The sequence below is a fragment of the Canis lupus genome, chromosome 15, assembly GCF_003254725.2.
Source record: "Canis lupus dingo isolate Sandy chromosome 15, ASM325472v2, whole genome shotgun sequence".
Classification (NCBI taxonomy): domain Eukaryota; kingdom Metazoa; phylum Chordata; class Mammalia; order Carnivora; family Canidae; genus Canis; species Canis lupus.
Window position 1 is genome coordinate 55702501 of NC_064257.1, and position 211523 is coordinate 55914023.

The following is a 211523-nucleotide window of genomic DNA, read 5'->3' on the forward strand; positions in this document are numbered from 1 at the left end:
TTCTGTTAAGTTGTATCATGTGCCAAGAAACCTCTGAGCCTCTCTAGACCTGACTTTGAGTCTGCGGAAGCAGAACCAGAAGTGTTACTGAGCAATGTTTTATCAAAATGAGTCAAATTCAGTAGCTATTTTTCATTCATCCTTTACGGAGGTAAGATAGCATAGTGGCAAAGAATATGGACTTTGGGGTTACACTGTCTGTTCAATCACTTTCCAGTTGAATGAGGTTAAGTCATGTTACTTAATCTAACCAAAATTTAGTTTTCTTATCAATAAAATGAGGAATCAAAGTCAACAGTTTGTGTAAAGTATTTAGCACAGTGCTTGGAATTAGTAAAGATTCAACAAATTTTATTTATGAAAATAACAGAGCAAATCAGACTTGCAGTCTTTGCTAGTATACACAATATGTTCAGATCACAGATCATCAAAACATTGGAAAGTAACTCTGAGAATCATTCTGCAACTGGCCTGTTGCCATGAGTTAAACACAGTCTAAGGAAACGTATTTTAGTCCAGGTTGGTTAGAACTAAAATTCCTCAGATTAATTGAAAAACCCACAAAGGGCAAGCAATGAAAATTTTACACACTGTGATTCTACGACCTATAACTTTCCTTAAAATTAGAATTTTCCACAGAATGGTCAAAAAGGCTTGAAATGAATGAAACATGTTTCTATAAAATATTTGCAATTATATTAAAGATTTCTAGGTATTTAAATTACAGAAACTATAACTGCACGCAGATATTTCAAATATCACTACAAAAATTAAAACTGAGGCACTGAAGACTTTTAAGCTAAATGTAATCAAACTTTTAAGGCATCCATCATGCTAGGACATTTAATGATATATAAAAACACCATGATTCAATAAAATGTGTGACCTTTATTAAGAATTCAGTATATCCCAAATTATGTGTTAGGAACTAGAAATCATGTGATTAAATCCTAGTCTTCAAAGAATCTATAATCTAAAAATTCATAATCTAAATAAGCAAACAGACAAATAATAATTTAAATGCCCTTTTTAAGTGCTGTAGCAGAGATAATACCCAAACAGCCAGGGGAAACGAGGAAATCAAAATGGAATGGGAGATAGTAGGAACCCAGAAAGCCAGAGAGAACTGATCATCTTTGAACTGTAACTAAAAGAATGAGTAAAAATTTTCTAAGCTGTATTTTCCAGCTGGCAGGGTCAAGCATGGAGGAGTGACTGTACCTAGCATGCTTGTTTCCTGCTGACACACCATCCTTTAACCCAGACCAAAACACCCCCACACCATTTTCCCACATGGCTCATAAATGCAGAGCTCTCCAGACCTCATCTCTTCTCCCACACCAATCTCTAATTCATCCCTGACTGGCTTATCCCTGGACTTCTGTTCTATACCTTGATTTTTATTTCTACATCTTTTCCCATTTGGTATTTGTGAACTGCTAGATGGCTAGTATTTTCCTAGAATCTGGTATATCTACAAAATTTGGGGCTTCAGTGGTTTCTTTCCTGCATAATCACAATCAATATTTAGAATTTTTCCTTCAAGTTTATTTTTTAAATAAAGGTAACACATAAACATTGATTTCAATACATCCAGACCTATATAAAGATGAAGAAAGAAATTTGCTATTGAAAAACACGCACCAGGGATCCCTGGGTGGCGCAGCGGTTTGGCGCCTGCCTTTGGCCCAGGGCGCGATCCTGGAGACCCGGGATCGAATCCCACGTCGGGCTCCCGGTGCATGGAGCCTGCTTCTCCCTCTGCCTGTGTCTCTGCGTCTCTCTCTCTCTCTCTCTCTCTCTCTCTAACTATCATAAATAAATAAATAAAAAAATTTAAAAAAAAGAAAAAAGAAAAACACGCACTGTCCAACCTCAGCAGACTATGGCAAAATGAAGACCCTTTCCATTAAGCACTTTGATAGACTGGGATATATATGAGTCTGGTGGAACTTCTGATTTAATTGTAATAAAATAAATTGAGCATTGCCTCCTCTATAAGTAATATGAAAAAGAAAATATAAATCTATTCTTGATTAAACTAGAGAAATCTGAACCTCCAGATCGTAAAACAATAGAAGGGTTACAAAGAGTCGTGAAAGTCAGATAGTACAGCAAGGGGGTTGCCGTGATGGCTCAGTCAATTGAGCATCCCACTCTTGGTTTCAGCTCAGGTCATGAGCTCACAGTTGGGGGGTCAAGCCCCATGTCAGGCTTTGTGGTCAGTGCAGAGTCTGCTTCAGATTCTCTCACTCCCTCCCTCTCATTCACTCTCTCTCTCTCTCTCAAATAAATAAATAAAATCTTAAAAAAAATACAGCAAGATATGAAGTACCATCAGAGGTAAAAAATGCTAAAGTAAGTGGCATACTCTAAGATATTCTTTTAATTATTTCATACTTACAACAGGATAAATGAGCTGTGTAGATTAATAAGGAAGCCCCCTTGGGTCCTGTTAGAGGAGATAATCGAGAGGATGTGCCCAGGGAGGGATGTGCCCTCACCCCTTTCCCTGTCCTTGGAGTGTACATTCTCCCACAGTGGGAAGCATTTTCAAGGACACAGCCCAGAAAGAGCAATGTGCAGTTGAGACTCTCTATGGTAACTGACCCTAGTTAAGACCTCTATACAAACTTATAATTTTGCCGGGTGGATACAGAGATCGACTGGTCTTGCAGCTGCCCGAGACAAGCCTTGGAAGTAAGTTCCCTTGTTTATTAACTTGCCACCTACCAATCCGGATTAGTTGGCCTCTTCAGTCTCTCCTTGTCCTCCCTGTACAGAGGCCAGTTTCAGATTTCACCCAGCAAAGCTCCAGAGGTTGTGAACCAATGGATTCTATTTGGCATCAAGTCTAAAATATCTGGGAGAGTGGAGCTAATTTAGGAAACACATAGATAAGCTATATTTTGGCAACTGAGCAAGAGACAAGGATAAAGATTAAAAACAGCCTAAAGTACCATTTTTAGTTGACTAGAGAGGAATAAAAGCTACAAGAATTTATACAGCCCGTGTCATAAGTAGAATTCCTATGAGTCTGGATCATAACACTACCCTCTCTTTATCAAACTCTCCTGCAAATAGATTATCCAAGAATAATTCACCTTATTCAAAAAAATGAAGAAATAATTTTAAAAAAACAATAAGATCTATTTTTAAAAAGGGAAGGAAAATAAATAAAAGGTGTAGAATAGTTACTCCAATAATAATGACATGGAGAATAAATAAAAGTTGTAGCCAAATACAGTTTACTAAATATGAAGAGCATAATGAAGCAAGTGCCTCTTAAATGAAAACACGAATCAGAGATACTAGAATTCAGAGAAGTCATAGAAAAATAGCAATAGAAGGTGGAAAATAAGCTAATTCAGCTCAAGAAAGAAATGGAAGGGGGAAAAAAGATTCATCACAAAAATAACAATTACATTGGAAGCAGCATAAAGAAAAATAACCAAAAATAAAAACTGAAAACACAATTAGAAACATACAGCACAGTTACATGAAAATGAGTAATAAAATGAAAAAGGATTTTAAAACATTAGAAAGGGAATATTTCTTTAGGAAGATATAAGTAAAGGAGGGGTGCCTCTAGCTCAGTCGCTAGAGCATGAAGCTCTTGGTCTCAGGGTTGTAAGTTCAAGCCCCACATTAGGTGTAGAGATTACTTAAAAATAAAATCTTTAGGGGCGCCTGGGTGGCTCAGTCAGTTAAGCGTCTTCCTTTGGCTCAGGTCATGATCTCAGGGTCCTGGGATTGAGCCCCACATTGGGCTCCCTACTCAGCAGGAGCCTGCCTCTCCCTCTCCTACTCCCCCTGCTTGTGTTTTCTTGCTCTGTCTCTGTCAAATAAATAAAATCTTTTAAAAAAATAAAATAAAATCTTTTTTTAAAGGAAAATAGGTAAAGGCGATCCAGCAATTGCATACATAGTGTTACCAAAGAACAAAATCAAAGGACTAGGAAAGAAAAATAAAAAAGGTATGTTAAGGAAATGTCCCAGAAATGGAAAAATTAAGTCACAGACTGAAAAGAAAATTCCTACAAGAAAGTGGAGCCAGACTAATAAATTATTTCTTTAGGTTAACAAATTATGATAATCATCATCACCATCCACATTTGTGTTTTACATGTTGTACCTCATTTAATCCTCACCACCAACAGATAAGCAGGTTGTATTATAGACACTATTATTATCTGCATTACAATTGTAATGAAATAGAGAAAATGGTCAGGTTGCCTCTGCAGCAAAAAATTCTAACTTATTTCTCTAGAGAAAACACTCATTGGCGTTGTGTATTGATTCCACCTAATTATGGGAACAAGAGCAAAAAGCAAACATATTTAGTCTACGTTACTAAAACCTAGGCAGAAGGTAAATGAAAATGTAGAGGAAAATGTTAGTTCTTTTGGAAAAATACGTAGGAGTAGGATTTGCACCTCAGGAGATAAATTTATGGTTAATTTGATCAGGAACTATCTGCTGGGGGAGGTCCTTGAGAGGACGGGACCTCTGGTTGGTCTGCGAGCTGGAGCCAGGCAATGGGAGCCTCTTATCCCTTCCCCTGTCCCTGGAAGATGTGGCCTGCCCATCAGACCCGCACTGGGTGCCACGGCAAGGCTGCAGCCTTTTGAGAGGGCCATGTGTTGTTGAGATGGTCTGGACTGATCCTTGTTAAGACCTTTATGTAAACTTTTAAAATTCTGATGGGACAGTGTAGAGACCTGTTCATCTTGCAACCGCCCAAGACTACCCCTGCGCTTGTTTGTGAAACCTGCCACCTACCAACTTGGAGGGGTCTCCCATTGCCATTGCCCCTGTCCCCCATGTACAAGAGCCAGTTTCAGATGTCACCTGGGGAACTCAGCGGGAGCTACAAACCAGCACTAACAGATTTCCAAAATGAGAACCCTTGTTGTACCTCCTCATCACTAACATTTAGCATTATTAGTCCTTTTAACTGTAGCTATTCCAGTGGGAGTAAAGAGTAGCAATTCACTGTGTACTTAATTTACATTTCCCTGATAACTAATGATGTTGAACCCCTCTTCTTTTGATTATTATCCATTTGAGCCTCTTCAGTGAGGTGTGTGTTCAAGAGTTTTGCTCATTTTCATTGGGCTATTCTTTTTTTATTATTGGGCTTTTTTTGTTATATATTAATTTCAGTGAGATAGATTTCTTAATTTTCTTTCTACTGCAGTGAATGAATTTATCGTCCTAAGAGGATCTTTGCCTACTCCAAGATCATAAAGATCATGTAGAATGTTTTGTTCTTATAAAAGAAATTTTCCTCTAGAAACCTAACGATTTTAGTTCTTATGTTAGGTCCATGCTTTAATTAATTTTGAGGGCAGTATCAGATGAATGTCAAGGTCCACTTTTCCTCCATATGTTCATAAGTTATTCCAGCCCTATTTGTTAAAATGATAGTTTTTACCCATTGAATTGAACTGCTAACCTTTTCAAATATCTGTTGGCAAGGACCTTCTATTCTGCTCCATTGATCTCTTTATCTATCCTATGTCAATGCCACTCTGTCTTGATTACTGTAGCTTTACAGTTATCCTTGAAGTCAGATGGTAAAAGTTCTCTAACTTTGTTCTTCTCTTGCAAGACTCTTGGAGAAAATTGGCAATTTAAAGAGGGAAACAATTGTTATGACATGTAAATGAGATTACTCACAATCGTTGTGTTGACTACATTTTTTTTATTTTGTGTTTTCTTTATGCTCTGATATCTAGAGCCTTGCTAACTGGGGAGGAATTGTCCCTCCTATGGGTAGCTAATTCCCTCGAGATAGTAAATGACTTGCCTGGGAGCATGTCTTTGATTTGCAAACCAACCAATTTTAGTCCATACCCCATGTGCCTCATTTTATCAGGCTCGTGCCACTATTCCCACCCTAATCACTGCAGGGCCAATTACTGAACAACTAAGAATCACCCTAACAGCTCAGAGCCCACCCAAATTATTTCCGACTTGCTTAGCTTGCTTACCTTGTCTCATCCAGTCCCACCCAGAGAAGTCACAATAAAGGGTCCTACCCACCAGCCTCTCTCTCCCTCTACTAGTCTCTCAATCTCTCTCTCTCTCTGTCTCTCTCAGCCTGCTCATCTTCCCTGTGCTTTCCTGTGTGGTCCTGCGGGCATGATGTGCCTCCTATTTTTAGGTGATTGTGAGTCTAATAAAAACTCACACATAACTAACACTATGATTCATTATTTTTAAATTTTATATCAATTTGATAGCTGAAATTAACTTATTATAACTAACATTACTTAATTACCTAGGCATTTGATAGTTCCCACTATATTTTTGGTTTATCATACTTCTTTATTGCAAAATTATTTTAATGTTTTTGTTCATTATTTTATTGTGCCCTTGTATTGCTTTTCTTTTTACCTCAAATTGAGGAATGCCCAGAGCACTCTCAACTGGTCTCAGAATTCAAACTTGCTGGGGTTACAGTGAATAATACAATATGGCAGAAATTTGTGCATTTGTAGAGCAGATGGAGATGCAGGTAGAAACCAATATATGAAATATCATATATTACTTGACAGAAAATTGCATGTGGAGAGTACTGATGTGAAAGCTGAAGGGAGAGTCACGACTGGAGTCAATAAGACAAGTTCCTGGGCACTTATTACAATATTAAGAGACTGAGACTTTCAAGGGAAGCATATCCAAGCACAAAATAAAAAATCATATCACACAAAAAACAAAATCACAGGAATACAAACAAAACTATAAGTGGCATACAGATGCTGGAAAAAAACAACAAAGGTGGTGTACATCAGAATGAAGGAGCAGAGAGGCATGGAGGCCAATAAAAGGATTTAGGATAACCCAAGTGAATCAAACTAATTATGACCAAATTCAGATGTAGAGCAGATCCCAGGTCATTGGGATAGAAATGGACTAATCTAACCTCAGGAAATGACTGTAACAAGAAACATACACCTAAGAATAATGCACAAAAATAATAATTAATTAATTAATGGAACAGGAGGAAACGTTTGCAGGTAACGAATATGATTATGGCATAAATTGTGGTGATGGTTACACAGACATATACTTATCTCCAAACTCATTAAGTTGTGTATATTAGATATGTATAGCTTTTTTATGTCAATTATAACTTAATAAAGTGGTATTTCTTTTTATTTTTTAAGTTTTTATTTAAATTCTAGTTACCTAATATATAGTGAATATCACTTTCAAGTATACCATTCAGTGATTCAACACTTCCGTAGAACACCAGGTGCTCATTGCAAGTGCCCTCCTTAATCCCCATCACATATTTCACTCATCCCCCTACCCACCTCCCCTCCAGTAACCATCAGTTCGTTCCATATAGTTAAGAATCTGTTTCTTGGTTTACCTCTCTTGTTTTCCTTATACTCATTTGTTTTGTTTCTTAAATTCCACATGAGTGAAATCATGAGTTTTGTCTTCCTCTGATGGACTTCTCTTAGCCTAATACTTTCAAACTCCATCCATGTCATTGCAGATGGCAAGATTTCTTTCTTTTTGATGACTGAGTAATATTCCATTGTATATATACCACATCTGCTTTATCCATTCACCTATTGATGGACACTTGGGCTCTTTCCATAGTTTGGCTGTTGTTGATAATGATTCTATAAACATTGGGGTGCATATATCCCTTTGAATCAGCATTTTTGTATTCTTTGGGTAAAAACCTAGTAGTGCAATTTCTGAATCATAGAGTAGTCCTATTTTTAACTTTTTGAGAAACCTCCATAATATTTTCCAGAGTGGTTATACCAGTTTACACTCCCACCACTAGCATAGTGGGATTCCCCTTTCCCCACATCCTCACCATTAAAATCCTAGAGGAGAACACAGACAGTAACTTCTTTGATACCAGCTATAGAAACCTCTTTCTAGATATGTCCCCTGAGACAAGAGAAACAAAAGCAAAAATAGACTATGAGACTTCATCAAAATAAAAATTTTCTGCACAGCAAAGGAAACAATCAACAAAATTAAAAGGCAACCTACAGAAGGGGAAAATATATTTGTGAATGATGTATCTGACAAAGGATTAGTATTGAAAATATATAAAGAACTTCTAAAACTCAACATCCAAAAGCTAATAATCAAACTAAAAAATTGACAGAGAACATGAATAGATATTTTTCCAAAGAAGACATACAGATGGCTAACAGACACATGAAAAGATGCTCAACATCACTCATCATCAGGGAAATACAAATCAGAACTTCAATGAAATATCACCTCACACCTGTCAGAATGGCTAAAATCAACACAAGAAATAGCAGTTATTGGCAAGGACAAAGTGGTTTTCAAAAAAAGAACCAACGCAGGGGTGAGGGGCTGTGAGGTAGTTGACATAAGAAATAGGAAAAGGAAAAAAAAAAAAAAAAAAAAAAAGAAATAGGAAAAGGAATTCATTAGAATTAAGTCAGACCGCTGTTAAAGACCTGGATAAAGTAGGAATTCATAGATGTGTGATGGGGTCAATCATGATTTTTCTTTTTTTTTTTTTTTTAATCATGATTTTTCAATATTCTCTACAATATTCACACTATCAGGAGTAACCATGAAGAAACTGGAAAAGTAAGCTTCAAGTTAAAATGCATTAAATTCTCTAACTTCATAAGAACTTGAAGTTAGTTAAAAGTTTTTGTCTTAAAAAAAGTAAAATAAAAATAAAAGTTTTTGTCTTTTCTAACTAACCAGACTGTAAGTTCTTTGAGAGTAGGAACCTGTGTTACACGATGTGTAATGCTTAATATGTAAATATTAATAGGTACCAGACTGACATTTGTATCTTATTTAAGTGAAGACTACAATATTGCTGGAAATGTCTAATGTCACAAGAAGTTCATTTGTTCATTCCTATCATATGAACTGAGACATCTTTCCTAACTCATTTGCATACATTGTAGTTTTCAACCCCAAACAAAATAAAATTCACATAATGTAAAAACCTTAGGCATAAAATGAGTCAAAAACTACTCTCTAAACTCATCCCAACTATATAATAGCAATTTTCCTATTAAATATGCCAATGGAAATATGTAGCAGGTACAGGAGAGATACTAATTCCTACAGCCTATCACAAAATGGAGAAAGTAAAAGACCCAGGTGGATGGACAGAAAGACCCAGAGACTGACCAAAAGAAACTCAATAGAAAGAAGCAAAGAAGAGTGTTTAAGCACATCAAGGAAAGAAATGATGGGAAGTAGAAAGCATCTCCATACCTACTTACTGTAACACTGTCTCCAGACAAAGAGAGTGAGCTTTAAGATAAATAGGATGGAATTTAGACCCTGGGAATTGGGGATCTTGAGGTAGGTTCTGACCATGAGAGCCACATAACCAAAACCCAAACCACCCAAGTAAATGGTAGAGTGTCAAATTCATAGCACAAACAACAATACGCTTTCTGTCCTATCCTTCGAAGTTAAATTGCACAATGAATTTTTCTTATGTAAAACACACTCCAATCTGAGATGAATCACACTGACATATGGTGCGAGGTTTGGATACAAAAGAAGCACTAATAAAATTTGTGGCAGGCAAAAAAAAAAAAAAAAAAAATTTGTAGCAGGCATGCATTTACCCTCAGAGATAAGTTAGACTTCAAATTCCAAAAAGGGTATTTCTGTATTAATAGCTTATCTGTACCACTGAGCCATCAGAGGTATTTGTTTGAGATAACATTATGTTCAGCCTTTGTGTTTCACAGACCATCTGTCCTTGGCCATAGTAACTACAGAAATAAGACCTAATGGATAGGAAATTCCTGAAAGTCATTTTGACTTCACTCGGCTCTGCACAATCTCTATTCCACATTGCTCAGGGTCTCTTAAGCAAACTATCTTAATGTAAGTGGAAGGTAGAAAATGAAGATATATGAGATCAGCACATGGAACAGAGGTAGCCAGAGATTACCTCTATTTTGGATCAAGTAATTATTACAGAAGCTTTAATATATTAGAAAGTGATTTTTTATTAAAGTCTAACAGAATAATTAATGGCAATGCTATTAGAGTCCTTAAGTGCCATGCTTTTATAAATAGCACATAACTAAATTTTGTAGAGAACGGGCTATATTCTGAAGCAATTCTAAAATATAGGAAGCAGTACCAGTCAAATTTTTTTTTTAAGATTTTACTTTCAAGTGATCTGTATACCCAACGTGAGACTTGAATTTAAAACCCTGAGATCAAGAGTCAAATACTCTACTGACTGAGCCAGTCAGGCAGGCTGGTGCCAACTGATTTTTAAAGGTAGTTGTCAGTAGGTAATCCTCCTCCTTCTCATTTTTAAGCATATCTGGGTTTTTTTTTTTTTTTTTTTTTTGGCAAACAGAGGCAACTACTAGGGCAGAGATTTTCAACCCTGGCTCTACATCAAAATTACCTCCAAAACTTTTTGAAAATACTGATGCTGGTCTTCTGCTCCAAGATATTTTGATTTTGTGGAACTCTTGTGGGGCCTGGGACTATTCACACATTTTTCCATGAAAGATTCTGAGGCACTGCCAAGGATCAAAATGCTTGTCTTAATTTTCACCCTGAACAATCTATAGATATTATACAGATTAATTAAAAGCAACAGGGATCCAAATGCTTTTATGTGAATATCATTTGAGTTCCAGGAATGACTCCAATGAAGAGGTATACAATGGTAGTAGTGACATTATTTGAGAATCGGTGGATTAACATAAATACAACTCCTTACAAATCCTCAGACCTGATGGCTGATGAGGTCTCCTGAAAAGACTTGATAGCATACTTTGCATCCACTGAGCCAATGGAGACTGACACCACACTTTCTCAGTGTTCTTGACAAACGTGGCATCCTCTAATGATTTAAGAAATTCACTGTCCAAGGGGGACACAGAGAGTACACCTCTCCTCCCTCAGACAATGATTTTTGGAGATTTTACTTGTCTCTCTTTTCTAGAAATATATGATTATTTCCCTAAGAACAATGTATTTTCTCTTTATAAATGACACATATAATCTTTTCTCATTCCTCATTATCTTTAAAAACCAGGAAGCCTAGAACCAATTTCCTACTCAACTTGAGCAACTGTGTGTAAAACAATATGTCCTGCAAGTTTACTCTCCTTCTTCCCTGTCTTGCACTATTTTATGTTTTTCCTCAATCGAGACTTTAAAGATTTTCCATCTTATGACATGAATTAGTTTAATTTTCCATTGACTCGGCTCAATATGGAAGATATTTGATGATATTAGAGTCAATCCTAATGATTGTTATGTAATGAACAAAATATTTTAATTACTAGCCAAAGAAACACTGAAAGGTTATCATGATGAACCTTTTAGGGGCATCTTCAAAACTAAGACAATTCAGAGGTAAATTCTGCAACCAGACAATGTCAGTATCACCTCCAAAATTAATCTTAGTTGCAATTCACTCTAAACCCAAATTTTCAACAAACTGGGAACCAGTAGTGATCATCTTGCTTTGTTACACAAAGGAAGCAGGGAGATGAGACAACAGTGAGTCACCTAAGCTAAGTGTACACAAGACAAAGCACCTATGTGACATTTGTAATTGTAGAAACACTGATTTATGCCACCTTTCCTATTTTCATTTCCTAGAATAGCAGCTCTTATTTTTATTAAAGGATGCACTATTTCAGCTCAGAAGGAATCTGGTATATATCTCTGAATAATTATGCTTATATGAAAGCCAATCTAGCCTTCTTCAGAGATTTTTCAAAATCTGTTCAGAACAAAGGTCTCTCCGATCCTTGTAAATATGCAGCCTTTATGACAAAGAAAGTAAAGTTTTTTTAATACTTAAAAGAAAAATTGTTCTCAAAGATTTCTAAAGAGAAATCACTCTGGAGTCAGAAAATACTTTTATTCTTCTTTTATATTATGACACTCTTACCAGAAAACTGAGATTAGAAAAGGCCAAAGGTTTATTCCTACCCATTATTACAATAGCACAGAAATGTACATGGTAGGGATTAGTCAGATAAACCCTCCAAAAACCTGGGATGCTCTCATCACTGCCAATCCAAGGCTATATTTTACAAGGTCAATCCTTCTGGATGAGAAGAATAACACATAATCTGCCATCTTGAAACTCATTTTAGCTAGAGGCAGTGTGCTAAATATAATGTTTATCCTCTCATTTGTACCTCATTCTATTTGATAAAGGTTATTGTTGGGGCTGATATCTTTTTTTAATTTTAAGAGTTTGTTTGAGCAAAAACCAATTCTAATCCAACAGTGCCAATCTGCAAGTGATTGGGAGCACTCCACCAACAGAAACCAGGGGAAGGACTTTTATAGAGAAAAGGTGAAAACAGAGAAAAGAATCATTGATTGGGTGTAGCTGAAGGCCTAGGTGGCTGCTTGTTGCCTTATGTTTCAACTTTGTAACCTGGGGGCTTAAATTTTGGTTTGTTTATGCAAGCTGCTACAGCATTGGCAGTGTGCTGGCCTCTTTGTTTAATTAACTTAATGATTCCCCACTTCGGGTCATCCTCTCATATATGAAAGATTGGCCAAATCTTTGGTATTAGTGCCACTCTCAATCACCATCAGAGTTAAGTTGCTTTTATCTGGTTCTGAAACTTGTAGGCTATGCTGTCAGGAGCTGTTGTCTCTTGGTTTCCAATCACATCCTGTCTCTAGATCAGCGGTTACACATGAGAATCAACTGGTGAGCTCTTAAAACTCCTAATACCAAAGCCAAATCCAGAGCAATTGGGTCAGAATACCTGGAGGAAGCCATTAAAATACCATTAAGCTGCCAAATTTGATGTCCAGCTTCACATAAAACCAATTAATTACATTATTTTAAGTCATATGTAATCAGAATCAGGAACCTTATTACAAAATGGATAAAATAACTCAATCTGTTGATTTCATTTAGAGATCACTCTTAGGAATAAGTTTCCTTTTTCAAGTTATTTTTCCTGAAATTAACACAAGAACTTGAATTTGTGTTTCAATGGTAAAAAAGAGCCCAGCTTTATAAAATCTTTTATTATTAATTTTGTTCAGGAGAATTTTTGAGAAATATTATACTCTTGGTTTAAATTTCAGAGAGGGATCTCAGGACCAGATCATTGCTCTAAGATAGAGACAGGAGCTCTGACTCAAACACACACAAAAAAAAACAAAAACAAAAACAAAACAAAAAAAATGGCTTGTAAAATATTTAGGGAGGACATATTTTAAAACACATGATTATTCAGAAAAAAAAACAATAAGCAAATTCTAGTGACTCTTGAAAAATAGCTTGAAGGAAGAAGCAATGATTTTGTTTTACTCAAGAAAACTGGCATTTTAGAGGGAGAAAAGGCAATGGATATAAAACTTCATTTATCTGTTGTGGCTAAATTTTAAACAAGAAGTAAACAAGTTTGCTATTTCCATGTCTGATTCTCCTGAAATCTGATTGATTTATGAGTTCATTTGGAAGATGGACAATGTTGATATAAGTATATACAAAATACCTGAAGATCCAAAAATTAGGAATAAGCTTTTATTTGTACTGTTTGTCAACTTAATTTTAATTTTCTAGAGAAGAATTGTGGTACAAAGACATTAAATGACTCATTAAGTTCATCCAGTAAGTTCAATCAGTGGGAGAGGGAGAAATAAAGTGTAAGTTTACTAAATTAGTATTATGATACTGATGTTATCTTATTTTCCCAGAATCCCAGTAGTTTGCACAATAACCTCTTTTCCATGAATGCATCCCACTTTATACAAATTATAGTGCAAGATGCTTGCCAGAGTTTCAAATATCTCTTTTTAAAAAAGAAAACTTACACCTTTTAAAAGCTTTGCTCTTTGAGATTTTCAAAACGAATGATGGGATTTAGTCTTTTGACGAAATCATTTTGGTGAATGGAAACATTCATTTCTCATGGAGAAGAAGACTACCACGTCCAATAAACCCAACAAATTTTTCAAGAACAATTCATGTTTATGAAAAGGTCCACATGTAGTGTTCCAAATTCTGCCTTTCTGAGCCATCAGCTATGTCTGTCATCAGACCAGTTGCATAAACCAGCACCTAGCCTTTCCAAAAATTGCCTGTTGTACACCCATGAATCATTTTTCTGACCTCATCAACTGGTTGGAAACTCTAATCTCACCATCAAAATTGGAGTTTTCTGACACAGCAAGTGATGAGTACTAATTAGGAATGGTTATATAGGGAAGATGGACTGCTTAACTTTATGAGAATACTAGCCTCAAACTGACAAATCTCATGGTTTCCTCTTTATTCACTACAGAGATACATGTTAAGATTATTGAAAATCAAAAACCAATATTACCATTTAAAAGATGGGCAAATATTTATTGTTGAAACTCCTGATCATAGATATGTAGCTGATATGTGGCACCAAAAAAAAAAAAAAAACACAGGCACCTGATATTTATTTTATGGAATAATTCCCAACTGACCCTTACCAATTACAAATATTATATCATTATTCCTTGGAATATGACAGTCAAGAAGTCAATATCTTGGGAGGATTTAGCCTTCCCCTTATTGAAATGATTTAGCAAAATAAATAAATAAATAAATCTTCGGTCCCATGTCTTTCTCTAGGCTGAGAAGCGCTACCCAGCTTCCAGATTTTATTCTTCTCTATTCCAGGAATGATGAATTATATTTATTATAGACCCACCAATAGTTATCAGACTCTGAGACTCTTCCTGGTCACTATATTCTTATTCTGTTAAATCCTATCCCCTCTCTCTTGTCTGAATTGCACCACCTCCTGCAGATCTCTGCTCCAATTCTTCAGTAGACTTCTCATGACACCTTTGACTCTGGTATCACCATCCCTTAACTTTGATGTCAGTTTCAAACTCTGAATTTATGGTACTTGCTTTTTATCATATTCGGTGTCAACTCACTTTGGTTTCTCCAGCTTTATATCATGCTTCCCTTTCTGTCCCTCATCCACCAAGGTCTTTGGATATTTGTGCCATTTTTTTCTGACCAATCTTCACTGCAATCCACCACCCAGGGCTGACAGCTATTCATGAAAATGTATATTATATACAAACTGGGCATTGTGTATATTTATCAAGTAGGACTCTTTAAAAGACAATCAATGGTCTTTACTTCACATGCAGGCATGTAAATATAAGTAATTAAATGGACAACTCACTGAAAGATGACTTTAACAGTGATAAATAAATAAAACCTAGAGAGAAAAACAATATGTCAAAGACAACAGATGGTCAAATAATACAGCATGTATATAATGGTTGAGTAAGAAAGCTAGATCTCTGAATGACCTGGGCTGAACATGCCAAACATAATATACTAGATATGTTTGTAAACAAAACAAAATGTGTATTTTTCAGAGAACCATTTCATTGAAATAGGACGCCCAGTCTGTAGTGATTTTAAAGTTATTTGATTCTTTATGGAAATAATTTTTACAAGAACCGGATTTTTCCCATGCTTCATCTTTTCGTGAATAATGTAAACCCAAAACATTTTAAATAGTATATCACTCAGTGGGATCTTCATAATTAGTTTCGCATGTGACTTGTGCAATCACTGAAGAAAATAAAGAGATCTTAAGGTTAACATCAATTTATCATGTTTAATCTTTGCTTTGCCAATGTATGCACACACAAACATATGTACACATAAACCCTAAAATCACCCTAGGAATAACAACCAGGGTTGTATAAGCTTCTATCCTTTATAGGGGCAGGGGCCAAGGCAGGTTATGCAGTAATTTTGTAAGAAAACTTCAGGTACCCCTTTAATCTTTTGTAGCCAGGGTGTTAGGAAAAATCACTCCCTCAGATCAAACTGGTGTTATAACCTTTAAATGGAACATAGAACAAGGGCAATTAACCTAAAACAGGAAATATTAATAGGAAACATGCTCAAGAATGTGAGGTCGAGTTTACTAAATGCCTAAGAGCAAGCTGGGTAAGGAGACAATTATTAGAGGCAGCTACTGACAACCTGCTGAGCAGTTTAGCTGAGATATTTGCTCTCTGACAGCAGTTGAATCCCTACCTCAAATATAACTTAACAACAAAGAGTATCTCCCTTGTCAAGAGCATGCACTGAAATTTAGACAGATTTGGGTTCAAATCCCACCCACTTAAATGCCAGTTAAGCTCCTTGACTCTGAGCAAGTTGCTTAATTCTTTAAACCTTAATTTCTCCATCTGAAAGATAGGGATAATACTTCCCCATAATTACTGTTAAATGTAAAACCCTTCACTCTGGTGTGTTTGGCACAGAGTAAGTACTCAAAAATTTTAGCTAAAAAAATAAACATTGATAACATTAATAACTTGATATTTAGAAGCATTCCATTTGTTTCTTACCAAGTTTCCTTTGGTTCTCAAATAACCTGCTAGTCCAGACATTCTTGAATTGGCTGAAAAGGGCCCATTGAACTATGAGCTCCCCAGATAAACTCAGTCTGGTTGTCAAACTCTTAACTGTTTAAGTGCAACCTGAGTCCAGACAATTAATTATGCACACATCAATCTGTATATTTCTGCAATGTCGGCAACATCTGCTGTGTGTCTCACAATTTGCTAGGTCTTTTGGAAGTGACAAAAGGAGACTTGCCTAAGAGACTGTAGGCTGAACTTAAGGAATAGGCTAAGGCAAGTGGCATTATCCAGTTTAGAGACAGAGATAATGGAGAAAAGTAGACATAATTCTGTTCCGGGACAAGAGGCTACAAACCAAAAGGTTACAGTTCACTTAGGAAGGCTATATAAATTTAACTATATAGCATATTCAGTGATTGGCTGAAGAGCAATATGAAACTGAGATCAAGTTCTAGAGTGAAGATAGCTTCCTGGATTGGGTAGTTGTGATGGTTAATTTTATGTGTCAACTTGACAGGGCCAAGAGGTGCCTAGATAACTAATTAGAAGTCATTTCTGGGTGTGTCTGTGGGGGTGTTTCCAGAAGAGATTAGCATTTGAATTAGTGGACTGAGTAAAACAGATGGCCCTCCCCAACGTGGCCAGATATCATTCAATCCCCTGAAGGCCTAAAACAAAAAGGTAAAGGAAGCTTAAAGTCACTTACTGCCTTACTATTTAAGTTGGGACATTGATCTTTTTTTAGCCTTATGCACACCTGGTTCTCAGACCTTTTAACCCAAATTGGAATCTGTACCATCAATCTTCCACTTCTTAGGCCTTCAAATTATACCACCAGCTTTCCAGGGTCTCCAGCTTGCAGAGTCCAGGAAGACCAAAGGACTTGTCAGCCCCCATAATCACTAGAAGCACAACTGCAGAGGAAGAATAGAAATGAGAAATAGGAAGCCTTTTCCAACAGGAAGAACCAAGGCCAAATAAAAGACAACACTTCTAGGTCATTGGCAGCCTAGCCTTGGGACCCTCCAAAGCTCAACAAGCATCATGCTACAGGTCCACTGACCTCCCTGAGACTGTAACAACGCACAAAAGATCCTTTCAACAGCATTACAACTATGGAACCCACTCTTCTGTGAATTCAGCATCATTCTGTAAATATTTTCCTATGGGACCAAAATGCAAATATAACATAAAACACATTTATAATCTAGTGTCTCATTTCTTAATATTTTGTCATTTTCAATGGCAAGGCAGTTATTCACTGTTATTCACCTTTATAGATATTGCCTATAAAACACATCTTTGAAAGGTAATGACTAACACCTGATATTTATTACCTAGAAAGCATTTTTATTTCCCCCTTTGGCTTCTATAGCATATCACTGTGTGTTCAAAGCACCTAAGGAGATGTGAGGAGTATTTGAAAACATCCATGATTTTATCAAGGTAGACAAGAGGAAACTATCCAAAGGACCTATTCAAAAAGAATACCAAAATTATCAAAGTAGAAAACAGTATATACAGACATCTTTGGACTCCTGGCTTAACACTCAACTGCTTTGTGGATGCTGATAGCTTAAAAGAGAACTTTCTGGAGTACTTCAATGATGAATCAGTGAACATGAGATCAAGTACAGTGAAGATGAGTACTTTTTAAACCACATCCCCAGCTGCTCAGTTGGTTAACATTCACTTTTTTTCAATTTCTCCTTAATTCAGTGGGACAGGATAAAGGGTTTATCCTTGCCTTACTCCATCTCGTTACTTCCAAACAATTAATTTATCACTTTGCTTCCAGTTATCTTTATTTGAATTTCAAATTCACTATTTTCTCCAGATCATCGACTGAACTCTGAGAACTATTCCAACCCTCTGGGATAACTTAACAACTGATTAAAATTTCTCTTGTTGTCCTCAATGCTAAGGGTCATTTTCATACTTGTCCATGCATTTATTTATTCATTCATTCAATTCACCAAGTATTGATTCCTACTACTATGGCCAGTATATTTCTTTGTTTGGGTTACCATGACAAAGTAACACAGACTGAACGATTTAAGCAACCCAAATTTACTGTCTCATAGTTCTGAAGTCTAGAAGTCCAACATCTAGGTGTCAGTAGAGCTGATTCCTTCTGAGGGTTATGAAGGAAGGATCTGTTCTAAGCATCGCTCCTTGGCTTATAGATTATCATCTTTTCCCTATGCTTCTTTCATCATCTTTCTTCTCTGTGTGTCTTTGTACAAATTTCCCCCTTTTTATAAAAACACCAGTTATATTGGATTAAGGGCCTATCCTATTCCAGTATGACCTCATCTTGACTAATTACAACTACAAAGACCCTATTTCCAAATAAAATCACATTCTGAGGAACCAGGGATTAGGAATTCAACATATGAATTTGCATAGTGGAAGAAGGGGACAATTTAACTCCTTTTTTTAAAAAAGATTTTATTTATTTATTTGAGAGAGAGAGCACAAGCAGTGGGCAGAAGAAGAGGGACAAATAGATTCCCGCTGAGTAAGCAGCTGGATGCGGTGTTCAATCCCAGGACCCTGTGATCACAACCTGAGTCAGATGCTTAACCAACTGAGCTCCCAGGTATCCCCAATTTAACTCCTAATAACCAGATGCAGTGTTAGACATTGAGGATAAAATTCCCCAGGTAGCACCTCCCTTCTCCCATTCTAACCAGAGACCTTGGCCTACTTTGTTGTGAAAACAAGATTCATGCCATGAAATTTCCACTAACTGCCATCTTCTTCACCTATTATATATAATTATTATATATAATTTCTCACATATACTTTGGTCACTCTTCTCTAAAGTGAATTCCTCCCATGTCCTCGATTCCAAACTTCCACAACTACTATGGGACCTGAAGGCTCACGTACATCTTCCCCTAACATTGTAACTTCCCATTGACTCATCTCCCCATGTTTGTAAAGAAGCAAAGATTTTTCCATCTTGAAAAACCCATTTTGGGGGCCCTCTGGCTGCACCAGAAACTAGCCAGAAACAAACCTCAGTAAGCAGAGGTTTCTAAACAGTTTTGATAGTGATTCCCTAATTTTCTTTCTCAGAGAGTGGTAAAATTATTTTGTTTTGACCTCTTCTCTCTTAGCTTGCAAAATTAGCAGACTACAAATTTAACTAACAAAAGACAAAGTAACAGGAGAAAAAGAACACCAATTTTATTAATATTTTACATTCATAGGAGTTCCAGAAAATAAGTAAAATTCAAAGTAGCATTTAGACTCAGAGTTTTCTACATCATTTTAACCAAGGAAAAGGGGTTTGGACTTTGAGGTACAATAAATTGTGGCTGAGTGACAAGGAAATATATGGGGGAACTAATGGGAGATAAGGGTTCTTTTAGTCAGGTTTGTTTATGCAGACTCATCTCATTGTCATCTCTGCATCTCTGGCGATAAGAGCTTCTCCCCTCTTCCTGTAACAAGAGAAGGGGGCACCTTCACAAAGGAATATTTATGCTTTGCTTTGAGGGAGGAAATGGGGATGGAAGAGAGCTCCTCCTGCATCTGCTGATTCTCAATTGCCTTTAGCTCAAAATAATCCTTATGCCAAAGTAGCATACTTGGGGGTGGCATGTCCTCCTCATCCCCTTCAGCTTCCACACATTTGATTTGAAAAAAAAAGAAAATAACCTTATGTACTGTGTAGGTTGCCCAATTTTTCCACTCTGAATGAAATAGTTTTCAGCATACACCAGGATATAACTTTTGTAACCTACAGAAAGTGTCATTAAATGATGTGGCCACTATGCTGTCATATATTTGTTATATCATGTATTAAACTCATAGCTAAAAATAATAATAATAATTAATAAATAAAAACAAAAACACTCATAGCTGAGGCAGCTTCTAATTTAAAATTTTTAAGTTAAGATAATTATTCAAAGGTTTAAAGGTTTACTAAAATATATATCCTAATTTGTTAAATATATTTCCGTGGTTTCTATCTCTTTTCAATTATATTTTGCCTTTGTAGATAAAACCCTTTGCTAAACTTCTAATTGAAAACTTATCTTCATAAATTTCTTTAAATGACTTTATTACAAGAGAAACCAGAGGGCCCTGAGAACAACAAAAACACAGTCATGGCCTTGATAAATAGAAAGTGAGGTAAATTTAAAAGTGAGAGATGTTTTTTGTAGGCAATGAAAAAAACATTCCATTTATGAATGAAATTCAAGATAATGGGTATTTTTTATTTAAATTCTCTTAATTAACATATAGTGCATTATATAATTTTAGGGGTAGAATTTAGTGATTCATCAGTAGCGTATATGAACACCCAGTGCTCATCACATCACGTGCCCTCCTTAATGCCTCTTATCTAGTTACCCATCCCCTTCAGTAACCCTCAGTTTGTTTCCTATACTATAGTTAAGAGTCTCTTATGGTTTATCTCCCTCTCTGATTTCCTCTTGTTTTAGTTTTCCCTCCCTTCCCCGATACTCCTCTGTTTTGTTTCTTAAGTTCCCCATATGAGTGCTGATTAACTTATTTCACTTAGCATAATATCCTCTAGTTTTATCTCTTTGAAAATGGCAAGATTTCATTTTTTGATGGCTTAGTAGTATTCCATTGTGTGTGTGTGTGTGTGTGTGTGTGTGTGTGTGTGTATACCACATCTTTGTCCATTCATCTGATGGACATCTGGGCTCTTTCCATAGTTTGGCTCTTGTGGACATTGCTGCTATAATATACATTGGTGTGCAGGTGCCCCTTCAGATCACAATATTTGTATCTTTGGAGTAAATCCCTAGTAGTGCAAATGCTGGTCACAGGGTAGCTCTATTTTTAACTTTTTGAGGAAACTCCATACTGTAGTCAGAATGGCTGCACCAGCTTGCATTTCCACCAACAGTTTGAGAGGGTATCCCTTTCACCACATCTTCACCAACACATATCATTTCCTGACTTGTTAATTTTAGCCATTCTGACTGGTGTAATGTGATATCTCATTGTGGTTTTGATTTGTATTTCCCTGATGCTGAGTGATGTTGAGCATTTTTCCATGTATCTGTTGGCCATTTGTATGTCTTCTTTGGAGAAATGTCTATTCATGTCTTCTGCCCATTTCTTGATTATTTGTACTTTGGGTATTGAGTTTGAGAAGTTCTTTATAGATTTTGGACACTAGCCCTTAATCTGATAAGACATTTGAAAATATATTCTCCCATTCTGTTGGTTGTCTTTTGTTTCTGTCGACCGTTTTCTTTGCTGTGCAAAAGCTTTTTATCTTGGTGAAGTCCCAGTAGTTCTTTTTTGCCTTTGTTTCCCTTGTCTTTGGAGACATGTCTAGCAAGAAGTCGCTGCAGCCAAGGTCACAGAGGTTGTTGCCTGTGTTCTTCTCTAGGATTTTAATGAATTCCTGTTTCACATTTAGGTCTTTCATCCATTTTGAGTCTATTTTTGTGTATCATGTAAGGAAATGGTCCAGTTTCTTTCTTCTGCATTTGGCTGTCCAATTTTCCCAACAGCATTTGTTGAAGGGGCTTTTTTCCACTGGATACTCTTTCCTGTTTCATCGAAGATTAGTTGACCATATAGTTGAGAGTTCATTTCTGGGTTATTTTGTTCCCTTCATCTATGTGTTTATTTTTGTGCCAGTACCATCCTGTCTTGATGATTACAGCTTTGTAATAGAGCTTGAAGTCCGGAATTGTGATGCCTCCAGCTTTGGTTTTCTTTTTCAATATTCCTCTAACTATTCAGGGTCTTTTCTGGTTCCATACAAATTTTAGGATCATTTGTTCCAGCTCTGTGAAAAAAAAGTTGATGGTATTTTCATAGGGATTGCACTGAATGTATAGATAGCTTGAAGTAGCATAGACATTTTAACAATATGTGTTCTTCTAGTCCATGAGCATGGAACATTTTTCCATTTCTTTGTGTCTTCCTCAATTTTTCTCATGAGTGTTCTATGGTTTTTCTGAGTACAGATCCTTTACCTCTTTGGTTAGTTTTATTCCTAGGTAGCTAATGGGTTTTGGTCCAGTTGTAAATGGGATCGACTCCTTAATTTCTCTTTCTTCTGTCTCATTGTTAGTATATAGCAATACAAACTGATTTTTGTGCATTGATTTTACACCTTGCCACATTGCTGAATTCCCATGAGTTCTAGCAATTTTGAGGTGAAGTCTTTTGGGTTTTCCATGTAGAGTATCATGTCATCAATGAAGAATGAGAGTTTAGCTCCTTATTTAACAATTCGGATGCCTTTTATTTCTTTTTATTGTCTGATTGCTGAGGCTAGGCCTTCTGGTACCATGGTGACTAACAGTGGTGATAGTGGACATTCCTCCTGTCACATTCCTAAAGATAATGGGTATTCAATAACCAAGTGAGACATTAGTCAAGAACTGTCTCTTGATACACGATCAATCTAATTTGATATTCCGGCACTAATTACAATGGGAAAAGAGCTTCCAAATGAATACCAAACACAACATTCATGCATTTATTCAACACTCAAGGTATTTATTTAGCCTCTGCTATATTCCAGATGTTATGTTAGGCACCGGAGACACAATATTGAGTAAGATAGGTACAATTTTCATTATCAACAGAAGAGGATAAAGAGGAAAATTATACACAAAATGAGATACTATTACAGGTAGGAAAAGTTTGATGTGATGTGCAAATACTTGGCAAAAACATCTAGCCTCATATATGGGTTTTATTCCCATCTTCCTAAAGAGTAACTACTCAAAAGATGAATAGAGGTTTAGTCAGAGCAAAAAGAGAGGGAAATATGCCCAAGGTAAAGAGAACCAAAGAAACTAGTTGGGAAACTATTGATGTCATTCAGATGCTGATATCAGCTAGAGTGGTGGCAGTAGAGATTAAGAAATGGAATAAATTTGAGAAAAATGTAGAGGATAGATTTGACAACAATTAATGATTGGTGAGATCCAGGGGTGTAAAGCAGCAAAGGGAATCAATAGTGACTATCTGGCTTGAGCAAATAAATGATGGGTCTAATTGATGAGGCTGAGACCACAGGAAGAGAAACAGATCCAGGAGGAAAGATGGTGATGTGGCTGTGTATATGCTCACACTGGGATGTCTTGAGACTATCACTAGGCAAAAAAAAAAAAAAAAAAAGAGTTTAAAGGGAGCTATTAGCTGAAGATACTGATTGAGGACTTATTGGCAAATGGATGGTAACTGAAAGTAAGATATGATGAAATTTCCCTAAGACTAAAAAATAAGACATGAATAAGGCCTAAGAGAACACCTTAAGAAAGAGGGAGATTTAACCCATTCAGAAATATTTGCATTTTTTTTATTGCAAATCACTTTAATATCTGGGGGGGGGGGGAGGTGTTGGTTTTTTTTTCTTTGTTTTTATTTAAATTCAATTAATTAATATATAGTGTATTATTAGCTTCAGAGGTAGAATGCAGTGATTCATATACATAAAACCCAGTGCTCTTTATATCTTGTGCCCTCCTTAATCCCCATCCCCCCATCCCTCTCCCCTCCAGCAATCCTCAGCTTGTTTCCTTTGATTAAGAGTCTCTTGGGGATCCCTGGGTGGCTCAGCAGTTTAGCGCCTGCCTTCGGCCCAGGGCGTGATCCTGGAGTCTCGGGATCGAGTCCCACATCGGGCTCCCTGCATGGAGCCTGCTTCTCCCTCTGCCTGTGTCTCTGCCTCTCTCTGTGTCTCTCATGAATAAATAAATAAAATCTTTAAAAAAAAAAAAAAGAGTCTCTTATGGTTTTTCTCTCTGACTTCATCTTTTTGTAGTTTTCCCTCCCTTCCCTTATTCTTCTCTGTTTTGTTTCTTAAATTCCGTATATGAGTGAAATCATATAACAATTACCTTTCTCTGATTAACTTATTTCACTTAGCATAATACCCTCTAATTCCATCTACATTGTTGCAAATGTCCACAATAGCCCAACTATGGAAAGAGCCCAGATGTCCATCAACAGATGAATGGATAAAGAAGATGTGGTATACATATAATGGAATATTACTCAGCCATCAAAAAAATGAAATCTTGCCATTTGCAATGATGTAGATGGAACTACAGGGTATTATGCTAAGTGAAATAAGTCAATCAGAGAAAGGCAATTATCATGATTTCAAACATTTGCATTTTTAAAGAAGTTCAAAGTTGAAATATTGCTTACAAAATGAGAATATGGGTAGAAAATGAGATCCATTTCATACATCCAAAGTTTAAAGAGACTAAAAAAATCCAAAAAGAAGCCACATTAGAATTGAGTTCAAGCAAGCATCTTTCTGCTACAGAAAATGTCAGGGAGTAACAAAGGTTAAAATGGAAGAGTAACTACAAGTATTTATCTTTGCTTCTTAATAAGACTCCTTAAAATTATTATAAAGGAATAAAATAGATATGAAGTCACTAAAAACCTTGTAGCAGGAAGATACAAGATTCCAGGAAGAAGCTGTCTGAGAAAAATATTTGTAGACTTAATATTATTTTTGAGAAGTTACTAAGAATTTCAGAATGTAATAAAGACAGTCAATGCAACAAATGAGAAGCATAAGTAAAATCTTCAGAAAAGAAAACCAAAAAGATGCCTAAAAAAGAAAATATAATCATAGCAAACTGAGAGCCAGAGCAGCAGCAGTTGCATAGCTATAACAAAGTAAATGGTATTTGCTGATTTTTAAATGTCAGAATCAATTATGTAATAAAACCTGGAAGAATAAATTATGATTATTAAGTAGAATTTACATATCATCATGTGCAAGTAAAGAACACTACATGGTGTTAGAGACAATTAAATCCAGCTGAAATACCATTTTTGTTGCCAACAGATTTGGTCTGTTCTTCTTGCTTGTGACTACAAATACACACACACCACCACCACCACCACCACCACCACCACCACCCCACCACCAACTATAACAACACATTTGGAAGAGCTGGTGCCGTTTGGTCTTTGGCTTAGCTTATATTCATAGCTTTTAAACTCTATGTGAATTCTCAGCTAACTGTGAGATTGCTCCTGGTGTTCAGCTTGGATTTATCAAGTTACAAATGCCTCCATTTTACATGAAGTCATACAATATTAACTCTAAGTAGAATGTGAAAGTTAAGATGTATATTGTAATCCCAAGAGCAACCACTGAAACTAATGTAAAAAAGTATAACGAGGGGTGCCTGGGTGGCTCAGTTGGCTGAGCATCTGACTCTGGATTTTGGCTCAGGTCATATCAGGACCATGAGATCGAGCCCCACATCAGGCTCTGTGCTGAGCATGGAGTCTGCTTAACAGTCTCTCTCCCTCTCCCCCTCCCACCTACCTGCTCACACACACTTTCTATCTCACTCTCTCAAAAAAAAAAAAAAAGTATTAACAAAAAACCCAACATGTAAACTAGAGTTCCAAAAAATATACCCAATTAATCTAAAAGAAAGGCAGAAAGGAGGAACAGAAGAACAACAATAACAAAAAGGAACAAGCAGAAAACAAATAGTCAAATGATAGACCTAAATGTAAGTATACCAATAATTGTCTCAAATATTATCAGAGGGGCGCCTGGATGGCTCAGTAGATTAAGTGTCTGCCTTCAGCTCAGGTCATGATCTCAGGGTTCTGGGACTGAGCCCCACATCTGGCTCCCTGCTCAAAGGGAATCTCCTTCTCCCTCTCCTTCCACCCCTCACCCTGCTCGTGCTCTCTCAAATAAATAGAATATTTTTTTAATGTTATCAGACTAAACACCCCCATTATAAAACAGAGATTATCAGAACAAAATTTTTAAAGGCCTAAGTATATGCCATTTTAAAAAGATATACTTTACATATACAAATAGATGGAAATTAAACAGTTGGGGAAAATACCCCCATGCAAACTATAAGCAGGAGAAAGATTAGAGTGTCTATATTAATAGCAGATAAATTAGACTTTCAGACAAACAGTATTATCAGAGATAATGCAAGACATTTTATTATGATAAAAAGACCAAATTATCAGAAAGATATAACAATTATAAATGCACATGAATCTAATAACAGAGTATTAGAATATATGAATGGAGCCTGCTTCTCCCTCTGCCTGTGTCTCTGCCTTTCTCTTTCTGTGTGTGTGCATCTCTCATGAATAAATAAATTTTAAAAATCTTTAAAAAAAATAGCATTAACGGGGCATTCTGGCAATTCCAATACCAGAATCATAGTTGGAGATTTCACTCCAACACTACTCTCAGTAACAGAGAGAAGAATGACCCAAAAATTTTATTAAAACATAATGATTTCTGAAAAAGAGCCAAATCTGAATAAAACAATAAAAAGCTAGACTAATGGCGGAGTGCCTGGGTGGCCCAGTTAATCATGTGATTCTTTGTTCCCGCTCAGGTCATGATCTCAGGGTGCTGAAGTTGAGCCCCACCTCTGGCTGTGTGCTCAGCACAAAGTCTGATTGAGTTTCTCTGCTTCTCCTTCTCCCCCTGCCCCTTCCCCACTTGCATGCACATGTTCTGTCTCATAAATAAATACATACATACATACATACAAACTTTTTTTTTTTTTTTTTTTTTACAAACTTTTTTAAAATTTTAGACTAATGATGTTACTACTATCAATCTAGGGAACAATGTTTACCAGTGATCAACAAATGTGCATAATTGGACTTGTTTACCCTTATGGTATCAGTGTATTGATGTCTATCATTGTTTTATTCTTAAAGCAGTGAAGAACCATTAAATATTTTATTGAAATATAACTGACATATAACCTGTATTAAGTGTACAACATAATTTGTTATTTGTACAAATTACATAAACTGTTATATTGTGAAGTGATCATCACAAAAAGTCTAGTTAATATCCATCACCATACACACAAATTTTTTTTTCTTGAGAACTTTTAAGATTTATTCTTAGCAACTTTCAAATATGCAATACAGGATTATTATCTATAGTCACTATGCTGTACATTACATTCCCATGACTCATTTATCTCACAACTGGACCACATATTTTACCTCCCCCCCACCCAACTCCTATCTCTGGCAACCATCAATCTGTTCTCTGTATCTATGAGCTCATTTAGTATGTCTGTCTAACTGTGTGTGTTTAAATTGTACACGTTAAGTGAGATCATACAGTATTTACCTTTCTTTGATTTCTTTCACGTAGTATAATGTCCTCAAAATCCATCCATGTTGTTACAAATGGCAAAATTTCTTTCTTTTTTATGAATAATATTCCAAATATAAATACATATATTTTATGAATAATATTCCAGATATATACTTATTACATATAATATATTATAATGTATTATATATACACATTATAATTTCTTTATCGATTCATCCATCGATGGACACTTACATTGCTCCCATATCTTGGATATGTTGCAATGAACATGGAGGTTCATGTTCATGGAGGTTCATTATCTTTAATTCCTTATCAGATGTATGATTTACAAATATTTTCTGCATTTGGTAGGTTGCCTTTCATTTTGTTGTTAGTTTTCTTTGCTGTGCAGAAGTTTTTAGGTTACTTTAATCCCCGTTATTTATTTTTGCTTTTGTTGCCTTGGCTTTTGGTGGCAAATCCAAAAAATCATTGCCAAGACTGATGTCAAGGAGCTTACCTCGCTTAGATTTTATCCTGGGACTTTTTATGATTTTGTGTCCTAGTTTCAAGTCTTTGATCTATTTTGAGTTACTTTTTGTGTATGGTGTGAGATAGTGGTCAGGTTTTATTCTTTTGCATGTGGCTTTCCAGTTTTCTCAGTACCATTTATTGAATAGACTTTCCTTTCCCCATTGCACATCCTTGCTTCCTTTGTTATAGATTAATTGACTGTATATGCATGGATTTATTTTTTGATCCCCCATTCTTTTCTACTGATCTACGTTTTTTATGTTCATGCCAATACAATACTGTTTTGATTACCATAGCTTTGTAACATAATTTGGAATCAACATGATGCCTCCAGCTTTGTTCTTCTTTTTTCAGATTGCTTTGACAAGGACTTTTAAGCAAGAGATTAATATGAAAAAATAAGCATTTAAAAACAACCACTTAGAGAATGGAGTAGAGAATGGAGACCACAAATTTGTGTAGTGCAAATCTACATAGTTATGTGATATCCTCCCACACCACAGAATATCAGAGACATAAGCAAAATAGTATATAATTAGGTCCAAGTTTGTGGGGTTTTCCCAGCAGGAAGGAGATAATGTCAAGGGTTTGCCTGGCTAAAGATTAGTAAAGGGGGGGGGGGGGGGGGTTAACAAGACAGTGTTTGTCAAGTAATCTAAATGAGTTATAGAAAAAAGTGAAAAATGCAGACAGGGGAAGATCAAGAAAATAAGTATTTTGCTATTAATAATAATTGGAGCATTATTGGCTGCTATAACAAACACCAGTATTCCAATAGCTTAATAAAATAATTCACTCACTTGAGTGTTGATGATTAGGATAGATGAAGGCTTCTACTCTGACAGTCATTCAGGGATGTAGGCTAACAGATGACCTAATATTTTCAACATTGCTTTCCAAGGTCACCCCTGGACATGTAATTCATCCAGCAGACTGAAGAAAGCACATTTGCTTCTTACTCACCTGGACTTGGAATTATCACATATCATTTACACTCAGGGTCCTTGGCAAGAATTCCTGCCCCCACCTAAATGCAAGAGCTGCTAAGAAATATAATAACTTACTTATATAACTTCTCAACAACAAAAAAAAAATTCTGCATTAAGGAAGGGAGACATGAATTTTTGGTACATAGCTAGCTATCTCAGCCACAAATTCCCTTTGAGATTGAAAGGTCTAGACTGGGACCATAACCATAACGTATTGGTCCAAAGTGAGAGGTGGAATTCAATCCTTGGTGATGTCCCAGATATATCCACAGAAGTCTGACAAAAATGAAGTGGAAAGGAGGGCCAATGAAGGTGAAGAAGTCAAGAAACTTCTAGAAAATGGTATGGGTTGTTCTTGGGGACCTGGAAGTCACTCAAGATAATGGCAAGACTTAGGGTAGAGTATTAGCGAGTTGGTTTGTCTTCATTGAATGAAAGGAAGTAACTGAGAGGGAAGAAAATGACAGCAACATAGAGGGGAAGAAAGAGGGGTAGCTGAAAGGGTAAATCTCAGAAGGGCAGAAATAAGATCTACTCAGGGGGTATTATAATCAGCAAGTGCTACTAGAATAAAGGAAAATGCAGGATGGGCTTCTAATGTCTCCCTAAAGTGAGAAAATATATAGACTTTTCGGTGGCTGCAAGGGAGCAGTAACCACAAAATGAGAACCAGTTTCTATTAAAAAAAAAAAAAGAGGGGAAAAATATTTATTAAAGAAAGAAAAAAACTGAGGACATCTAGCAATTAAGTAACATATTACCCCATGTTGAAATTGTGAAAACTTGATCCACTGACGTATTCAGAATTTGTTTGGTATTAATTAGCAAAGTATTCAAGATGTGAATATGCAAACATATTTAATGCAAAATCTATACACATTTAACACATTTACATGAAAGATCTAATTTTCATTGGCACTCATTGTCATAATACATCTTGGCCAAAGTCACTTTTTTTAAGCCTCAGATATCACATCTGTAAGATGTAAATAATTATAACTAACTCATCAGTGGCAGAAGGGTGACCCCTCCACTCTACATTGCCTCGGGTTTTATTTTGTTACTCAAACCTACGATTCTGTAAAATTACAGCTAGGAAAAATGAAAGTAATTTTTCACTAAAAACCTAGACAATCTTGTAAATCTTAGAACTCTTGAATCAGATACATCATACAATCATATAGCAAACGTAAATAATGCTGTCTATAAAAACATTTTAACATTCTGACTTTTGATAGAACAATCCACACAATGAAAAGAAATATTTTGCATAGAGAGTAACTTAATTCATCAAGCATAACAGTGTTTTTCCTTCTTTTTCTTTCCTGGAACTCTGCATTTAAATATAATCTTCCAGAGAAGTCAAATATGTAAAACAAATGAAATAAAAACTGTTTCTGTAGGAGTGAGAGGTCATTCCACTTGGGAAAAAAACAGAGCATGGCTCCTTCCTTAAGTGGGCTTCTTGGAGTACAGATGAGGATGAAAACACAGGTGGAAGAAACACAGGAGAAAAAAAAGAAAAGAAACACAGGAGAGAAATCTCAGGCCGCATTCTTTGAACTGCCTTATAGTTTTCCCTTAAGATTTGCCCACAGCCAAGTCACTGATACGCGTATAGTCAGTGCTTTGTCAATAGCACGATTGACTAAGTTTATGTTGGTCTCACTTTTTTCTACCCACCTCAATGCCAGAGATGTTGATCCTTAACCATATCATATATATTTTCCCAGCATTTTTACTTTTGATATTTTATTGCCTTAAATTGCTTTGCCTAATAGCCTCATGTAAAAATCTAATCAACATTCCTTAACTCCCATCTACCACGAGAATTCCAATTTTTCGAGGACAAAAGATATATACAATTATTGAATTGGCTAAATTACTAGGACCAAACACCCAGTTCTGAATTAAACATTTATATATATATATATATATATACATGAAACTATTGAAAGCATTCAAAAGGAAGAAATACAGATGAAAATATATGGAAATTAAAAGAAGCGATCCTGTTAACTGGTCAATGACTATGCAATGAGAAACTCAATACCTGTCTTCAGGTTAGAGGGGAGAAAAAGGATAATGTATTAATATTTTTTCATCCCTTGCTATTTCGTGAGGAATTTAAGTCAGGAAAGAGGAGCATTCTTTCTTAATGAGAACTGACTGGACCTCCAGGGCTACTCAGCCATCCCAAGACTGCAAACTCACCCATTCTTCTGAACGGCTTTTGCAAACATTTGCCACACTCTTCAATATGTCTTTTTCCTTTTCTTTTTCTGTTCAAGATTTCTATGGTACTCCCAATTTCCAGTAACATCCAAGAAAGATTAAAAGGCATAAATAAAGGCAATGAGGGTGGGATGACAGAGCAGATGTGGCTTTGGGAATGAGGGAAAGAACAAAAAAGGATAGTTGATTCATAGCTCAGGGAAGGGTGCCGCTGTTCACCAACACAGAACACGTAGGAGGAAGCTGAGGGTGAAAGAGGAAGGAAGAAATTGTAACTGAGTCTACACTTGTCCTGCTTGCTGCACAACAGGCCGATAAATCGAGAGGCAAAATGTTGGGGCCGGGAAAGTGACTTTTTTCAGAAGGCAAGCAAACCAGGAAGACAGCAGACTATTGTCCCAAAGAACCATCTCTCCTTGGCATGACATTTGAGCTTCTTTTATGTGAACAAAAAGGGGAAACCAAAGGGGTGGGAGTCAACTGGCATCTATAGACATCTGAGGAAGGTCTGTAACTTCTTTGTCCTTGGTCAGTTATCTTTGTGTACAGGAGTGTGGCCGTGTGGCTCCTGCAAATCTTAAACCCAGCACAGTCATTTCTGTACATACTTCCTTATATCCTCAGGTGAGGTAGATTTCCTGTAAAAAGCAGTTTTGACAGGTCTTAGCTGTAACATGTCCAGGGCTTGGCAGAAATTTCTAAGCTACAGGCCACAGCAGCAAGGGAAACCAAAACAATATGGAATCAGACATGCTAAATTTCTCCCTGCTACAAAATGGTGATAATTCGGGGTGGAGGGTAAGTGTGTTACCTGTTGAACAGACTGAATCGAGGTGACTTAGGGACATGCAGTGGAAATGTCTGGAAGGCAGTCAGATATCCAAAGCTTAAGCCGGGCTGAGGATGCAGATTTCAGAGCCCTTTGTGTCTAAACCCATCAGGGTGGTTGAAATTAACCAGGAAAAGCAGGTAAAGGGAAGGTCTTCAACTAGGGGGTCACGCACCCCTATTGTTTCTATGAGTAATCTTCAGCAGGTTCTTTTAATCCCCTAAAAATTATGTACGATTTTGTGGACATGTTCATTTCCCATGTTCATGGGAATAAGGCCAATATCTTTCTTCAAATTCTCCAAATGCATTACCCCAAAAGGTTTTGAATCAGAGGTCTAGATTCCGAAATGAAGATATCTAGGAAGCACACTCTGAAGAACATGATGTTCAAACACATAAAAGAAATTATGACCAAGACAGACTTTGAAAAGTTGCTGTTGGCAAGAGAGTCTGAGAAGCAGAAAGGTTCGGGCCTGAGTCCAAGAGAAGGAAGAGTGTCAAGTATGAGAATGCCCCAGCCCATCATTCAAGGTGCAGCTCCAATGCCAACTCTCAGCAACAATCTGACCACATCGCTCGAGCATACATACATATTTATTGTACATCTCCACCTCTACCAGGAAAGATTCCTGTGGGCAGGAAGCCTGAGTCCCCTGGGCCTGGAATGGAATTGTTGAGTGGTTGAGTGGTTGTTTGGTTGACTGGCATCGGAGACAATCTGCCATTTTTTCCATTCGAGTCTTGCCTTTTCTTATTCCAAAAATGGATTCGATTCAGGTGGTTCCTATATATTTTTTGATGGACTAAGTGAACAAGTGAACATATATCTTCCCATTTATTTCCTAACGCTACAAATAACAATTCAGGCTGAGTGCCATCATGGATTACAGGGAAAACAGGAAAAAATAAAACAGGTAACTAAACGGCAAAGATGAAAAAGATTCATCGCTGAAATTTATACTCATTTGTCAGTTTTCTTTTCCATCAATATAAGTTATTTTTTATGTGATCTACTACACCTTTCTTCTATTTTATTCTATAATCCATAACGCTAAATAGAAACTGACAGGGCAATCGTGAAAATTTGCTAAAGGCCGACCAGACTAGACAATTCAAAAGGCTTTTATTATAAGCTAAATGCTGTGAAATATAATGTCCTAAGGCACTTGGGCCATAAATGTTCACTGAGAAAAAATGAGTGCTGCTTTATTAAGGCAATTTGAATTACAAGAACATTGAAGTCATTAAACAACATTAAAAGGCATTTCAACAGTTTTAACATGATGCTACACACTCATTTCCAAAAAAAATATATTATTTCTCAGAATTGTAGAAAATGATCTTATTGAATGTAGACATTTTTCCTTAGTTTTAACATTTAAGCCATGCTTACCACTTGCTAAATAAACTTAGCAAGGCAAAAAGAAATGCCACTTTAGGCAACGTACTCCATATTTCCATCTTAGATGCTCCGAATAACAGTTGAGGTAGATTTTAAAATATTAAATTCAACTTCTGACATGCAGGTGTAATAAAGACATCTATCTGACACTAAGGATTTCATATAATAAATAGCACAGGTAGGAGATGGTCTCTGCAATCAAAGAGCTTATAAATCAACACATTTTTTTAAAGATTTGCCTTAAATGAATACTGTGTGGGACAGCAGTGTTTTCAAAGAGGCTGGCATGTCCTCAGTGGTATACAGACTCCTAAGAACCAAGAAAGGAAAAAAGGCAAGGGGACATGTGTACATCATTTACGCTGGTACAGGCACAAGGCCAGCTATATGATGTGCAAGGTGCAAGGCAAAAAGAAAATGTGGGACTCTGCTTTTGTAAAAAGCCAAGAAAACTGCCATTAAAAGTATGAAAATATAAAACCTTTTCTTTTTTCCCATGGCTTCTCTCTTTCCCCCTATTTCTCTCTCTCGACTGGTCACAGAGTTTTTTGTTTCCCATTTAATATCGTTCTAAGTAAAGAGAAATTAAATTTTTAAATTATTAGCATGAATTTTGTCATCCACCCTTACATCATATAGTACCGGTTTTAAGTGCAACATTAAGAACATGTAACTTGTATGCAAGATCACCAAACTTACAGGGTTTGTATTTTGTAGCTCGTACATTAATAGTGAGACAGTGGAAACACTGCACAGAACTAATTTAACTGTTTTCACGGCACCTCTTGACATGGCACTTCCGCAATACTGTGCCTTTGGTTTACTGAAAAATCAAGATGGGCTGAAAAGAAAGAGACCTACAAGTCGCTCTATTTTTCACTCTCCTTCTGTGTCATGGTTTTCTTGGTGAGTGGTTCTAATATGGAAGTAACAGGAGTAAACAAGGATATGCTGCTAGGGCCCCTGGTATGTTGGGGTTTCTCTGAAGCCATTGCCCACTTTTGAAGATTTTTTAAATTTATTCATGCATTTATTTATCCATTTATGCATTTATTTGAGAGAGAGAGAGAGAGGGAGAAGGAACAGAGGGAGAGAGACAAGTAAACTCTGAGCTAAGCACAGAGTCTGATGCGGGGCTCAATCCCAGGACCCTGAAAAATGACCTGAGCCAAAATCAAGAGTAGGAGGGTCAACTGACTGAGCCACCCAGGCACCCCAGCCATTGCCCACTCTTGGAGCAAGTCTGGTTGGAAAGGAAAGTGAGCCCCTCGGGCTTTCAGCAGAGCCCCTCCTCAGTCATAGATGTGGCCTGCTTACTCTGTACGCCCTTGATTCTCAATCAATCTCCTTTTCCTAAACAATAACCAACTTTCTGTTTCCAGCCTTGACTTGACTGGAGGAGGGAGAGTTTAGAGATTAGATTTTAGAAACTTCCCCTTAAAAATAAAATTTATTCCTGTGCCAATCCAGGAAATACTGGAGTTCCACAGTTCCTGAGGGAAATAAGAGGAAGCCAGTTACCCTAGGCCAAAAGAGGGTCTCAGCTTAAGTTCAAGTGAGGAGTTTGGCTTCTGCGAGACTGGGAAGCCCACGGGATTCCAGGCTCTGTCTGTGTTGGGACCTGCGCGCAGCTCATAAGCAACAACTCAAAGGGGAAGAAAAGTTCTTAAGCAGGAAGTAGAGAGCTTCCTGGGCTCTGAGCCTTACAAACCTGGCTTGGAAAGTAAGGGTAAATGTCCATGTGTTTGACCCTATAGACGAGCCAGATTCTGAAAACAGCGTCACCGTCTCAAGCAAAGGGGTTGCAAAGCTGTTGACATCTGCAATCGTGTCGAAAAAGCAATGGTAACTATGACAACCACCCTGGACATCCAGAGTCTAGGACTTCCCTGTCATCCAAGGAAGAGAAGAATGAAACAAGACGGGTGTGGACGTAGAACCAAAGTTATTTAGAAAAATAAAGGAAAGCAACATTTCCTGCATTGGTGTCTTAACCACTTCTTACTTGAGCTCAAGAAAAAATGCACCTGGGTCTGTTCTTTTCTTTTTTCTTTTTTTTTTTTTTTTTTGATCAAGAGGTGATTTACATATAACATACAACATTGTTACACATCTTTATAAAGTGTACAACATGTTGATTGAATGCATATTGCAGTACGATCACCACTGTAACTTTAGCTAGCGCTTCAGTGTCACATAATTATCCTTTCTTTTCTGCGGTGAGGGCATATAAGATCTAGTCTCTTAGAAATTCTGAAGCACATAATACAGTGTTGTTGACTACAATAACCATCTGCACATCTGATCTCCAGATCTCTTCATCTTCTGGTTTCAAGTTTATGCCCTTAAACAACATCTCCCCGATACCTCCATCCCCAGCCCCTGGTAACCACCATTCTACGCTCTGATTCTACAAACTTGGCACTTCAAGGTTCCACATATAGGTATCATAACAATATTTGTCTTTATTTTTTACCTTTTCACATTAGATAATTTCGACGTAAATCCCAGCCACACAATTTCTTAGAACTGCAAAATTCTGAAACTCCTTTTAAACAACATAGGTATTTGGATTAAAATTCGGAACTCAACAAAAACAAACCTCCTTCTACACTAGACTTTCAGAACTATTACTTACATCATTTGCTTCTAAAGAAAGAAAATCTGTTCAGCTGGTAACCACAGCCTACTTATGCAACTGAAATCACTTTTAGTTCGGTGGGAGAAACCATACGTTAATTCGGAGATTCTTTAAGAACTGTGTATATTTTCTCAACAAAGTAAATCAGTTCATGTAAATTAATTCAGTAAATATTTCATCAGGATGTAATGTGGCATTTGGCAATCTTCCTTACTCCTGTAACTATCAGAGTCCTCCTGCAAGAGAGCTTCACAATTATATTTGCTTCACTGCACTTTAAATGGCAATGTGATCTATGAACAGGTGTTTCACTTGGAATTAAAGAAATAGCAGGCCTGGCTTTGGTTCCCACAATAGAGCTTGGCTTTAGGTCTTCATAACAGAACCTTCTAAAATCGCTGGGCCGCAACTGTGGTATTTAAAATACAAGACTTTCCTATTCCCATCAAAAGCAAGTAATGTAAAACCAAGTGCATATATATATATATATATATATATATATATATATATATATAAAATCTACCCCATTGCTCCCTACATTACTGATTTAAGAGAACATTTAACATTCTTAAAATTCCTCAAGGGATGTCTGACGTGTTTTCCAAAATAAACAATTAAAAAGATAAAATAGTTTTTATTTTAAGTCACTGATTGGTCTTCTAGACTACCTTGATTTCTTTTTAGTGCCTGGCCCAAAACCCAGTGACAATTTTTTTATGACTTTCAAAATGTGTTTTTCTGGAAATTAAATAAACTCCTCCTCCTCACCCCCTACCCACCTCCCCGCCCCCGCCATGCAGTCCCCCTGCATTGTTACTGTGGTTTGTATTCTGAATTGCCAACTTGAAAAGCCACTGTTCAAGGCTTTGAACAATAAGTTCAAAACTTATTGTTTTTGTCTAATGAACTGTGCTGATGGGCGTTCCTTAGTAATGTAGGCTTACCCATTCGAAGAAGGAGCAGGACCTATTCCTGAGGAGAAAAATTTTTCACTATTTTTTCATGTCTTGAGACAAGAAAGATCTCACTCCTTCTAGACCAGTGTTTCTTAAACCTGAGTGTGTATCACAACCACCTGGATGGCTTTTTAAACCATACATTAGTGGGCTCCGCCCTTAAATTTCTGATTCAGTAGATGGGGCTGAGCAGTTTGTGTTTCTAACCAGTTCCCAGGCCCACCCTATGAGAACCACTATTAGGAGACTGTCCTAGAGGTCCTATAAGAAATAAAAAGTGTCACAAAAAATAACTTTAAAATACTACTAAAGAAAATAAAAACAGTCATACTTCTGACCTAAAATTTGTCAAGACTTCACATCATTTCTTTAAAATTTTTTTAATTTTATTTATGTAAGTATTTTTTCTTAAAGAGTATGTGCATGTGAGCAGGTTGGGAGGGGCAGAGGGAGACGATGAGAGAGACTTATGCAGGCTCCACGTGCAGGGGAGAGCCCAACCCATGGCTGGATCTCACAACCCTGAAATCATGACATGAGCCAAAATCAAGAGTCAGAGCCTTAACTGACAGAGGCACCCAGGCATCCCAATCTCATGATATTTCTTAAAAGAATTTTAGTAAGAAATAATATTATAAATATTCTTTCAAAAAAAATATGTCTAACATTATTATACTGTATCTATTTTTAAGCTTAAGCACAGCTATTTATTTTAGTTTTTAGACAGTTTTCCAAAGAACATGTGTATCTTTCATTTCAGAGTAATTCAGTTAAAAACACTGTACAACCCTTAAAAAAAACTTAATTAACTAACTTAAAATTGGCTTCACATGCTTATCGATTTCCCAAAAGCTACAAAGCAAACTGATGACATATAAAGTAAAATTTTTCTAAAATCACACGTGATTATATGGGTGTGGTTTGCTATCAATTATTTTTACCATTATTTAAAACAAAGCCATCTTTTTTCATTTCCAATTTGTACAACATATAATTATATCACATTTATGTGATAATGTATGAAATGGCATTTAATCAAAAAACCAACTTACCTTAAATCCTAAATCCTAAACGCATATAATGTGTTAGAGAATAAATAAGAGTAGCCCTTGAAATAAACTAGCGCCCCACATCAGTTTCCTAAATCTTATAAATTAATGTCCAAAGGAAATATTTTTCATTCGTTAAGGACTTGAAACTTTTACCTGAGAATTTAATTTTAATTGACTTTAGACTCTGTATATTTTTTATGGTTATTGAAGCACTTTTTAAAATTAGAAAAAGTGCTTCAGTTATTGACAGCCTCTCACTGTTCAGCCCTCTGAAAACTACCTCTTCTGCTGCTCACTGACTAGTACAGAAAAAGAGAATTTTGTGGTGACAAGGCTAACTTCAAGGTGACAAGTTTACTTCTCAGAACTTTGGATTGTTTTTCTTATTGTGTCGTTTAATAATCAAGCATGGTCTTAATAACAACCCTAGTCAACAACTCATTTTAACCATGCTAAGAACATCAATTCTCAGGGCACCTGGGTGGCTCAGTGGTTGAGCATCTACCTTGGGCTCAGGGCATGATCCCAGGGTCCTGGGATCAAATCCTGCATGGGGCTCCCCGCAAGGAGCCTGCTTCTCCCTCTGCCTGTGTCTCTGCCTCTCCCTCTCTCTGTATCTTTCATCAATAAATAAATAAAATCTTAAAAAAAAAAAGAACATCAATTCTCCCAGCCTTTCAAAAGGATATAAATTACAACTATGCCATGGAGACTTATAAGGTCTAAATTCTGATTAACTTACAAAGTTTATTTGGGCAAAATTAACAAAGATGAATAAATTGCTGAAATAAAGAATGGATAGTACTTATCCTAGAGAAAGGAAGAAAAAGATAAATTCAAAAATCATCAAAGATATTCAAGTACATAAAGTATGGCATCAATTGACTAATTTTTTTTTAAGATTTTATTTATATATTCATGCGAGACCCAGAGAGAGAGGCAGAGACCCAGGCAGAGGGAGAAGCAGGCTCCTTGCAGGGAGCCCGACGTGGGACTCGATCCCGGGACTCCAGGATCCCACCCTGGGCCGAAGGCAGGCGCTAAACCGCTGAGCCACCCAGGGATCCCCCTCAATTGACTAATTTGACAAAATACACCTGGATTCATCATCTCCCCAACCCTACTCTTCCTAATCCTTTAATGCATCACTATTCTCCCAAGTTTCTCTCCTCCAAGAAATCACCAGGGATCGGATACCAGACACATTGGTACCAGGAACAAAATCTGAGGTGTCCCATCTGCTGGGTAATAATAATCTTACAGGCAAGAGGTCCAGCTCACAGCGTTGGCTCATTTAGCATACACACTCAGAGCCCCATTCTCCTCCCACCTGCCTTTGTATTCTTTTTTTTTTTAAGATGTTATTATTCATGAGAGATAGAGAGAGAGGCAGAGACACAGACAGAGGGAGGAGCAGGCTCCCTGTGGGGAACCTGATGTAGGACTCGATCCCAGGACCCTGGGATCATGCCCTGAACCAAAGACAGACAACCACTGAACCACCCAGGTGCCTCTGTATTCTCTTTATTCATTGTTAGTTCCCAATAACTGTTAGTGCTTTAACTTTTGTTCAGTGCCTGTTTGATTCTTGGTGTTTCCATTTTGAATTTTCATGATTCCACTTAGCTCCAGTCCATAATTGGTCGCTTTGTGCTATGATGGAAGCTGCTGTTTCTCTAGTACCTCCTCTCCACCTCTCCCTTGGTTCCAACGCATACTCAGGTCACACAATATTCCACTCAGAAAATCTCTTATTTCCCTATAGCAAAGCTGGTAAGCTATTTGACCCTTATCCACGTATGACTATTTGATACGTTTACAGATTGACAAGTTGTGGAGAAAACCCAACTTCACATTTCAAAAGGTAAATAGCAACCTATAAACAAGATAGGAATTAGGAGCTGCCAAAAAAAATGTCTTCATTAAGATTTTTCCCCCAGACCCAAGTTTAATTAGTTTCTGGAAGATGTAATAGCTAAGAAATTCCTTATGGCTATTTCAGGAGGAGCTAACCTGGGCAACAGACAGTTACCTGGCACATTAATTAGAAATCCCAGGAACTCAGATTTGACCTCAAGGAATCCTAAAAGAAGATTAAATGAGAACTAGGAGACACATTTTTGTTTTCACAACTAGGATTTCTCATTCCAACACCTTCTTATTTCAGTCACACAGCCTGAAGAGTGTTATCTCACCAGGAGGAGAGTAATATGACAAAACTGATCTGTCTTCACATAGCAAAATCATAAACTTAATTGCATGATAATATACGGCTTTTTTAATATTTGCATTTATGACTATTGTGATAACAGCAGTCACTTTTCATGGTCTTCATAAATTCATATGCACCAACTCAATAAAACCTGCCAATATTCTCATTCAATGTGCATTAGTTACTGATCCATTTATTTACCATCTGTCTTTACCTTTGTCATTCTTTCTTTTCCTCAGTCCTCACTCCCAACCCCTGTCCCTTTCTCTTCTTACTTATACTCACTAATTCTGAATATCTCCTAAACATTTTCAGCCGTGGTGCAATTTCCTTCTATACTTAATGTCAGAGGAAAGTTCTGGATTGTGGCGGACTGTGTATCTACCCACCAATCCCACCCTTCCTCCATCTTCTGACAATGTGTTCTATACTACCTTGTAATCATGGAGATAAATGCATAATCTAGTCTCAGATCATTATAAGGCCCTGTTTCCCTAGACACAATACTTAATTCATGGACCTGAAAAGATAAGAACCAAAGGTTAACTCTCTATGTCAGCCACATAGAGAAAAATCTAAAGCAATAAGCAGAGAGAAGCAGAGGCAAAAGAGAGAGAAAGAGAGAGAGGAAGGAGGAAGAGACCTATAGAAATAGGCAAAGAGACTTGATGAGCTTGGCTGAATTGGATTTCTGTCACCTTCACTCCAAGGAGTCCCGACTAATACAAAAATGGGAAGTGGATTTTCAAAAAAGAAGAGAAATTAGAATGTGGGCACAGCTGAGTTGATAAGGAGTGGAAAGCAATAAAGATTCCTCCATCCTCCATCCCAGACTGAGAAATTGGCAGCTTAGTTATTCAATAAAAAGTCATCTGATTAAGCTACCACCTGTCATGCCTTAGGAGCAGCTTGTGACACATCACCTTCCCTTTATCCTACAACAATTGTGAATATGTGCATCAAGAGAGACTATTGTCAGTTTGGGTCCCTGGGTGATCACAGTGTGAGAAATAAACTTCCACAGGGACTGTTTTTCACTGCAGCCCAACCTAGCGCATACTGGCTGATTCAGAAATTGGTAACTAGACATGGTGTGCTGTCATAACAACAAAAAGAGAATATGTGGCATTGGCTTAAAGGAAAGAAACTGTTGTCAAAGCTGTAAGGATTGCGATTCATGTTACGTAGCAACAAGATTTGGTAATGTTGTCACCAGTGATAACCTGGCAGCAGACAGTACATCTCATGAATCTGTAATCTTAGGACAAGAGATCATAGCAATTTAGTAGTTGTTGTTGCTGTCGCTGGTTGCCATTGTCCATGTCTCACAAGATTTTACAGAAGGCAAGTGAGCTTAGCAAAGAATTGGCCAGTTTGGGGGAAAAAAAAAAAAAGAAAGAAAAAAGAAGAACTGAAATAGAAATCCAGAAATTCAGTACATGAAGGTTGAAAGAACTGTGTGCTTCTCAACCACAACCAGTAAAAAATAAATTGAAAAATTCTCTTAGCAAAAAGGTCAACCAAAATTAGTCTTGTAGTAAGGATCAAATTATAAAGTTATGTCCATTATATCCATTGTTAAAATCTCTGCAAAGAAATTTTTTTTTTTTTTAAGGATTTTACTCCTTTATTTGAGAGAGAGGGAGCATGAGCTAGGGGAGGAGGAGGCAGATGGAAGAGAAGGAGGGGCAGGGGAAGAGGGAGAAGCAGACTCCCTGCTCCACAGGGACGTGGTACAGGGTTCGATCCCAGGACCCCAAGATCATGATCTGAACTGAAATCAGATGCTTAACTGACTAAGCCACCCAGGTGCCCTTGAGGGCACTGAAATTTCTAAGAGTAAGGACCCAACCGACATTGTGGTTCTGTAAATCCTTTCAATTGGGCCAAATGGCTCAGGGAGAAGACAGAAAGTGGCTGCCCCAACAGAATTTAATAGACTTGGGTTGGTTGCAATTAAGTCATTCAATACAGAGAGATACAGAGGCATGGGGGCAAAAAAAGTAGCATGGTAAATCCGGGAATTTTGTCCACAAAATTTTTCTGAGAAAAGAACTATAGAAGTGGCCATTAACACGTGAAATTAATTGGAATCAAATAAATAAGAACACAGCGAAGTCCTTGAGAGAGATGTACTGCTACCAGGACTATCAACCTGAGCTCAAAAAGAGGGTGGTACCCAACCAGCTGACAGCAAAAAGGAAGCTGTGAACTCTGCTCAGTCCCCAGCTCTGGACATTGAAGGGCATATTCTTCAACATCCAATGTAGATGTGGAAAATCAGACAATACAAAGGAAGGACCCTCCGGAGTGCAGACCAAGGGCCACAGTGAACAATGGACAGGGGACCCCTCCCAGGGAATAGACTGAGGCGGATTAAGGAACATTCCTCATCCTCAGGGTAAGGAGCCCCATCTCACTTGCTACACACAACGATCTTCACCTTCTGCTTTCCAGTAAGAATGTTTATTGCCATTGTCTTGTCCTTGTTCCACCGTCACATAATGGAAAACAGCACATCTTTTTAGTTCATAGATGTTTAGTCAAGAGAAGCCGCTGCTAAACATCATGTCAGAAGTACCCACCATACATCACTCAGAGACCCTGACGTGTGGGCTTGATACTGAGACTGGATTCGCCTGCCGGACTATCTCCCTTAGAAAACAGATACGTGGATTATGCTTATAGGTAACCAGAGAGGCAGATTGAAGTTGTCATTAGTGCTGTTCCTCAAAATATTTCTGCTCTCCTCCTTCCAGGCACATTGTTGAATCGTCCTTCCCATACCATTTTGAAATTAGGCCAAATGTGAGCAGATAGGATGTGTATCACTTTCAGGTCAAATCTTCAAAAGCCAGTGCACCATTTACCACGTTGCCTCTTTCCTGCCCTGATGATCAAGGCTGCAGGTGTCCATATGGAACCTCCATCAGCCCGATACCCGAGAGACTGTAGTGATTAGAGCCCCTTAGTGACGCCTGAGGGTCGTGTAGAGTGAGAAACCAATCTCCATTGATTTGAGCAACTGAGATTTTTGTGGTTACATTTTATCACAGCATAATCTAGTATATACTGACTGAGGGACCTTCTAAAAGAAAAAAAGCCTGTGCTAAGAAAGGCCTTTTCTACAAAGATCTATCGGTCAGATGATGATTTTTTTTTCTTACCGCATTGCAAAAATCCAATTACATAGTCAACCCAAAAGTTAGGGCCCTGACTAGGAACAGGAATACCTAGAAAGAGCTAAAGAAATAAGGGAACGCTGACATCCCAACTTTTCTCCAAGATACCCCACAGGACAACATCTGAGTTACAGAGGTAACAGTGCCCCCCTTCATCAAATGCCAATCTCTGGAATGCATCCTGGCTTTAAATGGCAGATTAGCTTTGCCACATGAAGCCACAAATTACTCCCCTTTCCTTGAAGCAGAAGGCAAGGTAGCAGCCTTTAAAATAGGGTTGGGGACTCCAGCACATGCTAAAAGGGAGACCCTCAAAGGCAGTCCCTAGATGCATTGACCAAGACTCTAAAGTGTTTGATTAACCAACATTTAGGGCCTCAAAGTCAAAGGCACTAGCAGTCCACCAGGATTTTAAAGGATGTAAGCTGCCAGAGACACTCTGAGCCTAGACCAAATCAACAGTTCCTAAATTATAGTCCACATATAGAGTCTTGGAGCAGTGTCTACGGATTTGCACTGAAACGAGAAAAATAAAGACAATGTCATCATTTTTTATGAAACTAAATATATTTAGTTTAAGGGATAGTTTTATGTTTAAACATTGATTGCATCTTCCCTAATTTTGTGGTATTGAAATGTCCTCCCATTTATGAAATGATGGCAAAAAAGTGATAACTAAGGCTTTTGCTACTGTTTGTTAATTTTTGTACTTGACAAAACTGGTGACCTTATGTTGTTCCCATTGATGTTACTAAAATTAGACTTAATTATAAAACGATTATTTTTATTTGACCTTCTTAGCTAAAAACTTCTGATGGAATCTTAGGGAAACCTCCGGCACTGTCCAGTGTGGTAGTCACTGGCCACCTGTGAGCCCTTGAAAGTGTCTAGTTCAAATCAAATGGGCCGCATGTGCAAGATGTATATACCAGATTTTAAAGGCAGTAAAAACAAAGGAATAAAATACTGATTAGTAATTTTCGGACCGATTACATGCTGAAATGGTTAAATAAAATGTATTATTAAGGTCAAGTTTACCTGTTTCTTTTTATTTCTTTTAATGGGGCTACTAGAATATTTTCAATTGCACCTGTGGCTCATTTTGTACCTCTATTAGACATCCCTGTTTTAAAGTCAAAGGTCTGTTCAGAATCAACCCTGATTAAAACTGTTTTCTTTCAGGCAGTGGCTCGTGTTAGCAGCCCTTGCAGTCACACCAAGCCCTAATAGCTGACTGACATCTGTTACAAGATAGCCTCATCTCCCTGGCTAAAGTCTGTTCTTTCTCATCTTTTGCATCATATGGTCATGAGACGAGTCTTCTTTATTAGACTTCTTTTGATTGTATCAATTTATTGCTCAGAAATTGATACCAACTTTTATATCTGACTTTCTGTTATCTAGTCAACCTCATGTCTGATACTCTCAGTTGATTTCCCCATAACTTTATAATACCATTTCTTGTTATATTTTGGCCTAGACCCTTCCAGAACCTCTGCACGTTTGCACGCACTCATCTTTGAAGTGAGATGTTGTTTCTATTATTCCCTATCAGCCTGTGACCTGCGGTGCCTTCCACACTCACTACCCAAATCTTCCCTAAAGCACCGTCCGTGGTTGATTCCACTTCGTCCTCTGTGCCACCTTCCTGGATGCCCTCTCATACCTTCTTTACTACCTTATGTTCAAAGGCACCAATTTACATTCGTTGAGAAAGTTGGTAAAAATATATTTTAGGTAATTTATATATATGTATTCCATATATATATATATATATATATATGTACTAACTTACAACTTTTTCTGAAGCAGAGTATTATGTCTCATAAAACGACAGAGTTATAATTCGTCTAAAAAATCAACTACTACTGGGGCCCCCGGCTGGCTCAGACGGTAGAGCATGTAGATCTCGGCGTTATTGAGTTCAAGCCTCACTTTGGGTGTAGAGAGTCCTTAAAAATAAAAAATAAAAATAAATGTTTAAAAACAAATAGATAAAAGATCAACTATTTATTTCACAAGTGAGACAACTGGGGACCAGAGGATTTAAATGACTTCTCAGAGGCTGCATGTCTAATCAGTGGCAAAACTGGGACTGGAACTCCCCATCCTCTACTGGTACTACTGGGACAAGCCTCCTTTGCTTTTCTAATCTCTCTCTCCTTCCAGCACGTGGGAGATGCCCCTTGCATAAATCAGGTTGTCCCAGAGGAGGCACACAGAGGCACCAGCGGCAGGCTGATACGCTAGTGAGAACCCTGGGATTAGGAAGCCAGGGCTCGAGGCACTAAATCTCCTGTAGGGTCGACCCCTTGGGGTGCAGAACAAGCTAAATCATAGTAGGCAAATGAGCTCGGGTTGAAGGCAAGGTTTCTCTGGCAGCAGGGGAGCTGAAGCTCAAGCTAGGAGTCTAAACTGCTGAAGCCCTTGGTGGCTGAGCAGACACAATGGCACATGGGGAAGAAGGCAGGATGATGCCAGCACAGACAGCAGACAGGCTCCTAGTTACAGAACAGCAGCGTTGGTTCCCAGACCCATCCACTGGCTCAATCAACAGACGATATCTGTCCTTCTATACTGTTGCTCTTGAACCAGGGAGGCCAACCCAGATAGAATGAGCCTCAAACGTGAATGTCAAGTACAGTAGTTTCAGGGAACTAAGCAAGGCAAGGTTCATAATATTTAAGTTCTGTGCAGAGTTTTCAGCAACTGATATTTACTGCATAAGAGCACGATTGATAAACAGGTGGATTCATGCATCGATGGAGAATGTTGAGCTCGTTAACCCTGTCCTGCCCTTCTTCACACCATCAACTTCGCAGAGGATTGCTCGATTCTCTTACATCCCCATTATATCCCTCAGGGGCACCACAGGAACCCACTTGGGGTTTGGTTTGCCATTTAAGGGTTGATTCTCTGCTAACTGACATAATAGCTTCTGATCACTTCCATCGAGGGTGAAATAGTTTAGATTCTGTATAAAATATCTTTTGAAATACCTGTACCTATTCGTCGCTCTGTCCCACTGCACATTTTGCTTGAGATCTCTCTCCAGAAGTCATTTCATTTCAAAATTGTGCAATTAATGCTAAAATTGTCTTGATGTGACTTAGAGATGATGAGTATCTCAAGAGTGTTGCCTGACTGACTGCTGTCAATTAGGAATGGATCCATAGGATGAACAATTAAACAGCATTTTATTTTATTTTATTTTATTTTATTTTAATTTTATTTTATTTTATTTTATTTTATTTTATTTTATTTTATTTTATTTTATTTTATTTTATTTTTTGACAGCATGCATTTTAGCTCTGGGATTGAACTTACTCTTAATTCATGACTTGGTTTACTATTGCCTGAACATCTCTACATCACGAGGCTCTGACTGAGATTTCACCAACCTCTTTCATTGAGACTTTCAAACACTTAATAAAATGGCTGTTTCTGGTACTGGAAATGATGGTGGCAAATAGGTTGAGACACACAGACAAAAAACCCTTAAGTGTCACCATCTAATTTTAAAATATGATGCTGAAGAAAGTACTAGTGTATTTCAGTAGGTGGAAAAAGCACAGATTAGAAACTTAAATCTATTTAGTGCACACAGTTGATAATGCTTGTCTGGCTTGACTCACGAGGTTGTTCTGAGAAGTAATTTTCAAATAGAAAGTTTGTTATTGGGGATCCCTGGGTGGCTCAGCAGTTTAGCACCTGCCTTTGGCCCAGGGTGTGATCCTGGAGTCCCGGGGATCAAGTCCCACATCAGGCTCCCTGCATGGGGCCTGCTTCTCCCTCTGCCTGTGTCTCTGCCTCTGTGTGTGTGTGTGTGTGTGTCTCATGAATAAATAAATAAAATCTTAAAAAAAAAAAAAAAAAAGAAAGTTTGTTATTATGCAGAGAGCCTTAGTAAGATTTTAGGAGTGGTTCCAAGGTAAGAAAGGGTGTTAACCATTAGCCTGAGTCAGCACCAAATCTAATGTAGAAAACCATGAAGTGCTCAGCCAAACAGAGGCAATGACATCACAGATTCTCGCAGGCCCACACCGTAAGTATATAATTGAACAATATGAGCAGGAAAAGAAGGCCAGGAACACACACCATCTGTTTCTTTTTAAAACTCTTTAATATATGTCTTCAACTTGCAAAACAACAAAATGAGGAAACACATTTTAATTAAAATTTTAAGTGAGAAGAATTCTCTTTCAATTATTTAGTAAAAATCAATACTTAAACATCGTTCAGGCTAGTCTTTTGCTACAATGCAGTTGCTGTCCACCAGGAGCAAGTTTGCCCCCCAGGGGACATTTGCTTCAGTCTAGAGACTTTTTTAATTGTCTCAACTAGGGAGTGCTATTGACATCTAGTGGGTAGAGGCCAGGGATGCTGCTAAATATTCTACAATGCAAAGGACAGCACCTCTCAACAAAGAATTTTCTGGCCCAAAATACCAATACTGCCTGTTTCAATGTATGGCCGAGATACACTATGTTCACTTCTGGGTTTTTTCCATCTATATATCTATATGAGACTAATAGTCTGGATTCACTGTCTTGGCTTAAAATGAGAAAAAAAGTGATATTCTTTAAAAAAAGAAGAAGAAGTCTAAAATTGATCCTTCAGAGAAATATTTATTTTAGCAAATCTAACATAGTCTCAGTGCAATGAGACAGTGATATGACAGTGATTATTTTGAAGTTTGGCTTGGATAATTTGAGATTAAAAATACAATGCATGTAAATATTGTTAAAGAGTACTTCCTGGCTATTAACCCATTAATTGTATACATCTGCAATAATCAGCTCAGGCAACATGCTCAAAGCTAACAAAATAACAACAGGATTACTTTGAAAACTCAATGTCAGGAACTTACTTTATGCTGGACAATTCTCAAAGCAAGTTCCTTGGCTTTAACTGTTGAGAAGATTCCCATGGGTTCCCCTTCAGATATTGCCCTTGTTATGTCCCTCAGCATCCTTCTAGGAAACACTATTTCTAAAATAAATAAAAAAATCATTAACCACTTAAAACATTTCAAGTATTACTATAAAGAATAAACACTTAAAGAACACTTAATGAGCATTACGTGAGTGTTCAAATTCAGTTAACCATAAACATTTCTACTAAAATAACAATATCTTCATTAAATAACTCTACTGACAAATAAAGGACTTTTATAGATTCCCATACCTCATTTCTCCTTTCATGGTATTAATTACCTCTACAGGAAAAAAGAAAAGTAGTGTTAACATACCCTTTCAGCCACAATTTAGAAACAGGCTTCTTATGTTGAAGTTGATGATAACAGAGATGTGTAATTTCAATAGGTTCTCCATGTCGAATGATTAGGAGGCATTAACCTCACAAGCCAATTTCTCCTGGCGAGGTGCTACCTACTTGTTTTAGCAATAAATTATCAAGCTGCAAAATAAGAATGATATAGCCTAGTTAAAAGAAAAAGCTTTGCATGGGCATGTTCTTTACATTTCCATGGTTTTTTTTTTTCCCCACTGATAAAAGTCCTCATCACATGAATGGCTGCCTTTTGGTAACCACCCATTACGCACTAGCACCTATGCCAGACATTCAGTATGCCCTGGGCTGATCATCGCAGCCACCCTGCTGGACAAGTATTTTCCCCTAGAAAACCAAAGCTCGGCCAAGAGCAAGCACCTGTACAACTACCGTTTGAATCAGACTATAATTCAAACCCAGGAAGGCTTTACTCCACAACCAGTGACCTATCGTGGTCTCCACGGGAGTAAAACTCACGAGCTCAAGAAAATTTAAGATTTTTTTATTCCTTTGTATTTTTCTTTACACAATATCCTACCATTCAAATGCCTAAACTCAGATCACAATAGATTGCTATAGTTACATTTTAATTCCTGCCTTATAGTTCATTCCACAAAGGCATTTTGCCCTGTGCAGTTCTCTTTCTTTTTCTAGTCCCAAGTCATTGAGGGGAAAAAAAATACTTTTCGTCTGTAATATATTTCTAGCTCAGTTTCTTTCTAGTAGTGTGACTTTGATCAGCTCAGACGTTTGTCAGTTCACACACACCCTCATTTGTAGGCTGTTGCAGGACATAGGAAAAAGATGTTTAGAGTCAACAAGAAGCGCTTGTATGTTCTCTGTCTGAAACTTTTGCTCACTGCTTAGCTTTGTCTGTGTTCGCGCTGGGGGGGGTGTGTTTGCAGTTGGAGGGGGGATGTAGAGGGGGGTGTAAAGAAGGATATTCAGACTTCAAGGAGGAGGGTGGGAGGAGAGATTCTGAGAAACAGAAAGGAAGAAAGGAAAGAAAAGGGAATGGAAAGAGAGGGAGAGGAAATGAGAGAGGAAGGAGGGAGGACTGCTTTGTAGCTGCTAAGACTGCAGACAGAAATAGCACACAACCACCGTGAGCTGTGTGCGACTCAGAAACCAAGACCAAATTGTACTCACTTTTATTAATCAGTTGCTCAGAAAGAAGGAAATGACATCTGGTCCTGTCTTCTTCTACATCTTAATTTTGGGTAAATATTGTAAGTATGCTCAGCATTTAATTTTATATACCTTAATAATGTTGTATGAGCTAACCACAATTACAAATGTTTATTACTTACATTTATGCTTTTAATATAAAAATGTGTTTTTTTTCTGATAGAACTGTAATCTCACTTCAGATTTATTCTTAAGTCATTTCTGGTATTTATATTAGAAACTGGAATATATGGGCAGAGTCAGTAGTTAAACAAGATTAGCATGACATACAAACCTATGTTTCAGAACAACCAATTTGTTTAAGCAACAGATATTTTATAAATAGGTTGATAATATTTCAAGAGAAGCAGTCTTTAAAAGAGATCGTGTTCAAGTTAGATGCCCATTGAAATATTCTGGGAAAGTCTTTACATTTATTCCAGTTTATGTGTAATTTCAATGCTTCGTGGTCGCAGTCTTTGTGATTTGATATCATAGGTGTGCCTTCTCACTGAGACATGCATTCATAAAACTCCTTTTTTATTTAATAAGATCTCTCTCTGTTTTCTGAAAGAAAAACAAGGAAAAGCACAAAGCAATGAAAAGCATAAACCAGGAGCCCAAATGGGCATTTTTACTTATGTTATAATGACTATTTTTACTCTCTCTCTCTCTGATATATTTTTGAGAGAAAAAATTAATCAAGGGAGAGTCACTCTGCATTAAACTCTATTTAAATTATAGTAAGTAGAAATAAAATGTTTGCATTTCCTAGGTAATAAATGATGAGAAAGTCACAGCAAATCAAGAAAGAAAACTTTCTGAGTATCTTTAATACCTTAGGATGCTGGAAATGAATAAGCTTTAACAAATTTAGAATTCACATGCATGTTTACATTCCTCCATCTCTTAAAAGTCTGCAGAAGTCGGTTTTCACGAAGATACTCTATTGAGAATGTCTCCAAGTAAATTTTGATCCTAACTCTCCCAGTTCTGATGTCATGTCCTGCATGAAAGTGATTTTTTTTTCCCTTTCCTCTCTTGACCTCCAATATGCTTTGCTTTAATGGTCAAATGGGAGAGACAGCATCAAAACCGAGGAAACAATTCAGAATCCTGGAGAAACACTCTAGCTCCTAGCTTTCTCTGTCTCTAATCTTGATAACTGATATTTCATTTTTCATTCTAGTTTCACTGAATTAATTGACATACATCACTGTAGAAATTGAAGTCAAACAGAATGACGGTTTGATTTACATATATTGTGAAATGATTACACAATAGGTTCAGTTAAACATCTTCTTATATAGATACAATAGAAAAGAGAAAAGAATAAAGGGGGGAAAATTGTTTCCTTGTGATGAGAACTCATAGAATTTACTCTCTTAACAACTGTCCTATACATCACACAGCAGTGGGGGCTGCCATCATCATATTGGATATGACATCCCTAGCACTTATTTCTCTTATAACTGGAAGGTTGTACCTTTGGACCACCATCCTTCGCTTCCCCCACCCTCCACCTCCCATTATTTCCAGTAACCACAAGTTTTATCTCTTTTTCCACGAGTTTATTTTGAGAATTTTCTTTTTTTTTTTTTTTTGAAGATTCCACATATCAGTGAGATCATACAATATTTGTCTTTCTCTGAGTTATTTCACTTAGTGTAATGCCTTCAAGGTCCTTCCATGTGTCACAAACAGTAGAATTTTCTCGTTTTTTATCACTAAATAATATTCCCCTGTGAGAGTGTGTGTGTGTGTGTGTGTGTGTGTGTGTGCCACTACTTCTTTATTCCCTCATCCACTGATGGACATGTAGCTTGTTTACATGCCTTGGCTGTTGTATATAATGCTGCTATGAATACTGGGGTGCGTATCTTAATGAGTTAGGGTTTTTCATTACCTTTGGATATATTCACAGAAGTGCAGTTGCTGGATCATATGGTAGTGCTATTTTTAATTTTTGAGGATCCTTCCATAGTGGCTATGCCAATTTGCAATTCCACCAACAGCATGCAAGGATTCCCTTTGCTCCACATCCATGCCAGTTTTCTTTTCTCTTGCCCTTTTAACAATATCCATTCTACAAGGTATGAGTTGGTATCTCATTGTGGTTTTGATTCACATTTTCCTAGTGTATGACTAGTGATGTTGAGCATTTTTTCATGTACCTATTGGCCCTGCTTATATCTTTTTTGGAGAAATATCTCTGCAGGTCCTTTGCCCATTTTTTGATTGGGTTATTTGGTTTCTTGCTATTAAGCTGTATGAGTTCTTGTTATGTTTTGGATATTAACCCCTTATCAGATATATGATTTGCAAATCTTTTTCCCATTCTGTATATTTTCTTTTAACTTTGCTGATGGTTTTCTTTGCTGTTCGGTATAGTCCTACTACTTGTTTATTTTTTAGTGTGTTGCTTTGCTTCAGGTACCATATCCAAAAAATCATTACCAAAATCCATACCAAAGAGCTTTGTTCCTATGTTTTCTCTCAGAAGTTTCATGGTTTCAATTCTTACATTTAAGTCCCATTACCCATTTTCTTAACTAGAGGTCCAAAAGCCAAATTGCAAACCACCACTAAAAATGGAATGTTTCTCATTATAATCCAAGCATTTAAGCTACCAGAGTTTTTAACACTTGTAGCCAAAACCTTCATAAATCAATAACATTTTACCATCTCCTACTACATTTCAATAAAATGAATAAATTAAATAAGCCAACGGTATACTTTCAAATTAGGCATTCTAACAGAATATGGAATTCTAATATGAGGAATTCAAGGATATGTAAGAGGTATTCAGGGCAGGTTGAAAAGCAACTCTAGCTGCTGTGTTTCCAGCCAATTCAGTTTAGAAAAAAAATAAAAAGAAGAAGAAGAAGAAAAGAAAAGGAAAAAATCCCTGTTTACATACTATCTTTTGTTCAAATAATTATTTTCATGGACAGAGAAGAAAAAGTAGATGATGATGATGATGATGATGATGTCAAAACACTCCAATTTTTTTAAAATTTAAGTTATCTTGTAATTTAAAAAAATATTTTTTGACAATGTAGTGTGACTACCTAAAGGTTTCAAGGTCTCATCCTTCCATGCCATCTGCAAAGGATGAAGGCATAAACATCTGATGCAGAATTTGGCAAGCAGGATTCCTGGCTACAGGGTGTCAACTGAGTGGGGGGTGGGGGGAAAGGGCATTTGGCAGGAACCTCCAAAATAGCAACCCACACCCATAATTCACCTCTTACTTTATCTCATGGTCCAGCTTTACCAAGAGAGGGTTTCCTATTCACAGATCAAAAGAAGTCAACAACCATATAAGGACAAAATCTTAAATCTTTATAACTATCTGTGGTGGTTAGGGTGTTTGTTTATTTTGTAATCCACTCTCCTGTTGCCTGGGAAAGGCAATGGGATCTCCTAGAAGACTTCTGGCCTAAGGTGCTTCTCAGTACCACCATGTACTGGTTGTAGGACTTACCCTCTTGAGCTTGTAAAATGACAATAAAATCATTCACCCTTAGTTTGCAAAATGGCAATAAAAATTTTTACCATAGTCACATCCCAAAGCCCTTATGTTTGCTTCTTTATTACATTAAATTACCTCCTTGGATCTTTACAACAACTCTATTATGTAGATAAAATGAAGCACGTGAGGAAGGCAAGACCCAAGGATATTCAGTACCTTGTCACAAGACTCAAGCTAATAAATAATAGTAAGGCTCAAGATTTGAATGCTTTTAAAGTCTATACTCTTTCCCCTAGACCGTGAACATTCTGAGAGATAATGTGTATAAAGACTTAAGCAATTATTAGTTACCTTTTTAACCAAAAATACTTATCAAATGCCAGTTACCTTAATAAGCATTAGACTAAGGGGTGACTTCAGCATGATCCCTGCTCTGAGGGGTAGAGTGGAGAAGACAAAGTCACCTAGGATTACCAAACAGTGAGACAAGGGCAAAAATCTAGATGCAAAAAAAAAAAAAAAAAAAAAAAAAAAATCTAGATGCACACATACAGAGGCAACATGAAGATTTGGAAAAGGTTTTCTTTCACTTTTGAGAATTTCTAATTCCTTATAAATTCCTCTGTCTATAGTCTAGATAGCTATATTGTGCCACTGTTGATTTATTAGTTTCGATAATGTATACCATGGTTATGTAAGAGTTTACTGTTAAGGGAAGCTTGGTAAGGTATATAGAGGACTCTCTGTATTGTTTTTACAACTTCTTGTGAGTCTATAATATTTCAAAATTAAAAGTTAAAGAACAATCTCCAAGAAGAATTGTATCTTAAGTCCTTATCAGTAAATGCTTTACTCATTACTTAAACAGTATCATTAAACAAAAACAATCTTTTTATTTTACACTTTGGATAGACAGGGAACAAATGAGGAAATAGCAAACAGAAGAGGCCCAAACATAAACTTGATCCACTTCAGTATTTTGCCAAGAACTGATCCAGCTGGGAAAGTCCTTACTTTTAGATTCCAAATGGATACTTCTTAGAAGACCATCTGAGGTTTTCCTTAGGTCTTACAACAGGCAGATCTTCTAATAATTTTTCTCTGACCATTAAGAAGGAGAAAGCAAGAGATTTTCCCAGAACAGACAATTACTATATGAAAAAAAAAAGAATGCTGATCTATTTACCCACCTCCAAAAGAAGAGAGAATAAACTTTCCAATACACAGACTACAGACACATCCATTATTGCACCCTATATTTTTGAAGGTTACTAATAATTTCGAATTGTTCTTTCTTTGAATTTGGAATCATATTTTTAAGTTTCAAATAGAAAGAAAATTAACAAGTCTGTGCGAATATATCATCATCTGTAAAAAGGGAAACAAAGCACTACATTTGTGAACTAAATAGTTTTGCAAACATAATTTCACACATTAGGCAAACTTGTTAAACTGAAATGTGCTTGGAACTGGGTGTTCTATTTAGGTTCAGTTTTTTGTTTTGTTTTGTCTGAAAAACTATAAGCATTTATACCATTTTGATTTCAAGCACTATGATTGTGGTTATAGTTGTAGTTGTTATATTTACCATTTATTGAAAGCTTTCCACAGACCACGAATTATGTACTAAGTGCTTTATAAACATTATCTGATTTTATCCCTATAAAAACCCTACAAGAGATTCTCTTTTTGCAAAAGAGGAAACAGAAAATGAGAAATATTAAGTAGCATGCCTGGCATCATTCCCTAGTAATTGTGGCAAAAGAGATTTCATTCCAAGCCAATCTCCTTGAAAAGCCTATGTTAGTAAAACATGAGTCAGTTCTAATATTTTCTCTAAGTATAAAATCTTAGAATTAAAAGGGTCCTTAACAGATCCTCTGATCTAGCCCACTGGCCTTGAGGCAAGGTAGACATTTCTCCATTGTAGAGATCAAGCAATAAAGAACTATTGACTGGCCCAAGGTCACGAACAGGTAAATCCAAATAAAAACAAAGTGTGTACAACTTGGGGTAAGGCCCTCCCTATCCCAGGGAAGTTCAAGAAATTCATGTCTAGTATTTATGGATCACCTCCTATGAGCTGATGCCATCTGCTCAGGTACATCTTTCAGTGTGCACCAACTGAAGAATTAGGATTCACATGTAAATAATTTGAAGGTATAGAATATTAAACTCAACCTGTATTGACCTAAGGATTTTTGCTTAGAAAAAGCAAGTGTTCTCAGCACTTGACCCAGAACTATACACATAGAAAGTACCAATAAATACTTGCCCGATTCCTATGGTAGCCTACCTCTCCCTCCTCCTGGGTATGTTCTCTCCCCATTATCCACAACCCCAGTAGCTCTGGGTCTTGTCTTGTACACAGGGATCTGATACTCTCCCATCCTCTTCAATTTTGCACTTTCACCCATCACCCTGATCAGAACAACCAAAAGCTTTATCCTTCTTTGGAGATAAACAGGGGCCAGCCAATCTCAGAGGTGAGGGAGGTAGAGTTTTTCAGTATTTTTCCATTTAATTTTGGAACTACCACTCTAGTTTGGGTGGGTGGGTGGGTTGATTGGTTGGTTGGTTGGTTGGTTGGTTGGTTGGTTGGTTCAGTGTAGTCATGGAAAAGGTGTTGTTCTGAGGAAGACACCGGGAGAAACTGGTTTAACCTTTGGCTTTTTGACTTGTACCACACTAATGATTGTCCAGCATCTCCTTGAATGTTTCACAATATCCACCAGCTGCAACGAAAAGATCCTGGCATATGATACTGAGCAGGTTGATAGTCCTAGCGTGATTGCACCTTTTCTAAAAGGAGCCTGCAATGTGGTGGCTAAGAGGACAAACTTACTAGGCAAGGTCCTTGATTTTAATCCTTCCAGACTCTTATCAGCTGTGTAGCCTTAAGCAAGTTCTCCATGCCTCAGTTTCTTTATCCACAAAATGGTGTTAACATCTCCCAGGACTATGGGAGGATTAAATGAGATATATATATATATGCCTGATAGAGTAATTCCTGAATAAATGGCCACCAAACTCCACATTTCTGCAAAGGGTTTATGTATGTTTGCCATTAGATTGGTTTAAGGGCACACAATTTAACTTTGGAAACCAGGCTGCTAGTGTACTGAGTTGTTTAGATGTTTTGTTTCATAACAGGAAAAGGACCAAAAAATAAAGAAAAAGGACTTAAAAAAAAAAAAAAAAAAAAACAGGGGCCAGCAAGTCATGAATATTTCAAATTGAGGTTTTATTGTCTATCACAACGATGCTAAAACTCAAGCTAAGGGGAAAAAAAGGATAATATAAAGTGAGTTCTTCTGTTCTGTTATTTGTTAGAAATTGAGATTTTCCTGGGGCACCTGGGTGGCTCAGTTAGTTAAGCAGCTGACTCTTGATTTCAGCTCAAGTCATGATCTCAGGATTGTGAGATCAAGCCCCATGTCGGGCTCCAAGCTGGCCATGGAGCCTGCTTAAGATTCTCTCTCTTTCCCTCTTCTCTACCCATTCACTACCTCCCTCCTCCCATGTACACTTTATCTTTCTCTCTAAAAAAAGAAAGAGGGGTGCCTGAGTGGCTCACTCACTTAAGCATCGCGTTGGGCTCAGTTTATGATCCTAGGCTCCTAGGATCAAGCCCTCCATTGGTCTCCCTGCTCAGGGGGGAGCCTGCTTCTCCCTCTACCTCTGCTGCTCCCCCTGCTTGTGCTCTCTTTCTCTCTTTTGCTCTGCTCTCTCTTAAATACATAAATAAAATCTTTTAAAAGAAGAAAGAAATTGACATTTTCCTGTCAAACAGTTGTATTTTATCATAATTTGGCCATTCGATTTTTTTTTGCCAAATTGATTCATTTCATAATTATTTCAATATTACCTGAATTAAGTGGGGTCACTTTATTTCTTAAATCTTCCATAATAACAAATATATCTTTTTTTAAATAATCAGTACTCACAAAAAAACCTCTGAGAATTATCCTTCGTGAGAAGGACTCTTGGGGCTTTTGCACTTGCTGCTCTAGACCATGTGGAGCCCTTGCTTCTGGCAGCTATACCAGCTCCTCTCTGCATGCTCTCTCTCCACCATTACTCCTCAACATCTTCGTCGACCCCTCCGCCCATATTAGCCTTGGCACTCAAGTTCTCATTCCATAGTGAAGAACTACACAGTTCTCTGGCCTGAGTCCCTCTCTCCAAACTCAACTCCAGGTCCACCTTTTAGTCAAGGTGCTCAGCTGAACCAAACATCACGCATATGATCAGCTACAAAAAGGGACAGCAGATAATCTGATAATACTCTTTAATAGTAAGATTCACCCTTCTTAAAAGGCAGCTAAGAGTTAAAATATTTTTGTTTTGTTTTTGTTAGAGGATTGAATATGCACTTAAACAATGACATGCTCTAATTCATTGATTAAAACATCTAATTATGCCACTGTCGCCTGATCATCATTTTTCTGAACTCTTAACTATACATTTAAATAAAAGTAATGGTTTTTTTTTTTTCCTTTTTCCAGCATCTGAGTCTCCAGTGTTTTGCTACTTAGTTAGGTGGTTTCATCTTACGTCTCTCAGATACTTTTTTTATTTAAGTTTCATAGAATTAGGCTCTTGAGTTCAAGGGAAAATCAAAGCTTATGGAGTACAACACCCTCATTTTTTACCTAGGAAGCAACTGAGGTCATAGAGCTGTGTTCCCTTTTGTTGTCTGTTGTATTATTCTTCACTCGCTCTTAAAGATGGGCCTCCAACTTTCATATGTAAAGCAAGAAGGGCAGGAAATATCAGAAGGGTTAAACATCATCTTAAAATAGAACCTACCTTGAGGTTATTAAAATAAATGCATTATCCACCAAAATCCTCGCCTCAAAGATTAAGACTTTGCCAATACATTAAGCTTAGCATAATCATTATTCACACACCTGCCTCGTAGATAAACATTTTCAATCATTCTCACAACCAGGTAGACAATGGGCAGGGAGAGTAGGGTCTGATCATGCCTCTCCAAGTCCATGCTTGCATCAGGCCCAGAGGAACTTTAATGAAAGGGGCTTTCATAAATCTCAGAGTAGATTAAGATCCAGTGGACGTCTTCAGTATCTGTATTCCCTCTCCAGTCTATGCTCCTGTGCTATTCCTCAGACATCTAAATTGTCTTTAAAGATTTATTGATTGATTTTAGAGAAAGAAAGAGAGAGAGACAGCACACAAGTGGGGAGAAGGGCATAGGGAAAGGAAGACAAGCAGACTCCCTGTTGAGAGCAGAGCCCAACACAGGGCTGGATCTTGAACCTGAGATCATAATCTGAACTGAAACCAAGAGTCAGACACTTAACTAACTGAACCACGCGGGCGCCCCACAACTAAACCATCTTTAAAGATACAGCCCTTTCCATCACATGCCCTGCAGACACTGAATCTGGCCCTTGGGGCCATCCCTCTTCGATGGGAGAGAGCCTTTATGTGCCATAGGAAACAGGAGGCTGAGGATTGCTATACTGGTGTCCAGTGAAGCTACAGTGGAAAACTCTTTGTCAACATCTCAGGAGTCATTTGCAGACTATCAGAATCTTCCTGACACTTCTAGTTTCCGGAAAGATCCCTTCTTTTCACTAGGTACGCCCAAATAGCTTGGGCACCAAATACCTATATGCTTAACCTCTCCCATCACCTCTCCCTTCCCAAAAAAAATACCGTGCCTTGTCTTTCTGCTTGTGCTGAGGCTGGTGTCATAGAGAGGAGATACAGTCGAGACCATGTTCTTGTTGAAAACATCACCCTGGCTTGCTCTTTTCCTCCACACACTACCTCAGAACACACAATTTCCTGAGATGGAGCAACATGTTTTCCAACTTCACGGAGATTGAAGGGACACTTAGAGAAGCAATGCAATGCGTCTTCACTGTTGTGTGAAGCTACCCAAAGGCATTAAGAACTCGTGATTTAGTAGCAAATCAATCCCATGCTGGTAGTAAGCTATCTGCCACATGCCAGTCTGATTTCCTCTTTATCCTGTTGGTTGAGATAGTCTTTGCATTGAGATGAAGCGGGCATGGGAAGATTGAATGCGTCTCCCTGGCCACCTTCCCACCTCCTTCAGGCTTTGATCCTGCTCAGTGCTCAGTTTCTCCTCCTTTTCATCTCTCCTACCTACAGTCTGCTCAGTGCCAAGAGGAATCATTTCCTTACCTGGCGTTTCCTTACCTGGCCTCCAAGAGGTCCAGATATTTGATTTCCAATTCTAATCAACCAATTCCTCCTCCCCCTCACCACCACCCGATTTCTCCCCTTTTCACCCTATCCATCACCTCTATTCCTCAGCCTCACCATACCTCTTGACAAATAACACACACCAAGAGACACTCTCGCCTCTCGGCCCCCAATCTTGCAACCAGAATTCTTATTTCTACTCACCTCTTATCCTTGAGACCCCCTCCTCATGAGTTAGGATGTTCATAGAGGATGGTTCCCTACTAAACACACTTTCTACACATTATATATGCACCCGTTTTATAGCTACCTGCATTCATGGACATTTTGGCTAATTTTTGCAACATTCAGTAAGATGATTCCAACATCTGATCCTCACAGTGTAAGGGAATCATCACCCTGAAGGTTCCTGTAGGTGGAGCCATTTAAATAAATCTTACTTTATAGATTTGAAATTGAAATGTTAGAGAATGCAACATGCTGATGGACATGAACTGACAAATTTTGAACAGAATTCATCAATGTACGTTCCTGGATCTACCAAGAGCATCATATAAGCTACCACATAAAGCTGTTTTGAAAGCTGTTACCCAGGTTCCTTGGCGCAGGTATAAGTTAGTGAAAATAAGTAAATTCTCCAGGTGTTTTGAGCTTCTGAGACAGAACACAACTGGCACTGCCATCACATTCACCCCCAAAACCTCTGATCCTTGTCTTCCCTTTTCAGCCTCTTCTCTCCTCACCCTGCTTGCCCTCAGCCTTTTGGTATTTTAATAGGCTTTTCCCAGAGCAGGCTAGAAATGTTTCAATGGTCAAAAAAATATGCCATTTTTACTTTCCTAGTTGTGGCTGATCTGTTGGAAACTGCAAAACTGCGCCATGGTTTATAAATGTTTCTACTTTCTCACGCATTTCCAACTTAGACAAGAAGACGTCATCAGTCAGGCTTGCTGTTAGATTCTCTTAACCTCCACTTAACCTCCCTCTTTGTGTTAAAATCAAGAGAGGTGGCTAGTTGAGCTAAGTTAGATTTAGATTTGTGTTTCTCCCCTTCTGCCTGCAGCCCTCACCCCTGATCTCGAGAGCTCACTGCCCAACAGTTTATGCTCCCTGGAAAGAGAGATTGTTGTTGTTTGTTGAAATTCAATAACTTTTGGCAACTGAGCCTTCATCCCCCATGTTGACCTGAAATAATGTAGCAAATCATTTGTCCATCAAATCCATTTTAATGGGAAAAAATCTATACAAATCTTTTTGCAGCGCTGCTGGCTCTCAGGCATCTCTTTCAAAGTTTCTACACTGGTAATATATAGCAGGTTCAATATTATTCTCATGGTCCATTACAGTCATTACCTAGGAGGAGCTGCACAAGGAAATTAAATAGACTTATTCCCTTCCCTTTAGGAGTTCACAATCTATGACAGCTTGATGTCGGTCTTATAAGGTAGATACTAACAGACACAGACTAGAATTATTAACTTAAGATGCGAACAGATAGGTCAAGGCCAAACATTTTGTCATGATTAAATCCCCTTGACATTTTGCCTGTGGTACAGCTAATGAATACCTGAATAGGTAACTAAGGGGTGAATGCGGTACTGATCAAGAAGCACGAAAGTCAACGAGGCAGTGTGTTATGGAGGAATCAGAGGAAGAATGATGCAACATCATCTGCAATAAAAAGAAATAGTGTTTGCAGATGGAGGGTAAGCTCTAAGAGATTAAGAATTCAGTGAAATCTCCCGGCAGTCTGTGATGAGGAGGCCGGATAAGGAACAAGCTGAGACATGTATGTGTTGGTGATGGTGTTAGTGTAACCTTTATAAAGCTATTATATGTGATCCAGTCTCAGAATGGGTTCACACTTAATGAAACTCATGTAGAACAAGGGCATTCACCTTCATTCATGCCTCTGAAAAGCTTTAAAGAATCATCCGTTGTACATGATCTACATGAGTCTCCTTGGAGTGCCATGCACTCTCTTCTCTATCTCTCTTCAATCGCCAAGAACTTTTGACTCTCTTCCCCAGATTTCTCTCTTTGATGCAGGACCACATGGACTCCCTCCTGCCTCCTTTCCCCCACCACTCAGCCCTCACTCCTCATGCACTCCTGATACAACATGCTCCTCTGCCACACAGTCTCCTTGGGCACAAAATTTGTTTTCTATTCTGACAACTTTTTTCAGGAAGATTCATTTCTCAGTTTCTGATGGGTTTTTTTTCCCTCTGAGGAAGTAGAGGGGAGGGGAGGGGCTCAAAGAAGGAGGTTAAAAGGCAATGCCAACATTATTGGTCATGAAATGTAAGGGTGCATGCAGGGAAAGGTGTAAACTTTACACACACACACACACACAAATACACACAGAGTAATAGTTTCATACCATCATTAATATTAAGTGTATCAAAACCAGATATAGGATATAATATACAAATTTTCATTTTTAGGCCACTGATCTCAGATGTGCAAAGGTGAAATTTTATTTCTGTGACTAAACTCAGAGTTTATGACTCCTACAAAAAAAGGACAGATGTTTAAATTTGCTAATTCAAAGTAGCTTTGTTTAAAAATCGGCAAATTTATCTTTAAAATACAATCTTGGGATGTCCGGGTGGCTCAGCAGTTGAGCATCTGCCTTCAGCTCAGGGTGTGATCCCAGGATCCAGGATTGAGTCTCACATTGGGCTCCCTATGGGGAGCCTGCTTCTCCCTCTGCCTGTGCCTTTGCCTCTCTCCATGTCTCTCATGAATAAATAAATCAATCTTTAAAAAAAATAAAATAAATAAAATACAATCTTTTTTAAAAAAAGATTTTATTTATTTATGAGAGACATGGAGAGAGAGGCAAAGACACAAGCAGAGGGAGAAGCAGGCTCCATACGGGAAGCCCGATGTGGGACTCCATCCCAGAACCCTAGGATCATGCCCTGGGCCAAAGGCAGGTGTTAAACCGCTGAGCCACCCAAGGATCCCCTCAAAATACAATCTGAATCCCTTAAGAATGCTTACCCATTCCGCCCACCCATTTACGCCTTCTGCCCAGTAGCATGTAGGTTCAGAGACAGCTTCTGAGACATGGTAGTGGTGGACAGGTGGAGAGATGTACATCTACAGTAACTACCAGCTCCATGTGAGGTTCAGCTCCTCTGTCGGATGTTGGCATCAGCATCACCAAGCATTCAAACACTTCCATGTTCTCCAGCTACCAGGGCCAGATAATCCACATGCTTCTCACCTGGCAACAACGCCTCTCTGCATTGACCATCTGCTCATAGCCAGCCTTCTCAGGAGAGGAAAGTCTCAAATGTCCTTCACCTGTCAGGAGCCCAGGGAGATTTCAGGCTGACTCAGCTTCTGCTCTAGCTAACCTCTCTGCCACAGGTCCCCAGTCCCCTCGCATCATACAGGGCATATGGCTTCTGCGAGAGACTTGCCCTTCCCTTGAGCTGTGCATTAGGATTTGGGGCAAGAATCACCTGTTTGGTCAATCCCCCAGGCTCTGTCAGTGATTTCTACCTCCCCTCTTCCCTAAAGTAGTTTTAGATTCCAAGTTCACAGGGTGCTTCAACCACACATTTTGTTCCCACTGAGTTCAAGAAAATTGCTTTGAGGGTATCACCCATGCTTACCCACCACTGTAGGTTGGGGAAACACTCAGTGCTCTGAGCCCTTCAATATTTGAGCTTGATAGTCAAAACCAAGATGATAGACAAAAAATAAATAAAAAGAAAAAATATGCTGCCTCAAGTATCTGGTTTTTGCAGTTGAAAGCCATGACTTTTAAGCTTTGAAACTCAGGCAAGAATTTGACTATTCCAGAAAAGCCCTTCTGTGCTCTACCTTCCTTGAGCAATAAAGTACAACCCAACATCCTATATTAGTGGCAGAAGGGTAAAAAATGAGTAACTAAGAAAGAGGAATATTTGGATATGCAATCAAAGCATGAAGCATTCAGTAGGCAGGAATTATACACACAAAGCCATAGTAATTTGAAAACTAATTATAAGCCATATTTTGGTAAAATGGGAACTTTTGAGAATTGGCAAAATATTTAATATCAAATATTTATCTGGATTTCCCAATAATAATAAATGGATACAAGTGAATATACATGTCTATTCTCACTTTTGAGAAAATTCTAAAGGAAAATCATAATATTCACAACTTAAATAATGGTGGATAGAGTTATTCACTTTATCAAAGGGATATGTTCATTTGGTTATTTGCTTGTTTTTTAAGTTACATGAAAATGTACCCATTCTACCTGGATCCTAACCCAAATATCACGACTATAATCCTATAGTCCATAGTCCTATAGTACGATTTCCTCCTATTCTTTCAGTCTGTTGCCCAAATTGGTTCCTCTTATTCCACTTACACCTATGCTTTGCATAATTTTTATTTTTAATCCCTTTTCCCTACATTCTACCATATGCTTTCTTTTCCTGTTCTAAACGACACCAATCACAGTATTATGGATGAAAACACCATAATATAAAAGTGTTATATGAATTGTGTAAAATCCCAAATCATTGTGTTTACCTATTAACTTTCTTCCACAAATTTTTTCAAACAGAATATGTGAAGCAATAGAGTTTGTGATCAACATTAGGTAGGAACAAAGGGTAGTCTGACATTATGCGCTCATCTACCAGAAGCTGTGCTATCACAAATGCTCTTCTCCAGTCAGTTCCCAGGAACATACACTACTTTTAAACTTATTCTGGGCAAACTGCTGCAAATGTTTAATATATATTACAATGTGCTATATTCTATGTAGTTAGATACACAAAATGTGCTAGACCAAAGTTACCATATTCTGATCGTTGACAGGAATTATTTACCTTGCTGAAGTTGTATTAGAGTCAGTTACATTATTGAAGGTCGGGCTGAAGATAAACACTCAAAGGTATTGTCTAATTAAATACTCACATAAACCCTGGAGGGGAGATGTGTTCTCACCTCTCCACATGAGGGACTGTCTCAGATTTAGGAATTTGCTAAGATCACTGGTCTTAAGTGCTTGATTTAGAATTTGAACTCAAGTTTATCTGATACCTAAGTCTGAGTTCTTTCCACTCATACAAACATCAAAATCATGATACATAATTACTGGATATTATCTCTCATTTTTTATAGAACAAATATTTTTACTCCCAATTACAGATGAGCAGACTCATCAATCAAGTTGAACTCAATTCAGATCTGCCACTTACTGTTTCCTAGGGGAAAAGAAGGCACTTCTAGAGTGTGGGCAAGGCCACAGAGACAGGAAAGGGCATGGAAGGATTAGGAAATAATGAGAAGTTGGGATGGTTTAAGGATAAGGCTGAAGCAAAATCTTGGAGATAAAGTTAGAAAGGATGATTAGAACTAGATTATGAAGTCTTTGTAAGCCACACTCAAGAATGGACTTTGGGCTATAGTACCTAACTGACTGCAGTAGAAGTTCTGTACAGAATAATATAGAGATTTCTTGTTCGAGAAATTACTCTGATAACTTACCAAAAACAGTCTAGAATGTGAGATGCTGAAAACAATTCCTAAAGGAAGTATCTGCTGAACTCAAGTCACTAGAGAAGTAGAGGCTATGAACAAGAAGTAGAGGCTATGCTGGTTTTTACAGTTTTCATAGGACCTTAATACATTTTTAACATATTTTCTCCCTGGCTAGGACCTATGAAATACACAAAATATGTGTTGAATACAAGACAAAGTTTTAGTCTACTATCCAGAATGCAATGTGACTGGCTTTTTTTGACACTGCACTCCATAAACATCCAGCAATTCTCCCTACTTCTAATTTCCGGAAGAGTCTTTTGATCTACTCTATGCCTGAATTTACATGATTCCTATTTCTCTTGTGTTATTTTCTGTTTTCTTTAATTGCATGATGCTTTTGGATCCAATCTGAGAATAAGGCAAAAGATAAAACATAATAGGAAACGTTGCTAACAAATCTGCATACAATAATAGACAATAGGTGGACAACCTGATTATTTGAATCAAATGGAAGGTACTATCTAGAAGTACAATCTCTGCTCCTTAATCAATAAGTAACTTTGCAACACAAAGCTGTTACTGAGAAAGTGTCAGTAAACAAACTTAAGGGTTTTTACTCAGCAACTCACAATACTTAGTAACCTCACAATAGTGGAAAAACAGTATAGATGTGAATAATGTAAAATACTGTGCTCATAGGGCAAAGGCATAATATCTATAAGATAAAATTTTATTCTTTGTTTTAATATGTTCATGTTTTAATCAATAGTACTACTTGAGGGTCACCTGGGTGGCTCAGTGGTTGGGTCAGCCTTTGGCTCCGGGTTTGATCCCAGGGTCCTGCGATCGAGTCCCACATCAGGTGCCTCACTGGGAGCCTGCTTCTCCCTCTGCCTATGTCTCTCCCTCTCTCTATGTCTCTCATGAATAAATAAATAAAATCTCTAAAAAAAAAATAGCACTACTCGTGGTAAGCTTTAAGCACAAGTGTATAGACATTACTTAATTTCTTGGAGTTTCCTTGATGAAGGTCACAGTAAGAATGGGATGAAATGGTGCTGAAAGTTTAGGGCACATTACTAATCATGCATCAGAGATGGCCTCAACCCTCAGCACATTTCTAGTCTCCCTAAAAATAGCAGATCCATGCTATTTACAAAAGTAGCTTGCCCAGAACATCTTCAAAATAAGAGTATATTATATTATTTCTGCAAGTATTATTTCTACAAGCACCGAACAAAGGAGATACGTGAGTGAGTTGGCCGGTTAGCTCAACTAGTTAGATCATGGTGCTAAGAGGGACACGTAACTAAAAATGGGCTCCTTTTGCAAATATTGTAAACATTCTGTAAAAGCCATTACTAACAGCTGCTGTGACCAGAAATGTTATAACCACTAGTCACAGAAAACTAAAAAAAGTTTCAATACATTTATGAGAATACAAGAGATTCGCTTTCAGCTGGACAAATCCTTTCATTGGATAAATTACTTTCTGGTATAAACTAAATGCATATTTGGAAGCTATATTAACTCTTAAAAATAACGCAGTCAGAAGACCATATACATTCTGGAGTTAGACTATCAGTGTACTACAAAGGGTTTACGGTGGTGAGCTGAAAGGAGGCCACACATATAGAATGCACAAAGTTTTGTTTATTGTTTTCCTAGAAAGTATAAATTCCATGCCAATTTGTCAATTTATGATTTGGATTTTTGTTCACTTGATTAATGCAGATGTGTATTCTAGATTCTAAATCTAAAATCCAACCTCAACCTGTCTTTTGGATTTTTACTATCATTTGATGACAGACTATAGCTGTGGTAAATACACCACTAGCGATACTGAAGAGCTAGTCCTAATTCCAAATATTTCTCTTTGCATCTCTTTGTTCCCTTAATTTTCTATTCCTTCCATCCTTTCCTCTCTTTGCCAAAAACAACAACAACAATGCAAACCAACTAAGTTTCATTTGTCTAGTGTTCCATAAACAAAAACTATGATCCCTAGAATTGCTGTAAGTCTGGTAAAAGGGCTAATGTCCTTTGAGGAAACAAAGATTTGGTGGCTACACTAGAATCAGGCCCAGGATATATTTGGGGGGATATTAATAGAAATTGAGTCCTAACCAGCTGAAGCCAGAGTCTGAAAGAAAGGCCACAGAGATCCTCACAGCACCACAATTTTAAAACACTATTCCAAATGTTCCATATACATAGATAATTATTCATTCTCCCTTTGTTTTGGCTAATATATATTTTTTAAAGATTTTATTCATTTATTTGACAGCATAAACACAGGGAGCAGGAAAAGGAGAAGCAGGCTCCCCGCAAGCAGGGAGCAGGATGCAGGGCTCCCAGGACCCCAGAATCATGACCTGAGCCAAAGGAAGATGCTTAACTAACTGAGCCACCCAGGAGCCCCTAATATTTTTTTGAGTTCCTACAATATGCCTAGCATCAGTACAGGCATCAAAAGTCCATGGTGGACAAAACAAGAAGGATACCCTGCCTACGGGAATTTGCATTCTGGGGGCGATATTAAAAAACAAAAAGATAAACTAATAAATAAAATGTTTCTGATAGTAATAAGTGTTGTGAAGAAGAAGGAGGGAAAACAAAACAAAACAACAATGTAATAGGATAGAAACTAGCAAGGAATGTGGACTTAAGACAGAATGATCCCAGTTTCAGTAAGGCAGGGATATTTATGCTGAAACCTGAATAATGAGCAATAGTCAGCCATGAGCCAGAGGAAGAACAATCCAGGCATCCAGGTTGCTAGAAGAGCTAATTCAAAGACTCCAAAGTAGGAACAAACAACCCTTCCAGAGGACAGTCAAAATGCCTGAAATTGAGTGAAGCAGGAAAAATGGAAAGAAACCAATAGAGATGGCTCGCTCATGTAAGGTCAAAGGGGAGGGTAGAGAGTTCGGATTTTTATCCTAAGAACAATGGGATGACATTATAAATTTTGAAAGAGGATATTTTTGTGATGTGATTTATTTTTGAAAGACCCCTCTGGCTGCTGTATGCAGAACAGGTTAAAAGAGAAGCAGGAAATCCAAGTGAGAAATAACTGTAGCAAAGAAAAGACAGTGGCGGACCCTATAAGGAAAGAAAGAAACCGAGATGAGGAGACATTGGCACATTCAGGGTAGCTGTGAAGAGAAAGTCACCAGCCCTTGCTAAAGGATCACAGCTGAGAGGTGAGGGGAAAAGAGAAAGAGAATCCATTTTTTTTAAGATTTTATTTATTTATTTGACACACAGAGAGCGCGCACAAGCAGGGGGAGCAGCAGACAGAGGGAGAGGGAGAGGGAGGAGCAGACTCCCCACCAAGCAGGGAGCCTAATGCAGGCTTGACCCCAGGGTCCTGGCATCATGACCTGAGCCAAAGGCAGATGCTTAACCAACTGAGTCACCCAGGTGCCCTGAGAAAGAGAATCCTAAAAGGTGAGAGAAGGCAAAAGGAATTGTAAGGATCCAAGAGAAGCTAACAGAATTTTCTTTAAAAAGAGAGAAGAACACATAGGAAAATGTCCCTGTAAAGCACAGATCCTCTACTTAATAATTCAGTTCTGGAGGAATGACGCTTTCCCTCACCTGCCCAGATGAGTGTCCAACCCACTTATTGGTCCAATGAGCCGGGTACAGGTGGGCAGGTCAGCAGGCAGCCACTGAGATGGAGCCCAGCTGGCAGCAGTCCTACTAGAGTAGGACCAAAGAAGAGAAGACGAATCCTTCCTCACTGCTTAACCTGGTGACCTGAATTAGTAACCATCTCCCAGTACAGGCTTCAGCTTAATTTGAGATGGCAACATGGACAGAATCGGCAGTCGGGCAGTCCCCGACACAGAAAAGCACCCCTCGAGAACTGTGTTCATTAGAAATCAATCATGAAAGGTTTGAGGACGGGGGTGCCCTACAAAAGACTAAGGAGAGTTTTAACTAATTCTTGATAGATATCAAGAAGAATAGAAAGGGATAAGCGATATCTACTTGGTATCACAGAGGGTCTTAGCCTCAAAGTGGGCTGCCTGTGACTCTTAGCATCTCAGCCAACATTCAGCCCATGATGCTCACAATTTCATGGATCGATGATTGAATGGATGGGATGGATCCTATTAAATATATTCTCAGCCAAGTTGTTAGTTACAATAGGAATAATCTGGAAATTAAAAACAATGGATTCAGGAAGACGGGAAATTCGCACATAGTTCACGTGACTTCTGTGAAGGGCAGTGAGGGACGCCTTCATATCCATTAGCTTCATCTAATCATACCAAAAAGCCTGGAAGGGGGATTTACTAATCCCCGTGTTCTAGAAGACGAAACTGAGAAGTTATGAAACCTGCACAAAGTCCACAATGGCACAACTGGGAGCTTCCAAGAAGAACTCTCCCCACCCGGCCGCAGCCACACTTAGCCTAGGCCGTGAACACGCAGTACCCCCGTGGGGGGCAGGTCTTGAGGACTGCCGTTGGCTGAGGTTGTGGTAAGCCTGAGAGAAGGCACAAGGGGGAAAATACAGTATTCAGATTTGAATAAGCCTCCTTGATCTTCCTGCATAGTAAGTGGTTATATGGAAAAGCATTAAAATTAAGGCCATGACAAATGTTATTAACCAAATTGTAGCCACCATGGGGATCCTGAAAAGGAAGCAGTGGTCACTTAACCTGTAGCCTGCAGACATGCAGTCAGTCAGCAGTGAGTGGTGCCGGGAAGAGCCCTGTAATGATATTCAGAGTCCTGCTTATTGTATTTCTCCCTCAGAGGTAATATCCCCAGAGCGTACCTTGAGACATCTATGTCGCATCCCATTAAACCTTGTCCAACTCTCAGTCTATAAATAGGCCTTCGAAATTGTCCTTTGGGTTAAAGATGAGGGGGAAAACCAGAGACTCCAAGGCACAAACACTGGTGATATGGAATGACATACCTCGTAAATCCTATGTCTGGCATTCAAAGTTTTGTGTCTCACACCCATAATACTCAGAAAGCTTAATGCTTATATCCATGACACACACCCACACACCCAGACACACAGATACATGGTGTCGAGGTGATTTCACATTTATTCAAAAATGATGTGGGTACGTGCCCAAATAGCAGGCAGAGGGGAGGTTAAAGAGTCTTCAAATAATAAAAAATTTTAAAGCTGGGAACTCAAAGAAGCTTTTCAGCCACAGGAAGTTTAAAAGATTAAGATATTTACCAAGCTTTTTAAATTTTCATTTCGAAGAATTTTAAACGCACAAAAAGATGACAAAAGTAGTGAACCAACACCCCATACCTTTAGCCTGGATTCACTCATTGTTAACATCTTCCCACACTTGCTTTCTATCTCTCATCAAACACACAGGCAGGTTTTTCCTGCTGAATGATTGAGGAGTAAGTTGCAGGCATCATGATGCCTTGACTCCTACCAAATACTTCAGGCTGTATCTTCTAAGAATTACGTTACCTTAGCCTCATACAACGATTAAATTCAGAAAAATCTAACATTGATAAAATCAGACTATATAACATAAAGTCCATATTCATATTTCATCAATTATCTTAACTGTGACCTTTATAGAAAGAAAATATTTTTTTTCTAATCCAGGCTCCAATCCAGGATCACACCTTGCATTCAGCAGCCACAGCTCTGTAGTCTCCTTTAATCTGAAGACAATGACGTGAGTTTTGAAGAATGTTGCTCTGTAGAACATTCCTCAGTTTGGGTTGGTCTGATTCAAGGGTACACTTTTATATATACCTAAAATAATACCTTTCGCAAACACAAGACTGTTACAAAAGTTACCATAGAATATACCAGAGGGAAGCTACCTGCCATGGGCTCATCGCTGTTAAAGTGTCTCCTCGTATTACATCATTTTATCTTTAAAATAGGGCTTACAGAACTCCCATATCACACTTGTTCTTTTCATGGTTTTCCACCAATTTTCAAACAAAAACATCATACTTATCTATCCCGATTAACTTTCAAAGTCATTTCTCTCTCTCTCTCTCTCACTCTCTCTCCCTTTTTTTTAAGATTGTATTTATTTATTTGAGAGAGAGAGAGCATGAGCAGGAGGGAGGGGTAGAGAGAGAAGCAGGCTCTCCACTGAGCAGAAAGCCAGAAGCAGGGCTCCCTCCCAGGATCCTGGGATCATGACCTGAGCCCAAGGCAGATGCTTAACCCACTGGGCCACCCAGGCGCCCTTCAAAGTCAGTTCTGAGGCATTAATCAAAACCCACACTTGGCCTTCGCCTGTCGGCAATGATTTTCATTTTCCTAGGTTCCCTTACCTCTATACATTTACGGTTGTACCCCCCTCTGGGGTAGGCAGTCCCTATCAGTATTTTCATCAATCCCCTCTGTCTCAGAAATGCATTCTAAGTGCTGCAAAGAAAAAGACCAAGCAACAGTGGCTTAAACAAGTGAGTCTTTATTCTTCTCACATGAACACCACCCAGAAGTAAGTGCTTGCTGGCACTGGATCACCTTGTCCAGCCATACCTTTAGGATCCTAAGCTCGCTCTTTCACTCCACCATCTTTTGTGCATTTGTTATTGTGTTAAACGCTGATCTCCTAATGTATGCCAAGACGGCTACTGTAGCACCAGAATTAAGTCCACGTTCAAAGCAGGAAGAAAGGAAAGACTGACACAAAACTCCATCTTTCCCCTTTAATCAGGAAAGCAATAGCTCTTCCAGAAATTCCCCAAGAAGACTTCTACTTCTTAGATACCACTGGCAGGAATTTGGTCACATAGGCTGCCTAACAGCCAAGGCAGCAGGGCACACGGGGAATAGGAGTATCATTATTGTTGAGGCTGGTCTCATTTTCCAGTACAGAACACATTGTCACCAGAAAAAAAAAAAAGAAGAAGGATTCCATTATGAAAGGAAAGGGGGAAGGAGATAATGAGCAGGCAACTAGAAATTCCCCTGTCTCCTCCCAATCACTATTTAAATGTATCCATTCTCTATTTCTCAGCTTCATTCTGTTTCTTCCCAATTTTTCCTCATTTATCTTCTCTTCCTAGTACTTTCCCTTGAAAAATGAACTTTCAAACACTTTTTGTTAACATTTTATCTTCCACCCAGAATCAAATAGTATTACCCCACACTTATACTGTCTCCTCTCTTGACATGTGAGGAAACCTGAAATCCAGCAAGATGAATTGACTTGCCCAAATTTGCCCATCAATTTATTTTTTTTAATTTTATTTGTTTATTCATGAGAGACAGAGAGAGAGAGAGAGGCAGAGACACAGGCAGAGGGAGAAGCAGGCTCCATGCAGGGAGCCGGATGTGGGACTTGATCCCGGGTCTCCAGGATCTGGCCCTGGGCTGAAGGCAGCACTAAACCGCTGAGCCCCCCGGGCTGCCCTGCCCATCAATTTAGAGGCATACCCAAGAATAAAACATAACTCTGCTGAACATCAGAATTGATACTAAATATCAGAATAAATGGTGCATATTTGTCCACGTTGTTCTATTGGGTTCCTCTTGCCCATACCTTGGCCATTTAAATAGAAAGTTCTCCACGAGAATTCATCAATTCAATTGTTTATTTCTGGAAACTTCTCTGAGAGGAACGATCATGAGAATTGTATTTTCACCTTTTTAAATTCTTTATTTATTCTCTAAATATGAAGGAAGGAGAAACCTTCCTTCATATTTAGAAGAAGTCATTGTCTTCACTGGAAATCCTAATGAGTCTGAATTTATAAAGCTGCCATTTCTAATACATTTGCCAAGAGACAACAGGAAATTGTCTACTTAGATGCATTACATTTGTCTTTGACCTTGTGAGGAAATATCTTAGAACCTCCAGGGTGACAAACATAAGATATCCTGTCGAAGCAGTATTTCATCCTTACACTGGAAAGATTCCAAAAGAGAGACAGATCACCCAGAATAGAAGTCAAAGAGGAAGTCGGTCAGAAGGTATAACTGATGTTGGTCATGAAGGGTCATAAGCCAAAAAAATGAAGGCTGAAATATGAATGATTTTTCAGGGGCTCACCAGCAGGTCAATATGGGGAAGTGAGTTGAGGCACCGTGTTAAGAACACATGCTCTGAAGTGGATCGGACCTGAGCCTGAATCAGTTCCGTCACTTACCAGTTCTGCGACCCCCCTCAACGAACTCCTCTATGCCTTACCTTCTAAACTGTAAAGTCATGATGCTGTTAATAATTATTTCACGGGATTGTTATGAGGATAAAATGAAGCAAGGCATGTGAAGTGCTTAGCCTAGGCCTCACATAGTGTAAGTGCTGAGAAACACGAAAGAAAGAACAGCCAATCAGCAAAAGTTTCAAGTAATGGATTCCTGGGTTTAAAAAAGTAGGTTATGGTGAGTTGGGACCTCTTTGACTGTAAGGCTAAAGGTGTAACCAAAAGGAAATCACTAAAAATTTACTACCTGGACATGATATGATATGAACTGGAATCAGTTGAGATAGTAGGAATGGAAATAAGGTGCTGAATGGAAGAACTATTAAGAAATACAACTGCCCTTGATTTAGGATCTCTATTTCTTGGCTGCGCTACTAGAGTGATCAATAAAACTGACGGCTGCCGTACCAGGGAGTAGGAATAAAATGTGACGGTTGGAAAGTCGAGAAAACAGTTTTGTCATGATTTGAGAAATATGCTAGAAATGAACAAATAGAGAATTCAAAAACCTTGGCTACTTTATGTGTTGGGAAATAGGTGCATCCATTCAATAAATTCTTACTGAACGCTTATTAAGCCAGAATGCTAAGCCCTAAGAACTGTTTGTAATAACATCTCACCCAACTGATGATCACTTACTCTAGAACCCCCAAAATTTTGATCCTTAAAAGCCATCGAAGGACAAAAGAAGAGGAAAGAAATTTTGTTCTTTTCAAGCCCTTGTTCACAGCGCATTTGCTCATTCTTTACACACAAGTTTACTGTGTCTGAGCATCTTCATTTGTAGCTACAGTCAGTTCAAGTAAAAAAAGTTAGAAATGGTAATTAGAGGACTAAGCCTAGAGAGGAAAACAAACTAATGGTGGGTGAAGTGGCAGCTGATGAAGATTTGTGGAGAAAAACTGTACAAAGTACAGGAGTCTGCGGTCAAATTTATAGGACACAAATCCCCTCAAAAGACCCTTAAGATATCTTTGGGCTGTTCAACATGATAACCCAAATTCACAGAGGGAGATTAAGATCATATTCAATAGCTTTCCGAAACTTCAGAGGTTTCAGAAAAAATTATATCACAGACACCAGTATAGAACATTTTTGACAAGTTTTGCTAAAAGGGGAAGACAAAAAATGAGAATGGCACTGGCATGGGAAATGGGATCATGAAAATTTTTTTTCTCTTGTTTTGTTTTTAAGAAGGGAGACATAACAGCACATTTTCAGGCTGTTGAGAATAAGCCAGGAAAGAGGTAAAAAGTCGATGACGCTTGGGGAGAAGGAGGAACCACTGGAATGTGTCCTGAGTAGGGGAAAGGAGGTGGTACCTGCAGCTCAAGAGGGAGGGTCGACTTGAGGCAAAAGCAAAGAAGGCTTATCCGAAACAAGGGCAGAGGAGCAGAGCACGAGAGGGTGGTCTGTGGGGAGAGGCAGTGGGGAACAGTGGGGCTCCTCTGAGCAGCATTAACAGCTCCCCAATGTTCACATCCTATTATGAAATGGATCATGTGCTTTTTCCTGCCCAATTTAGCCCCAGGTCCAAGAGAAACAGAACTGGACAGAACCGAAGCTACAGCTTCCCCATAAAAGTAAACGTGGAAGCAACACATCTTACATGTCGCAATTCAACAATAGCCAGATTCGCGAATCTCAACTCCTCTATTCCTAGAGCTACTACTTATTCCTTCAATGAAGGTTTTCCAGATGCTTCCCAGGAATAGCCCATCACTGAGCATGCACAATAAACCAAGCAGCTCTTTCCCAGCAGGGGCCAGACAAGCTAATCCTACACGCTTGCCTAGGGAGTTACCTTCTTCCAGAAAGGATTTGCGTAGTAGCAGCTTGGTAGCCTTTGAGTAGATTAAGGTCAGAATTCATCCCAGTGATTCTGTAATTCTGGAAAGAACCCATTTAAAATATATTTTGAACTCCACGGTGCTTGATTTCAATCTGTTTTTAAAAATACACACACACACACACACACAATAGAATATGCCACTTTTTTAAATGTGGCTCTAACTCTACAATTTAGACACACATAATACAGAGATAGTAAAACTCTTTTTAGGAACTTAGGGGCAGAATCATGGAACTTCATTTCTCAATAAATGAAATTAACCCAATGCCCACTCCTGCATATAGCAGAAAACTCAATGTGCCTCCAGGTAATCCAATCACTTCTGTTTTCTTCCTACCTTTTCCCCTTCAATATCCTTTGGGTTAATATCTTGCCAATTTCAAGCTCGCCACCTCCTATGTCTCCTCTCCAGAAGTGCTCTAAAGTGGGCCATGCTTTTGGTGTCATCTAGACTCTGGTGGGAGGGGCATCTGCTCTCGGTCCTTATGGCCACTGCTGGATCATTCACACAGGAACCCGCACCACCCAGGCTTAGTTCCTGTTTCTCTGTCCCTGTCATATCTGCTGTGGAGACATCTGCTCCCTGACACTGTCCTGAAGGCTGCTTCCCCCAGGTCCGGCCACATCTTCCTCCTCCCCCTCGTGAGACCTCTCCCATTCGGCTAGCTCACTCCTGGCTACTTCTGTCCTCCCTGGGGAGGGCTGTAAGGTTCCAGACACACTTCCATTCCAGTCCTGGATTTCATAAAATAAGAGAGTGTAAAAAAGGAGCCCTCGGGTCTCTGTCCTTACATACGCCACATCTCTTTTTTATTCTACCATGGCTAAACCATGTGGTGAAGGGTGAAGAAGGTCATTGAAGTTTGTGATCTCTTTACTCATCCAGGGCACAATTTCCTACTACTTTTTGCTCTTCCCTCCAGATTGTTTGGTCCCAGCCCAGGGGAATGGGAGGCATTCCTCCAATACCTTTTCTTCTGCCTTCTGATGAATTCTTTACCTTTGGGAGACAGGAAAATTGCCTTATCATATGCTAAATCAGTCAAGGTTCTACCAGAGAAAAAGAAGCAATAGGATACGTGCGCTTTTTTAAATCTCTCTCTCTCTCTCTCTCTCTCTCTATATATATATATATATACACACACACACACACACACAGGCATACATACATATGATTGTTTATATTTATATTATTTGCATATATGCTCATATATGTACATGTGTATGCATATACATGCATAGATAGATAAATATAGTGATTTATCTCAGTAAATTGGCTTACTCAGTTGTGGGGTATGTCTAGGCAAGTCTGAAATCTATAGGGCTAGAAACTCTTGGGAAGGAGCTGATGCTGTGGTCCACAGAATTTCTTCCTCAGAGAAACCTCAATTTCTGCTCTTAAAGTCTTCAACTGATTGGATGAGGCCCACCCACGTTATCAAGTGTAATCTTCTTTACTTAAAGTGATTGTGGATGTTAATCACATTTACAAAATGCCTTCACAGTAATGCCCAGGTTAGTATTGGAATGAAAAACTGGGTACCAGAGCCTAGCCAAGTAAACACATAAAACTAACCATCACATATCCTTTCTCACTCCATGGTTTATTATAAACTCTATGTTCTAAGTTCCACACAAATCAGACTTTGGAGCTGAAAGGAAAAGAAACATTCTCTCCTCAAAATTTTGGCTCTTACAGGGGCACCGGGTGGCTCAGTCAGTTAAACATCCCACTGTTGGTTCTGGCTCAGGTCCTGATCTCAGTGTCATAGGATCAAGCCCCACCACCAGCTCTGCACTCAGCACTGAGTCTGCTTGAGATTCTTTCTATCCCTCTTCCTCTGCCCCTCCTACCATATGTGCTCTCTCTCTCTCTCTCTCTTTCTCTCTTAAACAAATCTTTAAAAAAAAATGTCTGGTTCTTGCAATGGAAATCCAGGCTTTCAATAATAATGCTTCATCTAAAAGTTTATAAGTTAATTCCAGTAGTGTTGTATTTCTTGGTTTTCAGCTGTACTTTCCCACCTCATGAAACAATGAATATCACTGAAATAAGTGAAGAGCGCACGCAACAAAAAAATTTCAGGAAAGAAAAAACTTCAGCCACTATTTTCAAACTTTATCCCACCAAGTTCTAAGACCCCACAAATAAGCCAAGATTTTTTTTCTTTCTCCAAGTTTTTATTTAAATTCCAGTTTGTTAACATAGTGTAATATTAGTTTCAGGTATAGAATTTAGCAATTTATCACTTACATACACACCAGTGCTCATCACAACAAGCTCCCCTTAGTCCCCATCACCTGTTTAACCCATCCCCTTCTAAGCGCCTCCCACCTCCCCTTGGTAACCATCAATCTGTTCTCTATAGTTAAATCTGTTTCTTGTTTTGCCTCTTCTTTTTTCCCCCATGTTCATTTGTTCTGTTTCTTAAATTCTACATGAGTGAAATCATATGGAATTTGTCTTTCTCTGACTGACTTATTTTGCTTAGCATAATAATACTCTCTAGCTCCATCCACGTTGTTGCAAATGGCAAGATTTCATTATTTTTGATGGCTGAGCAATATTCCATGTTTTATATATACCACATCTTCTTTACCCATTCCTTCAGTTGGTGGACATTTGGGCTCTTTCCATAATTTGGTTATTGTTAATAATGCTGCTATAAACATCGGGGTGCATATATTTCGTCAAATCAGTATTTCTGTCTTCTTTGGATAAATATCTAGTGGTGTGATTGCTGGATCATAAGTTAGTCCTATTTTTAACTTTTTGAGGAAACTCTATATTGTTTTCCAGAATGCATGCACCAGTTTGCATTCCCATGAGCAGCGCAAAAGGGTTCCTCTTTCTCTCCATTCTCACCAACACCCCATTATTTCTTGTGTTCTTAAGTTTAGCTCTTCTGACGGGTGTGAGGTGATATTTCATTGTAATTTTGAGGTGTATTTCCCAATGATGAGTGATGTTCGGCGTCTTTCCATGTGTCTGTTGGCTATCTGAATGTTCTCTTTGGAAGAATGTCCATTCATGTCTTCTGCCCACCTTTTAACTGGCTTCTTTGTTTTGTGTTCAGTTTGATAAGTTCTCTATATATTTTGGATACAAGCCCTTTATCAGATATGTCATTTGCAAATATCTTCTCCCATTCCATAGGTTGCCTTTTAGTTTTGTTGACTTTTTCCTTTCTTGTGCAGAAGTTTTTATCTTGATGAAGTCCCAATAGTTCATTTTTGCTTTTGTTTCTCTGGCCTCGGGAGATATATCTAATAAGTTGCCATATAAGTCAAGATTTTCAGATATCAGATCAAATTTAATGAAAAACATGAGCTTAATAAAACGAAACGTATTTTGCCTAGTTTTTCTAGGTACTTTTATCTTGGTCTTTATGGGAAGTTATTTTTAATGGCATGTTCTTATGTTCTCTGAGGCTAATGATACAGAGGGAGGGTATGAGTGAAATGGGGCATGAACTATTAAGCTGGTGAGAAAGTGCTAATGAAAATTCGGTCCATCGCCAGTTGATTCAATTCACCACATATCTTTCATTCTCATTCATTCACTTATTCCTTCATTCCTTCATAAGTATTTATTGCCATCTTATACCCTCATGCTAAGCACAGGGAATATGACTGTGATTTGAGACACAGTCTCTCTGCCTCCAGAATGCTGACAGAAGGGACATATGTGGACCACAACTGCAATATAGTGCAACAGGGGGCTGTTGAAATGAGACAGGTACAGGATGCTAAGAAAACAGAGAAGAGGTACACAATCCAGCCTAAAGAAGAAATAGAAGCTTTCAGAGGAAGGTGATACACGAATCCTAAAGAAATTATGGAATATTGGCAGGTAAATAAGGAAAACTCACTGCCTATTTACTGCCATTTTGTTGGTAGGAAACAGCAACGTGCACGACACATTTGGGGACTGCAAATAGTCTGTCCCTGGGTCAGTTCTGTGTGAGGCCTTAAGTCAGACTGGAATCAAGACAGGCAGCAATAAAGTCATAATTCTTTATTGTTGTTGTTGGAATGATGGTTTGTTTTTATTGGGAGAAGGGTGTTGTATTTTTTTATTCAAGTATATATATTTTTTATTCAAGTATAATTAACATATAGTGTTATATTACTGTCAGGTGTACAATATAATGATTCAACAATCCTTTACATCACTCAGTGCTCATCACAACAAGTAATCTTTTTTTTTTTTTAAAGAGAGAGCATGCACATGCGGATAAGCAAGGGTGGGGAGTGGTGGGGAGAAGGGGCAGAAGGAGGAGGAGACAGAGAATCCCAAGCAGCCTCCACACCCAGCACAGAGCCTTGGCAGGACTCAATCTCACAACCCTGAGATCAAGACCTGAGCAAAAATCAAGAGCCAGACGCTTAACTGACTGAGCCACCCAGGCACCCCACAGTAAGTGTGTTCTGAATCCCATTCACCTAGAGAAAGGCATAATTCTTGGGAAACTAAGTTTAGTTTATCTGGAGCAGTGTAAGTTTTGAGAAAGATCATAATAAAATATTTAAAATGGGAACCTGGGTTGAGGCAATATCATTAAGAGTTGTTGAGTACCTGGATTTTGTCAGGACAAATGAATTTATTTTGGCTGCTGTATAGATGATGGAATTTTTTTCAATATTTTTTAATGTATACAGAGCGCACACATCTAAAAATGTTCTTTTGAATAATACCTTCTTCTAAACATCTGTTTTGTTATTCATAGATTCATGGAACTAGTTCAAGAAGCCCGAAAATATTTTGTGGCTGATTCTTTTACTTTTGGCAGAATATACTTAAATTATCTATCCAATTTTTCAAAACCTCCAGAGATTGTCTTAGTAACCCAGTCCATTGTTTAATAATCCTTGTAGTCAAGAATTTATTCCTTCTAACTGCCCTGGCATTGGTGGACATAACAAGGTATGGCCTCTCTCCCAACTGTCAAAACAACAGCAATCACAACCTTTCCAGAGACACAGCAGCTGCACTAGTCCCTCCATTTGGTAATGTCCATCCACCTCTAAAATCTCTTAAAATCCATTGGAGAGTCTCCACTAGAAGAGAAAAGGCCACTGAGTATTAATTAATTGATTGCCCGTCCTGCAAGTGAATTCCTATGTTAGTCTGCTGGCATGGAGTGCTTTTCCATTGATTCTTCAACAATGCCGAGCCCTGGGCTTCTCACCCTGGGCACTACTGACATTAGGGCAGATAAATATTTGTTTGAGGGAGCTTTCCTGCGCTTCAGGAGATGATTAGCAGCATCTCTGGACTCTACCTATTAGATGCCAATGGCACCCCCTTCCCGCCCCACCCCCACCCTGCCAAGTCGTGACAATGAAAAATGTCTCCAGACTTTGCCACTTGTTCCCCAAAGTGCAGGAAACAAATCATCCGTGACTGAGAACCACTCACCTTATATTACCTTGTCTCAAAAGGTCTAAAAAGAGCTAACTACTATTACAAATGAGATGTTTAATCTAAAGCTGAGAAGCCAAGTTTCTACACATTTGAATTCCTGTAAATAACTTCAGATTATTTTCTTATTATTAAAGGAATAGTCGCTTTTAAAAAACAAGTCCAGATTCTCTTAAAGATATAAATTGCAGAGTGAAATTTCCCCTTTGTCCTGCAATTATTGGTCTCCTTTCCCAAAGATGACCACTGTTGACAGTTTGTTGTGACCACATCAGCATTTTATAAACACAAGTATTATACAGCCCTTATATTGTGTAAATGAGATCAAATTATACTGGCTATTGTTCAACATATATATGTGAATATATAGTTCTGAAATTGCCCCACATATTTAACAATCCTCTGCTACGACTGGTATTTTTGTTTTGTTTTTAAAGAACCTTAAATATTAATTGGAGGTCATCACTTAAGATAGAAATTATCTATCTTTTAAAATAAATGGACTCTGGGCACCTGGGTCGCTCAGTGGGTTAAGCACCTACCTTCGGCTCAAGTCACAATCTCAGTGTCCTGGGATCAAGCCCGAGCCAGGCTCTCTGCTCAACAAGCAGTCTGCTTCTCTCTCTGTGCTCCTGCTATCTCTCTTTTAAATAAATAAATAATTTTTTAAAAGATAATAAAATAAGGTAAATGGACTGAATGTAGAGAAAGTTTGTGTGTTTGGGTCTGGCTTGTGTGCATGTGTTTGTGCATGTGTGTTTATTTTACTCCCTAAAAAGGTATTTAGTAAACTCCCTATACTTTTGATGCTGTAATTATCTGAGAAAATAGAATACTGCATATCTTCCATAGATTGTAAAAAGGATTTTTAAGTACTGGAAATAAGCTATAGAATCTGATGAAACTTACCTTAATGCTTACGCAAGTCATAGCTGTACAGAAACACAATAAACATTTTCATGAAATGTACCAATTAGACTCTCCTACTTTATTTTAAATTTAACTGACCAGAGATGCCCTTAAGGCATTAACTTCAGAGCAACCACATTAAAATTTTCCATATTAACCTTTCAGATTGTTACAGAAGGAGGGTTATAATTTCACTGAGTTGGCGTTTTCATGAGTTCCCTTGACAAAATTCTAAGTGCTTGTGCATTTCTGTCAAGGTCTGTCAAAAAGTAAAAGCTAAATTTTATTCCTTTCATGATAAACCACTAGGAACTTAGCCTGCAAAAAATGTTTTATTGAAACCCCTAAGATTTTAATCCTGAGAGGGAAGAAAGGGGTTATTTTAGTAAGGTTTGTTTGTGCAGACTCACCTTGGTGCCAACTTTCCATCTCCAGTGACATCTCCCTCATATGGAGGGAAGAGGAAGACCCCTTCACAAAGGGAAACTGATGCCCTGCTTTTAGGCGGATGGGGGGAGGGTGGAGAGCTCTTCCTATATTTGCTTTTATTTTTTTTAACCGTCTTTAGTTTAAAATAATACTTATGCCAAAGTGGCATATTTTGGGGTGGCATAATATCAACCTCCACAAAATTTTCCTATAATCATCACTTACAGGTCCCTTAACTCTATCATCTAAGAAACTATTCCAGATCAAAAGAAACTAAAGAAATGTGACAATTGAACGCAAAGTTTATGAAGTAGATCCTTTTACTATGAAGGACTCTTGAGCAACACAAAATGTGAATGGATTCTGAGGTTGAAATAGTAGTAAAGCATTGATGTTAATTTCCTGATTTTGATGGTTCTGAGTGGGGTTATGTAGGAGAATGTCCTTGTTTATAGAAAAAAACACAACCAAAGTTTTTAGGGGTGATGGAGCATCTGGTCAGGAACTTACTCTCAAATGATTCGGGGGGAAAAAAATCATCCTTCATACTATATTTGCAACTTTGAGATCATCTCAAAATAAAGCTATTTTTAAAGTATCACTATTTAAGACTTTAATATATCTTTGAATCATACCATTATGAAAATGTAGGACTAATTTCATGACATAATCATTGAAGAACTGTAGCTGCTTCTATACATAAACTTAAAAGATACAACATGAGGATCCCTGGGTGGCGCAGCGGTTTGGCGCCTGCCTTTGGCCCAGGGCGCGATCCTGGAGACCCAGGATCGAATCCCACATCAGGCTCCTTCTCCACATCAGTGAGCCTGCTTCTCCCTCTGCCTGTGTCTCTGCCTCTCTCTCTCTCTCTCTCTCTCTCTCTCTCTCTGTGACGATCATAAATAAATAAAAAAATAAAATAAAATTAAAAATAAAAAAAAAGATACAACATGAAAGCATAATGTCCATAAAAATAAGTTACTCGAGAAGAATTTTCAAACCAGCAGCATGGAAACACAGGCAGGTGTGTCTAGTTAAAACATCTTCAAACAGTAACTGTGGCTGAAGGCTGACAATTCATCAAAGAATTTTTCTGAAACCCTCCATTTTTATTTTTTTGAGTAAGCTATCTATCCAATGAGGGGCCAGAACTGATGAACCCCCTGATCAAGGGTGTCATGCTCTACGGACTGAGGCAGACAGAGTCCCCTGAAACCCTTGATTTTTAAAGTTTGTTCTTAAAAAGTTAATAAAGGTATCAAAAGTCAGTATCAACACAGATTAACCTTATTTTATATTTTATTTTATTTTATTTTATTGTATATACCCTGAGGTCTCTGAAATGCGTGATGTTCTAACAGTGGCATCCTGTACACAAAAGTATACAATTCCTTTGACTTCATTCCAATCAATTTATTGAAAAAAAATATGGATCATTTTAAAATAATTTCACAAGCGAGAACACTGATTCAACATAGTTCATTATTATGTAGATTTAACTATTTCCTTCCTCAAATGATGTGTTCTGAAACAGCCAAGTACCGTCAAAACCTGACATAGCTAGATTTCTTCTCTATAAAACGTCGCTTGCCCTGTTATAAAAACGCCCTGCTACATCTTACAGAGCAAATAATCACTTTTATTCTTGTCATGTCTTGACGACAGATCACAAATACATTTTTATATAACAAATGCTATTGACCGTTCAAAGTGCTCTGTTCTTGTTTCTCATAATCGACAATATTCTGGAAAGTTCCAAGCGTGTGCAGACTTGATAAGGATAATACACAACGGAATCACATTTGGAGTCTCCAATAATCTTTAAAGTCCATATAAATCTGAGGTTTCAAAACGGCACAGTTCCCTTATACCCACGCAAAAGCCTGCCTGCGGATGGATGTCTGCGGCGCCTGTGGTCATCGCTGCCCAGTTGGGAGCAACCAAGATGCCCCTCGGCGGCTACATGCAGGCAAAGGGCCTCGACTCGGCCCTAAAAGGAAGTCAGTTATTGAGCCAGAGAAGGCCCCGAGGGCCCTTACGTGCCCGGCACTGGGCGGAGGGGCCACGGCAAGGCCGGGAGCTGCGGGCTCGGGGGCCAGGCCTGCGCCCCCCACCCCCACACCCCCCACACCCCCACACCCCCATCCCTTCCCCACACCCCCACACCCCCCCACACCCCCACCCCCGGGCCTCCTGCGCGGGGGCAGCCCAGCCTCGCTCTAGCAGGATCCCCTCCATTCCTGACCTTTAAAGCCATGGGAAGGGGAAGGGGACGGAGCTGGCTGGCAAGGACGGCGGACGTTCCAGAGGAAGAGGGGGGCTGGTTGGGGCATGGGAGGGGGGGCGCCTGCCACCGCCAACGCCCGGGCAGGGGCGCCCTGGGTCTTCGGGCCCGGGAAAGGCCTCCCCACGCGCTCGAGGCCTGGGAAGGCGCCGGTGTCCGGCCAGGAGGCGAGGGGGCCGCGGGGGCGGGGGCGGGGGCACGGCCGCGCCTTCACCTGCGCTCCCGGTTCCTCGCCAGGGGCTCCCGGGGGCGGCCAGCATGCCCGGTGCTCGCTGGGCTTCTTCCCCTGCGGGAACACCACCCGGTGCCTGCCGCAGCTGCTGCACTGCAACGGCGTGGACGACTGCGGCAACCAGGCCGACGAGGACAACTGCGGTGAGTGGGGCCGCGGGGGGGGGCGGCCGCGGGGACCAGGGCAGGTGAGGCTGCGGAGGCTGCAGGGGTGGGGAGCCTCCAGGGACCAGGGCAAGTGAGGCTGCAGAGGCTGCGGGGGGAGGAGGCTGTGGGGACCAGGGCAGGTGAGGCTGCGGAGGCTGCGGGGGGTGGGGGGAGGCCGCGGGGACCAGGGCAGGTGAGGCTGCGGAGGCTGCGGGAGGGGGTGGGGGGAGGCCTCTGGGGACCAGGACAGGTGAGGCTGCGGAGGCCGCAGGAGGGGGTGGGGGGAGGCCTCCGGGGACCAGGACAGGTGAGGCTGCGGAGACTGCGGGGGGAGGAGACTGCGGAGACCAGGGCAGGTGAGGCTGCGGAGGCTGCGGGGGCGGGGAAGCCTCCGGGGACCAGGGCAGGTGAGGCTGCAGGGGCCGGGAATGGAGACGGAAACCCCCCGGGCCCAGGGACCCGCATCCCCTTCCTGAGCCCCAGCTGCCGGTTCTGGCCGCGTGTTGGCGTAGCCGGGGTCGCAGGACGGTGGGGCCCGTGACACCGCGTGACCCGCCCACGGGCCGCCCGTCGGCTCCTCCAGGCGGAACGCGCGGCGCGGACGGAAAGGGAGACCCGCGGCCTGGAGCCTGCCTGCGGGGCTCGAACCCGGCACCCACGGAACCACGGCTGCGGTCTGGAGGATGCGCCTGAGCCGCTCTCTGCCTCGGTTTCCTCATGTTAGAAAGGGGTTTGGAAGTTGTCCCCACAGCAAGAGAATTTGGGAACATTAATGTAAGGGATTAGGAGACGGGAGGCATACAGCAGGTACTACCTAAGTGTTAACAGCTATTGCCCTTTCTCATCGTTTGCTTGCTCCTGTTCTAAGGGCAAATGAGACCCCCTAGAAGAGAACAGGCAGTAAGTCCAGCTTGCCTATTACTTAACCAACAATCCTACCTAGAATCCCTGGAAGCCACGTGGGGCTTCCAGCCCACCAGAATACCTGGAAAACTCGGTTTCAGTGAGAATTTTGTTCAAATTCTGAAGCCTCGAAAACACAAATTTGTAAAAGAACTTCCATTGGCTGGATTTGACTTGCTAGGAAAATGAGCTTTGGTTAATAATGTAAAAAATAATGAGATTTCTCACCCATGGGGAAAGAAGGTACTATTTGGGGGACGACAAAAACATGCATAACCATCTAAAGTGCTGCTTAAATTATATGCTGAACAGGACTTGCCTGTTTTCCCTCCCTCAAGTATTAGACACATTTTAAGGCACCACTTGGAAGGAATTAACACTTCTTGGTTCAGAACCTTGTCTCTAGGTGGTGGTGGTGAACTCAACAGTACACACCGAAACTGGTGAGCTTAAGCTGCCATCACCTTTGATTCGGATGACTACTCATATATGTTTTCTTCTTTTTTTTTAATTTTTTATTTATTTATGATAGTCACAGAGAGAGAGAGAGAGAGAGAGAGAGAGAGAGAGAGAGAGGCAGAGACACAGGCAGAGGGAGAAGCAGGCTCCATGCACCGGGAGCCTGAGGTGGGACTCGATCCCGGGTCTCCAGGATCGCGCCCTGGGCCAAAGGCAGGCGCTAAACCGCTGCGCCACCCAGGGATCCCTCTTCTTTTATGTATGTATAAAATACTTGAATACTGCACAAATTTAAACACACACACACACAAAGAATCAAGTGTTCGGCCCACTGCCAGCCACTTCCCCCTCCAGCTTGGAGTAGTTCAGATCGGTGGCTTGAGAGCTTCCCACCAACTGAAATGTTGACAGGAAGCAGGAAAAAACTTGGTGGCAAAGGAAATTCACCACCAAAAGTAGTTACTCCGTGAAAAGAAAAAAAAAAAAAAAAACTGGGGAGCTCTTGCTCTAGTGCTAAATTCAAAGAATTCAAGTAACAAAGGTAACAATCCTCAAAGTGATAAGTGATAATCCTTAGTTACTCAAGTTTCTCAGATTGGCCAACCAGCAAATTCGGAGGGAGGCACTGTGGCATTGGAGCGCAGAGGTCAGGCTGGGGAGATCGGGACCTCAATTCTGGCCATGAAGAGGGTAAAAATGTCTTGTCTTCTTCTCTGGGAAATGAGAATAATAAAAGTATCTGTGGCCACGCGGTCTTAAAAAGATTCACTGAGATACTGTATCTAAGGCGCTTAGCCCAGTAGTTGACGCATACTTAGCATGCCATGCGGTAACGGTGTCAGCGAGCTGTTATGATCTCAAACTTAGTGACATAAGAAGCAATCATTTATGTGGCTCGCAATTCTGTGGGTCAACAACCCGGGCTGGGCACAGCCCGGCAGTTCTCAGCTCAGTTGGACCTTCTCATGCACCTGCGGTTACCTGTGGATCAGCTTTGTCGTCAGGCCTGGGGGCCCGGCTGAGATAATCAGGGTGACTCAGCTCTGGTCCTCAGTGGCCTAAGCCAAGCTTGTTCTCATGGTAGGGACACGGCACCCAGGAGTGACCTGGAAGCGTACAAGGCCTCTTGAAGCCTAAACTCAAAAATGGCACACTCGCCCCATGTCCCTGTGCAAGCCAGTCGCAAGGCCAGCCCTGCTTCCAGAGGTGAAGTGGCCCCTCCCTCCTGCTGAGAGGGACCGCAAAGTCACACTGCGAGGGGCCCGGGCAGAGGGAAGCCAGCAACTGCAGCCACTTCTGCAAAGTCTACCCCCGTTGGTATTATCATTGCTCTTCCCACAGACCTCTCAGTGACTCAGAGTCCCCACCTGGTGACTTTAGAAAGTCCTGTCTGATAAATAATTTTAAAATTTCTAGGAACCATGGTTTGTCTCTTTATTTACTGAAATGGGAGCTCATATATGAAGAAATGACATTTTTCCATACTCTTGTAGTTATATATTTATATAACAGATATGTGTGTGCATGGGTGTGTATGCACGTGTATCCTATTGATTATGCGATAGTCAGGGGGTGGGTAAGCTTTCCCACATCTCCCGAAAATGTAATTATAGTTTATTTAAGGAGAGGGGAAAAAATAAACTGTGTAGATTTGTATATTTGGAATTTAACTGTGTTAGTTATCCTGGTTAATTATCCTGGTGAATTTTAATAGAATATAACAGGGAAAATACTAAGGTGTATTTCTTTACACTTAGAATTTGAATTCTGATGACAAGCATGGGCTTAACTCTTGTGAAACAATACCAATTGGAACAAAAATCGGTTTAGGATGGATCCGTCCATCGTGATTTCTTCTTTTTGCTACCTCTTTGACTTTTTCTCCCTCCCAGTGTTTTTTCCACTGTGGATCTGAGGCCCATTCTCTCTTTCATCTCATCATTTCCATGGGTCTTCTCACTTCCATTCTGCCTCCCTAACTGTCACCATCTCTTTTTTCACTCTCTCCCAACTTCCCTTTATATTTCATGCTTGTCTTTTCCTCTATTCTTTTCTCTTTCAAACCGAGTCCATCATGATATTCATAAATTAGATTTTGATTATTATTTAGCTCACCCCATTAGGTTTATAAACTGGTTGTTCTTGGGGTTTTTTTTTTTTTAAGATTTTATTTATTGATTCATGAGAGACACAGAGAAAGAGCAGAGACGCAGGTAGAGGGAGAAGCAGGCTCCATGCAGGAAGCCTGATGTGGGACTTGATCTTGGGTCTCCAGGATCACGCCCTGGAGGAAGTCGGCACTAAACCTCTGAGCCATCCAGGGATCCCCTATGAACTGGTTGTTAAACAGATTTTAATATCTTTACCTCCAAAGGAAAAGAAAAAAAAAAAAAACAAGCAATTGCTTTTAATTTCTATGTAGCACTCAGGAGATACCTGCCACTCCTACTCTACTCTTGGGCTGTGTATCCCAGAATAGTGGCTTGTATTTTATGCTCAAATAGACCCTGAGGTTCAAGAAAATCTTCAGGGAGTTCTGTGAATCCCCTGGAAACTATAAAATGCACACTGCATTTTGAGAACCACTGGCCTACACCCAACCGAGTAGAAAGTGAAGAATGCCTGTGAAATAGTAGCAACAGTAGAAATGAACTAGAAACAGGTGTTCGCGACCTGGTATGCAAACACGCTAACTCGCTAACAAACTCCATTATCACTGTTATCAAATGTGTTAGTTTCCTTAAGAAATACTGATGCTGTATTGGTTACGGTCCTCTAGAAATACACACACACATACACACACACACACAGAACTCTGGTCAAAACCTCAACAGTGGTCCGTTGACATGCATGAGTAGACTGGAACATCTGGAAGGATAACAGAATTTTACCACCAGCTTTAGGGCCCAGCTGATAAAAATGATGAAATGCAGTTATTTCTCTTGCATCTCATTACCGAATTCCCTTCACCAGCCGTAGGTTTTTTTCTCTTTTCTTTTTACAGTATCCAGATAATTTGTGTTTCCCCGTCTGTTCGTTTTTAAGATATTCATGTTTATATTCTGTTTACTGCTAATTAAATTAAGTCAGAAAGTTGGTTCCTTTCACAATATGTAAACCTCATGCATATTTGAATAAACAGCATTAAATATATTTACAATCACATAAAACATAGTATCCTAACATATAAATAAAAGAAAAACCCACAGCCAAAAATCACTTTTAGAGGGATCATTTACAACTTAACAGTATATTGCCAGATTAAAAAAATCTTTTTTGGGGATCCCTGGGTGGCGCAGCGGTTTGGCACCTGCCTTTGGCCCAGGGCGTGATCCTGGAGATCCGGGATCGAATCCCACGTCGGGCTCCCGGTGCATGGAGCCTGCTTCTCCCTCTGCCTATGTCTCTGCCTCTCTCTCTCTCTCTGTGTGACTACCATAAATAAATGAAAAAAAAAATTTTTTTTTAATCTTTTTTGTAATGGGAGGGGGGACTTTTCCTTAATTAGAACTTTTTTTTAATTTTTTTTAATTAGAACTTTCAAAATACATCCTAAAAAATATTTCCAAGCTATTTAGCATTGACACCAATAATAATTACTAAAGTAAGTCAAATCAAAATAGTAGTAATAAAATTTAGCAGAGTCATCAAAAAAAATGAAACACCATTAAATAAATTAAACTGATTCCCCATGTATTGAACTGGAATGTGAACTAAATATATTTAGGGAAAAAATACAACTTTTGTGTTATCACAGGCTTTTGAAACAAGCACTCTTATTTAGCTATTGAATTCCCAATTTTCTTTAAAAAAATAATTTCTCAATAACGGAATAGTGTACTGAATACAAAAATAAAATAAAATTTCTCAGAATAAAAAGTATAACACATCTACTTACTGAACATTTTTCATGGACACAATGCAAACAAAAGCAATGATTTAAAGTTTTCCATTGCATCCACAAGAATCCCTTTTTCCCTAAAACATTTGGGCAATACAGAATTTATAGACATATGTAGACATACACGTGTCAAAATCAATTGCACCATTTCTATAACTTTGATCCTTACTGATAAACTTCAATATGGAAATGTACAGTTTTTCCCCCTGAGTTACACCATTTGATATAATTCTCATACAATTTGCATATGTTTTTGCTATGTATCACACTAACCCATTTTTCATCTCTACTCTGAACTATCACAGATACAAACAGGCTAGAGACCAAAAAAAATGTCTTTAGGAATCATTAGAGCAGTATTTGTTGCAACAATGACAAACCAGAAAAAAAGAGGGACGTTCTACTTTTGCAGCTACAACACTCAGATACTTGGGAGAATCCATCTGGGTAAATAACAAGGGAACTGAATTATAAAAAGGTGAGGACCCTCATGTAGAAATCACTTATGTCCATTTTAAACTGTGCGCTTACTCAGTAGTAGAAATGAAATATTAAAGTAGAATCAAATTGTCAGATACTATGGCATTTATTCACTACCTCTAGATGCTTATTTAAAAAGAACTCTGCATTTCCAGATTACAAATTTGCTAGCATTCCTTCTTTTGTATTTTAGATGGTTGTACAAAAAGGGCTCCCCATGGAAGTTACACCAACCCAACCTCATCCCCCTGTTGGAGCCAAGTTGAATTACTCTATTATGAAGACCCAAGTTCTGATGCTGCCCTCCTGTAGACTCTTTCCTTGAACATTCCTCACTTTAGCACAGGAAAAGGATGTCTACAGGAAAAAAGATGAAGACATTTGTTCTTCTTTTTCCATGTTGGTATTTCTATAATCCACAGGGGAAATAGAAATCTCTTCTAATACATTTTGAATGGTGTAGTAGGTTAGTACCTGCTAAAAATTTTGTATACTAGAACCTCAGAATGTGATCTTACTTGGAAATAACATCTTTGCAGATGTAATGAAGGTAAAGAGGTTCTGGTTTCCCCAGAATCTGCTGCAAAGGAAAAGAGAGGACAAGAGGACCCTCCTACTCTCTCTCTCTCTCTGGTCCAGGCATCTGGTGCAGAGTAGGAATGGCAAAGCCCACCCTTTTTTGTTTTTCAGAATCAGTGCTCATGTATAGGCCTTTGAAGATCAAATGCCAAGAATCTGACTCCTTTTGTTATCTACAAGCTTCTGCGTGGTCCTTTCCCCAGGCAAGGAAAGTGGAAAATTTTAGCTGCTTGCTGTAGGAAAAAGAACAGAGAATGCAAAAAATTCAAGGGAAGAAAAACTTCGTTAATACCCCAAAATATGTTCCTGTCACTGGCTTGGCACTTACTAATCTATGAGAATTAGATAAACAGTATTTATTTATGAGTGTGATGGTGGTGATATATATTTTTACATTGTAGAAGGATTTTAAGAATGTTTAAAGTGTATTCAAGGACTCCTTTAATTTTTCGTTGGGCCTGAATTGAAAATTCCAGAAAACCAAATATTCCTTCATTTCCTAAATACAGCTTTTTATACAGCTGTCTGAATGACAGCAACACCAGGCAGTTTGATGTAGAACTTAGCTTTTCTCATTTTAGAATATTCCATTTAGAGTTGGTGGCTTACCTTTTTTAAGGTAATGCAAGAGGAAAGGTGATATCGGTCATGAATATGCATTAATACAAAACCATACATTGTGTGTTCAAAAATACCTGGTTTTCTATTTCTTATTCTCAAAATAGCATTGGAAATACCGAAGTAACTGAACCCTTGACTTTTCTGTACACACAAACCTCAGTTTATTTTTTTTAAGTTTTTATTTAAATTCCAGTTAATTACCATAGAGTATAATATTAGTTTCAGGCATATACCACCTGTGAACCTACACTTCCTTACAACACCTGGTCCCCTTCACAGCAAGTGCACGCCTTAATCCCATCACCTGTTTCATCCATCCACCCACCTCCTCTCTGGTAGCCATCAGTTTGTTCTCTATAATCAAGAGATTCTTGCTTTGCTTCTCTTTTTTTTTCCCCCTTTTCTCAACAAACCTCAATTTAACCTCAAGTTTGTTTATCCAACCACGCTTAACAATGTTTGGGTTAACTTCACAAAAATTTCCATCTAAGAACTCTTCCTATAACGGACAGTTTCTTTAGTGGCCTTAATTTCCTCTACAATAAGCCCAGGATGTCAACTCCCCCCCTTAATTTCTTCAGAGTTGCCTCCAAAGATTTTAAGAGCCTACAAAGAGGCTAATCAAATTACTCTTGTCATTTCCAATGCAAGGAGATCCCACATAGTTAGTTGGGAGAATCATTCTGCATGGCCAGCCAGCATCCAAAGGCTTATTCTAATGACCCGGGGCACCTTTACTTTGGGGATCATTACTTTCTGAGACAAAGATTCTCCATATGTTCCAAGAATGGGTGCTGAGAATTGAGTAAATGTCCGAGAATCAGGAATGCTCCACTTTACATAAATCCAAACTTTATAAATTATTCATTCATTAGTCAATAAGCAGGTACACTATAACCCATAGGACTTATACTTTAATTTTAATAAAAAAGGAGACCGGGACACCTGGTGGCTCAGTAGGTTTAGCGGCTGCGTTCAGCTCAAGTCCTGATTCCCAGGGTCCTGGGATGGAGCCCTGGATGGAGTCTGCTTCTCCATCTCCCTTTCCCTTTTGCTCCCTCTGCATGTGCTCTTTCTCTGTGTCAAAAGGATAAATACAATCTTTATAAATAAATAAATAAAATTTTAAAAAATTAAAAAGGAGACCATTTAAACACAGCATTCTTATACCCTCCCTTGTTCTGGCTTCCTCTCAGACAGACTCAAGTCCCTTAACTTTTGGTTCAAAATCCAAATATCCAAGGTACCCAGAAGTGGCTCCTGCAAATTTATGGGAACTCTTGGGAAGCCAGCTCTGAGAACCAGCAGCAGCAATGTCTCCTGGGGGCTAGTGAGAGGTGCTAGAGTTCTGAACTCTACCCCTAGAAATGCTCATCTTGGAGGCAGTATGGAAGCCCAGAAATCTGCATTTTAACAAGCACAGCAGATGAATATCATACGTGTTAATGTTTTGAAATGATTCACTTCACTATGCACAATTTTATTACCATATTCAGAATACCTAAAAAGTGATTAGTGAGTGCAGAGCAGTGGTTTTTCAAACTTCAGTAGGCTTCTTAAAACCTAGATGGCTCAGCCCCAACACCAATTTCTGTCTGATTCATTGCCTCTAGAATGATGCTCAAGAATTTGCTCTTCTTCAAAGTCCCCAAGTGATGCTGATACTGCTGGTCCTGCATCTACATTTTGAAAACCAGTGATCTAGGCATACTCTTTCTTGTGCAAATGCAAAAGCAAACACTTTACAAAATGTATGGCATCTTATAACAAGAATTTAACAAAAGTCAGGATATTTCTTTAAGGCTTGCCTTCTCCTTTCATCCTACTAGCATGCATTGTCAATCCTAAGTGGAAATATAAGATGCAGCATTTCCAAACATATTTCACCATGGAGCTCTCTTCTCATGGAGAATCCCAGGAAACTATTTGAGGAAAGCCTAATATAGCACCATAACAAATTAGTGCATTCAAGAAACCTGGACCTTTCCCATTTGCATCCAGACCTCATTCCTTGAACCTCCACTGCTTCCCCTCACCCCACACCTGTGCCAGGAGAATCTGAGAGCATGGAGGGGGGGGTGCCTTGTCCAAAATTCTGATGGATGTGTAATCCACTTTTCCATAACTAAATTATAACAAATACTTGGTGCAAGTGAAATAATATTTTAATATTTCCTATACCATATTTTACATATGCTAAAACTACCTTTGTGGTCACTGAAGTATATTAAAAATGCATCAGTTTATAAGATTATTTCCCACTATACTCTCATAAGGAGATAAAATGCATATGTAGATAAGCATGGGATGAAGCAGACTATAGTAAGCGTAATAAGAAAGATATAAGCAAAATATCCTTAAATGAAGGATCACTTGCATTAATCTTATTTGAGCTCTTAACTCATTATTAACAGCAACTTTGCTAAAAGAGAAGAAGCATGCTCCTTCTGATTGTCAAGATTTTTCTGTTGCTAAATCTAGCTGTGCTCCACTGCATGTGGCAAGGGCTCCAGCTGGCTGGGGTGAATTTCATAGTGCAGTTCTCCCAAAACATGTTCTAAGACTCACCTGTGACAGCAGGTGGAAAATATAGATCCCTAGACCCCATACTGACATAAATCAGAATGTCCAGTAGAAGAGCCTGGAAAACTGTGTTTTTGAAAACTGCTTCAGTTCCCAAATTTTATTGTTGAATAAGAGACTGGGTTTTCTCTGAAGTGTGTTTGAGGATAAAGCCTCATTCATTCATTCTTTCATTCACTCAGCGAGTATCTACTGAGCTCATGCAGCATGCACCATCAGCCTCTTCTCGGTCTATGTCATTAATTTGTATCCACACTGTGTTAAATAACAAGTATTCAACTAAATAAATTGGTCAAATTGGCTTTATTTAACTATTCGTGAAGTAAGCTGCATGCAAGCTAGCAGGTAGAAACTGTTAAGCAAAAGAAAGGAAGGGTTTCTAAAGCCAGAGAGGGAGCCAAAAAAAAAAAAAAAAGGAAAGGAAATTATTAACAAAGAATGCATTGTTTTAAGCAATGTTGCCCTCCTAAGAGAAATAGAAGAGATTTATCAGCGGATTACCTCCTAGTCCTGACCCGGAAATTTTAGGTTGGCTGGTTAAAGATCACATTTCTGGGCAGTTAAGACTAGTTAGGTTAGGTATTAAGGCTTGGTTTGCCAACATGGGGATTAGCACCAGTGACACCACCTGGGGCCTACTGTCTCCTTTTTAACAGTAGCATCATTACATCATATTTTAGCTAGAAAAATCTCTTTTTTAGTAAGCATATATGTCATCAATGCTATTCATGCAGTAGTACCAATACATAGGAACCCATAACCCCTACCACAATGTTCTTTTAGGACAGTGCTTGTTATACTACCCTGTGAGGCCTCAAGAGAAATCAGAGAATCAAACTTCAGTGGGGGGATCCCTGGGTGGCGCAGCGGTTTGGCGCCTGCCTTTGGCCCAGGGCGCGATCCTGGAGACCCGGGATCGAATCCCACATCGGGCTCCCGGTGCATGGAGCCTGCTTCTCCCTCTGCCTGTGTCTCTGCCTCTCTCTCTCTCTCTGTGACTATCATGAATAAATAAATAAAATCTTTAAAAAAAAAAAAAAAAAAAAAAACAAACTTCAGTGGGATCATTACTCAAGCATGAAAAACCATTCTGCTCGCTGCCCCCAGACGTCCTTAAAAATGAAAGATTTAAAATATAGAAACCCATCTACTAAGCTGTTTTCTTAAAAATGCTAACTTTCCAATTTTGGCTACAATTCCTATGTTCTATATTCCTGCCTTCTGGTGGGAGGAAGTTATGGGTGGGAAGAAGTAAATGCTTTGGGAAGGCAGAAAGAAAGGTGAAGGCTAATTACTAAAAAGCTTGTGTGTTTGAAAATGTTGCTGTTTAAAAAGAGATCCCCCCCGGAAAAGATATATTCTATTTTGGGAAAGTATAAGCAGGTTTGTCCTGTTTCTTTCTGAATTCTAAAATCCCCCTCATCTATCCTGATATCACCTTTTTTTCTCTTTTTTTTTCTCTTTTTTTTTTCCACTCTGTGTGTGTGTGTGTCTGTGTTGTGTTTAGGTACAATGAGGTAGAGAGAGAGAGAAAAGGAGGAGGATTAAGAAAAAGAAAAGGCTCCTGGATGGCTCAGTCAGTTAAATGTCCAGCTCTTGGTTTTAGCTCAGGTCATGATCTCAGGATCAGGGATCAAGTCCCACATAGGCTTCCACGCTCAGCAGGCAATCTGCTTGAGATTCTTTCTCACCCTCTCCCTGCACCCCCACTCTCTCTCTCTCTAAAATAAGTAAATAAGTATTTTTTAAAAGAAAAGAGAAGCAGCATAAATAGCTACACTGTGTGGATTTGTTGGACCAAAATATTGCAACCAAGGCCATATATAGAGAACCCCTTAAAATAGCCAGCAATGGTAAGGGGCAAAGGATTAGTGCAGGGCCCCAAGCCTATGATTTTAAGCACTACACTATCAGTTAATGGTAAAAGTGTCACAAATTGAAATAGTTCATTTGTACGAGTTCAGTTCAATATAGGGCCTGCTAAGAACCAGAGTGAGACAATCAACATCTGCGGGCACTCCCCCAACCCCCTGATCTCATAAATTCCCTTGTGGCAGTGAAACACTAACCACAAAAACACCCTGTGTTCTGGAACACTGTCACTTCACCCAATATCCATTGCTGTTTTCTGAGGTCTGGGTGGATGTGTCAGGGACAGGAACATGAACGTGGAGTGTGTACCTCCTTCTCCTCCTGCAAAGCCAACAAGGCACTGGCAGCCTGCAAGGAGGAATTCTTCAGACTTTTGCACACGAATGCCACCCTCGCTCCATAGATACACCATAAACTTGCTTATAAAAATAATCAATACCTCAACATATCCAGGCACAAATTACTTATCTTACATGTTTTATTTATAACATTTATAAATGTGTTAAAAATCATAACATAAATATGAAACTTTATTTTATTAAATTAATTTTTTAGTAATACTTTGGTGATTTCCAATGCTTTCACTGATTCCACAAGTTACAATAGTGGTGAACATAAATTCCAGTTAATATCTACTTCTGATTGTTATTCAAATGAATTTTTGTATAATTCATGCAAATCTGATGTAAGAGCCTAAATATGGAAACGAAATAGACGACAGAAAAATAGATAATAGATAGTAATAGCTGGTAAAAATAAAACCTTTTATTTATTTATTTAGTTTTAGTTTTTAATAGCTGGGTATTTAAAGCCGATATCACACTGAAGTTGGAATTCTGTAGGTAGACTATCAAACTGATAAATCATGTATTTGGTCTAGAAAAGAGAATATGAAAATAATTTTATTATTTTAACTCTAGTAATTTCTAATAATGTTTCACTTAAACTTCTTAGAAGCAGTTTTTCCATCCGTACATGGAAATGACAATAATGATCGAATAGAGCTATGCAGACAAAATAAAGTCCCTACTACAGTTTAGTAGGTATTTGCTAAATACAAGTTCTTTTAGTGCTAAGTGCTAACATCCAACTTCTCTATTAAAATGGAGGAATCAAACCTTCTCACAGAATTCTCCTTTCTTATATCTAATGATATGAACCAAGTTTTTAAAAGTAAAAACTTGCCCAAAAGCCAACAAACACAGCCAAACCAGGAAAGGGGGACAAGCCAAAGCCATAAACCAAAACCTGACAGCCAAGGAAACAAATAGATGCAGAGAAATGTTGAAAAGTGTCATCATTTCTGTAGTGAGGTCACAGAACTAAACTACATGAAAGCTCAGAGTTTCAGGGAAAAAATGCAGTGTTTAGTTCTCACTCACAAGTTTATACTTGAGCTCCCCAAATGCTGTAGATGTCCGATCACATGTAAACCATATTTTAGTCCAATAATTCAAATAGTCTCTGTATCTATCAGGGCTTAATGCATGAAACAGAACCCATTCTAGATCTGTTGAACAGAAATTAGATACTTACAAAATTCCCAGTAAAGCTGGAAGAGTGGATGATGACAGCAAGGCTCCCATTGATGCCATTGAATCAACAGCACCCCAACAAAGCCATAATCCAGAGACTGAGTGGCTACACCACCACTGTTGATTCTGCTGCCCCTGCTGCTAACAGAACCACCTCTTTGCACCCGCAAAGCTGGTGATAACGCAAATAGCCTATAGCCCTACCGCTGCTTCAATTGCCTCTTTTTTTTTTTTTTTTTTTTTTTTTATGATAGTCACAGAGAGAGAGAGAGAGAGAGAGGCAGAGACACAGGCAGAGGGAGAAGCAGGCTCCATGCACCGGGAGCCCGACGTGGGACTCGATCCCGGGTCTCCAGGATCGCGCCCTGGGCCAAAGGCAGGCGCCAAACCGCTGCGCCACCCAGGGATCCCTCAATTGCCTCTTAATACAACGTCTCTGTTTTAGATACACCAATAGGAAAGTGATCTCTACCTTTCTTTTACCAACCAAAACGTGTGAGTACACCCGATCCTGGCTGTATAGGAGATGTGAGGTAGTGTCGTAAGCTTTTCAGTCTCTGCTTTCCAGGAACACCGATGGAGGGGGAATTGAACGGAGGTTGGACAAGCCAATCTATGGTATCCAATGCAGCTCTGCAATACATGGCCATATCCCTCGTAATCTACCCCTTTGGTGACTCAATCAGTACCCATAAGCATTTCTCTCTCAACTTATTTAGCCCAAGGTGACATTGAGTCTGGATTCTGGTCAACAATCTGGCAAACTACTGCTTGAGCTAGCGCATTGAATCCAGAAACCCATATTAAAGAGCTTTGCCCAATCAAAATTACAGTCCCTCCTCCTGGTCTAGTACAGTCAGAAGATGTTCCCACACAATTTCCTTGGGTTTCTGCTTATATGAAATAGCAAATTCTTATGGTGCCGATCTTTTTATTTCCTAAATGTTTGGCTTCTGGGGTGTGCTGGGATCTGACTCTGATTATGATAGGCTGGGAGATGACAAAGAAGGATCAACGTGTGGGGCCTGGAGAGACCTCACATGTTATTTACCTCAAGTAAAGCAACCAGCATGTCTCCAACAAACCACAGCCAATCTCATGGGACAAGGGAAGGGAGCTGCTTCTGCTGACAGGAACGGTTGCATAGGATAAGGATTTGGAGCATTCAAATTCAACTCTACACATTCAAATGTCCTATTACAGTTCAGGGGGTCTCCTCCCTTCCAAATCAGTGTCCTAAAGTTCACTTAAAAGAGATAACAAAACATGAATTAGGCTTACACTGTCACCTTGGTAACCCATTGGATCAGATTCTGATTTGAGGTAACATCAACCCTGAGATCACAGAGATTTAAAAAAAATTACCTTAGAGTAGTCATGGAAGCTCTCTGGTTCTCTAAACTTTCTCGAACTGATAATGTTAAACCCTGGGCCTGTCCCATTTCCTTGCTTTAATCTCTCCAAGACATCTCCATAGCTATCCTAATCCACAACCCTTGAAATTCCTCATTTTCATTCTAATGATTTATGGTAACAACCACTTTGCCAGACTGTAGCCTTCCAAGAGGCATGTTGTAAGGAAGCCTTAAGACATCATTTAAGTAACTTCTTTGTCACAGTGTACCATAAATTTTGAGAGTCCTATTTTCGGATAGTGACAGTATTGCCATTATCTTCAAAACGGACCAGGTCAGATCATCAATCCAATGTTTCCATCCTTGAGAGTCTGTTATCTTCAATCCCCTCTGGGAGGAGGAAACAAACCACTCTAGCTTGGGGGTGGGGAGGAGCTCTTAAGAAAAAAAGAGATTTCATACAGGGAAGAAGCTGTTTATGGAATCACTGTAAAGGCTATAGAGAGAGGAGTCAGGAGCGGGAAAACAAACCACCATAATTGCAAGCTCAAGATCAAGAAGCATCTGCTGCTGTTGCTACTAGTCACTGGTGTGTCACTAGTGCACCCAATCCTCTCCCTACCTGTGAAACTGAACGCTGAGGCTGACTGCACTAACTGCCCCAACTTGCACTACATACCCACAAGACGGGTATCCGCAAACTTCCAGTCTCACTTGCATGCATCCAAAAGGTAGAAACTTATCTATCACAAGAACCCTAGCTGCCCGAGGTCTGGAAAACAGAGATTTGAGTTACCAACTTCTAAAGAACAACAAAGCCATTCTAAACCCAGTAGAGAAAGGGGAGGAGCCAACTTCACAAAATCTGCCTGGGTCTCAATAACTTGTAGTCTCTATTTAGCTGTACAAGCTCAGTCTTTCCAATTCCCTCCCCTTCTTCCTGTTTCTCTGCCTGAGGTCATCCTCATGATGTCAAAGGCTGGGGATGGCTGGGTTTTGCCATTTCTAGGATATTGTTACTGGCCACCTAGTTACTGGTGCCCAGCTGAGGTCTCGTGCCAAAGTCTGCAGTTCGTAAGCTGGAGGGCCATCACTCCTCTCTCTCTGAACTGAGATCTCATTATATTACTTTGCTACTTTTATTTTGAAGTCTTCTGTAATAGATCAGTTTTAAAACTAATGAAGCATGCTAAAGGAGAGAGAATATTTATTTTATTTTTAAGATTTATTTTTTTATTGAAGTTCGATCTACCAACATATAGTGTAACATCCAGTGTTCATCCCATCAAGTGCCCCCCTCAGTGCCCGTCACCCAGTTACCCCATCCCCCCACCTGCCTCCCCTTCCACTACCCTTTGTTCCTTTCCGAGAGTTAGGAGTCTCTCATGTTTTGTCACCCTCTCTAATTTTTCCCACTCATTTTCCCTCCTTTCCCTTATAATTCCTTTCACAATTTTTTATATTCCCCGTATGAGTGAAACCATGTGATGATTGTCCTCCTCCGATTGACTTACTTCATTCAGCATGATACCCTCTAGTTCCATCCACGTCAAAGCAAATGGTGGGTATTCATCTCTTCTGATGGCTGAGTAATATTCCATTGTATATATAGACCACATCTTCTTTATCCACGCATCTGTCGAAGGACATCAAGGTTCAGAAGGAGAATATTTTAAACACAATGTTTAAACAATCTTCTTTCCAATTTTTTGCATTTGGTGGGATTTCTTTATAAAAGGAAGTCTAATTTTACAAGTTATATATAGCATTTGTGTTAGTATACCTTTCCTTTTCCAAAGATGGTCTTCATGGAGGAGTTAATGAGCATGGAAAAATAAAAAAATAACCTGGAGAAGGGGGGAATTTTTTTTTATAAATTTATTTTTTATCGGTGTTCAATTTGCCAACATATAGAATAACACCCAGTGCTCATCCCATCAAGTGCCCCCCTCAGTGCTTGTCACCCAGTCACCCCCACCCCCTGCCCACCTCCCCTTCCACCACCCCTAGTTCGTTTCCCAGAGTTAGGAGTCTCTCATGTTCTGTCTCCCTCCCTGATATTTCCCACTCATTTTTTTCTCCTTTCGAGAAGGGGGGAATTATTACAAATCATATTGCATCAGATATGAGCATATTCCCAGAAACTTACTTTTCAGTTTTGGGCAACTTGATACATTGTGGGGACCATTCACCAATCCAGAGAATTTAGGAGTAACAAAGATTATATGGAAAAATATAATGAGTTGCATATTAAAAATATTGAATTTGAGATGCCTATAGTAAACTGATCACATATTATTACAGTAGAAAAAGTGCAGGTTGAAGATATAATTTGGAAGTCCTCTGATAAGAGTTGGAACCATGGTTATGATAAAGACCATGTCACCAAATCCATGCCACTGAACAAAGTTGTAATGTCTGGATTCAAGTCTCAGATTTGAATTATACATCCATGGCAGAAATCATTTATAAAACTCATGCCAGATTTGGGGCCCCTGAGTGGCTCAGTAGGTTAAGCGCCTGCCTTTCGTTTGGTGGGCTATGTATGATCCAGGGTCCTGGGATGGAGCCCTGTTTTGGGCTCCCTGCTCAGCAGGGAGCCTCGTCCTCCCTCCCTCTCCTCCCTGCTCCTGTTCTCTCTCACGCTAGCTCTGTCACTATTTCTGTTTCTCCTTTCAAATAAATAAATAAAATCTTTTTAAAAAAAATCAGTGCTAGATTTAATACTAGTTTTTAAAATCAGGATAAACTTTATAGTTTTTATCATCTGCTCATATGTTTATGCATCCTTAAAGAATCCTGACAACATTCTGAAAAAAATTTAGAACCTCTGGAAAGGATCACATCCATACTTTCCCAGTAGGATGAAAGTTTGTACCATCTGCAAAGATCTCCAAAGAAGTTGTGCCTACATTCCCATTCATTGTCCATTCTATCACCTGATTGGCTTCATTGTCTCTTATGTTTAAAAATAACTAAAAGGTCATAAGGAATTTTGTGAAGAAGACTTATTTTCATTTTTTCTCCCTAATGAAAGACTTTTACTATTGTGGGGTTTTTTTCAATGATACAGGCTTTTAATATCAAAATCAGGAAATATAGATGATAAAATATGTAAGCGATCAGAAGATAATTCCCCTTAAAAACATCCATGACACCATGATGCCCTTAAAAAAATGGAATGCAATCATGCTGGTCATGTTATTTTTCTTCTTCTTTTCTTTAACAATCATGACTGTCTATCCATGTTAACACACCTCCAACATCAGTTTAAATGATAGAAGATTAACCATAATATAATTAATATACTATGAACAGTGTGCTATATTCCAATACTTAAGAAAGTACTGTCTCTGAAAATGTGATTCAAACTCTACTTGCTGGGACATGTGGGTGGCTCAGTGGTTGAGCCTCTGCCTTTGGCTCAAGTCATGATCCCGGAGTCCCTCATCGGGCTCCCTGTGGGGAATGTGTCTCTGCCTCTTTCTGTGTGTCTTTCATGAATAAATGAACAAACAAACACTACTTGCTGAAGAATCACCTATAGTGCCCACAGTGGAGACTTGGAGACCCATCTCAGACCTATGTAATCAGGGCTTCTAGGTGGGGGGGGGGGGGGACCCAGAAATTCACATTTGTCAACAAACTCCCAGATGATATTTATCTCACTAAGATTGAGACTGTCTTATTCACTTTAAAGAAAAGAGTTATTTTTCCCAACACACCAGAATATTTCAGTTTTCTTGAACTTTTCTGCTCTCTGACTTATTTTAGGAGACAACAACGGATGGCCTTTGCAATTTGACAAGTATGTTGCCAATTACTACAGAATGACTTCCTCATATCCCTTTGAGGCACAAACATCTGAATGCTGTAAGTAATCAGTGGCATTGAGTCTCCTTTCCCATGAGTTCAAAGAAAATATCATGTTTTTAAAAGTTACATCCAACATATTTTTATTAAAAAGGTCAATTATAGTTTTCTAAAACAAACTCTATTAGACATGCAGCCTTAATTTGAGAATTTTATTTAAAAGTGACTCAGAGATCTTAAGTTTGAAAGCAATATATATCATGCCAGGTATTGTTGTGAACACAATTAATGTCCCTCAGGGTTGCTATTTTATGGTGGGTTTTTTTTTCACAGTCATTATAGCCTCTGATACCAAGGAAACTGTAGAAACAGAAGAGCAGAGAAGCTGTTTGCATTTCAGTGTTTGCAAGTGAAAAATCTTCTGAGGTCTAAACTACTTTAGAACTACAAAAAAGCCTCATTAATTATAACCTGCTATGCTTAGTCACATACTGAGAATTTCTAAAAACACTGAAGGGGCTGTGGGAGGGTATAACCTCAGGACAGGCTGTGATATTTTAGAACAGGAAGATCTTGTAAATAGCTCCTTTTAAATAAATTTTGTTTATTGTAATAAATTATGCAAATGTAAATTTGTGCTTTAGAGTTATCATTTTGATCCTAGCTTTACAAAACCTTGGTTAAATAGTGGGCGAGTGTGTGTGTGTGGGGGAATCCTTTACTATAATTTTTCCTTTATGTTCTATCACAAATAGTAAAGTATAGCTTTTTTTAAAAAATGTTTAATTTTTTTATCTTCAGTATTCAAATGCGATTAATAAAAAAAATACTAACAGGCCCCAATTTAAGGAAGCATGCATCCATTCTGTAAACCCACAAGCTACTCAGCAATCTGTCTCAGCCTCACATTTTCTCACAGAGACCAAATTACTGAGCATTGAAAGGCTGAAACCTTTTGGGAAAGAAAAAAGGTAACAGACATAATTCAACTGCTAATATCATACAAAAAAATTAATGGATTATGTCATGTTACTGCAAAACATAGATTTTTGTTGTTGTTTGATTAGTCTTTTCATGTCTTAAATTTTAATTGAATATTTTTATATCTCTTTATTCCCAAGTGGGTTTTCAGCAGTTTATAATAGAAATATGACTACCAACAGATTTAAGCCATTAATATAATATATAAGACAAAAATTCAACAGTGAATGGGAAAGAGAATGGGAAGAAAATTTATATAAGGAAATCCTCACTGAGAAGTTCAATAACTGTCCAAAGCTTAGTTCTGAATTTTGTAGTAATCAGGCTAAAGAAGGAAAATAATGGGTAGCAAAACTTTTATAGCCTGGCTTGTAGAGCAAAAACAAACAAATGGGGGGAAAAAAACAGATCAAGTCAGCGAAAGAAATAACTTTTTGCCTAATCCTGAATTTTGGGAGAAATGTGTCCTAAGTGTAACTTCATAGGAAGTTTACATGGCTAACTTCTATATCATTTATACAGTAAATGATATATCAAAAAAATTAACGGTTTTTATTAAAGAACAAATATATAATTTTAAATTAGAGTTCTTTAAAGAGTGCAGGAAGCAGTGGTAATCAATAATTATTTGTCTTTTTCAAGCATAAAAGCAGTATAAAACAGAATGGAAAATATAGTGTAAAATTTGGGGGTGAAACTTAAAGTTCCTATTGCACCACTTTATTGAAATCAAATTAGTATAAGAATTTATTGGAAATTAAACCGAGAATGGTGTATAATAATTCTTGGTTGGGTGAAAGAATGTGAGAAATTCACATTTATAAAGTCACCTCTCAAGAACAATATCATGGAAAATAAATCAATCATTAACCAATATATTTTTAGAGTTTAAATTTGAGGGATATGTAAAGTACAGAAATTTAGAAAGAATTGTTTACTCAACCATAATTTCACCACTCAGAGGCTACCAGCATTAACTTGCTGGTACGTTTGTCTTTTTTAACATTTTTGAAATTTCCTGTACACACCATTTTTATCATGTTTTCACTTAGCATTTTAGCATAATCAGGTATCCATGCCGTTAAAAGCTCTTTTTGAATATACTATATATGTTTAAGTGTCATAATTTGCTTAATCATTCTTCTGATCTTGGATATTTAGGTGTTATTTTTTCATTTTTCCCCATGACAGGTGACCCTGTAATAAACATATATGAATTATCTTAGCTCCATCAATATAAAAAGAAAAAAGATGTTGGAAGTAATGCTAATTTCACTCCCTCCATTTTTACCCCTCCTAGTCTCACACTCAAAACCTTCATCCTCTCTCCCAACCCACACCCTTCCTTCCCCACAACACTCATGTTAGACGTGGCTTTAACTTGGAGACAGAATCAGTTTTCAGATAGCCATAGCCAAAATGGTTACTTACAATCATAAAACTGTTTAAAAGTTCTTGGCGGAGGCTCTGTTTACTAAAAACACAAAACCTAAGTTATGATTTTGATCTCTTGTAACCCCGTAAAATAGTCTGTAGAGTTATTTGGGAGGAGAGGAGGAACACCTGTCCCCTCATAGCTGAGCAAAAGGATATTTACTAGGTCAAAGTCTGTAGCCATTCGTGCTGGTTAGTAGTCATCCACCAGCTTTGTCATAGAAATCTCTACTTTGCCGTTAAGAGAATTTTCTGCTCTCTGAAAGCTTTACTGTAAAGATCAAAAACTAGAAACCTACAAACAAAAAATTCTCATAGAAAGTTTTGTTTGTTCTGTGATATTTTAAAATATTTTGAGTTCTCTATTATCATTTTTAATAGATAAGTATATATACAACATTGTATTTCTGGCTTCTTTGAGAAAGTTGGTTGACTTGGTTACACATGTTCCTATCCTAATGTGGCAACAGTTAGGAGAAGCTCTTCCACTGGGACATAGGGACAAGGCCTACACCTATTTTGTGTCAGTCCCCCATAGACATATGAGTCTGTAACCTCGGCTATACAGGTTAGGGTTTCAAAATAAATGTAGATAGGAAGCACTCCTCATGGCTCTCGTGAATCAACCATTTCCCAGGAAGCCAGGAATCAGACTTTATTACACTGAATAACAATCCTATTCTATTACTGAGCTATATAGGAACACATCATTACCAGTCTCTAAGAGACCTTAGAACAATGGGATCACATCTGTAAGACTATCACTACAGCGCCACAAGATGGCCAAAGGCACACATCCAATTCTCCCTCTTTCCAAAACTAGCAGTGAAAATAGAATGGCTGGCTATGCATAAAAAAAGTTCAGTCCCATAAATGACATTTTAGGCATCCTTACATCCCTACATAAGCAAAAGATCATTTTAAAAGAAATCCTTTAACAAACTCCTGAATTTTCCAGAAAAAAAAAATTCTACCAACACTATAGTCCACACCTAGTTCTTCTTTCTCCCTAGTTAAAAATGACTTAGCCTCTCATTAAGGATTTGACTATGCCATTAATAAATACTTTATTGTTAAGTAGCAGCTTTAATATGGACATTAAAGCCCATCACACACTATCATGTCACCCCTGGACATAACCACTCTCCTCGAGTGAGTAAAAGCAGATGCCTACATTCATTTTGCAACAAATGGAGAACAGTCTGCTATTTACAAAAATGCATGGGCTGGTAAATTGTGTGTTCTTAATGTTTTAACATCATTAACATTAAAAGCGAACTTTGTGAACTTAATTTAGAGCATTGTCCATATTGATTAGGTACAACATACTTTTGTACTAAATAATTTTCTCATAGCTTTTCATTTCTTTCTTTTCATTACCCTCCTCTTCCTGGTCCTTCACTATCCCCATTCCTTATGACTTCCTCCTTATTCAGTGGTCGGTTCTGTGCCCATGCAATGTGTTTGCCGAGGTTTAGAGGTTGACTGTGATGAGACCAATTTACGAGCTGTTCCATCAGTTTCTTCAAATGTGACTCTAATGTAAGTAGAAAAGAATGGCTTCATCCTGACGGCCAGAATAGCGCCTGTAAAATTATAATTAAGGCCTTGTCATTATTAATGCATTTTTATTCAAAGATGATGTCATTGTTCTCGGTCAATTATAATGATTGCTGCTATTTATTTTACATTTATTAAATGCTAGGCCCCACTCTAAATTATTCAATATTTTAATCTATTTAGTCTCTGATAATAATCCTATGGAGTATTTAGATACATTAATGTATTTAGACCCTCATAATAATCCTATGACGTATTTAGTATCGCCGTATTTTATCTAAACAAAAGATGTCATCATTTATGTGCTACTAAAGAAAAAGGCTGCCAGTTAAACTATTATATAGAGTTTTCTTAGTATAAGAATTGACATTTATTGAAAGAGCTCTATTAGACTTTGTTGGAAAGACTCTTATCTATAAAAAAAAAAAAAAAACAAGTGAAATAAACTGGATAAAATATTCCCAGAACTTCACATTTAAAATCTAACTCTTCTGAATCACATTGACTCAGATATATTGATTTTTTTTCCAAATAACTCAAACTTATATATATAAAAGAAAATTATCCTCATAGTAAGTGATTTGTTGATCTAGTACTAATTTGAATTCAACAAACTTTAGCAACACAGTCACACACATATGGCTGAAACTTTTCAAAAGAAATCAGTGGAGGATAGATACTTTAATCCAATGTTTTTGCTGAGTGTTTTGTTTCATCCAGATGTTTAAGTGCCTTATGGCTGACTTTTGAGTATATGAAGACAAAATAGGAGTAATTCTTAAGTTTACAAATATGGGCAAGTCCTGCTTTTGCCAACCCAAACCACATAACACAGCAACTCAATTCCTTGAAATATGAGTTGGAGAGGGCTAGAGCTCAGAGTTCCTGTAGACAATAGTACCATCAAATTAACAGAATCAATTGATAGTGACCTGAAGAGTTTATCCAAATTGGTAATGAGCTAAGAACATCAAGTAGGTTAAACCACACACAAAGGCTTGTTTTCCAAAGAAGGTGACAATCCCACCTGAACTAAGGCTAGCATTCTATCCTATCCTCAGGTCACCGTAGCTCTTTGTCATAGTAATTAGTCAACAGAAAACAATAATAATATTTTATTAGAATAAAATAATAATCTGAGATTCTGTGGAGAGTTTCCATGATTTAAATCCTGACTGGACCTGATCTGTATAAAAACTGAGATGATTTCATTCTATTTGCAAAGAGAAACAGTTATCACCCCCATCACTTTTATCAAATTACCAGAAAATCAAAGAATACCCTGATGCTGCCAGTCTCATTTTTCACTTTCTTACAAGTAAGAATTGAATCCATTCTCCCACAACGTAACTAACCTTTGCATAAGAAAGGAAGAGGGGGAGAGAACTGGAAGTTTGCAAGAAGATAGACAATGACTAACCAAAGAGCACATGCCCCTAAAGAATGCCTGAAAGCATTCTGTTTCAAATTAAAATAAAAAACTGTTCTGGCTCAATACATTTATACATACATTCATACAGCCACTCAAAAAGAGGTGTGTACAGTCCTTTGGGCCACCGGTTTTCAGCCCGTGGTATAGAGGAAAAAACGGGATGGAACAACTCCTCATGAAGACAGGCTACAGGAAAGCAAGGGAGAGGAAGGATCCAAGATGACTTCAGGGTTTCCATCCTGAGTAATACAGTGATGGGAGAATGGGGAGACTTGGTGACAGTAAGTGGGTAAGATTAGGACTGCAATTTTAGATGGCTTTTTCAATTTGAGATTAACAGGTCACTCAACAGAAATTCTCAACAGGCATTTGAAGACGTAGTAATGAAGCTCAGGAGTTTATGTTTATAACACCTTATTTTTTGTTAAAAAATAGCAGCTTCTTGTGCTTTGGGTTGAGCAGCTTGATTCAAGTTGTCCATTTCTATTTTTCTCTGCAGAATTCCGACTCACCAACACACCTTGCCCTTATCTTCATTCAATTCCATAGAAAAAAGGAACCGTAGGCTTAACAGCAAATATATTAAAAGAGTAAATATCAAATTTTATCACTGAGTTCCTGCCATATTTTGAATTGGAACTCTCATAGAGAAATACTGGAAATGGAATAGATCATATATAAGTATCAAAGAAACCAATAATCCAAGTAATATTTATTGAAGTTGGGATTTTTAAGACATTTCTCATAAATGCAATTGAACAAGAGAAACAGACAATATGATTATTTATGCATCGTTCTGGCTTCCTAAACATTAGTTTTGACTGTGTGAGGGCTGCCTATAAGATCCTAGAATTTAATCACTAAACTACATAACCTAATTATCAGAACTTTCTTTATCAAAACTACAGCTAGCTTTGACAATAATAATTAAGATAGTTTCTCTCTCACACACACACACACACTTCACTTTGTAAAGAGTCAGAATATTATATTTTAAAACACAAGAATTTATCATAGTAAAAAGGTTTTTGGCTTGTCCTACTCAGTGAGGATAACAACACTTACTTTTTTTTGTTTCAACAGGATATCACAAAAATATTGAGAATGCGATTTGTAAAAATATTTTACTTCATTTAGAAAGAAGTAGCCTTTAAATCCTAGGCACCATTAATAAAAAAAACAACTTTCTAAGAAACATTATTTAGGAGTCCTTAAATAAGCTTTCCTTCCCTCCAGAGTAACCTTCCCACTCCGGTGCAATTAGCCTCTTGCTCTTGGATTCTCTCATAGATCCTCACTTGTGTCTCTTTGAAGCACATCAAACATTTCTCCTTCTACTATAGTGACTGTGGTCCTGATCTTCTCTACGAGAAAAAGGGAAATGCCATAAGCTCAACGGAGGCTTAAAACTTGGTTTTTCTATATAATCTCCAAAATTCCCATAAGAGTATAGTAAACTCTAAACACTGTTTTTGAATTGAATTTACAAGAAAATAAATAAAAATAAAACAAGATGCTGGCCTTTTTAGCCCTGGGCTATAAAACTGAAGTTATCGTCCAAAGAAAACTCTCTATTTATAGATAAAATATGTTATTTGTCACCCAAATGGAGTATAAGCTTCTTAAGAGCAATGATATCCTTTTTTACAAAGTGCAAATGGAAGGCATTCAACATATGTTGAGAAAATGAATGAATGCATGAATGAACACATTTTTAAAAACACACTAAGCTTTCATCAAATTTTTAAGTCAAATTCAAATATTCGACAGTTTATTTTTATACAACACAAACATGTAAACAAGATGTAAAGCAAAACTGAAGAGCCAAGCCACGTGAGAATAATGAGGAAAGCAGGAATTCTCAATTAGCTAACATAAGGAATGAAAGATCCATTTAGTGATAGTCCTTCAGCCTAGAATGATTTCATGAGAGAGTTAGTAGTTAATCAACCTTTGGCATTCATTCATTAAAAAACCACTAAGTGACTGTTATGTATAGTGTTTAAGGACAGTGTTTCTTAAGCTTTTTTTCTTTTCATTATTACCCCCCCCCAGCCCTTTTAGACATTTTTTTCTATTTGTCCCCTCCTGTGAAATTTTAATATTACAAACATACTGTATATCTGTTTATGTATACCTGTTCTTCATCCACTTAAAAAAGTAAGATTTTTTCCCCCCTCCTTGAGAACCAGTTTTCACACCTTGGAGGAACAGCATCCTTATGGAGAATACATGGTCTCCCAGACTCTAGAATAGCATTTTTCAAATTAGATTCCAAAACTGTGTGCTGAGGAGTCTGAGAAACCATTTTGCCTTAAGAAGTTGTGGTAACTGAGTCCTCTTTGCCCATTAAGTATTTCCAAGTGTTTATTCCACAGCAGACAACCTCCAGACAATGTAGTCTATTGCTTACTTAACAAGGAGCATCTTCTCCATCATATTATATAAAGTTAGTGCCAAGTGCATCGTATTATTACAGGTCATCTAGTACAAATTGATGCTTTCACAGTTAAAGAGACCAACAAGGAAAGATTAGAAAGATGATGTATGTGGTTCGTGCAAGGGACTCCAGCTGCAATGGTTTGGATGTTGTTCTGTTTGGTTTGGTTTTTGGTTCTTTAATTTTGTTCCTATTACCTTGCATTGCTTTTCTTAAAAAAATCTATATATATCAAATGTTTAGATCCTTTCCAGTATAACCACAATTATGTGGACCTGGTTTGTGTCAAGCTGCGTATCAAATTGTGACTCAAGGGAAAATCCTTCTATGCAATTTACTAGAAATTGAAATGAAATCATTTATTGAATAATGACAGTTCAATTGTACTTACCAATTAACAGTTTCCTTCATAATTAATTTTAAGAGGAAGTAAAGGTAGTGGGATGTGAGCAATGAAATACTGAAAAATATAAAATTATTTAGGTTCTTGAATGTGCTTTAAACAGAAAACACTTTTTATTTTCACTTCAAAACTGAGATATTTTCTAGTGTCTGTTAAATAAAAAGAGAAAAGGAAAATGTAACTGACAAGTATTTTCCCAGTTTCATTACTTTTGTGTTTCATCAGAATCACAATGTTGCAATCTAAATTTAAGAAAAGATAAATTTCTTTAATAATACAAAACTGACAGACCTAGTTCAAATGGTACTATGGATATGAGAGTAACATTATGAAATAAAACATTTCCTGAAAGCTGGTGCTAAAGTAAATAAAGTTTATGACTATTTATACTGTTGTAGTTTAAAAGTGAAGAAAAAAACCCTTGAAGAACCACCATTTACATTTATTTCAGGTCGCTTCGGTGGAATTTAATAAGAAAGCTTCCTCCTGATGGCTTCAGGAAGTACCATAATCTTCAGAAGCTGTAAGAAAAAAATCTAATTCCCAATATTAAAATTAACTCACATTGTTTGGGCCTGTCTCTTCCTACTTCTGCTCAGACCAGCACTATACCACTGCTTAACACTAACCCTGCCTCGGGGAAATTACTTAGCTGTTAGCTAGAGACTGCCAGGTAACTGTTTTGAGGACTTCTAGAAGCCATTCTAGAGAAATTGCAGATACTTATTCCCAAGGAAATTGGAGCATGAGTTCTCCTGCCACACACTAGACTGTGAAGAAATTTTTCCCATATGTTTGCCAATTCAATCTCCACCTAAGAGCAAGGCATGGTGGTTCGAAACCCCAGAGCATGTTGTTTGGGAAACTTAATTCCATTCACATGTCTGCCATGCAGGTTAAGTTTTATTTCGGCCTCAAATAGCATCTGACATGCAAGATTCCCATTCGTTCGGCATTTTTGTGCATACTCCAAAAATCCATCATGGCCCAGGTCATGTTCACCTGTTATTTAGTCCGGCTCTGTGACTAAATCATATCATACTTGAACTGATGGGTTTAAATATCCTGTGCTTGAATTTTGCTATCTCAGAATTCCTAGTTTCATTTTCATACCTATGTCAGCTTTAGTAATGGTTTTACATTGAAGAAATCTAGCACATAGATATATACCTATACGTTGTTCTTAAAATAGAGAGCAAAATCAGAAGAAAAATTAATCTACTTCATTTGATGAAATGTACTCAAAACTCAGATAATCTGCAAGAAAGTATGTTTCATACTCAAAAATAAAATTTTCAATTAAAATGATTTCAGAACTTTATTCTGAATGTTTAACAATCAGCAGGGAAGAGCTTTTCAAAATTAGGCCTTATGTAAAAACTTCAAGAGGATGCTTCCTTATTCTGTTTTCTGATTTTTGGAGGCTGAAGAATTTTTCTGATCTGTAGCACCACCTTATGTCCACATGTTTAAAAGGAGTTAGGACTTCAAAAATCAAAATTCAGGTTTATGTAACACAGTAGTTGAGCATTTTTACATAATAAAAATTGAACTAATTTTTTGGAGATTTTATTCTTAAGTAATCTCTACACTTAATGTGAGGCTCGTACCCATAACGGGAAGATCAAGGGTTCAGTGCTCTACTGACTAAGCCAGCCAGGCACCCCAAATTTCTTCTTTTATTTTTTAAGATAGATTTATTTATTTATTTATTTATTTATTTATTTATTTATTTATTTACTTATTTATTTTAGAGAGAGAGAAAGCACATGCAGAGGTAAGGGCAGAGAGAGAAAGAGAGAGAGAGAGAATCCTCAATCCTGGGGCTCAATTCTAGAACACTCAGATCATGATCTGAACTAAAATCACGTGTCAGTCTCTCAACCGACTAAGCCACCCAGGTGTCCCCCACAAAATACTTCTTGAGTAGCCAATTTGTCTTAACTAATAGATCAAAATAGCCTAATTACAAAAAAAAAAAAAAAAAAAACTCTACCTGGTTATTAGAGATACAGCTTTGCTCAACCTCTACGCAATACAGTCTATTAATCATTAATCATTAAAACAGTTAGAAACAAGTAAATACATACTAAAGCTCACTGTGAGACAGATGCATTCCCTACTATGTGATGAGAACCACAGCATGTTCTGTGAAATCGTTAAATGCATAATAAATTTAATAAAAACACTTTTACAAAGTTAGATTTTCTTGCACGTTGGGGAAATGGGAAATCTTTTAGTCAAAATTTCTAATTAACTAAGAATTTGCTTATACTTGAGGGCACCTGGATGTCACAGTTGGTTAAGTATCCAATTGTTTGTTTCAGCCCAGGTCACAATCTCAGGGTTATGAGATGGACCAGACTTGGGTTGTGCTCCTCACTCAGCAGGGAGTCCGCTGGAGATTCTCTCTCCCTCTCCCTCTGTCTCTAATAAATAAATAAATCTTTTAAAAAAGAATGTGTTCATATTGGTTTCTTCCTTATTGATCCTAGTATTTATTATAAATAAAATATAAATATATATATATATATATAAACTTCAGAACACCCCAAAGGACAATTATGACCTGCACTCAGAACAAGAAGTCAGGCTCGAAGCCCTCATACTGCCATTCCCTACAACCTGGGGCCAGTACATGCAGAAGTGCAAGGCTTTACAAGGGTGCAGTTGATGCAATTGCTTGTGCCCTGGTACCTATTTCCTTTGACCTCCAGTTAACCCAAGGCCGTTCATCCTGTAAGACTCGTTAACTACGTAAGACTGCATTCTTGTCTTGACATGCCCATCTAATTTATACTCTTCTAATCCTGATTCTTTTTACTTCTTTTTTTTTTCTTTTGCCATTAATACTTCCTATAAGCTTCCTCAAACACTTTTTGGAGCAAGGCTTGGGTGTCAAATTAATAAAATTAAAGCTGACTTGTTGGGCAGATTTGTGGCTAACATGGAATCTGATCTCGGGCCTAAAGATGTCACATACTTGTACTTTTGCCAGCACTCTGTTAAACAGTGATCCTTCTATGATACCAGAAAATGTTAAAAAGTCCGACTTCTGGGCCTGTTTGATTACTAAATGCCTTACTGTGCATTAAAGTTTTACTTACAGAAATTCAAATATTAAATTTTAACTATTACAAAATATTACACCATTGTTTATTCTCTTAGTAAAGGTAAAGAAATAATTTTTTAAATGTAAAAGAATGCCATTTTTATAGTCTATGTTCATATTAAAAAATGGTCTTCAACATCTTTTTAAATAACTTTTTTTTTATGTTTAGTTTCTATTTCGCTTGAGGTATTTCATACATATGTGCCTTGTGACTGCTGCTGCTTTAAAGGACACAGTACTCTCCTCTCTTTGGGAGATGAATCTTTTTGCATTATTTTTTAATTAAATAAACCTACACTTCTGATAAAAAATAAAATAAATAGATTTTAAGTATTACATGTTCATCTTTATAACCAGAATTTCTAAATCAAACTTGCCTAATCATACATGACTTCAATAGCAAGACATGATATCTAGTTTCACTAAATTATTTTGTTATGTTTACCTTTTTAAATAGAAACAAATGTTTATTGTGGTAAAATATTTATGATGTAAAACGTACCATCTTCAGGCTCCTGGGTGGCTCAGTTGGTTGAGTGGCTGCCTTCACATCAGGTCATGATTCCAGAGTTCTGGGATGGAGCCCTGCACCAGGCTCCCTGCTCCACGGGGAGTCTGCTTCTCCTTCTGGCTTGTGCTCGCTCTCTCTCTCTCAAATAAATATATAAAATCTTTTTTAAAAATGTACCATCTTAACCAATTATAAGATACATTCAGAGGGATCCCTGGGTGGCGCAGCGGTTTGGCGCCTGCCTTTGGCCCGGGGCACGTTCCTGGAGACCCAGGATCGAATCCCACATCGGGCTCCCTGCATGGAGCCTGCTTCTCCCTCTACCTGTGTCTCTGCCTCTCTGTCTCTCTCTGTGTAACTATCATGAATAAATAAATAAAATCTTTAAAAAAAAAAAAAAGATACATTCAGAGCCACTAAATGTATTCATATTGCTGTGCTACCATCACTGCCACCCACCCAAAGAGCTTTTCACATCTTGCAAAATGGAAACTCTGTTTCATTATGGTTGTTTTTTTTTAATAATTGTGTTAACAGGTGCCTGCAAAACAATAAGATCAGATCCATACCCATCTATGCTTTCAGAGGACTCCACAGTCTTACTAAACTGTAAGTACCAATGCCAGTTAGCTTGCCCCTTCCACGGTGGTCCACCCGCCTGCCCTGCTGCATTCCACAGCAGCCCGGGAAAGGTCAGCTCAGCACGGTGCCTAAGGATGCCAACTCTGCGGGTCCTTAGTTCTTCACATCCTCATCAATACTTCTTATTTTCTGGGGTTTTGTTGTTTGGAGATTTGTTCTTTTAAAAAAAAAAAAAAAAAAACAGCCAGGGATCCCTGGGTGGTGCAGCGGTTTAGCGCCTGCCTTTGGCCCAGGGCGCGATCCTGGAGACCCGGGATCGAATCCCACGTCGGGCTCCCGGTGCATGGAGCCTGCTTCTCCCTCTGCCTGTGTCTCTGCCTCTCTCTCTCTCTCTCTCTCTGTGTGTGTGTGTGACTATCAGAAAGAAAGAAAGAAAGAAAGAAAGAAAGAAAGAAAGAAAGAAAGAAAGAAAGAAAGAAAGAATAAAAATAAAAAAACAGCCATCCTAATGGCTATGAAATGGCATTTCATTGTAGTTTAAAGCAAAGCTTTTTAAAATAGGCTTTCTCAAAGTTCCATTTTTTTAAAGATTTTATTTATTTATTCATGAGAGACACAGAGAAAGAGAGAGAGAGAGAAGCAAGCTCCACTCAGGGAGCCTGATGTGGGACTCGATCCCAGGACCCCAGGATCACACCCTAGGCCGAAGGCAGGCACTAAACCTCTCAGCCACCCAGGGATCCCCTCTCTAAGTTCCATTTCACTGAGTTTTATCAAGCAGCTGAACTGAACCTCCTGTAAGAAGTAATTGCATGGAAATATAACCAAAAATCACATAGATCAACAAGACCCTAAATTCCTTTCAGCCCCCTTGCTTTAAATCCTAATCCAAGAAATTCATTTCAGTCAGAGTCCTAGTTTGTCGTATTAGGTTTGAGACTGAGAAAAGGCTGTCTAATAATTTTCCTAACAAAATGGAGAAGAGCCCTGGAGACTCAAATTCCTGCAGTAGCCATTTTGGGGATACTTGGGTGGATCAGTGGTTGAGCATCTGCCCTCGACTCAGGGCATGATCCCAGGGTCCGGGGATCGAGTCCCACATCCAGCCCCCCGTGGGGAACCTGCTTCTCCCTCTGTCTATGTCTCTGCCTCTCTCTCTTTGTCCCTCATGAGTAAATAAATAAAATCTTAAACACACACACACACACACACACACACACACACATACACGGTAACCACTTTTGCCAAGTCCTCTTCCCTTCTATCCCCTCCCTCCTCTTCCGTGTCTTCACAAATCACCTAAAGTCAATACTGGATTCTTTCCCATCAGATTCCTGACTATCTTTCTCTCTAACCCCCATGAATCTGTTCAAAATTTATTATTAAATATCATCTGTTTGATTTAACGTTCAATGCATGTGAAGCATAGTCCAGACGGTTTCATGTTCAATGAATATAAAAAATAGTACCACAAATTCTAGTATCCTCCGTATTTTTCCATGGTTATTCATAGCATCAGAATATTGTTTAGATGTTTGTCACATACTTCTAGGTTATCATAGATAATTAGATTTGCTGTTGATCCATCCATAAATATTCATTAGCCTTTATAGTGTGCAAACATTTCAGCTAGACATCATGGGGAGGTGGCACTGAAATATAAGTCACAGAGGCTGCCTTCTAGCAGCTTACACCTTAATGTTTCAGTAAAGAGCTATGCTACCACTGGGGAGAAGTGTGCCTCTTGTTCTCCAGAAGCTTATGATATAGGGTGGGGAAACAATACAAACATACACACAACAATTAGAGAATGATAAAAGAGATTACTTAATTAAATCCTAAGCCTGTGTTGTTCAGATCAAAACTGGTATTAAGATTCACTGAAAGGGCCACCTGGGTGGCTCAGTGGGTTACACTTCCGACTCTTGATTTTGGCTCAATTCATGATCTCAGGGTCGTGAGATGGAACCCCTTGTCTGGTTCTGTGCTCAGTGTAGACTCTACTTGAGATCCTCTCCCTCTGCCCCTCTCCCTCACTCTTGCAACACATGCGTGCTCTCCCCCCCCTCTCTAAAATGAATAAATAAAATAAATCTTTAAAAAAAGGATTCACTGAAATGAGTGACCATTTGGGGTCTGGAGCAGTGAAGGATGACTCAGGAAAATATACAAGACTGGGCTAAACAGAAGAGTATAGCAGGAGTGGATCAAATGCTTTTTACCTAGGGGATTGCTACTGGCTTTTAAAGAGACCGGTGAGGCACATGCACCCCAATGTTTATAGCAGCACTAAAATAGCCAAAATATGGAAAGAGCCCAAATGTCCATTGGCTGATGAACGGATAAAGAAGATGTGGTGTATCTACATACACAATGGAATATTACGTAGCCATCAGAGGGATGAATACTTACGTTGATGTGGATGGAACTGGAAGGTGCTATGCTGAGTGAAATAAGTCAATCAGAGAAAGATGATTTTCATATGGTTTCACTCATATGTGGAATTTAGGAAACAAAACAGAAAAACATAGGGTAAGGGAAGGAAAAATAGAATAAGAAAAAAACAGAGAGAGAGAGAGAAACCATAAGAGGCTCGTAACTATAGCAAGCAAACTGAGGGCTGAGGGAAGGGAGGTGGAAGGGAAGATGGGGTAACTGGGTGATGCGCATGAAGGAGGGCACCTCCTGTGCTGAGCACTGAGTATTATATGCAACTGATGAATCACTAAATTCTACTCCTGAAACTAATACTACACTGTATGTTAACTAACTTGAATTTAAATGGAATCTTGAAAGAACAAATAAATGAATAATGAAGGAATACAAATAAATAAATTAAATAAAAACATAAAGGATACTTCTGAGGTGGTCACAAGAAAGTGTTATAACTATTCTTTACCCTTGCTGTCCCCAAATGGGGTTCCAGGTTTACAAGGGAGGGAAGGAAGTGGCTCTAATATGAGCATCATCTCTTGCTACCCCTAAGCAAATGTCAAACCTGGTAGGGACTGGGGAGACCGACTAGCAGGAGAAATTTTATAAGATGTCAACACTGAGAACTGTCGGAATAGAGAAAAGAGAGAAGTCAACGTGGTCCATGTGTTTGTGGAAGTGAAATTTGAACTATAATTTGCATGTGACTCACAGGCAGAAGGGGAAAAGAAAAGGAAAGAAACCACAATGGGAGGCATGAACAGAGGTGTTGTTGTAATAAATAATATGTACTGAGTGCTTATGACATGCACTGCCTCAAATGTTACAACCCAATAAAGTAGGTACTAATATTACCTCCATTTTGGAGATGAGTAAACTGAGGCTTTCAGAAGTTAGCTGCTTGCTTACGGTCACACTATTAATAAGTAGCAACACTAGCACTCAAACTGTCTGACGGCAGAGTCAGAGCAGCGCACTGCTCTACTAAAGAGACTGAGGTAGAAATAAACGTGGCAGGAGGACAAGATCAACAGAGTGATTCACTCTGCAGAAAGGTAAAAGGGACAGTTGGATAGGTAAGGTGAGGTCAGACTCTTCAGTAAGGCATGGAATGGCCTTTTTTTTTTCCAGATCAGGCCCCCCACTGACTCCCAGGTTCATCCTCTGTCTCTCTTCACAGCCCCTTCGTGGTGAGACCGCACTGAAATACCTGGTGATCCCTTAACTTGTTGCTCTCTCTCATACCTCTTGCCTTTGCACAAGCAATCTCCTCTGCCTATATTAACTCTAGCCATTCTTTGCTTTATGAATGACATCTTCATCCAAATTTCTGTCCATCTAATTGGGCCCCCTTGCTCTTCCACACCCTGCAGTCCCCACTCCCAACAAAGCCAAGTGCTTTCTCCTTTGCAATGTCTAAGCGAGCATACCTTGTTCATTTCTCTCTTTTCCCCATATTGCTGTAATAACCTGTTCATCTTCTGTCTTCCCTCTAGACTCCTAGCCCCTCAAAGAAAGGGATGATAAACCTAGCACAGTGCCACAGAGTAGATAGCCAAAGCAATTTGATGAGTAAACGCATAGATGAATGAATAGAGTGGATGATTGATTGATTGATTGATTGACTATAGGGGAACTAAAGCCAAGACATGAAAAGGTAAGTGACAAAAAACTTTTAGAGACCCAAAAGAAGGGAAAAGGTATGATGAGAATAACATATAAGAAAATCTAAGACCGATGATTATTGTTTTTCCTTTCCTTAATGTAGGATATCAAGAATGTAACACTTTTGGGGCGTCTGGCTGGCTAAGTCAGTAGAGCATGTGACTCTTGATCTCCAGATTGGGAGTCCAAGCCCCACATTGGGTGTAGAGATTACTTAAAAATAAAATCTTTTAAAAAGAAAGAAAAAGGGGCACCTGGATGGCTCATCGGTTGGGCGTCTGCCTTTGGCTCGGGTCATGATCCCAAGGTCCTGAGATCGAGTCCTGAATCAGGTTCCCTCTGCAGCCTGCTTCTCCCTCTGCCTCTCTTTGTGTCTCTCCTGAATAAATAAATAAAATTTTTAAAAAGAAGAACAAGAAGAAGAAGAAGGAAAAAAAGAAGGTAACACATTTATTGTAGTCATTTCTCTTTTTTTTCAGGTATCTCAGTCATAACAGAATAACTTTCCTGAAGCCGGGTGTTTTTGAAGATCTCCACAGACTAGAATGGCTGTATGTTTAATTTACGTGGCATTTTATAGTATTAGTTTTTATATTCTAAATATATAAATGAATCAATTTTTTCTTCTGGCTGGCAGGATAATTGAAGATAATCACCTCAGTCGAATTTCCCCACTAACATTTTATGGACTAAATTCTCTTATTCTCTTGTAAGTACTAAAAATTAAAGCAAATATTTCAATTGAAGGAAAAGATATGAATAAAGATTACTGCTTTAAGTTTAACAGCATTAAATATGGAATTGTTAAAACCCCAAAAAGGCCTTTCCAACTAAAATCCATCTCTTAATTATATTCTATGAGACTACTTTGTAGTCGTAACAATTTTATAAGATCTTCTGTCTTCTAGGACATCAGCCCATCAAAACTGAATACAGCCTCACTACCATGTTTTATTGAAATATTTTCAAGCACACCATTACTGCCCAGTATTAATCTTGGTAAAGAAAAATAACATTCATTTTAAAGTCACCTCCTTCTCACTACCCACTTTTGAAGGGCACAGGCTTTTTTTCAGTTACTAACATTGCTGCTTCCTCCATTTGACAACTATCATTTGTCGAATTTTATTACTAACAAGCACTTAAATATAACAAGACTTACAGAAAAAAAAAAACAGAAGACAACTAACAGATTTTTGTGGTTTCATAAAGAATAATAATACCATGTTTGACCTAAGATGAGAAAAGAACCAGAAAAATGTGACTTCTTTTCTTTCTTTTCTTTTTCAGAGCACTGATGAATAATGTCCTCACTCATTTGCCGGATAAACCCCTTTGCCAGTACATGCCAAGACTGCATTGGCTGTAAGTTGATGAATCTTTTCTTAAAGAAGTCAGCTAACTTTCCTGGTTTTGCCTCGTTCATTTTGGATATTGGGTTTTTTAAAATGATAGGTTGTTAATGTCGTATCACATTTCCTCAAATTACTTTAGCATGATTTTGTTATTAAACATCCCCATTGTCTAAACTAACTCCTCTAGACTCTGTTTTATCTCTAGATAAAACAACACACACACACACAATTTGGAGGCAGGAAGAAGAAAGAAGAGATGTCACAGTATCCATAGAACATCTCTTTCTTCCCTCTGTCGATCTATTTTCAAGTATCAGTTTGATACAGAAAGACAGTCTCTTTAGTCTCATTCCTAAATTTGGCATAATGAGCATATGATATTTAGAATTTATTTTTGAAGTCTAATCTCAATAGAATATGTTTCATGGACGTGTTTACACCGTAACTTTGCTTATGGTAATAAGGATCATTCTACCCATTCAGTGGTTAATTACCCAATAAATTTGCCTATTTAAAATGCAGGTAAAAATGAAGATATAAGTAACACAAAAATAACTATTTAAAAGTTCAATCAATTATCTGTATATACAGTTTATATGAAAACTTCCTCTGTCTCTCATTTTGTAGGAAATTCTCAGAAGTGTTGTTTGATTTCTAAGCTCACAGTAGTCAGATTAAAAGTAGAGGGGAAAGATGAAGTTCAAAACATTAGTGCGAAGTGAGAACTATCAACCTGATAACAAAGCAGGAGTGGGAAACGCTATAAAAAGTAGACATAATTATTCAAAACACACTAGTTTGGAACCATTTAGAGGAAGACAAACATCCCCAAAATCATTACTAAGTCCAGAGGGCATCTTGGTATGACAGCACAGAACTCCCGTTGTTGACAACCTGACATATTTGAGAAAAGGGCAAATTAAGTTCAATATCCCTTGTAATTAAATTTTGTTTCAAATGATCACATTAAACAGTTATTACATGCTCAGTAATCCAAACTTAGTAATAAAGCAAAACTGATTAATATTTACATAAGTAAACTAGCAATTAAAAATTCATACACTGAGACCAGAAGCAAATGTAGAAGATATTATGCAATACATTAATAAACATTTCCTTTGCTTTTAAAAAGGCAGCCAAATATACATCTCAGATAAAACTTTATTTTTTTAAGATTTTATTTATTTGAGAGAGTGAGAGAGTGCAGGAGCCAGTGGGGCAGGAGAGGGGGGCAGAGGGAGACTCAGACACCCCCCTGAGCAAGGAGCCCCATAAGGGGCTCCATCACCAGGACCTTGGGATCATAATCTGAGCTGAAGGCAGATGCTCAACTGACTAAGCCACTCAGGCACACCTCAGATAAAACTTTAAATGATTAAGATTAATTACTAAAGCGGCACTTGGGTAACTCAGTCGGTTAAGCATCCAACTTTTTTTTTTTTTGACATTTATGTATTCAGAGAAAGAGAGAGCACGTGTGTGCAAGCAGCAGGAGGGGCCGTGGAAGAGGGAGAGAGAATCCCAAGCAGATTCCCTGCTGAACTGGGAGCCCCATATGAGGCTGACATCCCACCACCATGAGATCATCACCTGAACCAAAATCAAGAGTCGAAGGTTCAACAAACTGAGCCACCCAGGTACCCCTGGTCAAATGTCCAACTCTTGATTTCAGCTCAGGTCATCATCTGAGGGTCTTGAGATCGAGCTCCAGGTTGGGCTCCATGCTCAAGATGGGGTCTACTGGAGGTTCTCTCTCCTTTCTCTGCCTCCCCCTGCTCAGGCACACCTGCCATCTCTCTCTCACAAAATAATAAGCAAATCTAAAAAAAACGAAGATCCATTACTAAAGAAATGGACTTTTTATAATTTCATCACTAAAGTTACTGTCTTTAAATTTTAGCTATCCAAAAAAGTCATTTTGTATGCATTCCTGATAGTATTATACCAATTTTAATGCTAGTAATAATAATGTTTGCCTCATAAATATTCATTTATTTTAAAACTAATCACTGTATCTTTACCTCACACATGAACTTTTATGTAGCAAAGTATAAACTGAAAAATCAGTTAGATGTGTTAGTAAAAAAAAAAATTATTCAACTGACTTAGTGGAAAAATACACATAAAAGACATGACAGCCCAGGATAATATGCTCAGACAGACAACAGATTAAAATCTTTATTATAGTTCTTTCAAAGCAAAAACAAAAACAAAAACAAAAACCTATAAACGCCACAATAGAAGTTGGGAAATTCAAAAAGTTAGAAATATAAGTAATAAATAAGCACAAGAACAGATGGGGCAAAGGTGAACTAAAGATCAAGAGAGTAAATTAAACCTACTTTGATAGGAGATGAAGCAAGTTTATTTATAGGCAGGAGAAGCTAATATGAAGAATTTGAAACTATAGAAAACAGTGAAGATATATTATAGAGCAAGGGGCTGGAAGATGTGGACCCAGATGGAAAAATAAACTGTGATATACACACAGCATTTAAAATCAATGACTGAGCCCCACTTCAGTCAACCTGGCTCAATTTCAAGAGCATAATATGAATTAGAAAGAAAAAGTCACCAAAGAGTACAATGTATTACAATTCTATTCCAACAGGATTATGCTTAGGATATAGAAAGTCACAAAACACCACTGCTCATACAGATAGGAAGGAACTTTATCATCTACACAATAATATTGGAAAAATAGACTTTAGAACAGAGACTATAACCAGGGATAAAGAGGGATATCACACAATGATAAAGGGGTCAATTCAGCAAGAAGACTTAATAATCTTAGATGAGTAAACAGTTTCAAAATGAATACAGTGATAATCATGAAACCATAAAGGAAAATAACTAGGAGTCAAAAGACATCACTTAAAACCAACAAATCCACCAAATGTGGATATTTGATATTCCTAAACTGAATATTAACAAAAAGCATACAACTTATCAAAATCATATGGTGGGAGAAAAGCAGAGGAGCAGAAAGGAAGACAATATATACTCATTTTATCAGTTTTTATAAGTTATAATAGGAAATGAGTAAGTATTGTTATTCTCTAGAAAGAGAAGATACAGTGTATTGGGTAAAGTTATAAAGATAACCAATAGTTATACAAACCTTTCTAAATATTAAAATAAAGGTTTTAGGGCAGCCCGGGTGGCTCAGCGGTTTGGCACTGCCTTCAGCCCAGGACCTGATCCTGGGGACCCCGGATCAATTCCCACATAGGGCTCCCTGCATGGGGCCTGCTTCTCCCTCTGCCTGTGTCTCTGCCTCTCTCTCTCTCCATGTCTCTCATGAATAAATAGACAAAGTCTTTTAAAAAAATAAAGTTTTTTTAATTTGTTGAAAGTTTTTTAACATATAAAACCTTATAGTAAGTAATATTTTTAAATAGCAGACTAAGGTCAGATATATTAGTCATCTCCGTACACTCAAGTGGGTTTAACTGTTAACTTACTTATTAGAAAGAAAAGAGATTTTTCAAATTGGCTCACAAAACAAAACCTAATTCATGCTATTTACAAAAAAAAAAAAAAAAAAACTATAATTGAGTGACTAAGAAAGATCGAAAATAAAAGGCTGGTCTAAAGTATTCCATGTAGATGCAAACCAGTAAAAAAGAAGGCATCATATTTTATCTAAGTAGTTAAATTCTGGCCAATTTGCATTAAACAACACTAAGAAGGACATTTAAATACTATAGTGTGGGGATCGCTGGGTGGTGCAGCGGTTTGGCGCCTGCCTTTGGCCCAGGGCACGATCCTGGAGACCTGGGATCGAATCCCACGTCGGGCTCCCAGGGCATGGAGCCTGCTTCTCCCTCTGCCTGTGTCTCTGCCTCTCTCTCTCTGTGTGACTATCATAAATAAATAAAAAGAAAATTTTAAAAAAATAAAATAAAAATAAATAAATAAATACTATAGTGTGCAATTTCTAACAAAAGATATTACATAATAAGTATATATGTGCCAAGTAGATTCATACAGTAACCAAAAGGAATAGTAGGCATACATGAGCAGTAACAGATAATAACCCACCTCTATTAGTCCATGAAAGATCAAGTAAAACCAAAAGGGATACGAAGAACTAAATAACATAATTAATGACCCAACTCTAATTTTTGTATATCAAACGACAATGTCCCTTCTCAATAACAGAACTGACACATTTGGGACAGCAGTGTGCCCAGCTAAAATACATTCCCAGATTTTCCTGCATCTTGATATAGCCACATGTCTAAGCTCTGATTAATAAGGTGGAAGAAGTTTAGTGGGGAACTTCAAGGAAGTCTTCCTAAAGAGAAAAAGGCAAGCCCTTCCTCTCTTTCCTCATTCAAAAACATGCATATGATGGCTCAAGCTTTAGTATCATCCTAGACTATGAAGACAAGGGCATATAAACAGTAAATTTGAAAGATGTTTCAGGGTGCCTGGGTGGTTCAGTTGGTTGGGCGTCAGCCTTTGGCTCAGGTCATGATCAAGCCCGGTTTGGGGCTCCCTTGGCAGCAGAGGCTCCCGGTTCTTCTCCCTCTGCCCCTCCCCCTTCTTGTGCTCTCTCTTGCTCTCGCCCACAATCTCTCTCTCAAATAAATAAACACAATCAAGAAAGAAAGAAAGAAAGAAAGAAAGAAAGAAAGAAAGAAAAGAAAGAAAAGAAAGAAAAAAAAAAGAAAAGAAAAGAAAAAAAAGAAAAGAAAAGAAAAGTTACTAACAACTTTGTTAAACTACCATACTAGCCCTGGACTACCTAACTGTAGTTGCGTATTTATGCAGTTATGGTTGGGTGTCTGTTATACGTACCTGCACCTAATTCTAATAGATATAAACCTGAAAGCAAACAACAACCAAAGAACATTCGCCAAAATTGACCATATATTTTAGGACATACACACACATAAGCCAAACTCGAGAAAACAGATGGAGGGATTGGAAGGGTCATCTCTCTCTTCTTGAGACTAGGAGACCCAAGGGCATATACAGGTTAAGTTTATAGATGTTGAGTAGAAAGTCAGGGGCTCCTCCCTGCTTCATCACCTCAATTCTCTCTGTGAAATAGGAGCGAGAAATGTTTCAAAGAGGAGGAAGTAGAGGTTAAGGAGATATGAATGTTTAAATGCCACCAGGCTGATAAGAGAGAAAGTTGAGAAGAAAGATTATTGGTGTTGTTAGTGTGTTCTTCAGATGGAATCAAATTTTCACTTTTAGCCAATTCTGAAACCTCATGACCAAATTAGCCAAACTTAACGACCATGTATAAAGGGAAAAAATAAATGGTTAAGTTTAGAGGCTTATTGGAAGTTGGAAAAGTAGTCTAGACATTAGAAGCAAGAAAAGCAAGAAAAACACCCCTTGTCAGCTCACTTAGGGCTTAGAGCTAGGGACAAGAAGCAGATTTGTATGCCTCCAACCCGATCCCTGTGTATCAAGGACTAAAGCGTCTAATTTTAGGAAGAAAGCCAAAACAAATTCCCAAATAAAGCTTAAAATAAACTCAAAATCCAACTAAACTGATGATTTGATCAAGTCCCTAATTTATGCCTTGATGTATACCCCTTATTGATTTTTGCAAATTAGTAAATTAATACTAACTTAAATATTTTTGTTAGCTTAATAGAAAAAAATGCTACAGTAGTAGCTAACAAGAAAAATAAATCAACTCAGTATCACAGGATATTTTCTGAGACTTAAGAGAGCATCACCACCTGGTGGTAGATTCATGGTAACAGCAATAAAAGAGGAAAGAAACACAGTCTGTGTCACTGACAATGCATATTGCGAGAGACCAGAAACTTTGACCAAAGCTAATGACCAAAAAAAGTAGTACTATAAATACTTAGTTTCCAATTGAAGAGAACAATAGAATTTTTTCTTTAGAAGAATGATCTAGAATCAAGATTTAAGACTTAATACAATATTCTGTATAGTAAGAAATCCTGTCTACAAAATTCTTGAGTTATGGTATATTGCCTCTGCTAAAGACCTGTAGCCACAATAAGCTTATTCTCCGGGTACTATAGATGGTGAACTTAAATATGAAATCTTTTTCGTCCTTCAACCAGTAAATCTAATTTTGCAACCTGAATGCAACATAGAAAAACCCTATGATATCATCTACAGCCTGACTTCAAATATAGCTCTCTCATTTTGCTCTTTTCTATTACAAATACACTCTTTTCCTCAATTGACTTGATTTCTAGGCCCTGTACATCCTGATTTTCAGATTGTTCAGATACGGCCTGATTTGTCAAAGTCTATTTTTATTGCAAGGCCCAGAATAGAACTAACTATTCCAGATGTAGCCTTGCCAGTGGAATGTAGGTGCTTCTTTTAATGTTACCCATGTTTCCCTGGCAGATTTTAATACCAGAGTCACACTTCAGTTCATATACTTTAGTCACAATTGTTCCTGAATAGCTCTATATATTATATGGTGACCAGTAAACTAAGTGTTGGGGGAGACGGAGCAGATTTAAGGACCATCATTTACTCCTGAAAGCATATCCCTAGCCTCGGCTAACTCTCTGTTCTACAAACTTACAAAAGAAACTTAACAATAAAAGAGAGACAATAAAAGAATGCCTTCATGATCACCATGAATAAAGAAGAGACATTAAAACATACATTTTGTGACAAGTTTTACAGCTCAGACCAGACTCCTGATGCTGACATAGCATCACACAGCAAGGGAGTACAGATAGGGTCTACATGCATCTCCCTAAATTGGAAGTTGGAAAGCCAAGGATGGCATTGGCCTGTGTGACAGTATAATAAAGCAAACGATGGTGTCCTCAGAAGTAAAGGTCATTGACAATTTTTCCTGGGAGGTGTTTAGGCAAGGGAGGTAGAGGTGAAATATTGTTTTGGCAGCAGGAGCTTCTGTAGCAACAATAGAATCTTCTGCAGACTGTAGCAAATAGGGTCATACCACTTAGAGAAATGGCACTGGTGACTCTAGACAGATGTTGTTTTGTTGTCGTTTTTTAAGGAGATAGGAGTTTGTTGAATTGACCACAAGGGAGCAGTGTAGACAGATGTATATTATACATACCACTATTAAAATCTGGTGAGAAAGTGGATGTTTATCATAACAGTTTTTAATTTGACTCTTCATTCTCTTCACATTTCTCGGGATAACATATATACCCATGTGAACATATGATACAGATGTGACTCAAACATTTTTCCTATGAACACAGAAAAAGAAGCATTACATTTATTTATTATTTCTGCTCTTATATAAGTGGCTACTTGTGGGAATCTATATGAAATATATAGTATGTGAAAAAAAGAGATTTTATTAGATAACAAATAGTGCTTGACCAATTTATTTCTATGATCAAAATTTAGCTTTATCATTTTTGTTTTTATGTTTCAGGGACTTGGAAGACAACCATATCCATAATTTAAGAAATTTGACTTTTATTTCTTGCGGTAATTTAACTGTTTTGTAAGTAGTGTTTTATCCTTTTGAAGTGATGCTATATCTCCTTACAAACAAAATTAATCACATATGTGAGCATAAGTTAGCATAAACATGCACAGTAATTATAGCAAATGTTCACTTATGACAAAGTTTTCTGAAGCCGAAGCACATTGGCAAAATTTTTGAAGTTCACACCAGACTTAACCAAGATTCACAACACGCATAGATCATCACAACAGTACTGTATTATATGAGACCTATTTTTCTAGAACTTAAATAATACCCATTTTAATGGAAAGAAATTTTCATTGACCACCTAGAATCTCTCCTGGGATCTCAGTTTGAAAAACACTAAGTTGGTCTTAATCTATAAGAATATTTGCCCTATGCAAATTATTACTGTATAGACTGTGGGAAAAAAATTTAATCATAACCAAAATTATAAAAGATACTGTAGAATGTCTACACCCCTGAAGATATAATTGTGGACACCAGGATAAACTTTAGAGTGTCATTGAGTATTATTTCTCCTTATGTCCTTCTGGCCTATTTTAAACCCACGCTGCTTTTTCCGTGAAAGTGAAGGATGCTGGAGCTTCTTACAATATAAAAACACAACTGCTTCATATACAGCTCATTTTTTTCAGAACAGTGTTTTTTCAGACTGTGGGTTGAAGCTCACAAGGGGGTGATGAAAGCAATATGGCATCTCCTGACTAGCTTCTTTAATGAAACAGTGTTGAATTGAATCAGATAAAAATATCAGAGTGTAATTCAGATAATTAAATATACTATTTCTTGAATCTTGGGTTGTGTGGGTGTATGTTACGTCCCATGTTTTTAAGTGTAGTTACCATGGGAAAAGTTTAGAAAGCACTATATAGAATCCACCTAGAAATCCATTCTTAGAAGCCATAATACTAGGACCCTTGTGTACAGGCAATGTAATAACTGTCACTGATACAACAATTTTTCTCTAATATGCATCCTCCATTCCAGCGGGTTCAAGCCACTAAGATATTTGAACTCTTAATCAGTGAGCTCAGGCGTCTTCAGGTACAGGATGCTTTGTAATGATCATGCAAAAACAGTTCCTACTAACTGCTCAAAGGAAACCAAATTGTACCTGAACAACAGAGACCAAAACTTACAACTTCTTTGCTATTCTACTTTGGTTTGCTTTTAAAGAAGCCTCTGTGTGAAGAAATCATTTGTGAGTTTCCTCTTGGCAGGTGCTCGTACTTTTCTGGTCTAGGGATACTGGCAGGAGTTCATAATGGTTTGGAGAGCTGAGAGGAAATAAATACTTCAAGATGGCACAAGGCCAACCTCCTGGCATGCCACATAACATTTAAAGAATTGGAAACATTTTAAAACTTTTCTGTGAGTTAGTCTTTTATGCTGGTTCTTAATACATGAGATCAGGGCAGAAATGAACCGGTCAAAAATTACATACAGCCTGATTCAACATCCCAAACTAGAGATGTTCTGAATTGGTCCAGCTTAGATTAGACTTCCCTAGGCAACTCTACTCCAAGTCCCATCAACTACCAAAGGTGTGTGAGTGCGATTGGGGGGGCGGGGGGGGGGGGGCAAGGGCAGTATTCTGTTAGAGACACACTCTATGTCTCCTAAAGAAGAGGCGACCCTAAGACAGCTCCCTGTGCTCTCAGTTGCATGATATTCAGTCTGTATTCTCAAGAGTTCACATTTCCACAATTTCCCTTGCAGCATTCTTCTCTACCTCACTTAAAAATTTGAATATTTTATTTTTATCATCACTAAAAGATTTGAGAAATTTAAGACCAAAATCAGACTGGGTAGTTTGCCATACTACAAAATACTTGATGTGAAAATGCACTGTATGTAATTATCTTTTCTTTCTTTTTCAGGCTGTTAATCTCTCCAAAACCTCATTTATCACTTACCTCAAGGAGCCACAACATATTTTTCTTTTTACTTTCAGGGTAATGAGGAAAAACAAAATTAATCACCTAAATGAAAATACTTTTGCACCTCTTCAGAAGCTAGCTGAATTGTAAGTTTGATAAGACCTTTTTCTTTCTACTCTTTCAGTTGCTACTTGTTACACATATTTGCTTTTATACATATGAGGAATATTTATCTCTTTTCCTAGCATTATTTGCATACACTTTGAGCCACCAATGAACTCAGATAGCTTACAAAAATATACTTTAAAAGTATTTAAGGCAAGTGAGATAAAGGAAACATAACTACAATGAAATAATAAAGTCAGGATAAAATTAATACATAAAATACATCCTACAGCACTCTGTCCTACTGCTGAAAGGAACAGCAACAGCACATTTGTTTTATGTTTCCTAGAGTGTTAGGATTCAGAGACCATAAGATAAAAAGACATACTTTGCTAATTCTGAAAACAAAAGATAATCTTGGATCCACAAAGAAATTGGAGATTCTTGGATAACATCCCAACCTATAAATCAATTCTTTATACTGTCTCTTTTTTAAGATCAATGACCCAATTCCAAAGTGCATTAAGACAACTCTCTGGTAAACCAAAGCTTTGTGGCCCAAGCACATAGTAGCCTATTGTCAGAATTAAATATGTTGAGCAATGAAATTTATGTCCTTCAGAGAATTCTTTTATTTTTTTAAGATTTTATTTATTTTTTCTTGAGAGACACATAAAGAGAGAGAGGCAGAGACACAGGCAGAGGGAGAAGCAGGCTCCATGCGGGGAGCCCAATGCGAGACTTGATCCCAGGACCCCGGGATCACACCCTGAGCCTAAGGCAGGCGCTCAACCCTGGCGTCCTGACAATTTTTTTTTTTTTTTTTAGTATTAATCTTCTCAGTTGGGTTTTTCCTAAAGTGTGGGCTAGCAACTACACTTGACCTTGAATGACATGGGTTTGAACTGTGCAAAAATTAAGGTTCCAAGTCATATTCGTACTCTAATGCAAAAGGAAGAGGGGAACGAAGGGAAGAGAAAAAGAGGCACAACTCATACATTAATTAAATTAGAAAATTGGATCTGTTGTAACAAGATCAAATACCATCAAGCATTTGTCTGTGAAGAAGTGATGAAATGAGATAAATTACTTTTATATTTTCTCATTACACTTTTTAAAACCATTTAGACTTCTGGCAAGTAATATAACTCACTAACAGCATTAAAAAGTTGTATACTGGTTTCCTCACAAATTACAGGACATGGATAAAGTCTTTAGAAAATAATATGACATGGTTGCAATTATTTCCCTAGGGATTTAGGAAGTAATAAGATTGAAAATCTTCCACCGCAAGTGTTTAAGGATCTGAAGGAACTCTCACAATTGTAAGACTGATACTAATTTTATCACTTCATTTTTTTATTTTTTAACAATCTCTCTTATTTTTAAATTGTAATAATATATTTAACATAAAATTTAGCATTTTAACCATTTTTAAGTGTGCGGTTCAGTGGCGTTAAATACATTTATGTTGCTGTACAGCCATCACCACCCGTCTCCAGAACTTTTACGTCCTCCCAAACTGAAACTCCATACCTATTAAACAATATCTCCCCATCACCTCTCCTCACCAGTATCTCTGTTCTGTATTTATTAATATTTCTACTCTAGGTAAGCCATATAGATGGAATCATTCCATAGTTGACCTTTCGTGACTGGCTTATTTCACTTAGCGCAGTGTCTTCAAGGTTCATACTTTTTGTAGCATGAGTCAGAATTTCTGGATATTACTCTGAATAATAGCATTAATCAGTAATATTGTGATTCTAAATAATAACTCACTGTATATATATAAAAAACTACATATAGTTTTATATTTCTATGATGCATTGTGTTCATCCATTCATTCATTAATGGTCATTTAGATTCCTTCCACCTATTAGCTATGTGAGTAATGCTGCTATGAATATGGGTGTACAAATATCTGTCTGAGACCTTTCTTTCAAGCCTTTTCAGTATCTAGCCCAAGAAATAAAATTGTTGGATCATGTGGTAATTCCATCTTTAATTTTCTGAGAAAATAGCACACTATTTTCCAAATGGTTACACCATTTTACATTCCCACTAGCGGTGCACAAAGGTTCCAATTTCTCCACATTTTCAACAACATTTGTTCTTTTCTATTTTTTGAATAGTATTCATCCTAATGGATGTGAAATGGTATCTTATTGCGGTTTTGATTTGCATTTCCCTAATGGTTGATAATATTAAGCATCTTTTCATGGGCTTATTGGTCATATATCTATCTTCTTTGGAGAAATATCTCAAGTCTTTTGCCCATTTTTTAAATTGAGTTGTTTTGTTGTTGTTGTTGAATTATAGGAATTTTTATACATTTTAGATATTAAATCCTTTTCAGATATATGCTTTGCAAATATTTTCTTCTAGTCTATAAATTGCTTTTCCACTGTCCAATTTTTCTATTTTGTTGTTGTTGCCTATGCTTTTGGTGTTATATACAAGAAATCATTGCTTCATCCAATGCCTTGGAACTTTTCCCATTTGTTTTTTTCCTAAGAGTTTTATAGTTCTAGCTTTTATACTTAGATGTTTGATCCATTTTGAGTTCATTTTACACATGACGTAAGGTAAAGTTCTAAGTTCATTCTTTTATATGTGGATAGTTTTCTAGTTTTCCCAGCTCCATTTGTTGAAAAGACTCTCCTTTTCCCATTGAATGGTCTTGGCACTCTTGTTGTAAATCATTCAATCACATATGTAAGGGTTTATTCCTGTGCTCTCTATCCTATTCCATTGGTCTATATACCTATCTTTTTAACAGTACCACACTGTTCTGATTACTATAGCTTTATAATAAGTTTTGAAATTAGGAAGTGTGAAGGCTCCAACGTTTTCTCAAAATTGTTTTAGCATTCAAGCTTCCTTGAGATTCCATGCAAACTTCAGAATGGATTTTTCTCTCTCTGCCAAAAAGATTAAGATTTTGACAGAAATTACACTGAATCTGTGGGTCACTTTGAGGAGTAATGACATTTTTTTTAAAGATTTATTTATTTATTTTAGAGAGAGAGCAGAGGGGGAGGGGTAAAGGAGGAGAGAGAGAAAGAGTCCCTGCTAAGCAGGGAGCCTGATGTGGGGCTCAATCCCAGGACCTGGGATCATGACCTGAGCCAAAGGTCACGTGTCTACTTAATCCATTGAGACACCCAGGTGCCTGAGAGAAAGAGAGTTTTAAGCAGACTCCATGCTTGATCCCAGAAGCCCAAGATCACAACCCTGAGATCACAACCTGAGATCATGACCTGAACGGAAACCAAGAGTCAGATGCTTAACTGACTGCGGCCCCCCAGGTCCCCCAGGGAGTATTAACATCTTGACAACATGAAGTCTTCTAATCCATAAACATACAATGTCTTTCCATTTAGTGGTGTCTTTTTAAATTTCTTTTGGCAACATTTATTTTCAAAGCACAAGACTTTTACTTACTTGGTTAAGTTTATTCCTAAGTATTCAATTCTGTTGATACTACTTTTGAATTTCCTTTCTAGATTGTTCATTGTTAGTGTATAGAAATGCATTCAGTTTTTGTGTAGCGGTTTTGTATTTGTCAACTGCTGAATTTTGTTATAACAGTTGGGTGTATGTGTGAAATTTTTAGGGTTTTCTACACATAGTATCATGTCATCCGTGAACAGAGATCATTTTACTTCTCCCTTTCCAATTTGAATGCCTTTTTTCCCTTGCCTAGTGACTCTGGTAGGACTTCCAATATTATGTTAAGTAGAAGCAAAAGAGAACATCCCAGTCTGGTTGCTAATTTTGGAGGAAAACCCTCTGTCTTTCACCATTGAGGATGATGTTATAACTCTTCGGCTTTCCATATATGGCCTGTAGTGTGTTCATATAGTTTCCTTCTATTCCTAGACTGTTGAGTTCACTTTGTTTCTTCATACAACACAATTTCCATTGTCACTCTTCCTAGCTTCCCATCTTTCTACAATCACTACCCCTCCAGAAGCTCCCCCACTTAACTAATAGTCTAGCCTAGAATAAATTTTTCAAAGAGAATTTGCCCTGAGAAGCTCCCTTGAATCAATGATTCTTGTCTTGAGGTATTTTTTCACAAAGATTCTGAAATTTTTTCGATTAAAATTGAGCTGCACTGTCACTCTGGTCTATATCTCTTTGTTCCCAGCTAGAGCCCTTTACTTTTCATTTCATGCCTCACAAATCATTAGCACAAATGTCATTCTTTGGCATAAGATTTATTGTTAAAAGTATTTAGGGTGATTCCATTAATTCAAATTTTGAAAAATGAGATGTTTTTCATTTAACTAAATGAGTCCTGGGCAAAATGGGAGGAATGTGTGGTTTCTTTTAGAGCACCCTACCATCTCTGGTGAGAGCCATTTCTTGATGAGTCCACTTTCATTCTTATGTTGTCTTAGCTCCCTATCACTAACAAAATCATAGTGCTAATTAACAGCCAGGCGCTATTCCAATTCATTTAAATATTTTATCTCCATTAATTCATTGAAATATTTAGTGAACTCTTTAAGGCAAGTGCTGTTACTACACCTTTTTTTTGTTAATGTTTAAATGTATTCCAGTCAACAGATGCACTTTCTCTTTACTTAACCAGTTTCTAGAAATGACCTATTGCTGCCTTTTTTTAAAAAAACAGGAATCTTTCCTATAATCCCATCCAGAAAATTCAAGCAGATCAATTTGATTATCTTGTCAAACTCAAGTCTCTGTAAGTATATACCTATGGGGATAGCTTTATGATGAAATTTTTATTTATATACTAGTAGCTAATAAATTCTAAAAAATAAAATCTGTAGAATCTTTCAAATCAGAAGCTTTATTACCAGGATATGGTTAAGCACTACACAACCATATGAGTGCTCACTAGACTATAAACAAACAGATAGCTATTAGTTTTACCTTACATATTTACAAACTAAAAATTAGGTAATGATTTTATATTTTTCTGTAATCACCAGGAGCTTATATTGGATTGTTTGCTTTGATCATCTGAAAGCAACTATGCATATTCATTTCTCCATTAGCACTGGTATCTAAACATTTATTTCAGCCATCATTATCCCAAAGATGCAATTTTCTAGATTATATAAATCAATACTTAAACCACACATACACACACAAACCTGTTATAGTCTAAGAATTGCCTTTAAAAGATAAGCTTCAGTTCATTTAATTTAAATGCTCCCTCAGTAAAATGGCATCTTAATAGATAAATTTTATTATTTAAAAATTATTAGAAAAATTTCAAAACTGCTCTATTGTAATATTGTCTGAAAGATAATGTGTATTCATTTATTCCACAAATACTTATTGAGTAGTTACTATGAGCAAAACATGTTACAATCTGTAACGACCAAAAAAATTCAAATAGAGGAGATATTTGTGTAGAAATGCCAGAATAAAAAGGAGTTGGGGAAGTAAGTGCATAGGGCATGCTGAATATGAATGTTTGGTTCACAATGTTAACTGACAGCATTTTATTAAATTATCCTTCACAAAAACTCATTTTATTACACCCTTGTAATATATGTCATTTTGATAATTAATTTTATATTTTTAGCAGCCTAGAAGGAATTGAAATTTCAAATATCCAACAAAGGATGTTTAGACCTCTAATGAATCTCTCTCACATGTAAGCAAATGTTTTTCTTGTTTTTCACTTTGATTTTAATCTGTATTTCCACGTGCACTGTGCTAATACATCCATACCCAATGCATCCAGTCTATCAAATTTTCTGCTAATATGCCTAAACAACGTTATTCTTAAAATGTTGCTATTGAATGGGATGATTTTTAGCGTTCCATGGTTTGGTAGAATCGAAGGTGATTTTTTTTAAATGTCAGAGAACATAAGTGCGGAGGGAACATACCCAGTATAATAAGCTCTCCTTAGCACTGATACCACTAATGCATAATGATGTTTGCCTGATGAGCTAGTAATTTGCACACATGGTATAAATGCTACCAGATGAAGAAATAGGAATCTATATAAGCAATACAAAATAATCATAAATAAATAGTTACTGTAAATGGAGCAAGGTATGGAGAAATTCTCCTCATTAAAAATTGCCGCCAACATCAGGACATGATTGGTGCAAATGCATATGGATAAAATAGCAAACTTCGAAAAATCTTTTATTAAAACAGTGTGTATTATGGTACCATTGACTCCATGCTTTGGAAACATTTTTCTTTGATTGAATGCAGTCTTACAGCAGATATTAGAATGATCTTCATGCCAGGCTAATTAAGTCTCAACAATTTAGAAAGTGTCACATCAGCCACCACCACTCTATAATTTTGCTTATATTTTAAGTCTAACACAGGACATTCTTTTTGTTTTCCATAACTCTTCAGGGAGGATGCTTATAAAAGTTTCTTTGATTGCACACAACATAAAACACTTGGACTAAAGTAAGTCAAACATAGTTTATTAGGAGAAAATGATGTAGCTCATAACACCCAAGAAACAACTCAAGGAACAGACTTGAATTGGGCAGACACCATATCAGATCTAAGGGATTCGGGCAGCAAGAGTTAAACAACAGGACAAAATGCTGTAATTGTCAAGCTTTTATCTTGTATTACTACAGATCTCTATACTATAAAGATCATTCATATTTTTTGCCGGAGTACATACTAATTTGAACTTCAAGTTCTACATTTACTAGAAAATTTCATAGCAAATAACTTGACTCCACTGAAGATGCATCTCTTCCTATGGTGATGCTAATACCTATCTTATGGAGTTGACTTGAGAATTTATTCCTGATACCTAGAAGATGCTCAATAAATGGTGTTGCTGATAACGCAGTAGTAACTACTGACTATCTGGGTAGTGTCTTTATCAACAAGAGAGGTCTGTTGGTGAAAAAATTAACTCAACAAATATTTATTGAACACCTTATTAGTACCAAAATCTGGTAGAGAGATAAGCATGCTAACGTGCAGTTACAGATCACACAATAACTACTAAAGTAGAAAAGCCATGGAAGTACAGAGGAGAAACATTTGGCTCTGTCTTCCCCTGAGGGCTGAAAAGCAAGATTAGCTGAAGCAACAATAGGAGCTATATAACCACCAAAAATCCAATAAAAGTTTCCTTAGATGCATTAATTCTCTTGATCCCATGCTAACGGTTTATTTATATTTCAAGATATGTCTAACACTTGTATGCTTATGATGCCTCTTTGCTGCTCTGACCCACATACATATTCTTTTACAATGAAATCAAGTTCACAAGAATTAAAATTTAAATCTTTAGTATCCTTAATGTTTTACATTCCTGTGAGTCTCATATTTAGACATTTTCTTTCCACTGAGAAAATGTAGAAAAGAAATTTTAATGTATAGCGACACTGGATTATATTTAAAATCTTATTTTACTTTCTCTTTGTGCATCAGATATTTTAAGAAATTCCAGTACTGTGGGTATGCACCACATGTGCGCAGCTGTAAACCAAACACTGATGGAATCTCTTCTCTAGAAAACCTCTTGGCAAACATTATTCAGAGAGTATTTGTCTGGGTTGTATCTGCAGTTACATGCTTTGGAAACATCTTTGTCATTTGTATGAGATCTCATATCAGGTCTGAGAACAAGCTGCATGCCATGTCAATCATTTCCCTCTGCTGTGAGTATTTCCTGATTAAAGAGGAATTACAGTTTTGAAATATATAAAAGCACTGCTATTAGAAAATAAGTAAGCAAAGTGGTAGAGTTATAAGATTTTAACTTTTTCTCCTTTTTGGTTATATGTTTTCACGTTCACTATAATGAAAATAAAATTACTCGAGAAGAAAATAAGTTTTTAAAACAAGAAAATTCAATTACCTTACACAGATTAATGAAGCTCTCGTTCATTAGTTTTCTTCCCTGAAGGCATGTTCTGTTAAAGCCTGTAAACTCATAATTTTACTATGAATAAAATGGCAGCCTTTCATGGTCACATTTTTACACCCAAAGTTGTATTTACCTTTTGTTTGCACGTCCAGATCATAGATACTGACTTGACTGAGCTGTTTTTGTGGTCTCTGAGCTACTAAAACCTTTTCCATTCATAATTTGAAATATCTAAGTAAGAAAATGTTTTTAAATAGCATTAGGTTTTTTTTTTTTTTAAGTTTTTGAAATGTGTTGCAAAGTACTATGTTAAGTGAGGATTACAAAGAAAAATAAGCAAGAAGCCAGTCGTCAGGCTGTTTATAGCATGGGTCAAGTGGCCTGTAATGTATCCATACCTTCTCTAGGGATTATCAATCTACATTACCTGCTTTACCTGTGCTATGTCTTACCTACAGGCTCATTCGACATCTAATGCCTGATTGTTTTATTCATTGCAAGCTACCTAAGAACTAGAACTCAGAAATTGTTTATATTGTTAGTTATAAAATTTTAAGTATGCTCGATTTCTTTGGTGAAGGCTAGAATATAACCTCAGTGCTTAAGGATTAGGGCCAGCTTTATGATTTATACAGTGATGTGACTTTAGACACACTGTGTAGAATGTCTGTGTAGTCCAAAATTCTCACCTACACTCTGATATGAGATGTTTGCTTTTTAAGCAAAATCACCAAATAGTTCATCACATTGACAACTGATTTTGGGGATGAGAGAGCCTAAAAAGAGGCAGAGAAAGATGTAAAAATGGTAAGAGAGAATCAAAGAGAACAGGTTTGCTTAGATCAGTGCTAAATAAAGAACTTAGGCCCTTCAAAATTGTACTGACTACCAAACACTTCTTTTTTTTAAGATTTCATTTATTTACTTGAGAGAGAGAGAGCAAAAGAGCACAGCAGGGGGAGCAGCAGAGGGAGAGGAAGAAGCAGACTCCCCACTAAGCAGGGAGCCCCACCTGGGGTTCCATCCCAGAACCCTGGGATCATGACCTGGACTGAAGGCAGATGCTTAACCTACTGAGCCCAGGAGCCCCTACAGAGCACTTCTTTTTTTTTTTTTTTTTTTTTTTTTTTTATTTATGATAGTCACAGAGAGAGAAAGAGAGAGAGGCAGAGACATAGGCAGAGAGAGAAGCAGGCTCCATGCACCGGGAGCTCGATGTGGGATTTGATCCCGGGTCTCCAGGATCGCGCCCTGGGCCAAAGGCAGGCGCCAAACCACTGCGCCACCCAGGGATCCCTACAGAGCACTTCTTAATTACTCTTATCTTCTAAGTTACAGACCTCAAAATTCATAGTCATTAGTTTATCACAGCAATTTCTGAATTACTTTCTCTAGGATTTTTTTTTCCTTTTTTTTCTCTTTTTCTCCTTTTTTTTTTTCTCTCTCTAGGATTTTGAATGATAGCTTCAGCATGTTAAACTAGGAGCATAAAAAATAAATAAATAAATAAATAAATAAACAAACAAACAAACAAACAAAAACAAACTAGGAGCATATTTCAGCAGAAGAAGTGATGCAAATAATAACATCCCTATATTGGTCCCTAATCGAATGCTCAACATAATTATATGTTATTCGTTTACTCAACACTTCTAGGTGATGAAACCAGAAAGGAAAACAAAGTCCCTCTCACACAGACTTGACAGTTAGAAAAAGACAGAGGAAATGACTTCATAATTAGCTGTAGAGGGTGCTCCAAAAGGGGTTATCGAAGAGAGTTGATGAAGAGGTCCTTACCCATAAGTGAACTATTAGGATAAAAAGTACCTCCTCCCAAGATAGAAGTAAATTAGATATTTTTTGCTAATGCTAAAAATATTACCGCTTATCGTTAATTCCATGATACCTATTTATTTCTCTAAACTTGCAACACTTACTGATCCTATAGGTGCTGACTGCCTAATGGGAATATATCTGTTTGTGATCGGAGCCTTTGACCTGAAGTTTCGTGGAGAATACAACAAGCATGCACAGCTGTGGATGGACAGTATTCACTGTCAGCTTGTGGGATCTTTAGCCATTCTGTCCACTGAAGTATCCGTGTTACTTCTTACATTTCTGACACTGGAAAAATATATCTGCATTGTCTATCCTTTTAGGTGTTTAAGACCCAGAAAGTGCAGAACAATTACAGTTCTGATTCTCATTTGGACTAGTGGGTTTATAGTGGCTCTCATTCCATTGACCAATAAGGAGTTTTTCAAGAACTACTATGGCACCAATGGAGTGTGTTTCCCTCTTCACTCAGAAGATATCGAAAGTACTGGAGCCCAGATTTATTCGGTGGCAATTTTTCTTGGTAAGAAACTGTATTATAAGCCCTTTCACTCAACTATTTATTCTAATAAATCATAATTTCAATATAATAATTTCTTCTAAAGTTTATAAACTTTTATTTCATATATTCTAACCAGTTTTTCTCATTGACATTGAGGATGGATTCTGTCAAAATCCCCCTAAAGGGACTTTTTTCCCCCTAAATTACCACTTTATCATATAAATTCCAACATGCTCCTTAATAAAAGGCATATATATGTGTGTATATATCTATTCTCAAAGTATAACTTAAACTAATTGAATTATTTTTTAAAAACTACAAAGATTAACTTAAAAGACCCATGATATTCACTGAATCACTATAATCTCATTTTAATATGCCAATGTTTTTTAAAGATTTTATTTATTTATTCATGAGAGACAGAGAGAGGCAGAGACAAGGCAGAGGGAGAAGCAGGCTCCTCACAGAGGGAGAAGCAGGCTCCTCCCTCTCCATGGGAGACTTGATCCCAGGACCCTGGGGTCACAACCTGAGCCAAAGGCAGACGTTCAACCACTGAGCCCCCCAGGTGCCCATAATGTGCCATTTTTAAATTAAAACTCCCTCATTCCTCATTAGTTCAACAATACTTCAAATTTCCAAAAAATTCATTATTTTTGTGTACCTTAGTAATTCTTATGAAAAACAAAAAACATGTTCATGTCCAATCAGCTAAGGGTATGTGTGTTTGTTTTGAAAGAATGCTCATACACATTAATAATAATCTTTGTGTCCTAAATAGGTGTTAACTTGGCGGCATTTATCATCATAGTTTTTTCCTATGGAAGCATGTTTTATAGCGTTCATCAAAGTGCCATAACAGCAACTGAAATACGGAATCAAGTTAAAAAAGAGATGATCCTTGCCAAACGGTTTTTCTTTATTGTATTTACTGATGCATTATGCTGGATACCCATTTTTGTACTGAAATTTCTTTCATTGCTTCAGGTAGAAATACCAGGTACAACTTTTTTTTCCTTCTGTAAAAAAATAATAAGTCTGTTTCTCAGTGTACCTCTAAGAAAGAAAATAAAGATCCTTAATACCAACTCATTTTAAGAATTGTAAGTCAGAATTACATATACTTCAGGTTCTGTTCATCAATCAAATATTTACTGGGAGGAAGCTGTTCAGTTATTTCCATAAATGCCTAAAAACACTATTACCATTGGAACAAAGTAACAACTCAAATAAAAAACACTCTCTGTTTTGTAATTCTGAGAATCCCATGCTTAAGATGACCAAACAGATAAAATTGATTATCAAATATTTACTTCATTTTTGAGAACATAAGACATTTTTCTTCCCAGAATACATAGCAATTTAAAGAACATTACACACTCTCTCTAGAATGTGAGAGATGATTGAAGAATGCATTCTTAGTATTTAAAAATAATGTACACCACAATCATTAGGATAGTTACTATCAAAAACACAGAAAATAACAAAAATTGGTGAGGATTTAGAGAAATTGGAACTCTTGTGCATTGCTGGTAGGAATGTAAAATAGCACAGCTGCTATAGAAAACAGCATGGTGGTTTCTCAAAAAATTAAACAGAGAAATGCCATATGACCCAGCAATTCTGGGAATTAAAGGAATTAAAAGCAAGAACTCAAGCAAACATTGGTACACCTGTGTTCATAGCAGCATTATTCATGACAGCCAAAAGCTCGAAATAACCCAAGTGTCCGTCAATGGATGCATGGATAAACAAAGTGTGTTATACACACACAATGGATTATTACTCAGTCTTATAAAAGGAGGAAATTCTTAAACATGGTACAACATGAACAGACCCCAAAGATACCATGCTAAGTGAAATAAGCCAGTCACAAAAGAACAAATACTGTATGATTCCACTATATGAGGTAGCTAGAGTAGTCAAATTCATAGAGACAGAAAGTTTGGAAATGTGTTGCCAGGAGTTGGGAGGAAAAGGGAAGGAAAAGGAAAACAATGAAGTTATTGTTTAATAGATATGTAGTTTCAGTTTGGGAAAGTGAAAAAGTTCTGGAGACGGATGGTGGTGATGGTTGCATAGCAATATGAATATACTTTAATGCCACTGAAGTGCACACTTAAAAATGATTAAAATGATACATTTTATGCTATGTATATTTTACCACAGTAAAAAAAGTGCAAAATGCTGTTATTAGTGCAGTATATATTCACATTTTAAAAATTTACAAACATAAAAATTTTAATTTTGTTTTATCTCATGGTTGGTGGTGATAGTATTTTACACTTTTATAAGCAACGAAGAGGGAAAATAGCACCAGATAAATTATAATAACAAATCACTACAGTGATTTTTAAGATAAGTTTAGCTAAAGATGTTTTTATCAAAATACCCAAAAGTCTAAAAATGCATATCTATTTTTAAAACCACATAAATAACAGAAATCATCTGTATATTCTGCGAAATAATACATGTTCTATCCAGCAATTAAAATATTGGAAAAGGTATGATTTGAATGCTAAACTATATTTTCCTAAAATGGAATCATATCACAATAATATATAATCACTTGGTGGAAAATGTTTCTTCTACCTAATGGAATACTTATATATTGATGTATTCAAGAAAAGCTACTTAGCAAAGAACCCTGTTTTTTTGCAGCACCAGCACTCCCCTCAAACACTGGCACCCTGGAAAGACATCCTGGAAACACATTAGACTTGGTATATAATTATGTGACATCAAAGGGAAAAAATTAAGACTCAAAAGGGGGCTGGGGGAGAAACAAGGAAAAGGGATTTCTATATCTTGTAAACATCCATTAACACTAAAACTATTGTATTTTTCTCTTTTAGGTACCATAACCTCTTGGGTAGTGATTTTTATTCTGCCTATCAACAGTGCTTTGAACCCAATTCTGTATACTCTGACCACAAGACCATTCAAAGAAATGATCCATCAGTTTTGGTATAACTATAGACAAAGAAGATCTATTGACAGCAAAGGAAGTCAGAAAACATATGCTCCATCATTCATCTGGGTAGAAATGTGGCCACTGCAGGAGATGCCACCTGAGTTAATAAAGCCAGCTCTTTTCACAGACCCCTGTGAATTGTCACTAATTTCTCAATCAACTAGACTCAATTCCTATTCATAATGGACTCTGAAACTCATTTCTACACGGAGAATATTGTGAGATGCTTCATGATGGATTTATTAGTATGAAATGGATGCCACAAAATTAATAATTTATGATGGCTAAGATAAAGCCATTACAAGGACATGAGGTTATTCGGGTAAAATCAAAGTGACTGAGGCTCGTATAAAGGGAACTAAATTATATTGATAATGTGTATATATTAGTATGTATTTTGCATAGGAAATTAAGAGAAATCTACTTCAGAAATATTCATTCATTCTTTTACCGTGCATTTATTGAGTACCCATTCTGCGCACAGCACTGCAGTAAATTCTTGGAAGTGCATAGTATAGAATCTTTTCAATTTGCAGTGTTAAATTATGTTTAGCCACAACAAAATATACAAAGACTATCTGCAGCTCTTAGTTTAAGGTAGAGCTTTGTCATGCACATCAGCAAACATAATAGTCATGGACAGTTCTAAATAAAGTTTTAAGGCTTTGGAATATTCAGTATAATGAAAAATGAGAAAATGTCTGATTATTTACGAACTAGATGTTTTAAGAATTCATCTTACCTCTCTTGAAGTCCCCATACACTTGGGAGGTAATACAAGATATTTATTACTCTGAGAAAAGATGTTCTGATATAAACTCAAAGTAGTACTTCTCTGTGCATCCTCATATTTATAGTCAATTGATTCTCCACAAAGATGCCAAGACAATCAAATGAAGAAAGAACTATCTTTTCAATAAATGATGCTGGGACAACTGGATTTTCACTTGCAAAAGATTGAATTTGGATCCTGACCTTACAGCATATACAAAATCAACTCAAAATTAATGATCAACCGAAATATAAGACATAAAACTCTTAGAAGAAAACATGGGGGTAAATCTTCAAGACCTTGGATTTAGCAATGGATCCTTAGATGTGACAACAAAAGCATAAGTAACAAAAGAGGAAAAAATTAATAAATTAGATTTCATCTAAATTAAAGACTTTTGTGAACCAGAGAATGTTATCAAAAAAGTAAAAAGACAGGGTACCTGGCTGGATCATTTGGTGGAGCATGTGACTCTTGATCTTGGGGTTATAAAGCCAAGCCCCACCTTGGGTATAGAGATTACTTAAAAATAAAATCTTTATTTTTTTTTTAATTTTTATTCATTTATGATAGTCACACACAGAGAGAGAGAGAGGCAGAGACATAGGCAGAGGGAGAAGCAGGCTCCATGCACCGGGAGCCTGACGTGGGATTCGATCCCGGGTCTCCAGGATCGTGCCCTGGGCCAAAGGCAGGCGCCAAACTGCTGCGCCACCCAGGGATCCCAAAAATAAAATCTTTAAAAAAACAAAAAGACAACTACAGAATGAAATATTTGCAAATCATATATCTGAGAAAGATTTAATACCCAGAATATATAAATAACTATTAGAACTCAAACAAGATAAACAACCCAATTTAAAAAGTGGGCAAAGAACTTAAGAAGAGGGCAGCCCCAGTGGCGCAGCGGTTTAGTGCTGCCTGCAGCCCAGGACGTGATCCTGGAGACTTGGGATCGAGTCCCACATCAGGCTCCTGCATGGAGCCTGCTTCTCCCTCCTCCTGTGTCTCTGCCTCTCTCTCTCTCTATGTCTATCATAAATAAATAAATCTTTAAAAAAAAAAAAAAAAAGAACTTAAGAAGACATTTCTACAAACAAGATAAACAAATGCAGGAGATGCCACCTGTGCCAATAAGCACTTGAAAAGTTGCTCAACATCACTAATCATTAGAAAAATGAAAACCACAATGAGATAGATTTCACTTTATACCTAATAGAAAGGCTGTAATTAAAACAAAAGGAAAAAAAGAGAAAATAAGTATTGACAAGGACATGGAGATTGAGAGTCTTCTGCATTGCTGGTTGGAATGTAAAATGATGCAGCTGCTATAGAGAACAGTTTGGTGGTTCCTCAAAAGCTTCATTGAATTACCATACAACCCAGCAATTTCACTCTGGGTAAACCCAAAAGAATAGAAAACAGGATTCAAACAGCTACTTGTATGCAAATGCTCAGTGCCAAAGAACAGAAACAACACAAATGCCCATCAACTAATAAACAGATAAACAAAATGTAGTAGGTACATACAATGAAATATTATTCAGCCACTTACAAGGATGAAGTTCTGACACATGCTACAACAGGAGTATAAATAAGCCAGACACAAAAGGACAAATACTATATGATTCTACTTACATGAAATATCTAGAAGTGAATTCATAGAGACAGAAAGTAAATTAGAACTTATTGGGGGCGATTGGATTGAAAAGATGCTGCCTAAAAAGTACAGAGTATCTTCTGGAGCAAAGAAAGTTTCTCAATTGATAAACAACTCTGTTGAATAGTACTCTTTAGATGGGTGAATTCTATGGTGTGTGAATTCGATCTTGATAAAAACAATTAAAAAGGGAAAGAAAGAAGAGCTAAAATGCACTGATTCATGAAGTTAAGGAAGGAAAGAAAGATCTGCATGTAGGTGTTTTACTTCAAAGAGGAAGTAGTTGTCATCAAGAGACGGACTGACCTTCCTATTGCATGGTGGCCAGTTCATGAGATATTCTTCTAGGCTCTAACTGAGCTATTGGAATTTTTTGCTTTCATAATTTGAAATCTTCAAATAGGAATAAAATGTTTTGTTACTTTTAAAACACCAAAAATGTTTGAAATATGAAAATACTGGAATCAAAAAATTATTTATTGAGTATATAATTGTATAGATTTCTTTTGAAAGTAAATTGCCTGAACTTTAATTCTATTAAAAATATGGATTACTTTGAGTCCTTTCCATTCTTACTTGGAATAATACCAATAAATTTTCTACATAAGGAATATGGTTAGGCTTTCAACAGAAATCAGAAAATAATAGAAAGCTAAGTATGTAAACATTAAAAACAAGGTCAGGCACCTGGGTGGCTCAATCAGTTAACCATCTGCCCTCAGCTTAGGTCATGATCCCAGGATCCTGGGATGGAGTCCTACACTGGGCTCCCTGCTCAGCAGGGTATCTGCTTCTCCCTCCACCCTACTCCCCTGCTCATGCTCGCGCTCTCTGTCTCTCTCTCTCTCTCTCATGCTCACTCTCTCTTTCAAATAAAGTTTTAAAAAAATTCAAAAATTTTTTAACCGCTGATAAGATGTAGAGTACCTTTATGACATCTCCTATGAAAGATCCAGAAAGCACTATCATGAAAAATTGGTAAGATTTCATTCAATTAAAAACCTTTATTTAAGAAAATTGCACAACCAAATACAAAGATAAATAACTACAAAAGATAGATAACATAGGTAACAGACCATTAGTATTCAAAATACATAATACCTACAAATTCACAAGGAAAAGACAAAACATAATAGAAAAATGGACAAAGGTATGCATAGCCTCAGAAATCACACACTGCATTCTTCAAGCTCCTACTAGTTATGTAAGTCAGCACTACTCAGTATGTGAGAGGACACAAGGGCATGCATACCAGGAGGCCGCCCATTGTGGCTATCTGGAGGCCACCTACCACATACACAAAACAATATTTTGTAGTACTTTGAAAACATACATATGCATTAAAAATAAAAGAACACAAACTAGAATATACACTTTTAGGACCATGGTTACCTCTGGGGAGAAAAGCAGGGGGGAGGGGGAAGAATGGGACCAACTGACACAAAGAGGTAACAAAAGTTACAAATGTATCTAACATTACAAACATAGGTAGATCAGAAGAAAGTACAGCCAAATGCTAACATTTATTAAATGTGGGAATAGATCCTCTAATGTTTTACTCATGTGTTTGAAACATTTCAATAAAAAGTTTTAAAATAATGAACCAAAGAAATGGAAATGAAACTCGCTTTGAACACATTTATTTCTGTACATCTTAAAAACTGCAGTTTTGATGACACAGAAGAAAAATATTTTTCTAATAGCAAAATAAGTATCTCTTTGGTATAAACACATCATATGTGTTATTTTTAACTTAAAAATTTAATCAAGTACTATGACCTAATATACCAAACAATAGTATTCTTTGTGCATCCATTTGTTCCTTTTCATAACCCCACTCTAGGGCCTTAGAATATAGTTCTGCACACATCTCCATATCTACAAAAGAATTACAATGCATATCAAAGATATCTAGAAGTTCTGGAGAATTAGCTGGCTTAATCAGATACATATGACACAAACCAAAAAAAAAAAAAAAGAAAAGAAATAGAACAACATTAGATATGGGACAAGTAGAACATTGTCATTAAAGTCAAATAATATGAAACCAATCACATCATTTAAATTTGATCCATTAAAACAGTATCTTTAGAATTATTATATTTAGAATTATGTGCAAAATTCAAAAAGGGTACAGAGCCATAATTTTGATAAGGCACTTTAAAAAGAACATACAACATCACAAAGCATGTAACCTGAGAAATAAACAGAGAAAAAAATATATATATACATTCTTTCTAGACAGCTTTCATTTTCTGAAATAAAAACTTTAAAAAGCATCATGAAGGATGAAGGATAAAAAACATTTACCATATATTTTTAAAAACTGTCATCAGTTAAATATCAAATCCCCGTTAAAAAAAAAAAAAAAAAAATTCCTTCAAGTCAGGTTCTGATTCAAATATTTTTTTGAAAAACAATTACAATTTTCACGCTAAAAACAAGAAGAAAAAAACAGCTTTTAATTGTACTGTCAACTCATTTATTCAACAAACATTTACTGGTTTGAACACTACCCTTGTTCTAGGTGCTGGGGATAAAGAAGACAGACACAATCATTAGTTCCAGGGAACCTGGCCTAGTGGAGCTGGGCCAACACTAGTAGCCTTAAAGTTATTTCCTTTGGTCCATAAAATGAAGCTCAACTTCAAACTCGGGCATTTTCAGCATCTTCTTGGAAATCAAATAGAATGCTCTACCTGTTTTTTCTACTGGTAACACTGTGGCATTATTAACCTTATCTAATGATGAAATAACTTTCATAAAAGATTCTATGAAAGTTTAGAGAACAGAAAGTATTTAAAGATAGATATTGGCCAGCATCAAAAATAGCATCGGTATTCTGCTTTCACAAAAGTGAAGAAAACAAAAAAAAAAACTGCATTCTGAATACACAGACTGCTGGAGACAACCTTATACTTATGGTACACATGCAAACATCATAAATGAGCAAGTATGAATTATCACACAGCCAAATCAGTTGTCAGGCTTCAAAGAATCATAGCCTTCTTTCAAGAGGTCCCGCCAGGTTTTAAGGAAGCGTGCATTTTCTGTACATTTGAAGGCAAGCTCTTCCACTTGAGCTGATACTGCAGATGTGGCTTCAAGAAGTTTGGTTAATGAAAATGCTGCCTGAAATTTAATGAAAACAAAAAAAAAATAGAGTCAAACAATATAAAACACCAGCTCTTTCCAGAAACCTAAGAAATTCTTTAATATGACGTAAGCTTTGAGGAATATGTCTGCTGGAAGGACATCCACTATGTACCAGACATAACAAGTCAGTACCTTTTTTTTTTAATTGAAAATACTCTAGGGGCACCTGGTTGGCTTAGTCCTAGAGCAAGCGACGACTCTGGATCCCAGTGTTGTGAGTTCAACCCGACATTGGGTGTTGAGATTATTAAAAAAAAAAAAAAAAAAATCTTCAAAAGAAAGAAAATAGGGATCCCCGGGTGGCTCAGCGGTTTAGCCCCGCCTTCAGTCCAGGGCCTGATCCTGGAGACCCGGGATCGAGTCCCACGTCGGGCTCCCTGCATGGGCCTGCTTCTCCCTCTGCCTGTGTCTCTGCCTCTCTCTCTCTCTCTCCTCTCTGTGTATTCTCATGAATAAATAAATAAAACCTTTAAAAGAAAGAAAATACATCAGACTCTCATTAAGATAAAAAAAAGAGGACTTGGATCCCTAGACACTAAGCTCCAGAAGCCTCTGAAGGGCTTCCTTCATCGTAAACAACTGCCTGGCAGGTAACAGGAGTAGCGTCCCACTAATTTAACCTGTGAACACTACTTACACCATGAAAATGCACAGACCAAAGAACAGAGAGATACTCCGAACGGACAAATAACATCAACAAAACCAAAACAAACTAGAGCAGCATACACAAAATATCCAACTCTTGGTGCAATTCACTTCTTATTCAAATGTTTTTTCTTCACCTATTAATCTAACATAACACTGCTCCTAGATAAGAGATCAGCGGTCCACTCTACATATTCCCTTGATAACCAGTCCCGTTCAGCGAAAACTGAAGCTGTGTCAGCACTTCGATCATCTTGAAAACAAAACAAGACGGAAACGCAAACGCTTGCTAAGCGAGGAGCGACGCTCCCACCTGCACGGGGGGTCGAACGTGCAAGCGCACGGTTCTCCCAGGAGGACTGCACCCCGCGGACCTCATTCGCTTGCCTCCCCCACCCCCCGGAGTGGGTGTGCGAGGGGGTGTGACCGCCGCATTAGGAGATGCAACGGACACCGTGGGGCTCGGGCCCAGCCGTCAAGGAAACCAATCGGGGCCACAGAAGCCCTAAGGGAGCCCCAAAACGGGGTGCAGCACGCCCGAGGCCCGCGGCCCGGGCACCCGGCAGGCGGCCACCCAGAGCGGCGGGGTCTCGCGATGGGGGATGGTGGCGAGCCCCCGCGAGCCGGAGGCCCTCCCCTCCCCTCCCTCCCCTCCCCTCCCCGGCCGCCTGCTCGCGGCCACCCTCTCCCCACCCCTGCCTCCCTCCCCCGGCCGCCGGCTCGCGGCCCTCCCCAGCCCCCTCCCCTCCCCTCCCCCCTCCCCTCCCCCCCTCCCGCGGCCTCCGCGAGCGCCGGGACCGTCCGCCCACACTCACGTCTCCGATCTGCAGCTCCACCTCCTCCAGCGGGTCCGCCGACCGGCCGCGGCCGCTGCTCGGAGCCGGCCAGCCCGACCTCCCCGGAACGCCGGGGGAAGAGGCTGACGAGGCCTCCGAAGACGAGGGGGAGGAGGGGGGCGGCGGCGGCGGCGAAGAGACCCGCGCCTCCTCGGGGGCCGCCATCAGCGGGGCTGGGACCGCGGGTCGGAGCCCGGCAGCCCGACCCACACCCACCGCCGTTCAAACCGCTCGCGCCCAGCGCCCGGAAGCCCCGCCTCTCCCGCCCGAAGCCCCGCCCGGTCTCGGCGGGGCCCTCTGCCCAGGGCCGCGGATGCCGGTCATTTTTTTCCGGACGCCCAATCAGAGGTCAGTTCGTTCACCTTGGGGCAGTTCATCGCTCCTGCGCAAACTCCAGTGAGGCTCCGAAGGCGCCTGGGTTAGAGGACTACAACTCCCAGAATGCTGTGGGCGTCGCTCCGCCACCCCTCCCCCCGCACACGCACAAACACTACTTTTGATGCGCACCCATATACCGCGGGATCTGTGAGTCCCTCTCACCCGCCCTCCCGCGGCCTCGCCACGCCTTGCTGAGACGCGAACGGAGAACCAATCCTCAGCCTGACCCCGGGGCCTGCTGGGACTTGGAGTTCTTTTCCCTCGCCCGCCTCGGCACCTGACCCGGAAGTCCCTGCCGGCCGTGAGCGTCACGCGCGGCGCCGGCGCACAGCGACAAGGAGGCGGGGCCGTGGGGAAGCCGAAGCCGCGGGCAGCGCGGGGAGGGGAACTGCCGCCGAGGTGTCGGTGTTTCCCGGCGAGTGATGGCGCCCCCCGCGGCCTAGACGTCGAGGCCCGCGGCGAGCCGCAGGCGGCCCTGGGACCCGTGAAGATGTCGGTGCCGCTGGCCAAGCTGTCCTGCGCGGGTGAGAGGGGGCGCGGGGCTCGGGGCGAGGAACGGGCAGGGCCGCCCCAGCTTGAACTAGGGCAGAGGTCGTGCGGCGGGCACCTCGCGGGCACCTCGCGGGCACCTCGCGCCCTCCCCTCGGAGGGAGGGGCTTGGAGGACCCGACAACTGGGCCGGAGGTCACGCGCGGCGGGGGAACCTTCCCGACCCTCTTGGGACCCTTACCCGGAGCTCGGGTCGGGTCCCGCCTTTGGCTTCGCGGCCCTCCTCCCTCCTAGCCCATTCTTGAGAACGTGGAGTCTGAAAATTAATTAATTAATTAATTAATTAACTAATTAAAAATTTAAAAAAATACAAAAATACAAAATACAAAAATAATAAATAAATTAAATAAATCTAAATAACTAAATCAAAAATAAATAAAACTAAATAAATAAAACTAAAAACTAAAATAAAACTAACTAAATAAGTAAAACTAAATAAATGACTAAAAACTAAATAAATAAATAACTAAAAACTAAAAAACTAATTAAAAACTAAAACAGATAAATAAAAACTAAATAAATAAATAATTAAAAAACTCAATACATAATAAATAAATAAATCTATGTTGAAGTCTGACCTGCAGCCCTCCTCCCTCCTAGTCCATGCTTAAGAACTTGAAGTCTGAAAATAATAAGAAAGAAAGAAAAAGAAAAGAACTTGAAGTCTGACCTGTCACATCGTGATTAACACAATATGCGCTGCTCAGGTCTCCAGACTCTATCTGGGGCCAGGAATTTGTGCGGGTTTTTTGGGCCAGGAGTTTTTAATCCGACGTGTCTAAAATTAACTTTAGAGGCTGAGGATGTTATATGGCTGCTCCTGGAACCATCACAGCGACTTGTGAAAACACCCTGTTAACCTTCCCTTTCTCCTGAGTAAAAAAGAATAATTATGATGCAGTTGGAATGCTCTTTGTTTTGTTGTACCTAAAAACAAACAAACAAAAGCTTAAACATTCAAAAAGATTTCACTACGGGTGGGGGGGGGGGAGGCGGGGGAGGGATTCTTGAATTTTGTCACATTTGGCTTAGTTTTTTAGCGTTGGTTTCTTGAAGTTAATTTTTGGTCATAGAATACACCAGTATACATAACTGCAAATTCAAGGCTGTTCTTGTTAGGTACATTTCATTAAGGTGGAAATTGTGGATTTGGTCACCAGATGTTAAATTAGGATTTTGTTTAAAGTTCCTGATACTCGTTCGTGTATATACCACACCGAATGTGTAGATCTGCCTTATGTTTTTGTGAAATCTCAAAGGAGTGAGCTGCTCTCTGGCCTACTGCCTAATTCAGCTGAAGTTATTCTTTGGCTGAGGGTTAACTACAGTCCACCAAAATTAGCATTTCCATTCTCCTTGGATACTTAAATCCTTGCCATTTTCATAGCTCAGTGTCAACACTACTGGCAACAAAGAGATGGACACAAATGTTTTGGCAGTGTGACTTTGATACCATGACGCTCTGAGTTCAATGGACTTTTTGACCTTAGCTCTCTACCCAAACTCAGCCAAGGTGCCTAACTGTTTAACTGTCTAAAGTGGAATATCAGATTTGTTTTCAGAAAGGAACTAAAGGTCGTGACCAAGATCTTTTTTTTAAGATTTTATTTATTCATTCATGAGAGACAGAGAGGCAGAGACACAGGCAGAGGGAGAAGCAGGCTCCATGCAGGGAGTCCGACGTGGGACTGGATCCCAGGACTCCAGGATCATGACCTGGGCCAAAGGCACGTGCTAAACCGCTGAGCCTCCCAGGGATCCCCGTGACCAAGATTTCTAATTTTATCTCCTAGGCGAAATCTAAACTGCCCAGGTCCAGATATTCTCAAGAAAATAAGTAGCCGTATAAGCAATAGAATTAGTTTTATCTGATATCAAATCCTCAGTTTTCAGCAGCAAATGGTAACTTCTATATACTAAACTAGGATTCATCGTAAGACAAAGATTTTTAATATCTTCTAATAATAAATAATACAAATGATTATTATTTTCTTTTAAGATTTTATTTATTTATTCATGAGAGAGAGAGAGGCAGAGGAAGATGTGGGACTCGATCCCGGGACCCCAGGGTCACGCCCTGAGCCGAAGGCAAACGCTAGGGATCCCCCCCAGTTACAGTTTTCACTGTAATTTAAGAACCTGCAAATCTCTAGTGTAATTTCAAAAAACTAACATGGGTTATACAGCAATAATAATAATGAGGCCTTGTTTTTAACTCATAATGTCTCTTATAATGAATACTGTATTTGCAGTGTATCTGCAAATAAACGAATACCTAAACATGGACCATAACAAATAGTAAAGCTCAACAAAGACTTTCCCATGTATTTGAAATATGTAATAAAATTTACATTCTAATGGCCATACTGAACAGTTAACAATTTAAAATTATAATATCACTCCCTATCCTTCATGCCCTTATGAGAATTGTGGGGCAGCTACAACTCCATTTACAGTAGACACATGGGAATTCAGACAATACCACCCAACTTCTCAATCCTTCCAACATCAGTCAAGCTTTGAGACTACTATTGAATTTGAAATGATCTGTGAAATAATGAAAACTAAGCTGTGATGAAAACAAGATTTTTTTTTTTCTTTTTTCTGATTAAATGGAAAGGTAACAGCCTGGCATAGGCTAGTTCTTCTTTAGTACCCAACTGCAGAATTAACATATTTTTATGTTTTAAACTTTACAATAAAATACTTTTTTTAAAGTAAAAACTGGCATCAGAAATCAATAATTAAAGATGAATATAGAAAGAGATTGAGAGTGAACTCTAAAGACTTTTAAGCAGTAAAAAACCCTATTTTTGATAAGTTTAAAGTGGCAAGGAAACTAATTTTCTCTATGTGCAAAGGCATACTAAAAATTATAGTATTGGGAATAATATTTTAATTGTTAGGTAACCTTTCACATATCCTAAATCCTGAAAAATGTACATGGGATACATAAATAAAGATATTATAGGAGAATTCAGTTCTAGAGTTCAAATACAGCATTGTCATCATTCAAAAGAATATTTATTAAATAATCATTTGGGGACACCTGGGGGCTCAGTGGTTGAGTGCCTGCCTTCAGCCCAGGGCGTGACCCTGGAGTCCCGGGATTGAGTCCCACATCGGGCCCCCTGCGTGGAGCCTGCTTCTCCCTCTGCCTGCGTCTCTGCCTCTCTCTCTCTCTGTCTCTCATGAATAAATAAATAAAATCTTAAAAAAAAGAAAAAAGATAACTGTAACTAGGAAGATATCTATATAGTTATCAAATATGTATTAGCCACTTGTTTTGTGTAAGAGTTATACTAGATCCTATACCAAAATATGGACAAAGTTGACCATAGACTTTAGAACTGGTGGGATGAGAGTTCAAATACTTGCTGAAGGTTTCATTGCAGTTAATGAATTCAAACACAAGGTAGACAGACTCCAAAACCTATGCACTTAACCTCTGCCTTTTTCCATGTTGCCTTTTTCTATTTATTTACCTTGTTTTTAGTTAATAAAGTTAATTTTTTGGCAGTTTTAGGTTTGAAGAAAAGTTGAGCAGAAAACAATTTCCATATGACTTTCCCCCATTCCCTATTAACATCTGGCATTAGTGTGGTACATTTGTTGCAGTTGGTGAGCCAGTTTTGATACATCATTATTCAAGTCCCTAGTCTATATTAGAGTTCACTCTTTATATTGTACATTGTATGTGCATTTGACAGATGTGTAATGACATATATCCATCATAAATTGCATTATCACACAGAATAGTTTGCCCCCCAAATCCCGTGTTGCACATATTCATCCCTTCTTCACTCTTCCTGAACGCATAGCAACCACTTATCCTTTTTTCTTTTTAAGATGTTACTCATTTGAGAGAGAGAGCGGGAGAGAAGGAGCAGGGGGAGGGGCAGAGGGAGGAGATTTCCCAATGAGCAGGGAGCCCAAGTGGCGCTCAAACCCAGGACTCCTGAATCATGACCTGAGCTGAAGGCAGACACTTAACTAGCTGAGCCACCCAGATGCCCCAACCACTGACCTTTTTAATGTCCCTATAATTTTACCTTTTCCAGAATGTCATACAGTTGAAATCATGCAGTATGTAGATGGGCATTTTCAGATTGGCTTCTTTCAATATGCATTTAAGTTCCTTCCATGTTTTTTCACATGTTTATGTCTAGTAGTTCATTTCAGTAAGTAATATTAGCAGTATTATTTAGCAGTAAGTAATATTCTACTGTATGGTTGCACCCCAGCATATCTGTTTATCCATTCATCTATTGAAGGACATCTTCCAAGTTTTGACAATTATGAATAAAACTGCTATACACATTCATGTTAAGGGATTTTTTTTTTAACCTGGACATTTTCTTTCTTTTATTGGGATAAGAACTCTTAACGTGAGATAAACCCTCTTGACAGATTTTTAAGTACATTATTGTTAACTATACGTACAGTGTTAAACATTAGATCTCTAGAGCTTATTCACTTGCTTGACTGCAGGTTTTAAATGTGAAGGGATACAACTGCTGGATCATTTGTTGAGTGTATTTAGCTTTGTAAGAAATGCCGAACTATCTTCCAAAGTGGCTGTACCATTTTGCAGTACCACCAGCAATGAATGAGAGTTGCTGTTGCTCCACATCCTTGTTTTCTCCTAATCTTCTTTGTGTGTGATTATAAATGTTCTTTTTTCAATAACAGTTTTATTGAGATCTGTCACATACTATACAATCATATCATCTAAAATCATCTAAAATATACAACTCAGTGGTTTTTAGTATAAGCACACAGTTGTGCAACTATTACTACAGTCTATTTGAGAACATTTCCATCACCCCAAAAAGAAACTTTACACTCATTAGCAGTCACTCTTCAACCTCTCCAGCCCTAGGGCAACTACTAATCTATTTTCTGTCTCTGCAAATTAGTCAGTTTGGGATAGTTTATACACATGGAATTATATGTGGTCTTTCATAGCTAGCTTCTTTCACTTAGCATAGTGTTGTTTATCAGCAGCAAAAAGGAGTTCAGTAGTGATACATGTTCGTTGCCGAATAATATTCCATTTTATGAATATATCACTTTTTATTTATCCATTCACAGACTTTTGTATTTTTCTCTATACTTTGGCTGTTATAAATAATCCATCTATGAAGATTCATGCAGGTTTTTGTGTTTTTTCATTTATCTTAGGTATATATACCTAGGAGAGAGTTACGTGGAAACCCCAAACTTAAATGTTTTGAGGAATTGGTAGACTGTTTTCCAAAGTGTCTGCACCATTTTACATTCCTACCAGCTGTGTATGAGGGTTCCAGTTTTTCCACATCCTCATCAACACTTGTTACTATCCCTCTTATTGCTTATAATCATCCTAGGGGATACAAAATATTATCTCATCGCGGTTTTTGATTTGTATTTCCCTGACAGTTAATGATGTTGAGCATCTTTTTATGTGCCTATTGGCCACTTGTATATCTCCATTAGAGAAAGGGCTATACAAATTCTTTGTTTTTTAACCAGGTTGTCTTTTTATTATTAGAAATGAGTATATTATATATACTTGATGCAATTCCTTTATCAGGTAGAGGATTTGCAAATATTTTCTCCCATTCAGTAGGTGATCTTTTCACTTTCTTCATGGCATCCCTTGAAGACAAAAGGTTTTTGTTTTGTTGAAGTGCAGTTTCTTTTCTCTTTTGTTGCTTGCGTTTTTGGTGTCATAGCAAAGATACCATTGCTTAATCCAGGGTCACAAAGATTTATACCACTGTTTTTTTTAACAATTATACCATTTGCCCTTACATTTGGGTCTTTGGAGCTTTTTGAGTTAACTTTTGTATCACTATAATCTTTATTTTTTCACTTTTTATTTTGAAATAATTTTATATTTACAGAAGTGTGTTGCAAAGATAACACAGAGTTCCCATATACCATTTGCTCAGCTTAACTCCTTACATAACCATAGTACCATTATCAAAACCAAGAAATTGACATTGATGCAGTACTATTAACTAAACTACTGACTTTATTTGAATTTCCTTATTCTGGTCCAGGATCTAATCTGGGACACCACAGTGTTTTTAGTTGCAATATCTTGTTAGTCTACTTCAGTGTGACAGTTCCTCTGTCTTTTCTTGTCTCTCATGATCTTGATACCTTCAGTATATACTGGCCAGTCATTTTGTAGAAAGTCCCTCAATCTAAATTTGTCTAATGATTTCTTATGTTTAGACTGAGGTTATAGATTTTGGGGAAGTATGCCACAGGGTAAAGAACTCTTATTTCAGGGAGTGTGTGATACCAACATGTCTTATTGCCAATAGTGTTAAACTTGATCATTTGGTTAAAGGGTTTGCTATATTTCTCTACTGTAAAATTAATATTTTTCCTATTCATACTCTACTTATTAGAAGCTAGTCATTAATTGCAGTCCACACTCAAAAAGTGTAGAAACAAATCTGTAGCAGTATCAACATCTTTTATGCTTTGACTTTTTCTGCTAAAATTATAGACCAAATGGAATTCATTTTGATAAAGAAAAGTATACTTCTTTCCAAATGACTTTTTCCCTATCTTTGACCATTTAATAAGTAACCATTTCCTCTCCTTGATTAGAAATGGCATCTTTATCATACACCAAATCCTTAATGTGTGTTCTGTTTCTGAACTCTTTATTCCTTTCCTTTCTTTTGATTATTCCATCTCTTCTCCTATAACAGACTTCTAATTATTATAGCTCTCTATATAAGTTTTTATATCTGTTAGGGCTAATCCCAAGGGAGGAATGTCTGTCTATATATAATGGGAAAGAGTATTAAGGAGAAGAGTACCAGAGAAGGGAGACAGAAATTAAAGATACAGGTGAAAGGGAAGGCTTCAGATGAAGGGATGTCCCTAAGAAAACGTGAGGGAATAAGCCTCATCATCCAGGTGGAAGGATTAATGTAAGTGAAGAGAAAAGATATCTGCTATAACCTGAGAGAATGAAAAAAGAGTGGATACAAATACAGATGACATTAGAGGTTGTTGCCAAGGAAATAGGAAAGTTCTCACCTAATTGCTTCTATCTTTCTGTGATGTTTGGTGGTGTGTTAGGGTATCTGCTTCAGATAAGGGAAGGAGGTAGAATTGAAGGTTTAAGGAAAGCAGGGGTTTAATGAACATTATTGCAGATAAATCTTTGCACGCTTCTCTTTATTTCTATTTGCTAACTTAATGAATATGTACATTTTTAAGACTCTCAGATGTTGCCATACGGGAGAGTCAGTGTTTTAAAGAGCTGACCATAAAACCTAGTTTGCCCACATTGTCCCAGCATAATAATCATCAATACTGCCTGTTCCTACTCTCAAAAGTACCCAGTTTGGTAAATTATATAGTCATCCTATTTATAGGTTAAGCTTAATATGAGCTAAATGGAATATATTAGTTTATTAGGAACTTTTAACATATAATTTGAAAACATTGCTCTATGAGAAGAAGCTAAGTTCATCTAGGAAATAATACAGTCTGTTTCAGTTCATATCACAACTAATGCCTCAACAGCATAGATCTAACTTCACTGAATGTCTGCAATGTTGATATAGTTGGAATATAAACACAAATTTTTAAGTATAAGATATCACATGGAATCATATAATTTTAGATCAAGAAATTACTATCGAGATGATCTAGTGACCCTTTTTTGGATGATGACACTGAAATCTAGAGAGATTAATGATTTGTTTAAGATCTTAGGGCTGATTATTAGAAAATCAAAAAGAAATCAGATCTGATTCCCAATCCTAGAATTTTTTTCCTTTTAAAAAATGTTTTTTCAGCCTACTCCTAAGGAAAACTAATTGAAAAAATAATAATAATGTTCATAATTTTTATACAGCATATCAGTGCTTTCATGCCTTAAAAATTAAGAAAAGTTATCTACCTCTGTGTCATGCAAGATGGTCTTCAACCTCTGTTGTACCTCGAATTACTACCCACTATACTATTTATCCCCGGGATAAGGACAAGCGATGGGAAGGTAAGTAATAATTTCTGTAGATGTGTTAGGCTTTTCTAGATACTTTGTATCATTTTGTGCAGAGAAAGATTTTTCATGATAGTATAAAATCATCAAATAATATTTCATAGCTTTACCAAATCTATTACACATTGATAATGAGATAAGCAAATATTTGCTAAGTTTATAGTAGTAAATCTCAAAGCCAAAAGGGGGTTTATGGAAGCAAAATTAAGATCTACACTGGAACAAAACCTAAGAGAACATCCAATTAATACAATAATATATTTAGTGTAATTCTCATGCAAATTGGAGGGACAATCTCTATAAATGCTCTAAAGCAAAAAAATAAAAAATAAAAAATAAAATAAATGCTCTAAAGCATAGTATTTGTAACCCAGTTTGTGATTTTTATCAGATCATACTCATCCCAGAATTTTCATGTATTTTTTTAAACATTTTTCCTCCCAGGAGTGAACATGGAGAGGTTTGCAGAAGAAGCAGATGTAGTTATAGTTGGTGCAGGCCCTGCAGGACTTTCTGCAGCTGTTCGTCTAAAGCAATTGGCTACTAAACATGAAAAGGACATCCGTGTGTGTCTAGTAGAGAAAGCTGCTCAAATAGGAGCTCATACTCTCTCAGGGGCTTGCCTTGATCCACGTGCTTTTGAAGAATTATTCCCAGACTGGAAGGAGAAGGGAGTATGAAAAATTGGTTTTTATACAAAGTGTACTCTTTATCATATCTCTATTTCCAAACTACTAGAATATGGAAAAAACCCTTTTTCTGTAATTCTGTTTCTTAGAGGATTGTTATAGATAAGTTTTTTTTTAACTTAAAAAGAGCCAAAAAATTGAATCATATCAACTATACTTATAATTTTAAGATATTAACTCATTTATTTGTATAATGCCTCCTACATGTTGTATTTATCTACTGGATTTATGAGAAGGCCTTATCTGGAGAAGATTTTAGAATATTTGTACCAAATAAAATAACAGCATTTTGATTTTGAGGATTATTTCCTAACTCGATCCGTGTTTCTATCATTGTTCTTCATGAAGTTCTATATACATTTCCTGGAACATTGTAATATCTAAAGCCAAAGAAGGTAATCTAATCAAATGTTCTAAAGAAATAAATTAATATGGCCTCTCATAACCTAAGAAGAAAAGGCACTGGTATGATATGCAAAGAACTGAATGTTAGTTTTACTGCTTTCATAATTTGTATGACCTTAGTTAAAATCTTACATTTTTTGTATCTCAGCTTAGCCTTTTCTTCTGTAAGATAGGTTATGTTATACCTGCCAAGGTTAGAATATTCGCTGTCTGTGAATATACTTTTGTAAAGGTCAAAAATCATATGATTTCTGTATTATTTCTATATGGAATAAGTTGAATTCCAAAAATTTCATCTGTGCTCTTCTTTCTAAAATACCAAGCTCCTTTAAACTAGAAATACTTTAGTTATACCTAATTAACTTTCTTTTTTCAATATTATATCAAAAATATATATTATTGAATTATTATGGACATAATTTCAGTTGTAATAGAAAAAGATTTTCAGAGCCCCATATAACTGAGCAGATACAATCCATGACATATATGTTAACTGTCTGTATCCAAGGAAAAATAAAACCTCTCTTATGTTTTCATCAAGCAGGAAGTTACAACTTGGAGCAAGCACCTAGGCTAAACTCGCACAGAGACAGGGAGACAGGAAGCCATGTCCAGGATGTCTCCAAGCCCCCAAGAAAGATTTCTGGGATGTAAAACTGGCTTATTTAGGTTCTAAAAAGATTCCCATACGTCTGAAAGAGACAAAGAGGATTTACAGTTCCAAGTTTTCTAAAGGAAATGAAAGAAAAGTGAGGAGAGTAGTTCACTTTCCCTTTTTACCCAGTTTTTTTTATTATTTGTATTTACCATTACAAATATAAACGAAAACTTCCTTCTCTTTCCTTCTTTTGTTTTTAGGCTCCACTGAATACTCCAGTAACAGAAGACAGATTTGGAATTTTAACAGAGAAATACAGAATTCCTGTGCCAATTCTCCCAGGTAAGATGTGATCAATATTTGTAGAATCATAGAATTCCATGCCTGGAAGGAATGGAATTTCACCTGGTGAAATCCCTTCTTTTTACAGATGAGAAAACTGATACCCAGAGATTTGAAGGACTTACCCAAAGTTATAGAACTAGCTTGTAGTATAACAAGACTAGCACCTAGTTCTTCTGTCTTCCAGTCTAGAAGAATTGAGATAGCCTTGTAAGGCAACCCGGAATTTTAATTTAGTGTTGTAATGTTTTTTAAATTTAATGATTAGAATTGTATGCCAAAATTGTAGAAAATAAATGAAATTATGGGGATCCCTGGGTGGCGCAGCGGTTTGGCGCCTGCCTTTGGCCCAGGGCGTGATCCTGGAGACCCGGGATCGAATCCCACATCGGGCTCCCGGTGCATGGAGCCTGCTTCTCCCTCTGCCTGTGTCTCTGCCTCTCTCTATTTCTCTCTCTGTGACTATCATAAATAAATAAAAATTAAAAAAAAAAAATAAATAAATAAATAAATGAAATTATGACCATAAGATAAGGTGTATGTTTACACAGAGATTATACATGATTAGAATTCTTAAATTAAGTATGTTTTTGAGATGGTTTATCAGTAAACTTCAGATTGATAAATTAAGCGTATTTATAGGTCTTCCAATGAATAATCATGGCAATTACATTGTACGCTTGGGACATTTAGTAAGCTGGATGGGAGAACAAGCAGAAGCCCTTGGTGTTGAAATATACCCTGGTTATGCTGCTGCTGAGGTTTGTATAGTTTTATTATGTTTTTAATATTTGTAGGAAGTAATCTCTCTTTGTTTTGAATATAAACAGTTAATGGTACAGAGGTAAATAAATAAGTATTTTAGAAAAGCCATAGAATTTTAGAATTGTAAGATTAGGGGGAATCTTGGAAAGATCAAATCCAAAGAGTAATTGAATTCCTTATCTTGTTACATATATCATGTGATTGTCTAACTTACAACTGAACACCATCAGGGATGAAATAATCTCTATCTGACATTTGACATAATACTCTGTCTTATGTTGAATAAAAATATATCTTCTGTTTTAAACTACATAGAACAAATCAATGCCCTCTTCCAAGGACAGTTTTTCCATTATAATTATGCCCTGTTCTCTCCATCCCCACTTTCAGTTTTTTTCTTTCCTAGGCTAAATATTCTCAGTTCTTTTAACCATGATGTTACATATAGTTTGAGTTCCTTCAGTATTCTCAGTGTCACCTGAATTCATTCTCTTTCTATCCTCTTTATAAAGTGGCACCCAAAATGAAAAAAATGACTTCAAGGGGCATCTGGGTGACTCAGTGGTTGAATGTCTGCCTTTGGCTCAGGTTGTGATCCCAGGGTCCTGGGTTTGAGTTCTGTATCCAGCTCCCCACATGGAGCCTGCTTCTCCCTCTGCCTATGTCTCTGCCTCTCTCTGTGTCTCTCATAAATAAATAAATAAAATCTTTAAAGAAAAAACTACTTCAAGCCTAGTGTAAAGCAGGGCTATTGCCTTCGTCATTCTAGAAACTGTTCTTCTATTAATTCTCTCTAAAATAACTTTTTTGGCAAATGTATCATACTGTTGACTCTCACCAAGTATTATTGGGGAAATGATTAAAAATAATATGTTCTGCCAACCCAGAAAAGTCACCTTTATAAATTACTTTTAAAAGTTTTGTTATTTAATGAGCATCAAACTAAGACTGCAGTGCATATGATAGGAAGTCTGCTAGGGAGGTTGCCAAGACAGAAAGAAATCTCACTCTTGCATAGCCACACATATACAGTCCATTATATCCATGTTAATTGTCTTTGTCCAGGGGAAAAATAAAGTTTCTTGTATCTTCTTGACAAGCAGGAAGTTACAACTTAGAGCCAAGCACCTAGTTCAGACTCCTAGAGACAGGGAAACAGGACACCAGTCTTTTTGGTGTTCACATTTCAAATATGACACCCCTGGGAAACACATTTCTGAGATGCAGATCTAGTGGGAGTCTCAAATAAGACTTTTAAAAACATTCCTATATCCCAGAGAGACAGAGAAAAGATTTACAATAAACTTTTCTAAAGGAAATGATTGGAAAAATTGACAAGAAGGGTTTTTTTTGTTTGTTTTGGCCTCAGGGGAAATTCAAAAAACTGTTTTTGTTTTTTACCCTTACAATATGTAAGTCAAAACACATAAGTCACTGTATTATACTTGTTGCTATGTTAATTTTTGTTTTCCCAGCTCATATATATGTGCATTTGGGTTTTGGGACACAAGTGTAGGGTTTTGCATTTCTTCTGGTTCTTGACTGGGATCAGTATCAAAATCACAAGTAGGGTGGTTTGTAGAATCTCTGATTTTAACTTTGTGTACACAAACACACACGCACACATACCATACACACACAATCTCTTACCCTTCTTTTTTTCTCAATCCCATAAAGATCGTCATCAATAGATTAATGATACGTTGGTCAGGTTTTTAAATTTTCTGAGCCAGACTTAATTATAGTTCAAAGCCACATTCTACTGTTGATTCATTTTCAGGGTATGAAATAAAAAGTTTCTATTTTTCTTTTCATATCCATTGCTGCTAATCGTTGCTTTACCTTTCCACTCCTGTGCTGTCTGCATGATTCTGGTGTATATTTTGTACTTCTATCTAAAGGGCATTTTCCATCACAGAGAAAACAGAAATCAAGTAAGAAAGGTAGAATATTGCTGGTTCTCATTCTCAATGACAATTCAGTCCTACTTGCTCCAAAAATAAATTGTAATCACTTTTGGGCTGTCTTGAACCTCTTTCTGTTTTGTTTTGTTTCATTTTCTTTGATTTTTGTTTTTTGGGATCTTAGCTCATTTGGAGCAGAGGCTTTCCTGACCCTGTTGTCTTCCCACCCAACACTGATTGATGGTCTTCATTTGTTAGAGGCCCTGATTTCAGGGTCTGTATACTTGGTTTTGATGCCTAGTTTCTTCAGGTTATTCTTACTAGTTTCCTTAGTGACCTCTACAGTAGCTTCCTCCTTTACTTCTTCATTAAGGTTGTGGCATTTCTTTCATTTCCAACTGTTTGAGCTGTGTTCTTTTATACTCTAAAAGGGAGTATCTTTAAAACATTTCTTTTTTTGCCTAAACATTTTGATGCTTGTTATGTAATCTAGAGAACATGTTCACTTTCTTAAATATCTAAGGCTGTTTATTGCTTCTTTTTAATGTGGTTATGAATCCTAAGGTGATAACAAAATATGTTTTCATTTTAGGTCCTTTTTCATGAAGATAGTAGTGTAAAAGGAATTGCCACTAATGACGTAGGGATACAAAAGGATGGTGCACCAAAGGTAAACTTTTTAACAGTTACGTGCGTAACAAACTGACAAAAGAAGAAGGAATCAACTTAAATGCAATAATTTAGTTTAGCTACAAACTACAGATTAATAAAATGTATGTTAGAATATAACTATTAATGTAGAAATTTTCTCCTGTTAAAAAAAGTATAGAAGCATCTTTGAACTGAAAAGGACTTAGACAAATAGATGTGATATGTTTAAGAATAGTTTTCTTAAAGATAAAAACATGACTAATACAAAAAAAAAAAAACCATGTGACAAAGATTTTATTTCACTCATTAATAAATGACAGAATCAGTAAGATGTTCTAGCCAGTTCAAGGAGAATTCAAAACACATACATATATATAGGTCATCAGTCAACTGCATTGCCACTTCCATAATTTCCATTTCTATGGACAAGAATCATTTGCATTACTATCAGTAACACTGATAGTCTTTGATATCTTTTGGTAAATATAAAACTGATTGCTTTCCTCTCATTCAGGTATAATCCTGGATGGTTTTCAGATTTTTACAACTTTTATTTTTGAATTTGCGAAAGAAAAGCTCTCAGGCTATGGATCTCTCACTGTGCAAGATTCCTCGAAACGAACAAGGAAAAAAAAACTCCTTGCTTTCCCATAATAACAGACCAAAACACAAGTTACTATCTCAATAAATTAATTTGTCAACTGATATTTATTTGCTGTTGTCTTAATTTCTCAAGTAGATCCTAAGTTCCATGAGGGCAGAGATCATGCAGGGTTACTCAAGTCCCCACCATAGTGCCAGGTGATATCAGATCCTCAATAAATATTTGTTAACTTAGAATTTATCCTTCTCACTGCCATTCCTGAACAGAATGGGGAATCGAGTGTAGAGTCTCCTCCTGCTTCTCACTGCTTCCTGCTTAGAGATAAGCAAGTGGCAAAGCTCTGGAGTCTTACCTACATTGTTCCTCTAAAGGTTTGACTGGTTTCATCAGAATTCTGTAAGATGTGGGTCTCAGTGTGTCCTAGAGTAGGGTGCAAGAAGCTATTTTTTTAACAAGCCCCCAAAGAATTCTGATACATACCTAGGTTTGCAAACAACTATTATTTCATACTACTATTCATGATAAAAGAATATTGGTTTTCCTATATTCTTTCCTGTATTGTAGTTATTCTTAACTGTATTGTGATCATTTAATTTTAAGCCGTATTTTATTCTTTTAAGATTTTATATTTAATGTTACAGCAGAACTGAGGCCACAATTTCTGCTATTCTGATTTTTTTTTGTGTGTGTTCCCAAATTTGTTCAAAAGTAAATTTTTCTGTTTGGGGCTTTGTAGTTATAAAAACATCTATTTAATATATCTTTTTATATAGATATAAAAACAGAAGAATAAAATGGAGTCTTAGTTTTGTGAGCACCAGAATCTAAGTTTTTAAAATAACTGTTTTAGTACCACAAGTTTGGAGTGGGGAGAACCAAGGACTGTGTTTACTGTATTGGTTACAAAGGTGGTGAGAGAAGTCAACTGTGTCAGTATGTTGGCTTCTCACACCACCTTTGTAACCAAATGTCATGAACATACTATGAAGGTACACACACAGGTTAATGTCTTTCCACAGCGTCAGCTTTATTCAATCATAAAGCAAAGTTAAATCACAATTGTAAAGCAGGTTCAGGATACCAGACTCAATAACATTTCACCATGTGAAATGGCTTCTTACACAGCACACAAAGCAGGACAGACGACAAATCACACAACAGACAAGGTAACAGAGGGTATAGGAATTTAAGGAACCAAACACAAAGTCAGTCTGTGGGCGCACAGTTGAGATGAGGCCTTGGTCTGGTCTGGGCCACCTCTCGGCCCATAGTGCTTCTTATGTCCCAACAACGAAGGATCTCAGTTCTGTTCAGAGATCAGTGGGGCGGAGCCTTTTGGTGGCTGTTGCCTTTTTTAAGTGGTCAGACGTAAGGGGGTCAGATCGGAAGAGTAGGATGGTGTGCTGCCAAAATCCTCCCCTTTTTGAAGTGATTTGATCAGTTTCCCCACAGACCTCCTCTGGTCCTGCTTGTTTTTAGTTCTGGGATGTCAGCTGATGCTGGTCCTGGTGATAGCTCCTCGACGCATACCTTAACTACTTGTGTCATTGCTTGACACAGGCTCCTGCTTGACATGAGACTCCATTTTGTTCTCTACACCGAACCAGTGTGTTTGCTGCTTGGTGAAGCACAGATACACCAGGTGGAGTTTTCACACAAAGAGTAAACTTTATTTGCAGCAAATAAGATCATGGGGAATAGCATCCAAGACCATTACTCCTGAGAGAAGGTGAATGGGTACCTCCTTTTTAGAGTTAAATGAATATTTAGATAGGGATGCCTCATCACTGTATGTAGAGAAGTGCCTAATTTTACCCTGTATGTTATGTAAATGAGGCTGAGGCTTCTTCTTGGGTGGAGACTTTAGTATTACAATGAGGTAAAGGTCACTGCCCATTATTCCAGGAGTGACTCCATGGTCCGTCTGTGTGGACGTGAGTAGGGGGGAATGTTTAGCTCAAAAGCTAACTGCATGTCCATTTGGAAACAAATAGAGTTGGGCCTTTATTTTTTTTTAAATTCTGAGAATTTCTTAAAACCATAAAAAAAATTGGAAACCTAGATTACAATTACAACCTAAAGGTAGGATAAGCCATCCTATAGAGAAAAGAAATTACAAACCTGTAACAGACTTTTTTTAAAACTATATAAACATTAAACACTTCTGTTGGTGATCCCTGGGTGGCTCAGTGGTTTAGTGCCTGCCTTCAGCCCGGGGCATGATCCTGGAGTCCTGGGATCGAGTCCCACATCAGGCTTCCTGCATGGAGCCTGCTTCTCCCTCTGCCTGTGTCTCTGCTTCCCTCTCTGTCTCTCTCATGAATAAATAAATAAAATATTAAAAAAAAAACACTTCTGTATACCAAAAGATACTATGAAGTCTATAGATAAGCAGCAGATTGGGGAAAAAGTTTTTGACTACCTGTAATATCAAATAGCACATATATATTAACAAGAAAAAAGGCAACGCTTTAGAAAAGTGAGCAAAACCTAAAAAATTGACAATTTACAGAAGAACAAATCCAGGTGACTACTACTTATAAGGAAAGATGTTTAAGTACTTTTTCTTCAGAGTCCACAGTTTAAATGTCATTTTTTCAAAGAAGCCTTTTCAGTTCACCCAATCCATAACAGTTTCCTCTGTTATTCCCTCTCAACACCTTGTGCTTTCTTTCAGAGCACTTAATCATAATCTGTAATTATATACTCACGTATTTCTTTAATGTCTACCTGTATGACTGGCCTGAAGGAAAGAGATGTGGCTTTTATTCATCTCTGTACTCCCAATGCCTAGCATAGAACCTGGCACACCATTCATTCATATTTCTTGACTCAAAAACAAAAGTGCTTAAAACAGTAGTCAGGAAAATGCAAATTAAAATAACATTTTTTTACCAAAAATGTAAAATGAACAGTTATATCTCTCAGTAACTGGACTATAGGGAAAAGGCCTTTCTTACACACTGCTGGTGGAAAGCAAACTGATAATACCTAGTAAAATAAAAATAGGTGTGCCCTTTGATCCAACAGTGCCACTCCGGGGAATCTATCTTACATGGATAAAAGCACAGTACTGTAAGGATATATAAATACAAATACACACACACACACACGGTGTATATTTTATAACATTGTTTTTGGTCACAAACTTGGAAACAGTGAATGGCTATTAAACATTAGCAGAATTGGTGAATAAGCTATGGTATTTTCACACGGACTACTATCCAGCCATTGAAGAGAAATATTTGACTCTACAGTGACTTGAAAAGATTTCCGTGAAGTATTATTGAGAAAAGTCAGATGCATTGTGTTTTGTAATCTTATTTTTTGTAAAATAAATCAGGAACCAAAAAAATTTAAGCATATATGTATCTCAGTTGTATGTGTGTTTACATATTTGGGGTAAAAGTGTACATACTAGATTGTTAACATGCTTTATGGATGAGTGAAGTGTAACAAGAGGGAGCAGACAAGAACAAAATAAAAAAGAGTGAAATTAGAGGATGTGTATGCAAGTGTAATATACACCTATGCATATGTATGACAAGTATTGCACAAGAAAAAAGTAGTTATCAATAAATGTGTGAAAGATGTTCAGACTTTGTAGTAATCAAAGTAATTAATACATTAATAATGACATAATTCTATCATTCAGAATGACAATATTTAGCACCAAGTATATTCATCTAAGCAGTGCTTTTTTTTTTTTTTTTTAAGATTTTATTTATTTATTCATGAGAGACACGGAGAGAGGCAGAGACACAGGCCAGGGAGAAGCAGGCTCCATGCAGGGAGCCCGACGTGGGACTCAATCCCGGGTTTCCAGGATCAAGCCCTGGGCTGAAGGTGGCGCTAAACCGCTGAGCCACCCGGGCTGCCCTAAGCAATGCTTTTTAATAGCAGAACACAGTGGAACAGCTAAAATGTCCCACTACTGAGAATTGTTTGAAAAATTAGGGGAGGGACACCGGTAGCTCAGTGGTCGAGCGTCTGCTTTTGGCTCAGGGCGTGATCCCAGGGTCCTCAATAATCTTACTTAATAAAGGAATACGGAATAGACGGATAGTCTCTTATGAAATATATCTTTTCTGGTATTTCTCTAGGTGTAAATATAAAATATATAGAGCAAAAGAGAAGTAAAGACTTCAATTGTAGCTTTTTTTTCCACTTGGAAACAAAACTCAGTTTTAGAATATGCATTCAGTAATAGAGAAAAAGTAAAATTATAACCAAAGAGTATATTTAGTATGATTCTAAGTGTGTTAGAAGTATATAAATAGGCTCTATATAGTTTTTTATTCATGGAAATTTTCTCACGATTTATGGGAAAGCTATTTTTTTTTAAGATTTTTATTTATTCATGAGAGAGACAGAGAGAGAGAGAGAGGCAGAGACACAGGCAGAGGGAGGAGCAGGCTCCACACAGGGAGCCCGACGTGGGACTCAATCCCAGGTCTCCAGGATCGCGCCCCGGGCTGAAGGCGGCACCAAACCGCTGAGCCACCCGGGCTGCCCTACAGGAAAGCTATTAATAGTGCTTTTTGATTCAGATGATGAGACTGGAAAACCAGGAGCAGAGGGGAAATGGTTTTTCACTTTTGATTTTATTTTCATTTGTAGAGCATTTTTGTAGCATGAGTGTGCTTTATTTGCTTTTTTAATTCTTACGCACTTAAGCATTCAGATACTTTGGAATTAAAAAAGAAAAATGCAACAGACAGGATAAAGTTTAAATTAGATTCCACTTACAATAGTTTTATTTCTAGTATTATGTATTTGTACTGTTTCTTCTGTACTTGAATCATAGTTTAATTCAAAAGTGACTAGAATGTATTTTTTAAATTGTCAAATGTTGCAATTTAACATGTTTTTATTTTTTAGACAACATTTGAGAGGGGACTAGAACTACATGCAAAAGTTACAGTTTTTGCAGAGGGTTGCCATGGACATCTAGCCAAACAACTGTATAAGAAGTTTGATTTGAGAGCCAATTGTGATCCTCAAACCTATGGAATTGGACTGAAGGAGGTATCCTGATTTGGTTTTGTAATTTTAATTTTAAACTATGAAGTTTAAACTCATTTGTATTATAGTGTAGTTTGTAACATTGATATAATTTTATAATTATTTTTTATTGAAGCATTCGTTATAATTGAAAACGTTTGGGATATTTTTTAAGGGGCTAGAAAATACTGCTAATCAAATTCTGTTATCTAAGTTGTTTCTACGTGTTGTAATTGTTTCATCAAATGTTTCTTGAAATCAAAGTCTAGATTGAAATTATTTTTAATATTTTATATTTTATATTTATATAATATATTTTAATTAATAAGAATTTCTTTTCATTGTAATACCATCTGCCCTAATAAGATTTGACCTGATACCCCTATGCTGTTGTATGGTGACCAATCGTACAAGAATTCTTTCTTCAAAATTGCACTGTGAAAACAGTTTATGAAATATGTACTCATCCATAGCCTATTGATCTGAAATCTAAAATTTAATTAGGTTAAGTATATTTTCTCAGTGTATCCAGTCTCTGTTTCCCAAATCTTAGGCTTACTAGAGTGTAAAAGATTCATTACCTTTTGTTTAAATTTTTTTAGGATAAGGCTCAGAACATTTCCAATTCTGTATATAGCTAGATTAATTGTAAGTAAATCCTTAACTGTTTTTGGTAGGTTGCGCATCACACTTCTGTGATTTTTAGATAATATTTCAGATGGAAATTGTTTAAAACTTACCCTTTTGAAAATAGATGAATGATTTGTTTCAGTTGGGAAAGGGGGAGTGGAGAAGAGCATAAGCTGTTTTATTGAAGAATAACACATATCCTGGAGAGCAGCAGATCTTAGGTGTACAGCTCAATTAACTTTTATAAGGTGAACACACCCATGGAATCACCACCTAGATCAAGATCTAGAACATTAGGGACCCTGCCTAGGTGGCTCAGCGGTTGAGTGTCTGCCTTTGGCTAGGGTGTGATCCCAGGATCAAGTCCCGCATCGGGCTCCCTGCATGGAGCCTGCTTCTCTCTCTGTGTCCAATGAAGAAATAAATAAAATCTTAAAAAAAAAAAAAAAAACTAGAACATTACCAGCACCTCAGAAGTTTTCCTCCTCTCTTCAGCAGTGTTCCCTATAATAGTATGAAAGTCTTACCAATCTGAAAATCTAATCAACTTCTGAAAGAATTCATAGCTTTTCTGACCTCTTTTTAGTCCAATTCATCATGCTGCTGTTTGATACAATTTTCTTTGATATGTGAAGTACTTTTTTTGTGTTTCTCTTATTACAGTTTTTCCCTTGACATTTTTATAACTAAGACATAAAACCTGGCAAGTTTGATATATTGTGGTGATAGAAAAAAATTAAATAATACTGTAGGCCTTTTTTTCTTAGTTATGGATTATTGATGAAAAGAAGTGGAAGCCAGGGAGAGTGGATCACACTGTTGGCTGGCCCTTGGACAGACACACTTATGGAGGCTCCTTCCTCTACCACTTAAATGAAGGCGAACCCCTGGTAGCCCTTGGTTTTGTGGTAAGTTACATGGCCATTGTGGAAAACTCTACTGTTTGAGTCCTTGGATCATCAGTGTTATAAAATCTGAAGCATGTAAAATGCTTTTCATTTGAAGATTACTTTCTCATTTTGTCAGTATGTCAAGTGCTTGTGGCCACTACAGACATTGGCCTGTAGTTTCAAACACACATAACTTTAGTGATGGTAGCTCCTAAATGCCAGACATTATATACGTATGTTTCATGGAGAATTCTAAATTTTGTAAAAATCCTATGAAGTATGTATATTATTTTACTGACAGGACGCTGAAGTCCAAACAAGTTATATAACTTTCCCAAATATACCCGTTAAATGAGAGGCAGGACTCACACCTGATTCTGTGTGACTTCAAAGCCCATTTTCGACTATGGCATGCTGTCACTAAAAATGAAATCAGCACTGAGTTTGAATCTGTAACTTTTACAGAATGTACACCTTTTTTCCGTTTTGGCCACTTACATCTTTGCAGTAAATTACATTTTGAACATTGCAAGCAATGGAAAAATAAGGGTTTCTGCACCTTGTAGTTTGGTGGCAGCTTTATATTTCAGTGTCATAATTAGACCTGTATATGACACATCATTAAATGTTTGCATTATTGGTATTTTTTTGACACCCAGCCAAGTGTTCAGTTTCTCATCTTTGTATCGTTTCTCAAGTGACTTAATTTTTTCAAAGCATAAAAAAAGGTTTGGTTATTAATTTCACATTTTGACAGTGCCTTATAAAATGTAACTTCTAATATTTCTTGTCCTCTTTTTTTTTTAAGTATGATTACGTTCTGTTTCTTCATTTTTGCCTCAGTAGTATCACATATGCTTATTCTTTACTAGAGTGGGTACTGATAAATGAAAAATAATTACAACTCCTTTTGTGGAAACATAATGTTAGACCCTTACCTACAAATATTTTTCTAATTTGGGCTTTTACTTACAGAGCACAATGATTTATTAATATATTCTGAGTTTTTAAAGGTTGTCCAGTTATAAACACATGGTATCCTTTTGTTTACCCTTTTTTTTCCAAACAGAATTTATTCAGTTATTTATTCAAGTTTGGATTACTGCATATATTTCTCCAAGTACTTTGGATACAAGAAATTTAATGTACATGTTTTCTCATAAATATTGATCACATTTTTGCTTGATTTAATTTGAAATAAGAATATCCAATTGTATAAGTTTACCAGATTTAAATATAAAAATTTTTAAGGTTGGTCTAGACTACCAGAATCCATATTTGAGTCCATTCAGAGAGTTCCAGAGGTGGAAACACCATCCTAGCATTCAGCCAACACTGGAAGGTGGAAAAAGGATTGCATATGGAGCCAGAGCCCTGAACGAAGGTGGCTTTCAGGTAACTCATCCAACTTTTTATTATTTCTTATTTCTGTATTATAAAGTAAACATTGAAAATACAATTAATAACTTTAGGTAAAGAATGGAAAATTATCTCATATAAAGAAACTTTAAGCACACCATAGTTAAAATTACACCATGAATTTAGTGTTAAGAATATATTAATTTCCTGAGATAAATGTATAGGCTTTTTGTTGGTTGGTTTTTAACCAGAAAGTTAAACTCCAGTATAGTCAATAGGACATACAGATTTGTATTTAAAAACATCTGCCTTGTGTTTGAACATCTCAGGTAATTTTTTAGATTGGTGGGAAGAGTTGACCACACACACTCACTTTTAACTAAAATTTTCTGATTTAATTAGTCAAAGATATAGAAATTTATTTCTAGTAAGTTTTTGAAGAACCTTAAACAATAATCTGGAACTTTTGATTTGGTTTATTTTGAGCTAACAACTGTGACATGACTTTTTTCCCCTTTTTTTTAATTTTTAAAATCATACTTGTTTTATGACTGAAGGTTTATACCTCTTAATCCACCTTACATATTTTGCCATCCCCCACTCATCTCTGCTCTGGCACCTGCCAGTTCTCTTTATAAATTAGGCTATTGATGTGTACATGACTCACTCTTTTCTTTTTCTTTTTTCTTTTCTTTTCTTTTCTTTTTTTTTTTTTTTCTTTCTTTTTTTTTTTCTTTTATTTCTTTCTTTTCAGTCTGTACCAAGACTAAACCTTTTCTGGAGGGTTTCTAATTATTTGTGTTTAATGAATGTCCCATAATACATTTCTCAGTGCAGCTTTTTTTCAGTCCATAGTTCTGTAACAAGATACCACCTGCCTATACAGGATAGGATCCTCCCAGGATCTAAAAATACGTTTTATTCATAGGACTTACACACCAATTTGGAAGAATTTGCACTAGCAGTCCAGGCCTTTTTATTCACAGTTTATTCACAGTCTTCTGGTACTTTAATCAAACAGTGTTAGCAAGGCCACAGTCCTATTTAAGAAACGTGTTGTCATTATCCAAATTCCTAATTATCTCTTTCCAGCTAGTGACATTCTGGAAAGCCCTTCCTTGCTCTTATCTATTCTGTGATCATTATTTCATGCTCTTTTATCTAGGTGGTTTTGATACTGAATTCAGTCCGAGAACCATAATCATAAATTCACTCCCCACATGTACCATGAGAGGACATGACCCCTGATCCATCTTCTCCCAGCATTCCTTCTGCCCTCCAGCTTTGCTTCTCACCACCTCTCCCTCATAGTTAGAATTCTGTAATTGATGGGAGCTATGGCCACAGATCCCTCCCTGTGGCTCATGCCGCTGACAGCACTGGTTTCCCTGTTTATCCTTCTCCCCTCTGAGCCCGTCAGCACCATCAGCCAAATTCTCTACCACGCACCACTTTCTCAACAAAGACTTGCAGCTTCAGAAAGCCCTTAAAGAGGAAAAAATACAGAAAGAAGAAAGAACACTCAGCATTGGTTTCCTCCTCTTTCCTATTCAAACTATAGATTAGACGACATTTTCCCATGCAGACAATCTAATTTAGCCACTACTTCGTAGGGTAGATATAAACTTTTACTGGCTACCCCCAAAAATACCACCACCTTCTGTCAGATTGTTTTTCATGAGAATTATATACTGAGGCCCAAACAACGGTCTTAAAATTCCTTTTGGAAATTCAGCTTATTCTTAAGTTAATTAAAATATATTCTTTAAGGTAGTAGCTAATTGTAATGATGCTAGGATGAGAACTTAAGTTTCCGCCCCTCGATATCAGAGTAAAAAAGAAAAAAAAAAAATCCACAGGATTTGTAAATCATGAGTTACTGAGAATGCATGTGAAAGCAGCTTGCAATTTAGATAATAGTTGTTTAGGGAATATTTTTAGACATGGATATGTAAAAATAATAACATTTTATTTAAATATGTTAACGCCCTGGTCCTAAACCTGTCTCTCACATAGGTTAGTCATGGGGCCGAAGAGGAAAAAGTCTTAGAAAAATAATACTAGTTCTGATCTTCATTCTTAGGAAAGGGGGCAAATAACTGCCCTTGCTCTGATTGTTTTCCTTCACATTTCACATTTTTTCCTACAGCCTTAGAAGATTTTAAGAGACTATAATTTGTAGTATTGTTTTGCTTGTTTAATTTGAACTAAAAATGTACTTTGAATGTTTCTTTCCTCAGTCTATACCAAAACTCACTTTTCCTGGTGGTTTACTAATTGGTTGTAGTCCTGGTTTTATGAATGTACCCAAGATCAAAGGTACCCACACAGCAATGAAAAGTGGAATTTTGGCAGCAGAATCTATTTTTAAGCAACTAACTAGTGAAAATCTCCAATCAAAGACAATTGGTAAGAACTTTTTATTTAAAGCATTGAAAACTGTCAGGTTCTTTATTGAGATATTTAAAAAGAAGCTATTTAAACATACCCTTAGTATTATAGGCAGAGGATGAAAATAAATAGTTAAAAATCTTGAGGCCTCCTTTTGCATGTTTCAGTTGATATTAAAAGATCTTTCCCTTTTCACAAAGCATTCAAGTATGTGCTGTGCAAAAAAAAACTGTATGATCTAATCTCAGTAGTTAGATTTTTATGGCAATGTTCTGTTTTATTCACATCAAAAGTAGAATAGTACCAGTGATGTCCCACCTACTTAAAAATGAGTCTAAGTTTGGTGTGCCTGAGCGGCTCAGTCGGTAGAGCGTGCAGCTCTTGATCTCGGGGTCATGAGTGTGGGTACAGAGATTGCTTAAATAAACTTGAAAAAAATCTTTAGAAAAATTTTAAAAACTGATTTCAGATTTGACAGTATTTGTGTTGGGTTTCAGATGTGTAACGTACGCACTAGGTACCTCACAAATCCCGAAGGATCTTCAGTCTGAAAACAACAGCTTTGCAGACTGCAGAATCCAGCAGCACCTTTTCCTTTACGGCTTTGCCAGCACAGACCTAGATAGGAGCCCTCTGCCGCGGTGGAGAGGAGCTAACACTTCTGCCCCTGTGAACCCTTACTCTGTGAAGACGACCCTCTAGCAATTCTCAGTTTTTCTCAAAATAAAAGCCTAAGTTTTCTCACTCCTCTGATCCCATCTCTTTTTACTCTCCCTCCCAACCACACTGATCTTTCCTGTAAAGACCATCTCACGGTCCTTACATGGACCAAACCAGTTAATTTGCAATGTACACAAAGTACTCCCAACCCCTTTCCTCCCCACACTGGTTTTTATTCTGTAATATTTACCCCCTTTTGGCACATAATTTACTTATTTAGCAACTTTGTCTCCTGCCTTATGGAAAACTAAGAGAACAGGGGACTTTGTTCACTATGAATCCCAAATATCTGGCACATAGTAGCAACTCAGTAGGTACTTGATAAACTTTATTCCTTAGAATTCCAGATAACAAGTATTCCTCCAGGTCGAAGTATGAAACCTGATGATGCCTTCAAATATCTTTGTGGAAATGGAGGCCATTTGAGGTGTGAGAGAGGAAGGAGATAGAGCTTAGAAAAGGCAGGAGTATAATTGTTTAGTGGAATTTTTTTTCTAATTCTGTTGCCACGTCTCTTTCCTTGTTGGGACCACAAGTCATACTTAACGCCATGTACTCCTAGTGGCGGCACATCCATAGGTACTGGAGCACAAAGGTCACCAAGACTAGATTGAGGGAAAGGGAGTGGAGCCAGAACAGGAAAGTGTAGAACCTACAGAGTAAATGACTTAAGAACCAGTTTATCCCATTAAATATTAAACGCATGCACCAAGTTTCGGTGTTGTTATAAATTTCCTAGGGCTGGCACGACAGAGTCCCGCCAGCTGGGCAGCATGGAGCAACAGGAATTTACTGTGAGTCTCTAGGCTAGCAGTTCAAAACTAGGGTATTGGTAGGACCTTACTCTTTCCTGTCTTTGGTCTTCTTGTCCCTCCCAGCTTCCTGACAGTCTGACATTCCTCTGCTTCCATCTTCTCTCTCCTCTCTGTATCTCATAAGGATGCCAGTCAGTGGATTAAGGACCAACTCTATTCCAATATGACTTCAACTAATTACATCTGCAGTGACCCTGTTCTGACCCATCCTGAGATCCTGGGGGTTAGGACTTGAAAATGATGTTTTGGGGGGGACAAATTCAACCTGTAACAGGTGGAAGTGTTTCATTTAATCAATTATAAAAAATTTTTTCACTTTTATAGTTAGCATGAACTCTTTAGCCTTTTCAGGTTCACTGAATTTTGAAACTAATTTTCCATATTACTAAGTTTAAGAAATCAAATGCCTTACCACCTGTTAACATGTATCAAAGGGTTATCTTTTTGGAAGATGCCAACATTTATACATGAAAGAGTCTTCAAATGTGATCTTACATGACTACTAAATTTAAGATTTCATTCATCAAAAAAAGATATTTCAGTAGCGCAATACCTTGATATTTTATACTTAAGGTAATTTGACACAAAACATTTCATGTTTTTAATAAAAGGACTCCATGTAACTGAGTATGAAGACAATTTAAAGAAATCATGGGTGTGGAAAGAGCTATATACTGTTAGAAATATAAGGCCGTCCTGCCATGGAATACTGGGCGTATATGGCGGGATGATTTACACTGGAATCTTTTACTGGATATTTAGAGGAATGGAGCCATGGACTCTAAAGCACAAAGGTAATTCTGACATATTTGAGTATGACTGTTACAATCCTCACCTACCCCGGCTACTCATGAATGGGGGTGCCTGGCTGGCTCATTCAGTAGAGTGTGCAACTCTTAATCTTGGGGTCTTGAATTCTAGCCTTACATTGGGGGTACTTTACTTAAAAAAAAAAAATAAAAATCTCTGTAATTTCAGGGATGGGATTGATTAATACAGTGAATTTTTCAATGTTTCAGACTTGTTTTATTAGAGAAATAATAAATTCAGTGTCCATAATAGTGTTATCATTTGCTATAAGGGAACTGAAGTATAATATTCTCAAGTTTTCATAAAAATGCCTGAGAAAATACTTTTACATTCATGTTACATTTTTGTTCAAAATCTTCCTCAAAACTAAGGTTCTGACTCTGATCAGCTCAAGCCAGCCAAGGACTGCACACCTATTGAGTATCCAAAACCAGATGGACAGATCAGTTTTGACCTTCTGTCGTCTGTGGCACTGAGTGGTACTAACCACGAGCATGACCAGCCAGCACACTTAACCTTAAGGGACGACAGTATCCCCGTAAATCGAAATCTGTCCCTATTCGATGGACCGGAGCAGCGCTTCTGCCCTGCAGGTCAGTCCTGTGCCTTCCCCCCTCCCTCACACACAGGTTTGTTTTAACCACGTGGAAATAGGCTTCCATTCTTTTAAGGAATTTCTCCTTCCATTGCATGATAATTGTAAATGACCCCCCGTATCTAGCTTCCTTTAGAAAACTCATTTTTATGGTTCTTACTCTAGCAATGCTAAGACAATGGGGATTTTTTTTGGTAAGCCTGATTCCATTGTCATTTCTCAAGAGCCTTTCCTGGGGTGCCTGGGTGGCTCCGTCAATCAGGCGGCCAACCCTTGATCCCAGGTCAAGTTAAAAAAAAAAGCTTTCCTGTCCAGACCAAGATATGGATCATGGAATACTGAATACCTTTCCATGTTCACGACTTAAATCCGTTATCATGACTGCTCGTTCGCTCTCACACACACACAAAATTACATACTAAAATACTAGGGCACAGCCACATCAGCTCAAAAAATGGTCCCAGACATTAAATTCATCATGAATAGTTTAGCATTTCATGAATCTCAACTAGAACCATAATGGGAACTGGTTCTCCAATGATACCATAGACTGGCGTGCAGACGTCTGAAGGCCAGCGTGTTCTGGAGGGACGAGTAGAATGTAAGCTCCCTGAGGGTAGGGACCTTGGCGGGCTTTTGTTTTATTTTTAAATCATTTGTCATTACGCTGGTGTGTAAACTCTTTGAAGGATAAGGACTGGCGCTAATTTTAATTTGTCTTTTCAGTTTCACACACACGTAAAATTGGAACTCAAATACTGCTGCACCTTCTGCTTTTCTCGATATTTATACTAATAGCAATAGCACACACCAAGATCTTCGTGATCTTCACGAGTAAACATTCAGAAAACAAACCTTCATGGTTTCTGTAGCTGTTTCCAGGGCTTCAATTTCTAACTTGTGTATTTTAAAAGTTAAAATAGGTACTTCACAATATTATTTATTTTTCCTTACAGGAGTTTATGAATTTGTACCTTTGGAACAAGGTGATGGATTTCGGTTACAGATAAATGCTCAGAATTGCGTACACTGTAAAACATGTGATATTAAAGATCCAAGTCAGAATATTAACTGGGTGGTACCTGAAGGTGGTGGAGGACCTGCTTACAATGGAATGTAAACTGCAACTGATTGCATTTGCGGCACGTTTGATAGTTTCCTTAAAATGTATGGCAAGGTAACTTTACATATTTAGAAGTCAACAGGTGTCAAAATAGTTTACCGTGTATTACTCATCAGAATGTTCATAAAATTATCAATGAAATAAAAACTTTATACCTATAATCTAAATTTGTCCTATAAAAAATTATGAGTATTTCTCCTACATAAAACTTTACAAATGAGGTTGTTTATTCAAAGATTCAGTACCAGTAGCAAATACACTGCTGGCCTTTAATGCAGATTTGACTTGTCAAATTCAAGAGTTCAGGTATAAATGTATATTCTAGGCCAGAGGTCAGCAGGCAGCCCACCACTTTTCTCATGGGTAGTTTTACTGGGACACGAGGATGTCCAATGGCCTACAGACTCTGTGGCTACAACTGCAGAAATGAGTAGTTGTGACAGATGATCATGGTCCACAAAGCCTAAAATATTTTACTGTCTGGCCCTTTGGAGAAAGTTTGCCGACCCCTGAATATCTGTAACAAAACATCAGCAAAAACCAACCACAGAGAAATACATCAAAGAATTAAGGGAAACAATACAAACTTAAGTCACAATCCTGTTTATTCAACACGATGTGTTGGAACACATTGGATACCATTATTCTTTGTGATTAATGCAAATAGGCATTTAAAAAAATCCACTTCACTGTTTCTGTAACACTGTTAAGAGTGAATTCTTTTCAGTATTCTTAAACTGTAAACAATGGGAAACTGAAGTATCAAAGGAAACACATCAGGGATCATACATCAACAGACAAAGCCTTTAAATGTTCTTATTGCCTTTATACACAACCAATGCATATTTAAATTTAAGTAAAACCGAGTTTCTTCTTAGGCAAACATTTTTGCATATGCTGCCTTCTCTTTATCTTTCTGTGCCTTTATCTTTTGTTTGACTTTCAGCAATTCCGCCTGGATAGCTGTAAAATAAATATGTAATAGGAGTTATTTCTCAAAACATCCAAAAAATTAGAATGCCCAACTGATGTTTTAGTAGGATAGTTTCTTCCTCCCTGCTGATAAAAACTCTTCTCTGTAAAGTAATTGAGCTCAATTAAGAACATATTTCACTGACAAAAGTAATCACACAAACACAAAAACCACATAATTTTAGAACACTTGAGAATTTTAGAACTCTCTCAACTGAGGAAAGTCTAACTGAATTCTATGTAGATTTGCCTTCTGTCTCCCCATTAGAGAAGGCAACTGAGTGCCTCCCCTGTTGTACTTTAGCAGTGAGAGACCGGGACGTATTTCAGTACCTAGATCTCTTATCACTATTTGTAGCAGGCGTATTTGAAAAACTAAGTTTTGTCCTAACTTTTCAAAGCTTTCCTAAAATATACATCCAGTAACTAGAATACTTGTATTACGGCCTCATTCTGCTTTAAGGAATGGTCCCAGACATTAAATGCATCATAAATACTGTTAGCTTTCAGTGCTGTGTTTTCAACTACAATTAGTTAATAGGAATCAGATCTCAAATGATACAACAGAAAAACAGTATTTGAATGTGTGAAAATCAGTATTCTGAAAAGGAACCAGAATGTAAGCTCGTTGAGGGCAGGGACCCTGACTTGGCTGCAGGAAGGTCAGTGCCAGTAAGTGGCACTTTGTGGTATCTGTTGAACAAATAAGTGGCAAAGGGTACAATGGTTCATGACAATAAATTCTTACAAGACAAAATGAATTTTTACCATAAAAACTGCCAACTTACCTTTATCTTCTGGTGCTATCTCCTGTGCTTTTTTAAGATCAGCCTTTAATTGAAAAAAAACGTTTAAAGAAATATTAGATATATGATTTATGAAGGTGACTGTAAAGAAATTAAAGTGTAGAACAAAATTTTACCAATGCTTGATCGTATTCTTTTAATCCTTGCCATCCTTGAGCTCTCCGGTACAATGCTTTGGTATTGGATGGATCGATTTCAAGAGCCTACAAAAAAATTATATTTTTATCTAAATATTAAATATATGTACTAGAGTTCAATTTACTGCCTGTCAGGACATCGACTCTTCACTGCTCTACGGTAAAGGAGCTGGATGGACCCTGCAAATTTCTTCTGCCAGCTGGCACGTTGCATTTTGTCAGTAGAGGGTGCTAGAAGGACATCGCCGAGAAAAGCTGTTTCTCTCCAGGTTCCAGTGTGCTTCTGAGTCCTGCACTGAGCTTGGTCAACAGCACACAGCAGAGCTCACTGCAGCAGAGTTCCCTAAGCACGGTGGCCCGTGAACCTCTCTGCCACCTAGGAAGTCACAGCCATCCCCTCCCCAGTGAGGTCTGGACCTCAGCCCAGGGGCAGTCAAGAGGTTCCTCTTCCAGGGCAGCCCGGGTGGCTCAGCGGTTTAGCACCACCTTCAGCCCAGGGCCTGATCCTGGAGACCCCGATCAAGTCCCACGTCAGGCTCCCTACCTGAGCCTACTTCTCCCTCTGCCTGTGTCTCTGCCTCCCTCTCTCTCTGTCTGTGTGTGTGTCTCTCTCTCATAAATAAAAAAGGTTCCTCTTCCTCGGGGCCTCCATCCTAGCCTAGGGGTGTGACTGGTCTATGTGTATGTATCTGCTTTCCCATATCCTTTAGAATTCTCTTTACTAGCCATTCCCTCATTATTCCAATCCCCTTATTTTATATTAAACTTCCTCTTTTCCAATTACTGTATAGTTTCTGTCTCCTGATTGGGCCCTACGTGATAAAACTATTACGAATCAAAATTTGTTAACACTTTTCTGAAAGATTTCATTTCTTAGAGAAAGAGCGTGTGTGCAAGTGCACACAAGGATGGGGAGAGGCAGAAAGGGGAATCAGGCTCCCCACTGAGGATGGAGCCTGATGTGGGGCTGCATCCCAGGGCCCTGGGATCATGACCCAAGCTGAAGGCAGATGCTTAACCCACTGAGCCACCCAGGGGTTTTTTTAGGAGCATAAGTGAAATTGAAAAGGTCTCTCCTGTGAAATAAACATTTTAGAATGTGTCACATCTTCTAAAGTCGATACTAAGATTTTACTGAAAAAGGTATGTTATCTGCCTCACAAAAGTCCAGAAATCCCGAGGTGAGACCTGTGGCGGGCTCAGTCGGTAGACCATGCGACCCAGCCCCACGTTGGGTATGGAGCCTACTTGAAAAAAATCCAGAGTGAAGACCCACCTTTTCCTTGGGCTAGTTTCTTCCTCTGCTGCGTGCTCCCTTCTAAGTGTATTCCTCTCCCTTATTCTAGCTATCCTACCAAATGGGATCTCAGCTTTCTTCTTTAATCCTAACCCCTCACAAGGGCCTGGAGCTTACAACCTCAAGATGGAGAGTCCGTGCTCTCCCAGCTGAGCCAGCCAGACACATCAGATCTCACGATTTCTACTTGCTCTGGGCACAGGGATTTAAGCACACAGCTTCATGTGCAAAATCCATAAAAAGCACTGGGGGTGGTCTTTCTAAATACACTGAAAGTTCAGTTTGGAAAATTCTTCAACTATACAATAGGGAGCATGTCATAACTGCCCTATTTCAGGAGGTAATGCTGCCACCCATCTGGTTTGATCAGTTAGTCTTCCTGGATGTCCCCAGAGACAGGTGACCCTAACTTGAAGCAGCCTCCCTCCTCAGCCCAAAGAAAGGTTCCTTAAGACAGGAGTCTTGGAAAAAAAAAAAAAAAAAGGAGTCTTGGCGTGCCTGGGTGGCTCAGAGGTTAAGTGTCCACCTTTGGCTCAGGGCGTGATCCCGGAGGCCTGGGATCCAGCTCCCAGGTTGGGCTCCCGGCTCCGTGGGGAGCCTGCTCCTCCCTCTGCCTGCTGTTCCCTTGCTTGTGTTCTGTCAACTAAATAAATCTTTAAAAAAAAAAAAAAAGAGTACAAGAGTCTTTTAATTAAAACACCTAATCTTTATTAGGTGCTTAACATGTGCCCAACTCTGTGCTAAATGGTATATATATTATATAATCTTGGTAACAATCCTGTAAGGCAAGTATTATTTTCATTTAATATAAAGGACTTTATAAAATATAAAGTCCTCTAAAATTAGGACTTAACCAAGATCATGAAGCTAGTGACAGCAATCTAACAACAAAAAAAAAACACCAAGTCTTTTATTTTTTTTTTTTTTTTTTTAAACACCAGGGCTGACTGGTTCCACAACCCGTTTTCTTAATCATTCCTGGCTTTGCCCTCCAGTGCCCAGCACATAACAGGCGCTCTATATGTTCAATGAGTAAATAATGAGCTGACACATGTGCTCTGAGGGAAAAAGGAAAAGTATCTTCAGAGATATTAAGTTACATAATGTTATCAATGAAATGAATGGATTAACAGGAAGAATTGAAGGCCCAAAAATGTAAAGATAAAATGACTTTTAAGTTATGTTTCATAGAGTCTCAAGTCCTCTGTAATAAAATATATTAATGTACATATAAAGTTGCTTTTGTTCAAGTTGATAAATAATCCAACTCCTTCAAAAAATCTGACGTCGGGACGCCTGGGTGGCTTAGCAGTTGAGCGTCTGTCTTTGGCTCAGGACGTGATCCCAGTTCAGGGATCGAGTCCCACATCGGCCCCTCACAGGGAGCCTGCTTCTCCCTCTGTCTCTGCCTCTCTGTATGTGTCTCATGAATAAATTTTTAAAAATCTTAAAAAAAAAAAAAATCTGACGTCAAAGAGACTCACCTCCAAACAACTGTCAACTGCTCCCTGCCAATTTGACATCTTCAGTTTACAAGCACCAATATTCAGCACGCAGCTTAAAGCCATAGGTTGCAGCTTCAGTCTATCTGCTTGCTCAGCAACAGCCTTTGAACTTTCCACATATCTGGAAAATAGGTGAATAAAGGGAACATAAGTGTTATGTCATTTCTGATCTAAAAAGCTCATCAAATGCTAATATTAGGGGCGCCTGGGTAGCTCAGTCAGTTGAATGTTTGTCTGCCTTTGGCTCAGGTCATGCTCTGAGGTCCCGGGATAGAGCCCCACGTCGGACTCCCTGCTCGGCAGAGAGCCTGCTTCTTCCTCTCCCTCTGCCACTCTCCCCCTGCTTGTGCACTCGCTATCTCTACCAAATAAGTAAAATCTTTAAAGAAAAGAAAAAAGCTAATGTTAATATTCTTAATGATCACAATCATATTATTTTCCTTAAGATTGATTTTTATTTATTCAAACTTTTTCCCCAAAGCATTCAAAGAAACCAATTTAACAGCATTCACCAGGGACGCCTGCGGGACTCAGCTGTTGAGCAGCTGCCTTTGGCTCAGGGCGTGATCCTGGAGTTCCAGGATCAAGTCCCACATCACGCTCCCCACAGGGAACCTGCTTCTCCCTCTGCCTGTGTCTATTTATTTATTTGTGAGACAGAGGGGGGGTGGGGGGGCAGAGGGAGAAGCAGGCTCCCTGCAGGGAGCCTAATGCAGGACTACATCTCAAGACCCCAGGATCACGACCCGAGTCAAAGACAGATGCTCAACCACTGAGCCACCCAGGGGCCCCTACCATTTCCCATTTTTTAAAACTCTGGTCTCTATTACGTATTTTCCAGTGTAATTATGTTTGGGTCAACATTCTCACTGTGGGAGAGGGAACTGGAATGAGGCAAGGCGAAGAACCCTTCAGTGTTGATTCTGAACTGTATTTTAATACAATTCCTAGCTCTGCCCACAGAAAAGGGCCCAGAAATGAGCACACCTGGCCCTCAGAATCTGGTTTCTAAAGTCTATCCCCTAATAAAAAGAACCAGAGCTCCTTGCCATTAATAGATCTGGCAACAAGGTTAAGTAAAAGATGAACCTGAAACACCTTGTGCCAAAAAGCAAACAAGTGCTCGCAGACTAATAGGACACATCCAATGGATACAGGAAAGGGGGCTTCCACTGGACACATCTGGAATCCTTTGAACATCAAAAAGAATGATAGTACAATAGACAGACCTTAAAAAAATTCAGATATATACAGATCTATATAACGATACTAAAAAGGGGTGGGGGAAGGAAGGAGGCCCTTTCAAGCATTAAAATTCCAGATAACTGTAGAGTAAGTGATAAAATTAGAAAATCATTATAATAACTGATTAGGCAAGGATCTTCAATGACGCTAAAATCCACAGGATGAAAGAAAGCTTAGCAACTGAATATTCATACAACCTCACAGGATCGCCTCACAAAGTACATTTACAAAAGGGAAAAGGCAGCTTTTAGGACACAAGCATCTGGCTGATGCCCCTTTAACCAAGTGCCAAAACTCAAAATAGGCCTAAGTGACATGTGCCTTCAGGATGTGATATCACAGGAAATATTCACCACCAGTGATCTAAGTCCTCTTGCCAAAATATTTAGCCTCAAACTGATCTTGAGGAAGCAATCCAACAAATACAGGCGGCGTTCATAAGACAACCAACCAGAGACTCCACAAGGCACAAATGACTCAAGAAATCGAAGGTAGAGTTGTAAGATTAGAGGACATGAGAGACATAAAACCAAATGATGCAACGGACTCTGGACTAAAGAAAGGAAACAAATAATTGGGGAAATGTGAATATTACATATTAGATATTATTGTTATTGGTGATATTTTAGGGGTATTTCAATTTGTCAAGGTTATCCCAACTATTTAGGGGTAAAGCATCAAGGTATCTGTAACTTCCTTTCAAAATGATCCTACAAAAACAAATACAGCAAAAGTTAAAAATCAGTGAAGAGGTGAAGGTGTGGTTGTATTTGTATACTATTTCAACTTTCCCATATTTTGTAATTTTTCAAAAGCAGCAGCTAGACAAAATAAAAGAAATGCAACTATTTCAACACACCTGGTTATTATTCTGCCAAGTAATTTTGCCAAAGATAATAAACAAGTCTGGATTTCAGTTTATGATTCAATTTACAAGTTCTTAGAATAAATTAAAAATAAACTGATTACCTTAAAACTTTTGTGTATTTTTTAATGGCCATCTCCCAGTTCTGGGATTTGAAAAAAGTATTTCCAATATTTTTTAAGTCTTCTGTTATTAGTAAAATTTTATTTACCTGTATAAAAAATACAAATATGTTGCATTTTAGTAATTAATGTGGTTTAATGCTAGGTTCTATCATTAAAACAGATTAGTATGAGAAGTTCAAAATTTTAGTACTATTTTTAATAATTTAGTTTGACTAATCTGAAGGTACTCACATCTTTTAAATCTATATCTGCATCCTCAGGGAAATCTGGATGATTGTCACCAGAGCCATCTTTTGGGAATATGCCCCAATCATCCCCTTCCTTCAATTCTCCGCATTCTGCAATAACGCACAACTGTAAAAATAATCCTAAATTGTAGAGGTGTACTATCACATTAATGAGATTAAAAACAAGAGGTCTGGGTTTAAAAGCTAAACAGCTGTAAGTCACGTGCAAAACTGTCCAAGTCACTTCTCAAATGACAGACTGACGGAGTCCCATCTATCTGCTCTAATTACAGTAATGCCGCTTATATACATTCCAAGTAATATGACGTCACTATTTTAGAAAAGTGTTTTACTGCTATTTAACAGCTCAGTATACAAAGGATAAGTTGAAAATGTTATCATTCTCGGGACATCTGGGTGGCTCAGCGGTTGAGCATCTGCCTTCGGCTCAGGGCGTGATCCCGGGGTCCTGGGATCAAGTCCCACATCGCACTCCCTGCAGGGAGCCTGCTTCTCCCTCTGCCTCTGTCTCTGCCTCCCTCTGTGTGTCTCATGAATAAATAAATAATCTTAAAAAAATGTTATCCTTCTGTACGTAATTTTCTTTAAGTGAGGCATGTCCTTTCAATTTTACTACTGTTTCTTTCATGCAGTGAATGACAGCTAATCTCCCGCAGATATTTCAGTTTCCAATTCCCACTCAAAACCCTGCCAACTAGGTTAAGTAGTATTGTGGTCATTGTGATTTCATGGACATTTATAACACAAGGCTCTTTATAAACTTATTAGATAAACTAGTCTAAACCTTTAAGTAATTTATTATAGGATGAAGAAACATGCCCAGAAAGCTTAAGTAACATGATCAAACCCAAACCACCAGTTAAAAGGCTGAGTCTAGACAGGATTCTTGGTTTCCTGTCCTCTTCCTACTATATATTAGTGTACATAATGATTTAAAGTTTTGCAGGCATAGAAGAGTTAAGAAACCTACCAAAAAAAAAAAAAAAAAATCACCAAAATTGAAGTTGAAATAATAAAAATCTCCTTTTAAACTACTCTAATCTTATCTTTCCCACCGTAAAAAAGTTTCAAGAAAAAGTGGCAGGTCCATCCAAGCTTCTATGCCAAAAGTCATCCTAACATTTTCTCAGCTAATAATCATCTGATCCTTTTATTTATGTTCCTTTAAGACAGTAATTAAGGGCAGCCCCGGTGGTGCAGCAGTTTAGTGCCGCCTGCAGCCTAGGGTGTGATCCTGGAGACCCTGGATCGAGTCCCACATCAGGCTCTCTGCATAGTGCCTGCTTCTCCCTCTGCCTGTGTCTCTGCCTCTCTCTCTCTGTGTCTTTATGAATAAATAAATAAATAATCTTTAAAAAAAAAAAAAAAGACAGTAATTAAGATAACAAGTGTATTTCACTGTAACTTTTTACTTACTTTGGTAGGTTTTTCACCTTTCACTTCTACATTTTCCAATATCCTTGCCACACCCATTCCTTTAATTACTTGGCCAAATACCACATGTTTCCCATCCAAGTGAGGAGTCGGAACTGTTGTGATAAAAAACTGAGAACCATTTGTATTGCAGCCTGCATTTGCCATGCTCAATAAACCCTCCTGATCATGCTGTAGAAATACAAATCAATAAAAGAAAACCAAGGTTAGAAGTCCTGAACTGTTCTTTTACTCGCCATTCACATAAAACTAGGGTGGGCCGTAATATTTAGAGCAAACAATGTAGTGTTATTCTGTATAAACTGCAACCTTTAATTCACAAACATGGGGTACTTAATCATTTAGACTTTAAAAAAACTTATGAAACCAAATGAAATAACAGAAACGAGGCGGGGGCAGATTTCTAGAGCAGCCATTTTGAGAATATGCTTATGTTCTCAACTTCAAGATGAAGATGCTGCATTAAGGAAATCTAATGATTCTACTTTGCCCCTTTTTATAATGAAAGCTCTCTTTTCTGAGAACTCAATAGTCTTTCCGTTTTTATGGGCCTACACTAGGTTTCTTCCTTTACACATCAATAAACTGGGAGCAGTGATGGGATATTCAATTTAGACAGGACATTTTGTTAGGTAGTTTCTTAATCTCAAAGGAATCCAAAAGTTATGGCTTTCGTCCCACGTGAATCTTCAAAGAACCATTCTTCAAAGAAGGACCTAAGGAAACTGCCCCAAATATCTTGAAATCAAATTTCTACTTGGCATCAACCTGTCCAAAGGTTCTGTGAAACCGAGTTTCTTCATCCTTCCACTCTATCCTTAAGCTTTCTAAATTATTCTTTGTTGAACCATGTGCGTTGTACTTTCATGTCAGTCTTCCCACCAAAAATGCCTTTTACCCCTGCCAACTCAAAAACTTCAGCTCTCAGGGCTACCAAGTTTCTAGAAGGCAAAAACTGCGTGTCCTTTCAATAGAACCTTTCTTTTAAAGCAATCACATAATCTGTTCTTGTCCTTCAGGTAGCTTTCCTTTTTCCTTTCCAAAGTTTGGTGCTTTTCCACAATACTGAATAGATTAACTATTTCCCAGCCTCCTATTGCCTTTGTGCTCTTCTTAATAATATCCCTCCTTCAAACTGGAATCTATGTTTTAGTTCCTGTCTAACCAAGTCTTGGCCAACCTGCAAGACCCAGCTTAAATACCCATTCCTCCTCAATGTCTTCCCCTAGTAATTTGCAATATATAAATCACCTTCCTCCTATTATACAGAAAGTCTTAATCAATTTAGCATTTATTTGCACATTATTACATTATTCTTCAGCTTTCCCATGTGTTTTAATCTTGTCTTCCCCATAAAATCATAAATTCCTTGTCTTCAAGGCCGTTCATTTTTATAAACTCCTGGTGCCAGTACTAAATACATATAGATGCTGCCAATAAATACTGCTTGGAAGACCGATGACATTTTTTTTCAAATTATCCTAATTACCTTGTTCATATTCCTCATTTCCAAAGATATTACTATACTTTTGTACTTACATGTCCATTCTTACAACTTGAATGATGCAATAAACCCCGATTACATCTTGGGACAATGAAGATAAGAAGGCACAGGCACCACTAATGTCTTTTAGGAGCTTGGACATTAATCATATCCGCTACTTTTCAAATCCCCTGACATCCTGGATATTAGCGATGGTTTTGTTGCTCTTCAAATTCAAGCATAAAGATGCACAAGTTACCATCCTTCTGATAATGAGAACATATTTCCTGGAAATAATTTTGCTATATGGTGGCCAATCTTAAAAACTCATTGGCTTTAGTGAAGAGTGTAAACCTGGATCACATTGACATAACCATCGTATTTTTGCCAAATAAAATGGGTAGATGCAATTTTTCTAAATTAAAGAACGTATTTGCAAATATGATACCTTTTACAAGGAGAAATCTAAGCACTCTTCTGAGACATTTATTGGCGTCTTAATCCAACAAGTATCCCACACATGTAACAACCTTTATTAGCAATGAACATGCTTTTTTGTCTACTTTACCTTATAATAGAAATTTTCATCCTCAAATTTTTCACCATAAATACTTTCTCCACCTGTCCCATTTTGATTTGAGAAGTCTCCACCCTGAATCATAAATTTCTTGATAACTACAAAAAAAGTAAAATAACTATTAAAAACTAAATATGGATTACTCCAGCAATGTTAACTAATGAACCCGTAGTAAGATGTTAACTTCCTAAAACATGACTCTAGTTGTAACACTCTCCTGTCTTTCCCCACCCATCCCCACAACTCCAAACTCTTAAAAGTCTTTCCATAGCCTGAGTCCAAAGTACTTTTAGGGCCCAATCACTTACTAATAATCCAAGAATCAGTTCAGAGGGCACCCCCTCTACATAACTGTCACTGAGATCCCAAAGTTGGATCTCCTAACTTCTCACACACCATGTCGACCCTACCTCTACATCACCACATATACTGTAATGATCTAGCTCTTCCAGAAAACCATTCCATAAGTACAACAATTGTTTTTCATTGTGCACATGGCTAGACACGTGTTACTCATTAATGTCTACTAAATAAGACCAATTATTCCCAGTAGATTTGTGACACCATAATGGAAGGACTTCAGCAAGTATTATCACTTGGTGTCAAAGGTTCCCAAGACCACTCTCATGTTGAGAAATTTCCTAGGATTCATGGGACTCAGCATTTGGTCGTATTACAGCAATAAAGGATACACAGCTAGATGATAAAAGAAAAAGATACGGAGCCTGGAAAAAAATCCATGTGCTTCCTTATAGTCTCTCCCTCCCATGAAAAGTCAGAGAGTACATTCTTCTCCCAGCAAAGAAAATGCTGCAACAAATGCACAATGTCGCTGCCCAGGAAAGCCTGTTAGAGACTCAGAACCCAAGTTTTTATCAGGGCTGATCATGCAGTTTTTCCCTACCTTGCATGTACCAAAATTCCACACTCCCAAAAAGGGAAGCAGATGTTCTACATAAATCAAAGTGTTGGTACAAACAATCCAGGCATAGTAAACCATCTTTATGACTCAGGGAATGGTCCCAGTGCCAAGTTCATAAACTCCAGCTTATAGCCACGCTGCAAGCAAACCTTTCCAAGGAAAGCAGTCTCAGGCCCACTAGGTCAACTCTTTTCTAAATACTCTACTCTACAGTATATTTCAGCATGTTACTAAACATGAACGTAAATCAACAGTTCAAATATTTAAAAATCAATTCGTTTTTTTCCATGTTTCTTTTAAAAAAAAACTACTCATGATTATACTTTGTTTATTCATTAAATAAATATTTATTGAGTGTCCACTCAGTAACTATATACTACATGCTGAAGACAAGATGATGAGAAGATACAGTTCCTGAATTCATAGAACCTACAATCTATTAGGGGAAGCATCAAATAATTACTAAACAAAGGTATGATTACAAAGTGTGATGAAGATTGTGAAATGTCATATTTTAATTACGTATTACACCAATTTTGCCCCCAGGCGTCAAACTATCTAAAGTCTGCTTCTTTATCATGGCACATCCTTTCTTCTCAATTTGATCCCACTGGAGTGAAGAGCTATGGCACTGCTGAAGCTGGGTAGTGCACTTCTCTCTAAGCAAACCCTAGTACCCTCTCAGAATTCCACTGTTCACAGACCAAGCTTTATGAAACTGAGCTACTGCCTCAAATGTCCAAACATCCTCCTGAGACTAACAGTAATTTTTAACTTTGACTCTTCACTTAGTATTTTCTTCCCTAATTCCTACTATACAGATTTAGAAGAATCGGATTCAAAGTTTTTACACATACTTCGATGGAAAGGGCATCCTTTGAAATGGAGAGGTTTCCCAGTGGTGGGTCCAATGCCTTTTTCTCCTGTACACAATGCACGAAAATTTTCTGCAGTTTTGGGTACAATATCTGCAAACAATTCTAAGACAATTCGACCAACTAAAAGAAAAAAATGAAATCACGTCAGTATGCAAAACAAGCAACGAAATAAGCAAATGAAAAAGACACTTGGCGGGGCAGCCCGGGTGGCTCAGCGTTTTAGCGCCGGCCTTTGGCCCAGGGCGTGACCGCGGGGTCCCAAGATTGAGTCCTCGGTCGGGCTCCCTGCATGGAGCCTGCTTCCCCCTCTGCCTGTGTCTCTGCCTCTCTCTCTCTCTCATGAATAAATAAAAATCCTTTTCTTTTATAAAGATTTATTTAGTCATGAAAGAGAGGAGGGGGGGCACAGGTAGAGGGAGAAATCCCGGGTCCCCAGGATCACGCCCTGAGCCGAAGGCAGCGCTAAACCGCTGAGCCACTAGGGCTGCCCTAAAAATCTTTAAAAAAAGAAAAAAAAAAAAAAAAAAAAAGGACACTTGGTAGAACCATAGTGACTAAGATATCAAGTTCTCCTTTTTGGTCATTTTTCTAATACTCAAATTTAGCCTCATGTTAAGCGTCCTGTATCTAGATGAGGGGGAAACCATTATTTTCCTACATCTTAATAAAGGATCATAAATACAGCAGCCAGAAGATCAGCACCCGTGTTAAGAGACACCACAAAGTAAACAGTTTTAAATTCTGGGTAATTTCTTCTACTTGTACTCCGAAATCTCCCCCCCCCCCCCCCCGGAAGTAACCAACAGGGGAAAATCAACTATCCTTCGCGCGGCTGGCTGGGGCCGGCTGAGTCTTGAGGGCAGCTGCAGTCCTTGTGTTCCACGAAACCTCCTTAGCGCATCCGCTGAAGCCAAAGATGGGAAAGTTCCCATTTTAGACAACTCCTAGGAGGGGGAAATAGAGACCTGCCCCTAATTTCAGGACAGACTGCATCTGCGTATAAATACACGTGCGCGTCCCAGCGAGCCACGGGGTGCGCGAACCCTGCGGTGCCCAGCCCGGCGCCTGCAGCCCTGCCCTGCCCTGCCCTGCTCTAGACCCGGAGGACGCCGGCTGCAGAGCCCCGCGCTCCTCCGCGAGCCGTCGGGGGCCGCGGCGTCGGGCACGTAGCCTAGGCAACCGGGGCCAACGCCGGGCGCGCCTTCACGGGCCCCGCGGGGCCTCCGGGCCGCGGCTCCGTCGCGAGCAGAAAAGCCACAAGCGAAAAGCCGCTCTGACCTGCAGGCGGGTCTCGCGTGGCGTGAGGGGCGGCGCGGTGGGACCCGAGATCTCCTCACGGCGGCCCGACGATCGATGCAGGGCGGCGGGGGGTCCGACCCAAACCGCGCGAGGCCGCGTCAAGGCCGCCGCCATCCCCGACCCAGAGAGTTCCAGAAGCTTCCGCGCGGCCGACGGCCCCGGCACAAGGGCGCTGCCCCGGCGGGTCACCCGCGGCCCGGCCGCTCGCCACCCTCGGGGTCGCCCGCGCCCCCGGGAAGCCCGGCTTCCTCGCGGCCTCCGCTCACCTCGCTCCCCTGCGATGGCCACGTCAAAGAAGACTCTGGGGTTGCCGGGGTCGGAGGGCTTCCTCTGCGGGGACGGATGCGACATTTCCAACGGCGGACGCGCTCGGGACCCAACTCCCAGGAGAACCTCGTGGACGGCCGCCCACACCCGGCGGCGGCGCTGACGAGCCACTTCCGGCGGGACGTGCGGAAGCCGCGCCCCCACTTCCGGCAGCCGCGCCCCGACTTCCGGCGTCGGCGTCTCCGCGCGCCCCGGCTCCGGCGCCCCCGCCCGCGGGTGTGCGGCCGCCTGTGCGGCGCTCGGCTGCGTCGTCTGCAAACTGGGAAGAGAAGTGCTCCCCTTGCCGCGTCGTTTACGGACGCGGAGTGCTCCGGGCGCGCTCACCTCCCGGGGGGCTAGTCCGCGGCGGCCGTCGGGAGCCGCCTGCAGCCGGGGCGGGGCCGGGGCGGGACCGGGGGACCCGGGGACCGGGGACCCGGGATCGGGCCGCTTCTCCCTCCGCCTGTGTCTCCGTCTCTCCCCCTCTCTATGTCTCTCATGAATAAATAAATAAGATCTTAAATAAATTAATAAAATAAAATATTTAAAAAATATATTAACAGGACGAGTGATCAAGGGGGGGAGGCAAAAGGCTCCGAAGCTCAGCGTCCCGGGGAGAGCGCAGTTTCCTTTCCCGATGAAACTCTGTGCTTGTCCCCTTATGGGAAAATCTGTGTGAGCATCATACCTGTCTTATTTATTTATTTATTTATTTATTTATTTATTTATTTATTTATTTATTTTAATTTTTTGGTTTTTTGTTTGTTTTGTTTTGTTTTTGAACAGACTCCGCTCTGGGTAAGAGGCTGATTGTGGAGAGAAGTGGCGGGTTCTCAGCGCTGGGGCGCATCCCTAGTGCTCATCACCGATTTCAACTGTCCCCGGCCCTTAGAGTCCAGCTCCCAGAGGGCGAGAATTCGGTTTTGCAGCTCGCTACACTCGCAGTACTGCTGTTGAGTGGGTGCTCCATAAATGTTGTTTTTCTGATTGATTTTTTTAGGGGGAGAGAGACTCTTCAGAGGACCCCTTGCTGAGCTCAGAGGTGGGCGACGGGCCGGATCCCAGGACCCTGAGATGATGACTTGAGTCCAAACCGAGATCTCGGGGCGGCCCAGGTGGCTCAGCGGTTAGCGCCGCCTGCAGCCCGGGGCGTGACCCTGGAGACCCGGGATCGAGCCCCGCGTCGGGCTCCCTGCAGGGAGCCTGCTTCTCCCTCTGCCTGGGTCTCTGCCTCTCTCTCTCTCTCTGTCTCTCATTAATAAATAAAATCTCTTAAAAAAAAAAAAAAAGAATATTTGAAACCGAGATCTAACAACCAGCTGCACCCCCCCCCCACCCGGGTGCCCCATAGCTGCTCAGTACATGTTCTTGAATGAACGAATGAGTTCCAGAGAATGCTAATGGCCTTGAGGATTTCTGTAAGAATGTTAATAAGAGATTTCATTTCCATGTATATTTATGTGTAATTTGAGAAGATTATCAGCGCTTCATGCTGATCCTTTCAAATTCCAGCACATTAAAATGAATGTCAAATGTTAATTCCTTATAAGTTGATGTCCTTGAATTCCATGGTGTTTATTAGTTGTGGTTCCCGGAGGATCTAGGTCAGCCCAGCACAGAACCTCTGTGTCCTTTGATGAATAGGAGTCAAAATAAATTGTTCTCCGGTGTAGGGTCACTTCCAGGCTGCAAACTGGTCATTTACACCTTGTCTCAGAAATACCAAATGATAAGTTCACATTAAAAGCCTTATTCTGGTCTACTAGCTTAAAATTAGCCTTTAGCTAAGCAGTCCAGGAATTGTCACTTTTAGCCATAACCTCCTAAGCATTATTACCATTAGGAACGTCATTGTGATTAACTAGGGAACATGGTTAAGGGCTTCTGCACCATCATACTTCTGGGGTTCAAATTCAATCGCTAAAGATACTAACTTGGGACTTTGGACAAATTGCTTAGCCTTTCTGTGCCTCAGCTTCCTCATCTGTAAATTAGGATTATGATATGCAGCCCTTAAGTTTGTCTGTTTAATTTTTTTTTTTTTTTAAAGTAAGCTCCGTGCTCACTGTGAGGCTTAAACTCATGGCCCCCAGATCAAGTGTCACCTGCTGCACTGGCAGCATTAGGTGAAGACTGATTTGGATGTTTTAGTATCAGAAACATAGTAAGCGCTCAACCAGTATAAGCAGTTAATAATCACAAATAGCTGATACTGGGATCCCTGGGTGGCGCAGCGGTTTAGCACCTGCCTTTGGCCCAGGGTGCGATCCTGGAGACCCGGGATCGAATCCCACGTCGGGCTCCCGGTGCATGGAGCCTGCTTCTCCCTCTGCCTGTGTCTCTGCCTCTCTCTCTCTCTCTCTCTCTGTGTGTGTGACTATCATAAATAAATTAAAAAAAAAATAAAAACAAATAGCTGATACTTTACTAAAATAATTACTAGTATCAATGTATTCCGAAATGGAAGTTAAAACTGCAAAGGTACTGTGAGGATACCTCTGCATTCTCAGGAAATATAACGTGATTCTTCTGTTACACAGGTTTTGGGGTGTAAAAGACTAAATGTTACTCTCACTGTGCCTAGATTTTTCACAGTAACGTAACAGCTTTATATAAACTGTCGTATTCCTAGAACAAACTTGAATAACAGAATCATACCTTTCAAAGCCACTCTAGTACTGATCTCTAGTGGAAAGAGAAATCTTCCTAGAAGACAACCTGTCCCATGGTTAGTCTGCTTGCTTAAAATAGGGCTTCTGAATTCTGAAGTCTTCTCGTCTATGTGTAGAAAGAAAGAGTAAGGAGCATGTACTATTTCTTAGGGCTAAGGACACAATTTCATCTAGATAGAGGGATGAATATTTGCTCTAAGAGCTCTATTATTATCATTATTGTTATTTCTGTTTCCCATAAGTGTGGTAGGATAATATTAACAGATTGCATCCCCCACCCAATGTTCTCTCTCAGTATCTTTGCTTATTACCCCACCCAAACAAGCAGCTAGGTATCCTGTGCTCATTGCTTTAAGGAGAAACACGTAACAGCAAAGAAAACAGAGTGGGGGAAAACAGAGTCTTTTCCTGGCTTTGGAGTTGCAAAAGGCTTGGTTTTACAGGAACATAAAAGCCGGCTGGCATAGCAAGAGATTTGGACAAAGCATCTTTTTTAAAAGCATGGCTTCCCACTGGCAAAAAATAATAATAGTAAAACTCCAACATCTCCAATGCTGGAAAATGAGGGGGTTGTGAATGGTAGAGGAGGAGGGGAAGCAAAGTCAGGGCAGATTTCCACTGCCCCAGAGATGAGAAGTCTCTGAACCATGTTCGCCAGGAAGTCAGCAAACCTCCGTAGATAGGTTTATGAGATCTGAGAGCAGCGGGAACAGAGCACCCAGATTCCCCAATGTAGCCTCAAGAAGGCAGCAGGCCCCAGAGAGAGTATGGATTAATGGTGTGAGTAGATGGATGGGAACTAGACAAACTCCCAAAGATTTCCTATGCCCTAACTTGGAGTGAGAGCAAAACAATATCCCTGTGTTCCCAAGTGTGCCACAGAAGAGGAAAGATGACCTCCACACTTCAGGAGCTTGCAGAAGGGGAATCTGAACTCTGCAGAGGCCTGGACAACTGATGACTGAGGTAGGATGTCTAGTGTCTCATTAGAAGCCTATGTTGACAGACGACTTTGAGACCCAGAGGCTCCCAACCCCAAAACTTATTACCATACTAGACATTATCAAGTTTACATCCAATCCCAAGAGGAAAAAAGTGAGATACCAGAAACTGGCAAAGATTATGACCTTATCAACCCTTTGGAGTAGGCAATTCAAAATTGAACCCAAAGGGAGTAATAGGAAAAAAAAACTTGTGTTTCAGACATCTGAGTTCATATCTTTATACAGGCGTAGACTGGGGATCACTGAGATCCTAACTAGGACCCAGAAAAGTTTGAAGTAACACCCAACCCCTTCATCACAGGTAAGAAGTCAGAAAGGACACCAGAGTTTGGGGAGAAACTTTCAGGATCTTGTCTGTTGAGTCAAACTCTGACAGCAAAATTGGAACTCAAGAGGTTAATGCATGACTCTTTTTTTTTTTTTTTTTTTTAAGATTTTACTTATTTATTCATGAGAGACAGAGACACAGGCAGAAGGAGAAACAGGCTCCACACAGGGAGCCTGACATGGGAGTCGACCCCAGGTCTCCAGGATCACGCCTTGGGCTAAAGGTGGCGCTAAACCGCTGAGCCACCCGGGCTGCCCTAATGCATGACTCTTAAAGGAGGCAAAATGATTCTGCTCCTAGAGGAAGCATTGGTGTTGAGATACTAGTGTGTAGGAGAGAGTCCCAACTAAGAATCCCTACTCTGACAGATCAGAATGAAAAAGCAACTCTCAAGTTCTGCCTGCCTGCAAAATTTATGACTAAGAATAATCGTAATTATTTCTGAGGTACAGCATTGAACCGATGAAGATGCCACCAGGGGCCAGTAGAGTCTCTGCCACCAACAGAAATCATCCTACAGACAAAAATAGTGCAGTGAACTTTCTGCCTGAAAAGTCCCAAAATGATAAGAATCTTCTTCTAGGAGCTGGAAGTAATGTAATAAAAAAAAAAAGGATATTGATTATTAGTTTACAATGACACCAAGTAAGAGAGGGTTGGTGTGTATTCCTTTCCTGAGGAGTAATAATAAGATTAATCTTAACTGTTTCAGTTCACACATTGTGAAATGTGCATTTATCTGATAGAACAATATCAGTGATACGATGATTTCAACCAACAAAACCAATGTTCAAATCCTTAGTATTCCATTCCTCCAAAGAAAAAAAATTAGATTGATCTAAAAGGACCTCCTTAAAATGGATTTTGTGACTATCACAAACAAAAATAATAACTAGAACGTATTGATCATTAATACGTGCTAGGCTTTCTGCTAAGTGCTTTACATACTTTATGTTAGTTAATCCTCCAAAATAACTTCATGTCAAAGGTAATCTTATTATCCCGTTTTACTTATCTAAGGGCTGGAGAGGTTAAGAAAGTTGCTTGATAGGACTCCAAAGCCACTTCCCTATGTATTAGAAAGATGGAACCTAACAACCTATCTTTAAACATACAAGGTTTAGGGCGCCTGGGTGGCTCAGTTTATCAATCATCTGCCTTTGGCTCAGGTCACTTTCCCAGGGTCCTGGGGTGGAGCCCTATATCCGGCTCCCTGCTCAGCACGGAGTCTGCTTCTTCCTCTACCCCTCTCCCCCATCTCCCCCTCCCCCATGTATGCTTTCTCTCCTTCTCTCTCTCACAAAAATAAACATTTAAAAAGTAAAAATTAAAAAATAAACACATAAGGTTTAGACGTTGTATAAGAAACATCATGATATATAAAGGATCTTGAGCTCCTCGTGGCATTAACATCAGATTTGTTTTATCCTTACATAACTTGGCTTTGATCTGGCATCCTAAAACGGATTAGGCTTCTGAGGAATATAAGGGTATTCTATAGCTACAGAATGTGAAGTGAGAAAAAACATTTTTCCACAGAAACTGAAAGCAGTCATAAAATTTCCTCCTAATCACTTTGCATGGAGGTTAGAGAATTGGTGCCAACCTGCTGGCATCTCCCTGAATTTCCCCCAATTTGAGGCAGAGATTAAAGGCAAAAAAAGCTAATAGAAGATATGCGAATATAAATCCTAGTGGCTCTGATGGAAGGGTTACACTAAGTAGAAGAGTTTCCGTAGACAGGGTCTCGAAGGTCCTATTGACAGAGACTATTGTGACCTGTTGAGTAAGCCAATGTAGGAATTTTAGTAGGGTTAACTTTAAAAGATTTGCATTTTTAAAAGATTATTTTGGCTCTAGCATGTAGAAGAAAATCAAAGGGAGCCATGGTAGATGTAGGGAGGGCAGTGAGCCAGTTACTAGTGATGAGGTGTGAATCTAGCTGGTACTAAAGTGATGATAGTAAAGATGGATAAAAATTGATGGATGAGAAAAGCATATGGGGAGGGGATATAAAATCAACAGTTCCAAGTAATAGATTGGACATGAAATGACATAGAAGAATGGATGGAGTGAGAAACGGGTTGACAGGTAAACCTGGGATGTTAAGTAAAAAGAGGACTGATAAGCACCCACTGAATTTAGTGACATGGAGGTCTTTGGTGGCATTGCTGAGACATTCATATCAATGTCGTTATGTCTCTAATGGAATAATTTGGGTTTATTAATATCTTAAATACATAATACCAACATTTATTCCCAATAATCAATATTATTTTTAATGTCCTTAAACTTATTGAAAATACTAAGTACAATAGAATACCTGTAGACATATCAATGTCTTTGGAAAAAGAATTTTTTTCCATGGTGAGATCCAGTACCTTTGGCAGAACAATTCGTGAGAATTAAAAGTAAAAGTAGCGTTACTAAAAATGTACTGTATGCCAGATGCTTTTACATATCTTATAAGTTATCTTCTGTATCCTAATGCGAATGTCAACCATTCTAGATAAATATTGATTACTGGTGGTGACAGCTTGAAGTTCTTTAAAAAGATGAGTTGGAGCAATAGAAGTTTTTGAATCTTCTTTCCTATATCCTGTCTCATCAAAGTTGCTGTGTTCAAACCTGAACTCTTGTCTACAAATCTCAACACTCAAATTACATGCTCTCCTCTATTTTTAAAGGTACCATAGCTGAGAAATATTTAAGGTGCCTGGCACACAGTAGGTAGTCAGCAATGTTCGTTGTCACAATTTGTCAATGCTCCCTCCTGTCTTTCAACTGATGTTTCTCAAAGGTACCTCCTTCCTGTTCAGGAGCCTTCAGTCTCAAGTGAAATAGTTATTAATGGGCCTGCCATCTCTAGGTTCTCCCCTAATTTGTAAGAGGAACATTAAATAACATGATGGCTGGTGTTCCTGAGAATACCGACAGCACAGAATGTTCTACTCCCCCAGGTCTTTTCTTATATTGACCCTCAGAACAAACATGCAAATGAACATATTGTGAAGTCATTTTTACAGGCGGCCAGCATGGTGCTGTCTATGTGTACAGATTTCTAGAATTCAAATTTGGAGGATGGATATATTTAGTGAGGCCATAGGACTGAAGGGTTATTATGCTCCTTATGCAATTCCTGCTGTCACTTGCCACCCCTAAGGTTTTAACAGGCTCTGCATTGTAGCTACATCACTAAGATCACCGCTGACAATGTGAAATGAAGGATTTCTGTCCTGTTGACTGAAGAGTAAAATTTAAGTGCCCTGGATACCAGACCAGTGGGCAGCAAAGAAACGGGTTTATATTTTCGCCCACAGAAAGAATAGCTCACCTTGTTAAGGAGGAACTTTACAAAGGGGTTAGGACTTTTCTCGGTTTGAAACAGTGGATCTATTTAGATTCTGGAAGCCCCAGAATCTGTACTACAGAGCATCAGCCCAAAACAGATAACCTTGGCTACACAGCCCGTGAGGCTGGTGTTTGGATCTCATTTCACAGAGGAAGAAACTGGCTGAGGCTGGTGAATGTGCCTCCAGGCCAAACTGTCAGAGTCCTGCTTGCTTCCATCTCAGACCACATCTCAGTACCCCCTAGGTCAGAACAAGCATTTCTCTGTTCGGGAATATCTGCCAATGATAACAATTTTGTTTTTATCATTAGTGATGTGACTTGTGGTTTTTGAGAAAAAAAATAGCTGATAGATTCAGTTGCTTCTTGAATATTTCCCTAAAAGTGATCGTTGAGCCAAGCTGTTGAAAGGAGGCTGTTCGCTCAGTTATTATTAAAAAAAAAAAAAATTATGCTGACTCCAGCAGCACATATATTTAAAAATAGTAATAATAATAATAATTAATCTTTTAAGCTTAAAATGGGGAATTTAGATCACAATTATTTCTTACACTATTAAATTGGAATTCTACTGAGGAAAACAATTCCTCTATATTCAGATTTTTGAGACAAGCTAGATAAAAACTCTATTTGATTTACTTTTATATTTAATAAAATACTCACATGTAATAAAGTAATAACATTTGCTGAAGTACTTTCATTAGAAGTATAACATCTACTGGAAAAAACTGGTCTTATTCAGCAGACATTATTGACTACCTAATATTTGCCAGGCCTGGCACATAGTTAGAAGGATGAAAAAGAGAGTTGATGTTTTTAAGGAGTGTGCTGTTTGCTAAAAGAGACATTGTTACAGTATACGAATATGCAGTATAATATAGAGAGGTAGATTCAAGACACTGGGAAAAAATTGGGAGATCCAGCTTTGGAGATCTCTAAACAGTTTCATAGGTGAGATTCCATGGGATCTAAGTCTTCTTACTCTGTAAAATACTTTACCAGATTGGGAGATTAGAGTATAGAGGGACATATGTTAGTATTATATGTATAGCATAGCCTAAAAACTGTCTATGTCTAAGAAATAAAAACCAGAGAAAGTATTATTACCAAAGTATAGGGGTGAATAAGATATTAATAATAAAATATCTGATAAGTGTGACAAACCTAGATGCACAGTTTATTGAAAAAGAAACTAGGGCAGCCTGACGGTCTAAATACACATAAGTAAAATAGAAAAAGAATTTTCTATTTATTTTCAGTTTATCCAAATTTGCTTAAAACTCAGAACTAGGGATCCCTGGGTGGCGCAGCGGTTTGGCGCCTGCCTTTGGCCCAAGGCGCGATCCTGGAGACCCAGGATCGAATCCCACATCGGGCTCCCGGTGCATGGAGCCTGCTTCTCCCTCTGCCTGTGTCTCTGCCTCTCTCTCTCTCTCTCTCTCTCTCTATGTGACTATTATGAATAAATAAAAATTAAAAAAAAAAAACTCAGAACTATTAGCAAACTCAACTGTAAATAAATAAGTAATTCTAAGTATTTTCATTTCTTCTTCAAAATCCAGTAATGAGGGAATAGGGGGTGGGGTAACTGGGTGATGGACATTAAGGAGGGAACATGATGCAATGAGCACTGGGTATTATATAAGATTGATGAATCACTGACTTCTACCTTTGAAATCAATAATACATTATATGTTAATGAATCGAATTTATATTTAAAAATTAATTAATTAAAATAAAATAAAACAAAATCCAGTAATGTTGGAGAGAAGTTTAAATGACACCTCTTATCTACCAAAACTGTAATTGCTCAATGACTAACAGGAGATATTTGCATTTGTATACGGAAAACCTTTCCTTCTAATCATGTTCTTTAATACCTTTATAATAAATGTAAGTGATAATAGACCCAGACTGCAAGACTTCATGGGCTAAGAGAAATGCCTTTACAATTTATAGTAAAACCAATTTTCTTGTTTAAAATTACTCATATATTATAAAACTCATAGTATTTAGATTTTTAAGCAGCTGATTTTGTAAATTTTCTGGATATCACATTTTAGTGCAAGATAATTATAATTAAGTTGAAGTTTTATGTAAGTGCTAACATGCATTGCATGCTTACTATATGTCATGAGTTTTCTATATACTTTATGTTGATTTTTTTTAATTAAAAAATTTTTCTTTAAAGATTTTATTTATTTGAGAGAGACAGCACGAGCAGGGGAAGGTGCAGGCACAGAGGGAGAAGCAGGGTCTGTACGGAGGAGGGAGCCCGATGTGGGGGCTCTATCCCTTGTCTCAGATCATGACCTGAGCTGAAGGCAGCTGCTTTACTGACTGAGTCACCCAGGTGTCCCAATATGTTCATTTAAAAGTACGTCTGTTTATGAGAGCTTGGGTAGTTTACTCAGTTGAGTGTCTGCTGGCAGGTAGGTAGGTATGTACAGTTGTGATTTTGAGAGATATTGCCAAATTGATATGGTGGTTGTACCAATTTACACTCCTTCAAGCCATGTATGAGAGTACCTGTCTCCACCATACTCTTACCACCCGACATATCATGACATTCTTTGATCTTTGCCAATCAGATAGGGAGGAAATGCCTTGCTATGATTTAGGTGGATTTTCTTATTAATTCCTAAAGCAGGAGGTAGTATTACAATTATTATTTTATTTTATTTTATTTTATTTTATTTTATTGTTTTTTTAATAAATTTATTTTTTTATTGGTGTTCAATTTACCAACATACAGAATAACACCCAGTGCTCATCCCATCGAGTGCCCCCCCCAGTGCCCGTCACCCAGTCACCCCCACCCCTCGCCCTCCTCCCCTTCCACCACCCCTAGTTCGTTTCCCAGAGTTAGGAGTCTTTATGTTCTGTCTCCCTTTCTGATATTTCCCACACATTTCTTCTCCCTTCCCTTATATTCCCTTTCACTATTGTTTATATTCCCCAAATGAATGAGAACATATGTTTGTCCTTCTCTGATTGACTTACTTCACTCAGCATAATACCCTCCAGTTCCATCCACGTTGAAGCGAATGGTGGGTATTTGTCGTTTCTAATGGCTGAGGAATATTCCATTGTATACCTAGACCACATCTTCTTTATCCATTCATCTTTCGATGGACACCGAGGCTCCTTCCACAGTTTGGCTATTGTGGACATTGCTGCTAGAAACATCGGGGTGCAGGTGTCCCGGCGTTTCATTGCATCTGAATCTTTGGGGTAAATCCCCAACAGTGCAATTGCTGGGTCGTAGGACAGGTCTATTTTTAACTCTTTGAGGAACCTCCACACAGTTTTCCAGAGTGGCTGCAGCAGTTCACATTCCCACCAACATTGCAAGAGGGTTCCCCTTTCTCCACATCCTCTCCAACATTTGTGGTTTCCTGCCTTGTTAATTTTCCCCATTCTCACTGGTGTGAGGTGGGATCTCATTGTGGTTTTGATTTGTATTTCCCTGATGGCAAGTAATGCAGAGCATTTTCCAATTATTATTTTAAATATGAAGAAATTGAAGCTTACAGAAGTTAGGTTACTTGCTTAAATTAGATAAAAGGTGGAAGAATCAGGATTAAACTCACCCTGCCTACCTCCTCAACAAAACTCCTATTATGTCATATAGTATTTCATTAAGGAACAGAGCCAAATGCCTTGAAACTTAAATTATATTCCTTGTAATTATTTTTGATGATTCAGCTCTTAATCCAAAAACGATAGCAGTATTTTGCAGTATCTTAGTCTCAGCATTATCAGAATAATTATCAGTGAACAATAAATATGTGTCCTAGTTTTTAAAACATCCTAATAGGTAGATGCCAGGTGAACTGGCTTTAATGGACTCGTATGGCATCATCAATTCTGAAAAGTTTCATTTCATCCTCCCAAATTTTGGCCCTCAAATCCATACTTGGTAATCTGGTTTCACAGCTACTTGAATAAAGAGAGATGAATTTGTACTAATCATAATAAAACTTCGCTAAGCCCAGAATGCTGATGTTTATACAACCTACTTGATGTGTAAAAGGTAACACGAGGATTACAATAGCAGTTTTCTTCTCCACAGTTCAAAGTGATTTGCAAATATTACGTTCTGGTTTTCCTCACATATTGAACAAACAACCAAAAACCATGTGCCACCTTTTGGCATTATTGGGAAGAATGTGGGTGGGGTGGAGGAACTAACTACATGAGAATCATGTGCTCACTACATTTCAAGCTACAATTTGAAGACATTATATATGCATTTACTGGGTGTGGGCTTTCAGCATGTTACAGGTTCGACCTGTTTGCAGCTCTCAGTGGCAAGTTTGAGGTCTCTGCCTGCCAGCAGAGGTTTCACAAAGAGAAAACAGTGTTACATCAACCTAAGCTCACAGCCATTAAAGGTTGCCTAAGAATCTCCTGAGTGGCATTTCATGTCAATGAAAAAACAGAGCATTCAATAAATGGTTTTGGGACAAATGGTTGGCCATCTGGAAAAACCATAAAATTGAAAGTATATCTCACATTCTGCACCAAAATGAATTCCAGATGGATAAAAGATTTAAATGTTAAAAAAAAAATGTATGATAAAACATTATCTCAGGTGGGAGATATGGTATGGCCTTTTATGGTATGACATTATATTCAGAATCCATTAAAAAAAAACGAAGAATCAGACTTCCAATTTTTAAAAATTCTGCATAGAAGAACCCACTATAAATAAAGTCAAAGACAAATGACAAACTGGGAAGATTTTATTCTAACTCATATGACAGACTAGGTGTTCATTTCCATAGTGTACAAAGAGCTTCTACAAATAAATAAGAGAAAGAACAACATCCTTAGAAAAATGGACAAAGGATATGAACTTCCAGTTTTCAGAAATGGAAATACTAAGTGCTCTGAAACTGATATTTAAACACCCTCATAAAGATGAAGTGAAAATTAAAACTAGACTGTGATTCTCAAAAATTCAGAAGTTGGTAATAGCCTCAGTTGGCCAGGTTATGGGGAAAACCTGTATACACATACGTAATTGATGAAAGTAATTTGATAATATTTTAATATTTATCAAAACACAAATGCTTGTGATCTATGATCCATCAATTTTACTTCTGGAGAAATGCAATTTTAAAGAAGGTGGTTAGGAAAGGACTCACTGAAAGGTAAAACCTTTTACCTTTTGAAGGAGTGAGCCATGCTGATTTTGTGGCAGGAACATACCGGGTAAAACACCAAACGTTAAGGTGAGTTGAGAGAAGGTATGTGATAGAAACAGCAAGAAGGCCAGCATGGCCTGAGTAGAATAAGCAAGGGGGTAGAATATTGGAAGAAACGTCAGAGAAGTATTAGAGCGAGACATGTAGGGCCTTATAGGTCATTTTAAGGACTTCCATGTTTACTGTGAGGAAATAGGGAAATCATTGGGATATTTTGAGTAGAGGAGTGACCTGATGTGACCTACATTTTAAAAAAGATCATTCTAGCTGTAGTGATAAGAAGAAAGGAGTAGGTCAGAAATCAGTTGGGAGGCTATGATAAGAGGCAAGAGATGACAATGGACTGAATCAAGATGACGGCAGTATAGGTGGTGAGAAATGACCAGATTGTGGGATCTGCTGACAGATTCCATTTGGGGTAGAGAGAAAGTGTTTAGAGTGATTCTAAGACTTTTGACCTGAACTGGAAAAATGGAGTTGCTATAAAATAGGATGGAGAAGTCTAAGAGAGGAGCAGATTTAGAAGGAGGTAAGGTGTCAAATTATGGACAAGATTGAGTTGAGGTGCTTGGTAGACACTCAAATGGTTGTCAAATAAACAGGCAGCTATGTGAATTTGGATTTCTTGGAAGAGATCCAGGCTGAAGCTATAAGTTAGAAAGTTAGCATGTATAAAATGGTACTTAGGGCTTCCTGGGTGGCTCAGTGGTTTAGCGCCACCTTCAGCCCAGGGCGTGATCCTGGAGACCCAGGATCGAGTCCCACGTTGGGCTCCCTGCGTGGAGCCTGCTTCTCCCTCTGCCTGTGTCTCTGCCTCTCTCTCTCTCTCTCTGTGTCTCTCATGAATAAATAAATAAAATATTTTTTAAAATGGTACTTAAAATCTGAGAACTGGATGAGATCACCAATAGACTTAGAGAAGAGAACCAAATATTAATCTTATAGCACTCCAACGTTTAGAGGTAGCGATGGTAAACAGGGGCCAGCAAAAGAAACTGAAAAGAAGCAACAGGTAAGTCAAAGTAAAATTATGAAAGTGTAGTGTCCTGTAAGCTAAATAAAGGCAATGCACCAAGAAGGATGAAGTGATCATTTCAGATACTGCCTCAGCATTAAGGAAGAAGAAGGTTGAGAATGGGACATTAGATTTGGCGATATGGGTCATCAGTGAACTTGACAACACACATACAGTTTTAGAGTAGTAGTAGGGTGAATGTGTGACTGGAATAGATTGAAGAAAGTGGAGAATCAAGCCTCAAAATAATGATTACTAGTTTCCAGGAAGTATAAGAGAAAGGAACACGGTAGATGAGATGACATCATGAGGATGCAAACAGCCAACTCCAGAATGTGGAAACTTATATACGAGAAATGACTTAAAAATTAAACATATATATTTATTTGTATAATAAATATATTGTATATTTAAATATATAATAAAATATATAAAGTATATAAATATATAATATATTTAAATATATAATAAATATAAATATATTTATATATTAAAATATATATTATTTGTTTAATATATATATATTTTTATACCAGCCGGGACACCTGGGTGGCCCAGTGGTTGAGCATCTGCCTCCAGCTCAGGGTGTGATCAATTACCACATCAAGCTCCCCACAGGGAGCTTACTTCTCCCTCTGCTTATATCTCTGCCTCTCTCTCTCTCTGTTTCTCATGAATAAATAAATAAAATCTACAAAAACAAAAAAACCCAAAGACATAGCAGCCAAATGCAATGATTTGCTCAAATCAAACCTGATTTGAGCAAATCTATTATAGAGAGATGTTTTTGAGGCAATATAAGAAATTTAAACTCTGATCATGTATTTAGATTTGTTGGATATTAAGTTGGTGTGTGACTGTCATTTTTTTTTTTTTTTTACCAGTCATTATTTGTTAGAAATGTATACTGGATTGCTCACAAGTGAAATGATATCTGGAACTTTCTTTAAAATAGTCCAGGGGCACCTGGGTGGCTCAGTGGTTGAGCGCCTTTGACTCAGGTCATGATCCTGGGGGCCTGGGATCGAGTCCTACATCAGGCTCTCTGCAAGCAGCCTGCTTCTCCCTCTGCCTAGGTCTCTGCCTCTCCATGTGTCTCTCATGAATAAATAAATAAAATCTTTAAAAAATAATAAAAATAGGGCAGCCCGGGTGGCTCAGCAGTTTAGTGCTGCCTTCAGCCTAGGGTGTGGTCCTGGAGACCCGGGATCAAGTCCCACGTCAGGGTCCCTGCACAGGGCCTGCTTATCCCTCTGCTTGTGTCTGTGCCTCTCTCTCTCTCTCCTTGTGTGTCTCATGAGTAAATAAATAAAATCTAAAATAATAATAATAATAAATAAAATAGTCTAGAAGGTGAATCACTATGTTGTACACCTGAAACTAATGTAACATTATGTGTTAATCATACTCAAATTAAAAAAAGAAGCATTTAGGGAAGGAGGATGGATGAAATAAAGTGGACAATATGTTTATAATTGTTGGAATTGGGTAATGATATACAGAAGTCATTCTACTGTATCTCTACTTTTGCATATGCTTGAATTTTTCAAAATAATTTTTTCAAAAAAAGAAAATAAGATGAAAGTTAAATCCAAGAAATATACAGATCTCTTTCGGGATTTTTTTGCTTTAAACAGGAACAGAGAGATGAAGTGATAGCTAGGAGAGAAGGAAGTGTGAAAGAGTTTTTTAAAAAAAATTCCAAGGTGGAAGAAATAAAGGTATATTTGTAAGCCATGGGAAAGATGGAACAGAGAGAGAAAACTGAATGATGGAGGAGAGAAGGGGAATCATCAGGGCAGATACTTTGAACAGGGAGGAGGGTTGAGATCTGGTGCAAACATGGACATGTGGGTCTTAAATAGGAGTACGGACAGTTGACCCATAGTAACAGGGGGCAGAGCAGGACAGAGCAGGTGGGCACAGGTGTGAGAGGATAGGAGGAAGAGATAGGAGCTTGTTGAAACTGTCTTCTGAAGCCCTCAATTCTCTCAGTGACATAGAATGCAGGGTTATAAGGTAAGAGTGAGGATTGGGGGAGAGTGTTGGAGGTCTGAGAAAGGAGAATGGTTTGTCTAGAAGAGTGGGAGACTGAGTGTACCAAGAAGATCTGATATGATAGCCAGACAGCATTCAAGCCTAATGCAATTCCGTGGCCAAAAATTGAATGTAATTAAGACTAAGCAGCAGGGTTTTCTCTGGCCAGCTTCCATGAATGGTTTTGCCAGTTTTCAAATGACAGATCACCAAGGGAGTGGTGAGTTGTGTTGTTGAGAGTAGAGCTAGGTTGTTGTAACAAAGCAACCCAACATTAATTCTATGAGTTAAAGCAGGTTTTATGTCAATTTTAAGCAGAAACGGGGTAGCAGGCACACCTTTTTACCAGTTTTCAGGAGGGAGAAAGAGTGTAAGGAGCAAGCATTGCTCTTCTTTTAAGGGCCTGGCCTGTGGGCACCACACATTACTTAGGCTTGCACTCCATTAGCAAAATTTTAGTCCTCTGGCTACAGTTAAATGCTAGGAAGCCTGAGAAATGTCAGCTCTGTGCTTAGCTACAATACTCTCATTTTGGAAGGAAGGAGAAGAGATTTTAGCAAATAATTAGAACTCTCGGCAAAGGAGTGATTCTAATAACTGACCAAGGGATTTAACACTAAGAGGCCATTAGAGGATCTGAAGGGAATGAGGCATAACCCATAACCAAAAGGTAGTAGAGTCAAGGGACTGTAGATCTTGGCAGAAGGAGAGGGCTGTTGGAGTCAGGGCCCGGGAGGGAGCACTGGTGGTACTAGAGGGATGCCTGCCATTGAGAACATGAAGGAGTTACTGTGACAAATAATGCCAAGGTCTACAGCATGACTTCACAGTGAGTAACTGATAAAGGGTAAAAGGCAAAATTATAGGAAGAAGAGGTCAAGGAACTCAGGCCAGGATATTTGAAAGGTGACCAAATGGATACTGAAATTACCGAGAATTATGTTGGGAGTACTCTTGGAGAAAGTGACCATGAGTCAGCGGCTAAACTCTTAGAGAAATAAGGACAAGTGACAATAAGGGACAGTAGGTGGTACAGCTGATGACAGGAGATTGGAAGCCAAGGATCTGCAGGGAGGAGCAGTTTGAAAATGGCCAGGAGGAGCAAGGAGCCACCTCAGTCTGTCTCCAGGCCAAAGGTCAGGTAGGATGCAATAGAGACAGCAGAGATAAGGGCTCCCACGGAAGGGGTAACTCCTGGGGAGATTCCGATTTCAGTTGGAGCAGGACAGTGAAAGGGCACCTTCACAGCCAGGGTGAGAACATGTAGATTTTGCTGCTGACAGACGGCAGGACAGGGAGAGTAGGGGAGGGCGGGAGAAGGGAGGAGAAGGAGATTAAGAGCTGATGGGAATTGGAGTAAAGGAGGTGGAGGGTGACCTGGGAGTCCACTGGCTTCCTGCAGTAATGATGTAAACAGGGATAAAGGGATAATGTGATTAATCCTGATGGTCTCAGGGTAGATAATGTCAGCAAGGCTGTGCCTGTTGTTGGGGAGGGAGGACTGAGGTCTTTCTAGAAATTCTGAGACCACCTCTTTGCTGTGGTGCCACTGCACATGAAGCTGCGGTGAATTCCTGCGAAGACTAAGAAAAACTGCTGTCATTTTCCAGGACTTCCCTCTCTTGAGGAAGGGCAAGGCTCTCCTCAGGCTTCTGGATGAAAGCTTCTGATGTCTTCTGGTGGCTCCTCAGCCTCACTCTGGGACCACAACGCAACAGGGAAGCCTGCAGGAGAAGCAGCACCAAGATCAGTTCTTTCCCCAGCCCCCCACCCCCTCACCCCCAGCCCCTGTTCCTTAAGCTGGGGCAGGAGTCTCCAGTCCGGGGAACTTCCTGTCTGAATGAATTCCTGCTGCCTAAGAAGTTTTAGTCCACTTTCAGTTTCTAACTCCAGAACAGACAGGGTCTCTCCTCTGCTGGTGCAACCTCTCTGGGGCCTCAAAACCATATGCTTCCCCTGTCCCCCTGTCCCACACCCCCCATCCCCACCCCAAGTGCAGAGCCCCAGAGCCCCTTGCCCTTTCCCAGCCCCAGGCAAGGTCTACCGACCTCCATGTGCCTGTCTACAAGGTAGGAGGTAGTAGGCAAAGGAAGGTGGGAGCAGCCCAGAGTGATGCCAGTCTTTCACCCAACAGACTGTGAGTGGTTGAGGTGACAAAATGTACAGAAAGGCTCCACTCAGAAATCCCTTCACCCCTAATACTACATAGTCTTCCGGTTTAAAATGTTCCCTATTGGGGCGCCTGGGTGGCTCCATGGGTCAAGCATCTGCCCTCAGCCTCAGGTCA

At 38.3% G+C, this 211523-nt stretch overlaps 4 protein-coding genes and 1 long non-coding RNA gene across 10 annotated transcripts; 2 read left to right on the top strand and 3 right to left on the bottom strand.

Moving 5' to 3' along the window:
* Positions 1-47742: 47742 nt before the first annotated feature.
* Positions 47743-75643, bottom strand: LOC118350822 (uncharacterized). Its single transcript, XR_004805347.2, has 4 exons — positions 75517-75643; positions 75132-75217; positions 48767-48933; positions 47743-48507 (listed from the first exon to the last, which is right to left on the bottom strand). It is a non-coding gene; the product is annotated as an uncharacterized LOC118350822 (long non-coding RNA).
* On the top strand, positions 49766-146197 carry RXFP1 (relaxin family peptide receptor 1). 5 transcript variants are annotated; one of them, XM_025439126.3, is made up of 19 exons: positions 49766-50036; positions 84467-84604; positions 102670-102768; positions 106560-106665; positions 111410-111481; positions 115119-115190; positions 119741-119812; positions 119899-119970; positions 120552-120626; positions 127998-128069; positions 130012-130083; positions 131296-131367; positions 134688-134759; positions 135612-135683; positions 137456-137685; positions 139843-140253; positions 141014-141232; positions 142894-142955; positions 143088-143217. In XM_025439126.3, exons 1-19 carry the CDS (start codon positions 49988-49990, stop codon positions 143094-143096), a joined length of 2046 nt encoding a protein of 681 aa, XP_025294911.1. In that variant the 5' UTR covers positions 49766-49987; the 3' UTR covers positions 143097-143217. The 5 variants fall into 5 exon arrangements, with proteins under 5 accessions (XP_025294911.1, XP_025294908.1, XP_025294910.1 ...); XM_025439123.3 differs by lacking the exon at positions 142894-142955 and having other exon boundaries at positions 49774-50036; positions 143088-146197; XM_025439125.3 differs by lacking the exons at positions 119899-119970; positions 142894-142955 and having other exon boundaries at positions 49774-50036; positions 143088-146197.
* A 420-nt stretch (positions 146198-146617) lies between these two features.
* C15H4orf46 (chromosome 15 C4orf46 homolog) lies at positions 146618-150613 on the bottom strand. The gene is made up of 2 exons (XM_025439417.3): positions 150255-150613; positions 146618-148770 (listed from the first exon to the last, which is right to left on the bottom strand). Exons 1-2 carry the CDS (start codon positions 150438-150440, stop codon positions 148615-148617), a joined length of 342 nt encoding a protein of 113 aa, XP_025295202.1. The 5' UTR covers positions 150441-150613; the 3' UTR covers positions 146618-148614.
* Positions 150614-150983: 370 nt separating this feature from the next.
* On the top strand, positions 150984-181410 carry ETFDH (electron transfer flavoprotein dehydrogenase). 2 transcript variants are annotated; one of them, XM_025439414.3, is made up of 13 exons: positions 150984-151177; positions 159076-159216; positions 159667-159896; positions 161175-161256; positions 161899-162017; positions 164518-164595; positions 170062-170208; positions 171582-171722; positions 172956-173099; positions 175304-175472; positions 177601-177783; positions 178171-178392; positions 179351-181410. In XM_025439414.3, exons 1-13 carry the CDS (start codon positions 151144-151146, stop codon positions 179512-179514), a joined length of 1854 nt encoding a protein of 617 aa, XP_025295199.1. In that variant the 5' UTR covers positions 150984-151143; the 3' UTR covers positions 179515-181410. The 2 variants fall into 2 exon arrangements, with proteins under 2 accessions (XP_025295199.1, XP_048950270.1); XM_049094313.1 differs by lacking the exons at positions 150984-151177; positions 159667-159896 and having other exon boundaries at positions 159077-159216.
* PPID (peptidylprolyl isomerase D) lies at positions 180105-193766 on the bottom strand. The gene is made up of 10 exons (XM_025439416.3): positions 193577-193766; positions 191991-192131; positions 190203-190309; positions 188134-188322; positions 186701-186823; positions 186449-186555; positions 184214-184355; positions 181412-181498; positions 181278-181320; positions 180105-180480 (listed from the first exon to the last, which is right to left on the bottom strand). The coding sequence occupies exons 1-10, from the start codon at positions 193659-193661 to the stop codon at positions 180392-180394; spliced, it is 1113 nt and encodes a 370-aa protein (XP_025295201.1). The 5' UTR covers positions 193662-193766; the 3' UTR covers positions 180105-180391.
* Between the last annotated feature and the right edge of the window lie 17757 nt (positions 193767-211523).

Bases quoted from the DNA above. Each gene is read 5' to 3' on its own strand.
- ETFDH (XM_025439414.3), top strand. From the start codon at position 151,144: ATGTCGGTGCCGCTGGCCAAGCTGTCCTGCGCGG. The intron at 162,018-164,517 runs GTTTGTATAGTT...TTTTCATTTTAG, and splicing joins CTGGTTATGCTGCTGCTGAG to GTCCTTTTTCATGAAGATAG. The intron at 177,784-178,170 runs GTAATTCTGACA...CTCAAAACTAAG, and splicing joins ATGGACTCTAAAGCACAAAG to GTTCTGACTCTGATCAGCTC.
- PPID (XM_025439416.3), bottom strand. From the start codon at position 193,661: ATGTCGCATCCGTCCCCGCAGAGGAAGCCCTCCGACCCCGGCAACCCC. The intron at 192,132-193,576 runs GTGAGCGGAGGC...TTTTTCTTTTAG, and splicing joins GGCCATCGCAGGGGAGCGAG to TTGGTCGAATTGTCTTAGAA. The intron at 186,824-188,133 runs GTAAGTAAAAAG...TTATTTTTACAG, and splicing joins AAGGTGAAAAACCTACCAAA to TTGTGCGTTATTGCAGAATG.
- C15H4orf46 (XM_025439417.3), bottom strand. From the start codon at position 150,440: ATGGCGGCCCCCGAGGAGGCGCGGGTCTCTTCGCCGCCGCCGCCGCCC. The intron at 148,771-150,254 runs GTGAGTGTGGGC...ATTAAATTTCAG, and splicing joins TGGAGCTGCAGATCGGAGAC to GCAGCATTTTCATTAACCAA.
- RXFP1 (XM_025439123.3), top strand. From the start codon at position 49,988: ATGACATCTGGTCCTGTCTTCTTCTACATCTTAATTTTGGGTAAATAT. The intron at 111,482-115,118 runs GTAAGAAAAAAA...TTGTGTTAACAG, and splicing joins TACCATAATCTTCAGAAGCT to GTGCCTGCAAAACAATAAGA. The intron at 137,686-139,842 runs GTGAGTATTTCC...CTGATCCTATAG, and splicing joins GTCAATCATTTCCCTCTGCT to GTGCTGACTGCCTAATGGGA.